The sequence below is a fragment of the Vigna unguiculata genome, chromosome 3 (genome assembly GCF_037176805.1).
Source record: "Vigna unguiculata cultivar grain cowpea cultivar isolate G323 ecotype 2 chromosome 3, ASM3717680v1, whole genome shotgun sequence".
Lineage (NCBI taxonomy): Eukaryota > Viridiplantae > Streptophyta > Magnoliopsida > Fabales > Fabaceae > Vigna > Vigna unguiculata.
The window spans coordinates 65,286,378-65,527,363 of record NC_140794.1 but is presented as its reverse complement, the minus strand read 5'-3'; the positions used below and the strand labels follow the sequence as shown (position 1 = coordinate 65,527,363).

The 240,986-nt window shown below is 32.0% G+C and overlaps 25 protein-coding genes, 1 long non-coding RNA gene and 1 pseudogene across 38 annotated transcripts; 13 read left to right on the top strand and 14 right to left on the bottom strand.

Moving 5' to 3' along the window:
* The first annotated feature begins 1,572 nt into the window (after nucleotides 1–1,572).
* LOC114177461 (growth-regulating factor 1-like) lies at nucleotides 1,573–4,079 on the top strand. Of its 2 annotated transcripts, none has more exons than XM_028062806.2 (4): nucleotides 1,573–2,197; nucleotides 2,482–2,932; nucleotides 3,292–3,770; nucleotides 3,875–4,079. In XM_028062806.2, the coding sequence occupies exons 1-4, from the start codon at nucleotides 2,014–2,016 to the stop codon at nucleotides 3,880–3,882; spliced, it is 1,122 nt and encodes a 373-aa protein (XP_027918607.1). In that variant the 5' UTR covers nucleotides 1,573–2,013; the 3' UTR covers nucleotides 3,883–4,079. The 2 variants fall into 2 exon arrangements, with proteins under 2 accessions (XP_027918607.1, XP_027918608.1); XM_028062807.2 differs by having other exon boundaries at nucleotides 1,607–2,197; nucleotides 3,298–3,770.
* A 6,321-nt stretch (nucleotides 4,080–10,400) lies between these two features.
* Nucleotides 10,401–14,062, top strand: LOC114176000 (mediator of RNA polymerase II transcription subunit 20a). Its single transcript, XM_028060876.2, has 5 exons — nucleotides 10,401–10,635; nucleotides 10,714–10,856; nucleotides 11,081–11,259; nucleotides 11,335–11,424; nucleotides 13,530–14,062. Exons 1-5 carry the CDS (start codon nucleotides 10,622–10,624, stop codon nucleotides 13,758–13,760), a joined length of 657 nt encoding a protein of 218 aa, XP_027916677.1. The 5' UTR covers nucleotides 10,401–10,621; the 3' UTR covers nucleotides 13,761–14,062.
* LOC114177028 (uncharacterized) lies at nucleotides 14,033–20,959 on the top strand. Of its 4 annotated transcripts, none has more exons than XM_085671412.1 (12): nucleotides 14,033–14,170; nucleotides 15,854–16,021; nucleotides 16,622–16,680; nucleotides 16,800–16,855; nucleotides 16,934–16,997; nucleotides 17,080–17,119; nucleotides 18,107–18,220; nucleotides 18,314–18,345; nucleotides 18,476–18,536; nucleotides 19,996–20,087; nucleotides 20,177–20,413; nucleotides 20,679–20,959. In XM_085671412.1, exons 3-12 carry the CDS (start codon nucleotides 16,645–16,647, stop codon nucleotides 20,826–20,828), a joined length of 882 nt encoding a protein of 293 aa, XP_085527538.1. In that variant the 5' UTR covers nucleotides 14,033–14,170; nucleotides 15,854–16,021; nucleotides 16,622–16,644; the 3' UTR covers nucleotides 20,829–20,959. The 4 variants fall into 4 exon arrangements, with proteins under 4 accessions (XP_085527538.1, XP_027918057.1, XP_027918056.1 ...); XM_085671411.1 differs by lacking the exon at nucleotides 14,033–14,170 and adding an exon at nucleotides 15,232–15,700 and having other exon boundaries at nucleotides 15,845–16,021; XM_028062256.2 differs by lacking the exon at nucleotides 14,033–14,170 and having other exon boundaries at nucleotides 15,231–16,026.
* Nucleotides 20,960–30,556: 9,597 nt separating this feature from the next.
* LOC114179332 (transcription factor MYB1-like) lies at nucleotides 30,557–31,926 on the bottom strand. The gene is made up of 3 exons (XM_028065645.2): nucleotides 31,558–31,926; nucleotides 31,356–31,485; nucleotides 30,557–31,266 (listed from the first exon to the last, which is right to left on the bottom strand). The coding sequence occupies exons 1-3, from the start codon at nucleotides 31,688–31,690 to the stop codon at nucleotides 30,735–30,737; spliced, it is 795 nt and encodes a 264-aa protein (XP_027921446.1). The 5' UTR covers nucleotides 31,691–31,926; the 3' UTR covers nucleotides 30,557–30,734.
* Nucleotides 31,927–36,741: 4,815 nt separating this feature from the next.
* On the bottom strand, nucleotides 36,742–37,742 carry LOC114175954 (stress-response A/B barrel domain-containing protein UP3-like). The gene has a single exon (XM_028060810.2). The coding sequence runs from the start codon at nucleotides 37,667–37,669 to the stop codon at nucleotides 36,902–36,904; it is 768 nt and encodes a 255-aa protein (XP_027916611.1). The 5' UTR covers nucleotides 37,670–37,742; the 3' UTR covers nucleotides 36,742–36,901.
* Nucleotides 37,743–40,967: 3,225 nt separating this feature from the next.
* LOC114176586 (small ribosomal subunit protein uS8-like) lies at nucleotides 40,968–42,211 on the bottom strand. The gene is made up of 4 exons (XM_028061668.2): nucleotides 42,071–42,211; nucleotides 41,837–41,978; nucleotides 41,583–41,743; nucleotides 40,968–41,229 (listed from the first exon to the last, which is right to left on the bottom strand). Exons 2-4 carry the CDS (start codon nucleotides 41,967–41,969, stop codon nucleotides 41,131–41,133), a joined length of 393 nt encoding a protein of 130 aa, XP_027917469.1. The 5' UTR covers nucleotides 41,970–41,978; nucleotides 42,071–42,211; the 3' UTR covers nucleotides 40,968–41,130.
* Nucleotides 42,212–43,454: 1,243 nt separating this feature from the next.
* Nucleotides 43,455–44,568, bottom strand: LOC114176738 (stress-response A/B barrel domain-containing protein UP3 pseudogene; annotated as a pseudogene). Of its 2 annotated transcripts, none has more exons than XR_014993586.1 (2): nucleotides 44,415–44,568; nucleotides 43,455–44,336 (listed from the first exon to the last, which is right to left on the bottom strand). The product of XR_014993586.1 is annotated as a stress-response A/B barrel domain-containing protein UP3 pseudogene, transcript variant X1 (transcript). The 2 variants fall into 2 exon arrangements; XR_014993587.1 differs by having other exon boundaries at nucleotides 44,439–44,538.
* Nucleotides 44,569–54,204: 9,636 nt separating this feature from the next.
* Nucleotides 54,205–56,193, top strand: LOC114176192 (protein ELF4-LIKE 4-like). The gene is made up of 2 exons (XM_028061144.2): nucleotides 54,205–54,449; nucleotides 55,593–56,193. The coding sequence occupies exon 2, from the start codon at nucleotides 55,653–55,655 to the stop codon at nucleotides 55,995–55,997; it is 345 nt and encodes a 114-aa protein (XP_027916945.1). The 5' UTR covers nucleotides 54,205–54,449; nucleotides 55,593–55,652; the 3' UTR covers nucleotides 55,998–56,193.
* A 5,778-nt stretch (nucleotides 56,194–61,971) lies between these two features.
* LOC146888016 (uncharacterized) lies at nucleotides 61,972–63,851 on the top strand. The gene is made up of 5 exons (XR_014993565.1): nucleotides 61,972–62,100; nucleotides 63,126–63,232; nucleotides 63,332–63,408; nucleotides 63,558–63,622; nucleotides 63,771–63,851. It is a non-coding gene; the product is annotated as an uncharacterized LOC146888016 (long non-coding RNA).
* Nucleotides 63,852–65,671: 1,820 nt separating this feature from the next.
* Nucleotides 65,672–72,466, top strand: LOC114177506 (RING-H2 finger protein ATL52-like). Its single transcript, XM_085670619.1, has 2 exons — nucleotides 65,672–66,028; nucleotides 71,479–72,466. Exons 1-2 carry the CDS (start codon nucleotides 65,949–65,951, stop codon nucleotides 71,891–71,893), a joined length of 495 nt encoding a protein of 164 aa, XP_085526745.1. The 5' UTR covers nucleotides 65,672–65,948; the 3' UTR covers nucleotides 71,894–72,466.
* Nucleotides 72,467–76,286: 3,820 nt separating this feature from the next.
* On the bottom strand, nucleotides 76,287–79,303 carry LOC114179473 (vacuolar protein sorting-associated protein 2 homolog 1-like). The gene is made up of 5 exons (XM_028065823.2): nucleotides 79,145–79,303; nucleotides 78,611–78,741; nucleotides 77,114–77,218; nucleotides 76,668–76,928; nucleotides 76,287–76,574 (listed from the first exon to the last, which is right to left on the bottom strand). The coding sequence occupies exons 1-5, from the start codon at nucleotides 79,179–79,181 to the stop codon at nucleotides 76,440–76,442; spliced, it is 669 nt and encodes a 222-aa protein (XP_027921624.2). The 5' UTR covers nucleotides 79,182–79,303; the 3' UTR covers nucleotides 76,287–76,439.
* A 5,253-nt stretch (nucleotides 79,304–84,556) lies between these two features.
* On the bottom strand, nucleotides 84,557–85,991 carry LOC114176715 (protein BIG GRAIN 1-like B). The gene has a single exon (XM_028061842.2). It carries the CDS (start codon nucleotides 85,817–85,819, stop codon nucleotides 84,626–84,628), a length of 1,194 nt encoding a protein of 397 aa, XP_027917643.2. The 5' UTR covers nucleotides 85,820–85,991; the 3' UTR covers nucleotides 84,557–84,625.
* A 6,401-nt stretch (nucleotides 85,992–92,392) lies between these two features.
* On the bottom strand, nucleotides 92,393–98,060 carry BRXL4 (BREVIS RADIX-like 4). Its single transcript, XM_028061339.2, has 6 exons — nucleotides 97,772–98,060; nucleotides 97,513–97,655; nucleotides 97,042–97,421; nucleotides 94,233–94,368; nucleotides 93,647–94,047; nucleotides 92,393–93,004 (listed from the first exon to the last, which is right to left on the bottom strand). The coding sequence occupies exons 2-6, from the start codon at nucleotides 97,612–97,614 to the stop codon at nucleotides 92,926–92,928; spliced, it is 1,098 nt and encodes a 365-aa protein (XP_027917140.2). The 5' UTR covers nucleotides 97,615–97,655; nucleotides 97,772–98,060; the 3' UTR covers nucleotides 92,393–92,925.
* A 7,327-nt stretch (nucleotides 98,061–105,387) lies between these two features.
* LOC114178533 (phospholipid:diacylglycerol acyltransferase 1-like) lies at nucleotides 105,388–111,931 on the top strand. Its single transcript, XM_028064502.2, has 7 exons — nucleotides 105,388–106,263; nucleotides 107,093–107,315; nucleotides 107,434–107,717; nucleotides 108,274–108,598; nucleotides 109,452–109,711; nucleotides 110,210–110,709; nucleotides 111,615–111,931. Exons 1-6 carry the CDS (start codon nucleotides 105,845–105,847, stop codon nucleotides 110,691–110,693), a joined length of 1,995 nt encoding a protein of 664 aa, XP_027920303.2. The 5' UTR covers nucleotides 105,388–105,844; the 3' UTR covers nucleotides 110,694–110,709; nucleotides 111,615–111,931.
* Nucleotides 111,932–114,602: 2,671 nt separating this feature from the next.
* On the top strand, nucleotides 114,603–118,268 carry LOC114178992 (nuclear transcription factor Y subunit A-7-like). 2 transcript variants are annotated; one of them, XM_085670454.1, is made up of 6 exons: nucleotides 114,603–114,807; nucleotides 116,102–116,168; nucleotides 117,028–117,134; nucleotides 117,214–117,285; nucleotides 117,407–117,586; nucleotides 117,677–118,268. In XM_085670454.1, exons 3-6 carry the CDS (start codon nucleotides 117,057–117,059, stop codon nucleotides 118,040–118,042), a joined length of 696 nt encoding a protein of 231 aa, XP_085526580.1. In that variant the 5' UTR covers nucleotides 114,603–114,807; nucleotides 116,102–116,168; nucleotides 117,028–117,056; the 3' UTR covers nucleotides 118,043–118,268. The 2 variants fall into 2 exon arrangements, with proteins under 2 accessions (XP_085526580.1, XP_085526581.1); XM_085670455.1 differs by having other exon boundaries at nucleotides 117,022–117,134.
* A 3,200-nt stretch (nucleotides 118,269–121,468) lies between these two features.
* WAV2 (alpha/beta-Hydrolases superfamily protein) lies at nucleotides 121,469–126,247 on the top strand. Of its 3 annotated transcripts, none has more exons than XM_028065105.2 (8): nucleotides 121,470–121,914; nucleotides 123,094–123,129; nucleotides 123,230–123,308; nucleotides 123,433–123,487; nucleotides 123,586–123,702; nucleotides 124,754–124,918; nucleotides 125,166–125,397; nucleotides 125,919–126,247. In XM_028065105.2, the coding sequence occupies exons 1-8, from the start codon at nucleotides 121,677–121,679 to the stop codon at nucleotides 125,942–125,944; spliced, it is 948 nt and encodes a 315-aa protein (XP_027920906.1). In that variant the 5' UTR covers nucleotides 121,470–121,676; the 3' UTR covers nucleotides 125,945–126,247. The 3 variants fall into 3 exon arrangements, with proteins under 3 accessions (XP_085527775.1, XP_027920906.1, XP_027920907.1); XM_028065106.2 differs by having other exon boundaries at nucleotides 121,472–121,914; nucleotides 125,829–126,247; XM_085671649.1 differs by lacking the exon at nucleotides 125,919–126,247 and having other exon boundaries at nucleotides 121,469–121,914; nucleotides 125,166–125,560.
* Nucleotides 126,248–127,591: 1,344 nt separating this feature from the next.
* LOC114177255 (protein PLASTID MOVEMENT IMPAIRED 1-RELATED 1-like) lies at nucleotides 127,592–131,656 on the bottom strand. The gene is made up of 4 exons (XM_085670662.1): nucleotides 131,588–131,656; nucleotides 131,415–131,466; nucleotides 128,903–131,223; nucleotides 127,592–128,812 (listed from the first exon to the last, which is right to left on the bottom strand). Exons 3-4 carry the CDS (start codon nucleotides 131,218–131,220, stop codon nucleotides 127,756–127,758), a joined length of 3,375 nt encoding a protein of 1,124 aa, XP_085526788.1. The 5' UTR covers nucleotides 131,221–131,223; nucleotides 131,415–131,466; nucleotides 131,588–131,656; the 3' UTR covers nucleotides 127,592–127,755.
* A 2,232-nt stretch (nucleotides 131,657–133,888) lies between these two features.
* On the top strand, nucleotides 133,889–137,914 carry LOC114176516 (glycerophosphocholine acyltransferase 1-like). The gene is made up of 8 exons (XM_028061580.2): nucleotides 133,889–134,139; nucleotides 134,242–134,343; nucleotides 134,516–134,573; nucleotides 134,668–134,768; nucleotides 135,401–135,496; nucleotides 135,571–135,664; nucleotides 137,029–137,266; nucleotides 137,443–137,914. Exons 1-8 carry the CDS (start codon nucleotides 134,047–134,049, stop codon nucleotides 137,747–137,749), a joined length of 1,089 nt encoding a protein of 362 aa, XP_027917381.1. The 5' UTR covers nucleotides 133,889–134,046; the 3' UTR covers nucleotides 137,750–137,914.
* Nucleotides 137,915–159,542: 21,628 nt separating this feature from the next.
* LOC146888015 (uncharacterized) lies at nucleotides 159,543–160,550 on the bottom strand. Its single transcript, XM_085670489.1, has one exon. The coding sequence runs from the start codon at nucleotides 160,548–160,550 to the stop codon at nucleotides 159,543–159,545; it is 1,008 nt and encodes a 335-aa protein (XP_085526615.1).
* Nucleotides 160,551–163,031: 2,481 nt separating this feature from the next.
* Nucleotides 163,032–178,215, bottom strand: LOC114179884 (myosin-17). Its single transcript, XM_028066375.2, has 39 exons — nucleotides 177,938–178,215; nucleotides 174,443–174,571; nucleotides 174,056–174,199; nucleotides 173,800–173,945; nucleotides 173,565–173,721; nucleotides 173,345–173,403; nucleotides 172,898–173,057; nucleotides 172,635–172,784; nucleotides 172,420–172,556; nucleotides 172,190–172,336; nucleotides 171,720–171,821; nucleotides 171,589–171,646; nucleotides 171,395–171,496; nucleotides 171,260–171,297; nucleotides 170,904–171,030; nucleotides 170,613–170,783; nucleotides 170,345–170,476; nucleotides 170,137–170,246; nucleotides 169,958–170,018; nucleotides 169,293–169,470; nucleotides 168,429–168,634; nucleotides 168,206–168,325; nucleotides 168,022–168,120; nucleotides 167,687–167,908; nucleotides 167,173–167,312; nucleotides 166,559–166,676; nucleotides 166,425–166,475; nucleotides 166,241–166,321; nucleotides 165,942–166,112; nucleotides 165,673–165,828; nucleotides 165,383–165,589; nucleotides 164,773–164,910; nucleotides 164,619–164,689; nucleotides 164,415–164,514; nucleotides 164,281–164,337; nucleotides 164,145–164,201; nucleotides 163,976–164,056; nucleotides 163,785–163,867; nucleotides 163,032–163,690 (listed from the first exon to the last, which is right to left on the bottom strand). The coding sequence occupies exons 1-39, from the start codon at nucleotides 177,938–177,940 to the stop codon at nucleotides 163,567–163,569; spliced, it is 4,593 nt and encodes a 1,530-aa protein (XP_027922176.1). The 5' UTR covers nucleotides 177,941–178,215; the 3' UTR covers nucleotides 163,032–163,566.
* An 8,335-nt stretch (nucleotides 178,216–186,550) lies between these two features.
* On the top strand, nucleotides 186,551–188,396 carry LOC114179507 (threonine synthase, chloroplastic-like). Its single transcript, XM_028065865.2, has one exon. The coding sequence runs from the start codon at nucleotides 186,674–186,676 to the stop codon at nucleotides 188,252–188,254; it is 1,581 nt and encodes a 526-aa protein (XP_027921666.2). The 5' UTR covers nucleotides 186,551–186,673; the 3' UTR covers nucleotides 188,255–188,396.
* An 859-nt stretch (nucleotides 188,397–189,255) lies between these two features.
* VIP3 (Transducin/WD40 repeat-like superfamily protein) lies at nucleotides 189,256–192,321 on the bottom strand. Its single transcript, XM_028066487.2, has 2 exons — nucleotides 191,894–192,321; nucleotides 189,256–190,004 (listed from the first exon to the last, which is right to left on the bottom strand). Exons 1-2 carry the CDS (start codon nucleotides 192,230–192,232, stop codon nucleotides 189,378–189,380), a joined length of 966 nt encoding a protein of 321 aa, XP_027922288.1. The 5' UTR covers nucleotides 192,233–192,321; the 3' UTR covers nucleotides 189,256–189,377.
* Nucleotides 192,322–195,843: 3,522 nt separating this feature from the next.
* On the top strand, nucleotides 195,844–199,196 carry LOC114176118 (zinc ion binding protein). Its single transcript, XM_028061055.2, has 6 exons — nucleotides 195,844–196,061; nucleotides 196,151–196,225; nucleotides 196,657–196,787; nucleotides 197,918–198,404; nucleotides 198,599–198,712; nucleotides 198,804–199,196. Exons 1-6 carry the CDS (start codon nucleotides 195,975–195,977, stop codon nucleotides 198,864–198,866), a joined length of 957 nt encoding a protein of 318 aa, XP_027916856.2. The 5' UTR covers nucleotides 195,844–195,974; the 3' UTR covers nucleotides 198,867–199,196.
* A 769-nt stretch (nucleotides 199,197–199,965) lies between these two features.
* On the bottom strand, nucleotides 199,966–204,486 carry LOC114176535 (uncharacterized). Its single transcript, XM_028061605.2, has 6 exons — nucleotides 204,227–204,486; nucleotides 203,459–203,528; nucleotides 201,883–201,993; nucleotides 201,026–201,152; nucleotides 200,836–200,953; nucleotides 199,966–200,299 (listed from the first exon to the last, which is right to left on the bottom strand). Exons 2-6 carry the CDS (start codon nucleotides 203,466–203,468, stop codon nucleotides 200,222–200,224), a joined length of 444 nt encoding a protein of 147 aa, XP_027917406.1. The 5' UTR covers nucleotides 203,469–203,528; nucleotides 204,227–204,486; the 3' UTR covers nucleotides 199,966–200,221.
* An 8,358-nt stretch (nucleotides 204,487–212,844) lies between these two features.
* On the top strand, nucleotides 212,845–217,688 carry MKK2 (MAP kinase kinase 2). The gene is made up of 9 exons (XM_028064138.2): nucleotides 212,845–213,173; nucleotides 213,307–213,391; nucleotides 214,531–214,665; nucleotides 215,318–215,542; nucleotides 215,638–215,820; nucleotides 215,910–216,139; nucleotides 216,719–216,764; nucleotides 216,845–216,936; nucleotides 217,312–217,688. The coding sequence occupies exons 1-8, from the start codon at nucleotides 213,097–213,099 to the stop codon at nucleotides 216,932–216,934; spliced, it is 1,071 nt and encodes a 356-aa protein (XP_027919939.1). The 5' UTR covers nucleotides 212,845–213,096; the 3' UTR covers nucleotides 216,935–216,936; nucleotides 217,312–217,688.
* A 76-nt stretch (nucleotides 217,689–217,764) lies between these two features.
* On the bottom strand, nucleotides 217,765–221,625 carry LOC114178307 (protein phosphatase 2C 50-like). Of its 4 annotated transcripts, none has more exons than XM_085670715.1 (7): nucleotides 221,464–221,620; nucleotides 221,153–221,356; nucleotides 220,913–220,989; nucleotides 219,745–220,786; nucleotides 219,308–219,664; nucleotides 219,106–219,211; nucleotides 217,765–218,346 (listed from the first exon to the last, which is right to left on the bottom strand). In XM_085670715.1, exons 4-7 carry the CDS (start codon nucleotides 220,606–220,608, stop codon nucleotides 218,012–218,014), a joined length of 1,662 nt encoding a protein of 553 aa, XP_085526841.1. In that variant the 5' UTR covers nucleotides 220,609–220,786; nucleotides 220,913–220,989; nucleotides 221,153–221,356; nucleotides 221,464–221,620; the 3' UTR covers nucleotides 217,765–218,011. The 4 variants fall into 4 exon arrangements, with proteins under 4 accessions (XP_085526841.1, XP_027919938.1, XP_085526840.1 ...); XM_028064137.2 differs by having other exon boundaries at nucleotides 219,745–220,750; XM_085670714.1 differs by lacking the exon at nucleotides 221,153–221,356 and having other exon boundaries at nucleotides 221,416–221,625.
* Nucleotides 221,626–225,513: 3,888 nt separating this feature from the next.
* On the bottom strand, nucleotides 225,514–236,751 carry LOC114176927 (serine/arginine repetitive matrix protein). Its single transcript, XM_028062130.2, has 15 exons — nucleotides 236,537–236,751; nucleotides 233,865–234,399; nucleotides 233,504–233,780; nucleotides 232,598–232,896; nucleotides 231,896–232,078; nucleotides 230,934–231,671; nucleotides 230,748–230,839; nucleotides 230,595–230,654; nucleotides 230,418–230,506; nucleotides 228,242–228,832; nucleotides 228,020–228,094; nucleotides 227,715–227,785; nucleotides 227,561–227,618; nucleotides 226,843–227,056; nucleotides 225,514–226,604 (listed from the first exon to the last, which is right to left on the bottom strand). Exons 2-15 carry the CDS (start codon nucleotides 234,287–234,289, stop codon nucleotides 225,886–225,888), a joined length of 3,891 nt encoding a protein of 1,296 aa, XP_027917931.2. The 5' UTR covers nucleotides 234,290–234,399; nucleotides 236,537–236,751; the 3' UTR covers nucleotides 225,514–225,885.
* Between the last annotated feature and the right edge of the window lie 4,235 nt (nucleotides 236,752–240,986).

Here is a 240,986-nt window from a genome sequence, read left to right as displayed (position 1 = left end):
GTTATCAAAGGATATTCTACCCTTTTGACAACACTACAAAATAATACTGTCAGAAGAAAAAAAAATTACATGACATGTATGGTTTAGCAGTGACCTCGCAGCTTTCACTTTGCAAGTGTTAACGTATACAAAAAATACAATATTTTGTTATGTGCAATATCATCTTCTGTTCCAACACAACACGCTTCTTATATCAGCATAAATCTGAGAGGGTGTGTTTATGACAGTTAAGCAGCAAAGTACTTAAATTTGTTAGAATTTGAAGGAAGTGTGAGTACCTAACAAAGGTGAGGTAAAAAGAGTTACATGGTTATATGAAGTTATGGGGTAAAATGGAGTATTAAATTAAGAGGGAAGAGAGAACAGAGAAAAGTACATACGTACGTACACACAATGCGGATATTTTCTTTTCTTTTTCTTTTGGTTGGTTGAAATGAAGTGTTGTACAAAGGTAGAGACAATGTGTTTAGGCAATTGTGTTTACTGGGGGGATAAAAATCGTGCAATTGTACTGCGAAACTTACAACACAAGAATAGCTCCAAAGGTTTTAATGCAACCAAACAACATAAATAGTGATGCCAATCTATGTCTCTAGTTTTACTTGCGTAGTTATGTGTCCCCTTTTCGGTTGAATTGGTTTTGCTCCATCAAAACTTGTGTGACCTGGACCATATGTGTTTGGCTAGCTAGACCAACACTATTCACCTGCTTTTGGTTGCAATCTACATTCACATTGTAGTCTTCTGCAACGCTTAAGAAGCGAGCATCAGGGCACAGTGGTAGTACTTAGCTTAGTTAGCACGTGTTTCCAACAATTTGCTCTCATTGATTAATTTATGCTGCTTATGAAACTCAAACAATGCTCCTTTCTGCCATTTTCTTCTGTCTTGCATAAAACAGAAAAAAGGTGGCATATCGCATATTTAAGCATGTGATGGCCGTTTCGGTTTGAGTACGGGTGGACATATAAAGTTTGGTGTTTTGTTTTCTGTGTAAATTTTCTAAGGGAATGATCTTGAACTTCCAGGGTAAACGGAGGATCAAGTTCTAATACCAAGTCACTGAATAAAGTTCACAGCATCTGAGCACTAACCACTGTAAGTACAAATAAATATTTGGAACTTGGATTCCCTAAGTACCCTTGCTTTAACAGAACCTCCAACTTGTTTCAACGGAACCAGCAAAAGGACAACACAAAATAACCCCAGTTAAACAATATCCACACACCTGTAAACAATGTAAGCAAATTTGTTTTATTTTTATTGAAAAATGGTTCTAGCTTTCTCTGTGCATCTTTCATTTTCTACATTTCTCGAATGGAAAAAGGTCAAATTGTAAGTGGGAGGGTCTGAGTCTGAGGTAAAGGAACAGAAAAAGTAAATGAGTTAGTAGCAGTAAAAGCTCCAACCGTACAATCTTCTCAGACAGGCATTGGCTTCAGACACCAACGCTTAAATAGTTTCATATACAATAATACCAATAATAACTATTTCCTCTTTTGTCTTTAGGACCTTTTCTTTCTCTCTCCTTTAGTTTATGGATTTCCGTAAAGATGTCAGAGACAAGGGCTGCCAGAGAGGCAGCTTAGTCGCAGAAGCAGTAGCAACAGAGAGGTGCAGTCATAATAGGAGCTGAGAGAGAGAAAGAGAAAAAAAAAGAAGAAAAAAGTGTTTGTGTGTGTGTGTGCGCATTTGTGCATTGGCATGCAGCTATGTAATCAGAACCATTAGTTTATTACTGTAACACAATGGTTCCTGAAATAAATATACCTACTCTACACCAAGGGGCAAATGTAACAAACAACAAGCAATAACCCCATAAACACTCTCCTCTCCTCACATTTCTCCCCAACCTGAGAGCCCTGAACCTGAAACTGTCCTCTCTTTAACTACACTGTGAGGTCTCAGTAGCTTCTGTTTCATTTGTTACTATCACTCTTCACCCTTTGTGCTCTTTGATTCCTTTTTACTCTTTTCATTTTTCCTGTTCTTTCCCATTCCCTCTGCTTGATCATGAATGGAAGGAACAGGTTCCCCTTCACTCCTTCCCAGTGGCAAGAGCTCGAACACCAAGCCCTCATCTACAAATACATGGCTTCAGGTATCTCCATCCCCCCTGACCTTCTCTTCACCATCAAAAGAACCCACTTGGACTCTCCTCTCTCCTCCAGGCTCCTCCCTCACCACTCTCAACACTGTAAGTCCATCTTACATTTCTGCATAATACTCTCCACAAAGTTTCAACTTTTAATCTCTCTCTCATACACACACTATTTAGACCCTCCATCACTAACATCGTCATTATTGTATTCTCCATACCTAAGGTTTTAAAGAATCATTTTAGTGCCTAGATCAAGGTTTTCGAGACATGCAATTGCAATTCTATTTATCTATAATGTCTTGCAACATCAGCTATGATGTCTTGAAAGATTCTTTTTGTGGATGTTTGTGTTGATTCTGGTTTGTTTGGTGTGCATGCAGTTGGGTGGAACTATTTGCCGATGGGATTGGGGAGGAAAATAGACCCTGAGCCAGGTAGATGCAGGAGAACAGATGGAAAGAAATGGAGGTGCTCAAAGGAGGCTTATCCAGATTCAAAGTACTGCGAGAGGCACATGCACAGAGGGAAAAACCGTTCAAGAAAGCCTGTGGAAGTTTTGAAAACATCACCAACGACAGCAACAACGATCACAGATGCCTCAACCCCCACAATCTTATCAATCACCAAAAACAGTCCTGCACTCTCTCCAACCACTCATTCTCTCTCTCATGACACTTACCATCACCACCACCCTCAACATTCCCCCCACTCCTTCCTCTATCATCATCCTTCAAGACCCTCTTCCGGTGTTGCTTTGTCATTTCAAGACAACAGTGCCCCCTTGTTTCTCGACACTGCTTCTTGCTCTCAGAATAACAACACTGACTGCAGGTTCTTTTTTCTGATATCTAAAAGCTGTACTACTTCACACTTACATATATATCCACACACATAACATAGCTCTTCTTTACATAACATCTCAACAAGTACTTGCAGCAGAAAATAAATCAAACATCTATCATGTTTGGTTCGTCCAAGAGATTTATATCTTTTCTTTTTTTGCTAAATGAACATGATGCTGCTTTTTCTAATTAGTTTACAGACACTTTAAAGTTAACATATTTATTATAGAAATTTTAGAATCCGGAAAGAAATTTGATTCTGTTATCTTTTTATAATTTAGACCAACATGTAAGTACTTATTATCATTGAGTGATATGTGAGTGATTCTCCTTTTGTTCTTGGAAAAGGAACAGGTATGTGTATGGACTGAAAGAGGAGGTGGATGAGCATGCCTTCTTCACGGAACCTTCTGGAACAATGAGAAGCTTCTCTGCTTCCTCGATGGAAGATTCATGGCAACTCACACCACTGACCATAAGCTCTTCTTCCTCATCGAAACAGAGGAGTTGCTCTGGTTTGTCCAACGACAACAACGAGTACTCCTACCTGCAACTTCAGAGCCTCAGTGGCAACAACTCAAAACAGCCCCAGCAAGATCAGGGTTGCTACATATCAGGAACTGGCAGTGATATAAAGTGTGAAACTTTCATGAAACTTGGGAAAGAAGAACCTCAGAGAACTGTTCATCGGTTCTTCGATGAATGGCCCCCGAAGAGCAGAGGATCATGGCTAGATTTGGATGACAAATCATCCACCACCCAGCTCTCAATTTCCATTCCCACTTCTTCCCATGATTTTGCAACTTTCAGTTCAACAACCCAACGAGGTAATGAACAATGACTATGACTGTGTGTGTCTTTCTTGTTTTTTCATGATGGGGTCATAAGTGGCTTGGAAATTATTTATGAGTGGCATTTTTTGTGTTTGCAGATGGTTGAGTTAAGCTTTGAATAGTGGGGTCCTTCAGTCCTTGTACTTGAATCAAAGACCAATAATGTACTTACATGGTGGGGTTCACATTATGTTGTGATTTGTGAGGTCTCTTTAATATTGCTCCCCCTTTTTCTATCTGTTTTCAAATGTTGTTCAAGTTTATATGTGTTTCCATGAAGGGATCCAATGTGTTTGTGTGCTATTTGCTTTCCATGTTGTTCTTCTTTCTTTCTTTTTGCTCTCTCATTCTCTCATTGACTACCCCATTTTCTGTTATTGTGGTTTGAGCTAACACTCAAAGACAACTCCTTTTTTTGCTTATTCATCATTCTCTGCCTAAGTACAATGTTTTGGGTGCTTTATGGTCCCAGGGATTTCCCTGTTTCTCACTCTTTCAAACTTGTTCTTTCAAATCTTTCATTACATATATAATTGCACTGAAGTTCTAACTCTAATCACAAAATAACACCGACAGAATCCAGTATTATGTTTAAGTTTTGGTGAACAAATAAGACGCATTTGTTTGTAGAAACAAAATGAAAAGGTTTGGCAAAAGTGATTTTGTGATTTTGGTTAAATTCATTTGGTTGGTGTTTTTGATGGGTTGAATGATTAAGGTGGGGTGCATGTGTCACTGTTCTGTGTGGACAACATCCCAATGAAATAGTGAGATGAGAGAGGAATGATAGTTACATCAAAATAACTACATTGTGAAATTGTAAAATGCACTGTTTAATGGGAATAAATTCATTAGGTACTGTTATTTTTGACGTATAACAAATTTGTACACATAGTTTACCTCTGTTATTTTATCTTTTAATTTCTTTTTTTCTTACAAATACAAAAATTAACTTTTGTAATAATTAAAATATCCCTAAATATAAATTACCAACTTGTGCAAATGTTGTAAAGAAAACATTTTCCTTCATTTTAATTTCAGTCGACCACGTAGGAAAGGTATATAATGACTATCTAAAATATAATTTTAAACACGATGACACAATTTATTTAAATATAATATAAATAATAATTTTGTGTATAATATCTTCAAGTTATATATTTATTAATCTATGTAATTGTTTAAATTATTTGTATATTAAATATTTCATATTAGTTACAAAATTCATATCATTTACGTAAACCTTAATTTAATCAGACGATTTTTAAAGGCTTAACTTAAAACTTTAAAGAAAAATAAATAGATTTAAATTTTTTACATAAGATCCAAGTTTTTAAAAATTTTGTTAAAAAATTCGGTTAAAAAAATTATATAAATAAATTGAAGGCTTAAGCCTAATTATTTATTTAGTTTTTATTATTTAGTTCTTCTTAAAGAAATTAAGTTTATGTTCACGTACCTGAAATTGGTAATATTTTTTAAGTTTTAAGTTTTTACACTTATTATTTTTAATCTTTTAGTATTTCGATAAAAATTAAAAATAATGTATACAAAAATTTGGAGGCATTTTTTGGGCCTTAAATCGATTCTGGAATATGTCATGTATTAAAAAAATTTAAAATCTAAAAGATGCCATTGGTTAAAAAATATTACATATCAAAACCTGGAAACACAAAAGAGAGATCTCAAGATAGAATATAATCTAAATTTTGATTTATAACCTCTCTCAAATAGCATTAATATCGAATCAAGGAAATGAAAACAAATAGTTATTAAAAAAAAAAAATAGAGGACTACACTGATTTATTTTTTCTGAAGAGACTCAAATTAATAAAAAAAATTAAAAAATTAAAACAAATAAAAAAACCTCAATATAAAAAACAAACTATTATTAAAACCTTTTTTTTAATCTCTTCCATTACCCACCATTGGACCCTTATTATTTTACCAATGTACATTTTATCTTATCTTTATCTTATCTTCTTCCTCTTGTTACCCTAAACCCTATGAAATCTTTCACCTTAAATTAACCTTCCAATTTAAATATTTTCTTTTTCACCCGTTCAACCTCCACCTCTCCTTAAATTCTGAACAATTATTATTTACACAACTACGAAAAATTGTGAATTAATGAACTACCACAATGACGAAAAAAAAATTCATTTTTCTCTCTTTTCTCTTTCTTTTTATTCTCCATGCTTGTTTACTTAACTTGACCCTACTTTACTAAAAAAAAATCAACAAAATACCCATCCCAACTGAAAAAACACAGAGGATAAATACAATTAGTTTGTTCGAGATAAAAAAAAAAAAAACTTGAAGAATGAATGGAACATAATAACGCGTGCAATTAAAAGGCGAAAAAAATAGCCCAAATTTTAATCCCATCGAATCCTGAAACATTAGTTTCAAATATGGAACGTGTGTATTGCATAAAAATATCATTTGCAATTCTCGTACGCTTACAGCTAAATAAGAGAAAAAAAGAGAAAAAAAAGAAGAGAATATTCTACTTTTCAAATCTTATTATATTTTATTTATTTATGCATTAAATTATTAAATATCTGAGAAAGTTTTTACACGTGGGTAGGGTCAAAGGAAGAAGCTTGAACTCTTTACAAATATATTCCCTGACCTAACCAAAAAGACAAACTCCACAAATCACTTTTATTTAGACAAAATAAGTTCTAATTAATTATTAATCACATGCGTACGTGCTCCTAATATCCCATGATTTAAGAATGGTATTATATAAATAAAATATAAATAATTTCAATATAACATTTTTTTCGAAAACTAAAGTTTTAGTGACTAAATATTAAAAATTCAAGAATAAATCTACGTTAAGTTAAAATAAAAAGTTTGAAAATATATAAAAATGAATGTTGATAAATCCATCATCTAAACATTTGGAATAAAAGTAATATCAATCTTTAGTGAATTCAACTCATACTTTATTAGAACTTGAAAAAATGATTATTAGAAATCTGAGAGAAAAAAGAAAAGAAAGTGATGAATAAGTTTCACTAACTCTACCAATAACTACACCAAGCAACACTACATAATCTAACTCTACCATGTCCATGCATTTCATTTCAGTCATATTTGAAGACATAATGTAATGCATATTTAGGAAGAAGGTATGATGAAGGTGTATTTAAGAGAAAATTTGAGAGTGTAAAAAGTTGGAATCTTTGGTGAGATAGAAGGTGAAAAAAGAAGCATGAGTGTTGTTGTATTAAGTGAGGAAGTAAATAGTGTGTTGCAGAGTGCAGAGTGTTGCAGAGAGTGTGAGCAGTAATGAGTAGGGACAGAAGCAAAGAAAGAAAGGTACACTTATTATCCCTTTTCTTTCCATTCAACCATCTCTTCTGACTCCCTCTGTTACCACTCACTACCCGACATTCAAACAATCACTCTCCAAACCAAATCACATTATTATCATAGAAATGATAGGTTTACATTTAAATTTAACTATTTTTTTATTATTTTCATATGTTACAAATTAATTTATTTTGAGTTACAAATTATTTTAAAAATAATAAAAAAGGTGGTCGATGTAAGTGTTAATCTATCATTTCTAATATTATTATCTTAATTCTTGTTATATCTCTCTCATCACATGATTAATTTTTCAGTCAACTGTGTTGTGGATTTAGGTGAGACAGATCCTATTCAATAATACAATTTAATGCCTTGTCTGTTTCCTTCCTCATATTAATGCTGACCCAAATCTGAAGAACCTGTCTCTTTGTTTTCTGTTTTTCTTTTTTTATCATGCAGAAAAACATGAAATGTGTTTGAAAGAATGAAAAAGTTAATTATTATAAAATTTAAGGAAGAAACTTTGTGCTTGTTCTTTTTATCGAAGCTGCATTGCTACGAAGAAAAACATGAAATGCACAAGTGAGATGAAACAAGAACACTGTTATGTAATCTAATTTACGTATATGACGTAAATATAATCTATCATGTTATGCTTATATGTTATCTGATATAAAAATAGTTATAAAATAAATACTTCAAATAAAATAATAAAATGATTATTATTATGTTATAATAATATTGTTATTAACTATTTAAGTTAATTATAATGTGACATTTAATAAAAATTTATAACAATCCTAATTAGCATAATTATACTACAAAATATATTGTTACATATTTAACAATAAATATGAATAAATATATAAGTACATAAGATAAGATGTATTTATATTCTTTTATTAAAAAATTAAAACTAAACTTTTAAAATATAATTAAGAATTCATTAACCAAAAGGAGCTACAACAACTATTCTATTTAAAAAGACAAATAGTTTCACTGAATATCTCTCTAATATGCATTATTTTTAGACAAACAAAAAATAGTAAGCTAGTATAAGTATAATTAGTCATGTCTAAACAACACATATCTTAGAGTTATCAGAATAGAAGTGATAAGGTGATTCAGTGGCTAAAAGGAAAAGAAAGGATGGGAAGATTGTGGGTTCAATCCCTCTTACTAAAAATTTGGAGAAATAAGGTTGGTTTGGTAGAGTTTAGAAAGAAGTATAGGAGAGGTTGTGGGTTTAATTCCGCTTGTGAAATAAAAACTACGTAACCTGTGTGTGTATGGTGATTATTTTTCCCATTCATACAAAACTATATTTATTTATTTTAACATTTTATTTAATTTTTCAATTTTTCAAAATTCGTATTATTTAAATTTAATTATTTTTGTAACATCAAATTACAAAATTATTCTATTTTTTCACCAAAGGTATTTTGGTAACTTTGAAATTCTATCTATTTTCACAACTTTTTTATCTATCATATCAATTAAGTCTCTCACTAACTTTTACAAACTTTATCTCCAAATCCATCAACTTCACCCTCTAATCTACTAAAAAAACACACATTTCTATCTCCTCAAATCCATACAAATTAATCTTCACACTCTCTCCCAAATTCATCTTGGCAAAGGAAAACAACCTTAGAGATTTTCAGAAGACATGTGTACTCATATTATGCACCTATCATACTATCTCACACTCCCATGGAGTCTACTTTCGTAGAACAATAAATTATGACCAATGTTCTCCAAAAGTATGATAATCTAAATTTCTTATGCATGCATGTTTCGATTCTTATATTGAAACACCAAATTGTAGGAACCTTTGTCAAGTTTTACAAGTGACAACTAGATACTTTTCTCTGTATAAATTGGATACTGTTTAGGATAATTTTAATATGGTACTTTTTTATTGGAAGTCACTTGTACCATTAACATCCACAAGATTCATAAATTAAAATTTTTTTGTGTAAACAAAATGTAAATATTTTATCTTAATTTGTATTTTAAAATCCATTATATTAAATGTAATGACTAAATAATATTTCTTTTCTTAAAATAATATTTAATATCTATGTAATTTACAAATCAATAAGCAATAAATAATACAATAACTTACTTAGCACATAGTGACGATAAAAAATTCTTTCTTGTAGACTAACGTTGTGTTCCTTTAAGCTTATTTTGCAGGATGAATGAATTTGGTAAAATGGATTTGCGAGATGAATGATGTTCATATTAACTTATTTGAGTGAGTGTGTGAAGACAAAATTGTGAGATACTTTCAACTCCTCATCTTGTTAAAGTTGTGAAAATTTTTAAAGATGAACTGCGAGCTTACCATTATGTCCCTGTAAGAGTCATGTGCGGGTGAAATGTGTTAAAGGGTGTGTTGTCTTGTGTTGTGTGAGTTAGTGCATATCGATTAATGAACTGTATTTGGTGTGAGGTGAATTTGTGAGGATCTATTAGTGAATTGATCCATGTATGTGTATGGTTTGTTTATATATATATATATATATATATATATATATATATATATATATATAATAAATAATAATAATAACGAATAATTATAATAATATATTAATTTTAATTATAAGGGTAAAATAATAATCTTATATTTTTAATTTATTAAACTTTTTTTATTTGTCATATCCGTCAAATTACTCACAATCGAAATCTTCATACCAAAATCTATTAATTTTTATCCTCAAATCATCCACTCATATCCATTCAAATTCATCTTTTCACTCGTTCCAAAATTCATATATTCAAGAAGTACACCTTAAAACTTAAAAAAAAAAAAACAAAACTATAATAAACACAATAAAGGAAAAACCAAAATGAAAATTACATATTTTATAAAATATATTACAAAATACCAAAATCAATTAAGAAAAATGTCCAATGAAAATGTAGAGACCCACAATTTTAATCCAGGTGAGTGATACACATTTCAACATTTCTTAATATTTAATTATAATTTACTTTTAACATAAGTGTTATAGTCATTTTACACATCGTATTTAAAATCTATAACAATATATAAAAATATATATTTTTTTATGTCTACATTTCAATATTTCTATTTTATCATTAATTATTATATTTAAAATTAATTTCTATTTTAAAATCTCTTTTATTTTTAACTATTATGTTCACATTTTTTTTACATATTTTATTTTTTAAATTTTACATTTAATTATATATTTTTTATTCGTCTAAACTCAGATTTGTATGAAAATAAATGAAATGCGAATATACAAAAGAAGATCGCTACGAATGAGAGTCATGGAGATTTTAACTGCGTATTTTGAACTTGACTAAAATAAAATATAAATACCCTAAGTTTCACTTCAGCGCAAGAAATGTATGGAACCCAGTACAAGTGTTGAAGGGCTTGGAAAATTGGAAGGCAGAAGATAGAAGAAGGGTATCACGGAACACAGAACACAACACAGCAGAACACAGCAAAGTGTGTCTCTTTGGGGTTGAAAGGGGAAGCTAGAATGCCCATCAGATGGTACGAGCGAAACAAATCCCATAATTGTTTGCTAATTTTTGTTTTTGCAAAAGTGATTTATGGGTTTTGTTTTCTTAGTATTTTGCATTGGCAACCCAGCCAAGGAACCATGGTGAACAGCCAAATCCTTAATGAAATTTCGCAGTGCGTTGAAACCCTTAACGGCGTCAAAGAAGGAAGATGCAAAGCCTCCCTCACATTCTACAGACCTAATTTACGAGGTTACCTCTTTGCATTCTGCCACCCTTTCTTGTTTTTGTTTCGACACAACAATCTTATTCCAGACACTGTGGGACATTAACATTATACATGTATTTAAATGTCAATTCGAATCTTGATCGTTACGAAACAGAATAATCCTTTCAGTTAGACCCAACTTCATTTTCGTTCATTTTTGGGGTTTTACTTTTCTCTGAAATCCTTTCTTTCCTTCTGATTTTCGCAGACCCGTCCACGGCCATTGATTTCCCTAGAGATTTTCTGGGGATTTCGATGCTAGAGCAGCCCAACAAATACTACTTCATCATTCGCGGCCAGAAGATTGTTCTGGAGGCCGATTATTCTATCTTGACTATAATGGAGAAACTCCAGTCCTACAAGTCCAAAGTGGCCCTTCATTTCGAGGTCCGTTTTGTTTTGTCAGTGCCATGGCTTTTGTTGTTTTTGTTTTTGCTCTCTTAGTATGTGTTGGTGGTGCAGGGAGCGCTGTATAAATTGGGCGACTTTCAGGTTAGAGTGATTAAAGTTGTTCCCAATCAAGCAGAAAGTCTCAGAGGAATTATGATTGAGGTGATTACCTCTGGAAATCGTAGTTAGTGATAATACATGTTTGTTGCATGTTCTTGATGTCGTTATGATATGCTGAACCAAGGTTATCAACAGTTGATATTGGAAAATGGAGGAAAACCAAAATTTTGATATACATGTAGAGGATAGAGTTGCAGGCAAGTAGCGAAAGTTACATAATAAACAAATTATTAGTGGATAAAAAGTTGAGTTTAATGCAGATAAAAAATAGCATAACATTAACTCAAATGTTTAGTTCTGCATTTCAAAATACTGATGGAACCACTAAAATGAGAGGGGGAGTGGGGCATTGTGACTGAGGGGGAAGAGGTCACTTGTACCACCCCTTGGTCACGAACTGTTATGTCTGTTGCGGCTGCACGAAATTGAGGGATAGCTTATCATGTCTTTTATGTTAAGAGACTGACTACATTCTCCTGCGTGATTTGAGAATTGGCTGCATGAATAGTCTAGCACTCATATGTAACTAAACTTATGATTGTATTGATGAAAACAAATGAGATCAAATAAAACGGAATGGATCATAATGAAATAAACCTCGTTTTCATTGTCTGTTTTGATATGTTATGGTGAGTGGAACAATTCCCATTCCTTCCCAAATTGGGAGGGAAATCAAACTAAACAATGGAATAGGTTCCATTACTGTTCATTATATTCCATTCACGTTTTACCAATCCAAACTATGGAATATGATACCTGTATATTTCGTTTCCCTCTATTCCACCCTCTTCCATTAATCAAACATATTAAGGAGTTTAGTTTCTTTGGACGGAGAGGAAATGAGGATAGATTTTTAAGTTCTAATGCATATTCTTTTATTTGATTTTTTTTTAAATGATAGATTAACATAACTTTAGTGATTTAATCTTTTATCTATTTTTATAAATAGTCTATAACTTTTTAAAAAAATTGTCCCCTTTTCTTTTTTGAGTGAAGTCTATACTCCTTTATGTAAAATCAAAGGAGTTGAGTAATAAATCTTTGGACTGTGTTGGTTTATTCACTTGGTTATTCACTTGGTTATTCACCTCATATATCATGAGAATTGTGTGTTATTGACAATCTTCATCATATTTGTTGTAAGATTATCGTTATTATTGGAATGAAATTCATGTCTGGGATTTCAATGGAGTGATGCATCTTGACATTTTTTGACATTTTCGATTGGAGGTGATGTGCATGATGCTGGTGCACACTGTGAATCCATCTGGTATGCGTGATGATCTGTTAGGATGGCTACAATAAACAAGTAAATTTGTAACTAACAGAATGTAAATGAATAAAGAAGAGACCCAATACTGTCCCACTGTAATGTAGTTATTTTTACTTTGTGCCTTCTAGTTGAAAATGCATTACTGATAAATTTAACTTGCTCTTAGACCCAATGAAAATTTAATTATTATATATGAATTCAAAAGTTTAACATTATTCAAACATATGAATACTAAATTTTTATTCAAAACAATTTAGCTGTGTTATGACTTGCATTTGATCTGGCTAGTCTTAAAGATCTCTTTCCTTACAAAATTGATATTTTTACTCTCTCTACCCCTTTAGATCTGATGTGAAAACAGGCGAGACGTTTTAATTTCAGTTTAGAGAAGAATATTGATGTCATACTTAAAAAAAATTAGAATATGAGTGATAAGTTATGGAGTTGATCATCATAGATTACCTTGATAAAATAAAATTTGAGTTCTTACAACTCAAAATTCCAAAAAGGTTTTCACAAAGAAAAATCTTATTTTCTGTCAAAATTCATTTATCTCTATCGTATTACAAGTGCATCTTTTTTATAGGATGAATTAGCAATACTTTCTTAATTCCACATTAATTTTCAATAAGTAATATTTGATATCCATTGGTAATTAACTCCCACTAATACAACCTTTAATTCTCATTATATGGATCATTGTTTTTCATATTTAATTAAAAAGATAAAAATTACAAAGAAAAATTAAAATATCTTTGACATCTTCATGATCATATCAAGAACATATATTATCTTTTGTGTAGAGGAGGTTTGATGGATCTTCCTTAGTTCTGCTTTCCTTCTGAATAAATATTCAATGTTAATTTTTGTGCAGATTGAGTATCTCCCTATTTCGTCAGTTGAAAAATCCAAGCACATTATGGAAGATTTCATTGATTTGTGGAAAGAAGTAGTGTCTAAAAAGTCATTAGCGGGTCAGTTCGTGCATACAGAACCAAATTATGCAGAATATGGACTTTCTGACAATTATACTTGTCAGCATACTGCTGTTCAGTATGCTGCTGCGTTGGCCCAACTAATTCAATCTTCACAGCTACGAAACTAGAACCTTGTAAGGCTTTCCTTTCTCGTTTATTACATGAAAGTTGAAAGATCACTCCTTTTTGTGAGAGGGAATTTCAGATTCATATAAGGTGTGGAGTGGGAGACTGTGTTGATACTCCTTTCGTGTATTATAGTCATCTAACGCAACGTATACATTGCGCTTCTCTAGGTACCAAGAATCAGAATGTGAAATTTAATTGACAAAATCCTTTTTTTTTTTTTTTCTATTTGTTTCCATAGTTATCTGCAGAACAGATAATTTCAATTGGGTGTTGATTGGAAGAAATATTTCTTAAAGTACTAGATCCTGCCCCCAGCATATTTCAGATTCTGTTTTGTCCATGAATTATTTTTTTGATTTGGTTCGTGTGACAGTGGTAACATAGGTCAGCTAAGGAGCGGTCGATTCTGGTACGTGTCAGTTATTAACTTTCAGTGAAACTCTTATCATGCATTAGTGTTTTCCAGAGGATGTCTTCCATTTAGTCATGACATGTTATGTAGTTAAATTAACATATAATAGTATTTTTGTGATACATTAAAAAAACATTTAGTCATATTATTTTACAAAGACAAAACATTTATTCATGTTATTATTTTACAAAGACAATACGTGGAGACATTCATCACGATTCACATCATATATATGCATAATAGATGTTACAAAATGCAACATCGCATTATTTGGTGAGACAAATTATTCGTGTGTATATATATATATATATATATAAGAAAACACTATTTATCTATTATTATCATTGTATTATATTTTAAAAATCTCCTTAGTGGAGAGACTAACTAGTAATCATAAGCTCTCGTAGGTTATAAAAAAATTGAATTTGTCACTCTTAAGGAAATGCACTGATGAAATAATTATAAAATTGAATGGTTATTTACCTCTCAATGATTGAAGTAAAACAAGTTTAAAAATGATAATTATATTAAATTAAATTAATGAAATTTGAATATTTTAATTACTAAAGATAAAATTCATATAAAAACATCATTTGTGGGATTAGTATATCTTGTACATTTTTTTTGTCATGCTTGAGTTTTTTTCATTAACTAAATTTTCAAATGATTTTTTCTTTTACTTCATGTGAATATATATCTCAATTTTTTTTTAATTTAAAAATTATATTAAAGAATATTAATATTAAATTATAATATATTTAAATTTAAATGTAAATCAAATCGATAATAATACTATAATATGTGATTTTTTTCTCCACAATTTTTAGTAACCTAAACAATATTATTTTGAACAATGGAAAACTGTGTTCGATTTTTTAAAAAGTATTAAAAATAATTTGAATCATTATTAAATATTGTAGTTAAAAAATCATATATATATATATATATATATATATATATATATTATGTAAGAGATATGGAAAAATAAGAATTACATGGAGTAATTAGAATTTATATCAAATGAATAATTATAGTTAAAGATAATTTTAAGGAAAACAATGTGTACATCAAATAAAAAAAATACTCATATTATACTATAAATAATTTATTATTTTATTTAAAGTTTTATAAAATATAATGAATTTTTAAATATACTTTCTATCAATAGGAAGATTACTCAATATATTCACTAAATTATAACATTCACAATTATGACACTGATATGAGGTGACTGACCCAAATAGAAAAGTTACATGAACAAAAGATGTTAGCAGTTTCCAAAGGGTTATAGTTTGATAAATATCTTAAAAAAAAAACAATTTTAATTGTCAAATTGAAAGATATTCAATTCCTTAAATAAGCATATTTAACAAGCAAAGATCAATCGAGTTTAAAAGATAACCTGTACCTGCCCGGTCCAGTGACAACTTGGCCCACTCTGGTCTTCCAAGATATCTCTCCTGGACGAGATATCCGCGTTAGTGATGAAAACTCGCGGAATATTCGATAAAGTATAACATGGTAACAGTAAGTTAATTATATTTTCTTATCTGATTTATCAGCAGGACCAATATTTAATATATTATTAATAAAAACTGGTCTAACAAGATTACAATATTTTATATATTATTAATTATTAATAACCAATAAGGTTTGAGTTGTGTTCTCTAGTTTTTGCAGTTGGTGTTTTTCCAGGAGAAGTTCATTTGGTAATCATCTCGCGGTGGTGGTCTCTGCCGTTCTCTTTGGTTGCCTTCGGTGGGGTGCTGAGTGCGATTGTTTTGATTTCCGGAGATTCGAGTAGAAGATCTCTTCTGGTGTGGCGTGACGCATTACATCTGTAGCAATGTGAGGTTTAGACTTGAAGAGACCTTTCATCTTTTCAAAGTATTATGTTTAATCTTTCCTTTTGTCTCAAATCACACACTCTGGTTTGGTTAGCGTTTGTGATTCTCAGGGAGTGGAAAGAAGGGACAAAATAAGAACCAGATAATCTGGATATTTTAATTATTTCCAAATATAATGCTTATTTATTTATTTACTTTTGAGATTTTGTTGGAGAATTATGGAGGAATTGAACATGGATACAAGAAAAGGATGAGGTAGAGGATTGGGATTTTACCTAAAAATAATACCAAAAAAACAACCATTTTTTATTGTAACTGCCCTCAATATAAGCACCCGGAAGAGGTGATGGCGCAGGTCAGAACTCTGATGGTGATGGCCAGCGGCCAAACTAAAAAACTGACACATCTACATTACATATTTATCCCTTTTCTCTTTTCTCTGTCATCGTGTGGGACCCACGATCAATTTTAAATAATATAAAATGCCAGAGTAGCAATGTCAAATGGGAGTTTTCGATTTAAGGATGTCAAACTAACATTTTCCTTCCTTCTCTCTGTTTTCATGGTTGCTCATTCACTCTTTTTTTTTTTTTTTTTTCAGTTTCGGATCAGCATTACACTTTCATGGATTCAGAGCCTTCTCCGCAAGTCAAAAGGAAGGTTTGCTTTCAATTTGTTCAACACATATTATTATTATTATTATCAATATTTTCAATGCAACAACTTTTTTACATCACAAAGTAAAATTATTTAATCTGCTGTTGTTATTGGCATTGCAGCATAAATTTGCACCAAGAGCACCACCCCGTCTTGTTCCAAAGAAAGAAGTTAAAACGTATGGATTATTTTGTTTGATGATAGTTTATGGTGTAGTGCAGCTTGATTTAATGCTACTCTTTTTCTGCTTTTGCAGTGAAGTTATTGAGGATGCTGCGGCTGATGCGAACCAGGCTAAGGATCTGCTGCGGCGTTTCAATGTATATGTGACTTTAATTTGATTGGTATCTCATAATTATTTTACTTTTCTGTGATTTTATATATCCCTCTTATGCTGTGTAGGAGAGTGCTATGAAGGCAAGGAACAAGGTTGAGAAAAAAGGTTTGCTATGTTACTGAAGTTCTTTGATTTGATTGTCTTTGTCTTTTTATCTTCAGCATTAGTTTTCTGACCCCGTTGTTTGTTCTTTTCGCTGTTGGAAATAAATCATGAAAATAGATGTTACCTCTCATAATAAATCCTGAAAATGAACGTGCACACAAATGTTTGGAGTTTACTTGACTGTTAAATAGAGAAGCACGATGAAGAAATTGTTTTAAGAATAGTAGGGTGAGTAACCCGTGACGTGGAATATTTAGATTGCCAAACCTAGGGATACCGGGAGATATTCAATATCACGGTCTGGTACACTGACGGGTTGTCATTACTTTTTTGAAGTTTGTTTTTTTTTTATTTGAAAAGCAGTAATGTATATGACTAAGTCTGTTACTCGGCTAGTTTATTTTGATATTTTAGGAGATTTGTTAGCATCTTTAGTTTATGTATCATGATGGTAACAAGTGCGTAGCCTCAATTTTTTCATTCCCATGTTTACCATACAACAGATGTCAATTTTTTGTTCCTTTTTTCTTTTTTTCTATATTAAACAATCTCTGTTGCCCACTCTCACATCTGTAATACTCTGAAGTTCAACTCCTTAATCATAGGTCGTATATTGTGTGAAGCTACTGTTATTCTCTTTAATTATTATTACTCATGGCAAAGAAAGTTACTACAAATAACTTCTCTGACACCTCGGGGAATTTTTACTGAGAATATGTTTCATGCCTTGCCGAATTACCGGAGAATCAATGAGTTAGCATTTACTCTCTAAAATGTTTGTTCCCTTCCCACGGATGTGTGTACAAGTTCCTCGGACTTCATTGATTGAATTGTTGTTGAAGTAGCGTAATTTGGATACTTAGTATATAGTCTGTCTATGTATAGATCTTATAATGAAGCTTAACACGACTCCCTTTTCACCTAGGCAAGTGTAACATCATGTTCTCTGTTTTCTAAACTGGCGTAGTGCATATTTATGGTTTGCAGTGTCAGCTTCACAAATTGCTTTTGGTTATGGTGGTGAATCAACTTCTTTGAAATCATATGGTATTGGCAGGGGTGGGAGAAGTGTCAACATCAATCAGAATTCAGCATCTAATGGTATGCCACCATTAATACACTTTCATTTAATAGATTTGTACACGAACGATCCTTCCTCCTATTAACAGTATTCCCGTGATGCTTTAATTGCAGTGGTGGCCGAGAAAGAATACACAGAACCATGGGTAAGTATTCTGAATGAAACGAATATGCTCTCTAATTGATGTACTGTTTTATCTTCTGTTTATCATTAATCGATGTAATTGTTCTTGCTTATTTTTGTTCTGAAGTATTGGTTGTTGGATTTTGCTACAGGACTATTACAGTAATTATCCAGAAACTCTTCCTTTGAGGAGGCCATATTCTGGAAATCCAGGTATAATTCAAGAACTATCTTGCAAAAAGGAAAGGAAGAAAAATAATGAAGTAAAATTGATGGAAAACTGACTGATTTCAGCTAGTTTTTTTAGTGAAAAAACTTGTTCGGCTCATTTCCAGAATTAACAATTTTAGTTACTAAGCTGTTCACCTTTTTCTCCTGACTGGAGTTAAGAACTTTATTTCATTGGTACTTTGAAAGTAATGTTAGATTATTCTCGGAACAAAAGGATCATAAAGAACATCAAACTCTATCGTACAATAAATTATTCTCAATATATTAAGAGTCAAATGCGGAAGCTTACTAGATTAGCCTTTAGGAGTAACGTCGATGAAAGAGTGGCACCTGATCTTCTAATCAGAATCAACGAAAGATTTGAAGGTGAGTTTGTGAGACGATACTGTTCTCTTTCTAGTAGGTTATCCCCAAAAATGTCCAAAACAAAAAACACATATCTAATGTCTTATTTCTTTATCTAAAACTGATTAATGAAATATCAGTTCTATATCTTTGCCAGTAGACAGAGATCCCTTAACATGTTATTGAACAGTCAAATTTAGTGAACAGTCTAACCCATCACGGACCATTCTTCAGAAACCCATAAATTATAAATTATCTATAAAATTAATAATCATATGCAATATAATTGATACTAACAAATAATATAATTTATTTATTAATGTTAATCCATATTAATGTTATATTTATATAATTTTATTATATAATTATTATGGATTAACATTAATCAATAAATTATATTATTTGTTAGTATCAATTATATTGCATATGATTATTAATTTTATGGATAATACATAATTTTTGAGTTTATGATGAACGATCCGTGATGGGTTAGATTGTTCCGTGTTGAGTAACCTGTCGAGAGGTTTCTGGTCTTTGCAGGTAAGGATATAAAGTTGATATCCCATTAATCAGTTTTAGATAGAGAAATAAGACATTAGAGTTGTGCTTTTTATTTTGGGCATTCAGTCTTTTGTGAATAACCAACTAGAAAGAAAGCAATATCGTCTCACACATACTTCCAGATCTTTCGTTGATTTCGATTGAACAATCAGGTACCACTCTTCCATCTACATTGTCTCTAAAGGCTAATCAAGTACGTCTCCACATTTTGCTCTTAATATATGGGGAAAATTTATTGTATGATAAGGTTTGATGCTCTTTATGATTGGTTTGTTTTGAGAATAATTAACAATTGATATCATAGCCAAGGTCACGAGTTTGATTCCTGGAGAGCAATTGTTAAGGGGAAGATTGTTGTGGGTTGCACAATTGTCTCGTGATGGAGACCAAGTGATGGCATCAATTATTCTGTGACGAAGGTCAAGTGAGTAGGGTCATAATCGAATCATGGGACTTAGACCCTTATATATGCTCTTAAGCAAAAAGAGTTATTGACCGTCTTTTAACGTAACATTTTTTTTTTTTTTTCTGATAGAGCTTCTTGATGAAGAGGAATTTGGGGAGGCTGCAGAGTCCAGAACATACAATGAAGATGCATCAAATTCAGCAATCGAGTTAGGCCTTTTGGTAGGTAATCTGAATTTTGAGAAATTAAATCGATCAATTAAATTTCTTTTAATCATTTTAGAATAATGTTTTGAACAAATTGTTGGTAGGAGGAAAACCTAGAGGCAAATATGTTCCTGATTAAATTGCCTTCAAAGTTGCCTATGGTTATACAATCAACTACTGATGGAGGCAAAGATGTTAATGCGAAGTCTAAACCTCCTGGGGGTTCAAAAAAAGTGGAGAAGCTTTATGAGTTGAAAGACTTACCATCTGGCTTCATGGGTAAAATGCTGGTATACAAAACTGGTAAAATCAAACTCAAGCTTGGCAATACCCTTTATGATGTAAGTATGTTGCATTCACTACATAAATTACAGGGTACAGATCATAGTGTTATTTTATCAATTTTTAAATACTCAATAATGTATTATCAACAAAATAAAATTTAAACATCTTCAAAAAATTCATATTGCAAGAATGGTATTGTCATCTTATGTGACATACAAAATCAACTTTACTGTATTACTTTTTGAATATTTATCCAACTCACCCTTCCGTAAGTTAAATGAGTAGTACAAGGTTAATTGTTAAAATGTTAAACTGGTGCAGGTTTCTTCAGGTATGAATTGTGGCTTTTCCCAAGATGTGGTTGCTATCAATACGACTGAAAAAAATGTGTGCACCATTGGGGAGATAAGCAAACATGTTACAGTAACCCCGGATATAGATGGCATACTTGACGATTTGTCTGATTTGTGACTAATTCAAATCATTTTTGTTTTCAGATAGTTTACATTTCTACATATATTTATGAATTTGTTGAAATGATGTCATAAACAGTGAAATGAGAAGAAATAAGAAAAATGAGCATGAAATTTTATCTGTTGAAACGGGACCATGATTCACAGAACTTAATGTAGGAAAGGAAGGTAGAAATATTTTTCAATTTATATAGAAACAGTAGATTGAAAAAAAAGAACCGGGGATTAATGATTTTTTTACTGATTTTATACTTTTTAAAAATTAAAGTAAAGTAAAATACGATTACCATTTAATTAAAAGTAAAAATATAATCTTTTATTTATTTTTTAAATCAACGCTCCTTTATAGTTTATATGCTACTTAAACTATAATTAAATGTGTAAGGCCCGTTAAGATTGCTCCTTATCTTTCAGTCCTAAACTAAAAGGATTGTCCTGGTAAGTGGGCCTAAGGGCTGGTCCAGTAGATAAAACCATCATTCGTTGTCCTAAGCCTCACTTTTCACTCATTTTCACAGAACCTAGGTCTGCAGCAGTCAACCCTTCTGCTAGGGTTTGTTCACTGTTACGTTGAGCTAAGGGAGATTGCTACTTCACCCCTATAGTTTGTCCTTAGAGCTGTTGTACCCGTGGTTGTGCCGCCAGGATCTCTACTAAGCTTTTTCAGGTACGTGGAAGTTAGAGTTTTCGAGTCTTGAATGATTTTCTGGCTGGGTTGATGTTTGTTGGATATTGCATGAACTGTATGTTTGTGATGAATGTGTGAACGATCTTGGACTGTTGCTTGGGTATGGATATGTGACTGTTGCAGGAAAGGCAGTGGCGAGATCTGTCAATCCCGCCCAGGCTAGGGTAACTCGCCCAGGCGAGACTTGCAGGAGCAACCAGAGTTTCGCGAACCCTCGCCCAGGCGAAGAACTCTGGTGTTGAGTGAGGCCAGTCTCACTCAAGCGAGGGCCACTCGCCTAAGCGAGGAGGAGTGAAGGCCTGGAACGCTGTTGTGGTCTAGCCCAGGCGAGGGGCGAGAGGTTGTCTCGCCCAGGCGAGCCAGGACTCGCCTAAGCGAGCCTGCGAGGAAATCCCAGCATTTGTCGCGATCTCGCCTAAGCGAGGGTCTATCGCCTAAGCGAGAATATCCCTCTCGCCTGAGCGAGGGCTCTTGGCTTGAGCGAGATATGCTGTAGGTTGGATGACTCTCTTAAATTGGTAAATTAGATTGTTGGTTATGATGTGTTTTGTATGAGGTATGAAGTTTGTGAATTGAAAGGCATGGTATGATCTATGTTATAAATTGTATAAATGATTATGCATGTTGGGAGGAGATTATATGTGGGGGAATTGTGAGCTTGGCATGATTTCTACATGAATTGTACATGAGAAGTTGGATACATATGTATATGCGTGTGGTCACAAACCTGGAATGAGCAACAATGAATCTTGATGGTTGGTAAACCTTTGGTATGGTTTTGGTATGAGGAGAAACACTTTACTCATGATTGGGAATAGCGAGTTGGTAATGATTCAACATATGAGAAATGAGGATTTGGTTATGGATTTTGGTTTGAAATCTTATGTGCAACGTATGTGTAAATTCTTGGCTGTTTATGTATGTTGGTCCGTGTCAGTGCTTAATTCCTTGGAATCTCTAGGTGAGACTTTCAGGGTTGCGCTTCAGTGGTCGGGACGTGATTCCATGGCCCCTGTTAGTGGGTGTCCATGGTGGTGCCCCATCTGTATAACTAGTGGTAAGGATTCAAGGTAAGGTTGCATCCTGACACTTTAAGGAGTCAGTTAGTCTCACCTAGAGCGGACTGACTCCTGTGGTGAGAGTAGCAGGAGGCCTAAAATTCATTAAGGACTAACCTTGTAGTGAGGGAAAATTGATTCATTGTAACACTTGTAACACATAGCTCGGGGGTGAGCAGAGGTATCCACCACAGGTGCAAGCATCCACTGAATCCGACCAGGTTATACGTATCCGGATGAGTCGAGTCGAGTCGTAGTGTATTGATTGAAAAGTCATAACATGCTTGTTTGTTGTATGGGTACTGGATGGTAAAAATATATTTGACTGTATGATGAAAATGTTGTCGGCTCTAGCTTACCCTGTTTGTTGTATGGTTGTATTGTATGTGGTTGTTCTTTCTGGCGATGATCATCAATTTGATTGATGGGAGCAGATGGACGAGGTTCTCGTGGTCAGCAAGGAAATGGCGATTCCGCTAGTTAGCCATCTGGGCTTGATTCTATTTTTCGTTATGGTCCTTTAGGGCTATGGCCCATATATTGTTTCATGCTTTAATACTCTACTCTCATTGTTAGACTTGTATCTGGTTTCCCGTTGGCATCGTGGTGTGCCCAGGTTGTAGGAGTTGTGTTAAGGATCCCAGGACTATGCTACAGTACTATCTTTGTGTGACGTTTCCTTTAATTTTGCTTAATAATTAAATGGAACGTTACAAAATGTCGATTACGATCTAAAACTTAAAAAGAAAATTCAAAGCAATTACATTATTTACTATAGATGATAGGGTTAAGTGGCTAGGTTAACAAATAAAAAAACATAAACATAAACAGCAAACAGAAAAGGTTTAGTATATATCTATGACAAACAAACAAAAAATTAAATTAGTTCAACTTTATATAATTGGTAAAAGAAATCCAGGAAACAATATATAAGAATTGATTTGAAATAAAATGGATCGAAGAAAAATGTTGAAAATTGATGCAAGATAATGTATCATATATAATTATATGATATTAGAAAAGAAGTATTGAAAAATTGCTACTATCTTTATTAAAAGTATAGTAAGAAATATAAATATAAAAAAAAATGTTACTAATTTATCCCATCAAATTAGTGATAGGTAAGTTTATCAATATAACATGTACCTTTACTTGTAAAAATTTATTTCAGTAGAATACCTTCAAACATCAAAATTGTTGCCTACGGGTATATTTTGAAAATTCAGTAGAAAAACAATAATACAAACTTAGTAAAAAAAAATTCAAATTTCTTATATAGCAATTGAAGACTATGTGATATTTGATGAATTAAGATAGACATTGTTGAAAGCAGAATAAATTCAGCTTTTTTCTATGTATATAAAACTAATTTAATAACATTTATTTAAAAGTAGTTATAAAAAGAATTGTGTTTTTTATCTAAATTTTTGCAACTGAATATGATTGGATGAAAGTGGAGCAGTGCTTATTTTGCAGAGTTTTTGAAGATTGATGTAGCTTGAGATAGAAAAATGTTTTTCCCCAGAAACGCAATGTATCTCTGAGAGGAAAAAGTAAAGAGCGTACTGAAAATGAGGAAAACAACGACACTTCTTTGTTCCCTTTAATCCATTTGGTGAAAATGATTTCGATTGAATCAGTCACAAAATAGGGATTTGCGAAAATGAAATTCACCAAAAATAGCTAAATTAATTTTCATTTTGATGCTCAAATTGAAAAGGTGTTGGCACTATATCAACTGCAAAACAACTGTTTTAACTTAATAATTTCACATCTCTTTAAAAGTGTAGTTATGTGAAAGCGATTGAGAATTAAGTATAAATCTCAGTTTCTTATTGATTAATGATGAGAAAATTGAATCATATATGAAAAAACAAAATTTTATTTTTTATGTAGATTGAACTTGTGTTTGATTATTACTGTGTCTCTCTGATAATTTTTATTATTTTTTTTAAAAAGCACGTAAAAGAATTTGACATTTATAGGGTTGCGTAATAGGTATATAGGTGAAGATGATAAGTATTGTGATGAAGTGAAGTTGGAAATTTGATGGATGATTGAAAGTGTGGTCAATGGCCTAGCTTCTGCTACTAACAATCACTTTCTATCTATAGAGCCCTCATCACATCTTATTAACTCAACAAAGTTTTAATGTTGCACAATAATGCAACAGATTCCAATATACCTGTAAGAATATATATTTTTTTTTGTGCAAAATACCTTTTTTATATCTTTCTTGTACAATAGGTTTAACTCATATTTATAATAATTATTGAATTTTTTCTTCAATTTTTTGTATTTTTACTTTGGTTCCAATATTTATTAAAAGAAATCTATGAATCATGACTTAAGCACATTATGTTGATGCACTAGAGTAAAAACATGTGCTTCCCTTTAATTGAATTGGAAATTATTTGTGCTCCCTGTATAAAAATTTATGAATGAAATAATTTAATTATTTCATGAATAAAACTTAATTTTGAATATTGTATTATCGTTTTTTTTTCTGAAATTTTGGTAGAAGTTTTATATTATTTTGGTGACGTGATAGTATATTTTATTCTCTTTGGTAGCATGTTTATATTTGAATTAAATTTTTAATTTATTAAATTTCTTTGATCTTTATTTACATATTTTGTAATTATTTAACGGGTCGATTATGCATAATATAATTTTATTATATTTGGTTAACATGAGTAATATAATTTGATATGATTGTAAATTCATCGAATGTGAGTATAATTGTATGACTTTTTTGTGGGAATGAGATTATTTAATTATCTCATTAATTAATTTTATATTATATTAATGTCAATCATGCTCATATTTTATTTTTACTTTTTTGATATAATGTACTTTGAATTTTATCTTATGTCAATTATTTATCTTGTACCCTTTCTTTATGACATGAGTTATGCATTATATTTTATTTCTTAATTTTTAATTATATTTCTTATTTATTATTATTTTGGACCCTTAGATGGGATCATAGTGATGAGAAATTTGGTATTATAACATGCATGTTTGATTGTGTGTTCAGAAACATTAATTTTTGATTGCACAATAATTGTGCATATTAAATGTTTCTTTATCGTTTTAATATTGACTTCTTTGCCTATGCAAATGACTTTGGTCTAAATTTTTAATGGGACAAATTTTGAGGATCGGAAAGAATATTTAGATTTGTATATGACAATTATCAATATGGACTCTTCTTTGAGAGAATAAGAGCCTCTAGAGCCTCTAGCTCTTACTCTTGAGTCCACTACTTTCTAGAGAGCTTCTTGTAAGAAATTAGAATACTCAAACAGAGTGTGTCTAATGGTGTAGAAATATATTGTGAGGAAGTCTATATGGTTCAACATGAAGACTTTTGCTAAATAAGGCAAAGAGCATTTGGTTTGCAGGTTGGAAAAGTCTATTTATGGGCTGAGATAAACTTCTACACAACGATATTTGAAAATTTACCATGTGGTCATTCTTTTGGCTTCAAGGAAAATAGCTCAAATAAGTGCATTTACTTGAAGACTACTGAGAATCATTTTATCATTCTTGTCTTATATGTTGATGATATTCGTCTTGATAGAATCATCGTTAAACTTTTGACTGAGACAAAATTTATGTTAAATAGCTACCTTGATACGATGGACCTTGGTGATGCCTATGTTGTTCTACGCATTCATTTTTTCGTGACAGGTCAAGTAACATTCTTGGATTGTCTTAGAGAGGATAAATTGATAAAGTCCTTAAAGGTTTAACTTGTATTTTTGCTTGCACCTATTAAAAAATGTGACAAACTCTCTAAATCTCAATGTCGTCAAAATGATAGATAATGATAGAGTTGAAATGGAAAAAGTTCCATATGCTTCCGCTATTGGTAGTTTAATGTATACTCAAGTTTTTACTTGTCCTGATATTGCTTTTTTATGTTACTACTTCAGGGAGATACTGAAGCGGCCCAATTTTGGGTAATTGAAACGCTGAGTCTTTAAATATTCGTAAGGAATCAAGAATCACATGTTGACTATTAAGAAGTATGATCAACTTCAACTCATTGGTTATTCTGATTCTAATTTTGTTGGTTGTCCTAAACAAACAAAAATTTAGTTTTTGGTTTTATGATGGAAGGAATAACTATTTCTAGGAAGAGTGTTAAATAAACTCTTACCGCGACTTCTACCATAAAGGCAATATGTTGTTATGAAGCACTAGTCATGGTGCCTTAAAAAATTAATTTTTACTTTCAAATTGTTGAAAGTATTTCTAAGCCACTTGTGATATATTGCGACAATACTGTTGTTATTCCTTTCTCTCAAAACAATAGAAGTTTTACTCGCTCAAAGCATTTTAATATAAAAATTTTGTTTGTTAGAGAGAAAGTTTTGAATTTTTAGACTATGATTGAGCATACTACTAAAAAAAATGATGTTAGTAGATCCTCTCACCAAAGGCTTAGCTATTGGAGTTTTTCAAAATCATGTAACTCATATGGCTATGGTTAAGTCTTTTGATGTACTGAGTTAGTGGGAGTCTGAGATTTATACTTTATATTATTATGGTTTTCATGATATGTAAATTTATCAACTGCGTCATTCTCATTACATCTCTTTTAATATATAAAAATGTATGAACTATTTTGGGATCACATATTTATTATGTTTTGGTTTTATTTTATTTATTATCCATTATTTATGAATTCTAAGCATACCGTAAACATCCTTATCAGATATGATATTTCTGATTCATGTTTAAATTTCTTAATCGACATTTGTGTTGATGTTGTAATTGACATAATTTATTTATTTATTAATGTTATCCAAGTGCGAGATTGTTGTATTTTATATAATTTTTTTATATAAATTATTATTCTCTATTTTATTATTATTGTAGATTAACATTAATCAATAAATTATATTATTTGTTAGTATCAATTATATTGCACATGATTATTAATTTTATAGATAATACATAATTTTAGGTTTTTTATGAATGGTTCGTGATGGGTTGGACTATTCAGTGAATGGTCTGTATGAACTTGACTGTTTAGTGAATGATTTATATGAACTTGACTGTTCAATGAACGATTTGTATGAACTTGACTGTTCATCCGTTGAAAGGTCCCTGATCTCTGCTGGTAAGCATATAAAATTGATATCATGTTAACTAGTTTGAGATAAAAAAATAAAACATTAGATATATAGTTTTTTGTTTTGAACATTCAGTTTTTTGGATGTACCTGACAACAAAGAAAATAATATTCTCACACCTTTCTAGAATAGATATTTCTATATTTCTACCTGATAACTAAGTATGCTTCCACATTATGCAATTAATATATTAGAGATAATTTCTTGTACACAAGATTTGATGCTCTTTTTGTCTTTTTCTATCATAATCTAAAGTATGCATGATTGAAAGTGTGGTCAATGGCCCAGCTTCTGCTAGTAACAATCACTTTCTATCTTTAGAGCCCTTATCACATGTTATTAATTCAACAAAGTTTTAATGTTGCACAATAATGCAATAGATTCCAATATTTGTGTGAGAACAAATTTTTTTTTTGTGCAAAATACTTTTTTGTATCTTTCTTGTACAATAGGCTTAACCCATATTTATAATAATTATTGAATTTTTTCTTCAATTTTTTTTACTTTGGTTCCAATATTTATTAAAAAAAATCAATATAATTATTTTGTTAAAATATGAAGAATTGACAGAATGATATGGAATTTTTCCTTTTACATATTTTGTTTAATTGAGAGAATCACATTAACTCAATCTAATAAATATTGAAACTACATTAAGTAAAAAAATATTAAACAATTAGAAAAAAAATATTAAACTTACTAACAAGTAGATTTTAAAAGTGAAATTTGCATTCACTCAAAATTCTAAATTATTTTAAAATAATGGTATGAAAAAAAACTATAAGATTAACTCAATATTAAAAATGAAGTTTGCATTCACTCAAAATTGTAAATTATTTTAAAATAATGGTATGAATTTTTTTTAAGATTTACTCAATCTACAAAATCAACTAATAAAATAAAGTGTAAGAAAATTGGAAATAATCTCTGGTCAAAACTTGTATAAACTTGTATATTGCTTGGTCCTTATACTTTTAAAAGTATTGGTTTTAGTTTTTAATTTTTCAATCGTGTCACAATTTATCCTATGTAGCAAATTATGTGTTATTTAATTTTTTTATAAAATAAAATATTTGTGTAGATCTAGCCCATGATTAATTAAAAAATAAATAAAAGAAGTTAAAAATCCATCATATGAATGTGTAAATAATAAGCATGGAGGTGTAGGAAAAGAAATAAGTTCACCCAACCACAATCTTATTATTATTATTATTATAATAATAATAATAATAAAATTATTAACATAATAGTAATAATATTATTATAATTAATATATAATAATAATATTTGTTGCTGGAAATAATTCAAACGTGAGTCAACGTCCCACGTTAAGTAGAAAAGACAAAGTTAAACACTATATAAAATGAAAAACTCATGAACTCATCATCTTAAGATTTTGAATGAAAAGTGATATCAAATATCTTAATATGTATTATTCAAAAATCTCAATTAGGTCCTAAGATTTTTTTTTAGTCTCAATTAGGTCCATATTTTTGAAGATGCGTAGCAATTAGGTTTATTCCGTTAGTATGATAGTAACGGTATTAAGGATGTGTCAAGTGTCAACTTCTCATTTTTTTGAATTTTTTATTTTTTATTTTAATTTAATTTATTTATTTTTTTGAAAATTATTCATGCCACATGTCACGTCAATATTGTGCCACGTGTCAAGTCAGTTAAAGTGACACGTGTCAAGTCATTGTCTGAATCTCAATTTGGTCCATATATTTGTTATTTTGATTACATTTAAGTCCATTTATTTTAAAAATACAACTTAAAATAAATATTATAAAACAATTATTGAGTTAAGATGACTATATTTATTCATTTTTAAAGTTTAGGGACCAAAATATATTGAAGTTTCGGACATGGACGAAATCCAATTTTGGATCAAAGTTCAGGGACTAAAAACATACTTAACCCTAAATTTTAAGTATATTATTAAGGCCTCCAAAAATTTTGGTCAAAATTCGTCACTGCTGGAAAATGATTGTTAAGAAACAGTCATCAACATGTCAACCCAACAGCGTGCCACATGTCAGAGTTAATATTTTATATTCAATTTGGTATCCATATTCGTTTTTTTTTTCAATTTAGTTCTAACATTTTTTTTTTAAAATGGAACAATTTCGTCTCTCTCCAAATTGAGACCAAATTTAATTTTTATATAAAAATTATAATGATCTTTTTATTAAAATTCACATTTTTTATGAAATATTTTTGTTTAAAGTTATAATTAGTTTAAAATTAGAATAAAAATTTTAAGGATGAGGACTAACACCATTGATCCTCATCCTTAAAATATTAAAGTTATTGTAATCCTTAAACCAAAATATTTAATAAAAATATGAATTTTAATTAAAATTATTATAACATTTATAGAAAAATTAAATTTGGTTTCAATTTGAAGAGATACAAAATTGCTCTATTTAAAAAAAATTAAGACTAAATTGAACAAAAATAACGAGACCAAATTGAATATAAAACATTGACTCTGACACATGGCACACGTTGTTGGGAGTTGACAAGTACACATTTAAAAGAAACACACAAAATAACACATGATCATGGCGGTTCATTACCATTTATTTAAACTGCGTTAGTAAAAAAAAAAAGGATAAAATTGAATAAAATTAACGAATATTGAGAAAAAAAATATTATAACAAAATTTATAAAACTGAACTAAAATAGGGATAAATATATAATTTTGATGAAGCATTTTATTAAGTATCACATGATTGACTTTGATACAATTATAAGGCTTTTCTAATTAATTGATATTGTACATAAAATTAAATTTTTAATGTGATAGCTGTTGTGTATATTATAAAGAGATTGTTTAATTTTATAGTATTATACACCGGTGAAACAATTAAACAGTAAAAAGAATATTTAAAATAGTTACAAGAAAGTGATCCTGACTAGGAATAGAATGACAATAGGAGTTTAATACATGGAACCTGAAGTGACGAATTTTATTGGGAAGAAACGAAGAACTTAGAAGTCATTATTATGATTGTCCCAGTGTTTCCTCGGTGGTGTCGAGGAACGAAATGAAAGAATGAAGGTTGTTTGAAGCAGTGGTTTGGTCTGCGAAATTGGTTTGCGTCCAGTTCTTGAGAAGTTCTTGGGAGCACAGTGGATGATAAGGTTGGTCCGAAGAAGGAGAGAATAAGAGGTCGTTGTTGCAGATATCGGTGAAATCGGAGTCGAGAAGATCAGAAAAACAGATATCTCCGACGTTGAAATCTGTGGTAGTGAGTTCCAGGTGGTGAGTCATAACAGCATCGGCGACAAGGTTTTGTTGTTGGTGGGAGTTGTCGGGGAGTTGCAGCATTGATGGGTGAGGGAAAAAGAGCTTAGTGCACTTGGTGGCTTTTGTACGGACTAGGTGGGAATCTAGTTTAGGATTGGGGATCTGTGTGCGACAAGAGGTTGAGGTTTTGTGGCCATCTTTCACCTTTTTACCTAAATTGGTGTTCCAATAATTCTTGATTTCATTGTCTGTTCGTCCTGGAAGCCTCCCTGCTATTAAAGACCATCTACACACAAAATCACACACCCTTCTCTTCTATTAAAATCTTTAATTTTGAATAATTTAAATTTATTAAGATAAGTAGGAAATGGAGACCTGTTTCCCAGGAGCTTGTGGAGTCTGATAATGAGTTCTTCTTCATCAGAGGTAATATTGCCTCGCTTAATATCAGGTCTGAGATAATTGAGCCATCGAAGTCTGCAACTTTTCCCACACCTTTTCAAACCTGCGTGCATATGTTTAAAAACAAAATTATAGGATTGTTTTGTAAGTAAGTATAAGGTAAAGAAGGAAATACCTGCTGTTTTGGGAAGGTTTCTCCATCTTCCTTCACCATGGAGTGTAATGTATTCTCTCAGGATTTTGTCTTCATCAGCTGTCCAAGCACCTCTATTCAAACCCTCCTTTGAACAACAAGGGCTTCTCCCCATTTTTCTCTCTCTTTTTCTTTCTGCTTCTCTGCTTCTCTGCTAGCTACTTTGCAAGTCTTTAGGAGTGTCCATACTTATATACCAATTATTTTATTATTATTATTATTATTATTATTATTAATCTTCATCTGAGTCTCGCAACTGAGTAAGAAAGTAAGTGACAGAAGATTACACACGTCATTCATGTCGCATATCTTCATTTCATCTCATTTCTCCTCACACAACACCAATCTTAGATTTTTCGACCACATTCATTGCGTTTCTTTAACACATCCACACATCTGCTACTCTTTTCAGAAACTCATCCATATATATATTGTGTGTGTTCTTTTTTTTTTTTTTTAAATGTGTTACATTTATTTCACTTATTTAGTAATTAGGAAGTAATGTGTAAAGATAAATTGTGAAAGAGAATTAGTAATATACATTATAAAGTAAAGACATGAATTATTTTGGAACAAATTACAAAACTACTAAAATTGCAAATCGTTTGGGAGGAATTGTATCATGTATTATTGATTTTAGTTGAGCATGTTAATTATATTATATTGTTCTTGAGTGTCTTCTTTATGCTTTTGAGTGAATATTGTCTATTAGCCTTATTTAGTTAAAGTTGTAGATTTCGAAGTAACTTTGCTTTTTGGCCACAAAAAATAAAACTATCAGTCTTATTACTATTGCTAATGTTAACATGACATTTATCGGACTAATTATTAATTTCAAACGGGATAACTTATTCTCTCATAAAATAATATTTCACCAAAGAAAAAAGTGTACTCTCTTAGACGATAATCATTATTGAAAATGGGATAATTATGAATTGCAATTATTTAATTAAATAGTTGGTTAATTATAACTAGTAAATTATTATGTGTCATACATGTAGCCTAAAAAAATCTACATAAATGATATGAGAGAAGATTAATTCTTATCACTCTCATTCTTATAATGATTAGGTCGTTTTGCTTTCCAGCTGAAAAAATAGTTGGAAAATTCAAATGTTAGTTTAGAATTGAAAGTTGAAAGTTAAAAGTTATTTAATATAAATTATCTGTTGTAGTATATGTATATGGCTTATATATAAATTTAAAATAACCAAACTAAATATACTTATATGATATTTTAGTATAAAACTTAATTTTATTTATTTGATAAAATACATTTGAAATTTGCTTATTTTAATTGTTCATTTACAAATTAATTATTTTTATTGCATAAAAAAAAATCATAGAATTAATGATGCAATATTAAGCAGTATAATAATGGAAATAGGGAATGTAATACTTCACAAACAAGAGATATTAGGGTTTATTATTTTTATTTTCAGATATATAGTGTTCATAGACCTTCAGTTTAAACAAGCACGTGTTCTTTTGACTAACATGCACGTGAGTTTGACTTAATTCCTTCATTTTTCATGCATCATACAATCTATCTTCCTTGCATTACTCTGATTGATTTTCTCAAGAAATCTGCACTTTTTTTCTCTGCTTTTGATTAACTTTGTAGCCGAGATTCTTTCAACTCACAAAAATGGAGCATGTATCCAACTAATTAATCTCTGTATGATTAATATAAGAGGAAAATTTTATTGAAAGTAGTGTGTTGTTATGATGAGTTTTGTTACCTAAAATTAGCTCTCTCAAACTGACTTTCTTACGAACCTCTTCGTGTTGGAAAGTTTGTTGTAGCAGTCAGCTCCAAGAATTTGTCAGACCAATATTTTTTATATGTTAATCAAAATTTATCGTTAATAATGATTTTTATATAATTATCGTAAAACTTAACCAACTTATGATGTAAAGTGTTCCAGAATGAGATGAAACTATAAATGTGTTCTTTACTATTTACGTTTAAATTTAATTTTGGTTTGGTCTTTGATCAAATTTTAATTTTAATTTTCGTCTCTACAATTTATTTGCATTAATAAAATGATGAATGAAGTTATCAATTAAGTGGTATAAGTGTGTTTTTTATTTTGGTCCTAAAACATTCTTACATTTTGTTTTTGTCCTCAATAATTTGTTTTCATTTTGACCATCTATAAATTTTTTATTTATGTTTTCACCCGTTGTTTACTGGCATTTTTTAAGCGATGATTTGTCTATCATTTGATTAAGTCAATAATTAAGTGGAATTAACATATGTATTTTTAAACTTTTTTAAAGGAAAAAATAATCATTTGTCTCAAATAAATTTGGTTTCGTTTCATTTAAAGTTTGTGTCCAGTGCTTCTTTAAACATTCAATATTTAATATTCAAAGTGTGAATCCTATAATGAAGCTTAATAAGTACGTAGACTTTTTATGTGTGATACTTAATGTTGTTTGAATTTTAGCGTCAAATTAGGATTACTGAAAGAAAATCACATTTATTATTATTATTTTCTTAAACAAAATAACTTTAAAAGAACTACATGTTTTAGTTTTAGTAAAAGAAATGAAAAATAAAAATAAATAAATATATATATATATATATAGCTAACTGGTTACTTGTGTCAGTTATATGTAGTTGATAATATGTGCAACAGACAAGTTGTAACTTAAAAATTGTCAACGACATGTACCAAAATAATAAAAAGAATTACAAAGGATAATTAAAACTGAGAAAAAAAAAAGTAAGGATAACAATAAAATATGAAAATTCATTAAAAAGATTTTAATCAATTTCTATTATCAACTATTTCTATTATTACAATTGTGAATGCTATGGTTCTCCCGTTACAGAAGGAGTTGGAACAAAAATGACAAATTGGCATATAATAATACTAGGAACTAAGAAGTAAAATGAAAATTTGTATGCGATTTTTTTGTGGTATCTTTCGTTAGATGTTAACAATGAACTAACATAGATTAATATATTCATCCACTATTTTTATGTATTTATTGTTCAATCTCAGAAAAAATGAGATTAATTCTAATGTAACGTATTATATTAAATTTTCTTAAAAAGTATAAAGACTACATTAAATAAAAAATTGTTAAAAATATAAGAATAAAAAATGCTACTAAACCATAAAAACTAAGATACATGAGATAACATACCTATAAAGATTAAAAACAAAAAATAGCATTTTCATACTTATCAAGACTAAAAGTAAAAGGCAAAATATTGAAGGAATTGAGATAAAAAGTAATATTTAAAAAAAAATTAATCATTTTCATATAACGAATATTTAACTATAAGAGTTTGACACTGACAACCAACAATTTAACCAAAAAAACTGTATAGATAGACTAAGGACTTTATGATGTAATAAAGAATAAAAATTACAAAAGACTTGTAAGTATAATTAGAGTTAAAGTTAATTGACAAGAGTTTTCGATAATAATAACAATAAGTGTTATTATAATTGAATAAAATGAACAAAATTAATTTAATATTAAAAATACTGAATTTTTGAAATGAATGATTGAATTAGCACAAATATGTTACCTGTGTAGCAACTATAATTAATTTGGACAAAATTTAAGAAAGAAAGTCTCGTACGTTAGACGTAATTTTTTAACTTATAACATCAGAATCTCTTAAAAAGGAGTAATAATTGCTAAATACAAATACTTACAAACCCATGATACTATCTTCGATTTTTAACTTCAAATCATATTCCAGGATATTATTCCTGTTGTTTCTTCCTTAAATATTAATGCATATGCAATATCTTACTCCTGCTTAAATTTAATGTTGACCACTTCCCTTCATTTTTCAATGAAAACTATATCATTCATACAAAGCACGCATCTAGAAATGATCTTTTTCATATCACCAGCAAGCACATCCAAGATTAGATAAAAACAATTAAAGAATGAAGACCGAACATTAATATAAACTTGTCACTGCAGTGAAACGTTTTGCCTCCTGTCCGTGAATTCACTCATTAGTAATTACCCCATTATATATGTCTTGTATTGTTTTGAGTCTCCTATTGCATATAATAAGAAGAATAATATGGCACTTAAGCCATGAGACTCTCACTTAACCAATTAACCTTATGAATTACACTCTTCTCTTATGTCTAAGTCATGATAATTGGTACTTTCGTTGAGAATAAAGCTAAAGAAAATGTTACTAAAAGGTTGGATCAAGGTGTAACACACTGATGGGTAAGTGAAACCGTTAATGTAAGGGGGAAAGACTACAGTAGAGCTAGTGCTACTAGAGTGAAGGTTCAGTGAACATTGGTTCTTAGAGGAGATGACAGTGTTATAAATCTCATGTGGAAGGGAATAAAAAGTTTAATGTAGTAGTTAAGTCATGAGACTCTCCTACTTAGTGAACTATTTCGAATGCTAAGTCTTAACCTGAACTGCCCAAAAATAAGCCATGTAAACAACTTGGAAGTGAATATTTTTCCTTTCCGAAGTTTTTCATAGCACTTCAATCAGCATTATAGGATACGTGTTCTTCTACAAATAGTGATGGGTAAGTTTTTCATATGCATGTATCTTTCTTTACTTTAATACCTGCCCACCAAATCAACCCCTAAAGAAAAAAATTAAATAACTTATGATCCATACCTTCCTCTCAAATCCTAATTGATTCCCCCACCTTTGCTATCTTGTTTCTTAATTCTGTTCAATTACCTCTTCTCGTAATTTCATACTGATTTGAATATCTCTGCTGTTCTTATATGCAGGAGGACCCCTCCTCCATTCATTTAACAGTTTCTTGTATCTCAAGATCGCACTAAATGAAGTGGTAAGCGAAAATAATACCTTGTTCTACACATTTGTAAACCTTAACATGAACATCATCAGAAACAACAACTTTACCGTATCCACTTTCTTTAAAGGTTAGACATCTATATATAATGGGTGATGAGTGAGTATATACTACCAGGTTCGCATTTGATAACCCTTAAGGTTAGAGAACGGCAAGCAATTTTTGCTTCCCAAATATGCACTAAATCTTTCCATAGAGAACAGAGGTTGACAGGGGTCAAGCTAAACTAAAGTATGATACTAAATTATCATAAAGGCTCCCCAAGGAGACATGATCGGGCCTCTAGTAGGAGGCAAGGGAAGAGGGAGAAAAAAAAAAAACAAGCGAAATTGAATTTAGGTTCAATCTATTAGTCACTAAAGAACAAGTAGGTAAAAATTAGGGTCTAAACTCAAAAACAATGTAACCAATTCAGTGAATCAACATTCATTATTCAGGCAAATAAACATAACTGACAGTTACATTGCAGAGCAAAGCAATAACCTCTCATCAAAGGCTCGCACTCTGAGCAGGAGGAGGTGGCGGAACCACGTAATCAACAACGACCACACTGTCGATCTGATCCCTAACCTTGTCCTTCTGGTAATTCACCAACTCCTGATTCGAATCCACGGCGTCCAACTCGCTCGGTCCCGCGAAAACAGCGAGCGAAGCAATCGAGAAACCCTTGGCTCTCCCCGGCGAAAAATTCCCCCCAACACTAAACTCACTAATCTGCTTGAAATTCTCGGGAATTCCTCTAACCACACCCAAAACGTCGTCCTTAGCCGCATCCTCCTTCAATTTCAAGAAGCTGACACGAAGCGCCGAGCCCGGCGGCGGAACGAGGTTGCTGAGGCCATCGGCGACCCAATCGACAGCCATGATGTCTTCGATGACGGGGAGGACGTTTTCCTTGACGACGGCGACGTGGCTGGGGTGCGCGGAGTAGGCTTGGAGATCCTCCTTGGACTTGTAGCGGGTATGGAGCATGTGAGTGAAGGTTAAAGAAGAGGATCGGTTACGGAGGAGCGGGCCCACGCTGAGGTGGAGGACGGTGTCCAGCGACAGAAGAGAACCGAGTCCGTTCATCATTTCACTCACCTTTGACGCCTCCGTTTCCTCCTTCACCTTGAAAAGGACAATGTGCTCCACCGTCTTTGCTGACGTCATCTTGATGGAAGATCGGAAGGGGCGCGCTTGAACCTTACGGAGCTGTCTGGAGGCCGCGAACGTCAGAGAAAACGGATGTGACAACGGCGTTCTCAAACGCAGCATCGTAAGCACATATGGTGTTCCTTGTCAGTGCCTTACCTTCAATCATATCGCTGTCGCTGACGCTGACGCTCGGGGCTTAGCATTTTCCTTTTTTTTTTCTACTAAATTAATTTGCTCCATGTAAGGCCCGTTTAATGTGTATGGTGGGCCAATGGCCCAAGTGAGCTCGGGCATTGCTTTCGCACCCCCAAATATTAGGGGCACTTCTCCCTACACATCCAAGAAGAATCTTTTCGGTACCCCCAAAACCAATCTTATTTCCATATTTGCTTATGGTAAAAAATAAGAGTTACTGTGTTTTTTGACCGCACACCCCAAAAACGCCTGACGCTCTGCATCCCCAAAACAAACCTCAATAAAGCAAGAATCTAATTCACTGCACCCCATCAGGAATCTTTGACCTAACTGCTGGTCCGCGTGAAGTCTTTTCTCCCTCATTCTCCTCTTCTCCCACACAGCCTCCACACACTCTTCCTCCGTCTTCTCCCACGTTTGCTCTTGTCCCACACATTCTCGCACACAGCCTCCACACAGTTCTTCTCTGGAGCGTCCACACAGTGTTCATCTGCGACCTCCCTTTTCTGGTTTTCTCCTGCGCAACTCCACAAACCCATCTTCTCCATTTGGCCAGTTAAGTAATGTTTTTAAATTTGTAATTCATTTTAGAAATGGTTGTCTGTGTATTTTAATTGATTTTAGCAATAGATTACAAGATCCGTTTCATCAAAATTGAGAAACGGTCTTCGTTTTAAGAGTGCACTGAAACAGCTTTACAAAATAGTTTCAAACATGTTCATTTTTTTTGTCCGAATCGGAATGTGAGATCCATTTTCCAGAATGTTGAAACGGAATACACATTCCGTTTCTTTTTTTTTTTAATTTTACTGAAACAGTTTGTGGAATCCGTGTCAGAGGTGTATGAAACGGAATACACATTTCGTTTCTTTTTTTTTTTGAATTGTACTAAAACGGATTGTGGAATCCGTGTCGGAGGACGATGAAACGGAATACACATTCCGTTTCCTTTTTTTTTTTACAGAAACGGATTATGGAATCCGTGTAGGAGGATGCTGAAACGAATTTTAGTATCCGTTTTGGGTTTTTTTGTTGGTTTTTCGTGTACGCAAAAAAATCAAAATTTATGGGAAACGGAATACAGATTCCGTTTCGTAAAATTGTGAAACGGATTCTGTAATCCGTTTCAAAAGAAATTGCAATTTTTTTTTGAAACGGATTACAGAATCCGTTTCACAATTTTACGAAACGGAATTCGTAATCCGTTTCCCATACATTTTGACTTTTTTCGCAAAACGGCTTACGCAATTTGTTTGGTAAAGGTTTGAAACGCATGCCAGAATTCGTTTCATAAAAGATTTCGTGTTATAGTTTCTGAAACGGAAAACAAATTCCGTTTCACATCACAAAAAAAAAAAAAAAAAACTTAAGCTAGTATTAAGGCTAACCTGGACAGACGGGAACTACCACACTTGGAGAGAAGATAAGAGGATGTAGTTACTCACAATATCACCTTCCTTCAAAGAACCAACAATCACAGAACCTTCAACCACAATAACCACAACTACAACGCAAATTGAGACACCGAGAGAATAAACATCATTCCTTTAAAAAAAATAATGAAAGTGATACAAACCGGAAGTGGGACCACCACCCACCAAAGACAATGAAAGAATGAAGGACAGAAAAATTAAAGCTCTCAGGGACCACAGAGAATGAAACTAAGCAAAATTTTAAATGAAAGCAGAGTGGGATGGAGAAGAAACGGGAGAAGAAGAAATAGTAATAGTAACGTTTTGGGGGTGCAGGGATGTTGGCGACGCAGTAAATGAAATTTACTGCGTCCGTACCCACTTTCACTCATATGTTAAATAAGGATATAATGGTACCCACCTTCACCCATATATTAAATAAGGATATAATGGTAAATTTTGGGGGTATAGAAATAGTGTTGGAGGTGCAGGGAGAAGGCCTCCAAACATTATTAAGATATCCACTTTTTCCTAAACCCGTTTTTGCATAACAAGTCAAGTACTATCAATTCTGGTACAGGCATTGAACAAAAAACCATTTTATTTATCCAGGGACTCCTTTAGAGATTTTATTTACCGCTGCATTTACGAACAAACTCGTATGGTAATAATAGCAATGAAATAAATTTTTTCTAAAATAATTTTAAATTTTTTTTTCTTATAACTAACTCTTTTATTTTTTATTTTTAATATAATAAGCAGTTTGCTTTTCTAAAATCTTATTTTTCATGTTATCGGAAAAATTAATCATTTTCAAATTTTGTCACAATATTAAATTCCTTTACAATAAATTACTAATACTACGATTTAATCCAGTAATCATAAACGAATCTTTAAGTATATTCTCAACATCATTAGTAATTAGTTTTCAAGTTCCAAAAGTCCACATTATTACGAGTTGTCATTCAAATTAAGCTAAATTATTTGAAAAGTTTGTAACTTTGTTAATCAAGTCATGAAATATTTTCATCAAGTCTCTTGCTAGAGTTTGATAGAAGTGCAAAGATTCGAATAAAATCTTCAAATAATTTAAAAATTCATTCCCTTATTCAATTATGTACTAAATTCTGAAGATGTTTTAGTATTCTTAATATTTAATGAGATGACCTAAATAATAAATACCATGGATCACGGTCACTCAAAGATATATATTTTATGTATTAGAAAATATAAAAGAAAGACAAATTACCATTAAATAAATAATTATATTATATTATATTATATAATCTTTACAAAATATGGAGTTTCCGTCATGTGAAAAACACATTAAAAAAGAAAACAAGACAAAATGAATGAACATCCCAAATATTGGATAAAGAAAGTTGAGCCCCGCAGGTAACCACACAGGTAAAAAAATCACTGGAAGTAAAATATGTCAGACGCAAATCAGTTTAAAGCTACCGATGGGTTTAAGATACATTACCAACGTAATTCAACAGTTAACAGTAATAGCATCCAATGATTAACAGATGCAGAAGATAGAGGTAGTAGTTATCGTGAGACGCAGAAGTTCAAGTCCAAACCAACGTTTATTTAGAGACCATTTGTTATGCAACGTAATTGATTTTAACAAACAAATTGATAAATGGTCTTTCCTGGAGTGTCTAATTAATAGCTAAATGCAAATGTAGAAACTCCAACTACCACACATTCTCAAACATAGCCGTGTTCCCACTTTCTAATCAAAGTTCTTACCAGTTAAAATAGCTTGACTAGTACACTTTGCCATCAAATAAATAACGATAAAGATATCAGAAAGTGAATGGTAACCAAGTTGGATTTGCAAACCAAAATAAATAACATAACAAAACAGTTACTGCAATGCTTGATAATATACTAAGGGATTAACATATCCTCCATTACAACTCGTGAATCTCAAAATTGAAACCATTGTCATCCAAAATTCAAAATAACTTAGTAGAAGAAACCTAGGACCTTACCACCAACATTCTTTCTCCTAGCCTCTTCATGATCCATGATGCCAGCAGAGGTAGTCAATACAATATACCCAAACTGCATAATTAGTAAAATCCAATAAGTATAGGAACCTTTGTGTGGTTAATCTGATGATAGAGAAACTCAACAGAAATTATTTGATCTTAAACTTAACAAAAAAAAAACATGTAGAACCTTAAGCAATCTAACTCAACCATTCAACAAAAATTTCACATCATACAAGTAATTTTATCTCCATAATGAAGAAATATTGACCCTTTTACAACTGATCTTAACGAAACGATAAACCAATAAATTACAGAAATAAACTCTTAATCCATGGCACTATCCAGAAGCTCATATAGACATGAAATGAACACAACACAAAAAAAAAAAACGGTATGAAACAAAAAGAAAACACTTTAACTTACCTGTCTTGAGGGGAGAAGCCTAGCAGTCCAAGGTTCGATATCTTTGACACCCACATCAAAGCGAGGGCTAATAACCCCACATTTGTTCAGTCTACCGTTCAATTCAACCACGATTTTACCAGCCCTGTGGTCATCAACGTACTCGAACTCTCCAATGTAACCTACACGATAAATCATCACCGAACACAACAACAATTCAGGACACAGACTAAATGATGCAACGAAAAATAAAAGGTTTGATTACTGAGAGATACCGTGCTTCTGCATCACAAAAAGAAATTTGATAATGACTTTGGAGGATGGCCTAATCATGACTTGGCGCTTCCCCCTTTTCTCAGCATTGTACATGCTCTTGAGAGCATCATTCAACACACTAACCCTCACCATAGTCGCTCACTGAAAGACAAATCTCAATTACAATCAATGAATGAAACCACGCAATTCAACAGGATCACTTTCAAGAAGCAAAAGCATAAGTTGAATCTTACCAAGGAAAAGGAAGAGAAGCCTCAGGAACCTGCGTCAGTGCCTTTTTCCTTCGAGAGAGACGAACAACAGAACAAAGATGCGAACACACAAATAAGAAGACTAGGGTTTAGAAGATTCAGAGCCTCATGGGCCTTCTTTTATTGTAATTGGGCCTTTGTAATTAAATGATTATTTTTAACACGCAAAATGTAATGTGTAATTCTGATTCTATCAAATTTGATTTGCAAATTTTGTTCTTTAATATTTAAAGTTAAATACTTCATTTCTTTAACTTTAAATATGTCATATATAATTATTAAATAAACACAATATATACATATATAATAGAATGTAAGGACAATTTAATCAATAGGTTAATTTTTAACAGTTGAATAATGTATTAACAATGGATAAAAACTACTTAATTTAAAAAATTAAAATATCGAATTTCTAATTAAAATTTATAAAAACCAAAGGTATATATTTGTAAAACTATAGATAAAAAAGTATATTTAAGAAAGAACTTTTTAAAAACCATCATTTTTTAATATTATTTTGTTTTATTTAATAAAGTAGTTCAACATTTAAAATAAAATAAAAAAATCTTAAGATATTAAGATAATAAATAACATTTTAAATTAAAATAATTAGATTAATTTTAAAGATTCTAATTCAACTAAGAATTATATTCATTGCTTTATATAAATAAGATAATTAACTTTATGAAGTTCACACTTTTAATATATTATGAAAAATATTTTTTATGTTTTAAATATTTTCTTACTTTTTATAAATACTCTATTTTTTATTATAATTTTAATATAATTTACTTTTATGTTCCAAAGAGATGTGAGACTATTGTATTATAACATAGATATATATAACATTGAATGATTACTTTTTTAATATATAACAATGATTTTATGTTCAGAGGCAAAAATAATTAAATTATTAAATGTATTTTATAACTTTAATAATATTGAATATATCAAATAAAATTATATATATATATATATATATATATTACAAAAGAACAATTTTAAAATTTAATATCGTAATAATATGGTCTGTAATTAATTATTTTCATTCAAATCTCAGATTATATTTTAAGGTTTAACGTAATCAAATTAAGAAACAGATAAATGTTATTTTGTTAAAGTTTGATTTGTCAAACTATCATTTTTATAAAAAATTACAAAATTTTATTATTTTGTTTTTATAAAAAAGTAAAAAATTATTCTATTTTATAATTTTATCAACTTTATAAAAAATTAGTTGAAGGTATATTTTTTTTTTCAGGCAATATCAAATAAAGGCCTAATTAATTAGACTGATAATTTAGTGTGACTTTTAAATGATAAGACGAGCCTTGAAGTGTAAGGGAAGACAAAGAAAAGCTCTCAGTTAATGGATAAATATTTTTCTCTTGATTATCCAATTCTTCAATATTCATACACACAAACAATGTTCTGTACCACCAAACCATCAAAATATACCAAGTTTTGCAGTCCATTATTATTGTTATAGATATAGCACACTGCAGGACGCCACCATAAAAGATCACATAAACAAACTAATAAAGATGGTGGTGACTCAGTTCTCACTATGGCACCACATAATAAAGCACCATCACCCTCTCAAGATGTTTCGCGATCTTATCATTCTTCTCATACAACCCTATTTCTTCATTGGAATCTGCTTCCTCTAGTTCGCTTAATCCAGGAAAAACTTCAAGGGAAGCTATGGAGAATCCATTGGCTCTGCCTGCAGAAAAATTCTCCCCGCAACTCACCTCAATGGCCTCTTTCAATTCGCGCTGAATTTCCCTTATAGCCCCCAGGATCTCCTCTTTAACGCCATCTCCACCATCCTGTTTCAACTTCAAGAACGTCACTCGCAAGGCGGAGCCCGCCGGCAGAACAGCGCCTCCGGGAACCTCCGGAACCCAATCGAGGGCCATGGTGTTCTCCACCAAGGGCGAGTTGGCCTCGATCACCGCCAAGTGGGTGGGGTGCGTCGCGTAGGCATGAAGATCGTGCTTGGACTTGAAACGCGCGTGGTAAAAGAGGGTGAAATCGAAGGAGGTGGTGGTTCGGATGCGCAACAACGGTCCCACTGTGGGTTGCAGAAGGTGTTCCAGGGAGGCTAGTGAACGGATTCTCTTCAGCATGGTATCTGTCTCCGACGGCGCCACGCCGTCTTTGACCTTGAACAGCACCACATGCTCCACCATACACATCCTTCTCTTCCTCTTAGATAATCTCACCAAGTACTCCCTTTGGAATTCTGCATACAATTATCTCTTTTATTTCTTTCATCATAAAAAACTAAATAAAAAATAGTATAAATGAGACCTTATCTTACCTAGGTAAGGTGAGAAAAGTGTACCTAGACAACCATGCCAACTACAATAAAAAATAGTATGTGCCCTTTGCTCCTGAAATTCAATCCACACACTTCAATGCACCTTTTCCACACACCCTTTCTGATTCATTAAAGTTCCCATCTTTTCATTCCCGATCATTTTATTACAATTCCCATGCATTAAAGCTACTTTAGCAACACCGGATACAAAGGAATTATAATTAAAATAAAAATAAATGAAGAGGAACAAAATAGATAATAGAAATAATAATTTTATTTTATTAAAAAAAAGCAAAAATAATAACAAATTTTCTTGAAAAGAGGAAAAGAAAACTATAAGGAATATTTTAAAAGAAGTATTTTTTTTCTTAATTTTTATCTCAATCACTGGAACAGTACAAAACAGAAAGATTTTTTGTGTCCTGCTTATGAACATGAATGAGTTCCATCAGTTCCTTTTATAACAAACTTATGTTTGAGTTCCTTTGTTAACCCTCATATTTTTAGGTCCCTGTACAAGGTTCTTGTTTATGAACATGAATGATATTATGAGGTAATGATTTAAGCCAAGTATCATTCTCTCACAAGTTTTTGTTTCTGTTAAGGATTGAGAAATATCTTCGAAGAAACAAGAGATACCGCACACAACAAAATAAAGAAATTAGTGAAAGAGCGATAAATTAAAGGGCAATTGACTCAATCTGAAACATATAAGGAGAGTAAGATGCAAAGTGCAGTCCTTAAAAAACAAAAATACATTGTCCAGGATGACATTTTAGGCCTTTTAAGCAATGAAGAACCCGTAGAACAGAATTCCAGTATGCTTCTTTGAGATATTGCAAAAAACTGTGCTAAAATGTGAGTAACATAAAGTTTTCACCAATTAATGGTGAGATAAATGAAGCCACTAACTAGTTGTCCATAACAATCTTTCTACAGTTTAGAAAAGAAAAGACAATAAACAAGGGACTAAGATGTAAGAGATTTTTTTTGTATGTTTGATATCTGTACTTACTTTAAGTTTGTTTTGACATAGGTGGAATGATGGAGCAGGCTATATCATTATTGTTTGGAATTTAAATCTTCTAATTCGTTCATTGTAGCTTAGCCTTGCAAGTGAATTTATGAAAGCATGATATACAAATTTAAAGTAGGGACATGTCTTTGTTTCTGTCTCTGCTTGCATTATTTCCAATGGCACCAAAATGAAGGTTATGCACGGATTGCTTCTCCTCTCACCATCTCTTTTTAGTTTGAAGGTAAACAATTTATGAACTCAGTTCTGTGTTTCTTCCATTATTGCGGCGGGAGTAAAAGATTAGTGCCAGCATAGGTATTGAAATTTGATGTAGAAAGCTCCATCTTTTATAAAAATTTTGTTATTAACGTGGTACAACAGCCTAATTCTTAATAGGTTTGTGCTTCATAATAATAATAATATGTATTTAGCTTGTTAGCAAGAACTGGAATTTAAATCTAATTCAATTCCACAAAACTAATTTTTAATCAGGTGAGATTCGCGTCTACTTATATATTAGTGTAAAATGACCTTATTTTTTGTTGACTTAAGATCTCCAACTCACACCAACATATATACATGTTCAGCATAGTACATAGTACTAAATATTAATAGGTGGTCCTGAAAACAATTCGATGTGTGGTAGAATATCCAACAAATAATAAATTCTTCGATAAGAACAAAAAAGCAAATCTTAGTAGGATGGACTTTAACTTATAGCTTTGATACCATGTTAAAGATTAATTTACAGATTTTGGTCAGTTTTTTCTAAACAAAATAGGGGGTTGACAAAATAATTACAAAAGTTACCAGGAATAATAGCGATTTTTGTGGAAAAGTGAATTTGCCATGATGCATAGCAACTTTTATGATTTGATAAAAAGGAAATCGTCAGGACTCCTACCAACTTGTGTTGAAACTGTTTCCTTTCATGGTGACTTTCGTTTGTTAATTTTTTTTTTAAAATTAGTTTGTAGCTTTTTTTTGTTATATTATTATTTCATTTATTTTTTCTACTGTGGAGGTATTTTAGTTTCCAAATCCAAATTGTGTGTGATTAAATTATATGTATGTTTAATTTTTTAAATTGAAAAATGAGCATAAATATTAGAGCATTGATTATAAAAAAAAATAGTAAAGTATATGAAAATTAATAATATAAATAATTTATCACATTAAAGTTGGAATATAATTATGGAATAAATTTATATCGTAGAAACGAAGGATATCACAGTAGCAATTGTCTCTAACATTAGTAATTTTGTCTATTTTTAGTCTTTCAATCCACTTGTACTTTTTGGTATATTATGAAATAAATATCTTGTTAATTCTAGTTTTATGAAAAATTTCAAAAAATTTTATTTTTAGACAATTCAACTTTAATTCATTTTGATACATATTAATTACTATGTTACCTTAGTTCCACGTCTTTACATGCAAAAGAAATTAACTCAAATAAAATAGTAATAAAAAAGTTAAATATGTTTTTGGTCCTTTATCTTTCGGTTAATTTTGGAATTAGTCTATTTTGAAACTTTGGACCAATTTAGTTATTCATCTTTCGAAATATATGAATTTAGTTCTTTTAATCAAATTTTGTTAGGTTTATTTGATGTTTCGTATGCATTTCATGATTGTATTTGAGTTGTTTATACGGTTTGACACATTTTTTCTTTAATATTAAGTCAAATATTAAATGAAATGCGCTTGAAATGTCAAATAAACTTAACAAAATTTGATTAAAATGATTAAATTCACGTATTTCAAAAGATTGAGGACTAAATTAATTTAAAGTATAAAAATTGACTAATTTCAAAATTTACTAAAAATTAACGGATAAAAACATATTTAATCCTAAAAAAATAATCAAAACTGAAGTCACTAAGACTGAGACCTACACCAACTTCATCTCAATGTTGCTAGGATTCATGGATGGCGACTTCGTTTGAATTTAGGAAAGAGAGATCGTAAGCACTCCTAGCGACTCTTCTTATTTCCTAATTCGCGCATAAACCATTTTGAAACAGCGACTTCATTTGTAAAATGGTCAGGAATGAGTCCGACATGATGATAATTTTTATATACCTGATCAAATAATCTCATTTTATAATTTACTGTTTTAAAGGTACTCTGAACTGAAAAAAAAAAAAAACATGTTAAAAGTTGAATTTAATACCTAAGTCAATCCCAGAAAATGTTGGTTCATATTACAATGGCATTGATGATCAGAAAGAAAGAAGCATAGGTATATTAAATACTAAGCCAATGCAGATGAAAGTGCCGTTCTGAGAACCCAGGTTCTCTTTCTTAGCAATTAAAGATTGACGTCACACTTATACTTCATTTAAAGTATTTATAATTTATCATACATGAAAAAGAGCAAAAGGGGATTGCTGTTAGAACCAAGCAAAGTGCAGTCAGATGAGTTTTGTTTTGCTTTTGTAGTTATTGTTGCACGTATTTAAAAAGTAGGTGCGTAATAAGATTTTCTTTTATGGCTGTCCCTTTTATTCATTTCGTATTTCTTAGCATTGAAGATGGCAAATGCAGGAGCAGGTGGTGTCTTTGTTTGTAGCTTTGAAAATTTGTTAATGACCGTGTTTGCAGTTTGAATTTTAATAGTGTATTTCTTTACAGGTGATGGCTGAGTTAGTAATTTGAAGAATTGGTAACTGATACCAAGGTTCAATGTTATTCTCTCAAATGCTTCAAAACCAGTATATATAAAGTTTCTTATTGCTATTGAAAAGAGAATTTGGTTATTCAAGATGGAAAGAGTAATAGGAAGTTCAGTTGATAACTTAAATAATTAGTTGTTCAGTTGTTAATGAATGTTAAGGAAAAATTATGTGCAATAATAAATGCGGAACTTGGGATCAATTAGAACAACTAATGTTATTTGGGTAGTTTAAACCAATTACTTTAGTTTATGTATTATTACTTTTTTATTTTAATTATCAAGTAAGTGTTAGAAAAGAGAGAAAATATAAATAGATAGTTCAATTATAAATATGGAGTGATAAATTTTCGATATAATTTCAAATATTTCGATAACGTTGTGAATGGGAAAAGTGATTAATCTCATGTGAATTGAGGCAATTTAAGTTATCACTTTCGTTCGTTGATTTACTTTATTAGTTATTGTTCTATTATTGATAATTTATTTTACTGCAATTTACATTTCTATAAAACCTTCGTTTTCATTCTCTTATCCATCTATATCATTTATCATTTTATCTTTTTTATTCATTCATCGTCTCACTTTTTAATAACAAAAAATATCAAAATATGATTCTTGAAAAGAAATACATTGTTGATTGAAATCAATACCCGTATTAAAAGAGAAATTATTAATATAAATATACGTGTGAATTTGATTCATAATATAATTGAGTTGTTAGTCAAATTCATTTTAATAGTAGATGTCATAACACTCAATTACTTGAAATCAGATTAAAAAATATATAAGTTTATTAGTCAAATATAAACAAATTCGCGTTAAATAGATTGGATTCATTGATCGATGTCGAACCATAAACCTAGAAACAATTATATTCTTAGAAGAAAAATACGAAAAAGTTTGACATTAATAAACTATAAAAGATCATTTGTATAAAAAAATGACAGAGACTATATACATAATTTTCGATTCCTTTCGAATTTCTTACGCTGGTACTTATTAAACATTTATAATGTTATCTATGTATTTTAAAATAAGTTTATTATTGTACTTTTTTAATTATATGAAAATTATATTTACATAAATTCAAATGTTTGTTGCCTCTTGTTGAAAGATCCATGTCATTTTGCTCGGGAAACGAATTGCATAGCATAACACTCCTCCTTTATAAACTTCAATCCAAAAAGGAAATCCCAAAAATTGATTAATTTGACTAATTGAAAACGACAACCCAATAAGGAATTATCAAATTAAAAAAAAAAAAAAAAAACTTTTCTTCTTAGAAAATTACAAAGGAGACCAGAAAGATAGAAAATGGAAAAATGACAAAGCACAAACAATGTCAAAAGTAAAAGGTTGCATCTCTTATTCGCACGGCCATTACTTAAACAACACTTACCATTATCGATAAGATTTTGTGTATTAGATTTAACCTTAAATCAGACATCGACAAATGACGAAGTTTCCGGTTAAGTCACCCCAATAAGTGAATGTGTTATTCAAATCCTGCAACCGCTGCTTGTATATTTGTTTCTCCGGAGTAATAAAGACGCTGCTACTACTAATATTGAAAAGAAGAAATAGAAAAAACTGAAACGTGTTCTTTTAAAAGCAACTCCAAGTTGTTTTATTTTACAAGAAAATAGTTAACACAACAAATCAATCCACAAATACGCAAATATAACTCTATTTTTTTGTTGAAAAATTGGAGAGGTTTATAGCAATTGAGATTTTATCATTTGTGTACAACGTAAAAAACGTTGTGTTTACGAAGTTTCAACAGCGTTTTTTCTTGTTCTTGAAGACACCAATAATATATACATGGGTCTCCAATGGTGAGGCCAAAAGTAGCGTGTCCGGTTCCTCTTATGAGCTTTGGACACCACACTTCTTAGTGGGACCCACGCTTTTCACATTATTAATCTCACCATTTCCACGTGTCCTTCTCCGATTCGCCCCAAACAGTTACCTCAGATTTCCTTGTACCTGTTTTTTTCTTAATACACCAAACAAAACATTATAAATATCCAACACAACAACATCCTATTGAGAATCACGTTGGTGTTGACTCCAGTACCCCCGTTTGGATTTCCACTATCCTTCCTCATCCACTTCTTCTTCTTCTCGTACAATTATATACGGTACCTGTCCAAATCCAATTATTATCAAACACAACGTTTTTTTATGGGAATTATTACAGACAACTTAATCATAAAATATCTTACTAAACCTATTTCTCCATCTCTCATATTTTTACAAGTGTACCAATAATTCAAACATTACCTTAAATTAAATCATATCAAACGGAACAAACATTTTTCCATATATCATTATCAGATTGTTGCTTTCAGTATTTATACTTATTAATGGTAAAGAACTTTCCAGAGGTCGGGAAACGATTTATAACTCAGGAATGCGATGCCGTTTAGTATATATCAACAGTTATTTATATTATTTATAATAAAAATAAAATATGTATTTCATATATATTTTGAATAATTTAAATTGTAAATTATACTGTATGAAGTGATATCTTTATTAATGTATAAACTACTCTGATTCTCGAATGAAAAAATGGTATGCGTTTTTTCTTTATTAAAATGAAAGATGGAAATGTTAAAATGTTCAAAAATAACTGTATTTAGGAATTTTTAAATAATTTATTTTATGTTGTATTTTAGTGCAATGTGAATCTGCCAGCCTATCAATAATTTTGTTTTTATTTTTAATTAAAGTCCATTTTAATAATGTGGCATACCGTTTATGATAAAATTGTATATTTTGATAATTTTCAAATTTTATTAATAATATAATTTATCAAATATAGTTCCTTTCTATCTCCTTTAATATTTTTCCCACCAATTAGTTGTTAATAAAAAAAGTAGATAGATTTTATAATAATTTGTTCAAGAAGTAGGTGACTTCAAGTAATGAAAAAAAAAATTATGTCATAGATTTAACATCCTTTTTTTGTTTTTAAAATTATACTATAATTGTTTCTTAAGGTTTCTTAGCATCTAACTAGTTTTCAACATAAAATTCATGTCACTTACATTTATGTCAAAGGATTAATTAAATTGATTAATTAAAATTATTTATTTAAGAAAGCAAATTCTTTCTAATAATAGAGATAATGTCAATTTAAAGTATACAAGTAAATGTAAATCTCATTTTATAAATTGGTTTTATAAGACTAAGTTATACTTAAAATATACTTTTTAACATAATATCAAAGTCATGAGTTAGAATTTATTTTAACAAAATTTGTTATTCTCACTTTATAAATTGAGTTTGTAAGATTGTTATATTTAAAATTCATTATTTAAGATATCATAAATCTTAGTTTCTTAAAATTTAAATGTCATAACGTACTAATAAATGAATATTTATTAATATATATATATATATATATATATATATATATATATATATATATATATATATATATATATATATATATATATATATATATCACCTCATATCGATTTTTGATAAATAGATATAAATAATATATTTCCTTTAGAAAATATTTCTTCATAATAACAACAATTGTTCCTCTTAATTGATCTTATTCTTATAAAATTTATTTAAATAGTTATAATTTGATCCGATTTAAGATATGGTTCATTTTTCAATGGAATTATACATACATTTTTTCATATAAATTGACGAAGACTTATTATATATATAAATAGTTGAATCAGACCTATAAAATAATGTATTGAAATAAATCCTCTGAATGATTTGATTATTAAACATTTCATCCACAATATTAGGATTGGAAGTACTTAATTTTAATGATTGAAACGAGATTTCTGAAAAATTTTAAAACAGTTCCAAAGAAGATATTTCAAGTTTTAATTATTTTTAGAAAGGAATAATCCTGTATGAGATGCATAACAATATTATAAGTAACAATAATATTAGAAAAGATGTTTAAGACAGATATACGTTATTTAAGTTATAAAAAATTATATGTATATATAACGTTATCTTTGTTTAATTCCTCCTACACCTTTAATTAAATTGATCAAACTAGAAACTTTTTGATAATGTTCGTAGAGAAAACTAAATTGACCACACTCTTATAAGTTTTTTTTATTTTTTATTTTACATTAAATAAAAATAAGACAAATTCATATTTTACTAAATCTGTTTTATAAAAATAAACGAAACATAAATTGTTGATAAATTTGTATTTTCTTCACGTGAGATTGCATAAAGAATGTAAATGATGAAATTGTTGAAAACATTGAATTATTTGGGTATTCTCCAGGTGGGATCGCGCTGGAATCAGTATTTGTATACGATCCATGACAACCCAAACATAAAGTAGTAATGTCTCATCATACAATTAAACATTTTTACATTTCTTTATTTGATTCATGCCACAAATCTCAAACATTTAGGGATTCACAACATATTAGACAAAATTTATTTTTCTTTTCCATTTTCAAACCTTATGGTTGGAGATGTAAAAAATACCTTGTTAAACCTAAAACACAATACAACGCTTCAATGTTATGGCTAAATCATTCAAAATAGGATGTGAAAATTAAACTTTTAAATCTATTTAACCTGCATTTTCACTCACAATTAAAAAAATTAAATTGTTAAAACTCATTTTCACAATTCTTTTTTTCAAAATTCTATTGGAAACTTTGAGTTAAACAATCTTAAAGATTAAGATAATCAAACCATTTATGTTATTTGCCAAGTATTTTTCTTTAAACCATATATGGTAATTCACCTCAACAAGCTATTTACAGTTTACCTTTATTCAGAAGAAGTAAATAAGGGAGCACCAATAATGTTTAGTTGAAAAAGAAAGAGAAAGTTGAATTTTAAAAGAGCAAATTTTGAAAAAAAAAAAAAACTTTCCAATTCAATTTCTCCATTTTCTTCCTTTCTTCTCTTATTATTATTATTATTATTTGAAGCACTCATTTAAAAATTATAAATCAGAATTTAAAGATTACTAAATAAACCAATAGATAAATATATTAAAAACCAAAGATTGATATAAAACCATAAAGTACATGTAAACAATATTTTTTTTATATTTTCAATTCTTTAATATTTTTAATAAAAGGGAAGGGTGCTTCTCTCTCTCTCTCTCTCTCTCTATATATATATATATATATATATATATATATATATATATATTAATTTGATCTATTTAATTTTAACAAAGGACAAAAGTGAAAAGTAGGCTAATCTCATCTGACCAATATATCTTATTTTTTTTATATTTCTTAATTTTTGTCTAGTAAAATTTGTTAACTTTAAATTAATCTTTAATATATTTGTCATCATTAATAGAATTTTTAATCTCTATATTTACAACAATAGTTTAATATTTTTATTATAAATTCTACTAATATCCTGAAATTTTTTACATGTTTATTGTCTAATTTAAAAGGAAATAACGTTAATATCAATGTAACAAAAAAAAGTATACTAAATTTAAAAGAAAAATATAAAGATCACACTAAGTTAAAAATTAATAAAAAATATAAAAAATATTATTAAATCAGAGTAAATGGTAGTTACATTCACTTAATATAAAAATTGGGCCGACAGAAATTTTGGAACTCCTGTGATCGCCCATCATAATTCGTTTGATTCTGAATATTAAGGAAAGAATCGGTACATGCTTTGCTGGCAAAAGTAGGGTCCTCTCATCATACAAATCTTTACATCATCAACCAGCCACGTGTCGTCAAACAAAAAAAATCCCACCACTCTTATGAAATTATGAAAAGTAAATTAAATATATTTGAAATATTTTGTGCTGTTAACATTAATTAACTTGTTGATTAAGAAAAACTGAATAAAGTTTTGTAAGTGAAAAAACTAGAAGGGAGGGAAAGAAGTTTTCACTGCTAAGCATAATTAGCAAATAATTTAATAAAGTCGGTTAAATTTGAGACAGTGATATGAGAAGCCTAGTTGAGTCAGATTTAACAGATAAGAAGCTAAATGAGTATTTTAAAAGATAAAAATATATTTGATGAAATTAAAAAATAAAATAAAATGAATAGTGTTTGTAATATATAAAATGAAAATGAGAAAACAGGTGGATATTGATTATAGAATAGTGCTAAATATTAAGACACAAAGGGGTCCGAGCGTGACTGTCAAATCTACATATTCTCTGTTTTCTCTCTCTTTCTTTCTCTCTCTCTCTCTCTTTCTGAATTCAGAGGACAGCCCCTTTGCTCCGCAGATTCGATTCAATCGCCGATCTTTATTACTCACTGCTCCTCGGGAATCCCTCGTCTCTCCTTTCAATCTCTGTCTCTTCTCCCTCAATATAATGCTTCAGACTTTCAAGGTACCATTTTTCATTCATGTCAATTATTATAATATCATTTATTCATATTAGTATAAACAACTTTTTCAATCTTTTTATTTTTTTATTTATTTTTACCTTTACATTAATTTCTCAAAACAAATCAATTAACAACGCGCCATAGTTTCATAAAATGTGAATTTTGTTCTCTTCTCTTTGTTTTTCTCCCACAACAACTGTTTCATGAGGAGTTTCTTGATCTCAGTTTCACCCACTCATTGGTTTTATCAGCTCCTTTTCTTTTCCTTCGCCTCCTTCACTAAAACATTCGCACGAGATCTCAGCAATTACAATTTGTTGGTTCCACAAAACTCAAATGTTTTTTTTTTTTCTGTTATTGTCTGACCAATTTCTGTTTATATCGAGAAAACTTTTCCAAGTTCCTTTGGAATATTTTAATTCTTTGTAGTTAAGTTAATTTGGATTTTGCTGAGTTTTATTGAGTGTTAATGCTCATCTGAGATTATTAAATGGGGGTTTTGTTTTTCTTAAACGTGTATATTTGAGTTTAAAGTTTAACATTTGGACGGTTACTTACTTCTGCTATTTTTGTTTTTCGTAATTTTGCTTGAAAAGGGTTAATGATACTGTCTCTGCTGTCGTACTTCGTAATATCATCTCTTCTGCATCATTGACTGTTTTTTTTTTTTGGGTGGGGGTGGCTTTTAGATTCTTCTTCGGAACTCTGTGCTTTAGGTAGGTATTTTCTGAGTACATTAAAAAAAGGTCCTTTTATGGAAATGGGATCTGCTTTTTCCCGTCTCATCATTTTTAAAAAATTACCCCATCAATATAAATAATAAATAATAATAGTAATAATAGCAACAGTAGAAATATTAATAATAAATATAATAATTATTATTGTTATTGAAGTTTATAATCTGATTCCTCTGGAAAAGAAACTCATGGTGGTCATGATTTCTACTACAGAGCTTGTCTTATCTGCCCAATGCCTTAAACAATTCCAAAACTGCTTATGTTTTGTCTCTCTGTTTTGGTTAGTGCAGGCAGGTACACATAGAAGGATATGATTATGGATAAATTAAAAAAATATGTTGAAACGCTTTCTGTATTTCACATATTTTGTTCTTTCTTCTCATCATCTTCTTTTCGCCCATGATGCAGGGCTGGTTCTGACTCGATCAAGCTTTTGACTCCAACAAAAAAAATATAAAAAAAAAAAACATGGAAGGAGACACATTCTCTGGTCTCGGCAACGGTACACAGATTGATAACAAGATCTTGCAAACGTTTAAGAAAAGCTTTGTTCAAGTCCAGGACATCTTGGATCAGAACCGGGTACTCATCAATGAGATAAACCAGAATCACGAGTCCAAGGTCCCTGACAATCTCAGCAGAAACGTTGGCCTTATTAGGGAGCTTAACAACAACATCAGAAGAGTGGTTGACCTTTATGCGGATCTTTCGAGCTCCTTTACCAAATCCATGGAGGTTTCTTCCGAAGGGGATTCCAGTGGTGCTGTAAAATCTGACGGCAAAGCTGGCCACAAACGACACAGGCCTCTTTAGGGAACTTTTTTGTTTTTCTTCTTTTTCTTTTAATTTCTTTTCTTTTTTTGCTTGGTGGAGATGCACGATATAACAATTGTGTTGAGGGGTAGATCAAGATTAGGTTCTGTAGCCGAAGCCCTCTTGTATTACAGAACTTTCTCTAGCTCATCGCTTACTGCTTACATTTCAAATAAAAACAAATGATTTTCCGGAATTTCTGAGTTCTATCATAACCTTGTGACTGTGGATCTAATAGGAATGTAACATGTTTGTGTGCCTATTTAATCATGCTGCTGTCTTTCAAAAGGTGAATAAGAACAACCCCTTTTGTTTCCTATTCAACGTGATTGCTTTTTCCCTTTGGATTTGAACATGTGATGGATTATAATGAGATGGACCTTTCTTGTTTATATGCTTTTTTCCATGCCATGATGAGGTTTTGCAAGAGATAAGGGCTTTTAGCTTTGATAAACTTTTTTTCTTGAGTTTCTTTCTGCTTGTCAAAAGGGGCTAAGGGCCAAAGGGTCTTGATAGTTTTTTGTCCGTCATTCTTTTTCACATCTCTTATCTAGTTTTGATGGAAACTCGTCATAGACTACCTTTATTCTCTTTATATCTCGAACCAAAATGTTGTTCCCAGATCTTACTTTAGCGAAGAACTGAAAGTGAGAAGGGTGTTGCAGTTGCAGACACTGTTTTTGGCCTATGCGCATGTAGCCAGAGTTTCCTTACCAAGAAAACCATACCTGGTTTATCTCTGTGGGAGTGACAACTGAGAACTGCATACATATGTGTGAAGATGCTCTGAAACAGATGGAAGAGAGCAGCTTTATAATATAAGATAAAGTGTTTTTGGTTCCCCATATCACACCAGCAGAAGAACAGAATCTCAGATGAGCGATGTGAGGAACTTTTGACTAATTTTATAATTTATTTTGCTGTAGCAAATGGCTAATATTGGGTGAGAAATAAAAATTATTCCGGTGTTGATTGTGTATGAGGTTAAAAGAAAGCAGTAGAGTTCTGAGTGTAAACAGTGACCCCAACAAGATGACAAAGGGACCCAAAGGTTCTGTTTTGGGATGGAACTGAACTTCACTTCTCCATGCTTATCCCTTCCTACTGAGGTTGGTTCCTTTTTACTTTCCAATTTCCCCCTTACTTTTTATTCTCTTATAGATGTGTTCTACTTCATAGTTGATAATTCCATGGTTTGTTTGTATTTCTCTGTGATTGTGCAGATGTCTTTATTGGTGGACCCATTTTGTGGCAGCCTAATTTCCTGATCTCAGAAGAGAAGGCCCACTTGAGTGGTTCTGGTTTAGATTTTGCATTTTGAAGGAGTGGACCTTTTCCTCCTGGGTAGATTCATACTCATTCATACTCCTACACCTATAATTCTTAGACCATCATTTGTCCATCACCTCAGAGCCTCAGAGCGTCACTGCAAAATAGAATGAGGAAAAACAAGTATGGTATGTGTTCGAGGAAATGAGTGAATGAAAATGTGATGATATAAATAAAATGAAGACAAATTAGACATTGTGTAGTACATAACATGTGCGGTGGGAATCTACTTTTGCTTTTGTTTCCCTTTGTTCCTTGCATTTCCAGCAAATAGGTTGGAAAGGAGCTCAACTCTAGTTTGGCCAATGAAAGCTATTTTCTTAAAATAATGGAAGATTTAGATATCTTCATCATTGGTTGGACCCAATTCCAGCAATCCAACTATAATAATCCACGCTCTTTAATTATGCCCTAATGACACTTTTTAATTATTTTACCATAATTTTTAATATCTCATCATCCTTTTATTCCCCTTCGCAAAGACACTCATACACACTTTTGAAAAATCCACACTTTAACAAAATCAACTTTACAAGGTTGACATCACCTCTGTTAGGTGACCCGTTAACGTTGCCAACTTGCGTTTCACTCATTCTATATTGCATTCTTTGGTACCAAGATCATGTCTCATTTAAGTTTCACCAATAACCAAACTTATCCCTAATCTTATTTTCCCTTTATGCTTTGCTTAATTGCTCTTCTCCTAAACCACTGAATCAGATCTTCAATTATAACCAGAAAAAATATCCAAACTTGGATTTCGACTATTTAATCACTTTTCAGAGTTTCCATCCAAGCTCTCCCAACAATTAGTACCTTAAATCAAATATGTATTACTAGATAATGATATTTTGATATTCTTTTTTATTTACTTTTAATCATCACTTCAATCATCCATATATCATCAGATCATGATATCACTCAAAAAAATTAAAATAAATAATTAAAAAATAATTAAAATGATGAATTGAAAATAAGTCAAAAAAAAATATGAGTCAATCGGTCATCTCAACCAAATATATATAGATATAAATTCTTATTAATTTATTTCTAACAATTATTATCCGGTCATCTCAAAATCCTTGCCCTTGAAACACTCAGGAAAAATAATACTTGTTTTAATTATGGTTGGTCATTTCGCTCGCAAAGTCTTATGTAAGATCTTATTTTATTCTGTTAGGTATCATGATGTCACTTCGTTTTTTAAATTTATTGTAACTTTTACTCCGATAAAAAAAAAATTATACCACTTCCATTTTAATTTTGTATGACGGATCTTAGGAGAAAAAATTACTTTTGGCAAACAAATACTGTTTTAATTTTATGACTATGAAATTTATTTTAAATTTTGTGCTATATGAGAATAAGAAGATTTTACAATCTCATGGTTTAAATTAATGATTATGCTTGTGATAAAGATGTCTTATGTAGTATTATTTATTTAGCTCCGTCTCATTAATACAAATTTAATAAAATACCTTAATTATCAATAAAATAATTAATAGATTAATATTAATTGTTTTAATTTAAGTATAATGTATCTTTTAATAAATACACAACGGTAATTAATAAAACTAAACTATGTGGATTATAGCTGTCAAAATGGGTTTGAATTCGTGAGCCAATCATGTCCATCACGGATTTGGACCGGGTTGGGTTGAAATTTGTTTACATATTTCAATACGGGTTGATTTTTGATTCGGTCCACCTAGAACCCGGCTCATCCGGGTTGAACCTGTGGTGAGTCAAGTTGGCTCACCAACTCGCATATAAAGGGTCACAAAGTGTTTTTTGTTAAGTTGAGCTTTGCATTTGGGTCAGGTTTAGTTGTTTTTTTAGCTAATACATGGATAATTTGTATTTTATGTAATTTTGGTTTGTATTTGGATTGTATTGAAGTTTATTTAGATTTTAATTATAATTTTGTAAAAAATAAAAAATTGTATTTTTTTAATTAAGTGATCCCGTGAACCAACCCATTTAACCCATCAACCCGTGGTGGGTTAGATCCGATTCAAATTTTTTTAACTCGTTAATAAATGAGTCGGATTGAATTGACTCACTAAGTAATTAATCTACGGTGGATTGAGGATGTTGCCAATTTAACATATAGAATGGTTATTATATTACATTTTTTAAAATTTGGAACCTGAATGAATCTTAAAAGTATTGCATTATCCCATGAGTCACATGATGTTTTAAAAAATTATCCTGCGGAATATCGATCACCAATAATTAATAAATATTAAATTTTATAAAATTTAATAGCTAATTATGACGTTTAAAGAATTTTATTTTTACTTCAATAATTATTAATTTAATTTTACTTTATTTAAAAAATAAAAGTGTCTATGAGCATTACATAGTTATAATTAATAATTTATTTGATACACATGAAAAAAATCAAATGATAAAATAATTTTAATGTAACAAAAGCTTAACTTCACATAAAAAACAACAAATCAAAATAAAAGAAGTAAACAATCCACTATAATACGATAGCAACCAGGTGCGATGGGACGATTTTGCCATCTCATACTCATTATTATAGAAAAATTTATTATCATTATTTAGTATATTGCATTTTTAAAATTAAAGAAATTAATTAATTATTTCAATAATAAAGATATTAAATTGAACAAAATAAATAACAAATAAAATTATATTCACATTAAAGTAAGTAAATTTAGTTAGAATCATTAAATTTGATAATAACATATGTATTTTTAAAAGAAAAAAATCTTAAAATCATTGAGATCTATCATTTTAATTCTTTTAACTAATAATTGGATCACCTGTCTTAGTGTTCCGCCAATTTGTATATAAAAAAGAGATTAATTTCATTAAAGTATAACATTTATTGTATAGTAACTAAAAACATCTACTATAATTAATATAGTGAAGAAAAGAAACTATTAAGAAAAATACCAATTTATCCATACTTATTACTGTAACACATCTGTTTATTATCAGCCGTTGGTTTAGAGGAAAATGATGAAGATAATACTACTTCATTTATATTGTTATTACATGTTTTTCAGATGATTTCGATATAATATTAGGTTGTACTTTTGACCTTCAAAATTAGAGATGTGGATAAGTAACAAGACAAATAGGCACGTATAAAAAAATATTCACAAGAAAATTTTTCACAAATACTCGATAAGTAACAAGATAAATAGACTGTCAAAATAGGTTGGAATCCCCGAGCCAACCAGACTTACCACGGGTTCGGATTGGGTTGGGTTGAAATTTTTTTATAAATTTTAATACAGGTTGATTTTTGACTCGGCTCATCTAGGTTGAATCCGTGGTGACCCGGATTGGCTCACCAACGCAGATAAAAGGGTCACACAAGTATTTTTATTTATTTTTTATTAAGTTGGGCTTTACATTTAGGTCATGTTAAGTTATTTTTTTATCCAATACATAAATAATTTGTATTTTTTTATTTTAGATTGTATTTGGATTGTATTAAAGTTTATTTAGATTTTAATTAGAATTACAATTTAATTTTGACTGAAAAAAAATAAAAAATAATATTTTTTTTAATTAAGTGAACCCGTGAGCCAACCTGTTTAACCCGTCAACCCGTGGTGGGCCGGGTCGGGTTCAAATTTTTTTGGCTCGCTAAAAAGTGAGTCGGGTTGGGTTGACTCACTAAATCATCAACCCGTGGTGGATCGAGCCGGGTCGGGCCGGATTACTCGTTTTGACAGCGCTAAAGACAAATAACAAAACAGATTTTTCAAACACAACGGATAACAAATAGGTTCTACCATGTCTTATTCGTTGTCATCTTTAACCAAAATAAAATATAAAGAAAAATATAGTTGAGTATTATAGTGAGTGAGAAAATTGAGTAAATATATGAAATGTATTTATAGACCTAAGTGAAAATACCCAAAATATCTTGCAAGTTATTTGAATAATAGATAAGGATTTTTGTGATATATTTTTAGATATATGTAAAAACATCTCACAATTAAATAGTACCTTATATAAATATTTAATATACTAAATCAAATCTTAAATATAGTAAATTATGATTTTAAATTAAATATGTCGAATAATATTTTTAATAAATTAAAAAATAAATCTTAAATAAGTAATAATAAAATCTTACTACAATATTAATAAAGAATTTCTTTAGATATTTTTATCAAACCTTATCTTTAATTTTATATTTTTTAAAAATAAGATTGATAATTATTTCTAATACATGTTATACAGTGAATTTGTTTTAAAAAATTGAGAAAATTTGTTTATTATTATTATTATTATTATATAAAATTACACAATTATATTTATTAGGTTGTTATTAATGAAAAATATACAATTATACAGTTTGTTTGTTTAAATATTAAATTTGTTATTATATATAAAATCCAACCGTCTAAAAAATTCTAATGATAAAATTGTTTGCTTAATTTTTATTTTAATATATAAAAATGAACATTTTTAACATTAGCATTTATCCATTTTTAGTTGTCACGTTTAAAATTCAGTTATTTTTATACAAAACAAAATTAGGATAGTTTTTTTTTAGGTGTAGTCTAATATTGGTTTTAACTTCCAGATTTTATTTTAGTTTTATAAAATGTAGATCATGAAGAACAGTTTCCAATTCTAGTGTTCCACTTTTATAGCATTCCATCTCCACCGCATCCCACTTCTATTTGTGTTTCTCTCCACCCCTACCAACATCCCACTTCTATTTGTGTTCCTTTCCACCTCCAATGACATCTCACTCTCATTGTTTCACCCCCAACAGGTTGGTCTTATATATCTTTCAAAATTTGGAACTCCATTAATTTCTTATTGTCATACATATTGTTTATCATCATCATGCTTTTTAATGACTATATGTTAATCAAATCTTGTCCATAAGTAGAAGGAACTAATCTCTCTAAGGTATTAATTTCTCTTTCTTTCTTAATTTGTTGTCTTTCAATAAGGCATTGTTCATCTCCTCTTTTGTTATGCCTGACTTATGAGAATATTGTTCTTTTCTGCCATTGATCTATGAAAATATGTAACTTTTTTTGATGTGAAACTCCAATAGTAATAATAATCATGTGAGTATTAACTAGGAATGAAACCTAAAAATTTCCACCTACCTCTTTACTCCAGGGAAAAATGTTGTAAAAATTTAATTGTTTCATTTTTTTAAATAATAACACATTGATTTTGGTAGTGAGAATTTATTTCGCATCTTTCAAAATTTAATTTAATATCGATAAGAAAACATAATGCTTCCTCTACATGTGAAATTTGATGAGTGCTTGAATAACTCCATGTAGTTTTCTCTACCCATTCAACTTTTAGTATAAAATGTTTTCTTCTCAGTTTCATTTTTCTCTCCTAAAATAGCTCAAACCAATGATAATATGCTTGAATCCACAAAATTTAGCATCGACACAAAGTTATACTCTTGTTTGAAGAAGAGTCTCGATTGGAAAACTAAATTCCACTACAAGCCTTATGTGAATGTTGATTAAGCTCTAAAAAGAGGAAGCACTAAAACATTAGGCCTCCATATAGGTATGGAAACACTTAGAAAAATACTTAAAACACTTCATAGGGAAAATAAACATAAAAAATAATCATAATCACCCCATGACAATTAACCATCTTGTTATACATCATTATTAATATTGATTTGTTACATATATTGACATATTGAATGTGATATTACCATTAAATTTATTTTATGTTTGGTATAATCATATTCATACAAATTTATTTTATTATCATGAATATTTTTTTTGTTAACTATTTTATATTAATATTGTACAGGACAATTTAAAAAATATGGATGGAGAGAAAAAAAGATTCAAAAGCATGTACCGTTAGTTAAGCATTTTGGATTTGTACCTTAAGAACAAGACCAACACACTTGCAAGGTAGGAGTATTTTGTTTAATATCAATGATTATATTTTTAAATTTGTAATATATTATCGATTATTTTTTATTAAATACTAATGACTTACTTTTTTTTTAGGTACAAAATACTTGAAGATGTTGTCATATGCCATTTTTTAAATACTTATTTAATGTAATTGTATAAAATAAAATTAGGTATCATTTTATATGTACATTTTTGGATATATAATTTCTTATCTTAGTTTTTGTAATTTTAAATGTAATGGATATTTTTACATTTATAATATATTATCGATTATTTTTTATTAAATACTAATGATTTATTTTTTTATTTTATTTTGCAGGATCAAGGTTATCATATGCCATTTTTTAAATACTTATTTAATGTAATTGTATAAAATAAAATTAGGTATCATTTTATATGTACATTTTTTGATATAATTACATATCTTAGTTTTTGTAATTTTAAATGTAATGGATACTTTTACATTTATAATATATTATTGATTATTTTTTATTAAATATTAATGATTTACTTTTTTATTTTTATTTTGTAGGATCAAAATCTTTGAAGATGTTGTCATATATTATTTTTAAAATACTTATTTAATGTAATTGTATAAAGTAGAATTCGGTATCATTTATATGTAATTTTTGGATATATAATTACATATTTTTGTTTTTGTAATTTTAAATGTAATGGATGTTATATATTTATATTTCATGTTTATTTATTTTAATTGATATTTATTTTCAAAATGTAAATGTGACTTATTTATTCATTACAACATGTTAGCTATTTGCAATTACTATATCATTTATTATAATAATAATAATAATGATAATAATTAATTATCACATAAAATTTGGCAATATAATAATAATAATAATTAATAATAGTAATAACTAATTAGTTTTACTCTTTTATATATTTGTCATAATTTTTTATTATTACTAATAAAAAAATATAATAGTGATAATAAATTTGTCACTACTATCTTATATGTTTGTGATATTTCATATTGTCATTATTACACAAAATTAACAGTGACAACTATTTTTGTCACAATAAAATTTAGTTTTAGTGACATTTAAAATTATTGTCACAAATATAATAGTGACATAACTATTAGTAACAATTTTAATTTTGTCACAAAATACTATTATTGACATATTTTGATGAATATTTATATCAGTATAATCAATTTTTCTTGCGTGGGTGTGGTGAAGATGTTTATATGATACTCAAAATGATTCATTGCATTGCAAGAATTGGTTTCTGCACAAAGGGAGATAAAATCAAATGTTACAAACGAGAGAGAGAGTTCAACAGTGAAGAACACAGATAAACTCTAGAAAAACCCTCAGCTTCGTTTCACGGGATCAAAGTTGGAAACACCAATGACGGCGCCAACAATCACCACTTTCTCTTTCATGGATGCCCTCACCTCAAACCTTCCATTGCGTTTGAAACTGCTGAAGTTGAAGCCATTCCTTTCCCCTGCAAGTTTCTTATTCTGCTCAAACTTGTTTCAAAAGTGAGAAGAAGTGAAACGGTTGTGGTGCGTGTGCCAGAGAGAGATGTTTCTGAAAACTGAGAGAAGGAGATGTTGGAATTTTTAGCATGTTTTCTTATGTCTTACGTGGCAACTTCTCCGTTAGAAATCATAGTTAAGGTTATCTTTTTTTGTCTTCTTGCTTCAAAAGTTTAGATTCTCCTTTGCTTTGTCCATCCTCTCGTTGTGTTTTATTACCATATATTGGGCTTTGAGCGTGTTGCACTCTTTTTGGGCTATAATTTGGGTTAGCCCAAGTTTGGTTGCACTTGGATTGGGCTATTGCTGTTTACATTCCTCCCATCTGTTAAGTTCACCTTTATTACATTCTAAAAAAATAAAGTCATTTTGAAACTTATTTTCTAGATCTGTTCTAGAATTATTTCTCGTAACTCTCTTAAAATTGGTTTTTCGAAATTTCCCGAAAGAAGGATGATTTTGGGGTTACAGGACTATGCCGAAACAATGCATCATTTTGATACTTACAAAACCTGAAACATTATTATTCGTCCAACTTATGGAGATACTTAGAATGCTGTGTGGCCCTTCTAGCTTTTGATTGAAAACGAAAAGACGAAAGAGGTGAAAAACGAAAAGATGAAAGAGCAGAAAATTCTGTTGCATGTGTCAATCAAAACGTCCCTATTGGAAATAGACATTACAAGGAGCCGAGTTGAGAGGCGAATAAATACAATTGTGCATTCTGAATGGATACAAAAGGGGTTTCATATAGAAGTGTATATATATTAATTACATACATAGTATTACCATACCCGCATGCAACGGGAAAAAAAAAGCACATTTATCAACAATTCTGCGCCTTCTCACACATCTCTGTGTTCACTGTCTCTGTCTGTACTCATTATTGTATTACATATTTACTACACTTCTTATCTTCTCATCTCTCAAAACAACACTGCTACAACATATTTTATGATATCTCACAAATAAAAAATATCGTTTTTTCTTCTCCAACGATTACATAACCACCACGGCATTTAGATTAACAACTTTACATTAATTTAATTTCGTAAAAAAAAAAGGTAATGTCTATAATTGCATGCGCCAGGCCCTCCAAGCTACCAGACGAGATTTTCTCTGATTGATGTCTGGTTGTCGACAACATATTCCCCAACTTGTTGTTCTTGTCTTAATTTTGCCGAGTCCAAAGTTCCAGAAATGGGTGATTTCCAAGGCCCCTTCGTAGTGTCACCCCCTCCTTCACCCTCTTCCTCGGACAAGTCCAGCACAACCATGTTATACTTGATGGGGAAAACAATAACAAACAATATACCAGAGAATGCAGCGGATATAATTTCCCCTAACTTGCAAGAATCTATGAGGAGCAATAATCAAAGAGCAGCAATAATAAACCACCAAAAGCACAAATAAAGGCACCAAGATTTTTAACGTGGAAAACCCCTCAAATCAAGGGTAAAAACCACGAGTCGTCCAGACCAAAGAAATAGCTTCACTATGATCAACAAGAGTACAAAAGAGTCTTAATCAATAGCACAAATTAGTGCCAACACCCAACCAAATAACAAAGCAACAAAGCTTTCAAATAGAGAAGAACAAGAGAGGAAAACCTCTACAAATCACTGCTGCAGTGCGAAATTAATATCTCCCAACTCAGACCTCGTATCAAAGATCCGACCGGTCAGAATGAAGAGCAATGAGTTCCGAACCTGCTGTAAAAATTTCAGCCCGATCCAACGGTGAACGAATCCGCAGCGCCGAATTTACTGCGACAGCTCTATGAAAAACGTGAACAGAATTTTCCCTCTACCTCTCCCTCTATGTGTTAGGGCTTTCAGTGTATTCTGACTCTATTGTTCTGCCTCTCTCTTTATTTTATAGCCTCCTCTCCACTAGGTTTAAGTGAGACATGGGCTTCTCAAATTTTTTGGGCCTTTTCTCCACATAGGAAGGGAGCCCAATACCCAACAAATCTCCCCCTCACAACTATGTGGAGATAACCGCCAAACCGGCGATCTCACAACAAACTTCAAACTTTCCTCTTGGCAATGCTTTAGTCATCATATCAGCACCATTATCATCTGTATGAACCTTTTTCAACTCCAACAACTTAGCATCCAAAGCATCACGTATCCAATGATACCTCACATCAATATGTTTGGATCTAGAATGAAAAGTTGGATTCTTACCAAGATGGATAGCACTTTGGCTATCAACAAACAATGAATAGTTATCTTGCCTAAAACCAAGCTCCTGCAAGAATTTCTTCAACCATAACACCTCCTTGCATGCTTCAGTAATAGCAATGAACTCTGCTTCTGTAGTAGACAACGCTACACACCTTTGTAGTCTTGATTGCCAAGCCACAGCTCCCCCTGCAAACTTTATCAAATAGCCCGAAGTGGACTTTCTGGAATCAATATCCCCAGCCAAATCTGAGTCTGAGTAACCCATCAAAGTAGGTTTATCACCTCCAAAACAAAGCTTCATATCAACTGTACCATGAAGATACCTCAAAATCCATTTCACAGCATTCCAATGCTCTCTACCTGGGTTTGACAAAAATCGACTAACTGTACCAACAGCATGTGCAATATCTGGTCTTGTACACACCATCGCATACATCAAACTGCCCACCGCAGATGCATAAGGAACTCTACTCATATTGGTCTTCTCAACTTCATTTGAAGGACTCTGTTTAACACTCAGTTTAAAATGAGTAGCAAGAGGAGTACTCACAGCTTTAGCATTTTCCATCTGGAATCTCTGCAACACCTTCCTAATGTATTGCTCTTGTGATAGATAAATCTTCTTTTCTCTCCTATCACGTGAGATATGTATGCCAAGAATCCTTTTAGCAGCTCCCAAGTCTTTCATGGCAAAAGACTCGCCAAGTGTCTTCTTTAACCTGTCAATTTTGGAAATATCTTTTCCAACAATAAGCATGTCATCAACATATAATAACAGGATAATAAAGTCATCATTAGAAAAACTTTTAACAAAGACACAATGATCAGAAGTAGTCTTCATGTAACCCTGCTCACACATAAAAGACTCAAACTTCTTATACCACTGCCTTGGAGCCTGCTTCAAACCGTATAGACTCTTCCTTAGTCTACACACATATTCTTCCTTGCCTTTAACAAGAAAACCATCAGGTTGCTTCATGTATATCTCTTCCTCCAAATTACCATGAAGGAAAGCTGTCTTCACATCCATCTGCTCAACCTCCAAATCAAGAGTAGCAGCTAAACTTAGCACAGTTCTGATGGATGACATTTTCACCACAGGTGAGAAAATCTCATTGAAATCAACACCCTTTTTCTGTCTGAAACCTTTCACCACTAATCTGGCCTTGTACCTTGGAAGTGTAGAATTTGAATCTTGTTTCACCCTGAAAATCCACCTAGTTTCCAATGCCCTTTTGCCCTTAGGCAATTTCACCAAGTCGTAAGTGTGATTATCATGCAAAGATTTCATCTCATCTTGCATTGCATCCAGCCACTGTTTCTTCTCTTCACTATCCAAAGCCTCTTCAAAACACTCAGGTTCTCCACCGTCAGTCAAGGTTATGTACTCATCACAGGAATACCTTGTAGAAGGTTGTTTTTGTCTATTAGACCTCCTGAGTTGGACTTGAGGTGATTCAGGTATATCACCAAGATCGTCATCATCATCATGTTCCTCTTGAGCATCATCAATTGGAACCTCTACTCCACTTCCAAACTGTCGATCATCAACATCACCATGTTGCTCATTGTCTTGAGCTTCCGTTTCAACATTCTCCAAATTGTGAGTGGGCAACCTCATCGGATTACCATCAGTGAGATTACTGTCTTTCTCGGGTGTGGTCTTCTTCACCTTATCAATGTCTTCAATGGTCTGATCTTCCATGAATTGTACATCACGGCTTCTAACAAGCTTCTTCTCAACAGGATCATAAAACCTGTAGCCAAATTCATCCTCACCATAGCCAATAAAGATACATTGCCTTGTCTTTTTATCTAACTTGGATCTTTCATCCTTAGGAACATGAACAAATGCCCTGCAACCAAAGACACGCAAATGATCATATCTAACATTCTTACCAAACCAAATTTTGTCTGGCACCTCAATATTCAAAGCAACTGCGGGACTGAGATTAATAACATGCACAGCTGCAAGCAATGCCTCTCCCCAAAAGTGCTTAGGCAACTTTGCTTCTGAAAGCATACATGTAACCCTTTCAACCAAGGTCCTGTTCATCCTCTCCGCTAGACCATTCAACTGAGGAGTTTTAGGAGGAGTCTTCTCGTGTCTAATACCATGCTGCCTGCAATAAACATCAAAAGGTCCACGGTACTCACCACCATTATCACTACGGATGCATTTCAGCTTCTTGCCTGATTGCCTCTCAACCATAGCATGAAATTCCTTGAACTTTTCAAGTACTTGACCTTTCCGCTGAAGAGCATAGACCCATAGCTTCCTGGAACAATCATCAATAAAAGTAACAAAGTAAACTGCACCACTAAATGACTTTACCTTTAATGGGCCACAAACGTCAGAATGCACCAATTCAAGTAATTCTGACTTCCTTGAGGGTGGATGCTTCTTAAAAGATACTCTGGTTTGTTTACCAGCCATGCAATGAGAACATTTCTCCAATTCTGCATTTCTCAATCCCATAAGCACATCCTTTTTAGCTAAGCAGTTAAGCCCTTTCTCACTTATATGACCAAGCCTCCGGTGCCACAAAGATGCCTCCATATACATAGCATTCACACTGTCTTTAGCAACCAAAGCTTTAGTCCAATACAATTTAGATTGTTTCTCCCCTCTGGCCATAACCAAGTTACCTTTAGTGAGCTTCCATTTACTAGAACCAAAGTGATTGTCATAACCACAATCATCAAGCAACTGCACAGAGATTAAATTAAAACGGACATCCGGAGCATGTTTGACTCCTTTAAGCAACAACTGCACTCCCATGTTGGTTTGCAGGCAAACATCACCAACACCAATCACTTTAGACTCACCATCATTACCCATCTTCAACACTCCAAAATCACCAGAAGTGTAAGATGTGAAGAACTCCTTCCTAGGTGTAACATGCAGTGTAGCACCACTATCAATAATCCACATGCTCTCATCAGATACAAGATTAACGGACTCAAAGTCACGAAGAAGAACAAGATCACCATCTGTAGCAGTAGTGACACGATCATCATCATCATGATCATTCTCTCTCTGTTTGCCCTTCTTGTCTTTGTTCTCCTTTTTCCACTTAAAACAGTATTTCTGAATGTGTCCAGTTTTATGACAAAAATGGCACTCTAAATTCTTGTATCTTGACTTGGACTTGCTCCTACTCTTCTCTCTACCACCTTTATGTTCCTTTTTCTGACTTCTCCCCCTAGCTTCTGTAACAAGCATCTCAGACTGAGATGAAGAACCATGTGCCTTCCTTCTCATCTCTTCATTAAGAGCACCGCTCTTTGCCATCTGAAAAGAAACAACACCATTCGAGGCAGAGTTCGTAATTGAAACCCGAAATACCTCCCAAGACTCTGGTAGAGTATTAAGCAACCATAATCCCATAACTTCGTCATCAAACTTTATGCCCATTCCTGACAATTGATCTAGGAGCCCTTGAAACTCATTTAAGTGATCAGAAATAGAAGAATTCTCCCTGTACCTCAAATTCATCAAGCAATTTAACAAATACAATTTATTATTGCCCGACTTAGAAGCATACAAAGACTCAATCTTCTCCCACAAAGCTCTGGCATGTGTCTCATTAGCAATATGATTATAAACATTATCTTCAACATATTGCCGAATAAAACCACATACCTGTTGGTGCTCAAAGTCCCATTCTTCTTCAGACATAGAATCTGGCTTCTGTGTAGCAAAGACCGGAAGATGCAATTTCTTGACAAATAATAAATCTTTCATCTTGCCCTTCCACAAATGATAATTTGTACCATTCAAAGCAACCATCTTTGCATTTGCCTCCATCATTCAAGCAAGTAAATATAGCCCAACCAAGAGCTCTGATGCCACTCTGATGGGGAAAACAATAACAAACAATATACCAGAGAATGCAGCGGATATAATTTCCCCTAACTTGCAAGAATCTATGAGGAGCAATAATCAAAGAGCAGCAATAATAAACCACCAAAAGCACAAATAAAGGCACCAAGATTTTTAACGTGGAAAACCCCTCAAATCAAGGGTAAAAACCACGAGTCGTCCAGACCAAAGAAATAGCTTCACTATGATCAACAAGAGTACAAAAGAGTCTTAATCAATAGCACAAATTAGTGCCAACACCCAACCAAATAACAAAGCAACAAAGCTTTCAAATAGAGAAGAACAAGAGAGGAAAACCTCTACAAATCACTGCTGCAGTGCGAAATTAATATCTCCCAACTCAGACCTCGTATCAAAGATCCGACCGGTCAGAATGAAGAGCAATGAGTTCCGAACCTGCTGTAAAAATTTCAGCCCGATCCAACGGTGAACGAATCCGCAGCGCCGAATTTACTGCGACAGCTCTATGAAAAACGTGAACAGAATTTTCCCTCTACCTCTCCCTCTATGTGTTAGGGCTTTCAGTGTATTCTGACTCTATTGTTCTGCCTCTCTCTTTATTTTATAGCCTCCTCTCCACTAGGTTTAAGTGAGACATGGGCTTCTCAAATTTTGGGCCTTTTCTCCACATAGGAAGGGAGCCCAATACCCAACAATACTATGGCCTTGTAGTGGTGGGTGTTGCAGCTACGGCATTAGCCCTGTACAACTGCATCATCATCAGGAGGAGCAGAAGGCACGACATGCAGTCAGAAGGTGAAGGGGCAAATGGGTTGGTGGAGGTGGTGATGGAAAGTAGAATAGAAAACTGTGAAAGGAACTTCAACTTGGTTTCAAGCTTCAAGTACAAGAACGAAGGAGTTGTGGGTTATGATGATGAATGCTCAGTTTGCTTATCTGGTTTTGAAGAAGGAGAAGAAGTTCGGAAGCTTCCAGAGTGCAAGCACTGGTTCCACGCTCCATGCATAGACATGTGGCTCTACTCTCACTTGGACTGCCCAATTTGTCGAACACCTGTGCTGCGTTTCTCGCAGGCATTGCTGGAATCGGGTAGTGGTGTGTTGGAATGAGCAATTATGAGTTTGTGAATGGATTTTGTGGAATTGATTCAGAATGAAATGCAAATTAGAGGAAGATGGTTTGTGGGGTATGGCACTGCGCTGGAATTGTGACCACTCAGTCCTTCACAACTTTCTCCACAAGGAACAGACACAAACACACAGCTAAAGCACCCAACTTTGGATACCTTGTTCCTGATGTTACGTCACAAAAAGAGGTTCAGTACTCCACACTTTTTTTTTTTATTTTTCTTCTTCTTATATCCTTCAAACCAATGCTTAATAATCATAGTAGTAATATAAAAATTTAGAGTCTGCACTTTCAAATTGTTGATGCAGATCTTAAAGTATATCTCTTGGTGGGAACAAGAATTTGCTGTCTCTAATAGACTTAATCATTTCGAACAAGATTTCTTCTGATATAAAAATGTAAGATTTCAAGATTTTGATTTTGATTCGTTGTCGTGAAGACATGAGTGAGTGATAGGATCTGATTTTTAATTTTAAATAACTGATTGCCGTTCACTTTAGGCTGACTCATAAATAATTTATTCATTTTATTATATATATAAACTGATTTTAAAATTTGTATTTGTTTAAATTATAATCGTCACATCTATGGCCATTTATTCTGATTGGTACGATACCATTGTTGTTGTTGGACTGTAGCTGTCTATGGAAGTTTTAAATTTTAAATCATTGCATAATTCAGAAAGAAAGACAAATTACTTGTTATTATTATAACTAATATTATTTGCTATTATAAAGACACGTTGGAATAATTTGTTACTATTATAACTAATATTATTTTTATTATTATTATTATTATTATTTTCGATTAGGGATGCTTGTCGGAAGCATTGGAAGTTTATACGTGTATTGTATGAAAAGCATAGGTGCAGTGTGAATTTTGTATGACATAGTAAAATATAGTAAATAAAGATAAATAGGTATTTATGAAGATCTTTTGCACCATAATTTAGTGGGGTCATTTGTGTTTGGGTTGCTTTATAAACATCTTGGTTGGAGTAAATATTTGTTATAAATTTACATTAAATTAACTAAGTAGTTAATTAGTAGACATAAAAATGAAAATAACAATAAAATATTAATAATCAATTAATAACTTAAACATTAAAACATAATAATAATAATAATTAATTTGAACATTTATAATTAAAATTTTAAAATAAACTTATTTTCTAATTTTAAATTTTAAATTATAGTTCTATTTTCAAGAATAAATTTATTTTAGATTTAATATTAACCGTAACATATAAGAATAAGATATATTACAATTTATGAAAACATTTTGCACTATAATTTATTGGATTCATGTATGTTTTGGAATTATATGTAAAGTAAAGAGTTGTCTTACCATAAAGGTAAGATAAAATGTATGGATGTTAGTTGAATTGAATATTTCATTACCCAATCAAATCTAATTAGATTTAAAATTGGGCCTCATTAGATTAAATTTGAATCAATCTAAATTAAACCCTAACATCAAACAAACAACCTTAAGAATTAGTGTGGGAGTACATCGTTTCTTCTTATCAACTCTAACATTTATGTCACATATTAATCCTAACATTAGACAAACAAACCTAAACATTACTGTGATGAGTTTTCTTTTTCGCATACCTAACATTCTTGTTTTTGATTCCCCTCCACTTTTTTCCTTTGTCATTTTTTCTTTATCTATTGCCTCTCTTGTTTACCTCCATTATGTTGTTCGTCGCTGTTGTTTCTTGCAAGCAGAAAACACACCAATAATCTGTGTTGCATGATTCTACTCTGTGTTTCTGCAGTTATTTGGATGAACGTGGTAGGTGAATGGTGACCGTGTTAATTTATGATTCTTCTTTTTGTTGACTATTATTTTTTATTTTTATACGAAACAAAGTTTGATTATTACTGAAATGTTTGGTAATTTGTAATTGTACTAATTATACTAGCTTATTGTATGGAAATAAACATATGGCACTTACAATTGATAAGTTGACATCAATTCAAAATGTAAATTATATGCGTGTCTTAATTCGTCTTACTTTTGTTTTTGTTTTTGTTTTGTAATGTTTGATATATTGTGAAGACTTCATGTATCACAATATTGTTCTTTTAATTTACATTTTTAATTGTATTTATATATTAGTATTCATTTTGTGATGATAACTTGATTAATCTGGACAAATTATATATGTTTTAACATGTGTCACATGAATTTAAATAAATTTGTTATGACTTTACATATTGAATAATTTAAATTTTAGTAACGAATTTTGATCAATAATTTTGAAAAATTAAAATAATACATTTAAAATTAATAGATTTAATCATTATTACTAATAAAACAAAAAATGAACAATTGGATCATATAATTATGCTTCAGAATAGATAAAGAAATTGATTTATGTTGTTTTATTACTTTTAAAAAATACTTTCATTTTAAAAAGAATTCAAAACTGAAAAATAAATTATCAAAATCTACGTAAATATTAAGGAAGGTAATTATTAAAAAAAGAATTATGATAGTCAAATCACAATTAAAATTTGGGTACGAAAGGATTCACAATAATTATTTTTTTCTTTTATAATCTTAAAAAAACTATATACAAAAGACTCATAATAGTTAATAATGAGTTTGTGTTTAAGTTACTATTTTTTATTTTCAAAAGAAAAAAAAATATGTGAAGAGTGAAAGATGAACAAAACCGGTAAATAAGAGACAAGATAATTTAATATTAAATAATTTTGTGTTTTACTATTTATTAATATTAAATAATTCTTTTTATAAAATAATTAAAAATCTACCTAATTTAATTTTTTATTGTACTTATTAAAAATTTGAAAAATTTTGGTTATGCCATTTCTCCAAGACCTTCGAGAAAATTCACCATGTGAAATCTTACGTAAATACTATCTTTTTTTTATTTAATTTAAACTTGAATATTGTAACTTTTTATTAGAAAAAAAAAATCAAACTTTTAACCCGATTGAAAATTCAACCCAACCTTCTAAAATAGCTTGGGTTGGGTGGATTGAGTTTAATATAAAAAATAAACTCAATCCAATTTATAGATAATAGGTTTGTTCAAATTCTATCCGATTATTCTTTCATTAATCATGCACACAGTAAAATCAGTAAATATATCATGTAATGTTGCATCTCTTTCATATAGAAACTATACAATTAGAATTCATGACATGGCTGTTTGCAATTTTCTCTGTTTTAAAATTTTAAAATATATAATGTAGAATCCGTTCAGAAGTTTTAGTTAGGAAAAAAATGTTCAACATAATTAAAAAGTATATTAGAATAAAATATTACTGAAAATGTAGTAGAACAACTATGGCAAATTCCATTGGATAGAGAAATCCATAAAGGAGAAATAATTGGAAAAGAAATAGTATGTTACTGTTGCAGAAAGCCTTGAAGCGCGAACGATCATGACAACCATGATCAAGACTTCTCAAAAAATTGACTTCCATTGCCTATTACTGCAACATTTCTCTAGCACCAAATTTAGTTAATATCTCAATTATTGCTTCACAATTTATATAACTATAGAAGAATCGTGCTTTCCATGGAGAATGAATAAAGAAAACAAAAGTAGAAGTAGGTAGGTGAACGACTGAATAATAAATAAATAATTTTTTAATCTCTTCGTTCTATAAATATTTAAATTAAAATGTGTCAAAACAATATAAATAATTTAAATATGAATTATATAATTAATTTAAAAGTTTGAAGATTAATTCGTATTAAAACTAAAATTCGAATAAATTTCAATTTTATATTACATCTTTTAAGGAATAAAAGTATAGTCGACGTTAAATAATTTAACGAAGTTATAACATTTTAAAGTGATGATTTAAACATAATTTATCTTCAAAATTTAAAAGTGGAACAACGTATTCAAGCCTCCCCATTAACCATACATGATATTATATATTTTGATTGGATATCAAGATTGACAATTTTCATTTAATTAATTTAAGAATCATTTAAAGTAAATTGGGTGCTTATTTAAAAATTAGATATTTTGATATCTTTTTCAGAGGTATCTTTCACTTGTCACTTCCCAATTTATGTGTTTAAAGTAGTTTTTAATACTCATTTTTTTATTATAAATATATGCATTTATTAATATTAGCATATATCTTCTTCCACATCTTTTTTTTTTTCTCTGTTCTCATATCAAGATTAATCTGGTTAGTTCTTTACTTTCTTTGAACTATCATTAAGAATGGGTCTCTTATAACTTGAGAAGTTTATACAACACAACTCAAACAACTGATGTTATAAACAAATGAACTTTAGGTTAGAGATAGATCATAATTTTGTGATTCTTGTGATTACGAAGAGCTGGAGCAACAAAGTAAAAAAATAATTAGTATATATCTATTCAAAGTGTACTACTTTACAACATGCATAGATATTGTTTCAACAAAGCATTACAGAAGAGTTAAGCTTGAACAAGTTACAAAACTAGAAAGAAAAAGTACAACAAAAAAAGGAACAGTAAAAGTTGGAGTCCCTTGATCAGAATGGACATTACATTTTTCTTAAATTGTCTAACCTTGCTTGTAAATCGCTATCTATGGCGGAATCATCGCCAGCAGTTTCAACTTGAGGCACTTTAGTCTTTGCAGCTGGAGCAGCAACAGTTGTTGATGGTGCATTCAGAAGCTGCATATCAAATCAGAACTTGTTAGATAACATTATAGTGACTAGTTCATATACTTCAGCTGAAAAATCTAAGTGGAAGGGTAAACAAGTTACCTCTTGATTGATGTTGATACCAATCTCATCGAGAACCTGATTCACTAGTTCTTCTGTTTCTTCTTCTTCTTCATCCCCCTCAAAAGCATCATCCATTGTGTCTCCCATCACCTCTGAAATCAATTCCATCCTATCATTCTGATACTCAAATTCCTGCAAGATTTTCTGAAATGATGGCAAGTTCATCTGCCTGTTCATCTGTCCCATTGCCTTAGTCACACCTTTCATTGCCTCACCCATCGCTTGTGTTGATTTCAAAGTCTGAACAATTTTGAAACATTAGAAACCAAATTTCAGCATTCACATTCAGAAAAGACACTAGTTTTTATCAAATCTTGCAGGAATTTAATAATAGCCAGTCAATCAGTTTCCAAAGTCAAGCGTTCACATTCAGAACTATAATCTTATAATGATCATATGCTACCACAATAGCATGCTGCACATACTTGAATTCTGAGGGATACACCCTGGAGCTGCGATTTGAGCTTATAAAACTTTTCAATCTGATGTCTAGTTCTGACAAGATCTTTTGCCATCACTTTAACAGCTCCCTGGAAAATATTGCATAAATAAAACATAGCATCAGAAAAGCCGAGGTTACCCAACTTAATGGCTGTGTTAAGAATTAAATACATACCATCATGAGCACAAGTACAAATTTGCTGAAAAAATCAAGTTTGTCATAGAAATCAGTTCATTGGTCAAAAGAATCGGCATTTACCAAATTATATTACTAGAATAAAACAGCGTACTTATATCAAAATAAAAAGAGTTTATCATATGCAAGCCAGTTTCAATCACCCTGCAAGAATTGCAAGAAGTTAAATTTCAGAGTTTAAAATTATGGCCATCTCATATATACTTCCCAAAGAGACAAGTTGAGTGTCGCTGTAATAAAATCACAATTTATTTGTTTACAAGTCATTTACATGAGTGAAAATTAAACAAAACACCTTATAACGATGAGAAGAATATAACATCAGCATCACATTAAAGACACCCTAAATTTAACAGCAGAAGGAGATATCAGTTCCACCAAATTGCAAGCTTGTCCATTGCTTTTCTAAAGGAATGAATGCTCACTCTTCAACAATTTTAATAAGCAGATGCCTAAGTGGATAGTTTTGAGCCTGGGGACTGCATTAGGAAAGCAATTGCTAAAAGAGGAACAGGTACACAGTTTAATCCTCAACATTAATGTGAATACCTGTGTATGCGTTATATACATAGGTTTGTTTTAGGAACTTTTCTATATTCACTTTTAGGAGAAAACAATAAGAAGGAAAAAGAAAATTGACTTCACCATTGGCTAAACTTAACTTATGCTTAACAAAATTGTAAAAGAAAATCATATTAGCTAGGAAATCCAATAATTTCATTTTTAACTAACATATTCGCTAATTTTAATCTAGAGAAACACTAATTTCATTTTTCCTTCTTATTTTTCTCTCCTAGAAGTGATTATGGAAAAAATATCTCCAAACAAGTCCTACATGTTTGTTATTATTAACACACGGAGAACAATTTTTCCAGCCACATATATTGTTGGCAACATACACTAAAAGTACATGAAAATTGAAATAATATGAACATTGTATTTAAGTGAGCAGCCAACATCCGCATACCTACCCTCTGTGACTAATGAATAAACAGACAGAAAACTCAAACTCCACCCTCCACCTTAGGGGGCAGAGGAGGGTATTAAGGATATGCAGTAAAGAAGAACTAACCTAGCAATAGACAATGCTCCAACCAAAAACTAAAGCATAAAATATTGAGAAACACCTAAGTCTTATATGGACTAAAGATAATACCCAAATATAATACATAACTAGTGCAATCATCACCTTATAATTATCTTATAAGTTTATTTTGTACATTTGAGTTAGACATAAACCACTGGCAACAAATACTAACAAAAGTTCAAAAGACAATCAGCATACCATCTGGCCTTGTTTGGCACTTTTCTTTATCTCCAAAATCAGTTTCTTCTCCTGTGACTGCAAAACTTGTCTCTCTCGTTCTATCTCTCTAATTGATTTGTCCAGCATTCTCTTATTCTCCCTCAAGATTTCTGAATATTACAATCACATACAGTGATATCAACATAGAGTATATCAGCTTATAAATATTAAAACGATACTATCATGTCGACCTAAAGCTGTACATCCTGAAGGTTATGTAAATGCATGAGCGAAACTGATCACCATTATTCCCAGAGTTCCCATTTTGCATAAAATGGAAAACATGTCACACAGAATAGCTCGATAAAATTCTGGTTGTCACAACGACATCAATGTGCTGCTCAAATTTTACTCATGGTATTATATTATTAAAGTCTGCATTTAACATTTCAGGTGTAATAATAATTTAAATAATAATAATAATATCAAGCAATAAATAGAAAATTAAAACATTTTAATTTTCTTGAAACTAAGGTAATGAAATAGTTGACTTATAAGAGAAAACAAAGATACCTGCAGGGGTTTTCCTCTTTCCGAAGATGAAACTCATGATGCCGGAATCAGAAGAAATCCAATAAAAAATTAACGTTAATTGCGCCGAAACGGATCAGGTGAAATTGGGAAGATTTTTGTTCTGCGTTAGATGTATCTGCTTTCCGATTCCAGCGTCCAGCTTTCTTACACTGCAAGCGTTAAACCATAGAATCATGAACTAATTGTCATCTTTGATGGGCCTGGGCCTAGGCTGGGCCTTTTTGCCCTATATAAAATTTTGGGCCTATTTGTTAACCATAGAAATAGCGGGTTAACCTTTGTCCCCCACTATTTTCTCCTCTTTTGGCATGGGAAAAATTATTTTCTAATTTATTTTTTAATTTGTGTTATTATTAGTGGAAACAATGTATGTCTACTTTATTTTATTATAGAAACAAATATTAAACTACAAATAATTTTTTAATTATTGAAAAAAAATATATCAACAAACCACGAAATAACTTTTTAAAAACTTATTTATAAAAATAATTTTTTTATTATATAGTTATTATAAATTCGGAAAGGTAATTAGCAAAAAGATAAAATTGAAAAATATTCTTTTGTTATGAATAATTATTTAAATTTTAAAAAATAATTATCAAAAAGATAAAATTGAAAAAAAAAATTGTATATAGTAAAAGAATGAATTATTTTATTAATAATATGTATGAATATTAAAAATATATGATTTGTAACCTCGTATTTTACTTTATATATATATATATATATATATATATATATATATATATATATATATATATATATATATATATATATATATATATATATATATATCCACGAGAAAACAGTTACAAAATTCAATCTCTTTCATTGTTATATATTTTCACCCAAGGAAATAAAGTGTTATCTTTGTTAAAACATTAAATTTATTATCATGCTAAATATTTGTATACGAGTAATATTGTATTTTTCTATTTTAATTTGAAAATTAAAATTTTCCTACTCCCAAAAAAAAAAAAGCTTTCTATGGAAAACTTTGTCGAACCACTTTTGGGAAACTCGATTTTTCGATAATGTTATTTTTAAAATTTAAAAAATTACCTAAGAATGCAACCAAAAAGGTAAGCATGCAATAAGCAAAGTAATGTTTTGTTTCTTTTGACCAATGATAATAATATGGGTACTTCTTTGTCGAAATTTGTTCGAAATAAAAACCTTTAAATACACGCAGAAAATTAGTGGAATCTTAAAAGACACTGAATGCTGATTCCTATGGTTTATTATTGTTTTGTACTCTATTCTATTAAAAAAATCCAAATTTTTTTACTGTAATTTAGGATATATCTCTACCTTTAAAAAATGATTTTTAATAAATGTTGTTGATATAGTAGTAGCAAATGATTCTGTTTGGTGACATTTATATGATTTGACATGTGAAAATAATTGGAATAGCATCAGATGTTGTTTGCAAGAACAATCCAATATTAAGTGAAAGGAATTTAGACCTAAAAAACAAAATAATAATTAGCTGGTACAGCGGGGCACCCTGGCTGTGGCCACCCCTGTGAGGTGTCTACCTTTTACAATAAAATTATGTATATAATCATATAATATTTAAAAACAGTGAATGTTAATTTTTAATCCCATTCTATTTTAAAATATTGATTTTAGAGCCAACTTCTATCAAACTTAGATTAGAATATGAATTAAATTCTTTATCAATGATAAGATAGATTATTCATCATTTAAAAATCTCTAATTATTTACTTCAATAATATGATGATATTCTTTTAAAATTTTCACATAACTTTTACGAGATAGAATTAGTTTTATCAGTTATAATTATGATTTATCATTTCACTATGAAAGAAATATCATATTTATACTTTATTGCATGAATATAATTATCATTAATCACCAACCTGAATGTTAAAGTCTGTAGAGCAATAAATAAGATAAGCATATTCATAATAGTTAAAGTAATTAACAAATTCAATATTTTATGTTCTAACTTTGTTCAAAGATCGATGATTTTCGTTGTAGTTGAGATCTTTGGTAGAAGGACTCTTTTAACTATGTTTTCTTGAACGTAGAATATGGGTGTGAGTTTACTTCAAACACCCCATAGTTGATAATATATGTGTCCATAAACATGTAAAGATATTTTTCAATTCTCGTAAAACATTGACGTTGGAAATAATATACTGGCTAAATTTCTTAAAAATATATCTTGATGAAATAATAGTAATGGAAACATACATTCTGTTAAAAATTAATCTTTTATTGTGATTACAAGAAAAATAATTTCCTTACAATTATAGCCTTTTGACATCACCTTTGTTTCGAAATAATAATCGAATACAATGTTATTTATGGAAATCACTTTTTGTTACACATTAGTTAATAATTTACAGCTAAAAGCCTAGAAAAACAAAGTAATAACCGATAAATAGGGGTGGCAATGCGGGCCGGCCCGCCCCGTTTAGGCCCGCCCCGCATAAGACCCGCACACCGCGGGCCGGCCCGCCCTGCCCCGCACATTTTATGCGGGCTGCATACTCTGGTCCGCCCCGCATATAAGTTGGTCCATGGGCCTGCCGGTCGGCCCACTTTTTTTTATTTATTTATTATGATAAAACTTTCAATGTTTACAAATTGGGAAACTTTAAGAAGTTCACAAAATTAAGTAAAGACTTTGGGGAATTAGATGATAAATTGATAATTCAACATTTTCATCATATTCATACTATGACATACACAATGTATTCTTTAAATTTTAGCACATTAAAAATTACATAATACTTGTCTTTTCCAGTTATACAAGAATTTGAAATTTTAATGCAAGAGTCCATAAAAGAAGTAATTAATATACACAAGTGCAAGTTTTTTTTTTTAATTTTATGTGTACTGGCCCGCGCGGGCCTGCGGGCTCACTATCTTGGCCCGCCCCGCGTTTTTTTGCGGGCCCGCGAGCCGGGCCCTAATTGCCATCCCTAATAAATACATTAAAACGTGATTTAAATATAAACTTTGACAAAGTCTTTAAATTTTTTTGACAAAAACTATTATCCTTCTTATGTCATCCTATTTTATTTTATTTTATTTTATTTTTGAAAAAAAATAATAGTTTTAAGAAATAACAAAAAATACATACATAAAAAATAATAAATATTGTTGAAAATTAGAAGATGAAGACCAAATTCGTGATAAAAAATACATTTATTGAAAACATGATGTAAAACAGTAAATCACTTGTATTATTCTGTATAAATAAAAGTCAAATTAGCTAATCTATCTAACATAATAATTTTTCTCACAAAAAATCTAAAAAACTTTGAATTGTATATACTTACAAAAATATAAGCACCGATACCATCACCCTTCAAAACTTCGTTGATCCAAAAAACGATGTCAAACCAAAATAAAACCATTCTCCAACTAAAGCCTCTAAAAATCATCCTTACAAGCATGTTCCAAAGCATAAATGACTCCATAAATTTAACATAAACAAAAGTTTATACAACTAAAAAAACTGAAAAACTACATATATATTCACTTCGACTTTTTTCTAAAATGCCAACACATGAAGTTAAATCGGTAATCCCTGCTTTCACCATCATAATTGATCTTAATCTAATTAACATATAGAATTTTTCATATTACGTTCGTAGATGAAACCTCCTACCCTCCATACTTTAAATATTGAAAAATTTTCAACATTGAAAAATCATAAACATATCAATCATATGCTTCTTGAATTTATTTATAGTCATACACACCAATTTCTTGAATTATTTAAAGTCATATGCACCAATTTTTTAATTTAAAAATAAAAATCATTGGACACTAAAATTTATTATGGTTTTTTATTTTCCAAATCATTTAGAAAACCAGAGTAGTCATAAGCAAATAACTACACATAATTTATCAAATTGAAAAAGAAAAACTGCAAATCTCAAAAATTTTATTTCATCCATGTATCGGTATCACACATTATGTGATTATAAATATTTTTAAAAACATTTAGACACATAATCAAACATATTAAAAAAGTTTTAGTTTTTTTTTAATTGAATTCTTCTCCTTTAAACTCTGGAACGACTAAAAGTTGATCAAATTAACTATTTCATAATAAGAAAAATGATAGTTTGACAATACTTTTCTTAACGAAATTTGACAAACTATCTATTTAAATAAAAAAAAAGTATTCTTTTATTATTTTATTTTTGATTAAAAAATAAAAAATAATTTATTTAATTCTATTTATGAAAACTTCGTCGAATTTATCAAAACAAATGTTTGTAAAAAAAAAAATTCTCACTCATAATAATACGAACTATTTTCAAACCTTAAAAGTATGAAAGCAGTTACTTTGTTCATGGCACGGCCTCCCAAACATATGGTGATTATTATAATATATAAAGAAAAATATATTATAGTGTTCATACTTATTATACTTGTGTTATACTTACTATAAAGAAAATGGAGAGGAAGCACAGAGGAAGCATGAAATAAGAGAGGGAATTAATGGAGAGGAAGCACAGAGGAAGTTTTTTGGTAAGAAAATGGGAAAGGAATGATAGGCATATGGGTTGAGGTCATAGATGATAATGTGAAGCTGCTTTCACATGCCATTGCAACAATCCCTCTTCTCTTTAATCAACCTTCCATAATGCAACAAATCATGAGATTTCATACCCTGCTTTTTCATTTTAATCTTTTCCTCAAAAGGCCCTTTGGGGGATGCTGTTTTCGTCAACCAACCTACCCATGCTGTCTCATTTTTTCATCTGTTAAGATTAGGATCATCAATTTTTCTTCTGCGCTGTCAAAAGTAAGTTTAGATTCATGCTATTATGTCCGATCCATATTTTGACTTCCCCAATTTCAAATCACAGGCCCTACCCTGTCTCCTATATACATATATAAACCTTTCCTTTCTCAATATGTTTATATCTTCTCTCTAGATTAGCTTCAATTTTGGCTTTACAACCCAGAATATCAGTTCAAAATCACTCTCTAATCGCGGATTTCAAACGCGCAAAAAGTTGTGACTTGTAATCATTTATTTAAATCTTCTATGACGTTAAAGTGGTGCAGATTTTTACCATCTCTCAGTGAGGCCATGTGCCAACCCAGTGGAAAAGCGTTAAGCTTTTTTAACTTTTCTTTTCTCATCGGCTACCAAAAATAAAAATCAATCTACTTTTACTTTTCTCTTTTCAGTTTGTCTTAGTTTGCTTTCACAAGTTGTGCGAGTGAACATCAGCTACCCACCTACCTATCTTTCTCTCTAACTCGCACAATTCTATCCAAAAATCTGTCTACCATTCTAACTCCTTTTCTACCATGCATAAAGCCTATATCACAATCTCAACTAAGCAAACATCATAGTTAATGGTAGCTAACAACATCAAAAGTAGAACAAGGTTGTTTTAAAAAATTCATGAGCTCCACAAACTATGGAAAATAATTACAATTAAGTGTTGTTAAACTAAACTACAAACATAGACCACTGGCAATGGCTTTATTTGTTTCCAAATTGGTAGTTTCATACACAGGAAGTTCTTCTTGGTACCTTGCAGCTCCAATAAGATGATCCAGCTCAAACAAATCTGAACTTGAACAACTCGCATCATCTTCTTCGTCATCGTCTTCGTCTTCGTCTTCATCCTCGTTACCGTAAAAGCCTCTAAAATCAAGTTCACCCTTACCAGAATTTCGATAACCTTTTACAAAACCACGCGCCGCAGCTTCTTCAGCTCCATTTTCTTCTCCCCGAACACCGTTCTTCAGCTCCTTTATCGAAGAACTTCTAGTGATCTTCCTCACGGTGAAATTAGGCTCACTCTCATAAATGTTGCTACATTTGTGATAACTAGGTTGTGGCTCAGAATCCTCACCTAGGATTACGCTAACGGGGTAGAACCTCACGGATCTTTTGACCCCATTGGTGTTGGATTTTTTAGCCGAAGAGGGTGTTTTGCTCATGCAAGACCTTCTCGAGAAGGAAGAAGGAGTGGAAGAGAAACACGGGGACTTTGATTTGTGCTCAAAGCTAACATCATCAACAGCCCCAACGTAACACATTTTGGCTTTCTTCACGTTCTGGGAGTTGAAGATGGAGCTAAGGAAGCTGGCGATTCTACTCCCCGGTGAAATGGGTTGCTTCACTCTCTGATTCAGTTCACCGTAAATTTTCAAAGCCCGCAACTTGGTCCTTGCGAAGCCACCCTCTTTGTTCTGCTTCTCGGAAACCCTGTGGTCTTGTTTCTTCTTCTCCGATGCGGGTCTTGGTCTGTGTTTCTTGAAGGTTGTCGTGTCGGTTTCTGAAGAGGAAAATATCCCCCCAGAGCTGCATTCCGAGGAGCTTGAACTGTAGTTGAGAAAGTGAGAAGTTTGAGAATGGGAATGGGAATGAGAAGTATGCTTCTCCATCCAATCTTCCAGCATGACGGCGCGGCGGAGATTCATCCTCTCTTTCTTGCCACTTTTTTCAAAGGTGAAAGATTGCGGATTGTGATCGAAGAGAGAAGGTGGTTGATCCTGGTGAAGGTTGGATTTTGACTCGTCGATGGAATGGTAAATGGCGTCAAGGAGAGAGGAGGAGAAGGAAGGAGTTCTTCTCCTTTGTGGGCAGGTGGATTCCTTCATGGACTTCTCCTTCTCCTTCTCCCTCTGTCTTGTGTGCATTTTTGGGTGAAACTGAAAGTGAAACTTATAGCAGTTGAAGAAGGTGAGGTTAGTTTAAGAGAGGGTAAAGTTGTGGTGAGAGAGAATGTGAAAAGGTGGAAGAGGGGAATGGAATAGAAAAATGGTGCAAGTTGAAGGGTTGTAGAAGAGAGGAAGGAGAGAAGAGAGAATTTTAATGAGAAATGACAGGGTTGGTTGGGATTGTGTTTGTGTGTGTTTGTACAGGAGCATGTGTAGGCGTTGGCACTACAAGTGTACGTACACCTTTCGGTGAACACAAACAAATAAATTAAGTGTTAATTAGAGAAAGCAACAGTTGTGGGAAATAGCACACTCTGACAACGCCCAAAGTAACTCATACAGAGTAATTATCATGTCACACATTACATCTCATCTCAGAATTGCCTACTGCCTATTGCCATGGCTTTCTATTGTTGGGAAACAAGAATGAGAAATGAATAGATGCTGATTTTCGTTCTGTGTGTGTGTTTGTTCTTTCTTGTAACTGTTTCTTTCATTTTGATGAGTAGAGGGAATGAGAAGAAGGTTTGGAATTGGTGTGTAAAAGAGAGAGAAGTGTAAAAAGTTGCAAGAGACTCCCGCGCGTGCGGGCGATCTTTTCAGACTTCAGATCACACTCCACCACACTTTTCGCTTTTTAACTATTTTTAAACAAATTAATTATGCAATTCTTCTCATTTACTTTACCTCATCTTTTATATATTTTAAGTATTTTGCTGGGATATATCATACCAATCAAAAACTATTTCCTTATCTTATAAAGTCACATTTCGCATATATATATATATATATATATATATATATATATATATATTATTTTTAATTACATTCATTTTTTCTAAATATGGTTTTCACAATAATGTTATTAGATATATTGGGTCGGACGGATACTTCGTGATAGTTTTGTTTGTCGGTTTGTTCACTCTTCAAGGTCTTTTATTCATTCAAAAGTAAATATTAAGTTATTAAGTTATTAAGTATCCAAGCACAAAAATATTAAATATCATACTAAATGTAATCAATTATTTTATTTATACTATTTATAATATGATTTTAGATCGGATAATCGCACCTAACGTTCAATCGAATAGTTATCTTAATAATCGATCGGTCTCCATAATCATAAAATATTTGTCAAACAACATTCAACGTTTTGTCTAATAAATTTGGTCAGTTCTCACTTCTCTTTCGCTTGAAGGTCTTATACAATTTAATCAATGCTTAATATTAGCTTAGATGATCGTAACCAATGGACGATTGGTCCATATTATACATGATCTTCTAACTATGTTTATTTTTTTTTTAAATAAATAAAAGTAATTTGGGGAAAAAAATGTTGTTTTCTTTTTACTATCATAAACAGATGTTTTATTCAAACCTATAATGATAAAAAGTTATCGTTCACAAATTAATATTCCAACTAGGTAGAGGTACAAATTCAAAACAATTTGGTCTTCATCCCTGTCAGATCGTCACGAGCATTAAAGTTCATTTTTAGTTTCATAAAATTAGATAACGACGTATAACGATGTAATGAAAATAACAAAAATAATTAAATAACACGTTGAAAATAATTAGATAACCATGATAAACTGATTTTGATAGTTTATTTATCGTTAATGTAAGAATGTGTTCTGAATATACTATATTTTTATTTACACATCCATATGTAGTTAAAGATCTTGAAGTTGGGTCAAGAATTATAGAACAATTTTATAATGTTTTCAAGAAACATGTATACAAATTTACTGTGTACTGATTAACACTTATTAGTTTGATCGTTAAATTTGCTACAAATCCTCTTTCCGGTTGTAGAAAAATGTTGAGTTTTGTTTTTTGTATTATAGTGTTACAATTAAAAGTCTCCTTGTGAGGTATGTACATATACTACATTTTATGAGATGCATAAATAGAAATCTTTCTAATAAAAATAAGGTGTGGAAATTCAAGTCAATAATTTCTAGTTTTCATTTTGCAGTTTTTTTTTTTACTATTTAAAAACAACATTTACCTCTAACTTAAGTTAAAAGTTTCAGTATATTATTTTTGTTACACTTTAGTTAAATTCAACTAACTTAATTTTTTAACTAAAATTCAAGCTCGCGTTTAATAATCAAGAAATTATCCAATTAAGGACTTCGAAAGATTAATCCTAACCAATACAAAATTATCATTACCCTTATAGAGTCATTCAGAATTTTGAACATAAAAAACATTAAAAAAACATACTTTATTAAGTTTTAAAATTTCTCATAAATTTAAAATTTTCAATTAAGTTCCTAATAAAATATTATGATTTATTAAATACTCAAACAAAATTAATTTTCAATTGGTGTTTGATTTTTTTAGTTAACTTGATGATATGATTGTTAATCGTAGAACTGTCAAAATGGGTTGGAATCATGAGCCAATCCGACCCATCACGGGTCGAATTGGATTGAAATTTTTTTACAAATTTTAATACGAATTTATTTTTGACCTAACTCATCTAGAACCCGGCTCATCTGGGTTGACCCGTAGTGAACCGGGTTGGCTCACCAACTCACAAATAAAGGGTCACAAAAATGTTTTTTGTTAAGTTGAGCTTTGCATTTGGGTCATATTAGGTTTTTTTTAGCCAACACATAAATAATTTGTATTTTTGTGATTTTTGTTTGTATTTGGAGTGTATTGAAGTTTATTTATATTTTAATTAGAATTATAATTTAGTTTTGATTGAATATATATATATATATATATATATATATATATATATATAGGGTTAAATATGTTTTTGGTCCTTCAAGTTTCAGCGAAATTTGGAATTAGTCCCTCATCAAAACTTTTGACCAATTTAGTCCTTCATCTTTCAAAATGCGTGAATTTAGTCCTTTTAACTAAATTTTGGTAAGTTTATTTGACGTTTCAATCGCATTTCATGATAGTATTTAAATTATTTACATTGTTTGACATATTTTTGCTTCAATGTTAACTTAAATACTATCATGAAATGCGCTTGAAACATCAGATAAACTTAACAAAATTTGGTTAAAAGGACTAAATTCACACATTTTGAAAGATGAAGGACTAAATTGGTATAAAGTTTTGATGAGGGACTAATTCCAAAATTCACTGAAACTTGAGGGACCAAAAACATATTTAACCCGTATATATATATATATATATATATATATATATATATATATATATATATAACATGTGAGTCAACCTGTTTAACCCACCAACCCGTGGTGGACTGGATCGGGTTCAAATTTTTTTGGCTCGCTAATAAGTGAGTTGGGTTGTGTTGGCTCACTAAGTGATCAATCCGTGATAAGTTGAGTCGGGTCGGACTAGGTTACCCATTTTGACAACTCTAGTTAATTAGGTAATGTGATAATTATCTTTTTATGTCATCTTATATAATTGTCATCACATATTATTTTATAATTTTATTATACATTACTAGAAACTCAATTAAAAATGAAAGAGATGACATATCAAGTTAATGGAGAAAAACAATAGTAAGAACCGAATTGAGAAATATAATTTTGCTAGTATTTAATAAACTATATCGACTAAATTGAAAATTCTCAAATTTATCAAGAACTAAATTTAATTTAGGTTAAATATGTCTTTAGTCCCCAGACTTTAATCCAAAACTAGAATTTGTTTTTGTGTGAAACTTTGATACATTTTTATTCCCAAACTTCAAAAATAAATGAATATAATTCTTTTAACCAAATTATGTTAATTTTTTTTTTTACATGTGAAACGCACTTCGTGTTAGCATTTGATTTATTTGTACTGTTTGACACATTTTCACTTCAATATAAGTTAAAAAACGCTTTTGATACGTAAAAAAAAATAGTATAATTGGATTGAAAAAACTATATTCATTTATTTCTAAAGTTTTAGAACCCACATATAGCAAAGTTTAAGACAAAAATAAATTTTAATTTAACATCAAAGTTTAAGAACTAAAAAAATGTAACTCTTTAATTTATTTTGAAAGAAACTAAAATGAAACATATCACAATTGAGATGAAATATGTCAAAGTTCCGTTTGCAGACCAAATTATGTTCAAAACAAATTAAACATAACCTTAAAAAAGAGTTAATAAACACCTAATTTATTCTATTTTATATAGTTCTTTCCAATCATAGTTTTAAATAATAAGATGAATTTGGAAAAGAGTGAATGGATAGATTTGAAGGAAGGAAAGTTTATGATGTTTGTTTTAAAGGATTTGAAAATGAAAGTGAATAGATTTGAAGGTGAAGTTTGTAAATAATTTGATTGAAGTGATAGATTAAAAAAAATAATAATATATTAAAATATAATATTACAATTTCACCTTATGATTAAAATTAATAATAATAATAATAATAATATTATTATTATTATTATTATTATTATGGACCGTCTGTTCTTCTTCCTCGAGCTACAACACAGGGTGTATCTTCTTCTTCCTTGGCTCGTGCCTCGTCTTCCTGGGAACATCACAATGGCCTGACTCGTGGATACGGATGGAACCACCGTCAAAGTTTGGTGGTGAACAAGCGTCCCGCTAGATTTTGCAACGAGGGTCTCGACCTCTAGAGGAATGGGAATCATTCCCCATCAAAGTTAGAATCATCATTTATCTCTTACAGTGTTTGTTTTTCTCACTTGTTAATTGCACACATAATCGGTTCTCATATGTCAGAATCAATTCTCCTCCTCCCCTAGTTCCTCATAGAAACTGCATTTCTCCACCTCTTGAATTATCTCCCTCCCGAGAATGACTAGTTATCCCATGGATTTATAACACATTGGAACACTTAACGAACACCCCTACTCTCGACATGTTGCAATACATAGTGAAATGAGCATATTCGTAATATTAAGAAAAAAAGTAAAGGTTAATTAGGTAAATATAATATTTTTCTCTTCAAATTTGCTCAGTGAAGATGAAAATCTTGCTCTCTCAAATCTATCCCGATATATGAACAACAATACACAAAAATAAATAGAAATTAAAAGATACAATCTCACCCTTCAAAGAAATAAACTTGACTTTGTTATTACCTTATACTTTTTTTTATAACATTTATATTATTAGTATTATATTGAAAGTTATGGATAAAACATCAATTATATACAACTTTAAGTCTCTGGTTTAATATTTAATATTGACTTAATTAAGTTTCAAGTTCATAATAAAATTATAATTTTTTTCTTAGATTTTTAATAAATTTTAATGGTTTCTTGAATATTTAATAAATTTATATTTTTTTAATTGAATATCTACTCTTTAAATTTTTTTATTAATTGAATAATGCACCTGTTAAGTGATCGACATGATTGTTTAGAAATAAATATTATTTGATTTGATTAAGATAAATGTTTGAAAATAATTTTATTAAAATGAATGTTATTTATTATATACATAAAATATTTGAGAATTAATTTTAAAAGTAAAGATGATATAAATTTTATTTTACTTAAAACATAAACGAGTCACGTGTTTATTTAAATATAAAAAGTGTGAATATTATTTAATATAAAAAATATACTATGAATTGTCTTCTTTTATTATTATTCTTGTCCCTACATGCTTTAAATAAGAAATGATTATTTCAAAATAGTAATTTGATTATCTGTTAGTAACATTTAATGTTGCATTTATGAATGTCAACATAAACCGAAACAGCGTTTAAATCTAATTAAAAGAAGTAGTTCTGAATTGGGTAATTTGTCTTTTCAACAAATCAAACGTCTCACTATAGAACAGGAAGAGTGGAGGGAAAAGTTTCAAATAAAACAATTTTGTATTTTGGCATTAGCATAAAAGAGTTTTGGATTCCATGGTGTCCAAAATATTCTCATAAAACTCTCATTTACAAAAAATAGAATATAGTCAATAAAACCCATGGGAGTTTTGGGTCAAAACTTGTGGACTCTGTTTTCCGTTTAACTTAACGGGCTCTATAGATAACCTTCAAATAGTCCAGCTTGAAGATGTTGATTAAAGAAGGCCAATTTGTTTTCAATTTTGCTGACTATTACTTTCCGAATAAAATAATAATAAAGTTTGATTAATATTCACTAAATTAGTCTCTTGTATTTGTTGGAGGTAATGCACAGATTTAAAAACATGAACATTTAAAAAAAATAATAGACAAGATTGAGATAGTAAAATTACTTATATTTAAATGACTATTTTTTATTTATATATGTTAGTTCAGAGAGTGTTATTTTAGAGAGAGTAGTTGAAAATAAATAAACATGTTTACTAAATCCATTGAGCAAGTATATTGCAGTTTTTTCACTACTTTCTAATTATTATTCTTAGAATGGTTGCAAGTTGCGAACACAAAATCATTCTATCGGATGTCCCTGAAGAAACTGCATAAAAGAACATAAAACTTAACAAAATCAAAAGATAAATATATTCATTGTGATTTAAATAAGGGATGACAATGATCTTTCTCCCAAGGTTTCACATCACATTTAGTTATCTTAATTTTTTTTATTGCATCAACGGTTTTACTTGTTAAAAATTTGACCACATTTTTCACCAAAACCAGTGCACTGGAAGTGTGGGAGCTTGTGTTTACATTTCCTCACAAACATTATATTTATTCTGAGTACAGAATGAGGAATGAAAAAGGCAGATACGCAAGTATGGAAAAAATGTAAATAAACAAACAACAAAAATAACGAGTGACTGAGCAGTGGTGAAAGACCGTAAACCTGGTGAAGCTAGAAGGGTAGGAACAAAAATAAAGAAAATAGATTCATTCTTTGTATCCAATTTGAATAGTAATAGAATTTACAGCCACCAGACTTCTTAGGCTTTTTCTAAGTAAATCATTGCCGATACTAGAAACTATATTTACCACCCACATTCAAGAGAGAAGATAAGCTGAAGCAATTAATGGCACAGAGAGGAGATGTAAATAGCCCAAAAAAAGGCAGAGGTGCAAGTAGCACCTCATCTCATACCTTCGCCTATAAAGAGACTTAGTAGTACTAGTATATATAGTAAAATAAATATGGAACAATTTAATAAGCAACACCAAAGCATCAGCAGTCACCCCCTTTTATAAAATCTCACAACTCACAAGTATTGTTCATGTATTCTGGCACGGTTCTCCTCCCACCATAATCTAGCATGCATCTCTCCAAATTTTTCTCGGCTGTGTAACACATCACAACATCAACAAATAAATTCCATATTCTAAACATGAAAAATAAACACTATACTAATTGATGCATGATTGTATCTTCACGCCTTAGATTTACAATATCCAATCATAAACTGGGACAGTGATATATGGGAGCAGAATGGGAGGCAGAAACAGACAAATCAGCACAAAAAAAAAAATAGACTAATCCTTATACTATAAGCCAATTAACTTGTAATGTATTCCTAAACACATGGTTTAAGCCTTGATGGAAAAAAATCATTTTTTATAAAACAATAATTAATTAAATTTTAAAAACACTTAATAAACTTAAAAAAGTAAAATAATATAATGAACTATATTAATAACGATAAAAGTAATAACGAATTATATATTTGCTTAAAAAATAAGTTATAGAAAGAATTTTTCTTTATAGATATTTATAAATGATGTAATATTTTCTATTCAAATATGTAACTAGTTAATTTTAAATAAATCTTGTGAACATAAATATAAATATTATAAAACCCTCGTAAGATAAATTTCATAAGCTTTGATTATAGTGTCTGCACCGTTGTTAAATTCTCAAAAATCTAACGTAGTAATGAACTGTTAAAGGGAATTATCCAGTCATAAAATTGGCAGGAAGCGTACCTAAACCTGACTCGTTTGAGCTCCCTTGCGCCACCTGGCAATGCTCTGATTGTAATGTAAACACCAGGTTCATCCTGTTCAACCCACTCAGTCTCCAACTCACTGGCATTGCTGATTGATAAATCACCAGAGCGATCAGCCTCTCTGGATGAGCTACTTCTGATAGAAGCATCCATTGATGATATCTCCGTCTTTGCGGCACTAATAGTGGACACTTTTGGGGTAGAGTTCAAACCATTTGAGTCGTAGAAATGCCGGGATTGCATTGATTGATGATCAAAGGAATCTGAGGATGAGTATCCCATTCCCATCCCTGTTGGACGGTAAATAGTACGAGGTAACCGTTCCCTGGTCAGTGGAGGTGTTACAGGACTGGCTTCTGCTGATTCAAGCTTTGTGCTCTGTTATTTATGAATCCATGTAAACATTAGCAAATTAAAAATAGTGACGCAATAACTCAGTAATTAAGAGAAAAGGGAGAAAATAACCATTGCCGTAACGTATTGTCTAAGCATAGCCCAAGTAACATGCAGAAGTCAATTACTCAATAGTATATGTTTACTCGAGTATAAGCTAACTAAATTACCTCATCTTCAGATCTTGGCGGCGTCGGAAGAGGGAATGCTTGGCGGCTAAACCTTTGAACATTGTAAAGTTCCATAACTTTGTCGTAGTTATCTGCCCACCACCTTTGTGCTTGCCATTTGTTGAACATCTCTCGACTATACAGAATAGAAAACAAACCATAATTCAATTCACTTCTCTCTAGTCCCCGTGTCATATATGAACTATATGCTTTAGAACAAAGCAACATGTTATTTAGCATCTGAATTTTGGAAAAGAGAAACACAACAGTATATAAACACTGTTAAAACTAAAATGTGATTTTGTCCTTCACACCTCATCCTGTTTTCCACTCATTTATTTTTCTTTTTTCATGTGTGTGATGTTGGGTAGACGGGTGGAATAGTTATTCTTTCAAGCTAAACGATATCAAAGTTATCTGTATGAGTGGTCGGCGTGACTCTAGCTTCAAAAACATCAACAAATTTCAGTTTGTGGCTGCTATTATGATGTTATTTTGTTGACCAACCAATAAATAGCTCTTAGATGAATTCCAAGTTCTCTTAGTGGTTTGGTTTATGACACTGTAATCCATTATGCTAAGTTACTCAACTGGTTACTTTTTGACAAAGAATTCTCATAAATAATTAAAAGCTAAAACAGTCATTCGGTGCGTGGAATAAAGTTGTTCCATAGCCACACTTGACCTTATATTTGGGGCTTGTCTAGAAAATCGAAAGCAGGTGGGCCCAAACGTAATTAGTGACAAATACGTAACTAAAACCCACCAAACATGAATTGATTTAGATGGTTGAATAAGTTTTAAATTGAATATTAACTTCAGATAAGTAAATGCTTAAATTTCTGCGATGAGGAAGTGGAAAAGACAAAATAAAAGAGACAGAAAATCATGCGTACACAGACCCACCCACTAATTCCACATTGGTTGGGATTGCATCACAAGTCACCAAGTGGGGTCGACATACCCAAGTGTCCTTCATGTTTCTATCCAACAATAATTATAGAAAAAAATGTGATAAAAGAATATCTAGAAGACTTTAACTTATACAACCATCTATCTTTGACATTATTTTGTGCCCACGTAGTGGAGGTTCATGTTTTTGTCTTGTATATAATTCTGGAGTGGATTCCGCAGCATATTGCAGATTAAAAGACAAAAATACTGGTATTGGACGCAGACAAAGAAGCGAAGAATCAGGCATGACACAACGAATTTTTTTTTTAGAGAAAAGAAGGTAGCAGAAGGGTTTCCTCCGACCACTCGACAAAACTCGGTTTAAAGGTACCAACACAATCAACGACGACCCACCAGGGCCACCACCTTACAGGCCACAGCAAGTTCTCTTTTAAAGACCTTTTCTGATTACTTTTGGCAAGGGCGTGAAATTTTACTGAGGATTGTGGGGCCCAAAACCTACTCTCATCTTTGCAGAGAAGGAATTATGTTTCATTTATAGCATTGGGGATTTGGACTTTGGATACTTGGATTGGCAGCGACAACTGAGCATAAATGCGTAATAGTGATCGAGCTGAAGTTCAAACCCTTTCCCACTTATCCAATTACAAAAGACTAAACAGTGGGAAATGGCTTGCAGTTCCAAAAAATGGATGATTATCTGGGAACCGCGGTTACCAATTATAGGATCATCACTCACTGCATTCAAAACTCGTGAAAATCATCCATCTGGTATATAAATTAAAATTGCACTAACACAACTTAATCACCTGTAACTGTATTGTCAAGATTAAGAAGGAAAGAACATTAAGTTTTAGTATTTGTACATATTGTAAATATTTTATTTTAATACTATATATACTATATAATACATTACATTTTAGGCAATGCGATGCGGGCACACAAAAATCAGAGTAATAAGACCTTGTATCACATATCACTAAAGGAATTTATTTATAGAATTTAACATCACGCATTCACCCAAAATATGCATAAATAAGCCACCGACAATTAAAAAAAAAAAAAAAAACTCAATTGTACTAGTATTTTTCTAAAATTATCTATTGCATTCCGAATCGTATTTTTAACGCGAATAGGAAGTTTTAACAATGTATTTCATATTTTTTAAAAGACACTAAAACTAATCTAATTACACTTTGTTATATCTGTGTGTTACAATAAATTTTATTGTCGACCATTCTACATTTTCAAAGAATCAAAGTATCACACAATCTTTAAAATCCTAACATAATTGATTATAACTTTGAAAATACACTTGTTTGACACAGCTAAATTTAAGGAAAGAGGATAGTGTAAAAGAAATCGAGTTATTAACAAAATACATGGTCTAGTATTCTACTATCAAGGAAACGAGTGAAGGAAAATTCATCTACCTAGCATCAGATACTATGTGAGAGTATATACATTGTCGCTAAACTCCATTAACTAACTCCTCGGGATCCATGGAAAACAAATTCAAAAAATATTCTATATTTATCACCAAAAAAGGGGAGAAATCTTGCCCAAAAGAATCTGTTAACTATCCTGAGGTGTGGTGTTCCAGATTTACCAAAGAAGAGATGCAAAAGAAGCGAAAACGACCCTACTAACTAATGAGGTGTGAGAAATTGACTATCCACCGTAGCAAAAGGCACTCGTTGTCATCATCACAGCCTGGACGATCCAAACAGCGACCAATCATAACCCTACACACACACTGTCTCCACACTCACCGTCCGGTCAATACCCCCAACGGCAACGAAAACAACCGCACCACGGGTACTGTCGCCCCCATTTCAAACACAGCACGAGACGCCTAACATTACGTATCGTAACATAACGCAGTTGTACGTACCTGAACCGAATGCGTTTGAGATCGTTACCGCCACGTGGCAACGACACGAAGGTAATCAAAACGCCAGGCTCCACCTGCGCCACCCACTCCTTCGGCTCGTTCTCTTCCACGAACAGCACCAACGGCTCCGCTCGCCGTCCGCTGGCGGAGTTCGGCGTCCCCTCCCCGCTCGATATCCCCTTCAACCGCGCCTCCATCTCCTTCCCCCACGTCCGAGTGGTCGTCGAGCTTGAACTCCCTGTCCGCCGGTACGACCACCGGAACCGGTCGGAGTCCGCGTCCGACTCGGTGTTGCTCCTCACTCGTCCCTGCGCCGCTGGCCCCGTGCACGGAGCGCAATGCTTGTAGGCTCCCGAAGCCTTCAACGCCATATCCCTTATCTAAATTCACAATTAAGAAAAGAAACACGAAAATCAACAATTCTTTATCGGTATGAACTTTCCATTTCGTTGCTTCTTGTACAATACCTACCTGGGAAGTAAGGGATTTGATGGCTTGCGATTTAGCGGCGCTTGTCGCGTTGTTTGGATCTGACTCATCAGGTTTCTTCGGACGAGCTATGCACGTAAGCATTCTCGCTTCGTAGTGATAATAAAATTAAATTAAATATATGTCTGCGAAAAAAATAAGAATAAAAGTTAAAAAATAGAAAATCAAATTCCACTGCGCTCGCATTGCAGAATCGGAAACAAGAAATCGAAAGAAAACGAGAAGAGCACGCAAACTGCACCTGAGCGTGAGTTGTTGAAGCGAAGAGCGGGGAGGACTAATAGGGCGCGAAAACCGAAGTGGTTGCAATGATAGAAGCCATGACACAGCAAATTGAATTAATGCGGGGATTGAATTGAGTTACAATATGAGAGATTGTGTGGGGAATGAAATTGAGAGAGAGGGAAGAGGAAGCATGGTGAGGGAGTCGGTGGTGAAGGTGAAGGTGAAGTCTCCGGTGGCGGCAGAGTGGGGTGTGTGATTTTATTGGTGTTTTTGGTTTGCTTGGTTCGGTAGAAGCTATAATGGTGCAAGAGGAGTGCTGTCTGTTATTGTGGATTTCACTTTTTTCTGTCTTGTGGGATTACCGGTTACCGGATGTTAACCGCCTCTCACTCCTCTCGCGCTTGCTGTATTTTCAAGTTTTGTATACTTGCTTGCCCGGTGTTCAAAGAACACACTCCTCACTTTCCTGGGTCTGGGCTCGGCCCAGACTGTTTTTGGGTAATAATGGCCCAATTACAATCCAAACAAGTGAAACAGTCGAGGGCTTCTCCCTCCGTCTCAAACTACTTCTTCTGCACTCCTACCAAATTTTTAAATTCTCATTTATCTCATATAAAAGTAATTATATTTTTTCACTCTCTAACTGGTCCATCCCAAATTTCATTTTCCAATGGATCGATATTTGGTGCTTGTTTTATTCTAGGGATGTCAACTTTGTTTTTTCTTTAAATTTTTTCTGTTACGAATGTCGACATCCAGTAACATGTTTTTTGTTTCATCTACGGAGGATGTCAACACCAGAATTTAGTTTTGTTCTATAGATATCAACCTCTATAACATTGTGTTTTTTTTTTTCATTACGAATGTCAACATCCGATTAGGGATGACAAATAAACTAGTCCCAGTGACTATTTCCGTTTTGACCATAAATCTCCACATTAACTATGTATGGATATGGGGAATCTCCGACTTTTTCAATTGGGTAAAAGGATGGGTACGAGGATGTGCATATTCGTCTCGTCGTCGTCCTCCTCATACTCGACTTTTTTATTATTTTTATTTATTGTATATTTTTCTGTCACATAAGAATGTTTAAGACTCTCAATTTAAGTGTTTAAAAGCACAATCCTTTCATTTACTAGGTAATATAAAAAGTTTATCTTCTTTAGTCTATTATTATTAATTTTTGTTTTATCTAAATAACTTTTTTGTTTCACTAAAACAATTTTTATTATTTTTTAACCATTGACAATGTTGATATTTGAAAATTTTTTCTACATCTCTAAGGTATTTTTCATCTTATCTTAATTATACATTTGTTTTGTTTTGTACGATTTCATTCAATAGTCTCTAAAATCATTTATAAGACACACATTTGATCATTTTTTAATATTTTTATTTGTTATTTGTTTTTATCGTGTAGAATAGTATTTTGATATATTTTTCATAATTATTTTTTATTTTATAACTCATTATCAATCATACTGTAATTTTGTCAGTATAATTGTATAAATAAAGTTTATAATTTTTTTTACTATAATGTAAAAATTGGATGTAATTATCATGAATTTTTTTTGTCATCATCAAACATATAATGAAGTTCAAAACATAATACAAGATCTATGTTAGAATTTTATTATTATTAGTTCAATATTTGTTCTTTGCATGATTTTGATTAGTTGATGTATTCAAACTTTTGTTAATATATATAAAAAGATTTAATAGAATTTAAAAAATTAAATAAACAAATGTTTAAAATATATCTTAATTTAAATATTTGTTTTCGTTATATTTTTTTTTAAATATTTTTAAAATTTATCAACTAGGTTCATTTAATGTTTATAAATTTAATAAATGTTTTAGTTTTTTACGAAAATTTTATTTGGTATTGTAATTTGAAATGTATATATACAATAATAATTTATTTCTAAATATTTGATATCGAAGAAATAACATTATTCTCAATATTAAATACTTGATAATATTATGTTTATTTACCAAAATTTTTTATTATTTTATAAAAACTAATTAATTAATATTGAAACAGTAAGTAAACTGTTACGAGAATATACCCATTACCCGATGAGAATATAGATGAGACAAAAGTTTGATACTCATTGAATTTGAATACGAGAATGAAAATGAATTTTTGTATACAAATATGTGTGAGAGAGGAAAACCGTCTCCACCCGTCTCGTTGTCAACTCTACATCCGGTATAATATCAGTTTGTTTTTCATTTAGGATATCAACCGATAAAAATATATTAAATTATATTAAAATGAATATTTTAATTAAAATTTAAGAAAAAAATTATTTGGTATAATGATTTTTTAAGTATTTATGTAAAATAACATAAAATAAAATGATTTTATTTTTTAAATTTCAACGTAGTAAATTATTTAAATATAATTATCAGATAATTTAATAATTAACAATTTTAATATTATTCAATATATGTTAACCAGACGTGAGATCTGATTAATATATATATATATATATATATATATATATATATATATATATATATTAAATAATTAAAAATAATAACTATTAAAATAATAATCTTTTAAATATTTATGGAAATTAATATAAAGAAAAATATATTTTATTTGTTTAAATTTTAATTTAATAAAAATTGAAAGAAAATTATTAAATATTTAAATTAAATAAATTAAAAAATTTAACATAATTTATGTTTCTGCAGAGAACAAATAAGATATCAGACACAAACGTTACCTTACTCTAGTCCGCAATCTCCTCAGTAGGCTTCCTTCCGGCTGGTATATGTCATTTGTGGATATCTCGGTGTGAATTGGTTTGGACCCGAGAGAGGTTACTTACAGAGGAGACTCCGATGCTCAAGTCAGCAAAACCTCTTAGAAATTCAAATCTCTTATTTATGAAAGTAATGAATGCGTACCTTTAATTACTGGGGTTCATGCTTATTTATAAATTTATTAATTATGTCTTGCCACGTCATGGGCTGGGCTCCTGCTTGCGCCATAAGTGGGTCTGGGTCATGATTCAGGCTCCTTAATTCGAATATCGTGGGCCCCAAGGGCCTTGCTGGTAGTGCCCTGAATATGCTAAGTTGTTGCTAAGTTATTGTTTAATTATCCTCAGTTAGCGGCTTAGGCTGGTTACTTCTTTGGCGGTTTAGGCTGGGTACTATCATTCGTTTATACATGGTGATTATTTGCGTTCTTGGTGGTTGCGTATACGCGATTTATGGTTATAATTTGGCTAGGCCGGCTATGTGTGGTACATCAGTTCCCCAGTCTTTGCCAGTATAGCTATGACGGTAAAGGATGAGAAGTGTTGGTATGTTTGGCTAGGCCGGTTAGGTGTGGTACAATTTAATATACATTAATTGAATGTGAGAATTCGGTTAACATTTTTATTTTTTTTTTTAAATTTAAAATAATAAATATTAACATTATAATCTTTTAAAATTTTATATAAATTAGTATTAGGTAAAACATATTTTATTTGGTTTAAATATAGATTTAATAAATATTTAAACAAAATTTAATAAATATTTTAGGTAACATAATTTAATATATTAATATAATTTAATATACGTTAATGGAATTTAAAAATCTGATTAACATTTTTTGAAAAAAATGTTTTTTGAAGTTAAAAGTGATATATCTTGACAATAATTTTGTATATATTTTTAAAAGTTAAATATCTAAATTAACGTAATTTAATAATTTAATATAATTTAATATATATTAAACGGACGTGAAAATATGGTTAACGTTTTTTTTAATATTTTTTAATACAAAGTAAATTATATTTTATGTATTTAAATTCTAATTTAAAAAAAAATAAATAAAGTCTATTAAATATTTTAATTAATATAATTTAATATGTGTTAACTGGATATGAAAATTCTCTTAACGTTTTTCTTTAAATATTTTCTAAGATGTAGTAAATTACAAAGTGGATGTTGATATTCGTGAAAAAAAAATACCAAATGTCAATCTCCTTAAATGATAAGAAAAGAAAAATTCAATTTTGGATGTCAATCTCTGTAAAGGAAAAAAATATCGAATGTCCATTTGTAAAACAAAATCAAATATTAGATGTCGATATCTATAAATAAAAAATATATAATACTGAATGTTGACATTAGTAATAGATAAAAAACAAAAATAAATTAAAATATCATATATCAATATTTATAGAACAAGGACAATATATCATGTATCGAGGAAGAAAAGAAATTGGGAGTGAAGTTAAAAAGATAAAAACAACATAGTTAGTCTTTGGAGGGAGCAGAGACAAACCGCACGAAACATGTTGTACATTGGGGAAGGAAAATTGACCAAACCTCTGGGCTGCGTTTTGTTGTGAGATTTTTATTTTTCTTGAAATTATCTAAAATCACGTTCACTTGTACCAGTGAATACAATCCAGTATTGTTCTTTTTTTAAGATTACTCTTCAATTACGTAACTTTGACTAATTTTTGTAAGATTTACTAAATACGAGTTATTGAAAAGAACAACTATACAAACACAGTTAAACAAACTTTAAATCGCATTAATTTTGGTGTTTATCTTATCCTATCCTTTTGTTTTGCACTAACGACTCTTCTTAACTTCTGAAATTATTGATTCTTACATTTTCAATAAATATAATTCATAATAATTAAAAAAATTAAGTTACAAGATTTTGAAAATAATTTAAAAGAAATATTTTGAACGAAAATCCAAATAATCATGAGATGGTATATATACATGTAATAAAAATATTAAATAATGCATAAATTTAGATTTTAATAATCAGTAAAATGGGATTTTTTACGTAAATCAAAATCATAATAATCGATCAAATAAATAAATATATAACTTTAATATATTATAATAGTACAGTGCAATAATAATTTTGAGTTTTAATTTTTTTCATTATGATGATTTCTTTAATTTTATTTTATTATTCTGCTAATAATTTAAAATCATTAACAAATAAATATATCATACAAACAGTTTATATGAAATATTTAATATTTAACTAGTAGTGATAAAATGGGTCATGGTTGACAATATGTCAAAACGGAATATATCTAATTGGAATTTTCAATGTAAGAAGTAAGAAATTGTAAGTGATATTGTAATATTTTATACGTATTTACTTATAAGTTATTTCTCTCAATTTTTTTAATGCACTTGTAATTTTGTTTATATATTTAGTCTTATGATCTATTTTGATGTCAAATGTTTTTAATTTTTATGATTGAGTTTCACTATTTGTTAAATAAATTTATTATGGTCACTTCCACTAAATTGATGGTAATGTCATATGAAATTGTCACCTGATAAAATTCGAGTCGTTTTTTTCTTGGGATCTCTTTAATTTTTTTTTTCTTCTTCCACCTTCATCCATCTCCCACTTGATATTCACTTTTGCACAATTTATAAAGAATAAAATACCAAATGAGTTTTCTTTTTCTAATTCAAAGTTGTAAATATTTCTTATTAATCCATCCCATGTTAGATCTGACTAAAAAAATTACAAAGAAACAAACTTTTCAACATAAAATGTTGTGGGAGGTGAAGGATGATGGACAAAAATGGTGAAATGAGGTGGAAGAAGATGGGAGATGGTAGGAGATGGAAAAAAGTGCAGGAAGTTGGACGAAAAACAAAAGATAAAAATAAACAGAAATTTAAAGGTAATAAACAGTTTGAATTTTTACATGTAACCTTTTTAAATTGTGTAAATGTCAATTTAACAAAAAATAATACTATATTAACTATATTTAATAAATACCGTAACTCAATTAAATGAAAAAGGTTGTAAAACCAAAATAAATAATAAAACCTAAATATTAAAATCAAAATACTAATTAAATTTGTCATAATAACAATATTATAATTATTATAAATATAAGGTTTAGTATAACCAAATTGAGAACTTTAAAAATAGTCGGGTAAAACTACAAAGAATTATAGTAAGAAATAACTAAAGTAAAAGTTAAACCAAATTTTAATTTTTTTAAAACTTTTCTTTGAAATGAAAAAGTATTATAGAATTAAGGTGAGTGAATAAGGTGGAATAATAAAAATAAAAATTTTGGAAATGGGAAATTGAATGTTAGGTGACAATGATTGGTACCAAATTAAGTTACATTCCTGTGTGCTGCAGTCACTATGATGGAGCAGGTATTCAGGTATATAAGGAAAGGAGCACCGGTACCAGTTTTTTCTTCTCTCATCATTCATTGCCACCAAACACTGTTTCATCTCCGTTGCTTCAACATGTATCCAAATTTATTATGCCTTTTCTTCATCATATATACCAATTACATATTCTTAATTATTAAAATCATTAAGTCATCAACAGTATACCTACTTCCAAAATTTAAATCATGTCTTATTTCTTACTTAATATTTCAATAACTAAACTCATTTAATTAAATGGTTTTTAATAAATTATATTACTTTGCATTTTTTATTTTTAAATTAACAATATGTAAAAAATATATTTTATCACACATAACTTTTTTCAAAAAAATTAAGACAATGTATGCATAGCCTCTCTGGTTTAAACATTATCAAAAACGGAATTCGTAAACCAGCCCACAGACTGTGGAAACCTACCAATTCAAGAAGAAAGATTGAAATACCGATATCTAAAGTACCGTCTTGGGAAGATACCATAAAATAATGTAAAAATAATTAAAATTTTCTTATATTTTGATATCTTTGAATAACGGTAAACATTGTTAACACACACATCACAATTTCATATTACAGTGTTATAATAAAAAAGTATAAATTGAAAATATATATCAAATAGCGAATATATTCTTTAGAACCTATTAAGTAAACAAATTAATTTAATTATAAACATATTACTTGTTAATGAATTGATTCCCAAGTCAATACATTTATGTTAAACTATGAATTAAAAATAATCAAATAATTTTAATACAAATAATCTGCTAATTTAAATAATATATATTATTGTAAAATAATTAAACTATACATTAGAAGTAACAGTAATTCACATGGCGGATGTAAATTTTTTAAGAATAATTAAAAAAAAATTATATACATTTAGAACGAAAAACACATGGATTCAAAAGGATTATATTTTAAGGAGAAAAAGCGGAGTTTAGTCAGCAGTATAATATAAATATTTTATTGACTTTTGTAATTATTATTTAAAAGTTATATCAATAATAACACTGTATAATTTTTAAGTAATTATGTGCTAGTATATTTTCCATAGTCTAATTCTTAATATAAACGATAAATAACTCTGATTTAAAAGTTAAAGTGAAAATAAGTTTATATTTGGACAGCTTTTTTAAAGTAATTTGTCATTTATGAATAAACATATATATTTTTTGGGACCACCCATAAAATATAGTATAAAGAAGAGATATTCTCATCAAATCAAATACAGCAGAAATAATATTAAATTAAATATTATGATATCATAATATATATATTTACTTAATAAAAGCATATATAAAAGTAGTGAAATAAATAAGATAACACTGGAAAAGTCGAAAACCAATTGAGTAATAGGAAATGTCCAGAAAGCAACAAAACGTTTCCCAAAAAGCCAAAGCAACTCTCAAACTATTCAGTACCATGCTTCGATGTGAATAAAATAACAGTGTGCTTGTTGGAAATATCAGGTTCAATCGCCACCGTTTATTTATACGGTAATGCACCGTTGGAGCAGCATCAACACTTCACATCACACGGGCTTCAGAAACAGCTATACTGATACAACTCCATCAAGTTCACCATCGCGCCACGTGTCCATGTCTTAAAACCTTTCTTCTCACTCGGGGACCCAGGCACCGTACACAGCCACAGCACAACTTAAACAACCACGACCCGGGATGACGGCCAATCCAATCCCTCCACGGCGCATCGGCGAATTTTCCTCTCCGATCACCGGCGGTTAGGGTTCCGACGAGTATTCGTCACAGAATTGGAACCTTACACGTCGCTGCCACAGAATCCGCCAGCTCAGGGCCTCTTCCTCCATTAATGAACAGCTTTCATTTTCACAGCATTTAAAGCTTTTTTTTCGCTTTTTGTTTTTCTACTCCTTTATACGATGTCGTACATACGACGGAGAAAGGCCCCTCCGAATCCTGTGCGGAACGAGGACGAAAAGGAGAAGGAGAAAAAGGTCAAGCCGAGGAGTATCAAAGGCGAAAAGATAAGGAAATGGTCGTGCATGGATGGTTGTTGTTGGTTCATTGGATTGATATGTTCAATTTGGTGGTTCTTACTATTGTTGTACAATGCAATGCCGGCGTCGTTCCCTCAGTACGTGACGGAGGCGATTACGGGACCGTTGCCGGATCCTCCCGGTGTGAAACTAAGTAAGGAGGGGTTGACGGCGAAGCACCCGGTGGTTTTCGTGCCGGGTATTGTCACCGGCGGGTTGGAACTCTGGGAGGGTCGTCAGTGTGCGGAAGGTTTGTTCAGGAAGAGGTTGTGGGGTGGCACGTTTGGTGAATTGTATAAAAGGTACTTTTATTTTTCTTTATCTGGTATATTGGGATTTGAATGTGTTTGAGTGACGTGTTGTGTGAATTATTTATATATAATTGGAAACGCTGCTTGAAAATGTTGTATTACTTGATTTGGAAGTAAGCAAGCGGCGTTTCAGAGCGGTGGATAAATTTGCGTTTGGTGAATGAGTTCAGTTAAATACTGTCTGTTGGCATTACTGGAGGGGAGTAAGTTGAATTGGAACCATGTTTCTTGATTACTGGATGCTGAAAACTGCTAAATCGCTAATGCTTATTTTTTTCGTGATACTTTTTGTGTAATGAATTATACCCAAAAATATATAGTGGAAAGTAATTGGCAACATTCTCTCCGAAAAGTACCTTTTCTTGTATTCTTCTCAAAGTTTACTGATTTTTGTTAAGATAGGAAACATGATGGCCGTAAATAGCAGCATTACAATCTACAGTTACTTATGGGTTTGTATTCAGTACTTTTCCTTGATATGTTTTGTCATAACATTTGAATCATTTGGTAGAGGGAATAGTTTTTTCTGCTACCTTTGTATCATTAATTATAAGGGCAAAGTTCTTACACACAAGTTCATTTTGGATCCGCATTGCTGAACCCTTTTTACTGGCACTTATTGAATGCCGGTTGTTTGGGGAGTTTGATTCAAATGTTTAATGATCATAGCCCTTCCAATATTTGTCTTGCTATACTTTTATCTGTCTTTTTTTTTTTTTTCATTGTAAAGTATATTTATTTCAAGTCTTTATGAATGATTACAGATTCAAAGTAGAATTGATCTATAATGATATATGATTTTTATTTTAACCTTCTGCAGACCGCTATGCTGGGTTGAACACATGTCACTAGATAATGAAACAGGACTAGACCGTCCAGGCATCAGAGTTAGGCCAGTTTCTGGACTTGTAGCAGCTGATTATTTTGCACCTGGTTATTTTGTTTGGGCGGTTCTAATTGCTAATTTAGCTCGCATTGGGTATGAGGAGAAAAACATGTATATGGCTGCTTATGATTGGAGAATTTCATTTCAGAATACAGAGGTAGTCCTCAGTTCCTTACAAAGATTCATGATTCTCTGCCAACCTTTATTTTGTAGTCCGGTTCAATTATGGTTAACCCTCAGGTGAACTTTCTTTTTTTCCTGCTTCATTTGACCAGGTAAGGGATCGATCTTTGAGCAGGATAAAAAGTAATATAGAACTCATGGTGGCTACAAATGGTGGTACGAAGGTGGTTGTTATTCCACATTCAATGGGTGTTTTGTACTTTTTGCATTTTATGAAATGGGTTGAAGCACCAACACCAATGGGTGGAGGGGGTGGATCAGATTGGTGTGCCAAACATATTAAAGCAGTGATGAACATTGGGGGACCTTTTCTTGGTGTTCCAAAATCTGTTGCGGGACTTTTCTCTATAGAAGCCAGGGATATTGCTGTTGCCAGGTTCTTATTTTACCACTACTTTCCTCTCCGTAGTTTTGAAACCCAAAGCTCCTATGTCTCTTGACAAGTAGGTTTTGTATTGTGTTTAACAAATATTTAGAATATATATCAGTAGAAAGTGGTTGTGTAGTTTTCGTTCCTTTTGAATGAATAATAAGTCACTAGGTGACTGCTATATTTGTGCTGTTACCCCTTGAAAGCTTAAGCTTTAATCAATATTTTTAATAAGTCAACCATCTGTTAATTTTGTGCACACTTCTTTTCTCCTCCAAAAGCTAGTTTTTAGTGCTGCTGATCTGTTTCTGAGATTTCCAAAATTGTGTTTCTTTGATATAAATATATAGGGATTTTTTTCATGTTTTGTTTGGGTGAAAATTTCTATAATTTCAATTGAGATATTGTTCGTGTTAGCTGTGAAACATATATATATATATATATATATATATATATATATATATATATATATATATATATATATATATATATATATATATATGATAATGTAATATAATATATAGATGAAGTCCTCATTCATAAATCGCTAAACCTCATACAGGACTTTCGCACCAGGTTTTTTGGAGAAGGATGTTTTTGGTCTTCAAACTTTACAACATCTAATGAGGATGACTCGAACATGGGATTCAACCATGTCAATGATACCCAAAGGTGGGAACACTATATGGGGTAGCGTTGATTGGTCACCTGATGTGTCCCATGACTGCAGTGTGAAGAAACGCAAGAACAATGATACTCACAATGCCTTTCAAAATGACAAAGAGAGTCTTGGGTTTATGAAAAAAACAAGTTATGGAAGACTCATATCGTTTGGGAAAGATATAGCCGAGTTACACTCCTCCAAGCTTGAGAGGTTGGATTTTAGGGTAATGTTCCTAGTATATATCGAGTATTTTTTATTTTGTTTATATACTGTATCCTTCTTTTTAATATTTCTTGGTAGGCATACCTGATTTTGTCCTTTTGAATATGATAAAACACTTGGATACTTGGGGAACCCACAATAAAAGGCTAGTTATTAAAAGGGTAGAATCAATCAAGTACTTAGATACTCCTCTGAGCATCACAATACCCAAATTTGTATCATTACATTGCTTTTAAGAGCTGATATCCTAATTGCTTACACTTTTAGGCCACTCTACTTTACTCAAATTCCTTGTTGGTTAGAATCCTCAACTAGACAAGATTCTTCTACAGGTAGTTATTTTTTAGTCGCACAATCAAAATATGATACCAATTGATGAACATCCAAACACTTGGGAACTCATTCTTAAAAGCAAGCTGTTAAAGGGAGAGACCCAAACATTTAAATACTCTTTGGATTATCCCATACTAAATAACAGAGTATCAAGAATTCAGATATTTAACTTAAGTTGGTCAAACAGCTGAGTTTCCAGTTTGTATATGAATCTTCATGGTTATGTAATTTTCTTTCATCTATCAATTCCAATCTAAAATAATTGCTATGTATATGACCTTTTCATTTGCCCTCAAGTTGAAGTGAAATTTGCTCCTTTATCAATTGCAATTACATATGGAAACTTGAAAGTTCCTCTTTATCTGTCTCCCAAATCCAACGTTCTCCAACTGTGGATACTTCTTAACCATGTGCAGTTGGTTTTAATTGTTTTTCTGAATGGCATTGTTAAGTTTCATGTATTATTTATTGAAATTGGCAGGCATTGTTGAGTTTCATGTATTACTTGTTGAAATTGGCAGGGTGCTCCCAAGGGTAGGAACCTTGCAAACACATCTAACTGTGATGTGTGGACAGAATACCATGATATGGGTGTTGAAGGAATCAAAGCTGTTACAGATTACAAAGTTTACACTGCTGATTCAGTTTTGGATCTTCTTCATTTTGTCGCCCCCAAGATGATGAAACGTGGAGATGCTCATTTTTCTCATGGAATTGCTGATGACTTGGATGATGAAAAATACAAACATTATAAATATTGGTCTAACCCCTTGGAAACAACGTGAGGTTCTTTACTTTGACTCTGTTTTTGTTCAATCCTTATAAAAGGTGAAGTTCAACTGAGTGTTATTTATTTTTCCTTCATCCAAAGCCTTTCTGATTTAATTTATACAAAACAAACACAGGATTCTAGTTCAATTGGGTTCCTGGGGCTGGGGGGTTAAAGAGTTCTGCTATTGCGCAGCACTTCACTACTGTGTAATTATTTTGTTACCTTGATTAGTGGAACTAATGCATTGTTGCTTTAACTATTATCAATAATTTCATATCATGCTATATTTGAAATATAATGTTTCAAGAACTCCTGCCTGGGTTTTGTATTTTTTTTAATATTGTTTCCTGCTGCCTGTGATTTGTGCAAAAGAATTCTACCATTGCATAGCTCTTCAGCACTGTGTAATTAGTTTATTACTTGGATTGGTAGAACTAATGGATTTTTGCTTTAACTATTCCTGCCTGGGATTTGTGTTATTTTTAATATTCTTTTCTGCTGCTACAGATTACCAAATGCTCCAGATATGGAGATTTACTCTATGTATGGAGTTGGAATCCCTACAGAAAGAGCATATGTCTACAAGTTAACTCCTCAATCTGAATGCCACATTCCATTTCAGATTGACACCTCAGCAAATGGTGGAAATGAGTACTCATGTCTTAGGGATGGAGTTTACAGTTCTGATGGCGACGAAACTGTTCCTGTTTTAAGTGCTGGTTTCATGTGTGCGAAAGGTTGGCGGGGAAGAACCCGCTTTAATCCTTCAGGAATCCGTACATTCATAAGGGAGTATGATCATGCGCCTCCGGCTAATCTTCTAGAAGGTAGGGGAACTCAGAGTGGCGCTCATGTTGACATATTGGGTAACTTTGCATTGCTTGAAGATATTATACGAGTAGCAGCTGGAGCCTCTGGGGAGGACTTAGGTGGGGATAGAGTGCACTCCGAAATTTTCAAATGGTCTGAAAAGATAATTTTGGATCTTTAGATTCACGTGGTAACTGGTAAGTTCACTCCCTGGCCTTGGTCTTGGCCCAAGCATAGTGAAATAGTTCAATTTTCCAGTCCCATTCTTAAGTGAAAGGTTAGGTAACCTTCGAATCCGCATTCATTTTGATGCTTGTGATATTCACTGAAGATGTTTGTGTTCCATCTCATCATTTTCGTGTGGAAATTACTTGTCCAAACAATGTTTTGGATCAAGGCTTATAAAATGTACCGGAGATTGAACTGGTTATGTAGTGGTTCAAATGGTTGAATTCGTAGTTGAACCACAATTGAACTACAGAATATCCAGTTCGACTAATTGGTTTTGTCTAGTTTTTAAAATTATTGCTCTCAACATTTTATGTTTTTCATACGCTGATGGAACTTGACCAGTTTATAGATATAAAAAATCTCTGGCTTTAGAATCATATAAAAGTGGAGTGAATTTGTTAACTTTAACTACTAATATCTATGGGTCTAAGGTTCTGTTTGAATAGTCCTCTTCATAAACACTTACAGAATAACAAAATAAGGTAAAATTACTCACAAATTTAAGTATACTTGTGCACTTAACTTTCATAATAGCTTTCTCATTTAACTTTTCCAAAGTTGGTATATTGAACCAGACTTTAATTGATGGGAGAAGTTCTATATATTCTGTCTTCTTATTTCCTTCTTCTGTTAGTACTTAAGCAGAAATTTACCTAAACAGAAACAATATACCGGGAGAGCTTTCCCTCTGAAACAGGGCTTGACTTCACTTGCATTAGTTGTGAGTCCAATGTGACTTTCTGATAAGTACAGTCTAAGATGAAGAAAATATTTTATCTTTAACGTATGGTTTTGCCAGTTGACATTCTCACTTGTTTTCTGTGTTGACAGTTATCTGAGTAACTTTTTCTGATGCTATTTTTCTGGCCAGATTCATCCTTCATCACATCAATACTTAGGTACTCGATAGAATCCTATCTATCTGCTTCAACTACTATGCTTTAAGACGGGGCCGATGGTATGAGCTCCGGAGTTGATATACCAGTGGCATATGAACGGCAACTTGCTTACTGGGATTTTAGCCATAGAATTTTGTCGGATTGGGAGTGTTGAATCTATTTACAATCCCCATCCCCCCAAAAAATAGTACCAATGTCTTATTTTAGGTCCATGATTCATGCTTGACGATAATTTTGTTATTCCATTCATTGATTTTATTATGGTCAAGTATTAGTGTTATTCTGCTCCCGTTTTCAATCTACTATTTTTTTTCTACGCAGCAGACTACTTTGTCTTGTCGGTAAAAAATTGAAAAGATTGAGCATTTTACGAGCCCATGTACGATTCTTGTCATTTAGCAGAGTACAATAATCAAAGAAAGGGTTGGTAAAGGGAAAAATGATTCAGAGGCTTTGCGGCAAAGTCAAGCGTGAGTCTGATTTAGCTGATATAGAAACAAACAAAGAAGATTGCAGACGAAAATCATTTTCTGTTATTGATAATATGAAGAATATGAAATATATATTACTTGATTAAGGCTATAATAAAGCAAAAAGACCTAAACCAACACACAAAAAAACCTAACTAAATTTAATAGTTAACATTGGATTTGTCATTCCTGGATCTTACAGATAAGATCAACAAAAAGATAAACTATTCGCTTGTGATCTTATAAACCACAAGTACATAGTTTTACCAATTTTTATTCATCATGTCAAACATCATTGAATCGATTCCTTATCTTCACATTTAATGAAATACTTCATAAAATCCAATTTATAGCAAAACTCTATAATCATGTTAGCATCTTTTCCATTTTTACCAAAAAGAGAAATATTAGGTTATACTTAATCAACAACTTTAAATTGTAAGGATGACAAAACTATTGTTCAATTTATGTATTTCTTTATTTTCTTCTATATCAATTGTTTTTTTAGCAAATATTCATCAATTTGTATGACATTAATAAAAATGTTGACAATTTTATAGTATTTCACTGCTCCACAAAACTATTACTACCCCTAATATATTTTATTTTATCATAGTTTTAGGTAAATAATTCTTAGCTATTTAAAACCCCATCTTCAAAAGTGTAAAGAAATGTCTTGTTTTTTTCGAAGATAAATAAGTGTATTCACACAGTTAATTTATTAAGCTCTACTACTCACAAATTAAGAAAATATATCATATCATACTCCACACGATAGAAAAAAAAAATTAAAATCTATTCATCCTTTTCCCATCACAAGAATATCAATATCTGTCCAGTTATGGCTAACCAAGAATCATTTCCCTCTGCCAGATCAAGTAAAAGTATGTATCACTTATCCTCCATGTTTTACTTTTTTTTATTACATCATTCTTTCTTTATACTTGTGGTTTATATCTTTGGATTCTCTCGTATTTATCCTTTATTTTGAAAAAGGAAAGTTAACTTTACTTTTTGCGTTAATATTTTTTTTCCTCATAAGAAACAAAACAAAAACGAGAATGATTCACTACACTACTGTGATATTTTGCTCGTACGTTGTTGTTTGTCTAAATTATCTAATTCCTTCTACCGACATTTTAGCACTAGTCTTTCTTTGTTTTGTTTCCAAAGAATAGAGAAACTTTAGTATAGATTCTCTTTTAGAATGTGAAACCTTATCCACAACCAATTTTATTTATTTAGAAGATAACTCAATGAGAAGTGAGAGCGTGGAAAAGGTGGCGTTACCAAACGCTAATCTTTTCTTATTAAAATAATAAATATCGACATAATCCCATTAGGATCAACTTCATCTCCCTAATATAACATTTCTTTCTCCTTTTTAAGATAAGCTTAATCCACCATACCCGTATATTAATTAATTATTCTATGTCTTTCAAGTTTCAACAAAATTAAAATAAATTACCATGTGGCATCCAATAACGACCCCTTTCATCATTAACCAAGCATAAAAAAAATTAAAAAACACCAAAAGTTCTGTTTACCGGAATTAAAGAATCATGCACAGAAAGGTCGCAAATTAGGGATTTATTGTCATCATTTACCATAGTCACAGATGAAAATGGTGGAACATTTTCAAGTTTATTGCTGAAGTACCTTATATTTATAATGTATTATATTAACTAAATTCTATGATAAATGTAACTATTATATTTACAGGTGTAGTACCTTTCATAAAAGAGTGGACTCCCCTAATATAAATTCATATTTATTTTTCATGATAATCTATTTACACACAGTTAGAAAATATACAGGCACACTTATATATTTGTTGAATATGCATAAATTTTTTAAAAAATAATTTAATAAGAATTTCATGTGTAAACGGCCGAATTCATTTATTAAGTAAATAATGAAAAATTATTACTTTTTAAAAATTTTTGTTAAAATATAGCTTAATTAAAATTTTATTAATCAACCATAATTATTAAATGAAATTTACCTTGTAAAGTTTTTCATATTTTATCATAATTTTGTAAAATTTTATGCGTTTTCCTATTATGTTTATAATAAAACTATGTGTACAATACATTGTATTTTAGGTGAAGACTACAACATAAAAATTGAAAAAAATAAATATAATAGGAAAGTATGACATTAAATGAAATTCAATAAATGTGTTAAATAAATAAAATTGAATGTTTGATACATTATTTGGTGCAATGAAAGATTATTAAAGAGTGTAGTTAAATTAGACTGTTGAAGATGAGTAAGAAACTTGGGATATACTTTTGGGATTGGTACAAGAACGCGCGGAGTAGAGCGTGGACTTAGTCGTTCGTTGGAGTAGGACAGGTGGAGCGCGTGAGGGAGGAGGTGGAATAGGTGCGCGTGAGGGAAGGTATGAGAAACAGTGAAGGGCGGCTGAGAGGTGAGTGCCTAAGAAGAAGGCCCAAGGCCCAAGGGTTGAGGAAGGGTGTGGGTGGGCCCACTGAGAGAAGGAAACATAAGAGAGTGTGTATTTATGGAGGCTTTGTTCTGTATTCTTCTTCTTCAACAAACAACAAAAACCAAGAAAGAACAGAGGATTGGAGAGAAGGCATCAACTGTGAAAGGGTTTCCACAGAGGAGACATGCTCGATTTCAACCGACAATTTTATTTCTCTTTGCTTCACCTTACTAGATCCCAAAGGTTCCCTCTCTCTCTCACTCTCTCTCTCTAACTGTTTATTTCTCTTATTTATTCTGCCTTATCCTGTCTCCACCAGCCACCTTTTTCATTGCTTCCTTCCTTCTGACCTTCTTGTTATGGAATTTCCTTTATTTATTTTTTGTGGGATCCTAGTGGTGATTTCAAGTTTGCTCTTTTACTTTTGCATGTGGAGTTTGAGGTCAGCTTTTGTTGTTAAGGTCACTGCTCAGTACTCACAAGTTTTTGTGAACTAGATCTGGACTACCGTTTATGCTGTTTTTACTTCTTGTGTGTTTACTGAAAGAGTCAACTGACTCAAAAATTGTTGAGCTGTGATGTGTTTTCTGTTTTTGTTTTTATTATTGGTCTCTCTGTTGTCTGGATTATAATGTGATCCAGTGATTTTGGACTGTCTTGTTATGTATGCTTCTTTGGGTTTGTTTGTGTCGGATTGTTATGTGCTATCTTGACTGCAAAATAGTCTTTTTTTTTTTGTTAATGCATTTGCGTGATTTAGGTTCTGATGTGGTATTCCATAAACAAAAATGCCCCTTGCCCAGAGTCTTTATATATCATTTGTCTCTCTTTTCAGTAGGGTAGGGTGTAAACGGGTCAGGTTGGGTCCAATTTTGCTAATTTCATTATCCAAACTGATGAAAACAGAGTCGGGATTGTTCATTTTCTTTTTCTGTCAAACCCCTCTGGTAATCAACATGTGGATGATGGGTTGTGTTCAATCGGTCTATTATACATGAATATATAATCACAAAACTTAAATATTGTGTTGGATTTAAAATGATAAATAAATGTAAAGATATTTATGTATAAATAATAATTAAAAAGTACATCAACTTGTCTGGTCAATGGTCATTGAGTTGACGGGTTAAAAATAAAACCTGTTACCTGAACAACATTGAGTTTGAATGGATCGGGTTGGATCTGACCCTCCGCAACTCTTGCTCCCAAGCCATGTTGTTTGGGCCGGGTCGTTTTGGGTGCAGGTTACCTGACCCTGTTAACAGTCATATTCTCTTTAGTTTCAGAAGGATATATTTCTTATAATGTACATTGTGTGGGTGTAAACCTCTATCTGGTGAATTGTACTTCCTCTTTGTCCAAGATCAAGACTAAGAGGTAGAGATTGAGAGTTTTTGAAGTTGCGTATGCTTTTCTACTTAATAATACTTATATATCCGAGTCATTATATGGTTCTTTGTATTCTATATGCCTCTGTAAATAAGAATGTTCTTTGAGACTTCTTAACTGTTTGCTTAACAAGATACTGATTTTGTAGGATATGATTGAAGGTTTTGAGAACTAAGGCTGCAATACTGTATACATTCTATTCTACTCAAGAAATGGTAAGCTATATTTTATACTAGAATACTTTTTGTTAAGAATTATCCATTTTATAATAGTCTGATATAAATTTTGTGAATTACCTACCATAGCTGTACCGGTCTTATTAATAAATTTGATTTAAGTAAATGCTGCAATAATGTAGTTATGTTATGGCAATGGTATAATGTAATAATTTATGAGGGAGTCGACCACTGTGCTTAGAGGTGTCTGTAGTGGCAGTGATGGTAATAAGGTGTGGGCATAATTGATATTTTGTTAGAGACTTAGGGATTTGTAGAATTACCTTGAAATGTGAATAATTTCCATGGTGGAGGTTGGAATCCCAACTCCCACTTGTCTTGGGAATCAATCAATCCTTCTGGACATTATTTTTCAAATAGACAAAATCGACACCTTAGATTTTTAACATGATAAGTTGTAGAAAATACTTGAGCACATAAAATATCTCTTAAAGTTTTATAATAGTTGGTCTTACTTTGGTTGAAGTAATGAGTTCTCCATTCAATTTTGAGTAGAAGTTCTACCTGATAATTGAGAATGGAAACATCAAGTTCTATGGCATGTACTCTAAGGTTCATTTGTACTCTATGATGATTCGGATTTATAAATCATACACATATGGTAAGTTACTTTTCTTTTTCTGTTTTTCTTTTTGGAAACTTGCTGATTTGAGATTAAAATATATTCTTTTTTTGTTTGCGCTCAAGCGTTGTCTTGTTATCTTGCTTTAGAAGTGTAAAAATGTTGTTTCCCATGCTTTTGTTCCTCTAATGTGTATCATGCATTATACTTGCACGTTCTTTTGTATAATTTGATATTCCTTGCCTTACCTTGAAACCATTCCTCTGTCAGTTCAAGATCTAGGAATTTGCCATGTGGAAGGTTAAATGAAGCCATTCTTCTTGTCGAATCATCCTGATCCTACTATGTACAATTGTTCACAAGTTGATTTCAGTCATTCAATGGTATGTGAAGTTACTGTTTATGGATTTGCTGCTTGAAGTTTCAGTCATTAACTGGCTATTTTTCTCTCCCTCTTTTCAGGCCCATACTCCTTATCCTTGTGGTGATCCTTATTTTGGCAGTTCAATAGTTGCTTATGGACCACAGGCTATTGTAAGTTTCCTCAACTACACTTTATAATGCATCATGGTCTTCATTCAGATGAGATTTTAGTGCACTTTTCTTTCACAGCATAATAATTTAACATGATGTCACTGTCTCTTATACTTATCAGAATCAACCCCAAATGATACCCCAGATGGTGGGATTAGCATCCACCAGAATTGCATTACCTGTTGAGCTTGCAGAAGATGGCCCCATTTATGTGAATGCTAAACAATATCATGGTATACTCAGAAGGCGACAGTCTCGAGCAAAGCTTGAGGCTCAAAACAAGCTCATCAAAAGTCGTAAGGTATGCTGCATAACTAGTTCCAACTCTTCCTATGGCAAAACTGTACCTCTTTTTTTGACTAAAAAAATGTTTGGCAATGGACTGGTGCAGCCATATCTTCACGAATCTCGGCACCGTCACGCATTGAAGAGGGTTAGAGGGTCTGGTGGACGGTTTCTGAGCGCCAAGCAGCTGCAGGAGTCTAATGCAGAACATGTTGATAATAATAGCCACTCAGGCCAAAAGAAAGATGCATCATCAGAGGTGGAAAGTCATAACTCAAGGACAGCAGAAAATGCATGTATCACATTTACAGCCATCTCTGGCTTAACAACCATGTCTAGTAATAGTCTGAATTTCAGGCAGCCCGAACACAACTTCCTGGGGAACTCCTCTAACATGGGTGGATCATCACAATGCAGTGGTGGACTCACGTTTGGTGGTGGAACTCGGCAATGTGCTTCTGTTGGCCGGTGAGAGAGGAGGAACTGATAAAAAAAATCAACTTCACTGGTCTGGCAAATCATCCTTGGCTTATTATTCACTTTACTTTCCGCGTTTCATGTTTTCTTCTGGATCACTCTGCATTAGCATTCGGACCTTTGCTACTGCTTTTACCATGTATTTAAAGTTTCTACTGCTTCTGTTTGCTTCCGTTGTTGAACTTTGTGCTTGAAAAATATAACTTTTTATTACTCATTTACACATATCGTATTCTTCGCATTTTTAGAATATTTTGAAAACAAATAATTATTTTTGGTAAAAAAATTTAAAATTTTTGTTACTTTATTTTTAGAACTTTGATAAAAATATAAAAAATTGCTCCATTTAATAATTTTGACAAAATTATTAAATAGAATAATTTATTATATTATTATGGAAATTAAAAATTAAAGTAATAAAATTTTAGTTTTTGGTTACTTGTTTGTCATAGTTTATCATTTACCATGTATTATAACACTTTATTTTGTTAAATATATGGATTTAAATATAGCATGATAAGTGTTTTATATTCATTCTTCGTTATTTTTTTTTTTCAAAAGAGAGAAACGATCTAAATGACTGTTCACATTTTAAATTATTGTACGCAAAAAGGAAAACTTAAATGTGTCATTTTGAAAATTACAATCAAAATATTTCATACGGATTTTATTACATGAAAAGCCTCAATTACGCCATTTGATTATTTAAATTTTATGTTATACATATTTCACCAGCACCTATACTCAGTTATTACACATACAAATTTAGCATTTGTAGCTTCAATATTTCTTTTACTGGTTTTTCTTTTGGAACAAATATACCTTCAAAACCAGTTTCTCGTGAGATAATACTTGACGTTATCAAAACTTAATGGGTCTTTTGACAGATTTATTTAGGAGATCTAACATTGAGAGATCAATTATCACATAAAAAATTAACATTACCCAAATTATCATTACTCAAAGTTCAAAGTTTTAAAAGAATAAATTTATGGGTTTATAAGATGATAATTTTTTTTTTATTTAATAAGAGACTTAGATTTATAATTAAATTTTTAGTAATCTCTCTTCAATGATGAGTCTCTTCTATATTAGTATATCATTCCGAACATTTTATAGTATCATTTTATCATAACGAGACATGTTTGTCTCGAATATTTGTAATGAAGACTTTTGATATAGAATTTTTACATTGGTTCTTCACATATATTATATTCATTTGAGTCGGTCATCAAGACAAATCATCAAATCATATGTCATAAATGAGTCTTGTGAGGGAATTCATTAGAAAGATATGATACTAATAAGATATGAGTTAAACTCACATAACCCAAGATCTGAATACAATAGGTTTATGAGTTTTCTTTCTTATAAGGTGTTTAATTTTCTTCATATTGATTAAATATGAAACTTAGACTCATACATACATAAATTTCTCATCACCTAAAGTTATGTTTGTGGGACTAGACAACAATGAAATTAGAAGATCCTTTGCTAAGTAAGTGTCATGTTTATCATATTATCCAAGATATTATCCAAGACTTGATACCATCTCGAAAAGTGACATATCTTTAATTTTTTTTGGGTGAAAATAAATGTACAAAATTTTATGGGTGTTAAAAAACTGTTACTAAAGTGAGTATCCTTACATCACCCATGGTGGCATGAATTACCCATTTAAGGTATCAAACCTTATATACATATATATTACTCTTTTATACATGTGTAAGTGATCGATCATTCATAAAAGATTCATCTAACTTTGTGATCGTTATAGGACACTTTTCAACGTTTGAACAACGTCCATTTGTTTATAGGAATATAATAAATTATAAAAACTCTTCAAATGTTAATAGGTGCTCAAGACCACCAATGCTTGAGAGTTAGTAAAATGTATCACACACTCTCACATAAAGCGATATTTGTATAATACATCACAAAATTTTTTGGAAACCATGTTGGAGCACCAACTATATTGTTTGAGTATTATGTTTATGTCATTTCATTCAACTTATGCATGATAATATTTAGGATTAATTACATTTTTAATCCTTAAACTTTGTGTGAATTTGAAAATTTTCTCTATCTGAAACTTTAATATATTTTAGTCTCTAAATTGTATAAACAAATGAATGTAGTTTTTTTAATCTAATTATGTTAATTTTTTTTTGACATGCTAAATGTATTTTATGCTACATTTGAATGTTGTTTACACTATATGACATATCTTTACTTCAAAGTTTGTAAAATATATTTATAAGTTAAAAAAAATTCAAATATCAAAATATATTAAAGTTTAAAAAAAAACAAAACTTTAATATTTTGTTAAAGTTTAAAAATTAAAACATATCTAACTAATATTTATTAGATATTTATTAGTATATAAAAAAGAGATTTGGTTGTGGAAAAGAAATAAACACTTGAAATATATTTAAACCTGAATTTCTTTTAACATTTTTTAAATTATCTTAACTTTCTTTCAAAAATTAATTAATATTTAAGTTGTCATTTATGTATAATTATGATATTTTATTTGACTTTTTCATTTTTATCAAACTACTCTAATTTAAATTTTGTATTTTTTCTAAATATTTTGCATTAGAAAATAAAAATACGTGTTTTTATATTAAATATTTGGAAAATTGCGATATATTTTTTATCGTATTTTTTTATGTTTTATAAAAAATAATTAATATTAAAAACGGAAATGAATGATTAGAATATATCCTTATTATAGACGATGGCGAAACAAAGTATTAATATCTTTTAGATATAAATGCGAGGATATGAATGAATTATTTATTTAAAATATAAATATAAAATTTGAAATTTGTCTTGTCACACTCATTGCCATCTACTTATGACCTCACATTTTTTAAAAAAATCCACAATGTAACCGAATAATATTTATTTCTATATATACATATATATATATATATATATTTAAAATAAATAAATAATATCTATTTATAATATATATTATTTTGTTTATTGCTATAATCAAATTTATATTTAATCTAACCAATTTATTTCGCATTTGCTATTAAAAAGTCTTATAAGACCGGAGAAGAAAAATGTAAACTTAAAGATTTGATTAAATTTAAGATTCTTTTATAGGACTAAGTTAAAAGGAAATATTACAAATTTTAAAAAACAAAATACAACTTAATCCAAATTTAAGGTGAAAAACAAAATGAAGTCTGATTTTTTAAGTTTTCAAAAAGAATATAAAACAATTGACTATTATTGTGCAGAAGGAAAAGGTCAAAGACGGAAAAGAAAAGGATCCATTCCCATTCCATAACATACATATACATGACATGGTCTGAAATGGGTAAAAGTAACACTAATCATATGGTATATATGTGTATAGTGATGGTATGACATAAATACGAAATCCATGGGCATGCGATGTTAAAACAAGTCATAGGTACTTTTCGTATTGGCTCGGTGTTTCCCGAGAAAGAGAAAAGAGAAAGGTTCCCCAATTTTGAAACTCAAATCCCAATCCCAGTCACTCTCACCCTCACTCACTTCAATTCTCTTATTGTTCTTCTTCTTCTTCTGTGATGCCAGTTCGAATCAAGAATTGAGGCAAAGCGAAGATCAGAGTGAGTGAGAGAGAGAAAATGGTTTCGTATGTGAACATCTTGCTGTACGGCGTGGGAGGGTTGGTGGTAGCTGGTATGGCATTGCTGGTGGCGTTTCAGGAGAAGCTCGTCTATGTTCCGGTGCTTCCAGGTCTCACCAAGTCCTACGCCATCAATCCCTCTCGTCTCAGACTCACCTACGAGGACATCTGGCTCCGCTCCTCCGACGGCGTTCGCCTCCATGCCTGGTTCATCAAGCTCTTCCCCGATTGCCGAGGTCCTCGCCATTCTCTTCTCACCGATTTCATTTTATATCCAACTTCTACCGACTACTTTGCTGTTACTGTCACTTTAATGCTTTCTTACAAGTTTAATTGATTCATTAGTGTGTGGCTTGAATGGGAGAAACGTAGATCGCAAAGGAAATATGAGAATTGTTTGCTTTGGATTGGATGGAGCTGAATTATCTTTATACTGAATGTTGATCCAATTGTCTGTGCTCCTTCCAGATTTTGTTTATCTCGTGTCGTGTTGTGGTTGGAGCAATTACTGTCGTTTAGCTTTGTGGAGTTCTTCTATTCCCGTGCCGTACCTACCTGCGTTGTTTTAGTTAAATCGAGGAAAAATGTTAGGATGTTAAGCGGAATTTAGTGGTTTAAACCCTAGGATTTAGCTTTTTTAAGAGATTGAGCACACTTTGGAGGATTTAGTACATATACATTTATTGATTAAAAGGCCATCGGATTGGATTTTACCAAAATGGTAAACTTAGATACAGTTCTATAGATTTTTTGGTGGTGTTAATCAAAATTAGAGTTCTATCTTTGTAATCTATGTTAACATTTGATGCAAACCTTAATTTCACGGGTTGCTTAGGCGGAACGCTAATCGTGATTGTGGCATAATACCAAATGTACCCAAGGAACTACCAACTTGGGTTGGTATGAATGGCGAGAGTCTGACGTTGCTGTACCAAATTGGCTAGGGTTCGATTCTCACTCTTGAGAATATAGAAAGCTTAAGCTGAGACGGGATGCTCACCAATATAATACCTGTCAAACCTCTGAGGGAAATAGGTTCTGTGTTCGATGGGGCGATACTCCTTGGTAATGAATAAAAAAAGAACCTAAGGAACTACATCTGAGATTTATCCCTGATAAAATAGAAGTACACCACTACTTGCATAGACCTCTTAAGTAAAGTTGCAACTTTGCAATATCAATTGCTGATTTTCTAATTGGAGATTGTAACTGCACTTTATTTTTAAAATGTAACCCTCAATTTAAAGGAGCTAAATCGTGAAGGCTCATTATTTGAGGATTTAGAGTGCAATAACTTCATCAAGGTTTCTATAAATGAACTTGCACTTTGGCATATGCTCCTTTTTGTATTCGTTGTTTTTCTGTACTCTGATGTTGTTCTGATGAAGTTCTTCTTTCTTATGTTCCATTTACAGGTCCGACCATTTTGTTTTTTCAAGAAAATGCTGGAAGTATCCTTATTGTAGATAGATAATTTGTGATAGTTTTCACTTAATTTTACTTGACCAGGCTCACTGTGCTTCTAAAGGCCTTGACTCCTGATCTTTTTAGATATTGCTCATCGTCTTGAAATGGTTCGAATAATGTTGCAGCAGTTACATTGCAATGTTTTCATGCTTTCTTACCGAGGGTATGTGTTGGCCTTAGCTTCCGAATCATGATTTTTCCTTGTTGCTTTGTGTTTGCATATTCATTCTTCTAAATGCACATGTCACCTGATTGCATTGGCACTAATGTATGATTCAATTGCATAGTTATGGAGCAAGTGATGGTTATCCTTCTCAACATGGAATCATAAAGGATGCTCAAGTATGCTTTTTGATTAATAGTGATTCCTTGTATTTTGCTTTTCAAATTATTTGCTGTCTTTTTCTTTTTTTTCAATTTTACTACCTTCTTGTGCCCAGGCTGCATTGGACCACCTTTCCCAAAGGTCTGATATTGACACATCTAGAATTGTTGTGTTTGGACGATCTCTTGGGGGTGCAGTTGGAGCTGTACTAACAAAAAATAACCCTGACAAGGTACCCAGCTTCTGAAAGTGCATATTTTAATGCTCATGTTTTTCTTGGTAAAATTTCAGAGAGTTTTTGATTCAGTTGTCTCCTAGGCGAATTATATCTTGTTATATTTCAGTTGGCAGCAGATAAATGTTTCTTTAGAGTGCTAATACTATATGTATTACTATGTATTATAGCTTGTTTGATTCATAAGGTATATAACGCAACCACAAATAGTTTGCAGGTTTATTTTTTCATGTATAGATTCTTTGATCATTTCATGATTATCAACATTATGAGAGAAAATAATATTGAACTTGTTTACTCTATCTTGTTTCAGATGATTAAGTCAGTTTTATTACTCTTACACATGGTACACAGAAGGAAAAATTGCATGTTACTAATAGGATTATAAATTTATGATTATATTATTGCTTTTCAAGTGCTCCTAAAAGTCATTTCCTTGAATAGGTTTATGTATGCTTAATTTTTAGTTTATATGTATTAAGCTTCTGCTTATTGCTATTTGTTGTGAAATAATTTATGAATTCCATCCTTCAGTATTTTTTGGAATATTTATCATGACACATTTTACTTGCACTATTGCTCCTCAATCACAACAAGATTTCTTATAACTGGCTTCAAGGTGCCAGTTTTTGACACCGAGTTTGGAGAAATATCTTTTTTCGAATAAAAATTTAACTTCAACTTTTTGTATGCGCTCAAATAGTTAAGTGAACTTAAAGAGCTGTGAAAATGGTCATTGAACCTTTCTTTCCTGTCAATATTTTTTAGATTTTTTTATTCATGTATGAAGAATATTACTTTTATTAATTTGGTCTGTATTTACTAATTAATTTAATTTCAAGCAAGCTTTACCCTGCAACAGTTGATAGCTTCATCTTCACTTTTATGTAGAAATAATTTTGCAACTAATTTTAAAATTACTGGTCTAAAAAAATACTGCGCAATCTGCTGTTGTTTTTATTCTGAAATTTAGCCAGGTATCTCTAACAAAATTTGTTTGTTCACCTTTACTTTACATTCTTTGTTGACCTTCTTTCTGTGTTTTTAGATTGCTGCTCTGATACTTGAAAATACATTCACGTCTATATTGGATATGGCTGGAGTTTTGTTCCCCTTTTTGAAGTGGTTTATTGGAGGAAGCTCTTCAAACGGTCCTAAAGTGCTCAATTTTCTTGTACGTTCCCCATGGATGACTATTGATGTTGTTGGCCAGGTAAGAGATGCTGGAAATATTAGTTTTGCCTTTAGAATTAGGTCACTTGGGCATAATGATTTCTTTGATCACAATTAGATGGAAGTTAATTTTAAACTTTTAGGATCTCCCTGTGTATTGGTTGTGCTTGAGTGTGCCAATATGTGTGGAAATGCCGATTGTATTTTTTTCTTGTTACCCACTCTTCTGTGTGTCTGGCTGGATTCATGTGTTTATGCACCCCCTTTTACGAATATATTCATTGCAGATCAAACAACCTATCCTATTTCTCTCTGGATTGCAAGATGAGATGGTCCCCCCATCACATATGCAAATGCTTTATGCTAAGGCAGCTGCTCGTAATAATCAGTGTCTCTTTGTGGAGTTTCCTACTGGCATGCATATGGATACTTGGCTGGCTGGTGGTGATCACTACTGGAGAACAATTCAGCAATTTCTTGAACAGCATGCCCCAGTGCGAAAGGAGCGAAATGCAAATGGTAATCTTTTTCCTTCATGCTGTGTTTTAAAGCTAGGCCAGTAGCATGGATGGGTTAAGAGCGTGGGATAACTTTTACTTGGTTTATGTTGGTTTGCCGTTTACAAGGCACTAGAAGTATTTTCACACTATCCAAAGCAAAAAATGGTGAAGGAATACTGGTGGGTTGGGAAAGACGTGGGTTACGTTCGACCCGACCTTTCACAAACACTGCATGAATAATTTACAATTTTGTATTTCAGATGTGAAAGTTTTCTTGTTCTTTTTGTCTTTTCCTTTTTCTTAGGCCCTGTATCTACGATCTGTGTCCTTGTGTTATTCTCTAACTTGATATATCCTTTGTTGCTATCGATACTTGTTCCTCTTTTAGCACACTGCTGGCAATATTTTTTTATTTTTGTGCTTGCTCACTTGTTTTAATACTGCTGCCAGATGTTGGGGCGAGATGATTGGCTGGCATTAAATTATTTCAATGATACTAATTGGCTAACTAAGGATTCACACAGTTTCTGTCCTTTGAAGTTGCTGCCCGTGAGAGCTCCCTGTGAGAAGATGCTTCCTACTTGGACATGCTGCCCCACGTCAAGGTATATATCATTGAACAATTTTGATTGGGTTGTGGTTTCCAAAACTTGAAAGGTGCGCAGACAATTTGTGCTACCCTTTTCCTATACTATTACGGCATCTACATTTTAGGTGCCTGATCGAATTTGACAAATGACATGTAGAATAATCATTATTTACGTGAGCTTATATTATATATACATGTAGTGTATGTACTATACCTATGTTCTTGGTGGATGGGTTCATGTTTTTCATACTAATGCACGCCGAGAAGTGATTGTGGGAAATCTGGCTGTTTATTCCTTTTTTATTTAATTTATCTTTCAGTGATTCTTTATGTAGAAATTCGAATGTCCTATTTAAGGCATGATCATTTTGACGATGATTTGAGCTAACTAACAGGTGCCTGACATGTTCGAGTTAGGATGATGATTATTCGTGTAACCGTTTTCAAAAATGTTTGACATCTCCCGAGTATTCCACCATTTTTTAAGGCCCGCGAATAAGGGTTACATAGTAGAGATGATATTTAGTCTGAACCATAGGATTTTAATAAATTAGTTTGATGATTACTGGATACATGCATCGCGCCATTGATACTTAAGAAGAAAGTATGAAGAGAAACAATCTTCCACACCCTTTGAAGGTATATATCTCCTTTACACTCTGCTATAGGGTAACTGCTATCGGTGGAAAAAGAAAGGGAAGATAAAATAGAAGTATTAATTTTTTATTATTTGTTTAAGAAAATTCTAATGAAGACTTTTTTTACGAGTTTTGTACTCTTCTCCCTTTAAAATTGGTGTGAAATGATTGGGAAATGTACCTTTTCTCCTTTTATTTATAAAATGAATGCTTTATGATGAAAAGTTGAAAAGTAATGAAACAAAAATTTTGTTGTTTTGACTTAAATTTGATAATTTTAATTAATACAAAATTGTTTTTATGCAATGTGTTTTCTTTTTCTCGCTAGTCCAAATAAGTGAAAATAATAATTTATATCCTTATTTACTTTTCGGTATAATATATTTTTATTCTTTTTTTATTTTATTTTTTTGTATATTTTAAGTCAAAATTATATAGTAAAGTGAGTATTAAAAAAATAATGTTGTACGTTTATACATACGTGATAGAAATAAGAGAAATTAGCGGAATAAAATGTATTTACTTTTATACATACGTGTTAATTTTTTTATGATAATAACAAATAAAAATATGTAATTAAAAAATTAATTAGTTTTTTTAGAATTATAAAGTTGATTGAGTTTAAAAAGAAAAACAATAAAAAAAAAACTGTACATAAAAAGGGAGTTACAAAGCGTAGGAGTAAAATTGTAAGGAAATGTATTCACTAAAATAATTTACAATAACAGTCTCATTATTAATGGTATAAATTAAAAATACTGTATAGTAAAACTATTCTTAAATAATGTCATTTTATTTGATAAAAAACCCATTGTCTGGAACTACAAGAAAGGATTGCGCAAAAATTGCATATGATGAGAAGGTTCGAGTTGTTCAAGCACCCACTATTTGTGTTCTGAGTGTTGATCGTAAAAAATCCATGTCATTTAATTATTAATTAAAATTAATAAAAGAACTCAAAATTAAAAAAAATTAGACCCATTAAGTAAAATGTGAAATCCATGAAAATGAATTATTTTTGATAAACTTACGGTAAGTAATATATTTAAAGGAGTAGAAAGTGAGACATGTACACTTAATTGATTCTGTTACCCATTTCCTTAAAGCATTATATTTTTAATTGGCATAATGATATTCGGATTTCTTAGTTTTACCAATTCCATCTTGTGAGTGTACCGTAAATACGAGATGATATGCTCCACAATGAGTCACCCGGTTGCACGTTTGTGTTAGTGATCGGAGCATTTGGTTTCAGCACTGGATTCTTAAAGCTCTTCCCCATTCCATTTGCAATCAACCACCGTGAAGCAGATTGTTCTTGTTGTCGCCGTCGTCCCCAACTGCTCCAAAACTTCCTTTTCTGAACACCTGCAACATGCACTTCTGTAATTTTGAATTCAGGAATGCCCTCTTCTTCACTACTTTTCTCTTCTTTCTTCCCCTTCATCTCCACCCTCGCCACTATTTCACACTCATCACTCTCCTTCCCTGCCTTCCACAAGGGCCTATAAATCTGTTGCTTTGGTTGGATGAACACTCTCTCCACTTGTATAAGACCAAGCATCGGTGTCCCAACAGGCTCATAGTTTCTCAGAGGATCACGAAGCTGCTCCATCAGAGCCACTATGAATTTGTTTCCCAACAAACCATATTTCCTCCCTCTTTTCTTCTCCCCCTTTGAACTCTTCCCACGTATCAAGTCAAACGAGTTTGCATGATGGGCCGCAAGAAGTTTGTATGTATGCTCACTGATGTTATCTATATCATCATCAATCTCTCCAGAATCCAACCTCATCCATTCATCAAGAGTTAATGATAGGGCCATTATGCCGTCAATACCGTCATATTCATCACTGTTGCTGTTTTTCATATCCAACAATTGCATGGCAGCAGTTCCATCTAGCCCAAGAGAGCCTCTATTACCAGCCCCCTTGCCTTGCAGAGCTGAAATATCCCCATAGGATTGTGCACTGATGTTTGATGGTGCATCCCCATTTGACATCCCAGATTGTACTCTCAAACCCTCCAGTGAAAGTGCTTCAATTTTATCCATTGCTAGTAGAACAAGATCTGAGCTTCTGTGGTCTCTAGCTGAATCTGAACTCAACTTATTAGACATTAGTCCACCAGATAGAATTCCCTTCAAGCCTTTTTGCTCACAAGTAGAATCCTGTCGTGTTACCAAATTATGCTGCAAATGTAACTTCCTACATACAGCAGAGCAAAATTAAATTCAACCATTTGAGAGAATGAAATATTTCACATTTTACTTCCACTGCAAAAAGTGATAGACAAACCTGTATGTTCCCCCCACGACTGGCTTTGCTTCCCTTGATATTTGTTGCATTGTCTTCCCTGTGATGTCTTGTAGAGGCATTAACTTGTTTGCCTGTTTGGAAAGTTTTTCAATTCCCACAGAAGCAAAGCACTGCAAAATCTCCATTATCCCACAACCCATTTCAGCAGGCACCACAATTGGGTTTGAAACCTGCATGATTAATGCTCCACCAGTTCTACTATTCCTGAAGAGTGTGGGATCCATTGACCGTAGAAAGCCCCCATCTTCGGTCTGAAGAAAGGGACCTAACCCCTCTGCCAGAGGAGGTAATGGTAGAGTCTCTTCAGGAAGCAAATATATTGGACTTCCTAAGCCATTATGATCTCTTTTAGGAGAATGTTGAAAAGCCATCTCATTCAAACCCCATTCACGCATTAAGGCTTCTGTTTCCAAGTGTTCAAGCATACGCACCTTCTGTTTGCTCCTCACATCCTCAAACTCAATTAGATTCCCTTTATGTGCATCTTGCATTGAGGATGCTGGCTTAGTATCCTTAGAGAACTTCCAATGCTCAGATCCAAAAGAAAAATCATTACCACTATCTGCTTCATTATCACTGCCCATGTCAAAATCAAACAAAGAGAAGCCCCCTGAACGAACTTCATTCTCAAATTGTCTTAAAAGGAGCTCTCTTGGAGACTCACCTTCAAAACTCAAACCCCTTGGACTATTGTCTATGCCAAGCATACTTAAAAACTCACTGGCAACTGATTCTGTAACATCATCCCAGCTTTTTGACCTTCTCCACTTATATTCAGATTTGACTTCCATGGCTACAGGAGAATCCATTGCCGCTGTCTCCAACTCTGAGACACTAGTTAAAGCTGATTCTAGTTCTTGCAGTAGATGTTCTTTCGTTGGCAAGTCATCCTTTCGGTTAGAAAATTCAAGTACCACAACACTTTCCTTAGAATTATCGGTTAGTTCATCGAGGGAATTCTGATTATCATGGTCTTGAAAAGATACTTGAATACCAGCATTATCAAGGGTCCGAGTACTGTCAACTGTGTAGACATCAATGAAAGCTTTTCCAGTAGATTCCTCTGGTTTAACAAGTTCATCTGATGAAAATTCGATGCCCTTTTCAACGACAGAAAATTCATTACCTTCACAATCTTTGAAAATTTCTATTCCAGAATCAGGTAAAGGATGGTCATTTGGCGTAACTGTGTCCAGGTTTTGTTGAAAAACAAAAACTTCAGGTGTGTCGTGCTCTGGACTGCATGTTTTTTCCTCATTACCTGGATTCTCTTCTGCCTTGTCCTTTTCACTATCAAATGAAGAACAAACAACTGGTTTGATCGGGTCGATGTTTTCTTTACTTCCCTCGAGTTCAGGTTTGCCATGCAGAGGACTACAACTCCTTTCTTCAACAAATTCTTTACATGAGATGTATGCTGGGCTGGCTCGAGCCGAATTTGATGATGGCAACACCTCATGAAGATCTTTCACCTCATCTACATTTTGAGATGAATAATCTTTACTCCCATCACTAGGTTTTTTAACTGGTTCCAACAAAGGCATACCATTTTTCTTGGTAGTTAGTACATTATGAGGATCACAAAGTTTGTCTCTGATGATGGTAGCACTAGTATTGTCACCAACAATGAGATACCCAAAACTGACATTGATTACTGCACCTCTTGCTGTTCCTGATAATCTAAAACTTGTAGTCCATATCCCTGACCTTTTCTCCTGTTCAAGCTCTTCCAGAGTGAGAGGAAGCAACTTTGTGAGGTCCACTCTGTGCTTCCCCAAATCAAGTTCTGGGGCACCAGCCTTAGAAGCATAGAGCAGAAAAGGCTTGGCTTCATATTTGGCAGGGTTTAGGGGTCGACTCCTACTTCCATTGATTGAGCAAGTGTGTGTCAAAATGTCTTGAAACTCAGCCACACCTTGAATCACCTTGGCCGGAGGGGTCACCAAAAGCTTATCCTTTCTCTTCCAGTACACACAGAGGCAAGAATCATTGAAACTCGAAGGCAACCCTTCAATCACATGGACTTTCACAGAAAAACTACAATTGAACTTCTTACTGCGAGACAGAGAAAGGGCCTTCAATGATTTCCAATTCCATACAGACTTCTTCTCCTTACGTAAGTCATCTTCTTTCCTATCTTTAGCCTTTGATTTGGGATCAAGTAACTGGGATTTCGAAGATTTTGAACTATTGGAAGAGCTTTTCTCTCTGCGCAGAGCTTTGTCTACGGTTTCAACATCTTTCAATGGCAAATTGTTCTCTTCAGCACTTCTTTTACCACCTTCAACTTTAGACATTATCTTTCGTCCACATACCAACAGAAAGATAAACAGAAGAAGTTAATTCAAATGATACATTACATGATCCAGAATTCAATTTAAAAACAAAAAGGAAACATCAATGAAAAAGAATATAGAATGAAATAGAACAGACCAATGAATTTCATATACGAAAATGGAACAAGCACATGATGAGTGGATAGGTAGATTACCGGGTGGGGTTCGACAACATCACAAGAAGAAGGTGGAAGCAAAACTCAAAACCTGCAACGAAAAAAATAAAAAAGATCCAATTTTGATACCAAAAAAATAGCTATTTAAAGATGGGCATTGGAAGAAAAAAACATATCATAGATGTTGTGAGCAGAGATTGTTGCAATGTTACGTTGTCGTTTCCTTCGGTTATCTGATCCAACGTTTGCCGCTACCGTTTTCAAACAATAAAAACAATAAAACATGAACAGACAACATTTCCATACGGACAACAAAATTTCCAACCTACACTTTTGCCAAGTTTTTATTACTATCAAATAAAAGTTATTTTTTAATTTACATAATTATGTATAACATTTATTAAACAAATAAAGTCACATTATTCTATAAATTTTAATATATTTCAGTCAATGACAAAAAAACATATTTCAAGCATTTTTGAAATAAAACATTATATAATGTCTAAGATTTACTAACTTTTTTAGACCATTGCAATAATTTATTTTATGTTTATGAAATGAAATTTCCTTTTTTTTTGTTACTTTTATACACGAGAATAAAATAAATATTGAAAAGGTCTCGGTTTTAAGAGTAAATATTTAAACTTATATCAGCAATGGTTTATCTGTTCTCAAATTATGATATTTTGAGATTTTCATTACTTTAAGTTCCTCTTTGTCCTTTTAATATAATGTTCCATGATTTTAATACTCAATGTTCATCTCTATATTTTAAAATGTATTTTAGTGTCTAATTTATTTATTTTTAACTTTACACCTTTAATTCATCACCAATTTGACATAAAGTGAATAAAATTGTTGATGTGCACGTATGTGATAAAAGGGTTCTTAAATAGATTTTAGTTTTAATTATAGTTTTTAAAATTGTACAAGTGTCATTTAAAAACAATGATATTGACTTTATATTTAACATTTAAATTCAATATTTAAAAAAGTCTTATTAACCGGTGTGTTAAGAGTTCTGATTAAAAATAATTAATATATACAAAATCTTACAAAAATATATATAATTAATATATACAAAATCTTACAAAAATATATAGTTAAGGATAATGTTAAATATTTGACATAACAATCATTAATACAATTTTATTTTAATTAAAGGATAAAAATATTTTTAAGTGTTATATATATGTGTTTAATATTTTATTTAATGTTTATCAATAAAAAATAAAAAATAATAAAATAAATATATTTTAATATTGTTAAAAATTAAATATAATTAAATATAAAAAAATTTAAATTAACAGAAAAATCATCAGAAAAAAATAGTGTTAAACATCTAAAATTAAAAAAAAAAATTAAAATATTAATTTGAATAAAGAATTTAAAAATTCTAAAATCCTTATTTTGTATCAGAAAATTATTGTCTAAAAATTAAAAGGACATTTTTGTATTTAAGAAATATATTATATGTATTTATATTATTTTAATTAATATACTTAAATATTTCAGTTTTTAATGTAAAAATAATAATACTAATATACATTAATTATTCCTTAATTAATATTCTAAAAGCACTCATTAGTAATCTTTTTAAAAAAAATTTGTAATTCGCATTAAATACATGACTATGTAAGTTATAATATATTATTAGATCACACTAAAATAAGCGAAGATAATCCAACTTAATTAATTGAATAAATTGGGCGATTTATTGTAATTTTTTTAACCACGTTTACACCATTTCTTCAAATAAAAAATCATTTGAATATGAGAAGAAAAACAGATGATGATAACATTAACATATTTGATATGTATAACAATGGAAACATTATTTTACTTAGACTTCTTAAATGCATCTCAGTACTCTTACTACTTTTAATTTGAAACTATCAATTTACTCAAATAAAGAATATTATTGAAAATTTATTCAGCTTATAAACATTTTTTACTCTTGACGATAAATATTAATATAAGTATTAAATAATTAAATATCCATATAATATAATTAAATATCTTCCACTGCATATACTTTAATCAAAGAGTGAGAACAGTAACAAGTGTTGCTTATTTTTTTAATGTCAGCTTACACCTCTCTCTCTCTCTCTATATATATATATATATATATATATATTTCAAAATAAATATTAAATTAAAATGTAATATATCAGTTACATAATTAAAACCTAATTTATATTTAAAACTTTAGTTTATGATTTTAGTTCATTAAAATACACATCTATCTTGTTTTTTAGTATACTTTTTACGGTCTCTAGAACGATTGATTTTTCCTCAATAATTCATACAAAGAATCTGTCATATAAAAATATTTTCTACACACATTCTTATCCCACCGACTAATTTTGTATATATACACACATCTCTTTTAATTTTTGATTGTATAAGATAATATAGTAATGAATTAAAACATTATTGTGTTACACGTCACGCTGAGAAAACTACGTCTGTTTCAAGAAAAATCATAAAGAAAAGAAACCGTTTGGTGTAATAAGTGATTAACCAGAAGGTTCCATTTTTCAGTTAAAAGCTTTGATGCCAGGTTGATTTGCATGTCCTCAATTGTGATTGTTCCAATCACAACACAACACACTCTTTTCTCTCTCTCTCTCTCTCTCTGTGCCTTCGCCACTGTCTACTGAAAATTGAAATGTCTGATGCCGAAGACCGTGCAGATGCAGCAGACTATCCCAATGGCGAATCTCCTCCAAAGCTCCCAAAGAGGTTCAGAGACAGATCTAAGGTAAAATACCAATCCATTTCCTTGTTTCATTTTGTATGCCGCACGTTGTTGTTTTTTTGTTTTTACGATGTGGGTTCTCTGTTTTTTGTTGTCTCTGCGAAGGAGATGTTGTCCAAAAAAGCTGTGCATACCAAGCAAATGCTTTCCAAACAGGCTGTGAAGATTGCCAAACAGGCCGAGGAACACGAAAGGTTCATCAACAAGGTGCTTTTTCGTTTTCCCATTTCACTTTTCGTTTCAAAATGTATTATTTTGCAAAAGTTGTCATCTGGGTGTTGAAAAATCCAATGGGTTTATTGTGGGGAGTTTGACCCTTTGCATTGTCAATATTGAACAACCTGCTTTAATTGTTGGTCATTCTTACGTTTGTGTTCAGGTGACGCATCTCGTTGGTGTCCTCGGTTTTGGGGGGTTTTGCTTCCTTTTAGGGGCTAGTAAGTTGATAACTCTAATTGATGCATGTGCTTCGTTTTGGAAATTTTTCTGTTTATAGATTCTTAGTTTTTGCCACTCTGTTTTTCTTTCCAGGACCCCAAGACATTCGCTATGTATATTGTCTGTTCTACGTCATCTTCGTTCCTCTGCGTTGGATATACTACAGGTTCAAGAAATGGCATTACTATCTGCTGGTATGCCAACGTATCTAATTTTTTTTTTTTTGGAAGTGAACTGTACCTTGTGATGGATTGAATCACTATTTGATTCTGGAATCTTATGTTTGTTTTGAGGATGAATTTGAGTTAGTGTCCACAAGCATTTGTGATAAGTGACTGTGATCTATAATCTGTTTATTGAGGAGTACGCTTTTAAAGTTGAATGAGGCCATAAGAGTGCAATAGCCATCGACACCAAAAAACATAAGGGTCCAAGTTGAGGTATTACGCAATTATCTGATTGAATGTATAGTCTTAGACAGGAGAGACATCCTTAGTTACGAATATGCTACAGTTATTACCAAATAACTAAGATGAAAGATTATTTGCATTATAAAGATTTGTTTATCGTGTTACTTTTCTTTCTTATGTTAAAAAAAGAATGTTTAATTGCGAATTTCCAACTACCAACATGGTTGTGATGTGTGATAGAGCATTTAGAAAAGATGTAATTACAGACAAGGGCTTTGACAATTTAAACTGTGTTTCCCTGTGTTAATAAGTAAAATAGTTGCAATAGTTTCTTGATTTCCATTAGTTACTAACTCACTTTCATGCGGATAGAGTACTAATAATGTTAATGAGCTACATGATTGTTTGTGTTTCAGGATTTTTGTTATTATGCCAATACAATATTCTTGGTTGATCTTCTTTTTTACTCAAAAGATGAGAAGTTTTTCATGGTTTGTTTTTCTTTTGCTGAGGTAAGAACGTTATTTTCATGGTTAAAGAACGATTCATCTGTCAAATTTGTGTCTTATTTCAAGAGCTTTTGCAGGGGCCCTTAGCATGGGCTTTGATTGTTTGGCGCTGCAGCTTGGTTTTCAGTTCTGTTGACAAAATTGTCAGTGTTCTTATCCATCTTTTACCTGGTAAATTATGCCACCTTCTTATAGTTTCTCTATTTCTTTTTTTCAGCAAGAAAAACAAATTCTGGGAAATTGTAGACTTCTGCTACAATAATTGTTGACTTCTACCTTCAATAGTCAAATATTGGGTGTAAGATTTATCTTCTTTTTATCTGGAAAGGAATGTTTAGTGTTATGTTGTACGAATGTTGTGAGAATATACGGGAAAGCTACATGAACCCATATCGTATGGCATCAATCGATGTTATTTTCATACTATTAAATCTATATTCTTTCTTTTTTTCCTTCACTACCAAAACTCAGTAATTTTAACATGATATTAGAATGGTTCCATGTACTGTCTCCCTCCCAAATGTAAATGTTTGTCTTCTCGAGTCCTAGACAAGTTGATCCTTTCAGTCTTTGTTGCAATCTCACCCCATCTTCTTCTCAAATTTTATTTCCAATTTTTTCAGTCTCAAGTTTTTCCGCTGTGAAGCTTCCAAACGCTGTTTTGTCAAATTTGGAGAAGTTTTGGTTCTTGTTTAATACTGCTAGCTAAGATATTTCCTTTAATAAGCATTCCAATGAAGCTATGCCTCCTTGGTCATGCAACACTCTAACCCGGAATTTGTGCTGTCTTTGCTAAGCAATATTTCTAACAGGCTTCTCTATCTGATTGCTCCAGCATCCTTGAGTTGCCTCTTTAGCCATTTTTTACCCCAAACTATACTTTTCATTTAAAGGAGTCATTTGTAACAAGCTTAACCAATAAGCTTTAGCACGAGGAAGAGATAAGATAACATATGAAAATGTCATATCACATCCCATTCTTCACATCAGATCAATATCCATTTCAAATTGTTTAGCTTCCATTCTATATCTTCTACTTTTGACATAGTTTGCTGTTTTTTTTCCACTATTTGGCTTTGAGGTACTTAGGTTGATGTCCCACTTTTGACATAATATATACTGCACCCTCATCCCATCTTCTTTATTGATATCATATTGTTAAATATAAACAACCAGTGGGTTGAACTTGCCGTAGATTTGCTAAATCTATATTTCTTAGAGCCTGTTTGGGTACAATTTACGAAGGTAGAAGAACTTTCGAAAACTTTTCCACTGACAAAAGCTCTATATTTCTAGTAGAGAAACGCTCAGAAGCACTTCTACCATGTATCCATCCAAACGGGTCCTGATTGTATCCATTGTAGTACAGTGATGCCTTCAACAAAAGCAGTTCTGCTGAACAACACTTGTCCAATTGTTAGAGATATGCAACTAGTAGGAACTAGTAGGACAGAATTGTGATAGAAATGCTAACTTTACCTGTCTTGTTGTTCCATTTTACTTTTATCTCCTTTTAACACAGTTGTACTTTCCAGGTTTGGTTTTCTTTACTATTCGATGGTGGGATCCTGCAACCTTCGAAGCCATGCATCCAGAGGGAACTGCTAGAAGACCTACGTGGCCTTACATTGAAGACAAATCATTTCTGTGGACATGGCTGTTTCTGGTACCCTTGGTAGCTTACACATTGTGGCAGGTTCTATACTTCCTCATCGTCAATGTCTTGCGTAGGCAAAGGTTTTTAAGAGATCCCGAAGTGATGACTTCCTACAGGTAAACAATGAACACACACTTATCATTCCCTATCTCTTTCAGTTCAGAACAAAAAGCTTCTACTATCCAAGTAGAAGTTCTGAAGAGGGTTAAAACTTCAAAGTTCAAGATGCTTGCTTTATAGGGAAAAGAGTTTCCCTTTACCTCTCTCTTTATTGAGTTGTATTGTTTGACAGGGAACTCTCAAAAAAGGCTCAAAAAGCAAACAACATATGGTGGCGGTTAAGTGGGTTGCTAGGGGATCAAAATCGCATGCTAATGTACATTTTTCTTCAAGGCATATTTACAGTGGCAACCATGGCACTGGCTGTGCCAATATTCTTGTCATATGAGTTGCATGTAGTTTTCCAGATACTGAAGGTTTCAGCAGCAATATGGAATGGTGGAAGTTTTCTCTTAGAAGTAATGCCAAGACAGGCAATTCTTAAGGAGAAAAAGAAATCAGAGATGCAACCTGTTGAAGCTCTATCCAATCACCAATAGTCATGGGAAAATGTTGTTATCAACTTAAAACAAACAATGTTCTTCTCACTTCTCACTCCTTACTCAACTCTTCAATCCATGTATATTTTCTTCAAGTTTTTCTATACATTTTTTTATTATGGGATTGAGGGTATAAACAACTCACATGAGTATTTTTTTTTTTTATTGAGTTTTTCTTAGTATTTCTAGAAAAAAATTCAAAGAAAAATTAAAATTATTTTTTCATAAGCTAAAAAAAGTTTATAACTTGTAGTAGTCTTACATGGTTTTTAATTTATAACAAGTTAATTTTGGTTTAAAAAAATGTATTATTTGCTTTGTTTTAAATATATTCATGGCTAAGTTTAATTAATCGTGTTTGGTGGTCTTAAATGAAAATTATTTTTTTATTCATTTGAATAGAAAATTCCATGATTTTCATTATATATATATATATATATATATATATATATATATATATATATATATATATTCACATAATCATATTTTCATTGATGAATCAGTTATCACACAAATAGGTTTAACACAGGAGATAAATTAAGTTGTGTTTATTTACAATTACAAAATTATTTTATAAAAAGTAATTAATTTTATACTATTTATTTAAAATTTGCTTCTGATTATAGTAAATATTTTAGCGTGTTTCAACTTATATTTAAAACAAGTTAATTAACATTCAAGAAAAAAAAAAGAGAAATGTTATTAATTTGAAATTATTTGAAATGGTATCTGAATATAATAAATTTTTAACTTATATCAAAAAATATAAAACAATCATGAACTAAAAATAGTTTTTGAATGGGGTGATTGCTTAACTAGAGAAAAAGAATCTTGATCTAATATGGCAAGCAATACCAATACAAAAAATACATTCTAAAAAGTATTTTTTCTCTTACAACTTTATACAACCTTTAGTGGCACGTTGACTTGAATTTATATTCTAACTAGTGCAGTCGGAAAAGTAGTTTAATTTATAACAGTTCAATTCTTCGATTGTTATAATATAGTTTAATTTAATATAATGTAGTTCAGTTCAAAATTTATAAAAAAAATAATAGTTCGTCTAAATTATCTTTTAGTTCATTCAATGCAATTTTATATAATACAGTGTAGTAAAGTTCATTTTATATACACTACATGTCTTGTTTTCGTGACGAGTATATCTATTTTAGAGTTGATGATAATATAGAAATAATTTAATCACAAGAAAAAAATAAATTTAAATTATTGATAATTAAAGTAAACTAATCAAGACAATGAATTAGACTAGCTACTCTTATTGTGTAAAGATATGACACACACCATACTTGTAAATGGTTCCTTGTCGTATTAATTAATTATATAGTTAAATATTTTTTTAGTAGTTAATTATCTCTTTTTTTTATTCTTTATCGTTATACTTATCCAATTTTCTTTTATTAGGTGCATGAGATTCTTAAAAACAATAATAATGCTTTAAAAAAAATATTTTTCAGAAAAAATATTGAAAGAATCATCCAGATAAGTAAAGGTATCCAAATTGTTAATAAAAGCATCAGAGATGGAGTTAGAATAAGTGTTACTAGAATTGGAAAAAATTATGGAAGGAATCATCCATATAAGTAAAGGTAATAATAACCCAAATTGTTAATAAAAGCATTAAAGATGTAGTTAGAACAGGTGTTACTAGAACTGAAAAAAATTAACTTAAGTATACTAAATTGAACTATAAAAAACTGAATTATTTATGATTCTATGATAAGTAATCTATGTACTATGATCATAGACAATCAAATAAAATTCATTGTCTTGATCATATAGAATAAAACTAATGTAATTTAGTTAAAAAATAATAGAGTTCAGTTCAAAAATAGTGCGGTTTAGTTCAAAAATAGTGCGGTTCAATTCAAAAATAATACAATTTAGTTTAAGATTAGTACAATTGGTTCAAAAATAGTACCATTCAGCTCAAAAATAGTGTATTTCGATTCAAAATTAGTGCAATTCAGTTCAAAATTAGTATAATTCAGTTTCAAGAATACTGCAGTTCAATTCAAAAATAGTACAGCTCAGTTCAAAACTAATACAGTGTTCATGTTATAATGTAGTTCAGTTTAATGTAATACAATTCAGTTTTTTTAAAAAAAAAAAACAATTCATCTCGCCTAAACTATTTTTTTAGTTTAGTTCAATTCATTTGAACTATTTTTTAGTTCAATACAATTTTATATAGTGTAGTGTAGTTTGTTTTACCCAACCTAAGTGTTACTGCTTTAGTATATACAACATTTCTTGTTCCCGTGACTAAGTATATCTCTTCTAAAGATGATAGTATAGAGATAATTCAATCACAAGAGAACAGTAAATTTAAATTGTTAACAATAAGAGTATTAATTATAGGATTTCTTATAGGTGGTATGTTATCATTTATACCAACCAATGGTGTCACTAGTGCAGGAAGGCCTTTTGGCAGCGGTTATTTTTCATATTCTGCACCGGTTCCCGGACCGAGGCATATTGGGACGAGGCCAAAAGAGGATAGCCTTTGGCCTCGGTTGTAAACTGAAGCCATAGAGCCCCTCTTCTACCTCGGTTGTTAGGTCTAACCGAAGCCATATGTGCTCACGTTTTTACATTTTTAAAAAATTCGCTCATGTTTTGGCCTCGGTTTTAGTATGACCCGAGGCCATATGTCCCTTTTTGGCTTCGGTTTGCGTAGTACCCGAGGCCATATGTCACCATTCTCAACCGCATTCCATGGCACCCACAAATCTGCATCCCTCCCCAAAGCCCTATCCCAATCCCCCACCACCACGGTTCCCAAATTCGCTTCCCACGCCTTCCTCAACATCTCCGAGAAATCCGAATCATCTGAAACCAAAAACAGCCAATCAATCCCTCTACTCATCGAATGCACCATCTACCTCTTCAACGCCCAATCCGCTGCCTGCGACTTATCTTGCACTATCTTAACAAACACCCCTGCCCGCCGCAGCTCCGCCGCCAGCCTGTACCCCACCTTCGGAACCAGCAGCGTCGTCGCCGCGGGACCTCCTCCTCCGGAACAGATGGTGAGAGGACCTCCAGCTCCGCCTCGCCCTGGTATGCCTGCGCCTCCTCCACCTCGCCCCGGCATGCCGCCACCACCTGGCAGCGGTGTTCCGGTGTTTGGTCCTCCTCGACCTGGCATGCCACCTCCCCCAAACCCTCCAAACCAGCAACAACAGTAACGAGAGAATGGATTGGTAGGTTGTATCTGAGGGTGTGACCACACCCTTCCGTTCGAGGATGTCGAGGTTCCTGCGTTCCCGGCGCTCTTCTAGGACCCACTGGGGGAGGTGGACGAAGGCGTGGCGGTTGGCGTTGGCGGAGAAGTCAGTCACCTCGCCGAAGTGGGAGGCAAGGGTTTTTAGCGAAACAGCGGCGTCGTATGGAGGCCCGCATGGGGAGAAAAAGTGGATATTTGCAGAGAGAAATGGAGGATAGCAGCGCGCGCGAGGAAGAAATGGGGTTCAGTTTTGAGCCCTAATTAAACTATATGGCCTCGGTTCAATTTAGAACCGAGGCATATAACCCCTTTTGGCCCCGGTTCCCTAACACCCGAGGCCTAACATCCCTTTTGGCACCGGTTTTTTCCCAACCGAAGCCTATAAGTCAAAACGAGAATGGCATTTTTGAAATTTTTGGCAACCTTTTTGGCTTCGGGCCTTCTTAACCGAGGCCTAACACCCCTTTTGGCACCGGGTTTTTTGTAACCGAGGCCTATAACTGCTTTTGGCTTCGGGTTTTAGGTGAACCGAGGCATAAAAGTTGCTTCTAATTGCAAAATTGCCACCGCGCCATTATAGGCTTCGGTTTCTTGCCAACCGAGGCCTATAAGACGAGGTAAAAATACAATTTTGCACTAGTGTGTATATAATTTTGAAAAGAGGAAAGTAGTTATTGGTGGGATTAGTTGTCTGGCATTAATACTATTTGGATGTATAGAAGCAAAACTTAGAAAGTCGACATATATCAAGCATTGTTTCATACTTCTTATAGCTTGTTTAATAGTTATAATAGTATGAATGACATTTAACTAATATTTCAAACTTTATAAGCTTTGAACTAATTATCCTTTATTAGATTTACATTCAAATTATGTTTATTATGTAATAACCTAAGATCTAGGAAAGGAAATAGTTTATCTAATGATAATATTACAATTTTTATTAACATCAATCTTTAGGGTAGATGATATCGAAGTCATGATAATATCATAAAAAACTTAACTTCAAATATGTTCTTGTTGTTTTATCATGGCGGGTTCTTTTGCCCCGATCTTGAGTTGGGAATGTCCAAGACTATGATTTGAATTTGCATTCTAATGGAAGTTGTAGAATGCTTGTTCTTTGGGTCTGAGAGTTGAAATCCTTGTGAGAACCCTTAGACAAACATGTTCCACAGGAAGTGATCAAATAAGAGGGAGTGACATGCACCCAACTAAACAATGAGATGAGGTGACAGAGATCCAACCAATAAAATGAGACCAATTGAAGAATGTTAGTGGTAACACTTCATATTCAATTATATTCAAAGTGATTTTTGAACTCTTAACCTTTTAATATTTGTACGTATTATAGGGGTGTGTACCTAATATATGTTTTACATATTTTAAAGTTGTGTATGTAATAATGATTTTATACATACTAGAAAGTTGTGTACGTAGTAGTCTATCTATTTATACGTACGTAATATATGTTATGCTTTTGTATGTATTATAAAGTTGAGTACGTAATATATATTTTTGTACATATCGTAAAGTTGTGTACATAATATATGTATTTGTGCATTTTTGTACGTTATATATATATATATATATATATTATGTTTTTGTATGTAATATATATTTTATATATGTTTCTGTAAGTACTGTAATATTGTGTACGTAATATATATTTTTGCAAGCGGAAGAAGGCTCGCATGCAACAGAAAACAGAAAAAGACTAAAAAAGAGAGCGGAAACTCAACTTACACGAACGAAGAAACTGATCGGTCCAATTTGAAGAGCTCGCCGAGAGGATCAATCCTACGGTCTCGGTTCTTCAATCAGACGACCAGAGAGACAGAACCTCTAGAGAGAAGTTAGAGAACTCTAGAAAAGTGGTTTCTAGAGAGATTGTGTGTTTTAAAATAATGAAACTCGTTTATAACAATTCTATTTATACTAAAACCTTTTAATATTAAAATAATCGAGTCTCACTATTTTTAAACCACTATCACTTTTAAAACGTCATTTTCTAGGGTCTTACATTCTCCCCAACAAGAAAAATTTTCGTCCCCGAAAATTCACTCGTCAGATAGAAAGAAAACCATGCTCTCCTCATGTTCTCTACAACAACCACCTAGACATGACTAACTTAAAGATTGCAACAGCTAAACTTACCGAAAACTCTGCCTCTGTGTTAAGCGATATATGTTTAACAGTGTAGATTGAATTAGTCACTACTTTCAAAGCAATTTTCCACCTTCCACCTTAAAACTTGAATGATCATTTACACCTAACCAACCCACTTATGTCTGATATGTTGACCCACCTTCCATATGTTCTCCACTACTTCTAGTAGGTGTTTACCGAAATGTAAAGATTTGCAACCGATCTCAACCTAGAACGCGATTGTTATCACTTCTCATTATCTAGTTTCTTCCTTGAGGTACCACTCATCTGACTTGGTCACACACAACTTCATAACATTCTTGACCACCCTATCCACCACCACCCTCATGACATCATGTTTCTCATACTGACTTTGACCATGGCAGCAAAGTCCATAATAATGCTATCCCACTTCCAGAGTAGACCCTTCACTTGCGGCAACAACAACCCCAAATTCTGACAGCATTTTATTAAACCCTTTAATCTTCAACCATCTCTCCACCAATTCTTACTCTTCATTGTCGAACCAACCACTGCAATTCTCTTTCCGCTTAAAACATATACTAGCACTTTTCCACTTCTACGGTGATAACACAACTCAAAACCATAACTTGATTTTGCTCTCTCGTTTCCTATCCATTTCCCTCTATGCAACTCCATACTTCTAGCTGTTGATGATCACTAAACATCTTTAACAAATCTTCATAACACTGACACATCTGTTGTTTTAGAGAACTCACTGCCACATCAACCACCAGGTTAAGAGTAAGATACCCCCTCTTTTTCTATTTTCCCACTATTGATAAGTATATCCCACCATTATTCTGCTGCGTCACTCCGATCAACAACCATTTTTCACCTCTGATGTGTTTAGCCACAAAAGACCACAAGGAATAATCAATCATTAAAGCGCCGATCATGTTTTTCTTCAACGTCTTGACGACTCTCTTCATACTTGAGAAACTTGTCGCGAAACCTTGATAATAACTTGCTTGTAAAACCTTACTTAAAGTCACTCTTAGAACTTCCTTTCCCTTAACACAATTTCCACTCATCTTAACCACTTACAATCGTAGATCTTAACATATAATTACTTCTCTTTCCAAACTTTGTTAGACTAGATTACTAACGATGATACACTGCGATTAAACCATGGCTTTTCTAAGGACTCCTCCACCTGTTGTCTTGACTCCACACTTTTAGCAAAACCATCCAATGTAAAACTATTATACTGGTTACGTTTCATATATCAATGCCATAATGAATCCCACCGCTTGTCGGTGATTGTTCTAACATATGCTTCATAACATAACTAAAATTGCTTCACCACTAAGATCCCTTGCATATGTTCTTCACGGGCCTTTACTAGATAAACACTCATACCGGTAATACTCTGTCTTCACTTTTCAACTTGTTTCATACATTGATGCACAACCATTTACTCACCTTCTTGAAACAAGGAACATCACTTCCTATGATACCACATTCCACCATAATGAGCTTGGAAAACAACCAAGTCACCCTTGAGATTTATGCTCCCAAACCTTGTAAAGGAAACAATTTAAGTTAACTTTGAATTTGAATCATTTGATCACCTCGAAACATACCACATGTCCAAGAAATATTTACTTGTTCGCCATAGAAGAAAAACTACTAGCTCAAACTCCAACTCCTCCTTGCAGTTAACCATGACTCATTTACCATATTGACAACACCAAGGTTTTATGATCACGAACGAAACCAAAACTCATATCCCAAACACCACCTTCTGAATTTGATAATTTGCATTAATAGCTTAGCACCAACTATCATAGACACAATTCCAACTATTTAGGATTTTTCTTCTCCTTTCATTATTTACGGTACTCTGCCTTCTCTAGCTTTTATCGTTCCCACAAGATCGAACTTAACGGTTCACTTCTTCTTCCCACACTTGAATTTCTCTACCTTAGCCCAAAGTCAATGCTTATGCTCATGAATTACTTTTCCTTGAAACATTCTGCTGTCTACTGAAAAGATCCAAGCATCTCCTTTTGATTATTGAACCTAATATGAAACCTTTATGCCACTTCATTCTCATCCACATATTATTTCTCTTTATACTTAGGAAATATCATCTTACCTAACTGATCCGCAAACTCTGATATGTCTTAACCTCCCACTAGGGATTTGTCGTCTTTTTACACTTCACGATCTTTATCTTTCTTAGCTTGCTCGATGCCAAACAATCTCATTATTTTCTGTAACCTAGGATCTACCAACTGTTTCTCTTCCACCAATCCAATAAAGCACAAGATATGGTCTTACGACTATATCTAATGACATTTCTCCTAACATTGCATATATCTGGATAACTCTGAACCTCAGAATTGTCGGGATATAGAACTAAGTTGATTTTCCCCAAACATTGTTGCGCTGGCATACACTGATATCTTCAATATTTCTAACCTCTGAACTCAACTCCTTTTGGAAAACTTGTGATATTTGATCTCGTGAGCCTGCCCTTGAAGTTTCCTTAGTCTAAACATTGATGCTAAATTTTAACCTCTTTATCCAGTCTACTAACCCAAAGCTTAACTTTCCTCGTTCATCGATCTACTTCATACAATAAACCTATATCCTTGAGATAAAAAGTTATCTCAAAAGCTATATCCAACCCTCACAAAGGTAAGCAGGTCAAGTTGACGTTGAATCTACATTCCTCTATCACTATAAACACTAAACGCAAACCACAGAGGTGCAACAAAACAAACATGGACACAAAAAGCAAAACTCTAACATCTATTGATAGCCAAAACTTTTCTCTATCTCTCCTATTTTCTCAAACCATTAGAATTAAGAAAGGAAAATAATCTTTGATCTAGTCATGAGTGTGCACCCTCATTACTTTATCAAGACGTTTTCTGTTCTTAATACTTTTCGGTTTCAAAGACAAACTCTACTAAACTCGAACTCCAACACAAAAAAGACATGACAAACCCACAACCCTTACGTTATCCTAAGGACGAACTGCTTTGATACCATAAATGTAACATCCCAATTTCAGCAGCTTAAAACTAATAAAAATAGGGAGTTTCATCATAGTTCCAAAACAGATAATCTAGTGTACCCAATATATTAATACAGTCTTACAAAAGGTATGACTATAAAAATATATCACTTATACACTTAAACTAAACTAATAAACTCTGTACTACCGACCACTGCTAAAGCTCCCCCTGGAAACCTCCTCTTCAACACTAACACGATGGCTCTTCATCCTCCAGAAGTGCCTTTGACACTGCAACCATATCTGCTCCCACCGAATAGGTGATCATCGCAAAAGGAAACATACAACACAAGACAGGAACACAAAAAGCAAGGGTAAGCTAATCTGATTAAGGAATCATGCAGTTCAATTATAAAAAGAAACCATGCAATCTTTCTCATTATCACCAGAATCATATAGACCACCACAACACATATACATGACTCTAAACTCAATATCTGGATTACGTAAGCAACATCGGATCTCTTGGTGGCTTGCACCTGCGATGGTTCCCAAACTCTACAGAGTTTGGACACAAGGGGTTATCACCCAACCACTCCCAGGGTAAGTCCCATCACCTCTATGGCGGATCGGGTCCATAGACCAGGACCTCCTGCTACTCCCCCCGACGTAATCCATCATACTCTACATGAGTCTTAATGGTTACTAGGAGCGTCAGGATACCAACCAAAACTGAGTCCTTATGTCCTTACATACACTAAAACATTCCTCTTAGAATTTCCCTTGAAATCCTAGTTCAACCACTTCTTCTCATATTCCAACTTCATGCAATTTCACCACACATATTACCAGTCATAACAATTCATGCATATCATAACTAAGTTCATATTTTAACATTTAAACATAGCTTCATCCATTAGAAACAGAGAAATAACACTCAGCTGCAGAGGTTCTCGCCCAGGCTGAAAGGTCTCGCCCAGGCGAAAGGACTCTCTCGCTTAGGCGAGTCATTCTCGCCTGAGCGAGGCTCGAAACGGAGAACAACCCAAACTCTGGGCGAATTCTCTCTCAGGCTAAGCTGTCTCGCTTAGACGAGAGTGACTCTCGCTCAAGCGAGACTGGCTCGCCTAGGCGAGATCTCGCGCAGAAACAGAGGATGAGTTTCTGGTGTTTTCGCTCAAGCGAGAGCTACTCGCTTAGGCGAAAATACCAGATTCCCAATCTGTTCTCACATGCAACAGAAATCTAGCACAATCCCATCATACACTCAATTACACAGTTCAAGCACTCATACAACAATCAATCATGCAATTCAAAGTCATCATAATGATTTCTATACGAAATTCAAGTAAAACAGTTAGCTTCCCTTACCTGTTATCCTGTTTAGACAGCTTTATCCTTAAAAACGTCAACACCTCTAACTCCACAGGATGCTCTATCTACACATAGAAACATCACAAGAACGATCAGGACATACCGTTATGATCACTGATCAGCAGAGACTCATACTGATGATTAAAACGTCGCATGCAAGCGGAAGAAGGCTCGCATGCAACAGAAAACAGAAAAAGACTAAAAAAGAGAGCGGAAACTCAACTTACACGAACGAAGAAACTGATCGGTCCAATTTGAAGAGCTCGCCGAGAGGATCAATCCTACGGTCTCGGTTCTTCAATCAGACGACCAGAGAGACAGAACCTCTAGAGAGAAGTCAGAGAACTCTAGAAAAGTGGTTTCTAGAGAGATTGTGTGTTTTAAAATAATGAAACTCGTTTATAACAATTCTATTTATACTAAAACCTTTTAATATTAAAATAATCGAGTCTCACTATTTTTAAACCACTATCACTTTTAAAACATCATTTTCTAGGGTTTTACAAAACGACTTCTTCAATTAAATTAAAAATATTTTTACATATTTTAATTGCCCCTGCAATATAATTTATTTCTGAACTGTCCCATTTTCGTAAAAATTGAATCAAAGTAATCCACTTTTGTAAAAAAATTCATGAATCACAATTGCAAAAGGAGAAGGCAATGGTGGGCACTGTCTAAACAAATAATTAAGACGAGACATGAGATAAGTGAGAAAACCAAACTTTCCAATTTTAGTTTGGTTTCTGCAACATGCTAATGTCTTTTAGTGACACTTATGAGTAAGCTTCCCTCAACATCTCTGCACCTTTCAAACCGACCACCCTTTTTCATTCTTCCCCAATTAACGGAATTATCAGAAATTGAAGCATTATTGTTTCAAAAATTGTACTATTTTATGTAAACTATACCAAATAAGAAAAAATAATAATTATACCAACATTTCATTTGAGGAAAATATTGCACATAATTATGTCTCAAAAGATTCAAACAATGGATATACCACTTTTATGACTTTAATGGAAATACAAAAGGTTCATTCACATTATTAAAATCCTGTAATGAACATATAGCTTGTATTAGTTTAAGTTTGTGAGATTCCATGATATTAAAAAACAATTACAAGCTTAATTATATCATTTTATATATTAAGTGCAAATTAATTTTACTGATCAAAAATACTTTTTTAATATTTATAATAATTTAATTTTTTATTAATATCTTGTAATTTTTATGTGTAAATAAATTATTTTACTTATACTAGTTTCAATTATTTAATTTTATATATTACATATTCTACAGTTAATCTTATGCCATATCTAAAAGTATTTTTTATCTAATTTTATTAATAATGTTAATAATATTAGTAATGATAATAGTAAGAACAATTAATATATATATATATATATATATAATTATTATTATTATACTTATAGTTATAATAAATTAATTATAATTATAAGTATTATAATATTAATAGAAAAACAATAAAATAATTATTATTTTCTTATACTATAGTTAATAACAATAATAATATTTTTTTTAATTTTTTCTTTACCCATATTAAAATATATATATATATATATATATATATATTAATATTACTAATAATGTTATTACGGTCAACAGTATTAATAAATTTAATTATAAAATAATAATAATAATAATAATAATAATATATAATATATAAAAGCAATAATAATTTCACTATTAATTAAGGTATTAAATTTTTTTATTATAGTTAATAATAATAATAATAATTTTTTAATAATTTTTTTCAATATTAATCATAACGATATATAAAAAGAATAATAATATTATATATTAATATTACAAATAATACTATACTAATATTTTTACCACTACTAATAATATTAATAAATTTAATAATAACAACAATCATATATAATAATAATATTAAGGTTAAAGCATTTTATTAGTCTTTATTCTCTTACTTTTCGTTTCTAAAATTAGGTTATTATTTTGATAATTTTATTGCAATTTAGTATTTTTGTCAGAAATGCACTAATAACATTAATTATATGTCATATATTAATGCATAATTTTTTTATAAAAATAATTTATTAATATTATTAATAATACTAATACTAATAATTTTACTACTAATGTTAATAACTTTAATAATAAAAAAATATAATAGTAATAATAATGCTAATAATTTTACTACTGATTTTCGTATATTAGAGTTAATAATAATAATAATAATAATAATAATAATAATAATAATAATAAATAACAATTATAATAATAGTGATAAATTTTGTGGTTACTTCTTTTCTCATAAATAATAATGTTAATATATTATATATTACTCAATATTACAATGATCATTAATAATTTTACTACTACTAATAATATTAATAAATTTAATAATAAAAATAATTATAATAATACTAATAGTATTTTTTCTAGCTACTTATTTTACAATATTAATAATAATGATATATAATAACAACAATAAATTTTACTAATAATAATAATAATAATCATAATTTTACAATTAGTAATGATATTAATATATTTAATAATAATAATAATAATTTTATAACCACTAATGATATTAACAAATTTAATAATAATAATAATAATAATAATAAATTTTACTAATAATTTTAAGAATAATCACTAAAAACACATAATAACAATACCATACTAAAATTAATATATTATATATTAATATGACTAATAATTCTAACAATGATAATAATACTCGTAATTTTACTACTAATACTATTAATATATTAATAATAACAATAATATATATATATATATATATATATATATATTATTTAATAGTAATATATAATAGTAAGAATACTAATACTAATATTAATAACTTTACCACTAATAATACATATAATAATAATAATACATATAGTAATACTAATAATTATAAATAATAATACTAATAATTTTACTATTAATTTTCATACATTATAATTAATAATATTAATTTTTTAGCTAATATAATATACATTAATATTGCATAAATAGTATTATATATATATATATACTATTTATAAATTTAGTAATTTATTTATTTAAAAATTAAGAAATATTAGTATATAAAGTTAGAAATTTTTGTTTTAATTTGTGAATTGAATTATTAAAATATGTCTCAAAGAAAAAAAATTACACAAAATTTAAAAAAAAATAAATTTCATATTATAAACAGCAATCTATCAATAATTTGGTCATGCTTCATATTATAAACATCTTTCAAGTTTATTTTATTTTTATTTGATTTTTAAAGAAAAAATGAATGAAAAAAAAATGAAAAGGATTATTAAGAGGAAATTCTGCAGGGGGGGGGGGGGGGTCTCTTCGGTTTCTCTGTGCGGGGAGCTCATTTTGCAGACTCATTGCTTGAAGAGAGGTAAGTAACTTCTCCATAACTAAACATTTAATGATCCTTCTGGCTAGTTGCACTACTCCCCACCCACAACAATCATCAACCATTGAATCAGCATTTTGCTCTGTCATCTAAAGTCAGGATGATAAGCATCATAATCCTAAAATTCATTTAAGTTTATTCTGCGCCCAACCGGTCCTAATGTTCTAAATACAAAGGTGGTGTAAAAAGCAAGAAAAGTTACAAGCCCCTAAGCAAGTATAGAGTGCCCAGTTTAACTCTCTTAATCAATGACACAGACTTAATTCAGATCCAAGAAACTAAACATAAAAACTAAACATAGAGACAAACTGGTATGATAATTTTAATAAGTTAGAAATAGAACTAAATCTGATTAGACTCACCAGAACCGGGAATTATTATTCAAAAGGAATGGAAATTTGCAGTACAACCATTACAGAAACATAACCAAGATTCAAGAGCTTGTCTCTCCCTCCCACTCCCTAACATTAACCTCTCTTTCCCCGTAATTGTCCCAAAAACACAAATAAAAGAAACTACCAACCCTTATATAAAATACTAACTGCTAAATAACTCCCTCACATTCTCCTTTTATAATGTTTCTTAATAAGAGGTCTAACATTACTCTCCCATCACCTTGTCCTCAAGGTGAAAAGAAGGGAACTGCTTTAAAATGGTGTCCACTGATTTCCATGTAACTTCAAAACCATTAAGTTAACACTTCAGCCGGGAGAGGTTGAGGCTTAATTGATGGTGACAAAGCCTTATTTAACAAGGAGACATTAAAACCAGGATCTTGCTCTCAGGAGGCAAAGCTAGTTTAAAAGCAACTTCACCCACTTCTTTAATGATCTCATCATACCGCTCATAGCATATGACAGCATTTTTTTAAAAATTAAAAAATAACAAAAAAATTTTAAAAATTTCAAAAATTAAGAAATCAAATAAATAGTTATTTTTCTAGAATTGTGTAAATTATGATTTTTCATTGTAAATAAAAAATACGTAAGAACAAATCAGTCATTGTCAGACCAAAAATATGTATATATAAAATTAAAAAAAGTGCCTAAAAACATCTCTAAATTAATACTATCATTTATATTTTTTATAGTTAAAATTTGTATTTTTAATATTTGTTTTTATCGTAAATTATGTATTCTTTGTTAATACTTTAATTTGCAGAGAATCAGAATTTTACAATGGACATGCATACTGATGACATTATTGGTGAGCGGTTTGAAGAGGTAAATATCATACTCAAATATAAGTTTGTTTAACATTAATTTTTATTGCAAATATATAAATATTTCTTATAGTTAAAATGAGTATTTATATTTTTCTATTGTAAATCATATATTCTTTATTAATATCTTTAATTTGCAGGCCAGGTTGGAAAATCAGAGACTTGAAAATGAAATCACGTCCATGAAGAGACTTAATGAAGACACTAAAAATCAGTTAGAACAGGTAAGAATTACAAATTATCTTTTGACATTATGGTTATGAAATAATTAAAATAAGTTAAAGACTCTGATCTTACTAGAATTCATACATTTTAACCTATCTCCGAATGATAATAAAATAACGTTTTGGATAATTGGATTTAAGGATAATAAAATAACGTTTTGGATAATTGGTTTCACTTGGATTGGTAGGTCAAATTGATTTCTATAATTAATACTACATGTGAGAAACATTTTAAATTTTCAAAACATGTTTAATGTACTTAAAAATATGGTACTACAAATATGTAAATATTTTTGCGACTTAAAATGAATATTTGTATATTTAATTAATATATTTTGTATTATTCACTTTAATTTGCAGGCTTTTGACAGAAAAGGAACAGCTTCAAGATGAAAAGCAACAGCTTCAAGATGAATATCTATGCATGGAAAGATCCTTTGAAGACGCTAAAGGACAATCAGATCGGTAACTGCATTATTATGTTTATTTAAAATGTGTTTGATGAAATATGTCACACTGAAAATATGTATTATGCATGAATGCACGATGGAACATGTCTAGACTATAGAAACAAACAAGCGTAAGAGACATAGAGCTTTTTACCGCCCACACAAGAGATTACTTTGTATAGCAAAAAAGTTCTGTACTTATACAACATGACAGTCGAGCAACAGACTGAATAACAAACTAAAACAGAAAAAACTTATATCCTAACCCTCCTTCCTAAGCCAAAGTCACTACTATTTTCCTGTAGACCGTAGGGTCAACAAGTTCTTCTGCGACCTCCTTCTCCAGCTTCAAACCAACCTCATAAGGTGTTCCTGCAGGATTACTTTGCAACATGCTGAACTTCTTGAGTAAATCACATGGATACTTCGACTGGTGCATGACTGTCCCATGTTTTGTTCTAATAAACTCAATGCCCAAGAAATAACTTAGTTCACCTAGATCACTCATCTCAAATTCACTCAACATTTGAGTTTTAAACTCACTGGTCAACTCTTCACTACTTCCTGTCACGAGCATATCATCTACATACAAGCAAATTATCAACTTTTCCTTTTACTTGCTGCTTATCCCGTCTTCACGTACACTCCAAGTTCAGATATGCATTTTACAAAGCCAATCTGCATAAAAGAAGCTGTAAATTCTTTGGTTCCAAGCCCTCAGAGCTTGCTTCAAACCATAAAAGGATTTCTTAAGCTTATACAATTTGCGTTCTTGACCCTTAACCTCGAAGCCTTGTGGTTGCTGCACATAGACTTCCTCCTCGAGTAGCAATTGAAACAACCATTCGCACATACGTGCTACTGGAGCATAAACCTCCCCATAATCTATTCCTGCTCTCTGCAGAAAACCTTTTGCCACTATTCACTACCTTTCCTTTACGATTCACCTTCACCTTGTACACCCATTTCAAGGCTATAGGTTTCTTTTCTGCTGGCAATTCTACCAACTCCCAAGTACGATTTTTCTCGATCGAGGCGATTTCCTCCTTCATCGCACTCCACCATCTTTTGCTTTCACTCGCCTCTTCAAATTCAAGCGGTTCTGCCTCGGCTATCAATGCAAAATGAAGCAGCTGACAGATCATAATCCTGCAAATGTGTTGGCTGTTGTCGTACCCGAGAGGAGCGTCTCATTCCCTCTTGATCTCCTTTTTCTGTTGTATCAGATTCAACCTCATCAGCAAGTATCACCTTGGACTGAGATGAACCTGAAACACTTTGCTGCCAATCCCATTCAGATGCTTCATCAATCACCACATCTCGACTAACGGAAACTTGGTTCGTTTGCGGATCAAATAGCTTGTAGCCTCCAGTTGAATGGTAATCGACCATCACTTGTGGAATTCCCTTATCATCCAGTTTCTGTCTTATTTGATCAGGTACACGTTTCCAACAAAGAGACCCAAAAATTCTCAGGTGTGAAATATCTGGCTTGACACCTGTCCACGCTTCTTCGGGTGTCAAATTATCTAACCTCTTAGTTGGACACCTGTTCAAAACATAGGATGTGGTACTAACTGCTTCTCCCCACAGAAACGGTGGCAAATTCTTGCACTTTAACATGCATCTCACCATGTTCAAGAGACTTCTATTCTTTATCTCTGCTGTACCATTGTGCTGAGATGTGTAAGGAGGGGTAATCTCGTGCACCATTCCTTCTTCTTCACAGAATCTTGCAAATTCACTGGAGACGTACGCTCCACCACCATCTGTCCTCAACACCTTAATACTCATTCCACTTTGTTTCTCTTCCAACTTTTTTAATCTCTGAAAAACATCAAACACCTCATTCTTTCTTTTTAGAACATATACCTATGTTTTCCTCCTGTTGGGTATTGGGCTCCCTTCCTATGTGGAGAAAAGGCCCAAAATTTGAGAAGTCCATATCTCACTTAACCTAGTGGGGAGGAGGCTATAACAAAGAGAGAGGCAGAACAATAGAGTCAGAATACACCGAAAGCCCTAACACATAAAGGGAGAGGTAGAGAGAAAATTTTGTTCACGTTTTTCATAGAGCTGTCGCAGTAAATTCGGCGCTGCGGATTCGTTCACCGTTGGATCGGGCTGAAATTTTTACAGCAGGTTCGGAACTCATTGCTCTTCATTCTGACCGGACGGATCTTTGATACGAAGTCTGAGTTGGGAGATATTAATTTCGCACTGCAGCAGTGATTTGTAGAGTTTTCCCCTCTTGTTCTTCTCTATTTGAAAGCTTTGTTGCTTTGTTATTTGGTTGGGTGTTGGCACTAATTTGTGCTATTGATTGAGACTCTTTTGTACTCTTGTTGATCATAGTGGAGCTATTTCTTTGGTCTGGACGACTCGTGGTTTTTATCCTTGATTTGAGGGGTTTTCCACGTTAAAAATCTTGGTGTCTTTATTTGTGCTTTTGGTGATTTATTATTGCTGCTCTTTGATTATTGCTCCTCATAGATTCTTGCAAGTTAGGGGAAATTATATCCGCTGCATTCTCTGGTATATTGTTTGTTGTTGTTTTCCCCATCAGAGTGGCATTGGTTGGGCTATATTTACTTGCTTGAATGATGGAGGCAAATGCAAAGATGGTTGCTTTGAATGGTACAAATTATCATTTGTGGAAGGGCAAGATGAAAGATTTATTATTTGTCAAGAAATTGCATCTTCCGGTCTTTACTACACAGAAGCCAGATTTTATGTCTGAAGAAGAATGGGACTTTGAGCACCAACAGGTATGTGGTTTTATTCGGCAATATGTTGAAGATAATGTTTATAATCATATTGCTAATGAGACACATGCCAGAGCTTTGTGGGAGAAGATTGAGTCTTTGTATGCTTCTAAGTCGGACAATAATAAATTGTATTTGTTAAATTGCTTGATGAATTTGAGGTACAGGTTGAATTCTTCTATTTCTGATCACTTAAATGAGTTTCAAGGGCTCCTAGATCAATTGTCAGGAATGGGCATAATGTTTGATGACGAAGTTATGGGATTATGGTTGTTTAATACTCTACCAGAGTCTTGGGAGGTATTTCGGGTTTCAATTACGAACTCTGCCTCGAATGGTGTTGTTTCTTTTCAGATGGCAAAGAGCGGTGCTCTTAATGAAGAGATGAGGAGGAAGGCACATGGTTCTTCATCTTAGTCTGAGATGCTTGTTACAGAAGCTAGGGGAAGAAGTCAGAAAAAGGAACATAAAGGTGGTAGAGAGAAGAGTAAGAGCAAGTCCAAGTCAAGATACAAGAATTTAGAGTGCCATTTTTGTCATAAAACTGGCACATTCAGAAATATTGTTTTAAGTGAAAAAAGGAGAACAAAGACAAGAAGGGCAAATAGAGAGAGAATGATCATGATGATGATGATCGTGTCATTACTGCTACAGATGGTGATCTTGTTCTTCTTCGTGACTTTGAGTTCGTTAATCTTGTATCTGATGAGAGTATGTGGATTATTGATAGTGGTGCTACACTGCATGTTACACCTAGGAAGGAGTTCTTCACATCTTACACTTCTGGTGATTTTGGAGTGTTGAAGATGGATAATGATGGTGAGTCTAAAGTGATTGGTGTTGGTGATGTTTGCCTGCAAACCAACATGGGAGTGCAGTTATTGCTTAAAGGAGTCAAACATGCTCCAGATGTTCATTTTAATTTAATCTTTGTGCAGTTGCTTGATGATTGTGGTTATGACAATCACTTTGGTTCTAGTAAATGGAAGCTCACTAAAGGTAACTTGGTTATGGCCAGAGGGGAGAAACAATCTAAATTGTAAAGCTTTGGTTGCTAAAGACAGTGTGAATGCTATGTATATGGAGGCATCTTTGTGGCACCGGAGGCTTGGTCATATAAGTGAGAAAGGGCTTAACTGCTTAGCTAAAAAGGATGTGCTTATGGAATTGAGAAATGCAGAATTGGAGAAATGTTCTCATTGCATGGCTGGTAAACAAACCAGAGTATCTTTTAAGAAGCATCCACCTTCAAGGAAGTCAGAATTGCTTGAATTGGTGCATTCTGACGTTTGTGGCCCATTAAAGGTAAAGTCATTTAGTGATGCACTTTACTTTGTTACTTTTATTGATGATTGTTCCAGGAAGCTATGGGTCTATGCTCTTCAGTGGAAAGATCAAGTACTTGAAAAGTTCAAGGAATTTCATGCTATGGTTGAGAGGCAATCAGGCAAGAAGCTGAAATGCATTCGTAGTGATAATGGTGGTGAGTACCGTGGACCTTTTGATGTTTATTGCAGGCAGCATGGTATTAGACACGAGAAGACTCCTCCTAAAACTCCTCAGTTGAATGGTTTAGCGGAGAGGATGAACAGGACCTTGGTTGAAAGGGTTACATGTATGCTTTCGGAAGCAAAGTTGCCTAAGCACTTTTGGGGAGAGGCATTGCTTGTAGCTGTGCATGTTATTAATCTCAATCCCGCAGTTGCTTTGAATACTGAGGTGCCAGACAAAATTTGGTTTGGTAAGAATGTTAGCTATGATCATTTGCGTGTCTTTGGTTGCAGGGCATTTGTTCATGTTCCTGAAAGATCCAAGTTAGATAAAAAGACAAGGCAATGTATCTTTATTGGCTATGGTGAGGATGAATTTGGCTACAGGTTTTATGATCGATCCTGTTGAGAAGAAGCTTGTTAGAAGCCGTGATGTACAATTCATGGAAGACCAGACCATTGAAGACATTGATAAGGTGGAGAAGACCACACCCGAGAAAGATAGTAATCTCACTGATGGTAATCCGATGAGGTTGCCCGCTCACAATTTGGAGAATGTTGAAACGGAAGCTCAAGGCAATGAGCAACATGGTGATGTTGATGATCAACAGTTTGGAAGTGGAGTAGAGGTTCCAATTGACGATGCTCAAGAGGAACATGATGATGATGATCTTGGTGATATACCTGAATCACCTCAAGTTCAACTCAGGAGGTCTAATAGACAGAAACAACCTTCTACAAGGTATTCTTGTGATGAGTACATAACCTTGACTAACGGTGGAGAACCTGAGTGTTTTGAAGAGGCAAAGTTCATTGCTATTACTGAAGCATGCAAGGAGTTGTTATGGTTGAAGAAATTCTTGCAGGAGCTTGGTTTTGTGCAAAACAACTATCCATTATTTGTGGATAGTCAGAGTGCTATCCATCTTGGTAAAAATTCAACTTTTCATTCTAGATCCAAACATATTGATGTGAGGTATCATTGGATACGTGATGCTTTGGATGCTAAGTTGTTGGAGTTGGAAAAGGTTCATACAGATGATAATGGTGCTGATATGATGACTAAAGCATTGTCAAGAGGGAAGTTTGAAGTTTGTTGTGAGATCGCCGGTTTGGCAGTTATCTTCACATAGTTGTGAGGGGGAGATTTGTTGGGTATTGGGCTCCCTTCCTATGTGGAGAAAAGGCCCAAAATTTGAGAAGTCCATGTCTCACTTAACCTAGTGGAGAGGAGGCTATAAAAAAGAGAGAGGCAGAACAATAGAGTCAGAATACACTGAAAGCCCTAACACATAGAGGGAGAGGTAGAGGGAAAGTTCTGTTCACGTTTTTCATAGAGTTGTCGCAGTAAATTCGGCGCTGCGGATTCGTTCACCGTTGGATCGGGCTGAAATTTTTACAGCAGGTTCGGAACTCATTGCTCTTCATTCTGACCGGTCGGATCTTTGATACGAGGTCTGAGTTGGGAGATATTAATTTCGCACTGCAGCAGTGATTTGTAGAGGTTTTCCCCTCTTGTCCTTCTCTATTTGAAAGCTTTGTTGTTTTGTTATTTGGTTGGGTGTTGGCACTAATTTGTGCTATTGATTGAGACTCTTTTGTACTCTTGTTGATCATAGTGGAGCTATTTCTTTGGTCTGGACGACTCGTGATTTTTACCCTTGATTTGAGGGGTTTTCCACGTTAAAAATCTTGGTGTCTTTATTTGTGCTTTTGGTGATTTATTATTGCTGCTCTTTGATTATTGCTCCTCATAAATTCTTGCAAGTTAGGAGAAATTATATCCGCTGCATTCTCTGGTATATTGTTTGTTGTCGTTTTCCCCATCACCTCGTGACCTCATCAATGAAGGTACAAAAGTATTTGTTACCTCTAGGTGTCATGATCTGCATAGGACCACATACCTCCGAATGGATGAGCCCCAATTTCTCTGCTGTTTTCAGTGGTAGCTTTCTCATAAAACTGCCACGAGTCTGCTTACACTGCACACACTCCCTGCATACTTCTTCTGGGATTTTAATGCTAGGCAAACCAATCACTAGATGATTCTTGCCTAATTTATGCATATCTCTAAAATTCAGATGACATAACCTTTGATGCCACAACCATTCCACCTTGTTATCAGACACCGTGAAACATTGGTGCTTCAATGTCTTCATACCAATTCGAAAAATACGATTCTGTGAGAGACTAGCTTGGACCACAACTTTCTTGTTCTGATCAAAGATACTCAGATACTTGTTCTCCATTGTCATAGTGAATCCTTTTTCCCGCAGCTGTCCGAGACTCATCAAGTTAGTCTTCAACCCAGGTACATAGAGAACGTCTTCAACAATTATCTCTCTCTCATCAAGATCCCTTAGAACTACTCTTCCAACTTCTTCTGCTGTCAAACTACTATTATCAGCAAATCTAACCTTCCTATATGAGGGTGGCTCCTGAATTCTCACAAACCATTCTTTTCTCCCGGTCATGTGGGTTGAACAACCCGAATCAAGATACCACGAGAATCATCAATGCACTCTTCCTCTGTTCGTGCCATTAACGTGACTGCCTCTAAGTCAGATAATTCCTCATCTTTTGCAAGATGAGCTTGAGTCTTCTTGTTCTCATTCCCATCGTTGCCTCGACATTCTCTGGCAAAGTGACCCAACTTCTGACAATTATAGGATCTAACCTTTCTCTTGTCGAACTTCCATTCTACTCCATCATTGGAGGCGGAATCTCCCTTTTGATTACCATTCCTAGGATCTTGAGAATTCTGAGACTTTCCTCTTCCCGCAGCATACTTCTTGTCTTTCTTCTGCCCAAACTTCTTCATTTTATGATTAGTTCTTGCTCGGAGAGCAAGTTCTTTAACCTTCTTTCTTTCATTGATTCTGGGTTCATGGGCTTCTAGTAACTGTTGGAGGTCTTCTATCTCCATCTTCTCAAGATCTCTCGTCTCTTCTATGGCCACCACCACATGGTCAAATCTTGGAGGCAAAGTCCTCAAGATTTTATCTACAACTTGTTGATCAGTTATGCTGTCCTTGCAGGCTCGCATTGCGTTCCCATGCTCCTGTATTTTATCAAAATAGTCAGTTATAGACTCAGTTTCTTCCATACTCAGAAATTCAAACTGCCTCCTCAACGTTTGCAATTTGACCTTCTTGTTCTTATCTCCGTCTCCATATGTTTTCATCAAAATCTCCCAACATTCCTTGGCTGTTGTAGCTTTTGAAATCTTGTTAAAGATTTTTGGCCCAACACATTGGTAAATGAGGAATCTGGCTTTGCTGTCCAGCTTCTGAAGGTTCTTGTAACTCCTCTTGGCTTCATCAGTAGCTTTAGTTCCAAGATCTTCCAACCCACTCATCACCACCTCGGCTACATCTTGAAATCCAAAGATTGCTCGAACCTTTATCTTCCAGTCATCAAAACCTCTTCCTTCAAACACCGGTAGTGCACCTTGAAGGATACTTCCATTCCCAGCCATCTTAACTCAGTGAAAGCACGAACCCTTCTGATCTTTGATACCTTCAACACTTCTCGGTATTCTTCAAGATTCTCCTCCGTAGGTCACGTACTTCGCCCTCCCATGTTTGTACGAACTGACAGCAAGGCTTAGAACCTCTCTATTCACATGACTAACCGAGCTCTCGATACCGTATAAAAACAAGCGTTATAAAAACAAGCGTAAGAGACAGAGAGCTTTTTACAACCCACAAGGCTTAGAACCTCTCTATTCACAGGACTAACCGAGCTCTCGATACCATATAGAAACAAGCGTAAGAGACAGAGAGCTCTTTACAAGAGCAGAAGAGATTACTTTGTATATAGCAAAGGGGTTCTGTACTTATACAACATGACAGTCTAGCAACAAGACAATGAATTAGACTAGCTACTCTTATTGTGTAAAAGAGTGACACACGACATACAATTTTTAAGTCGTTAGCTTTTTGGATTGATTAATCATTTAATCATATAGTTACATATATTGTTTTTAGTAGTTAATTATATATTGTTCTATTATTTATGGTTAGACTTACCTAATTTTCTTTTCTTATTTTTCAGGTGCAAGATATTCTTAAAAGCAATAATACTTTAGGAAAAGGATTTTTCAGAAGCATTACGGAGGCAGTTAACATAGGTATTACTGCTTTAGTATGGATGACCTCTCTTGTTTCTGTGACTGAGTATATCTCTTCTAGATTGGAGGATAATATAGAGATAACTCAATCACAAGAGAACAATAAATTTAAATTGTTAAAAATTGCAGTACTAACAGTAAGATTTCTTATCGGTGGTATGATACCATTCATACCAACCAATGTTGTATATGATTTTGGAAAGAGCGAAGCGGTTATTAGTAGGGCTACCTGTGTGACATTGATACTATTTGGATGTATCGAAGCATGACTTAGAAAGTTGTCATATATGAAGCATTTCATACTCCTTGTAGCTTGTTTGATAGCTACAATAGTATCAATGGCAGTTTCAGACCTCATAAGCCTTGAATTAATTATCCCTCTTTAGATCTATATTCAAATGTAAGATGTTTATTATGTAATAGTATGTAAGATCTATATTCAAATGTAAGATGTTTAGTATGTAATAGTATGTAAGATATATGAAGATGAATGATTTATCTGATATAAGATGTTTGTTATTTGAGAAGGTATTAGATCTATATTCAAATGTAAGATGTTTATTATATAATAGTATATAAGATATATGAAGATGAATTATTTATGTGATGTAAAATGTTTGTTACTTTAGAAGCTAAATTGATATATTTTATTTTATAACAAACAAAACTAATAAAAAGAACATCGCCTCACGATCATTAGTAATAAAATCGCATTTTAAGAAACACTTTTCACCCAATTTTTGTACTGGGTACCATTAACAAAATTTTGCAAATTCTTGAAGTACTACAAAAATATTCAAACCTTAGGGGAAAAAAAATGTATGCATTGTGGAGTAGCCTTAGGATGATGGAAAAAGCCTCAAGTTCTGGAATCCATACATGATGAAAAAAATACTTGCTATAAAACACTGAAACAAGCCCCTAGAATATTAGTATTTAAGTACTCCGCATTTAAAAATTATTTGCTCAACTAATATGAAATATTAAATAGTTTGAATTCAAGTATTTAACAAAAAAGGTTAATTGATTAGGCCCTTTATTTAATGCATATATACACAAGCATAAAAGTGCATTAGATTGACTTAAGAAACAGTATGAATGCAAGAAGGTTAGCGAGAAACAAAGTAAAAATTGCATTTAATCCCTCTCTGCATATATTACATATATATTATTGAGATAATATATAATTTTTAAAATTATAATATGAGATAATATATAATTTTTAAAATTATAATATGAATATTTCATTAGTTTGTTCTTGAGAGAATTTAACATCGTGAAATTATAATTTAAAGAATAGAATAATAAAACCTTTTGTATAAATTATTCATGTAAGGAATTATAGCATTATCCCTTATCTCTATTTTGATTGTGTAAAGTTATTAGATTCGCAGAAGAAAAAAAACAAATTGAATCATTGCTGTATTGGTACATTCATTATGAAAGTCAAATCACCCAATGAAGTTGCATTGCAGAAGGTTGAGATTTGTTCATGGAGGCGACAGAAGAGTGAGCTCTGCGATTATTTTATGTCTGTCACCACTTTCTTTAACTTCTTATTATTCTCACTAACTTAACAATATGGTTTAGAAAATGGATACCTGCTTCAAATACTGAATTTCAAGCCAGAAGTATCAGAAAAATGTAACAACACTAACTATTAAAATAATACTAACTATTAAAATAATACATCGACTCGTATTCTGCAAGTGTTTCAGCTGTAACTAACGCTAATATGTTCGAGCACCAATCAATATCATCAGTTACTTAAATGAATTTCATTTCAAGGCGAAATCTTGAACATATATTTTACGATACAGTTAACTGTTTAAAAAAATAAACTCAAATAAATGATCTCAAGTCTGTACAAGTGCACTGAGTCATCTTCCATCATAACTCAGTCGTTAAAAAAACTAGCTTAAAGTTTAAATATATTTGAAAAAAGAAAGAAAGAAAGAATATTGCACAAGTAAATACAAAAAGCAATCTCGTGAAACAAATTCGCCCACCACCTATAAAATACATGGGAGTCACTAATTGCATCCACCTATAACACTTGAAAACCAACCAACCAAATGAGAAAAGAACCTTGGCAGGTGTCACAGAATGCCTGGCCACCAGCCTTTAGCTATGACCGCCATTTGTCACATGACTCGCATCAATAGTGACAATGGCTTCTTAAGAAAATCCCTCGTGTCGATGAAACTTGAGGGGTAAAAATGAATTAACCCAGGCAACAAACCAATATTAGAAGCCTGAGTTGGCTAAAATATACTATACATGTAACCACAACGAAAATTTATGCACAGCTTGGCACCTGCAACTTGGTGCAATACCCCGGAAATAGCCACGACACGGACCATCACTCTGACCTTGCTAGTAAGAACCCAAATCCTGAGTTCTCACGTATAATTGGAGGAGGATCCACGTCTGCTACTTCTACTTGTTGCATTGATTTGGAAATGTCATCCACCGAAAATGGAATGCTGCATCCATATTCAAGGTTTAAGAAGAAATGTTACAGTAAAGACCAAGACTAATAACGAAACCTTAAATTGTTTGCTGAAGATGATAGCATACCTCGAGTCATCATCTAATAGGAAAGAAGTGCTGACAGCATTATTAGAGTCGTCGGACATCATAGTTCTCATGTTCGTTATAACCTGTATAGAAACAGAGAGATGGTTTGAGATTTATCACACTGCAGGTGTTCCACCTTGGGAATTGTTCACAAGATGTACATACTCAACCAGTAAGCAAGGAAAACTTACGTCTGAAGACACACTATGAGTGCCATATTTGTCATCCCAGTACATTGTACTTATCCTGTATAACTGTTGGATACTGAGAACCTGTATCAAAAGAATATTACACTTAGTAAGAGAAACAGTATCAAGTGCGAGCTCAAAAATAGTTGACAGAAAGGAAGAAGGCACCCACAGGGCAAAGCTCCTTTGTAATTTCATTCAGGGACTTTTTGGGTTTTTGATGTATCACCTGAGAATGAAGGATGAGTCGTATGTGTCAGAATCCATTAATAATGGATCGAATTGGAATTTGTATACGAGTATCTTACCAGGAATCCAACAGCCTGCCTGATATGTTTCAGTTCATCCCAAGCAGAGCCAGTGTACTGTACAGAATGATTCAGATTAGGATTTAAAAATCGAAAAAGTACAGAAAAACCTGAAATAGTTGTCTGTTTCTCACCTCCTCTGTTGCATCAACGCACCATTGTTCTAATTCAGCAAGACCTGTTTTTACATATTCCCCATTGCTGAACGAACAACACTCCCGACGCAACAGAAGACTGCAGTGATTATCATATTAAGTCCATGAAAGAGTCTAATTAAGTACATGAAAGAGTCTGCATTCCACAATATGTCACGCAATGCAAGGAGAAAGAGGGATTACCTATTGAATAATTGAACATTGATGAATGAGAATATTTGAGTGAACACTTTTCGGACCAAGAAAGGAGGCGCCTGTTATACCAGTATTTGGTTGGTTAAGATGGGCATATCTATGCTCAGACAGTGGAAATACAGAAATTCAAAGTGAGACTCACATAGTTTGCTTTCATTATCTTCAGACAATTGTTCAAGCTTTTCACAATACTTTGCCAGTGAGCAATTAAAGCTTGCTGAGCAACTGCATTTGCTTGTGAGCGTCCTTTAACTAAACTCTGCCGTGAGGTTCTTGGAGCCTGCAATTGTTTTTATCAGACAAGATAAATAAACAAATAAAAACACCTATAGTGTTGTCCTTGCTAATTACTCAGTACCTTGACCAAAGGAGTGCACAATATTAAACAATTGATTAAAGGATTGCATGTAAACAACTTATTTCATATGCAAATAACAATGAAAATTGTTCCTTGCAATGGATTTCGGTCTAATTAATTATATAGAGGAAAACATTTTCTTTAGTTATCAATCTTAAGCATTTACTATAAGCTCAGTGTCCGCATGTCAGGAAAAAAAATAATATTTTGTTAATTCGAATAGATATTAATTGCGATTCCTGTGCTTGTACAACTAATATAAACCTAAGATGACATTCACTTAAATGATAAAATTTAAACCCACATGATTTGTTGATTGCTTAAGCCCCTAGACCAATTAGACTTTCACAAATTTTATTTCCACCCTACTACTCCCCAAAAAATGACACATCACCTGTATACACAGTCCAAGTAATGGAGATATCTCCTTTTTTAGGTTGTCTCTTATCATTCCATATATTTTTTCAAGGAAGGCAGTAAGCTGCTGTTTAAACAGCAGTGCTGGATATTTTGCTTCTACTTGGCGTAAATCATCCAGTCTATTAAGACTTCGACCATTTAGAAATGACAATCCAGCAGTTTGAGGAGATGCCCTTAGCCCCTGGAATCACAGAAGGGAACCCAAAATTGTAAGATATATGAAATCCACATAAACTGATAATGTTCTCTCTAGTTGCTTCATACTTGAGACATTCTTCCAAAAAGAGAAGATGATGCCGTTCTCCGCCGCTGTGGTGTTAAGCTAGCAGCTCCAGTAGCTTTAAGAGTGCGTTGGAGTAGCAACAACAATGTAGATGTATTCGACAACCAATAAGCCAATACATCCGTATTATCCTGGGCCTTAAATGGTGCAGAATTCACTGTTAGTAACATATTTTTGGTATTTCAGAAATTGACCATGCAAAAGCACTGAGTCGTAAATAACATACAGGTAATCCCAAATATAAAGTTACCTCAACAGATGAAGCTATTGTTTGAATGATCCGGTCAAATACACTTGTCCTTTCAACTTCAAATGACCTCCAGTGAAGAAGGCATTTATATATGACACACGCAGCCACAGGTTTGCCCCCAGAAAATCCCAAATCTTGAGATATGCACTTGATCAATAAGTCTTGGTTTTCCTGAACAAGAAAGTGAAATTTTTAAGACATGTTAACTTGAATGAGGGGGGAAGTATTTATATTTAAAAGTTGACTTTAAATATTTGTAACAGATTCAGATTACTTAATGAATATACGTAGACACTCACTTGCTGCTTCTCATTGAGAGATTTTTGCGGTTTCCCCTCAGATTCAGGCTCACGCACATTAGATACAGCAAGAGCCATATTCTGAAACACAGAAGATGAGAATTCAACAAATTGAAAAAAAAAAAAATCCTCAAACCAAAGTTAATTGTTGATATATACTTGTATAAAACAGCAGTGTTCTTACCGATTCAATTTTTGCTTCACCATTTAGAGCACTTCCATTTTCAGGTGTCCGCTGCATATTGTGCATGAAATCTCATTGTGAATCTCTTCATGTACTATAATGTCAAGTAATGTCAATGTATTTTATTCTCTTACCTGAATAATAATTGTCCTTGGTCTTGCAGACAAAGCTTTTCCAGTTGGTGATACAGCCAATGCTTGCTGGCGAAGAACTTGATTTTCTGACTCTGCATTGGAAATTTTTTCCTCCAATCTACATAACAGAAGTCGAGGTGTACAGATGGCGATTAACGGACAAATATAACTGTATCATGCATCCAATGGCAAAAAAAAAACATTTATAGACACAGAGAACTGATGCAAGAAATGGGCTGATAAACAGTTGATGATTAACTATGATAGGAACATCTTGTAGGTGCATTTACCTATGATATTCAAAATATTTAGACTTCATATCACAAGCTGAAGTTGCAAGCGACGTGTAGATAATGCACAAGCTCGCCCATAGTGTCCTTGATTTTCATTGATTTTCATTTTTTTTTAAATTTAAAAGAATGAGAGCAAAGAAAGATGACGAATGACTTTATATCTAACACTTAGTTGTTACTTCTTAAACGTGATACATTTGGAATGACATCAGAGACTGAAAAACTATTCATCCCTTCTTTTGAAATAATTTAAATTACGGAACAAGTGTTCATTCATACACAACTAAGTAGATTTTTTTTTTCTGCTCAAACTTTACTAACCTCTGAACCAATTCTTGAAGTTGATCCACTTTGCGGTCAGAATCTTCAACCTTTTTAACCATCTCTTTATTTCTAGTTTCAGCCTCAACCTGAGCTTTTCTTGCCTCTTCTTTAGCCTCTTTTTCCAATAGCAGTGATTCCTGTATCAGAGATTAGAAAAGGATACTTAATAAATTTGCAATTATTCATTGTAATTTGTAAATATGTATAGATCCCCGCAACTATTATGTAAAAAACTCCAATTAAGTAGAACTCAGGTTGTAGGATGAGCTGGCAGAAATTCAGCATACTACGTTCACATTTCATTGAGATGTTTTGAAAGATGATTGAAGGCCAAGGACTCGATGAAAATAATTTAAGAGAACCATGCATAGACAAAGTTAACAGATTAAAAAAAGTGGAGGCATTTGTACCAAAAAATCCATTGAGAAATAATTCATATGAAAAATGCTATGACTTAAGAAGTTACTGACTGACTTATTGTCATTTGTCAATGTGATGATCAATTGCCTACCTTCAAACTACTGACTTCAGCCAATAAAGAAGTAATCTTTTCAGTATCTTGAATTAAAACAGGAGTCTCCTTAATAACTGGAGGTGCTTCTTCGATGGCCTTTCTTGCCGCCTCACGCTCTTTGATGACCTTGGCATTTGCTTCTTCGACTTGTATTTGCATTGCATGTAAAGCATCCTGTAACTTGGCAATTTCTTGTGCCTTTTCTTCTTCCAAATCAGTCTGTAATAAGTTAAAATAAGAGAAGCTTATGGTATTAAAAATTGCAAAAAGAATATCAATACTCAAAGATGCAAATAAAATATATGTAGATGGATATATGATAAGGAAGTTACTCTCAAACGCTTCTCAATCTGCAATCGCCAAGTAAGTTCTTCAACACGCTTTTCAAGTTTGTCCTTAGCTTCTTGGAGAGCCCCAGTTTCTCTTGCAGCCTGAATAAAATTACACAAAGTATTACCCCCAAGGCTCCTTTTTAAAAAAGACTGAGTACGCCATAACAGAAAGTATTATTCATACCATTTTAAGCATTCTAAGTTCCCTTCTAGCAACCCTTCTCCTCCATCCACATTGAGTAACAATTGCAGCTTTTTGCAATTGTTTATAATATGAATATGCAATTAGCCGTCGCAAATGAGCCTGCAGAGATTAACAGAAAAAATCATTACAGTAAGGTACATAAAAAGGTTGCATTGCTTCATTTTCTTAATATTCTAACTATGAAGAAGATTAACAAGGGCACCTGCACGTAAATTGCAGCTTTTGTTTGCTTTCTAAATCTAAATTCATCACGAGCTTTCATAGCCCTTAGACCTGTCTGTAATACAATTGCAGATGATCGTGCTTTTAAGTACGATTTCCTGGCAATGTAGCCTTTGAAGTTCTTCTGCATTTTTACAGCTGCTGCTTCACGCCGCAACTTCTCATAAAGTTTCCGGGACAATACTCCTATTTTTTTATTGAAAAGAATCATAAGAATTAGAATCAGATTGAGAGTAGGTTACACAAGACAAAACCATGAGAGAGAAACCTACATTAGGAGAAAATCCCAACTTATTTAAGGCTGCGTAAATTTTAGAATGCCATGAACACTAACACAGTATACAAACGGGGGATTTAAGGAAAATAGGCTTAATGACCAAAGAAGCAAGACTTAAATGTTGATAGCAAACCCAATTTGTTGGAATGTCCACGTTTCCCTTTACCTCGTTCCCACTCCTAACTACTTTTAGAGGAAAGATGGAAAATTTTCATATTTGTTGTATTTGGCATTTGTAGACACACCTAAGATTTGATATTCAAAATCCTATCCATGGAGGAAGAATTTTAGATAGTAATATCAGACATCATCATTACTATTTATACACACCCACGACTTGTTCATACACAAGATTGTCTTGAAGTATGTTTGAATCAGTTCATCTTGCATTCAAGACAGCTTACTATGAAAATGTCACCAAGAGAAATTTTGAAGGATGAAAAAAATATATTTTTGTTCTAGAAATTTAGTTCATCTCAAATATGCGGGTAAGTTAATGAACTCCAGAATAAAGAAGCAATAAACAACAAAGAAAACATATTAGATAGAACTAAGGAATAAGGATACCTCGCAAATTAGATTGCAGACAGATTGCAGCTCGGCGCAATTCAATGAATTCCTTGCGTGCAATATGGGTACGTATTTGCCTCTGGATGACTCTAGCAGCATTTCCAAGAACCTCTGCTCTTCTTGCATCCAGTTCAGCCATCTGGCCAGCTCTTAGGAAAACCTTTGTCTTTCCTATCTGGTAAACCATCATAAATCTCATGATTACATAGTATTAAATTTATTCATACAAAGGACTTCCATTTAGTTTAAAGTTGAATGGTAATAATCGTGAAATAAATAAAAAATCAATTTTCCAACTACGATCAGAAGTCCCTTGAGGTTATAAAATAATATGAAGTTACGGACTGGACCGGACAAGCAGATATGCTAATAAGCTTTTATTTCTATTTGGTATTTAAGTAAAAAGAAAATTCCATGTGATATACAAAGAATTAGCATGAAGTTGTTCCAGAAGCTCAATAAGCCTCTTGAGTCTTCAGACAGTTGGGTATTTTAATACTTCAAAATGTCCATGATAAAAAAATAAAAAAACAAATCACATATGCAAGGTGACATTTAGTTACAAAAATAGTAGAGCATGGCTCACGGATCCTCTTTCCTAAAACTGAACCTCCCAAACACCATTGTCAACGGACCAAGTTGTAAGGAAAAAGGAGTATCACCTGATAGCCTTTCATACCCATTTTATCCAGGATCATTTGGCATGCAACCTTGACATCATAGCTGAAAAGGAACAGGTAAAAACAATTGACACATAAGTAGGGACAAAAGCCAAGAGGGGATTCAAATACAGGAGCACTTTTCCAATTCAAATATTAAAACAGCCCAGGAATGAAATTACTTTCCGTCTAGAACTTCTGGGGCAAGAACACCAAATCGGTTTAGAAATTCATAGAACGTTCGTCTGGTAGGATATCCAGCACAGCTGATTCTAATTGCCTCAAGAACACCCTGAAGCAATTGGCAATCAGACAAACAATCACCATGTGTAAACAGGTGACAAAGATACTATCCCTAACAGAGACAAAGAAACACCGTGATATACTCACACCACAACGCAATTGTTGGATAATGTTGAGATTTTCAAAAATAGCAGGCTTGAGAACATTATTTGGCTTCACACATCTGATATAGTGAGGTTCTGTTGAATTCAGGGTCTCCATCAAAGATTGAAGTTGTAGCTGCATGTTTCAGAAATGTGTCATTTACTACATGCATAAGTTGAAAACAAAATTACATATATCTGATACAAGAATGTCAAAGACTGGTAATAAAGTATAATAGAATCAAGGAAGAGTAGTAAACAAATGAAAATACCTTGAAGCGAGATCCTATTGAAGAGAACTTTGATGATTTCGAAGACTCCTCCGGAGAAGGGGGGAATAGACCAGCCACAAATGAGCATTTTGAGGCTATGAGCAAATCCTGATGTTCTGCCACCACATAATCCTTGTTTTTGTCAAGAAACATATCAGCTAGATATGTCACCTGGACAAAGTAAAAACAAAAACGTCAAAAAGAAGGAAGAAAAGCATTCACGCAACAAAAAACTATTTAGAAAGTACTAAAAGGGAACGTGTAATGGAAAAGAAGACCAAATATATTTACCTCGCCAGCATAATGGGATATGGTAAAACTAGTCCGAGAAAGCTTAGGTTTGATGAAGCGCTTGTTGTTTTTGAATGTCTGATACAATTTCTGAGCAAATGTTTCGTGTGTAGACTTCGGAAACATACTGTATCACACAGGGAGGCTAATAAGTCCAACCAAATTAAAGAGTTTAAACAACGCCTGATATTAAATAGTATTATATATATCCTACTCTAACTCAGATTGGATATAGCATACAGGCATGAAAATGAGATAGTAAGAGAAAGTAACTTCAGAAAAGGTAATGCATGTAGCTTTTATTTAGCTTAAAAACAATATTAGATTAACAATGAAGTCACTCCCAGCTTCCATACCAGGCTTCATCAAGAAGGGCAATTATTCCTCCAGGTTTCTGCAAAAGATTGAATATTAAAATCATCACTGCCTGAATTTATTGAGTAGGAAAATAAAGATTAATAATAGGTCATAAGGCAGCAACAGTAGAATACCTTCTCTATTAAATCCAAAACATCTTGGTTGTCAACAAATTCTATGTAACTCCAATTAATTTCTTCCTTGGTGTATTCTTCTTGTTCCATTTTAAAGACATGCTGCAACCATTCAGGATTGAAAAACACTCAGTTACCAAAGGGAAAAAAATTATAGAATATATACCAAAAATTTGAACCAGAAATTACCAAACCTGATTAAAATGTTGTTGCAGCTTCTCGTTTGTAAAATTAATACAGAACTGCTCAAAACTAAGTAAAAGAAATTTGTCAGATACAAGGCTAAATACAAAACCCTAAGTGCTAGATGAAATCATTAGCTTACCTATTGAATTTAAAACTTTCAAACCCATAGATATCAAGAACTCCAATAATAGATTTCGAATTTGGATCTTGTCCAATCGAATTGTTAATCTTCTCAACAAGCCTGGAAGCAATGATGAGAATGGTCACCGTAGAAAAGAAATCTAGAACAAATTTGGTCCAATCACACACATCATTAACAATAAATAATTCCAGAACGTTAATGCATGGTTATTTCAACTATAAATATGATTACCATAATTCTAAAGTAATTTAAAACAGGCAAATAAAATCCACAAGTGATATTCAAATTAAATGTGTCAAATATAAAGGTCAATAAACAGTCCTTTGGTGAGAATAAAATTTTTTAGGTTCCTTTTACATGATAGATTTCCGTTTTGGAACTTTTCAATCAATATTTCTTTCCTCCGACATAACAATGCAATAGAGGATCTAATTTTGTACAATAAAGCAGTGCTAAACGTTCATTACCAATCAAACAAACGAGAATAAACGGTTTTAGCTAATGCATCCCTGCTACCAAGAGCTGCAAGAGGATCAAGGGTTCTTGTAATAACCTCCTCTGGTGTTACCATCACACGCTTGATCAGTGCATCTTCCAAGCTCTTACAATCACACCTACAACAATGTTATGTTAAAATGCATACTACATTGATAAAATGATAATGCAGTAATGCATAAAAGGATTATGTTCGGCATACTTTAGAAGTTCAGCGGTAACATTAAGATGGAACCTAGACTTCTCATCCTTAATGACAGAAGAGTCAATCTCCTCTCCTTTTGCAAATTCAATGTTTCCAAGATGCAAAATTGCTGCAATAACTCTGAAAATAGCCTCCTGCAATACAGCGCCATATCATTAAAGCAATCACATAAAATCTCATTTTATTAACAACTAGGACTCAGAAAGACTAACCTGCTCCTCCTCACTTATTCCAACAACATCCATTGCCCTTCGAGTTGCAAGATATTCCTCAGCATCATCCACTCCATCCAGCGCATAGCAGTTCGATTGATTTAAGTAATGAAAGGAGCTAGGACTTCCCAATTTATATTTCTCTTTTTCCTGTAAAATAGTGTCGCAATGATTAAATATGAGTATCTTAACAATTTAATACAGGAGCCAACCTTTGTCACAGAGACAAGGGAACATTACAACATCAAAAAAGAATACTTTACCTCAGCTGGTGCTGCACATAGAAGGTAAAAGCAATGGTAATTTCTTTCAGGTTCCGAAATTTGACAGACACGGGACCTTTCAAGCAAATATGTCCGTATAGCTGCCCCCGATATTCTTCCTTTGTTGTCAAATTGTATCTCAACAAATTTTCCAAAGCGACTGCATCTCAATCAGGAGGAATAAGGCGAGAACCATGTTATATGAAGTAATAGTCTTTCTTGAAAAAGAAAAAAATATGTAATGTGTCTTCTTTTACTGCTCAGTTCAACATATAGCGGACAAGCAACATACAATTCTAAGAAGCTACAGGGACAAACCCCAAACTAATCTATCACAATTTCTTCTCCCTCTCTATCTATGAAGTAACATAATCACAATCACTTTGCCAAACCAATTTATGATAATTTTCATTTTACTTGATATACCATGTGGTTGTCAACACTCACCTTGAATTGTTGTTTCTAACAGTTTTGGCATTGCCAAATGCTTCAAGAACTGGATTAGACTGCAAAGTAATTAAAACAGAAGTATGAGGAAACCATTTGTACACTTTTTTAACACCCTACATACCTAACAAAATGAAATAATATAAAGAAGCTAAAAGTAATGGTGCAAGGCTAAAAAAAAGATGAGGTGGCCAAAACAAGCAAATGCAACTATATATACTTCTAGAACTTGTTGTTCAACTGTTCGCCCTTCAACTCCAGATCGACCCCCGAGATATGCAAGATACCGCATAAGCATTTTTGTTGTCTCTGTCTTTCCAGCCCCACTCTCACCACTAACCAGAATTGAGTTGCTTTTCCCCTCATTAATCATCGCCCTGATGCGTACAAACAATGGATATTAATAAACCATACAAAAAGAATAAAACAGAAAATAAAAGGCATCTATCACTCACCTGTATGCAACATCTGCAACTGCAAAAACATGCGGACTCAATTCTCCAAATGCAGCTCCTTTGTATTGTTCCATCATGTGAGTATCATATAGATGCGGTAACCTTTGAAAAGGATTTATTGCAATCAGGATATTTCCAGTATATGTCTGCAACGATGATGGGGGAGTAGCATGATTGTATCATTCATATGTGCCAATTCTTACGTAACAAAACAATCATAGTAACAAATGAAATAATAGATATTTTAGAATCTCACGTAGATTTCATTGAGTTCATATCTAGCTGCCAAATTGTGCAGAACACCTGGTTCATGCAAGTAAGACAATTTTGTCATGTCATCTACACCTCCAGGTGGGGCCTCATTATCCTTGGGAAGAACCTTTGAAATATTTTTTACAACCTGCAACCATATTTCCAGACTTAATCAATCATGATAGTAAGGCCTGGTATAACTCGTTTTCTTACAAGTCAAATAGATAGGACATTGATAATAAACTTGAAATTCTGCAACTTAATATATAGTAAATGAAAAATAAATATTTAATTTCTGAAAGTGATTTAACCCAGTAAGAATGACACAAGAGTACTAAAAGAACAATTACAGACAATCAGACAAATACCCAGTACAGACAGTTTGACTCACAATTTTCCCAGCTGTGGTGCGAACATGGACTTCTTCACCATTGATTTTGGAAACTTCTCCATCAACCCACGCCTGTGCTGAATCTTCAATCCAGACATGAGAACCTACAATAATATTCACCGGCGCAGACTGCAAAGACAAATGTATTCAACATCCACAGCAAAAAAATGTTAAATCAGGGAAACAGTACTGCCACTCCACATATATCAAAACATAATGTATTACTGGACAATAAAATAATCTTTAACAAAATAGGTATTTAATATATATATATATATATATATATATATATTATTTGCTAAAACTTATATAATCTCTCATTGAAGATAATATTCCCACAGGGCATGCACAAAAATTAAAGATATAGTAGTTACTGAAAGTAAGTAGCTAATATGTAACCAAGTTCTTGAAGAGAAAAGGAATGCAAGCAAATATGCTCTGGTCAAAAACGGCATTGCCAACCCTATGGATTGAGTTTACAGAAGCATGTATACAAAGGTTAACTCCATTCGTTCATTTTATTTCAACAGCAAGAGTAATAATTAACAATGAAAATATGATGAATAAAAAAAACATTCAAAGAAAAAAAAATACCTTAACCAAATGTTAGATCCAAAAATAAATAAATGATGGGAAATCATCATTGCAAGCAATTTCATAATTTCAGGAAGATTATGGGCAAATTATGGATCAAACTGCTATCATCATAGGTATTGTTGTAAGCTATGAACCAGGGACTCCAAATGGAAAGTGGACACAACATAGATACACACTACGCACAGCTTACATACAAGCATACACACAGAGACACAAATATATATATATATATATATATATATATATACATACATACAACAATACCTTGATTGTGAAGAGTAAAAGTTAATTAGAAGTCACATAGCCAGTTAAAAATGTCATGTACACTTTTCTTTTCATCTATACCATTAAAATATGATCTAATGGTCTATTTTTAATTGTTTTCATTTCCCACAACAAGAAAAGTTCTCATTTGACATGTTTCATATATATATATATATATATATATATATATATATATATGAAGATTCCTCGGGAGAGTGGAAATAGTAAATATAGGTCATACAACTATACATGAATGACAAAGATTAAAAGTTTTAAAAAGTCATGTGATCCTTAAAAAAGTCACAACTTTTTATGTGTATTAATCTTGACCATTTATAATAAAATGTAATGGTCAATATTTATTCCTCTCACTATCAATTAAAATGGCTCTCTCTCTCTCTCCATATATATATATATATATATATATATATATATATATATATATATATATATATATATATATATATATATATATATATATATATATATATATATATATAAACAACATAACAAAAGATTTAAAATAATAATCAAGATTTGTATATTCTGATTTATTGAATAAGCACTTTGCTGTGATAATGACCCTCACAAAAACATACAAACAAACATTGTCTTTAATCTCTTATATTACTTTTTTAACTGGCATGTTTTAAAATTTTAAAAAGCTTACATATAAATATCTTATTGTTATACTCATGTCACTGAATATCCACCCTCATATTTTCAAGTGGAAGCCAAATAAAGAGGAGGGTTTAATTATTCGTTTCAGTGTCAAAAACATGTCTGTCTACAATCATATTTAGCATATTATAATTGAAGTGTATAACATAAATATCCCTGAAGTATATGGACCTAATTATATCCCTGAATAATAGGGATCTCAATATCCTGAATAATATATATATATTGGATGTACTCTTAGCAATAAAATAACTCAATTCTACCCTAACATTTGAGAATGTTCAACATTCCAGAACCTAAAACCCGAGGAATGTTCATATTTTCTTATTCCATATTTAGCATATCATAATTGAAGTGTATAACATAAATATCCCTGAAGTATATGGACCTAATTATATCCCTGAATAATAGGGATCCCATTATCCTGAATAATATATATATATATATATATACACACACACACACACACACACACATAATAACTCAATTCTACCCTAATATTTGAGAATGTTCAACATTCCAGAACCTAAAACCCGAGGAATGTTTCTGCTTCAGGTGCTCTAAGTATGAGTTTAAAAATTAATAGGCCTAAGCCCCATATTGAGTAATATCGAATGTGCAGTTGAGTGGTTTAGTGGATTGTTCCTCCCCTTTTGACAGCTAGCTTTCAAGGAAGGTTTCCCATGTCCTTCAGTGCTGATCAATTGGTACCAGAATTTGTTTCAAGTATCTCAAAAAGACTTAACTATGGAGTGCCTGACCATAAAGCCAGCAAAAAGCATATTAAATTGCAGCTGCAGCCAAGAGATTAACTCTTACGGGCAATGAGGACGGTGATATGATAGGGAAGAGAGGGGCTTGGGTGGCTATCATTTAATAAAATTTTCATTACTGTCAAAAAGTACAATGTGCACAGAAAAACAATAATGTTGGCATTCACCAAAGTTGTTGTCATGCTCAAATCATGTAACTAGACCACCATGCAGCTGTGAACTATAAGAATCATTGAGATTCAAGCAATAGTCAAGTGCCAAAGTGATGCCTTCAGACATGACTTAATGTTTTGTCAATATGTTTTCAATTTATTGAAGTACCACAAATGAATAATCAATTTATCGCAAATAAATTCAGAATTTCATGTTAAAGACAGTATATCAAAAGTCTTTTACTTCAGTAGGGTGGGTTTATTTCTATTGTTTTTCCCTTGATACCAAATCATCCTAGATAAGCTACCTATTTATCTATATACATTCAATGGCATTTGCTGGAAAAGAATCCTCACTTAGAACATAGTTCAAGGCACTTTTTACAAGCTTTGGAGATACCAAATCTCATGCCTCCCCTCTTGACCCAAAAAAGCCATGATAATCAGTATTGAACCAATACTACTAGGTAGCTCCCTTTTTAAACAAGCAAGTAAACCTTATGACCTCCACCTTATTTATTTTAATTTCCGTCCAAGTATATTCATAGAGGAATATGCCGAATAAAGAGACCCTTCATTTTTCTTATCATTCAACTTCGTTCCAACGACCAATCTAACATTCAATCTATGTCGTAAGACTCTGATTAAATTCATCACGTCGTATTTCCAAGCAACTAAGCCATCAAATAACGTACAAACACTGCCTGCTCACAATTACCCCAATCTTATTCATCAACCCTCCATATTCCCCGAACTCCATTTCACAAGATCTTCTAGTAGTAATGCGTGGATCGACTAACATAACTCTCACCACGATGCATAAAAATATTTCTCCGAATCATCCAAACGCCGCGAATAAAAAATACTACAAACAAAAAAATCCGCCAAACAAACCATATTCACGCGGAAGAATTTAAAAGAAAAGAAGAAAAAAAGTCACAGATTCAACGAAGCAGCTAAAGGAGTCAAACGAAAAACAAGGAGACGATGGAGAGAGAGAGAATATAGAGAGATTAATTGGAATTTACCATGGCGATTAATGCGGCGCGATCTTCCTGTCTAACTCATCCGAGTGGAACAGAAGAAGGAACTCAGTGAGTCAGATCGGACAGTATAGAACGGTAGCTTTGAAGTTTGAACGACAATTGTGAGAGAGAAGAGGCTAAAATTAGAAGCTGGAGAAAACGATAAAGAAGAACAAAACAAAGGTATGGAGCAACTTCACTCTGGTTTCTTTCTCTCTCTCTCTTCTTCTCAAAGACTTTTTGAAGAAATGCGGTAATAAGAGAACAGCCACTGTACACAATTATTCATTATGTATTTATTTATAATTTTTATTATATTTATATGTATATACGGAAAACAAGTTTTAGCTTCTCTTTCTTTCTCTCTCTGTGCAGAGAGAGTTGCTGCGTCTCTCTCTCTGGCGTTTATTTATATATTTTTTTATTATTCAAATAAAATTAAAATATTGAGGTTTCTTGTTGGGTGGAAGGCGATGTGGGACCAATGAAGCTGGACATTTTCGTGGCCTGCATTATGCCATTTCCTTTCTTAGTGAGAAATCGAAAAAAAAAAAATGTAACAATTTTTTTTAGTTACCGCCTCTACGAAATTCTATTGTGAATTTATACTATTATATTATTCGTTTTGTAGGCAACATAAAATTAATATGACATGTGTTTAAGATTTTTTTTATTTTTAAATTAAAATTACAAATAATAAATAGCCTCGATTAATTTGTTTACAATTACAGAATTTCAAACACTATAAAATTTAAGAATGACGATAAGATATTACTTATTGAAGTAATTTATTAAAACTATTACTTTTTAGTAAGTACCTTCTTTTTATACGTTGTAAATATAAGTTTATTTGAAGATAAAATAAGAAAAAGAAGACATTTCATCAAAGACAGAAAACATTACTCATTAACAAAATTTAAAACAAAACGAAAAACAGTAATTTTCTAATAAAATTAATAATTCATTTATGATATGATTTTAATGTATAAATAGTTTATTTTTATTGAGTCGGGAAAATAATATCATCTCTTAAAATATAAGGTAATAAAACAAATATTTATTTTTTTATTGTGTTACAAAATTAAAATACGCACATGTTTGATTACAGTAAATCAGAAATGCAATCGAGCATTTCAGAGTAAGTTCTTTTCTTTAATATAATTACAAAATTCAAACGTTTTGAAATTTTGTTTTAAAAGTTGAACTTAATTTTATTCAAATTAAAAAACATTCGATAATAAAAGGTTAGTGATAATAAATTGAAACAATTGATCTCTGTTAGTCACATAGTTCAGAATTAAAATAAAAGTATGAGTTATGACATCTTATAATAAAGATATTAAGTAAAGGTGTTTCCAATAATGAAACCATAAAAAATAGTATTTAATAACGAATACGAAATGGTGGATTTTTTTTTCTTAATCTCGTCTTAAAGCACACATTTGATTTTATTTACAAATCTATCATCGATCATCTTATCTGTAAAAAATAATTTCCTGGAACCGTTGTTTTTTTTTTCATTTTTCTTTAAAATTCAATGAATGGAGTATCTGTGTTCACGCATATAATTTAATGATAAGTGTTGAAAATTATTATCAATTTTTTTAGTTGTACAAAATAGTTGATAAAGTATATATTCAATGGTTGTTATTTGCACAAAAAAAACTAATCCTAAATTATTTTGTGGGAAGATTCTTAATCAAATACATACATATATACACATGTATCTTTTATCACTAGTTATGAATTCATACACCCTGTCAAACTTATTCATTTTACATTTTAAATATTGTATATCTGTTTTTTTTTAGTTACAATGAACATGTCTATTGACTTTTCAAATTGGATGGAGAGGAAAACACATTCATCTTTAAATTGTGTTTTTAACAAATAAGACCCCCTTTTCAAATACTTAAATTTATATTTTTGCAAAATGTTGAAAATAGTTTAAATGTGAATCAAAATTTTATATTAGATAAAATATATAAAATTAAACACTATGTAAAAATAAAAATAATAATATTAAAATTTTAAAAGTAAAATTGATGTGAAATATTTTATATATAAACCACGATCTTTTTTCATGACTATAAATCATCCGATAAAATATACCCGAAGAAAATTGTGCTTTCAGCTTCGTAAATATTAACGTGTGCCATGGATAAGTACAACTTGTTTTTTCTGTGTATGGGTGAAGCAAGATAAGATAATTGTTATCATTTTAAATTTTAATAATTATAAGACATGTAACTCACTTTAATACGTCTTCTAAAAGCTTTGGCTAATCATCATCATCTAAATAAAGTAAAGCGTAATCATCCAATCTTTTGGTATATGTAAAGTTGTAACCGCCATACATGAAAATATTTATTATAATAACTTTTGAAAAAAAAATGTTACGTCATAATTTAATACATATAACTGTAATTTTGTATTCTTTAAAGAAAAAATTGGAAATTGATATTTTGTAACAGAAAAAAAAAAAGGCATTTAGAATACAGGCATATTTTTTATTTGAAATTTTGGTGAGACAGAGATTATTTGTGGAGAAACCAATGAAACATTGTGGTACGGTTGGCTGGCACCAAAATATTTTAATAGAGACATTAGGGTGGGTATAGATGTACTCTTACGTAATACGTGTGACATGGAAATCACGTTGAAACCCAGAATGTTCAAACTAAAGTAGTTAGGGTTTGTTTGGAGTTTAATTGCAACATTCAAACTAACTAACTTTCACCTTTTATCAAATATTATATTATATTGCCTCCGTCTTAAACAACACTGGACAACGGTAATCCTACTTCACAAAAATTATCATCTCACTAACTAAATAAAAAAGTTTTTATTTATCATGTTGTCTAGAATTCAAATATCACTCTATATTCACTTTTTTTTTTTTTACTCATGACCAATGTGATAACTTTGTGATAGAAAGAGTTAAAATAACTTGAGGAATAAAATAATATTTTAGAAAAATTAAGTAACTAAATTGAATATACACGTTAAAGAACTTTTGTTTTATTTATTGAAGATTAATTTTCAACTTAAACTAACATTGATAAATGAATTACATCTCAAAATATCCCCTTCTCTTATTTTCTACCGGTGAGATTGGTGTTGAGGATAAATATCATCAAATGTTTAGGTAATAGTGAAAAAAAAAATGAAAATCAAATGTTGTGGAAAAACACTTAGTAACAACAATGTAATATAATGTTGAAAAGGTTTGAAAAAAATGATAATGATATTTTGACTCACTTTTAATCTACTATTTCAATCACCTTTATTTTATCACATCACATCATTAAAAAAATCAAAATAAGAAATTGAATGGTGATTTGAACTGTGGGTTAAAAGTGTGTCATAATATCATTATTGAGAAACAGTGACGGATCTTGACCATAAAATTTGGAGGGTCAAAGTAATATAATTATTTGATTATTAAATTAGATCATTAGTATAATGTTTAAAAAAAATAACTCTTCTAACTGAACAATTTGACATTAGATTGCATCATTAGTACAATACTTCAAAATATGCGAAAAAATAAAACTATCTTGTTTTATCTTCACCAATAACTTTTCTTCTATCACTTTTAAAGAATGAATATATTGTTTTATTCATCATCAATATACTTAAAAAATAATTTTTCATAATGTAATAAAAAATTGAGATACATAATTATTAAAAGGAAAATATATTATAGTCAAGTGATAAAAATCGGTTTGAAAAAACACATAATACATTATTTTTTTCTTCTATATTCATAGAAAATAAATATACAAAGGATAATGAAATAAAAAATAATGTTAATAACTATTAAAGTGATAGTTCATTATCAAGTGAAACAAGAAAGTTACTTTTTTTTAAGAAAGAAAGAGAACAAATGATAAATGAGAACAAAAAGTAATTAATTTGTGTCTGACTTCTTTTTTTTTTTCAAAAACAAAAACAAAACATATGAGATGGAAAGATAAATACAAGTTTGTGAAAAATTAAAAGGACAGTGAATAAAGAAAAATAAAATAAAAAATATCTTAATAAATATTTGTTTTAATTACTCGTTTAGCTTTTGTTTCAAATATGTAAGTTGGTCCTTTAGTTGTTTTAGTCTCAATTTAGTTCCAATTTTTTTACTCATAATTTGACATTTTTTTATAAAAGTAAAAACAAAAAATAATTAAAGCTAAATATGTGTACTATTTATTATATTCGATTTTATATTTTATCATTTATTAACATTAAATGTTATGCTTTATAAATAAATAAAACAACAATTTAATTTTTATCATTTTTTAAATATATTACTTATAAATTAAAAAAAAAATACATAATTAAAAAAAAAATCATATATATAATTAAAAAAAATCAAAAATATTTTGAGAGGTCACGACCCCTCCAGCTCCTTGTATAATCCGTCATTGTCTTGGAAGAATAATAACATCGACACCACGTATTAACATGCACAATTATTATTGTATACATTCATATTGTGAGAGATCATTTAATGTCCTATATTTACTGAAAAAAATAATTTATTTTATTATCGAAGATGGGTAGTTAAAAAATATTGAAGGTAAAGGTCTACGATCGAATGATTGTTAGCGTTTGATCGTTATTGTTTTGTTAAAACAATCTAAATAATACAGAGTTGATGAGAAAATTAACCAAAACTTAAAAAAATTTATGTTTCTAAATACAAATTTAAATAAATACATATTTAAATGAATACGAACTTAAATACAGTAGAATAATCTGTAACATGCTTACAAATAAGAAAAACTATATATTTTTAAGGCCACAATATATTTATTATCATTTGTATTTCATTTTTCTTAGGAACGCAAGGTTCAAAAAATCTTTAGAGGCAGCAAATCTATAGCTGTCAAAGGAGGGATTAGTTTATCCAACTATAAACTCTACTAAAGTTTTTTTTTTTTAATTTTATAAGTATTATGAAAGGAAAATAATAATTTTCTTTTACAAATTTTATCAAGCTACCTATTTAGATAAAAAAAAGGTATTATTTATTACTTCATTTTAGTTAAAAAATAAAAAATTAATTAATTTTAATTCTATTTATCGAAATTTTGTTAAATTTATCAAAAAATTATTTTTCATTATGAAAATAGAAAATAAGAAACATCAGTACACAAATTAGTTTATAACGCATAAGCTACGTTAGGAATGTATGAGCTAATTGTACGGGTTTTTTCTTCTTCAAAAGATATTTATGGAGGTTTATCTGAATAAAATATAAAAAATAAAATTACATTTTAAGTTTCTTTTTACAAAGAGGTTAAATATGTGTTGGCATTTTTTTCGGAGATAAAAATTATAGGTGTATTCAAATGAGATTTCAAAATGATTTTTTATCAAAAAATATTAGGATATCAAATCAATGTTTCTTGTATATTTTTTATGATATTCAATCAAAGTTATCATGATTTTCTTAAAAAATTATAACATCAAGTGGTATTCGCTTGAACTTTTAAAACATTAAAAAATTATTCGATACTTAAAACCATACAAAAGTTAATAAATTGTTTTTTATCTGGATTTTGTTTTTTTTGTATAAAAACCATTTTTACAAACAAATATTATTAAACTGCATAAAAAGCTTATTTGGTCGTTATGATGAATTTTCTATTGAACCAGATCTTCGTGTTTAGAATTATCCAGTAATAAAGTTTACTGTTTTGAATCTATTGTTCAAATTCAATAACATGAACCAAATATTAATGAATGAAAGACTATTAAAAATAATAATGAATTATTTCAGCATTTTGTATACCGAAAGCTTAACCTTTTGTCAATTTAGATTAATCTAGGGATGACAATTAGTGTCTGGTTCGTCAGTCGGGTCCGTAGGCCTGTGAAAAAAACGCAAGACGGGTTAGAGTAGTGAGTCCGCAGGCCCGCAATGATCCTGTCCGCATAAGCCCGCAGTTTATGCGGACTGGTCTGCAAGTCCGCATAAAACTAAAAAGAAAAACTTGCACTTGTGTATATTAATTACTTGTTTTATGCACTCTTGCATTAACATTTCAAATTCTTGTATAACTGGAAAAAACAAGTATTATTTATTTTTTAATGTGCTAAAATTTAAAGAATACATCGTGTATGTCATAATATGAATATGATGAAAATATTGAATTATCAATTTACCATCTAATTCCCCAAAGTTTTTACTTAATTTTGTGAACTTCTTAAAGTTTATCAAATTTTAAACATTGAAAGTTTTATTATAAAAATAAAAAAAAATAAAAAAGCGGGCCAGCCCGCGGGCCCACAAGCCAATGAATCTATGGGACGGACCAATATTTACAGTTTACATAAAGTATGCGGAACTGGACAGGCCAACTCGTGTTGTGTGGGTCTTATGCGGACCGGACCGACCCGCATTACCACCTCTAGATTAATTTATGGTCATTTTTTTTGTCAATAACGATGTTGTAGCTTAAAATTAGATGTTATTTACACCTTGTATGATTTGCTAAAATTGGAACACATGTTACTTCTAAGAAATCCTGGGTGAGATTGTCACCTAAATTGAATAAAACTTTTTTTTCCAACTCATTTAAACAGTAAATATAGAAACTGCAAATGCTAAAACATAATTACAATTTTCTTAAATTCATAAATAAGCAAAATTGTGGATAAGAATTAAGATGTCAATATTGTGTAAGAGAATTTAGGAACTAAAACTATAAATGTTCGTACTAGTGACAAAAAAAGAAGGCTATTATAAAAAAGTTAATCGCAAAAAAAAAAAAAAGTTTGTATTTAGAATGTGTTTGGTTCAGTGTTAAATAATTGATTCAAATTAAATCAATTCTTCAACGCAGAAACAAAAATTATAAAAATTATTTGCTTCTTATTCAATTTATTAAACGTGAAATTTTTATTTTTTAATTAATTTTAAAAACCAAACACATAGTCTTTCTGTGTTATAGAAAATCGATTCTAATCACTTCTCCATCGAATTGACGCAGAATCAAACACAGAATCTTTTGGATTAGAACGAGAATTTCGCTACCTTTCATAACTACGAAAGAAAGCAATGGCAAATTGCAAATTGGTAACACTCTGAATTGGATCACATGGTTGGGTCTCCTTCAAAGTAACACCTTTCTTTTTCTTTTTCTTTTTTTTCCCTTATGCCCCATGTGTTTGATTAATTGCCTTAAGATTTATTGAGTTCCACTCACCTTCTTTTCATAACTTTTTTCTACAGTTGTCTAAATGATTTTTTCTTTTGTTTTTTTTAGTTGTAGAATATAATTTTTGGAATTCTAATCTAGTTGCAGTCAAGACTAACTTAACTCAAATATATTTGCTGACTGTTTTTGTCATTACTTTTTCTATAGATCTCCAATTGAGCTTATATTTGTTGCATTAGATTCTAGACTCTTCAATTTGAGTACTGTAACATATTTTTTGGAATTGTGTGCAATATGAAGTTTGATTTTAAAATTTGAGATAGTTACTTGGACAGAGACAATTTCAGCAACTCTTGCAAAATTGGTGCAAATAGCAAAGTTGGGAGCACACTCCCTTTTCATTTGATGTGTTATTGGGTTATACAACAAATGATCCAAATGAAATTGAGCTAAGGTCGGACAATACCTAAGCATGCTATTTACTCTCATTTTTTGTATAGCTCATTGTTTTATTGCTTTCACTCTCTTGTGTTCTGCTGTTTTTATTTTTCTCTGTAGTAAACTCAGTTTTAGCTATTGTTCCATAAGTGTGTTGTTATGCAAACTCCTTTTAAGTTCACTTTTAATTTCTGGTGTGCAATCTTAAGTTTTAGTTGCAAGGTTATAGCTTGTGTAGTTTATAAGTGTTATTTTGCATATTTTTATTTGAATTTTTTGTCACAGTTTTGCTGAATTTGAGCACCGGCTAAGCCATTCATTATGTTTTTATTGTTGTCCTTCATCTTTCTTATTAACTATGCAATGATTAATTTTTTAACTCTGCATAATTCATGACTTATTCTTTTTTTTTATCTATTCCTTTTTGTGTCCAGCTGAGAATGCATGTTTTTAATTTTCTTTGAGCTTATAAATTGTTTAAAGTGTTTAAAACTAGAAAACAAAATTTAAGGCTGAATTTATTTAAATTTTTAAAGATTAAAAATCACATAAAATATTAAATTAAAATTAAAATTAACATATTTTATAATATTAAATAAAGTCATTGAAATTATAATGGTGATAAAGAGTAAAGAAAAGAAATCTAAAAATACTTTTTTTACAAAAATAAAAATATATATTTATATTTCACAATTTTATTTTATAATTGATTGATATACTGTTGTATGATATTTTTATTTAATAGTTTATATAATTTTTAACCTTTTACGATTTTAAACCATCTCTTCTCTTATAATTTTTGTTGGAATTTTGTATATAAATCTTTGACACAGTCCAAAATCAATGGAGAAAGAATCCAAATTATATTATTTTAGAATTACTATTGACGATTAAGAGCCACTAAGAATTTTATAATCAATTATTAATTATTAATTATCCAACACAATTATAACGATTGAAAGCATAAATTTCACGTGGAAATGAAGGTGGTGGTGGAATAACATTCCCCATGAAACCACTTTTTTGCAAAAGAAGAAAATCAATAAAAAGAAGAACCATTCATATTTCATCACTCACTTCACTTCACTTAACTTCTTCACTTTCTCTTCTCTAAAAAATAAGGATAATAAGGAATATGATGTCGTCTTTGATGAACCCTTCCTTCTCCACTCTCCCAAATCATTCGATTTCAATCCCTAATAATAAAAACCGTTTCGCCTCCACGCTAGTGTCATGCACCTCCCCTACATTCAATCCCTCTTCCTCCGACGGCCTCAACAACACCAACAACCACTCCCCTCCGCCGCCAAACATCAAGCACGAGGCGCGCCGCCACCGCGACGCGCACAACTTTACGGCGAAGTATGTTCCCTTCAACGCGGGCTTTGATTCGACGGAGTCGTACTCGCTCGATGAAATCGTGTACCGCAGCCGCTCCGGGGGGCTCTTGGACGTGGAGCACGACATGGAGGCGCTGAAGAGATTCGACGGCGCTTACTGGCGGACGCTATTCGACTCGCGCGTGGGGAGGACGACGTGGCCGTACGGGTCCGGTGTGTGGAGCAAGAAGGAGTGGGTTCTACCGGAAATCGACCCCGACGACATCGTGAGCGCCTTCGAAGGCAACTCTAACCTCTTCTGGGCGGAAAGGTTCGGGAAAGAAAAGTGCGTCGGAATGAACGATTTGTGGGTGAAGCACTGCGGAATCAGCCACACCGGAAGCTTCAAGGATCTCGGCATGACGGTGCTCGTCAGCCAGGTCAACCGTCTACGCAAGATGAACAGACCGGTGGTCGGCGTGGGCTGCGCCTCCACCGGCGACACCTCGGCCGCGCTCTCGGCGTACTGCGCGATGGCGGGAATCCCCTCCATCGTGTTCCTCCCGGCGAACAAAATCTCGACCGCGCAGCTAATCCAGCCGGTGTCCAACGGCGCTCTGGTGCTGAGCATTGACACCGATTTCGACGGGTGCATGAAGCTGATTCGTGAGATAACCGCGGAGTTGCCGATTTATTTGGCGAATTCGCTGAACAGTCTGCGGCTGGAGGGGCAGAAAACTGCGGCGATTGAGATTCTGCAGCAGTTCAACTGGGAGGTTCCGGATTGGGTGGTTGTTCCCGGGGGCAATCTGGGAAACATTTATGCGTTCTACAAGGGATTCAAGATGTGCAAGGATTTGGGGCTTGTGGAGAAGATTCCGAGGCTTGTGTGTGCTCAGGCTGCGAATGCGAACCCTTTGTATTTGTACTACAAGAATGGGTGGAAAGACTACAAGGCTGTGAAGGCCAAAACTACTTTTGCTTCTGCGATTCAGATTGGTGACCCTGTTTCTATCGACAGGGCGGTCCATGCTCTGAGGAACTCGGAGGGGATTGTGGAGGAGGCGACGGAGGAGGAGCTCATGGATTCCGCGCAGCAGGCTGATACCACTGGCATGTTTACATGTCCGCACACTGGGGTGGCTCTCAGGGCTCTCATCAAGCTCAGGAATAAAGGGGTTATTGGAGCCCGGGAGAGGGTTGTGGTGGTAAGCACTGCGCATGGCTTGAAGTTTGTGCAGAGTAAGATTGATTATCACTCTGGGGCCATTCCTGGAATGGGGCGTTTTGCCAACCCTCCCGTTTCCGTAAAGGCCGATTTTGGCTCTGTCATGGATAAGCTCAAGGACTTCTTGCGTGATAAATCCCCCATCTCTTCACCCACCCAAGTAAGTTAAGCTTTCTTGCGACTTTCTCTGCTTAAGCTCTTTTAACATCTTTCTTTTCTTCACTTTTGATCGTTTTTGATAGCAGCTTAGTTAGAGTTGTAAATTTTGTACCATCATATGAATATCAATGGATAGTTTCTACTTTATTTTTTTTTTCTTGTCTTTTGTATTTTGCCAGTAACAATATCCCGCTGAAAAGCCTAATTCCTTTCCCTCTTTAGTCCACACACGCCTCATCCCACGGCAATACTAATATTGGTATCTTATCATTTGCAAAAGAAAAAAAAAAAACTTAATTATTTTACCGTCAAACACGATTACGTCCTTAATAATACATTTGACTAAAAAACGAAAATGAGAGGTCGCGGAAGATTTCATGTTTGGGCTTTTTCTGGCTACCAACTAATCATTTAAATTTTTACGTTTGAATTTAGACTAGTTTTCAAAAGTTATTTTTATAAAAAATGGTGATTATCCGTGACCAAATTGTATGATTACGCAAACAACGTACAACTTCTCTTCGTGTCTACCAGGTGGAGATTTGAACCCATACGGCTTTATAACCACTACCAAACCAAATAAGCATTGCTCCTCCAACATACTTGTACCAATGAATAAGTAACATTTAAATAATCTGCTCCTGGCTCACAATTTTGCGGTCACTGAGCGTATAAATTGGTCAAAAAAGAGAAGGAAAACCACGTAACTTGTTAGAATGAATTTCTTTAACTTTCCCACTTCCGATCCCTGAATTCAGACAAAATATACGGTGTAACGTTAATGCATAATCTTCCAAGTCAATCTTATAGATGCAAGTTTTGGTTTCGTCTAGAAAAAAATGAATTTTATTTTATTGTCACGAGAAATTAATCTTTAACTTCAAAAACAACCTAATATCCTTTTTTTCGTCTAGGAATATAGTTTAACTAAAATAAAAAGTAATATCTTGGACCACATGTATTTTTGCTTGTTATCCAAAGCAATAAAAATTAAGACGGGAAACAAAAAGATGAATAAAGGATAGAGCATGTAGAACCATGCATTTCCTTGAATTGAAAATGAAGTTGTCGAGAAAGCAATAACGAGATGATAAGCTTCCAGAAAGAGTACAAATAGAGGGCGAATGTCAAAATCAGGAATAATCATAGAGTGATATGCTCTTGTCATCAGAGACACTAGCAAGACGACCACCTCGCGCATCAGTCCCTCCAGGTGGTCTAAAAGCCACACCCCATACCTGGTCTGTATGGTTGCTCATTGTCTGGACCGATGCCCTCATGCTAAGATCCCACAGCCTTACAGATCTATCACTTGAACCTGAGGCAATGGCCGCCCCATCTGGGCTCACATCCACACACAATACCCAACTAGCGTGACCTGACATCGTCCCAACTAAAGCTTTCCCCTCAGCATCATACATGTGAATGTTACCGTCGTCCGAAGCTGTAAACAATACCCTTGGATCATAAGGAGAATATACAAGAGACCGCACAGCCATGAAGTGACCTTCAAGGTGATGTAAAAATTTGGCACGTGGAACATCAAAAACAGAAATGGTGCCATCCATTGAACCACAAGCAAGTCGTTTCCCATCAGGACTCCATGCAACTGAGAGCACAAATTTCTTGCTCCCACTCTTGTCTGTGGGCTTCGGTCCTTCTGGACGGGGAATTGATAAGGTGGCAACAAGTTCCCATGTTGAAGTGTCCCAAAGCTTCACTGATGCACTACCCCCACCAGCAACTGCTAGAATGGAACCCTGAACATACCAAACTATGGATCATTAAATAACTATTCTTTCGTTAAAGGATAAATTTTAAGACTTGGGATGACATGCCCATTTTTGTTAGTAACATATCACTAGGCAATGGATGATTTCTGCTTTATTGCAGATTCCAAATTCATGGTGGAATGATTACAATTTTCATGGAAGGGGAAAGGTACACACCACAGTGAATCAACAGAACAAGGCACAGATAATCTTAGTAGCTTGAAGCGTATAAATTGGGGAGTTGAACAAGTTCCTTCATGCAATACTGACTATTTGGGGATTGAGATTTCATGCTCATAATATACACTCTTCAAGAATGTTGACCAAAAACTGATCCTGGAGTTTTTCACCTCATTTTAACTTTAACAGCTAACAAATGACGTCAGGCATACGGTATCCTTCGAAAAAACATTTACCGTGACTGCAGAATCAAACATATGCAAACTCCAAAATAGTGAACATCCTCCATATGACAAGAAAAAAAAAAAACTTTGTAACATTGAACATGGTAGTAGTCTTAAACAAAAAAAAAAAGGCAAGAGAGCTGAAGATAAAATTATATATTACTACAGACAACTGCAGTTGGTACAATTATAAGTTAACAAATAAAATCATGTCAAGTAGAAATTAAGTATGCAAAAATAGCCAATGCACCAGTGCCAACTAAAATAATACAAGAGGCCATTTCTACACGTCTGGAACAATCGGGAAACCTAGCTATCATGGTAGTTGAATCCAGATACAAATGATGTATCGGAGAGGCTACCTTTTTTAATTAGAACCCGTTTTGTATAGTGAATTACAAAACTCGTGAACATTAAAAAAAATAACATACACTTGACTATAACACATACACATGCAAATATGAAATTAATAACAGCACACAATGAAAAATAATGGCTGTACGTGCATTTATACTCCCAATTTGAACAACACAACCTCCACAAAAACTGTTCCAGCTATTCCTACCACAAGGGTAGAGAATTTTAAAGTATTATACTATATGAATCGTGTATCATATGATACTGATGGCAGGTATGACAAGAAAGGGAGAAAAGACAACAGAGCCAAAAACCCATTTGAAATAAAACCAATATAACATGTAGAGTTTTCTATTATTAATGTACCAAGAAAAATTAATGAAACATGCATTCACACAAGGGAAGTTTGTATCTGTTTTGGGCTCATTCCCACAAAATATATTAAAAAGTGGCAGGGTAGGATGGAAACCTTCTCTCCAAAAAACTGTCGTTTTCAGTATACATCTCTTTGAACTAGATAGCTCTTATGCAAGACAAATTAACATAACAAAAGCAATTTCCACTTGTTTTAGATTTCGCACTAAATAGCTCTTGTGCAAGAAACACTAATAAACACGGGCAGTTTCTACTTGTTTTAGACCATAAGTCCATTCCAACAATATTTTAAAAGGTAGCTGAGAAGGAGATAAAACCCTGCAGAAAACTAGATTCATTTGCATAACAAAATCTGGATTAAGAAACAGTCCACCACTTTTTATCATAAGTTTCAACAATCATCAGTAACATGTATAAGTCTAACATCTAGAATGTAAATAATAATTCGAGCCCTGATACTAACATACAGATTTTTCTTACTTAGGGTTCACGAAGCACGTGCAATCAGAATTAAACCAATGATTAATCACAAATGTTCCCAGTTCTCCAATAAACTTTAACCTCAAAACTAATTAAGAGTTTCATAAAAGACAAGACAGCATAACCTTTTTCACACACAATAACTTCCCTTTTCGGTTGATGAATTTTCAGTTATCCAGTGTATTAGGTTAAGGGAAACGAAAAAGCCACGAGCTAGTTTGAGACAATTGCATAGGGTAAAGAGAGTTAAAAAGGCTATACCTTAGGATCGAAGCGCATTTGCCAGACTTCGGAGGGAGGGGCCTCGAGAGTGGCGACGGTGGCATTGGAATCGACATCGAAGACTCGGACGAAGCTGTCGAGGGAAGATGAGGCGGCGAGGGAGCCTAGAGGGTGGGCGGCGACGGAGGCGACGCCAAGGCAGTGGCCGGTGTTGGTGCGGTCAAGAAGGAGGTCGTCGGAGCGCCAGAGCCGGACGGTCTCGTCGAGGGAACCGGTTAGGAGGAGCGGTGGGCGGTTGGCGGTTGCGGGTACCCATGTGACCGCCCACACGGAATCATCGTGCGCGTTCTCCACCGATTTGATTCCACCCAGCTTCATCCTTATTTTCTTCGAAACTCAATTCAACTAAATTCTACTCTCTACTCTGTTACTCTCTGTTAAGCCTGTGCTTTGCTCTTTTCTCACTTCACTTCTGCTATGGACTTTTCTTCAACTCTGGTTGACTCTCGTGGGCCTTCGCTCGTAGGTCCTAGGCCCAATTTCATTACTTCATTGGTTACTGCTTAATAGGACTAACATACATTAGTACAACACTTCTTATTCGATAAATTAAAATAAGAATTAAATATATTTTTTTCTCTCGATTTTAAGTAAAAATTAAAATTATTATCTCTTTATAATTTTTGTCTAATTTAGTTCTCAATTTTAGAAATTTAAAAATGTATAAATTTAGTCATTATAACCAAACTTTGTTAAGTTTAATTAACGTTTCTAACACGTTTCTTAATTAATATTAAAATGAAAACTATATCAAATGGTATAAATAACTTAATGAGATGCGTTTAAAACATTAAATAAAATTAAACAAAATTTAATTAAAAAAACTAAATTTACACATTTCTAAAGTTGGAGACTAAATTAAAATAAAGTTTCAAAAGTAAACTAATTCTAATTTTGAATGAAAATTACTTGATGAAAAATATATTTAACCCTTAAAATAATTCATTTTAGAAATAAAATTGAACAAAATGAATTATTTTAAATAAATTTAACTTAAACACACAAAAAAAGTTGGAGAAATAGTATCCATACATTGTTTTCACAGTTATTAATATTATCTTAACCATTTATTTTCTCATTTACTAAATAACAATAAATTTTGTTTTCGGACAAAAATATTATACCCTAGTTGGGTTTTGGTCTGGTTACATTTAGTATTCATATGAATTTAATATTCATATCGAACAAATTCGTATCACTAGATATGCACGTATAAAATTTATTAACGGATAGAAAATGGATATAGAAAATGCATATCTATAAATAACATATACGAATATTTTCTATATCTACTTGTTAATAAAATGGGTACGGATATTATAATATTTGTACCTGTAGATACCCGTACTCGTTATACTTTAATTTAAATTTAAAAAAGTTATTAAAACATTAACACATTAATTTTGAATGAGTTATTTATTTGTAAATTGTCATTCAACATTATTTAAATGGGTCATTTATACTTTGATTGAAATTTTAAATGTTATGTATTGTATTTTTATTTGAATTTATGGTTAAAATTTGTTATTAAATATTAAAAAAAATTATAAATACCCGCAAGTACCCGTATATATTAAAAAAAATATGTAGATACCTGTGTATCTATGAATATGGATACGAAATAGATATTTATTTAACATATATATTACGGAAGAGCTACTACTCATATCCTATCGTCCGATTGACATCTATAATTCATATTCACAATTGTCCGATTATATGTTATTGGCTTTAGAATATATAAGTTTACTTGTTTGCTAGATAATAGTTGACAATTAAAGTTAATTGTTTAGTTTTATCGGAATGGCTAAGCTATATTTTAAATTTAATTATTAATTCGTAATTCATTTTACCTTCTATATTTATTTTTGGTTAATTCAATTTTAATACTTTTTACAGGAAACATATATGCTAAATTGGATTTACCGTTAGAAAATGATTGCGTTTCAGTCCACAAAATAAGGTTTAATCAAAAAGTTGGCTTTTATATATATTTTTTAACTCAGTTGAATCCCTATATGTTTATTATACGACAAATATGATATATTTTTTTGTTAAACAAATCAAAATGTTACGACTCGGTTTATGTGTTTATTTTTAATGACGCAGTAAACAAAAATAATGTATTTGAAATTGTATCATCAGATAATAAGTTTCTGAGGAAAAAAAAAAAGATTTAGACTTTACATCAGATAATGTATTATCTTTAAATGATGTTAATACTATCACAATCTTTATATCATTCATATAAATTAAATAAAAAATCTGATTTAGAAAAAAATATAAAATATGGATCAAAACTGTAAAATAAATTTTTAGTGGATAAGATCACAACAAAACTGAAATAGATCGGGAAAAGCAGTGATAAGGTTCATTAATCATCCGATGTAAAGTACTTATCAATGTTGCAATAAAATCATTGTTTAATCCGACGTTCCAAACTGGTCGTACTTTAATCTTATGATATGAAGAAGCTCACTAACATCCCCCGGTAACAAAATAGTTCTTAATATCTACACCACAATCCACTACGGACAACAAACATAATTGCAACAAACCTTATAATATCATCTTCTACCAATGCATAATATAACACTTTTAGCAATAAAGTCAAGAAGGAAAAAGTCCTTAATGGAAAGACATATAGACATGGAACAATTTAAAGAACTCAAAACATAAATAAAGTACACAAGACGAGGTTTTAAGAAACATCCCAAAACTAAACCGACACAACCAAACTAAAAAAGAAAAAAAAATACGAATGTTTGATGTTCAACTTATGTGGAAGGAACGCTCATCTAATTCAAAAACAAGGAATCTTTCAAGTGTCCTAGTTCAGCTTATGGTTCAAAGAAGATGAGAGAGTTGAAACGGTTTTGGATAAATAAAAAAAAGAGTATAAAACTAAGTAAAAACGTGGAAGAATATTCTAAATAAAGTGAAAACAAGTGAACTGATCTAAAATCTTTTACCAAAGCTGGACCCAAAACTTTAAAACAACAAAAATGAAGTTTAAATCTTTTTTTTTTTCTAACCTAACAATTTCTTAATTAAATTGAGTTCTTTATCATTTCAATATTTTATATAAAATTTACTAACAATATGTTGATTTTAATATCAGTAAATTATTTCAATTCATATAAATATATTCATTAAAAATTTATCATTAAATAATTTAGCTAATAAACGTTATTTTATAATTACAATTTTAATTACTAACAATATTTATTTATATTAATTTTTTTCTTATTTAGTACATTTTAAATCCAATTCATTATTAAACAACCAAGAAACATTTGAATACGAATTTTAATTTCAAACCACTATTTAAATTTTTAAGGTTTTTCTACTTTCTATTTCATTTATTTAGAAGTAAAATATTAATTTTAAATATATTCGATGAATAATCATATATATATATATATATATATATATATATATATTATCTATTTTATTAAATTGTAATATCAATTACTGATAACAATATCAAAATTAAACAAATCCAAGTAATACTTATTTATATTAAAATGTTTTTATTTTACTATTTAAATTACTTTTTATTTAATTCCTTATTTAAAAAAATAATAAAACTAAATATAAGTATAAATGTTATTATATTTTTTGTATTTATTGTTTTTAAACTCTTATTTTTTATTTTTTCAAATAAAAGAAAATTAAATAAGTTAATTTTCGTAAAAAAAAAATCCGATTGATCATTCAATGTGATTGTGACAAGTTTGGTAAATAAAGTTGGCATGAATTTGTTTTGATTTTTCTTTAAAGACTTAATTGAAAAAAAAAACACTATGAATAAGAGATAAGCATGGTTAAGATTTATTTTTTCAAAGTTCACATCTTTATTTTTTTCATTTTCTAATCTTTAAGGTAGTGAATAAAATAATAAACATAAATTATTTGGAGGTAGGTCACACAAATGGGTATGCTGGAGCGCAACGGAAAACCCTAACCTGTTGTTCTTAAACCCCAAAAGTTGCAAAACAGAACCAACATCCTCACTTGGTGTACCAACGCAAAGCAACATTCAAGTTAGGTCACAAACATGGTTTGGTTTCAATGCGAAGATTGTGGAGACAACCTCAAAAAACCCAAGTTGTCTAGTCACTTTCGGACTTGCTCCGCTTACAAAGTTCTCATTCAATCCCATTTTTCATCAATTCCTCTCACAATATATTGCGATTGGTAAAGCTTACTTTTTTTTTTTTCTCTGTTATGCAGTTGTCGTGCATTGACTGTGGGGAAATATTTGGGCGTGACACCGTTCAGGATCACACACAGTGCATTACAGAAGCGGTGAGTCTCTCATTTATTTTCACTTCCTTATTAATGGATCGTCCCCCGTCTCGTATTTGTTCGATTGTGATCTGTGAATGATGCATGCGAGTCAGTGCGTACTTTTTTTTTTCTCGTTTAACTTCACCTCTTCAGTGCTGGGGATTTTTGGTTGATTTGATCTCGCTAGAGGAGTTTCATAAAAGTTTCCTCTCACTGATGATTTTCAATATTTCTCTCTATTGTTGTTGTCTTGGAATTCAGAATTTTAATCTGAAGTGGGGGGACACGTTTTAGAGGATAGTGTGCATTTATGCACTTTTCTTACTTTAGAGGAGTCAAATTTGTATTTATGTTGTTTGGATTTTTTGGTAGCATATGGATTTTGATCAATTCTGTGAAAATGTATGTCTTATTTTCTCTACACCTTCTACTTTTACTTTGATTTTCAGGAAAAGTATGGTCCAAAAGGCCAAGGCAAAACTTTGAGTGCTGCAACTGCCACGCCTAACAAGGATAACAAACAGAGGCCTGAAGTTGATACTAATGTGGGTTTATCTGAGCAGCCTCCTTGGTTCTGTAGGTATGTAATCTAATGGGTTCCCAGTATCATGGTAGTAGCCAGTGTGTTTACATTGCAGAGTCAATGCCAATCAAGATGCTGCATTGTATGTTTTAAGAAGTTTTGAGATTTAGACTTCTATGTTCTTACTCTATGCATTTGAGTTTCTGTACCATGTCTTACGGGTTTCCTGGATCATAGAGGTTGTACTTTATCTTTTGTGATCTTTATGTAGTGTAAATAATGTGTGTAAAAGGGAACTAAGTTGAATGTGGATTACATGCCTTTTTTCTCAGAAGTATGCATAACTCAATTAAAAGAAAAATTCATATATGATCTAAAAAGCGTAATACCTCCATATCCTACTTACAAGATATTGCAGATATACTGTGTGGGTACGGGCAGGATTGAGTTTTGAAATACTTGCAGACAATTCTGCGGGTAATTATCCATATCATATCTGAACACAGACCTATTTGGTGAGTAAATATCATATCTATTGTGGGTAATATTTGTGGATACCCATTGTGTCTGGAGTCCCATTGCCATCCTTATGCAAGAGGGAGAGGTTTTGTGTATAAGTTTAATATAGGATGGTATCCTATCTAATAGGATATATTCAGCTAGCTAATGATATTAGTGTTGATTGACTTCTAGCCTGCAAGGCAAGTCTTTGTTGGTGTAAATCTTGTGAAAATGTATGCTAGTAAAACTCAGAACATCTTTTTGGTCTTTTTAGTTGGTGTTTCCTACTTCATGTGACTATGATGCACTGCCTGCGCAGTGTTCACTCCCCCATCCCTTCTGTTAAACGTGTATGTTAGAATCCTATAGACATAGTAATTGATGATATTAGGATCAATTATATTGATTATATATTTATGTTATTAGCTTAAATAAGGGTAATTGAATATTTGGTAACTATGTTCTGTCCTCTATAGACTAGCTTTGCTGTGGTCTAAGTAAACACTGAATTCATCATATGCTTCCTTGGTTTGTCACTTCTCAACAATGTAGATTGTGAACTTAATAAAAGTAGAGTCAAGTGCCAAAAGTGGCTAATTTCTGAGGTTCTGAAACACTCTTTGAAAAAGTGTTATAGTAATGAATTGTGTCTCATATATATGCTCTACTAATTTGTGACTTTGCAGTCTTTGCAATACAACAACTACAAGTAAGCAAACACTTCTTCTCCATGCTGACGGAAGGAAGCACAAGGCAAAGGCGAGAGCATTCCATGCTTCAAAGCAGCAACCAGTCCAGGCAGATAAATCTGTTACCGATGATGCTAAGACTGTTGTGGAGACAGGTCCTAATGACAAGGTGAGAGATGAGAGTAATGTAGAGGTGCCAAAATTGAAGGAGTCTTCTGCACAAAATGACTCAAAACCAGGGAATGAAACTTCAGCAAAGAAAAAGAGGAAACTTGAAGCATTGGGGGATGGGAAATCTGTTGACCTTGTTAAAAAAAGCAGGAATGGCACTTCGGTTGACATGGGAAATGGAGAAGTAATTCAGGGTGAAAAAACAACAGGAGAGGGGAATTTGAAGAAAGAAGGGATGCTAGAACCTCACAGTACAAGTACTGTTGAAAATAAAATAAAATGGAGGAAACTTCTCAGATCAGCCTTCAAATCTGTACGTGTTTTGAATCTCAGACTGGCATCCTTTCTTGTTTTCGTGCTTGATTTAGGACGGATTTATTTAGACGCGCTGTGGCATTTGCCATCTACAGCGATCTTGCTCAAAATTTGTATTTTTGGATATCGGTCTATACGTCTGATTTCATTAGTGCACTTATATGTGGTTGGTTATTTTTATGTTTGTTACAGCATCCTGATGGAATTTTGAAGATGAAGAAACTTAGAAAAGTTGTCCTCAAAGCACTGCAGAAATCTGGCATTGCAATGGATGAAGCGGAATTGAGCAAGGCGCTTGAGCAGAAGGTAAGCCCATATAATTGATTGTGTTTTTTTTTTAACTAATCCTTTGAAAACAATAAATATTGGTTTTCTTATGGAAAAATTGTGTGGACAGATCAATGCCAGCTGCAGATATGCAGTCGAGAACAAGTACGTGCGATTGGTGCCTAAAGACTGACCAACCCAGTTAGGGTTCTTATGACGAGGAGTCCTGCAATTTTTCCTAATTGTTTTGCTGCTTGGTAGCATGAAAAGAAATTTTGGGAACGAATACATTGTTGTTGCTTTATGCAAATTTTAAATTATTATTTTGTCTAAAATCCAAAAGAAGGGCTGAGATTGTTTTGGTTTTTTGAATTACAAGCAATTAATTGTGGAATCTGGAGAACGTAGTCTTATATATTCTCCTGTAAGAACTCTTCTAAGAACTCTTCTAAGACGGGTTTAATAGTCAAGTCTTACTTTTCATTATGTACTCTTTAATTGAAGGGAGCGAGTTTCATTTAAATCAGGTGTGTTTATACTTGTAGATTGCGAATATCCAGTACCTAGATCTTGCTTGACTTGCGAATTAGATTTACGCTATAGCTTACATATATTTTTGCGATTTTTAATTTTTATAATGTATACATGTTTTTCATAATTATAAGAACAAATACGCATATCATTCTTGAAAATAAGAAAGCAACAGTTGTCGTTAAGAGGTAGTAAATGTATTTAGTATTGTTCTTTTCTATTAAGATTCTGTTTGAGGTGAAAATAAGTCGTAGTTTAGTTTTTACGAGTGGCAACTTCACCTTCCCACTGAATGAAATGGCATGCAGATTTCCTGTTAGTGGTTTCGAGGCTAGCTAAAACTCTTTATTGTCAAAATTGCATTTGATCTTCTTAGCTGGAAATTCTGGGTTTTATTTACCTAATATACAGTCACTTATTTAAACCTATTTAATATCTATAAAAATGAATACAAAATTTTGTACATGAGAAGTTATATACAATTTTTAAACGGGAGGATGTATTTCCATGTTTTTTTTAATTCTTTTGAGATGCTGAGCAAAGAAAATATTTATTTCGTTAAAAGAAGTTTTAGACCAAAAAGTTTCCATGTTTTACTATTCAACATGACAGTAAACCCTAAAAAATTATTAGCAGTGTGGGTCAGTGATCTTAAGTTAGTTCTATAGCTGTGTGGTGGTAGCCTTGCACTTCTCAGCATTTCAGCACCCCAAGGGTTAACAAATAAAATAAAATAGTGATTTTGGGAGATTCACAAACACTCGTCAAAATATTTCTTTTTGAGTATAAATCAGTTAGGAAAATAATGAAATAAGGGATATGACAAAACATCTTTTCTCAACTTATGGTATAGCCCACAGATTTCTTGCTGTGAATTACTTCACAAACAATATGCAGGCTTTTTTTTTCCATCTATTTGAAGTTCTTATATACATCATATGTCCAATTGTTTCTAATATCACGCCAGAATTGCTTCCAAATGCTTTTGCTTCTCTATTTCTCACCTTTGCTCATGAATTATAAATACAGGAACCGCAATTTAAACACAAGAATTACTCCAAAAATTATCAGCAACACTACAGAGCACACCAATGCCTGCAAATTGATCGCCACTTCAATTAGACAACACAGTCAAGCATAGTAATGAACAAATAATACATATCAGCAATGCAGAAAACGAACTTACAAGGCAAGAACAACTACAATCACATTGAAGAGCAATCCTCAATTTTTAGCTCATTATGCATGATCAAGTTGTAGTTTGATTGGTTTACATTTTTCTATTACGACGGTATCTATCACAAGTTAAAATTATTGGTTGTGGCATGTATTGCAAAAATATTCAATGAAATGAAATATTGAGCTGTTACTAGATGCCAGTACATTAAAAGACATCTTCAAACTATGGAATGAACTTAAACCATGTTACTCGGTTAGTTCATTTCTATAATTCAATTTCAAGAAAAGTGTTTGATCCAAGTAAGCTGGTGTTTCTATAGGTTTCTTGTTTGTTTTAGCTTGCTCCAATGCTATGTGACAGAAGACTTCATTCCAGTGCACAACATTGTTGTTAAGACATGCATGAACAAAAAGATAAATGGACAGAAAAAGTAGAAAGGGAGAGAGATTACAGCAATTGCAGAGGCTCCCAGCCCTGCTCGTTCCCTAGGATCCTTCTTATAGTGATTTCCAAAATAGAGAAATGTAGCATAGAACCACATGGGAGGACACAGAAATCCAAAAAGAAATCTGCCATTTAACAAACAAAGCCATGAGACAAGTTGAGGAGATTGGGAAACACAGTTGATTAAAATTACTTACGAGAACCATCCGACTCCACATCCATAAAATGGAAGGGGCTTATCATAAATTCCAGTTTGGAAGTCCTCTGGGTCTCTAATTAAGGCATACTTTCCTTTTCCACGGCCACCTACATCTGTTGCTTGTCCTGCCATGGCCGTAAAATTTGTTAACATTTCAGGTGGAAAAAATTGCGTATGAGATCAAGAGCAACTGTGACAAAGAAACTTTGATTTGTGCAGTTTGTTGTCTTTATTAAGTTAATACAGAACATTAACACTGGACTTGTCATCCCCAACCCTGTTCTTGACCTTCTCTCTTAAAGAACATTAGCCGCTTGGCCAAAATTTATACATAGTTCTCTAAACTCTAGTAAAGAGACAAAACTGGGCCTTGAGGTTGAACTCTAGGACAAAGGGTAAGGCTCCGAAGGAAATTATTAATAATTCTATATAGATCTAATGGAAATAAAAATCAAGAGTCAGTGGAAACAAGATGCAGAAAAAAAAAGGACAGTTGGATTCATCGTTTATGCAAAGAGGAGCTCATTTTGCAAGGGAAAAGGTAGAAAAAAAACCCAAAAAAAAATCCTCCAAATTGGTTACAATTATAACAATAGATGTGCCAGAGTAAGATATGTTACTCAGCAAATATACCCCTAGCCGCATCCCATCCCAATTAAAAAATAAATGGAGAATGATACAAGGCACTGGTGCTATCATCATGTATTAATCCATGTGTTCTAGCAGATCCTATTTGATAACTAGTTTTTATAACATAAAATCATGAAAAATTAAATTATAATAGCATAATTGGAAAAAGTAGAAGAATTAAATGCTTTTTGCATTCCAACGAATAGACAACATTAACACTTTTACCTCTTGAATAGTTCCGAGCAGATGGCCTTAAAAGATCATGATGCTTATCAGAGACTGATCTCACTAACTCCACATTGGTTCGCAAATCAACAGTCTCTTCCACCTTAGCATCTGCAACAACAAAGGAAATCTCATTTCACTGAAAGCAAGTGTATCGACTCTTCTTCAGTTTCAAATCACCCTATCTACAAACATATTAACATGCAAAGTGGAGATGGCAAAGTTTGTTCCTATGGAAAACCATGCTTTCCTTGATAATTTGATTTATGTTTAAACGAGATATTGATCCCTATAATTTTCATTCATTTAGTTCTTAGTCCTTGTATATATTTATATATTCTTTATGGGGATATGGTCCTTATATTCAAACCACAAAGGTTTAGGCAACTCAGAGACTGATACCATAATTAGGGTTCTAAATAGCGCTATAGCAGTATGGAGTCCTGTTACAGGGCTGTTGTTGTAGTAGAACAGTTTAGTGCAGCAAATGTGAAATTTATAGATGTAATAATAATGATGAAGACTTGGATTAGAAGATGATGATATTTTCCTATCTAAGAAACTTCTCGTTTTCCATTTTGATGGTATTTACTTGCATATTTTTTTTAAGATATCTGTTACTTCTTATTGTTAATTATGAATGTCATTAGCTTTCAGTAATTTTTTATCTTCTTTTAAGAATTCATACGTATAGAATATACATTATGTATAAACTATAAAAAACTACAAAATAGTGATTATTATAGCCTTTATGGAGCTGACCACTGCACGCCACTATCTAAGATTCAAAACATTGACCTTAATAACTTAAAACAATGAGGATCAATGTCACTGAAAATAGGGATGGACACCTTAATGAATAGATAATTACTGGGTCTAAAATCCATGAGTTTAAATATAGGGACCAAGATGTTGATGGAAATAACTAAAAACCCAAATAAGTGAACTAATAGGAGCTAGAAGCTAAAAGGAAGACTGTTAGGACTAAAACCCAAATTGATGAAAACCGAGTGACTACGATCTACCTCAAACATCTATTTCTGTTGGTACATTGCATGCATGTATATTACAGTCCGATGACAGAAATGCACGTTGCCTTTCCATTGAATTATTAGATGGAAGTTCATTCTCATAAAAGGACATAAGAAACAAAATATATAACATAATGAAACTCTACCATGTTTTTGGTAGTTTTTTCATAGCTAGTGAAATGTCAAATATAATAATAATGTAATTCTAACTGTGACATATAGAATCTAAAAATCTAATAGTTCAATTATCAAAACAATGATAAACTATGTGATAAGGCTGGAAATCAAGCTGAGAAGATGTTCAAAATTCAAATCCTGCCAGTCACACTAGAGCTAACACAAGTATTGTTCAGTAAAAATTGTTTGCACAAGTTCCGTAGCAATGTATGTGATAACAAGGATCAGTATTTTAGTCAGAATAGACATGTCATGGTAAGATGTAGTGCTTGGGCATATTGAAAGAAGAGATAAATAATGAGGAACATTCACTTTCAACTAATACCCATTGGAGTTAGTTGGTTAATTATGGAAAAGAATTAGAGTACCTTTATCCATCGGTTGAGGAGCTAATTTGCACTCTCAGGCCTCCAGCAATTCAGATAACACTCAAAATCCCTGTTTGATCAAATGAAACATGTTAGATTAAAGAAAAGTGAGTTGTGAAAGCAGCATGTTTTCACCGAAAGAAATTAACTCTTGCAAGATAAGGGCATATTAGTTTGACAACTTTGAAGCTCAGTAAGTCTTCAGAATAATTCAACAAACCTGCCACTCACAAATCAGAACAGGGAAGCAAGGTCTCCCATATTCTGAGAAATATCCAATGTTTTTCACAAAATCCATACACAATCTTCAGTTTTTTCCAGTAATTCTGAGACATTCTACTTATGTCACAAGAACAACCTTTGTTCTTGATTCCCTTCAGAACCATGTATGAGACCTAATCATTCGAATCAACAAAACTGTTCGTCTAAAACCACAAACCTCTTAATTAAAAAAACAATACACTGCAATTGATATCGACCGCAATTCAGAATTTCCGCTCACATAACAAAAGCATTGAAATTTTAATTCATACAAGCAACACAGGTAAAGAACATGCCAAGAAGGATAATGGGCAACGACCAAAAGAAACGAAAATCCCTGAATCTACCAAACCACCGAGAAAGAATAAAATCGGATCAAGAACAAAAAGCCAGAAAAAAATAACTATTTTTTTTCGCATCAGAAGGAAAACTGGAACACCATTTAGAAAAATGAAACAGAAAATTAAAGAAAAAACAGAAAATTGAGAAAATTAAAGTGATACTGGCCTTTGAAGAGCGCCAGGGAATGTTTTCTTTTTTCCTTTTTTGATCGAAGGAGCGCCAAGAAAGGGCAGTGGTGAGAAGAAGAAAGTAACAGAAAATAATTAAGAAAGAGAGTGAGCTTGCATTTGACAGGTGTAGAACGAGAAAAGTTGCTGCTGCTTCTTTTCTAATTCATCCCTTCTTGGCTCAACACCTTCCTTCCATATTCAACCTTTCAAAGCTTAATAACATTGACTATGCTGTGTGCACTCATCTATGTCTATGGGCTTCAACACAATATGAATAAGACGGTAATAAATTCATTTTCGACACATACATTTATTGATAAAAATATTATTTTTGTGTATATTTAATAAACACAACTCTTCAAATATAATAAAGAAAATGGTTTACATAATTCTTTGAACTTCAACAGACCCATATTTAAAATATGAATTAAAACGAACTTCTTACATTAAATTATTGAACATATTTCAAAGTTATCAGAAAATAAAAACTTAGACATATTTTTAGTTAAAAATTAAATCTTAACACCTAAATTCCAATAAAATGACTGAGGTTTCGGTTATTTATGCAGATTCCTTGGCGGCTTTCGCGTGTCTTTCTATGGCCCATTGTCTTGTTTTGATATTCTTTAATAATGTTTATTTGTCTTTAGATGAATTAAAACTATATTGTAACTGAGGTTAGGAGGAAGGTTCATTGAAGATGATTCAGATTCTTTTTAAGAAATTATTGAGATAATTGGCTCATATTAATAATATGGTATGAAATAATTATTCATTTTGTCTTAAAAAAATGTTTTGAAAATAAAGTTTAATTTTTATTGTTAAACTTTTTATATAAAAATAATTAAAGAGATAAGATTGACCAATAAGGCAGTGGTTTAATTCGGTTTTTGTGCATAATGAATAGTGTCTTCTTGTTTTGGTTGGTTTGGTATGTGCTGTGTATTTCAGTGGTTGTGACATCATAAATGTGGACTTACGTCTCATATTTTTCTACAAACCTAAATTTACAACAAATAAAATTAATATACTTTGGAGGAAAAAAATATATGAGTGGTCCATTGCCCAAGGAGTTCTGCATTTGGATAAAATTGCTGAAATGAATAAGAGAATTTCAAATTGGAAATTCCTTTCGAAAATAAACTGCGAATATGTCACTCGACAGTGACTTATGAATTTTAAACGAAATAAATTACAAGTCAGCTTTACTTATCACAATTTCATACATAGAAACCTAATTGATTATTTACCCATATAATAATATATATTTAAAAAGTTCCACTAATATATATAATAATATATAAAGATTTTACTATGCACATTCCAACATAAAAATAGTATGGTGACATTTTTATAATATGGAATCATTATAATTACATCAAATATTATAGGTAGGATATAATATTGTTCGTAATTATAAAGATATTTTCATGTTAGACTGTATTATTATTTCATAAAATAATAAAAGTAGTGTATTAAAATTTAAAATTATATTGTTTTGTCTTTTCTCTTGAATGTTTTTATCATGTAAAAAAATTCACAACCTATCTTTTCCGTAAAAACAAAATTTTCCCTGGATTCTTATATATATATATATATATATATATATATATATATATATATATATATATATATATATATATATATATATATATATATATATATATATATATATTCTACAGGTTAGTTCTCCTTGTCATTGTCCTTCATGTAACAAATTTTACCCTTTTTATTGTCGTTTTTGCATTTTTCGCATTTCTTGCGTCGTAATTTGTCGTTATTTTTCCATCAATTCCTTCTTCCATTGCTTACACTAAAAGATCTACTCCTCAACTCTTTCGTTAGTTTATCTTTTGCCTCCTCTTCCAGCACTTTACAACAACAACAACAAAAAAGTTAGCAATTTTTTAATTTAATTTTAATATTTTAAACTAAGCATTTTTTTAATGTAATTTTAAAGTATTTTAGAAGTTTTTTTTATTAACTTTACTTGATAACAATATATTGAGAAATGTGTTTATTCCTCCTCTCTACATCATACAAACTCCCCGGTTCTCTTTCATTTAAGGTAAAATAGTTAAAGAAAATACATTTGATGACAAAAATTGTATAATCATCTTATATTGTTTGATATATTACTTGTGTTGTGTGAGAAAGTATTTTAAACAAAATAATAAATGCATGTAAATTAGATGTATTAAGGAAACATTGAGATGTTATATTAGTTAATATTTTTTCTCTCTATGTTGATTATTGATTGTGACCTATGATTTATGTAGAAATAACTTACCTATTGTTTTTTTGTTAAAATGTTGACACAAACAATGGATATATCTTCTTATTAAAAAACTGAAATATATTAAAGATGGCTTGATTATATATATATATATATATATATAATATTAAAGATTGCATTAAGACTTTGGGTCGATAGTGGGATAGTGGTATCAATCTCTTATGTGGTTGAGTTTATGTTTTATTGATATTGTTTAGAGAATTTCTTTCTCTATAACACCTTAAGTGGTATCAAAACTGGTGGTTAAAATCGCTTAGATGAGTGCAGTATGATCCTTGTATCGAAAATTTTCTTGGGGAATCGCAGATCCTTTTGCAACTCCTTTGGAAATACTACCTGAATGATATTTTTTGTCCCGTATTTCAAATACTTCGTAGAGTGTCCAATAAGTTATTGGACGTTCTTTTAATGATTTTTGTACCTATCGGATTATTAACAATACCCTTTTTGGAGAATGTTAATAAATTCCAAAATTCATTTTGCTATCCGTAGCAACTACCATCTTTTTGATTGGTATTGTAGTTACCCTCTGATTAGGTCTTGGAGCAACATTACCTATTGAGAAACCCCTAATGTTAGGTTTTTTTTTTTAATTAGAAGATTGGTTTCATTTTTAATTCACTTTTAAATAAAATATCATAACATTTGTATTGTATATCTAGGACAAAAGCTTCTAGGTAAGCATGTCCCATCGTATGAAGAAGTGGTACTTGTATACCAATGGTGGAAGGGACTCACCCTTGAGGGGAAGATTGTTAGGAATATAAGTGTAAGTCTAAGTCCCACATTGACTAGAAATGAGAGAGTAGAACAATATATAAAGATGAAGACCCATAAACACATTGTTTAAGGTTTTTTGTTAAGAATGATGTCAATGCTTATATGATTGGACTCAAGTCTCATTTATTAACTAATAAATAATTGGTTCAAAAAGCAATTACACTTTTTGAATCTTCGATTCTCCAATTTTGGCTATTAAATTACCCGTGTTGTATCATGGAATATTTGTCTTTTAGTTTAATATAAAAACATATAATCATTTTTCTAATTTAAATTTACGTGGGCTATGCGCAGATCCTCCCTGCCCACTTGTTGGCCCACACAAGTTACAGATTATGTCATGCGAGCTATAACGAGTCAGCATGCTTAAAAATTCAATTTGACCTCCTCTTTTTTTCTTTTTCGAACTTGTGTGATCCTACACTACTTAGTCCCCATTGACATTCCTAATTTGGTGTATTTTATAATTAAAGCGACTTAAATGGACCTTTAATTTTTTCTAATCTTCAACATTTGATGTCTATGTTGTTTCTTCCAAACCGTCTCCTGAAAAAGTATCCAAGTATAGTAAATTCTCTACACTATTGGCTTTTGGTGAGTGTAGTTTCCCAACCTGATTAGGGCCATCTCCTTCCTCTCTAATATTTACACCATTTTTCTTTTTCCAATATGCTTTACCTAATGGTAGTTGTACCCTTTTAGTTGAACCGGAGATGTTACACTTAAATGTCTTGTTTGTACTAATGTGACTATATCTTGAATATGTCAAAACATAGCATCACTCCTAAACATTTTCCTATATTCCTAAACTTTAATTTGTTCACTCATTTCAATTTAAACTAGCCCAACTACACCTCAATTTGTCCATTTCAATTTTAATTGAAATAATAGTTGACGTTTGATTCAAAATATACTCAACACATTTTCTTAATTTAAGGAAAAAGTAGAGTATAATTATTTAAATTGTAAGCAAACTAACACAAGTTAAATTTGACAAACCCACTTTGTTAAATAAACAAGTTTGAGTTATCAATGTTTTTGCAAACCGAGTTTAAAGTTTGAAGAGTCCTACCCGACTCAACTTATTACACTCTTAAGTGAACAAAATTATATAAAATAATTCAATTATATATATAGTTTATAAATAAAAAGTATATGCACAATAACAATGTGTTAATAGACTGAATAGGAAATAAACATAATAATTTATTACATATAATATTTAATTATATATGATGTTAATATATATATATATATATTTAAATAAATATTATTTTTGTCATAACATATATATTGATTATTAAGATTTTAATTTGTTTAAAATTAATAGTTTACTCCCTTTACTTTCTTCAACCGAAGCATACAGAATTTTCTATTTTAATTTATGAAAAAATTAGTTAATTTTAATATATTTACTCTCACAAATACTTGTAAAAAATGTTATATTTTTTTAAAAAATAACAGAAAAAATATTAAATTTTCATAAAATTTAAAATGCTCAATGTGTAGACTAAAAGAACAACGTATGTATATTATTTAAAAATATATTATTGGTCTTCAAAGTTTACTCTATTTCTATTTATTTATCGTTGGACCATCGTGTGTTAATTTTATTAAATGAAGTTAATGGCGTTCACATTGAGGATTAATTTCTTACTATTGCATTACTTTTAAATAAATATCTTTAGATCGGTTCAATAATATTGTATCTCTGTATATTATTGTGTGGTATTTTCTATTTTCTAACTTGTAATAATATTTTGTCACGTTGATTAATATCGTTAGTTTGATTTAGTGATTACGTATTATAGTAATTGAGTAAACAAAATATTAATAAAAGATTAAAAATGAAGAAGGTGATTTGAATGGCATTATTAGAAAAGTTGTGAAGTCCTTCGCTGAACCTGTGATCCTCCGTGAAGTGATTTTGATTGAATTGATTAATATGCAGTTAGTTGGTCGTTGGTGTCAACATTTTCCTTCACACCACCAATAATTAATGCTTTAATTATTTCCTCCATGTTTATATATTTATATACACTTTTACTATTATTATAACACCTCTACTTAATATTGTAATATGGTTAGTAGTTACATATTGTTTAAGATTGATTAAGAGTGAGAGCTGACATAAAAAATAGTTAATTTTTTTTTTTCAATTTCTTGAAACGATTTTCATGGATGAAACTGTCAGGTTTTAAAGGGCATTGTATTTTGAATGTAGCGTGATGATTAAACTTTTGAAATGATTGACAAAATAATATGCTGAAAATCTTTCATTCACTTGAGAAAAAACAAATATAAACTTCACTTTAAAAATTGTTTTTTTAAAATTGAGTTAAATTTGAAAGGAAAATAATATTTTAACCATTAAATTTTGACAATTTAATCTTACAACTTGACGTGTCATCTCTTAAATAATTTTCTATTTTTTCATTCTTTTTAAATTTCAAAACCATTTAAAATATGTCACATCAGATTGTAAGAGAAAGTTATTAATATTTAATTGTCAAAATAGCATTATCCAATTTAAAATTCACTTCTTAAAACTAAAGATGACAATATGGATCGATCTGTTCCATTTTAATCCATCATGCATTTGGCCCGAATAAGAAATAGAAGTTAATTTCTCAGACCCATTCCACATAATGTTTGGCTTGCGGTCTATATAAAAATCTTAATAACTTTATTTTTATTTATTTAAATCAGTAAAAATAATAATATCTATAAGTCAATTTCTTAAAATAAGTAATATTCACAATTTATAATTTATAATTTTTAAGTACAAACTTATTGAAAATATAAATGATTTTGAACTAAACTGTAATAAGGAAGAAACACAAATAGAAAATTACTTTTAGATAGATTGGACGTGAATAAGTGAGTTACTTTTGGATAGATTAAAAAGAAACGTGAATGAATAAGTTGCTTAGGAAAAAAATCCACAACTAGTTATGCTTGTGATACTTTTTGACAAATTAAATTAATACAAACTATGCGAGTCAAATTCAGGTCAACCCATTATTGTTGGACACAGTTATAGGTTACACAAGATCATCAGCCTAAGTAAACTGATAAATTAAAATACTTAACTTACTTAAATTTTTTCTTGTGGACAATAGACTAACTTATATGACTCGTGTCTCATTGTTATCTCTACTTCAAATCAACGTCTTGAAATAATAATAATAAAACAATGTAAATGTAGCGATAAAGTGGCTAGAAGCTAGCCAGAAAAGGTGACATAGAAGTGGTGAGTGGAGGGGACCTTTGGAGTGATACAGTAGCACACATATATTATCATCATACACATATTTTTCTCTTTGTCATTTATAATATATATTTGAGTTCATTTTTAACAGCAAATTGTATGTTTTTTAACAGTTTTCTTTAACAATCTTGTCGGGAACACTATGAATTTGAACAATTTAATCAATTCTTTATACTATAAGCTAAAAATCTCATATCAAAGTTTATTTTAAAGTCAATTATGTAAGATTTAATAAAATGTAATGGTTTATGCATTGATTATTGGTGAATTAGGGCAACAGCAGTAGGACCATTCCAGCCAGGTAGTGATGAATGATAAATGATTCAATTTCAACACATAATATAATATTCGTCGTTTTTCAATTATTTTTTCATTTTCCTCGCTTCTCTTTATTATTATTGAGTCATTCGGTAGTCACAAAATTTGACGAAAAATCCCATTTTCAATATTATTGACTACAACAATAAGCAAGCCAGATTCAATAACAGGCTTCAATCATACTTATTATAAATTATTATACTTTTTATAAACAGCAAAAAATCGCAGTTCTTTTCATGTTATTTATAACAATACTTTGACTCTCATTAATATATGACTAATGTTCAAATTTTATACTTTTCAATCAACTGTTATTTAAAATTTTTTCTTGTCTTATTATTTTTATGAAATATGAAATTTTAAATAATATTACTATTAATATATAACCGATTTTTATTTATTTTTTATTATTTTATATTAATCATAACATTTCATATTTCGTTTTAACCGAGGTAAGAATAGTGAGATGACAAAAATATAATCACCATGTTTACCTAATTAAAGAAAAAAAATTAAAAAACATAAATTTAATAAAAAAAAAACAAAATTTTAAATAGAAAAATAATTTAATAAAAATTGAAAACAGGAAGCAATAACTTAGTTGAGGCAGACGAGAATTAGATAATAATTGGTAGTTATCTAATGATGACATTAACTTTTTTGTTAACATATGTCATTAATTGAAGGTTAAGAAGAAGATGGAAGGAAAGGTATGGTTGGAATTTATTCCGAAAATAATGATAAATAAATAAAATTCAACGTTCCTTAGCTGATTCAATCTTAAATGTAGCATTTTGAATAGACAACTTTATGTTGATATTAAATGATAATCACCTAAAAACACCAAATATACGTCACTGGTTCTTGAAGAATGACGTGTTAAAACATGGTATGTCTATTGCAAATCAATTTGAAAATATTGGATTACATAAAAATTAATGAATTAGATAATCCTAATATTCGTAATTACCGACCATAAATACACGTTCAAAACAAAATTGCATATCATCATTAACTAAACCATCATTTAATATCATTGTATGTAATAAAATTGTTAATATTTGTAACAGTCATTTAAAAAGTTATACTAGACATATATTTTAATTGATTAATAATATATATATTATTTTTAATAGTATTATCTTATTAATATACACTTGAAAACAAACTTGAGGTCAGAAAGAATTATCCACCATCTGACAAAGAGTGTTAAATCCTCCACAATTTTATAAGCATATTTGCACTTTCATATACAACTCAACAAATTAATAATTTGAATAATGAGTTTGTATTTTTTTTAATGGACGTATATGTGACAAAGAATATTGAAAAGATTTACTAAACACATAATTATTAGTTTGATATCCATGTTTATTAAACATTCTGATTTAAGATAAATATATACAAGCTTTTTCTAAAAAAGGTTAGAAGTCTGTTTATTTTCAAAATGAGTAGATTAAGCAAACACATAAAAGGCATAAATATAGTTATTCTATTAAAAATGATTTTCTTACAAATAACAAGACACACACCCCAACTCTCCCAATATTATTTTAAATTGAAATGAAATTCTGTATCTGCAAGTAGATATGTTTCGATATATAAAACTAAAAGAGAGAACTTCATAGTTAATATTTTTGTATCATTATAAATAAGCCCTAAAAAAATCCCTCAAACTTTTACTAAAATAAGTTTAGTCTTTAACTTTTGCATGAAAAATGGTTAGAATTTATAGAAGAGAAAAGGGTCAGCCAGGTACTAAAAACACTAAACAAAAAGTTAAATATATATCATAAATGTTTTCGATTTGGGTAACAAAAACCCATAAAAAAAATATTGGTAATTGTTTTGAGGAAAAGAAAAGTGTGGGACCAGATTAAATAAGGCACAAAGTGGGAAAAGTCAACAGCAGTTCATCTTCAAAATCGCTTCTTTCTTCAATTCTCAGTTCGTCAATGGTGACTGCTCTCTTTGTCAGCCAATCACAAAATTTAGAATTTTCAGTGTATTTTTAACTTTTAAAATACTGCCACAAATAGTATATATATACTGTGTACTATGTCTTGATTTTATATACACACACTCATTGAGACGGGAAGAGAGAGAGAGAGTCTAACTAGAAAAAATTTCTTTTCTTTGAAAACCTAGTGAGACTCTGTGTCAGACTTTGTGAAGTGAACCCCATCAGAGTCCAAGAATCATGAAGAAAGGAAACTTGGGACCTGGTCTCAAACTCTCGGTTCCTGTTTCTGATCAATCCAATTTTGCCAAGTTCCTGTGAGTCTCTCTCTCTCTCTCTCTCTCTCTCTCTCTCTCTCTCCTTCTGCTCTGTGCGTGATTGTGAATGTGATTGGTTAATTATGCTTGGATTTTGACCAAATGGAATTGATGGCATGTGGGGGTGTTGCAGGACTGAAAGTGGGACTTTTAAGGATGGGGATCTGCTTGTCAACAGGGATGGAGTTCGAATTGTCTCTCAGAGTGATGTCGAAGCTGTAACATGTTTCTCTTACCTTTTTCTTTTACTAAAGAAAGCATCTTTCTGTGCATTCTTGCCCTTCCAGATTGTTTATTTGTTTGTTTCAGCAAATGTCCATCTTGTCTTAAAGAATATATCTTTTTGTGCATTCTTGCGTTTGCAGATTGTTTATTTGTTTGTTTCAGTAAATGTCCATCCGATTTCTCAATTGTTTCTTAAAGAATGTATCTTTTTGCAGACTGTTTATTTATTTGTTTCAGTATATATGCACTCCTCTTGCTCAATTGCTTCTTTTCTTGAATTTGATCTTTTGGATCTGATGAAATGCCTACTAATAAGGGATTCCTGATTTTTCTGTGGATTCATTGTTCGCAGGTTTCAAACCCAAGTGAAGTATTGTATGTTTTGAAATGAGTAAAAAAATTGCGAAGTGGATTATTTGCTGTTTTCCCTGGCCTTTATTTTCTTGTATATGTTGGTGGGTTGGTGGCGGTGATAATGGCGGTGATGGGGCTATCCTTTGCTACTGTTTTCAAAGTGAACAAGATTTGTTAACGATGATATACATTTCTTATCTTATTTGTGTAGTGTCTTTAATCAAATGGAGAACAAGTTGCACGTTTATCTAATGAAACTGACTTCAGCACAAGTCTTCCAATTCACGAGCCACTGAACAAATCGATTCTTTAAATTCATTTCTTTGTAAAACGAAGTTTGTTGCACAAAATTGTTGGCATTCTGAGTTAATGTTTGGTCCTCTTCTTCCTTTTTATACCAATTCTTTCAGCAATTTCTGATGTATTACATTGTCAATCATGATAGAAAAACATCAATCTGAATATATTGTATTGCAAACAGTTTATAGAAAACAAAAATGAGTTAATAGTAGATACATTATACATGGCAACGTTAAACGAGGGCATGCTTTTTATAGGTGACCATGTTTAAATTTATTCCTGTTAAACTCCACATATCTATACTATTGCTGTGCATTCCAACCAGTGGTTTATGGTATAAAAAGAGCAGCACGTGGGAGGCTTGAATGTTGAACTTCCTGCATTTTTTGCCCGGTCTAAATACACTGTACACACACGTGCTGGTTGAATTTCTGATAATTTATTGTAAACGGTTCTAAAATTTGTGATATGTTTTCAGCCACCTCCGATCAAGCCTACAGACGACCAGTTAACTTTGGCAGATGTAGATGTTATCAAAGTTGTTGGAAAGGGAAATGGAGGGGTAGTCCAATTGGTGCAACACAAATGGACTAGTCAGTTTTTTGCATTGAAGGTACACTTGCTGCATGTTGCATACGATGCTTTGAATTTGGGTAGTCTGTTATCTTATTTGAATACTTTTTGGTAATGCCCTTCCCCTCTCCTTTACATCCATTTCTTTGAGCAAGGATTTTGAAAACTTGTTTTCTGTATGCAATTTCAGTGTCACTCAAAAGCACATTATCTGTAATGTTCTTTCTTTCAATTAGTGCTTAATGATTTAATTTCATTATTAGTAGTTTGTTTTCATTCAAATAGAAATTTAGTTTACTGCCAATTTTGTTGCTGGTGCTTTCCTTGTTATGTCATAGCACGATACAAACCAAGAATAGGAATGGGAAAGGAAAGAAATTTTTTCTTTAATAGGTTCCCTCCAAAGGTTTTCCAGTTCATAAAGAGCTATTGCTCTATTTACAAATGACAACCTATTCCTGAATCCTGCTATCGTATCTCCTTCCCTATTTGTATCTAGTTAGTCAGGACTAACTAACTAAATCCCCTTCTCTAATACCCTATCAGTCTTTTCTTGTGCAATCGGATAGTTATACAACATTTTTACTCTGTATTTCTATTTTATTTTGATACCAACAAACAAATAACTTTCTTTTTGTTTATATAAACAAGCTTAATATTTATCACTTATGTATGCATTGTTCACAATGCAGGTAATTCAAATGAATATTGAGGAGTCTATGAGAAGGCAGATTGCACAAGAGTTGAAAATTAATCAACAGGCACAGTGTCCTTATGTTGTCATCTGCTATCAGTCATTTTATGAAAACGGTGTCATATCAATCATCTTAGAGTACATGGATGGGGGTTCCTTAGCTGATCTACTGAGGAAAGTTAAAACAATTCCAGAGCCTTTTCTTGCTGCCATCTGTAAGCAGGTAAGAAGTAAGGAATTTACCTTCAGTGTTGTACCCATAATTCGATTCAATGCATCCCAAACAAGATCTCATCTCTTTCTCTTTTAATGATGTAGGTGCTGAAGGGTTTAGTTTACCTTCACCATGAAAAGCATATTATCCACAGAGACTTGAAGCCTTCTAATTTGTTAATAAATCATATAGGAGAAGTAAAGATTACTGACTTTGGTGTGAGTTCAATTATGGAAAGTACATCTGGTCAAGCAAATACCTTCATTGGAACTTACAACTATATGTCTGTGAGTAATAGATGCAAGTATATTTATTAATTTACCACCACAATATGCTAGTGTTTCCTAGAATATAACATTCACTCCCAATTTTACAGCCGGAGAGAATCAATGGAAGCCAGCGAGGCTACAACTACAAAAGTGATATATGGAGTTTGGGACTAATATTGCTTGAGTGTGCTTTGGGAAGGTTTCCATATACCCCAGACGATCAAAGTGAAAGTTGGGAAAGCATTTTCGAGCTTATTGAAACCATTGTTGATAAACCTCCTCCTATTCCTCCGTCTGGACAATTTTCTCCAGAATTCTGCGCATTTATCTCAGCATGGTAAGTTTTAACGTATGATACTAGTTGTGTGCAGACAAGAATCTTAATCCATCATAAGAAAATGAAACACAACCACACACAGACAAAGCTAACGTACGTAACTGTAGCAGTTTCTTAAATGTCATCCTGACGTAAGTGTGGATGTTTGAGGGGTTTTCATTTTTCTGAAATGTAATGCACTTGCCACACCTATCAACCATTATTTTAATTAAATTTTTTTGGGGTATCTTTCTTAATTTCATTGAACAGACGTTTTTAAACATATAAAAGTTAGCATTTCCATCATTATTCTGTTGGCTTTTTTCGCCAGAAATTCTATTTTACTATGTGCCTTTTATGTGGATGCTTGAGGAGCTTTCATTCTGCAGAAATGTAATGCACTTGTCATACCTATCAACATTGTGTTAATTAAATTTTTTTCTAGGGTATCTTTCTTAATTTCCTTGAACAAACATGTGTTTAAACATAAAAATTAGCATTTCCATCATTATTCGCTAGGCTTTTTTCTAGAAATTCTATTTTACTATGTGACTTTTATTTGTCTGCTGATCTTCCTTTTTCAATCTTCACGATGTTTAGTCTACAGAAAGACCCAAAGAATCGACTGTCAGCTCAGGAATTAATGGTATGTGTAAATCTTGCTTATGTACACATTCCATGTAGAATATTGGCTTTCTAATGTTATATATCTGATTGAAACTTCAGGGACATCCTTTTGTCAGCTTGTATGATGACTCGGAGGTGAATCTTTCATCTTACTTCTCCAATGCAGGATCTCCTCTTGCTACCTTATAAAGGTTTGTATGTTCCAATCTTGTACTGTATTATCATTTATAAATTGAAGTAAAAGGTTATTCTTTTGTTCTTTATTTACGAAACTATCAGGTGTTCTTAAATGATAATATATTAATTTATCTTGGACTGTATAGAGGAACTTGTTTTCTATGGCAATGCTTTGAAGCTCATTTTTTTAAAGTTGACAAGATCATTTGTTACGAAAGCTTGTCCTAGGTTGCTTATGATTCTTTAAATTCAGATGTTGTTTCCTAAATTACGATGGTAGGATGTGCTTTAATGCAATTTCAAGTTTCAGACACTAATATTTCTGGATGTTTAGCATTTCTAGACAGTGGAAGTTGTTTGTAACGGAAGTTTTTCTTTTTCTGTTGTAGAGCACTGCTTGCAAATATGAGGAGCGATTGCAGATGAGTTGAAGAACCAGCTCCTAGAGTTACGTCAAAGATTATTCTGTACTTAGTTGTTGAGTGATTGAGTTCAAGAATTTGTTGAGAAACTCAGATGCAAGGGTCAAGAAATTGCAGCAAAATGTTTAAAATTTTATGATTGCAACAGAATGTATCACTGGGATTTGCCTGAGTTGCTGATAATGTGATCTGATGTACAAACTTGTATGAGATGAAAGCTTTGTCAGGCAGTCCCAAATGAACCTCAAATCTGAGTCACGCTAGCTGAACAGTTTCTCAAGCTATATTTGAGACTTTGTATTTGGTTTAGTCTTGTCAAATTGCCTGATTGGTGTTCGAGTGTTTATTGCGTGCAAATTACTAACAATCAAATTTACGAGTGCTCCAAGGTGCGTATGTGATAAACTATTTTCTGATCAATTGACTAACTAACACAAAATGTTGATCATAAATTTTTGAAAGAAAAAAAGAACTGTTATGCTTGGAAGCTCCCACAGAGACTCAGTGATATCTCATCCAAGCAGAATGTACCATTGTACAGTGCGAATCTTAGCATATATAACTTAGCCCTGGTGAAAAACTGAGGGGCTAAAATGTGCCAATGACTCTAAAATACAATAAATAAATAGCTTAAAATGAAGATGTTCCAGAAGTGAAACACATCACTTTAAGGCTTTCGCTTAATTCTTCTTTGAGCCTTTAAGTCTATCACAATTACAGAGATGTTATCTTGGCTTCCCCTGTGGATGGCAAGCTTTGTTAGATACTCTGCAGCAGATTGAGCTGCAGGATCAGCTCCTTCGCCATGTCCTGTTGCTCCGTTTTCACCAAACTTTTTGTGCCAAAGAAGGATTCTCTTCCTAGCAACCTCGCACGCTTCTTCATTTGTCATTACATCCCACAAACCATCACTTGCTAGAATAAGACACTCGTCGTTTTTCTCTCTACGCACAATATTCACTTCAGGTTCTGGAATTATCCATGGCTTAAGGTATCTATCACCTGTTGTTCAGTACCAACAAAAATTAGTCTACAACAAATTTATGCTGCAAAATAGTTGAACACTGAAATCACGTTGAAAGATGCTTACTAAACCCACTTTCTGTTCCAAATATTAACATTTTAATGTCTTCGGACACGAAAAATTATTACATGGTTCAATTCATCGTATTTCCAATCAATTTTATCTGACTTTCAACTCTCAACGTAATTTGAAAATCCGAGTTACGTGTGATGTAAAAGTTGATAGTGATAATTGACAATGATTGCTTCAGATAATTTCTCCCTTTAAAGTTTTTTCACCGAAATCAAGGAAATAATTTTCTATTTTTAATGCTAATTTATGTGCATTACCTATTATTCCTTTTGGCTTTCTCTTTATGCTATCATAACTAATACTTTTCTCTTCATATTGATTAAATTAAGAGTATAGTTGAAAAAAAAAACCTTTAAAATTTGTAAAATAATATATAAAAATAGACAAATTTTTATCAAAAAACTGACAATTAATAAGAAAAAAGAGACTACCAATAAAAAAACAGTTGCTGCAAAAACAAGTTACTTCGAAATTTGCAAAAGTTAAAACTAACACATCAATGGCATGAATAAAACAGTGTTTGTCATCGCATTCAACTTCAGACAAACTCATGATAAATAATATCTAGAAAATATAGTGGATGAACCATTTGACCTCTCCTTACATGAAAACAGCATTATATAAAGTTGCTAGAAAACCAATGATGTTGTAGAGAAGATACATACCTATGGACCTTGACATTGCCAAGACACCAAGAACTCGATATCCTTTCCAATGTATGACTCTTCCTCCTGCAGCTTCTATCCTTGCCCTCTCGTCCTCTCTATTTGGCTGCAAAACAGGAACGTAAGTTATCTCTATCCGGCAACTTCAGCTTCTATTATAAATTCACCAAAAATACTATGAAACTAGAATGAAATGCCTTACTTTGTGGTCAGAAGACAGTGGCATGGCCTCTTTTCCACGGTACAAGACAGTTCTTGAATCTCCACAATTTGCAACTATTATGAGGGTTTGACTTAAAATAGCCACAACTGCAGTGGAACCAGCAGTCTCAGCAGCAACAGGTTCAATAATGGACTCAGATCCACCGCTGTTGTTTCCATTATTACTTGCATCAGTTCCTCCAACCTCATCATCTACTCTCTGAAAACAATTGGTGAATGCTTTCTTCCAATGATCCTGCCAATCATCTCTCCCATTTGTTTCAGCCAAACTTGATTGCGCAGCCTCTATCTCCTCAATCAGTACTGAATGAAGACGTTCCTGGCAGTAGTTAGCAACCTATCAAAACAACACCTCATCAGTCAAACATTAATTTCAACTTACAATTCGTATAATTTGACAGTGTTTTTAAGGCATACCTGAAGGCCCCCATGTCCATCGTAGACGGCGAAAAAGTGGGCTAGTGACTGTTTTTCGTTCTCATTTACGTGGTCTTTCATCAGCATCTGTGAAGGAACTTGAAAAAGTTGAGGCTGGACAGAAATAACATCTTCCATCTCCTGCCTCATTCCACAAATTGATGAATAACCCCACAGAGGGCCACTATTCAATTCCAAGGCATTTTTGTTGCTTGTTCTCCATGCTTTATTCTCCTCAGGCAACTGGTCAAGAAGCACAGCAGATGATTTAGGATCGGACTCATCTGATCCACTTTGATCCTCACTAGTAATATCCATTGCAACAGAAACTGTGTTCTCCACTGAGTTTACTCCAGACTTGCCATGAACATCATCAACATTCATGGTGATTGGTGATTCTATTTCAGAATAACTAGTCTTCAACGGCACAGCTTCCTCCCTACAAGGATCACTTTGGCCATTAGCCACAGACTGAGAGCTTGAACTATGAAGACAGTGAAAATCCACAGCTAACATTAGTTCATCTTCCTTTCTAGCCTTATGATGGGTTTCATTCAAAACCCAATTACTCTCACATTCAATAACCATTTCTGAGACAAGGGCATCCCCAACTTGATTCTCCTTTACCTCCGCAGATACCATGATCTGGTGCTGCAGAGTTACATCTGCATGGCTTTCACTTCCAACAGAATATGACTGACAACACTCCACTGCAGGATTTAACATCAAAGCAGCCGCTGCTGTATTTGCCATAATCTTCAGCCCAGTTATCTCCATGTGAGTTGTCACTGCAGACTCTTTTTGAATCAAATTCCCAACACCAAGTGTAAAAGGTACTGCAACACTCGAAGATATTTCCTCCATTTACTTTGCCTTGTAGCAATAGTCTTCTTATCCTTCAGTATCCAATAAGTTGCTATCCCTTTAACCACTTTTTCCACCCTTTTCCCTCAAGCCTCCTTTCTATTATATAATTCCAATCGGCATCAAAACACCAATAACGCTCCTACCCCAAGAAATTTACGAGGTTCAGAACCAACCTCTTAAGAAATCAGTCAAATAATACAGCGTAACAAAATTCAATCCTAAGCTTTTATTATTCTCTTAGGGCATCAAAATCTACAAAAAATAAAAAATAAAAAATCCACAAGATCCTTTCTGAATTCACCTGTTTTAGATTTTATAATCCAGGAGGATGACACAATTGATGACCCAAAAACTTCTATTCCTTCCTCTGTATGAACCCTGGAAAACCAGACAAGAGATTGTTTAAGAAACCAGCAGCAAATAATTGACAACGTCAATGCCTTGTCTCACTCCAGCAAAGGGAGACAAGGGAAATGGGGTCACTGAAAGCGAAAAAATAGCAAAGAAATAATAGAAGTGTCCTAGATCTGAGGCAAGTCACCCCGGCCACTGAAATTTCCTTTCCCTGGTTTCACCTCTTCTGTTCCTTTCATGTGTCAACTACAAGAAGCCTTCACCACCCACCCCTCAAAACGAATAATCATATCAACCCAAAGCCAAATAACTTTGGTCATGTCAACTCATACCCACTCCGTGCCTTCACCATCTATGCTCAAACTAAAGGGCCACTCAGTGCAATCAATTTCTACAAATAACAAAAAGGACATAACATTAATTCAGTAACCTGAGTCCTGAGTTATTTACCTTCACAAACAGTGACGAAAAGTGAGAGAAGGAAGAAGGCACAGAAACCTTAACACACTATATGCAGTAGTAACACAGTAATTGATTCATGGGTTTCATTTCTGACAAATAAAACGGAGAGAGAGAAAGAGAGAGAGGGAGAGAGAGAGGAGTTTCAGCTTTTGAAAAATAAATTATTACGCAACAGATGACTATGTTTTCTTTTTTTATTTAATTTTATAATTTTCTTTAGAAACAAAAAGAAAATGCAGAAACAAAAAGTAAATGTATTATTAGCAGGCTTTCCGTTTCCTCCCCTGCAGGATGGACACATAGCACTTTCTTTTTGGTAAAAAATAATATAAAATTAGGGTTGAGTTTTGTTACATCGTTTCCCAAGGAAAGGAACCTTTTTTATTTGTTGAATCGACCAATAGAAGATTAAGACGTGGAAGTCATTCTAATCTCACTCTCTCTCTCATCCATTATGGACTTTACTATCTTTTCTGAATGTGCTGTCTTTTTATACTATGTTATGTTAATGTTAAGGTTAATCATAAAAGATGAAACGTTGAACCAACCACAACATTATTTTTCCTATTTTAATTCGCACGGAAAGAAGAGGGCCAGTACGAGGAAGCCACGTGGGCGTCACAATCGAGAACCCAACTTCAAAGCTAGATGTACATGTACGAAACCACTTCTAACATAATAACACCAAACCATTTTCTCTTATTATTTTAATTTTATGTAACTCTTTTACTATTTTTTGGAAGTGTTGATTATAAATTATTAGAAAATGCACTCAGAATAAAAATAAATGATAACTTATTTTGTTTCTTTTTTCTAAAATATGTCATCATATTTCAAATTACAATTAAATAAAAATTATAAATACAATCCTAGTGAATTTAAAGTCAAAATAAAGTAAAATCAGATAACAAAATTCACATCATGGTTGCTCTCAACATTTGATTTAGTCCTGAAATTGGTATCAACTATAAAAAGTATTTATTTTTTAATCCCAATAAATCAAGCCCTGTTTTTTTTTAATTATATTAATTAAATAAGCTAATTATGAACAAGAACAAATATTGTTTAAATCACAACTCAATTTTTTAAACCATAATAAAATTGTCAATTACATTGTTGAAAACATATAGGTACTACCACTTTTATAAGTAAGTTCTTATTTATTTATTTTTCATCAATATATTCATTTTTCCTTAATAATTGTTATGAAATGAATATTGACAATGTTAGTAACTAAATAATTATTATTAATAATTTCATTGTCTAAAGAGGCATGTTGAATTGTAGAACCATTAAAAGTGTTGATTACAAAAATTATAAATCACTAAAAGGTATATTCAAAATAAAATAAATAAATGGTAATTCTTCCAAAATATGAGATAAGAAGTTCCAAGCATATTTTATAAGAAACAAAAACGCAGTTGCACTTTATATATGATATGATTTAAACCTAAAGTTGGTGGTATCAACTGTATTGAAGACAAGATTAGATTGAAGTTGAATTATGTTTTTCACGTCATTAGTTGGTATCAATTGCATTGGAGAAAAAATTAGATTAAAGTTAAACCATCTTTAGTACTGGACAATAGTATACTTTCTTCTACATATTTTAATGTTTGATAATATTTAAGATCTTTATTATTCATCTCCTAATTAAGGAGGTGAGGTAAACATTAAAGACTAAAATGCTAACATAAGTGAATTATAAAGAACAACCAAACAACATCATGTTAATAAATAATGTTAACAATATTTATATAAAAAAATTGTTGTAATTTCATAATATATTTTTAATAAAAAATGGGAAAAACAAAAGAGAGTAGAAGAAGTGTGTGAGGCGTGATAAGTAAGATGTTTACGTATAGAAAAGATTGAATAAAAAAGTAAAAATAATTTGACTAATAATGGAGAGGGGGGAATGCATGAAGTGAAGTGGAAAGAAATAGTTAAGAGGAGGGAGTTGACGCGTACAACATGAGCAATTGGCATAGCATGAGATGAGAAGAGATGAGAAAAGATGAGAAGAGATGAAGAAATGAGAGATTCTCACTCTTTCTCTTTGTATTATTATTATATTGGAAAGAAAGAAAAGCATGACAGAGAGACAACACAACACCTTCCCTTTGTCTCCACGTGTTCTCCATCTTCGCTGCTGACCAACCGACCATATCATTTTCATTTTCATTTCTCTCTCTCTCTCTCTCTCTCTCTCTCTCTCTCTCTCTCTTTCTCAATGTATGCCTTTGTCTTCTTCCATACGTATTTTAAGCTTAAAAAGGAAAATAAAGTTTACCATCAAATTCATAAAAAGTTCACACCAATAATATATAATTAAAAATACTACAAAAGAGACATTTCTTAATTACAAAATGAAAAGGACTAATTCTAAATTAAGAAAACAAATAACAAATTATTCTAATACGCCACTATTATAATAGGACAAAAAAGAGTAAGACATTGTATTATCATAAATTACTTCTCCAGATAACAAAATATTATGATAAATTGACAGTCTGGATATTCCTTTATTCATACTTATTACAACTATATAAAAAGTCCGTTGAATGCATTTCTTCAATTATATTATTGTTAGTGTTAATACCAGTATCATATTCATATCGATAAAATAATACACAATTTATTATATAACAAAAGATGTCTAATCTATTTTTTCTTCCACCTCTGTTTCTTTGTATAACCTACTCTCCTGTTATTTTTCATTTTAATTCCAAATGAAATGCTCCTTCATATGTAAATCATTTTTAAAGTATTAATAAAAACATTTTAGTAAAATAATACTACTGTATCACAAAAATATTAAGAATTTGTTTTTTGGCAAAAAGGGTTTATTAAATCATTAGTAGATATATATATTTCGTAATATATATTTTGAACAATAATGTTATCTTTTAATTATCTAATCTATAATCAGTATTTGTAATTTCAAGCTACTTTTTTACATCCATGAAGACCAATAGGATTCATAGGAATACACTGTTCAACATAATAATCTGAAAGCTAATCTACGGATATATGCTGGTATCCGTAGAGGATTGAAGCGAACTTCACAACCACAATGTTTATGTCTGTTCTACATTAATAATCCCGATTTACGAAGCTTGTTCGACGGAATTTTACTCTCACTAAGCTTTTCCGTTGAATGTAACCTAACAACAATTTTTTTTGTAGCAGTATTTCCTAATTTTGAAGCAGACAGACATGTAAGAATTAAAAACTAAATTGTTGACTTGTTATGGGGTTAATTAAAACTGCGCATTCAAAACACAATTCAAAATTGGCATGAAGGAAAACCCTGGCTTCAGCAACATATAATATATAATTACATAGAGAAAGTCAGGCTTAAGGAAGAAGATAGTCCATGTGTGACACATGCTACAAATCAATGGATGGTAACCAAATTACTAGCGCGTTTGATGTCCCACTACAATTTTACTACAATGACATAGCATAGTCTCTTCAACAATATACTAACCAAAACTTAAATAGGAAGCTGTTAAGTTAGGAGGGCCAGCAAGGATTCAAAGCTTACCTCCCAGCATACGAGGAACTGCAGTCCAATTTCATCAGGGAAGAAAATTCCGTAGCATATTGGTTAATTTGTTACAACGGTGAATCCTGTGAAGAACATTACAAATACTCCAGAAGATCTCCCTTCAATCTACAAAGGTTGTAATTCATCCATCTACAGAATCTCAGAAGTCAAAATCAACTAGAACGGGCTACTATAATATCAGAAAAAATGTTTAGTCCCTATTCACTTTCAAACCTTAATTGGAGACGAGAGAATGAGCGATGATATTCCCAGAATCTGCCACATATATCCAACGTAACACAGCAACTGGATTATCTGGTGCAACGCTGACAACAATCGGCTGATCACATAAGCATCAGTATCAGTTTTTCCAAGAATATCTCGTACAATAATGTGGACAATACCTGGATGAAGCTACAGCTGCAGACCACTCGTACATCACATTGAATATGTATCTGCAAAAGCAAAATGCCAAAAGAAAACCAAAGAAAAGCGGAGAGAGAAGGGAGACCATGAGAGTGGCCAGCCAGGAGTAATTTCAGCAAATGAAAAGCTGATTTTATTAGAAATATTAAATGTATGTACAAGAGGTCTTGTTCTCTGATTTGTAAGAGCTACAACCAGGAAGTGTTGGCTAAGATATAATTACCAGGAATGCTAACTTGTACCTTAGAACAAAAAGATCTTTACAGTGGAAGTCATGAACTTTAACACGAGCAAAATCCGAAACAGCTGGAAGGGTCACTCAAAAACAACTTGGAGGGCATAGTCTACCAAAGAATCTATATAACCTAATTGTGGACGGGATTAGCCATAAGACCATCCTATGTAACTAGTCATTTCTTGAACGTACTGTTTGCTTTTGTTATTGGTATACTAAACAGGACTATACAAAAAAGGCAGCTTCAAACTATCATATTCAAGTCCGAGAGATCGTCCATTGGAATTTCAAGGCCGCCCATAAAGTCATCATGATCTTGTAATCCATCATCATCAATATTCAACCATGAACCAAGATCCTGACCTTGGTCATCACCAACACCGAGTACATCCATTCCAGGTAGTTGCAGGTTGGACAAATCAATAGGCTCGTGATCATCCAATCCACCCAAGCCAAACTCATCCTTTTCCTTTGTATTGCTAGTTGTAGGCATTTCATTAGACTTTGGAGTAGAAGATAATGCTGGTTTTGGTTGTTCTGATAACTTCCCAAGGAGGCCATTCACAGAAACTGAATTCTGAGTTGCTTTCTGCTTAGGCTTTGTTTTGGATTTTCTATCACCCTTAGCACTGGATGATGCTGGCCTACCAACTTTCGTGGTTCCATTTCTGGATTGTACCTCCCGGCTGTGCCCCTTTCCATCTCTATCTCTCTCACTTCTCTTTCCTTTTGCACTGCTTGTTACAGAACTTCCAACGCCTGGAGCACTAGAAAGACCAGGAGCACCACCAACATCATCAAGGGACAATTCCCTCTTCTTCACTCTGTTTGACCAGAGATCGTCCTTCCCACTAGTTTGCTCAGATGAATGATTTAAAGCAGGAAGCATATCTGATGAATGGAGGTCATGATTATCCATATTCTGACTAAACTGCGACGGACTCTGTTGTGAACCCATAGAAGCTGCAGAAAGTAAAACATAAAAATTTAGAGTTTGTCAAGATGTGCAAAAAGATAAACAAGATGAGTTGACATAGCATATTAGACTAAGATGTTAAATGAAGTCCCAAAGTTATTAAATTCTAAAAGTTAAAATAGTGTGCTGAACACAGTTGAGTTAGAAGAAAGACAGGGTAGATCAGATCAAAGCATTTAATGCAATTCATGGCATTGCTGCAATGTTCGTTTGACAAACACCTACCTGTTCTTGCTTCAACGGAAAGGGAAGAAACATGAGGTTTCGAAGATTCAGCAAGGAACATATCCTTGAATAAAGGGTCACTGAAGCAGCTCTTGCCAGTTTCTTCAAATTGATGGCATCGCTCCAATGTTCGTTTGACAAATCCCAATGCAGCTTGCTTGGCCATTTTGTTGCTCGTATTTTTCCCACCAGACGGACTAGGGCCCCAACTAGCCTGTAAATCAACCATTTGTCAATTTACTCACCCACGTTACCTAATTATAAAATAGTAACAGCAAAGCATTTTAAGCGCAAGTTTTGCAAAACATTAAGGGTAAGGGTTTTAGTTGCAGAGTTCTTTTCTTGCAAGTAATTACACGATATCTTATCCTCCTTAACCTCCATGACTGACTCGTTGGAGCCCAGTGCACGGACCCTGTTTTACTGACATTTGACTCTACAAGTAAATGAAAGGCTAAATATTTTCTTCTAAAACAATTTAATTATTTCAAACAAGATAATAAGGCCTTTCGGTAAAGCATGACTTTTGGTCTTACTGGTAAAGACCAAAGACCAAGAATAGGCGAAATACACCACGTCTCAGTCAAAATAATAGGCCAAGGATTTCTTGAGACTACATTTTTCAACAGGAGCATAACTAAAATAGCATGGAGAATTTGCATTCAAAAATTAAAAGCACATTATAAACACAAATAGTATTGAATGTTAAGCAGATTACCATGTACTTCTCATAAGCCATCACAACAAGTTTATCTAGAGCACGTTGTTCAAAATCCCTGCCAAACAGAAGTTTATATTTCCAGTCAGAAGAATGAAGGCAAAATAAGTTAGAATGAGCAAATAATTTAGGCTATAAGTAGCACGGCAATTACTTTTCTTGAAGTTCTTTATCCACTGAGGCAGCTCTGAACAATCCATCTAGCAAGCTTTTCTTCTTTGAAATCTGTGCAATACAAGAAAATAGAAATCAAAATGAATTACATTGATTAAAAAATGAAGAGCGTCAAATGTTGAATATAATCTACAAATTGAAGGTTTCCATCTCTATAACTGATCTATATACTTATATAATATATAAAATAAAATGTTGCGACATATCACAACATAACAAATAGTTATGGGGAAAAGGATTAGGACAAATAAAAAAGTACAACTTGGCTTATGCATCAATCAGTACCTGCCCTTGGTAAAGCTCCTCCAACTTAGTAATATCCTCCAATATTCCCTCGTCATCTGTTTGCAACATATCAGGCTTGAAAAACAAAATTAAAATCAGTACCAGAGTACCATATTAAAGATTCAACAGCAAAGGCCAAAACTTCTTGAAGTATATCAACTGGTTGCAAAAAGTCAAAGAACAAAATAGTCTAAATCTTATGGATTAGGCATTTAGACTCACCTCAGGTACCAGGGCAATTCCAATGCTTTTAAGCTCCAAGAGAATCTTATCATTTATATCCAAACTATCATATTGCATCTCTGAACTGATGAAGCTAGACATTGATGCTCTATCGTGGAGAAAACCATTTACAGATTTACCAAAGCTTGAATTCAACCCAGTTGGAGGAATACCAATGATATCACTATCAGTCACATCATGTTCTGGCTTGTCTATAATCCTATAACCATTAGAAGCACTATGACAAGCAAATCGAAAATTTGTTCCCGAGTGGTAATCCAAACCACTCGATTCTGATTGCCCATCAGGGTCGAATTCAGGATTGAAAGTATCAAACTTGAATTGTTCACTTCCACCACTACACTCCTCCTCTGAGATTAAAGCAGCTATAAGCCTATGACACAGAGGAATCGTATTATGATCTCCCTTAGATAGTAGCAACTGTTCTGAAATAACTCCAGCATTCCATTGAGGATCAGATCCAGAATCTCTTTCACAGGCCGTCAACCCATATCCATTAACAATGGTTTCACAGCCATCAATATTTGAAGGAATGGGAGTTGGCATCGGCATGCTTGATTCAAGATTTACCTGAAGGAAAGTAAAGTATCAATAAATGTTTAAATAATCTATTCCTATTCTAGGCATGTCAAATTTTCAAATTAATTTCTTTTTTTGCTTTAAATAATCTTTTTTCAAATTAACTTTTATGGAAGCTCTTATCTTATCCAAGAGCTAAGATGTATAAGTTGATATTTTAGCTTATGGAAAAGCTCAATGCGTTCTACCTTTTTTCTTTTTTCTTAAGTGTTTATGAAAATATTTATTTAAATAACATTTTATATATGCAGAAAAATTAAAAACAACCTCCTCCCGGGTTCTCAGATATGAGCCTAATCAGCCAACTACAACAAGCTTAACCTAAACAAAACAGTAAGTGCGGCCAGCTAATATAGTTATTGTTGCGAAGTCCGAAATCGTGTGCCTCAATTCTGAGAATGCAAATTAATATCTGTTGAGTAACTTGACTTAATGTCAATTGGTTCTAAAATGAAGTTTATCTTATGAAGATCACAATGTCGGACTTCATTATCTGCCTTAATTCTTGAAGTGCGGCTTTAAGTATTTATCGGACAACTTCACTTATTGTCAATCGGTTTTAAGATGAATTCGATGCATACAGAACTGATCAGTGTCAATGTCACATTAAACTATAACAGTAAATGACTGCGCTGTATTTCATCTTCTAGATCATACCTATGACACCACATAAATATCTATACCAAAAGGAAACATTGCATGTTTCATCTGGTTGACATTTGATATTTCTTAGTAATAATACTGATGTATTCTATAGGCATCATTGCATATAATAGAACTAATAAAAAGATATAACAAAATAAATAAACCTGCAAGTATTCAACAATAGCTATGGTGTCCTGATTAATAAATACTATTGCTGAATAAAAATACATTGCTGAAATATACTCTTTTCTGAAATTATAAACTAAAAGAGTCAGCATTACAACAAATCCAACTCAGAAGAAAATGTTCAAATTAAAAAACTTGGTCCGTTCACTCTCAATATATATTTTTTATCCGTACATGAATAAACTTAACATATTGATCACTATATTAAAAAATTCACGAAATGTGTCTACTTTAAGGACCAAAATATAGCTGTTTTTATACAAGACCAAAATGAACAAAGGAATTGTAAAATTTTCTTCATGAAGAACTAAAACAGAAACATTGCCAACTGCCATGAACAGGAACCAAATCTAACATCAATTTATCAACAATAGTGATGTCTGCAAAATTTTGAATGTTGATCATTTTGTTAAAAATGCTATTAAATGTGTCTAGTGTACAGGCTAAAATATAATACTTTTTTCTTTTCATTTGAAGACAAAATCAACTAAGGAAGAGTAAAATTTCTGCATGTAAGAACAAAGGCGGAAAACATTGTCAACTGAGAAGTATAGGAACCAAATCTGACACTGATGCAGCATCACGGAACAATAAGAACTGATCAACATGCAGTTGATTTCATGCAAGGACCAAAGTATAGAGTTTTTCAAGTGGGAGTAACAACAAAAGAGGTGTCACTAGTAGTTGACTACTTAATTTCACAAAAAAAATTGTCATTAGTAACCGTTGAGAAGGTTAAGATTACCTTTTGCTTCCAGTAAGCAATATCCTCCTCAGTTATCAAACTGAAGAAAGGTTCCATCTGCCTCCAGAAGGGGCTGGAAAAAGTATGAGCTGCAGTAACAAGAAAATACAAAAGAACTCCATCAGGGAGAAATTTTTAGGCTTCAAATATATAAAAAGTATTCAGTGAGATTCATACCAGAGTTGATAAGACCCTTTACAGCAGCCAGCAGCTCTTCATGTCCATCTTCTGACCCAACTAACCCAAATAAACCAAAAGTGAATAACAATATACTTCTACTGCAGTTAAAAATTTAGTTCATTAATCTCTTCTAGAAGAATGAACTAGTACCAAAAAAATCTGTGGCTGCATTAATAGTAGGCTTTTGACGTGCATAGGCCTTGCGATCAGAAAGTTTCCTGGATGGTGGACGACCTGCCTTGCTGCAAGGATTTCATCAAGTCATGGACTTTAATCCATCTGCCCAAACAAATTGTCAAACAACTTAAACAAAGTTCTTAGATAGAAGGATGGAACCTTTCATTCTTATCAGATAGTCTCGCGCTTCTAAGCTGCTTTGCAGTTCCCATATTCCCAAGCTTCTCTGATGTCATTGGCATTAGTGACCTTGTGGCAGTAAGACTGCGTCCAGTCCTCCCTTGCCTCCTAACACCATCTCCATGTTCTTCAGAAACAAGCTTATTCTTTCTTGTCGGTAATACCAAGTTAGACACCTTTTGAATGTTTTGTCCAGATTTATGATCTATCTCTTCCGGCTTCCTACCCTTTTCTTTTGGTTTAGTGTCAGCCACCCCTGACTCTTCACTTTCAGATAAGGCAGCTGAAGATGAAGGATCAGCTTTTAATTTAATTTGCTGGGTAGAACTGCCAGCCATGCGTCTGGAAAATCCTAACCCCAGATCATTACCAGCCACATCAGATGCAGTATCCAAAGCTGGAGCTTCATCATTATTTGAAACAATAGACATGAAATTTGTTCTTCTGGCAGTGCGAGAGCTCTTTTGTGGCCTCTGCCAGGGTACAACAGGTGGGGAAGATGACCGTGCGGAAGCCACACGCTTACGATTATTAGCAGCAGCAGGTGGCTTCGTAGCACAGTGAGAGAGTTCCCAATCATTAGGAACAGCTGCTCTATGAACAACTGGTGACAACTTGGGGGCAACTCCAGAACCAGACCGTGGAGCCCGAATAGCGGTATTCATTTTTGCACTAGCAGTAGGACTGGCCGAATTAAACTCATCACGTGCAGTTGCCCTGGGCATCCATAACATAAATACTGAATAAATCATCAATTACATGAAAAATATCACACAGACGAAGAGACATTTGAACTATAATCAATTGAACAACCACACAAACAAGATGAAAATAAGGAGACAATGAGAAAGCAACATACAACAAAATTGTAAAGGACAATTATTATTCCTAAAAGCAAAAAAGCATATAAAGAAGATATAGGATCCACGGCTTGTGATTACTTGTTTACAGCTCTGAAATTCACCCTTTCCTTGTCTGAACCAACAGGGCGACCTCGCCTATCATTGACAGGGGAATTGTTATCTTGGTTGTTTCTGGGGGTAGAGGCTCGTATGCCCAACCCAGCTTGTTGAGAGATACCATCTGATTTTCCAGCCCCAACAGTTCCGTTGGAAACTCCTGGCCTGTAAGAAAATAGTGAAATTATTATATTTATAAGCTAGGTTAGAGCACTATAATCAGTTAGAACTGCTTAGAGAAATAAATAAATATAAATATAAGCTGTTATATCATACATGTTATCATCCATCAGAGATTTCAAAGTCATGGTCCTTAAATCAGTAAAATCCCTCACAACTGTATTCTCTTTCTTACACAAAAGTCATTTCACTATTAATACTCGGAGAGGACTCCAATACAGTTATTGTCTATAATTTATTTTCAATCTCCATTTAAAGCATATAGCAGGAAACAGGAGGCCAGAATTCATGAAACTGAGCAATTTATACAGTTATCAGGTAGTTGGTTAAAGAGGAAATAGAATGATTAAAATTTCAAGAAAGTCTTTTGCCTCGACATTCAACATCATTGTTTTATATGGATTCTCTCTTGAGATATAACATTTATTTTTCATATTTTCACTCTTTTTTAAAGGAGGTTTTCATTATATGTAACAAAAATAAAAATATGTAACACATTCGTACCTGAAAGAATGAGAATCATTACTCAATTTTGACCGGGAATCAGTAACAAGTCTTTGTTGCATTCCCTGTTTAGTTTCTTGGAAGGTGTTAACAGGTTTAGTTAATGTTGTACTTGGAGAACCATCTAGTTTGATGCAGGAACGCTTCTTCTTCATTTTTGTCTTTTCCCAACCATCACCAACAATAGGTAAGGTTCGTTCTTCACTCTGAACTGCACCATTGCTGGTAATCCGTGACTTTTCCTTGTCTCTGTCAACTGTGCCTGATGGCCTGACAAGAGAATTAGTCCGCACATCCATCTGAAATTTATCAAGACATGTTAGTCTTGCTCAAAAGGTTTTATTGCATGCCATATTAATCTGAAAGGTTACTCTATATAAAAGAAAGAACAAATATTCAAATCTGAGCCTACAGTTTTCCCTCACAAAAACCTAAAAACTGAAACGTAGAATATACTATATTTCACTCCTTTCACAGAAAAAAATGAGAAAGCATAAGCAAACATAAAGCTGTTGGAAACCTACTTACAAACTTCAGGAAGAACACATAATGTATACAAATATATATATATATAATATATATATATATATATATATATATAATTTATTTAAAATAACATAATTCCAGACATAAATTTATATCCACAAAAATGTCACTGGAGAAATGTTCTAGCAGGCACATTTAAACTAAAGCGGTTTCAAAGTAAATCAAAGTTAGAAACAAATGTTACAAAATAAAAAATATACAACCGGTACATATATAACATTGTATGTGACTACAGTATTTATTTTAAATTTCCAAACAGTATGAAAATGAATATGCAATTATAGGAAAAATTAAAGAAGAGTGATGTTGAGCATGTTAACACTTGCAAACAAGCATGGGGAAATCACCTAAGACACATACCCTAACATCAACCATAGAAGTTCGAGTACGCTTGTTTGGAACAACATTTTTGGTTCGTTCTTCTGACTTTTGCTGCTCAAGTTCAAAACCACCTGTCACAGGATGACCTTGAACACCACCCTTACCCATGCTTGACCCCAAGACTGGGCGATCACTTGACATGGCATTAGAACGGTCATTAGAGAAACTTTCAGCTCGAGATCTTTTCTTTAATGTTATAGTTGGGAAAACTTCATGAAATACTGATAAAGCCTCGCTAAACATTTTCAAACGATCCCTGTTGAATACAGCATATAATGAAATGTTATGAACTTAATTACACACATCCAACTACAATGCAAGTAACAAAACAAAGAACTACCTTGCCCTCATTGCGTTTGCTACCAAAATATCCTTGAGCCGTTTCATGTCTTCTGGTACTGGCGATGGCAGTAGCTTGCCTTTTGAAGAACTAGATGGAGATTCATCGGGTGAAATTCCAAGAGCAGCATTGACATGTCGCTTATATTCCACTTGACGATTAGACTTATGATCTAGTGTTAAGAACTTTGGATCAAAATGCACATAATTGAAGAAGTTTTCTACTTCCCCACGTGTTGCTGGAGAACTGCTTCTTAAAATGTTAGGAAGAGAAGACAGAGCTGGATTTTCCATGCTTTCCCGAAAGCTACCTGATCTATCTAATGAAGCAGCTATGTGGGATCCACGTTGCCCAGGGTACAATGGTCTATCTGGGCTACTAGAAGGTGGATCAAACTTGCCAGATGCCATTGCCCTAGTTCCCATACATCCTTTGAGTTAAAAATAGAGAACAGAGAATGGTGCATGACAAAGATGCGGTACTATGGCACATAAAGGGCAAATCTAAATAACAAAAGAACAACTGGCCAAAGCACCTGAAAAGACAAAATAATCACAGAAAAGTTAAATTCTTCTTTGGCAAAGATATGGGACATTTATGTAAACCCCAACTCATCATAGGTATGATTTGGGATAGCAAATAAGTACTCATACTCAAGAGCAACACAAACACGTATGACAAAAAAAAAAAGTAAAATGAATTCATAGGTAAAAGTTTGCAAAATGTACAAAGCTTATCTAAATGGTTAAGATTGTATCATATTCTCATTACAGATCTCTCAGGATTCAACAGTAAAAAAGACAAAATAAATGATGCACATTCAAATAATTTCCACATATGATATAAACAATCAACTTAAATGTAAAAAATTGATATACAGAAAAACAAATACCAGTGCCAGCATTCTAATAAAAAGCTACTCAGAAGGGATACTCTCGGAAAATCATTGCTATTCGTATCTAAAACTCCAATCTACTGGACAAATCTCATAAAAAGAGGATTAAATTGCATCATATATTTGACAGAATCTACTCTGTATAAGACTAGGTCCTCATCCTTATATCACTAATTAATCATTTCTCCATACAGTATATCATTTCAACAAATAAAAACAAAATAGAAGGCCTGTTTGTTGGTAATTAAAGAAAAATATTTTAAAATACAATATTTATATGCTTTTGAAAAGGAAATATAAACAAAATAAGTCATTTTAGTGGTTTCTTTAGGAGAAATAATTACTCCAGGAAAAAAAATTACTTAAAAAACTATAGTATAGAATCACTTTATTTTATACCATAAATCTCAAAAATAAAATCTCACTTTATTTTAGTAATATACATACACCACCACAGCAAGTCCTCGCAGCACTTGAATCTCCTTCTAAATAAATTTAACAATCAAAGTAACGGTTGAAGTGGGACTTAGGGTTAAAAAAATTGTGTAAAAAAGGTTTGTACAGTCAGGTGTCTTTTGATGCTGCAAATTACTGAACAAAGGAATATTACCATGAAGTGTACGTTTGTATTTCGGTTCAGTTGACCTGAACACGGATCCCACACACTATCTCTTTCTCAGTTTACGTATCAGAAAGTGGGAAACTACTTCCGTTCAACTGAGTTATAGTGGATTTCCAAACAAACCCTAAGTTGTTAACAGACACTCCCATTCATTAGTGGGGTAAAATGATCCATATGAGCATGAATAAGAATTTTTCCAACTCCACAACAGTCAACATTGATTCTGACCACAGAACATACTAGCAAGTTCAAAATATGCAAGTCAGACTGCACGTACTTTACCAAGCAACGTAACCATATAAAAACATATTTAACTTCATGGAAATAAATGTTTAATTGGCTTCATGGTGAAATCTATAATGTTACAATAAATGCTATGAATATTTGTCAACAATACCCTACACACGTAAACCACTAGCCAGAACAATTTATGCTGACTAGACTTCAAACACCAATCTAAGCCATTAATTAGACTGTTTTCATCCCATTCACGAGACAAAACAGAATGTCAATCTTTACAAATAATCGACATAGTTTCCGAATAAAACAGTTTCAAGTCCCACCCTCCGAATGTGCCAAGCAGAAGCAAACATCAGACAAACACTTTAGTTTACAATCTGTCCTTCCTATACTCCTGCGCATCTTCTCTCGCTCTTAAGTATACTTCCCCAGTTCAATATACTACCTATCTATAAGCAATGACGGCGCATTAAAATTTATCATGTAGTCTTTACTTCTGAATATATGATAAAAACACAATGCAATAAAAAAGGCAATTTTGGTCAATTAATATCCCCAGTGGTATACTATTTCAAAATAAAAACAACAGAAAAAAAAAATATGCATGAACCAACAAGATAACTCGCGTTGCCTATGCTGGAGCAAGTCCTTTCAAGTAGATACCCCTTCTGTAGTTCTCCCCTGTTCCCTCCATCTAAATTCGGTCGAAAGCACGATTTTAATTGCAATTATATTTTCAAGCAAGAAAACGAAGCCCTAGGGTTGAATCAAAGGAAAACGACAAAAGGAGAACAACGAACTACCTTAGTTTTGCAGTAAAAGCATTACGAATTGCATAAAAGGAAAACCCTAGAAGTTGAATCAGGAGAATTGAAAAGAAGAAAAAAAAATAGAGCGAAATTCAAATTTGAAGACCTTGAATGTGGCAACGAGGAGAGAGTGGAATTGGCGATTGAAGGAATCGAAGAGAAGTTGGAATTAGGAGGATTTGAGTTGCCCGACGCTGAGTTGGAGCTCCAAATTCGTACGAGGCGAAGCCATGGAGTCCGGTGTTTTGATCATGATCGCCAACAATTGGACCGACTTCAAATTACTATTTTCCCCATCTTTTCTCCTTTTCCCAAACTAAGACCTTCGCTAAAGGAAGGGTATTTTAGTAATACCCCTCTTTAACACCGTATAACTGGCAATGTGTTACAATACATGTGCCATGATTATTATGGCATCGTGTAAATTATTGTAATCAGCTATATTACAATTAGTTAAGATTCAGCTCTTTTTTATTCCAAAACAAAGTCACTGGCCACGATAATAAATTACAACATCAACATAAATATGTTTTTAGTTTCCTCATTAATATGTTTTTACTTGTGAATTCTAGAGCAAAGTTGATATTCGTGTTTTTTCTAAATTTTAATATATTTTCATCTTCAAATTTTTAAAATTGATGAATGTAATTCTTTTAATTTAATCATATTAAATTTTAGGCTTAAATACCTTTTTGGTCCTCATTTTCGTAGTATTTGTTGTGGATGGTCCTCATTTTGACAGAATGTTTAAAATGGTCCTCATTTTCGCAATTCGTGTTTTATTTGGTTCTTTTCTGTAACGCCGTTTAAATCATTAACGGAACATTGTACATGTGGCACGGTTTGTATTAGGGTGTGTTACGTGTACGTATTGTACAAGTGTGGTAATTAGATATTTGGGGATAAATAAGTGAGCTAGGGTTTTGGTAAGGAATGTTTGGGCAGTTGGTGAGTTTTGGCAATCTTGTTCCTCCACTCCCAATTGGTGTTGCTGCAATCTTCTTCTTCCTACAATCCCTACAATCCCATTATATAGGTATGTTACGGTCCCAATCTTCGTGCATTGTTGGTGGTTCAACGAGAAATGAATTAACCCCGAGATGACAGCTTTGAGGATGACAAGAACTCCAAAGAATATTGGTAGAAAATTTTGGGTACAATCTGTTTTTATTTTTGTGTTAATAATAAATTGGTTTTAATTTTTGGTTTATTGATTTACAAAGTGGTGGTTCCAATAATGTGGGTTGCAACTTTTTCAAATGGTGGTGTTGATGAAAAGGATGTCATCATCATGACACAAATGAGGTAGATTAATGATGTGGAGAAGTCATTGAAGGTTGCTGAGAAGAGGCTGCAATTAGTGATAGAGTTCACTTGTATTGTTATTGTATTATTCGTATTGTTATTGTGTGTAATCTTTTAAAGTCCAATCTATTTTGTACTATTGTTAAATGAAGAAATGAATTAGTTTGATTATGTTGATATTAGTCCCAACATGTTCAAAATGACATCTTAATCTGAGCATTGAAGTAAGTGATATTGATCTAAGCTTGGGAAAAATTAAATTGATCTAAGTCTAGAAGAAGTTAAATTCATAACGTTAATTCATCCTGATCAAAATGCACTACATCAATGTTTGGCAAAAGTGAGATTGAACGAAGTTTAAGGAAAGTCAAAATGCAGTACATCAATAATGAATTATACATAAGAAATTCCAAAAAATAATTAAGACGTTTGTAGCTGCTATCATGGCCTCCTCCTAATCTGTAATTTCATCCTAAACTGTTGAGATGGTTTTTCTGGTGTTGGTAGCGATGTTGCTTGACTCTCCACTTCATTCCTTGGTGGTTGAGTTGTTTGAGTTTTAGCCGTTGGTGCATTCTCAGCAGTTTCAGTAGTTGGTGCATTCTCAGTAGTTTGGGCATCTGGAATCGAAAGACAAATAAACCCCAAAATAGAATCACGAAAACCCTAACCCACGAGCAAACACAACCCAGAAAACCCTAAACCCACTTACCTCGTTGATGATGATTAATTGGAAAATTGAGATGAAGAGCGCAACTGCAATCCAATGATGAAATGGCAAGTATTAGTTGTTTCCTCTGCAAATCCGAGCTCAAGAAAGACGAAGATGGAGAAATTTCTCTAATTGCAAAATTTTCCCTAAATTGAAACATTAACGTTAATTAGCCACTATGTGTAGTACACGTAACACACCCTAATACAAACTGTGTCACCTGTACAATGCTCTGATTTAACGGCGTTACAAAAAAGGACCAAATAAAACATGAATTGCGAAAATGAAGACTATTTTAAACATTCGGTAAAAATGAGGACCATTTTAAACATTCTGTCAAAATGAGGACTATCCACAACAACACTACGAAAATGACGACCAAAAAGGTATTTAAGCCTAAATTTTATTGAGATGTCAGATGTTATATACTAACGTTTTACCTGATTAAATCGTTTAATAGGTTCTTACTTCGATGTCTTACTTTAATGTTAGATGAGATATATGTCAATAAAATTTAACGTAATTAGATTAAGATAATAGATTATATTTATTTATTTTTAAAATTTAAAGACAAAAATATATCAAATTTTTAATCATAACAAATTTTAATTTCACATTAAAATTTAATAATTAAAAACATATTTAACCGTAATTAATACATATATTATAAATAATATATTTGCATATTTGTTTAAATTATTAAGAACCAGTACATATATTACATTATCTTATCTTATAATTAAAAGTATATATGATAACATATTGCCCGACACTCTTCAAAATTAACTTTTGATAATGTTTTCATATTTTTTTTAAATTATTATAAGTAGAAAAGTAACAAATCAAATATGTAACTAATATTAAATATTTTCACGTCTTATTAAACTAAACTATTTCGAAATTTTATTGTTTTCTATTGGAAGACTTTTTAAAATTTGTAATTTACGTTGATTATTTGTAGACCAACATATGGTTGACTATTTTTGTTCGTATATACATAGTACGAATGGTCTTTCTCTATCTTTAAAATCAATGAAGAGTTTAATTTTAAAAATTATAATGATATTTTGACTTTCACAATTTGACTCACATTTTGTATTATTTGACATAGTTTAGTATTGGGTAGGGATGTCAAACAAATTTGTACCTGATGGTATTCGTGGATAAAACCTGCAACGGATAGGAAATATATATTGTAGATGGATATCCGCAGGTAATGAATACGAATATGTTTTATACCCACATGTTAACGGGGTAGATACAGGTATCATAATATTTGTACTCGTGGATACCCGTATCCGTTATACTCTAATTTAAATTAAAAAAATTATTAAAACATTAACACATTGATTTTGAATGTGTTATTTTTTATCAATTGATTTTAAAAGGTCTTCATTTATTTGTAAACGAACATTCAACATTATTTAAATGAGTTATTTGTACTTTATTTGAACTTTGTAAATATTATGCATTGTATTTTTATTTGAATTTATGATTAAAATTTGTTGTTAAATATTAAATTTTTCTTTCGTAAATACGTGCGGGTACCCGTGAGTATTCGTGGATATTAAACAAATATGCGAATAACCGCACGGATATAGATATGGGTATGGGACAGATATTTATTCAGTGAATAGGGTACGGGAAAACTATACTACCTATACCCTACACGTCTCGTTGACATTTCTAGAGACATTAATTCTTTCAAAAGTAAAGAAAGTAGTACATTAATCAACGATCTACATTAAGCCACGTTAGCCAATACAAATTTGGAATCAAACTGTAGCAGTTAAAGTATGATTTTTCTTTTAAAAATTATAACTTTTCTACTATTATTTTCTCTCCATATTTATTAATTATCTAAACATAATTTTGAAAAAATACATAATTACAAGCAAATTTAAGGTTATGATTAATTAAGTTCATATTTTCTTAACAGAGTGTAATTTAATTATAAGTGTTACGTTTAATAACGGAATAAGTATATGCATGTCATTTATTAATCTAACTAATTTTGTAATATAGAGGATTATATTTAGACTAATGTGATAAGTTAAACACTCAAATAAAGTAATCATATGTTTTATTTTAACAAAATAAGTCTATTTCTGTGGTTTTGTTTAAACTTAAGTAATGATATAACATATTTCAATCCTGAATATGTAAATGTAAAACATTTTTGAAGAACAAACGAAAAAGAAATTAAAGTAGAATAAAATATTATATATAAATTTCAGGGTTTAACTCTTCTAAAAGGAAGAGAATGACCTGAAAAAATAAAGTGCAACGATAGTCGACTATTGTAATTATCATTAGTTTTAGATTCTGCTAAACATGTATTTAATCGTGTAATAATTTTGAACTGTATACTTCATAATCAGTTACTTTTATGCATTTTGGCTCTCTTTCGACTTTTTCATATTCTTTTAAATATTGGGTAATATTGTGTTATCATGATACATATTTTACACTACTCGAGTTTATATGGACCTTTTTATAATTTTAAAAATCACTATTAATAGGATGGAAAAGTTATTCT

Excerpts from the sequence above, each read along its gene's own strand:
- LOC114177461 (XM_028062806.2), top strand. The coding sequence starts at position 2,014 with ATGAATGGAAGGAACAGGTTCCCCTTCACTCCTTCCCAGTGGCAAGAG. Across the intron at positions 2,198-2,481 it reads CCCTCACCACTCTCAACACT|TTGGGTGGAACTATTTGCCG; the intron begins GTAAGTCCATCT and ends GTGTGCATGCAG. Across the intron at positions 2,933-3,291 it reads AATAACAACACTGACTGCAG|GAACAGGTATGTGTATGGAC; the intron begins GTTCTTTTTTCT and ends TTCTTGGAAAAG.
- LOC114176000 (XM_028060876.2), top strand. Across the intron at positions 10,857-11,080 it reads CTACAGACCTAATTTACGAG|ACCCGTCCACGGCCATTGAT; the intron begins GTTACCTCTTTG and ends TGATTTTCGCAG. Across the intron at positions 11,425-13,529 it reads TCAGAGGAATTATGATTGAG|ATTGAGTATCTCCCTATTTC; the intron begins GTGATTACCTCT and ends ATTTTTGTGCAG.
- LOC114177028 (XM_085671412.1), top strand. The coding sequence starts at position 16,645 with ATGGATTCAGAGCCTTCTCCGCAAGTCAAAAGGAAG. Across the intron at positions 17,120-18,106 it reads GAACAAGGTTGAGAAAAAAG|TGTCAGCTTCACAAATTGCT; the intron begins GTTTGCTATGTT and ends TATGGTTTGCAG. Across the intron at positions 20,414-20,678 it reads TTGGCAATACCCTTTATGAT|GTTTCTTCAGGTATGAATTG; the intron begins GTAAGTATGTTG and ends AAACTGGTGCAG.
- LOC114179332 (XM_028065645.2), bottom strand. The coding sequence starts at position 31,690 with ATGGGGAGAAGCCCTTGTTGTTCAAAGGAGGGTTTGAATAGAGGTGCT. Across the intron at positions 31,486-31,557 it reads AAACCTTCCCAAAACAGCAG|GTTTGAAAAGGTGTGGGAAA; the intron begins GTATTTCCTTCT and ends ATATGCACGCAG. Across the intron at positions 31,267-31,355 it reads CACAAGCTCCTGGGAAACAG|ATGGTCTTTAATAGCAGGGA; the intron begins GTCTCCATTTCC and ends TTTTGTGTGTAG.
- LOC114175954 (XM_028060810.2), bottom strand. The coding sequence starts at position 37,669 with ATGCTGCGTTTGAGAACGCCGTTGTCACATCCGTTTTCTCTGACGTTC.
- LOC114176586 (XM_028061668.2), bottom strand. The coding sequence starts at position 41,969 with ATGGTGAGGGTTAGTGTGTTGAATGATGCTCTCAAGAGCATGTACAAT. Across the intron at positions 41,744-41,836 it reads TTTTGTGATGCAGAAGCACG|GTTACATTGGAGAGTTCGAG; the intron begins GTATCTCTCAGT and ends TTTATCGTGTAG. Across the intron at positions 41,230-41,582 it reads GGCTTCTCCCCTCAAGACAG|TTTGGGTATATTGTATTGAC; the intron begins GTAAGTTAAAGT and ends CTAATTATGCAG.
- LOC114176192 (XM_028061144.2), top strand. The coding sequence starts at position 55,653 with ATGGAAGGAGACACATTCTCTGGTCTCGGCAACGGTACACAGATTGAT.
- LOC114177506 (XM_085670619.1), top strand. The coding sequence starts at position 65,949 with ATGGGTGATTTCCAAGGCCCCTTCGTAGTGTCACCCCCTCCTTCACCC. Across the intron at positions 66,029-71,478 it reads AAGTCCAGCACAACCATGTT|ATACTATGGCCTTGTAGTGG; the intron begins ATACTTGATGGG and ends CAATACCCAACA.
- LOC114179473 (XM_028065823.2), bottom strand. The coding sequence starts at position 79,181 with ATGAGTTTCATCTTCGGAAAGAGGAAAACCCCTGCAG. Across the intron at positions 78,742-79,144 it reads AAAGAGGAAAACCCCTGCAG|AAATCTTGAGGGAGAATAAG; the intron begins GTATCTTTGTTT and ends TGTAATATTCAG. Across the intron at positions 77,219-78,610 it reads GTGCCAAACAAGGCCAGATG|GGAGCTGTTAAAGTGATGGC; the intron begins GTATGCTGATTG and ends AATATTTTCCAG.
- LOC114176715 (XM_028061842.2), bottom strand. The coding sequence starts at position 85,819 with ATGCACACAAGACAGAGGGAGAAGGAGAAGGAGAAGTCCATGAAGGAA.
- BRXL4 (XM_028061339.2), bottom strand. The coding sequence starts at position 97,614 with ATGCTTACGTGCATAGCTCGTCCGAAGAAACCTGATGAGTCAGATCCA. Across the intron at positions 94,048-94,232 it reads CGCCAAGATCTGAAGATGAG|AGCACAAAGCTTGAATCAGC; the intron begins GTAATTTAGTTA and ends CATAAATAACAG. Across the intron at positions 93,005-93,646 it reads CTCAAACGAGTCAGGTTTAG|CCGAGAAAAATTTGGAGAGA; the intron begins GTACGCTTCCTG and ends TGTGTTACACAG.
- LOC114178533 (XM_028064502.2), top strand. The coding sequence starts at position 105,845 with ATGTCGTACATACGACGGAGAAAGGCCCCTCCGAATCCTGTGCGGAAC. Across the intron at positions 106,264-107,092 it reads TTTGGTGAATTGTATAAAAG|ACCGCTATGCTGGGTTGAAC; the intron begins GTACTTTTATTT and ends AACCTTCTGCAG. Across the intron at positions 107,718-108,273 it reads AGGGATATTGCTGTTGCCAG|GACTTTCGCACCAGGTTTTT; the intron begins GTTCTTATTTTA and ends AACCTCATACAG.
- LOC114178992 (XM_085670454.1), top strand. The coding sequence starts at position 117,057 with ATGAAGCCATTCTTCTTGTCGAATCATCCTGATCCTACTATGTACAAT. Across the intron at positions 117,286-117,406 it reads CTTATGGACCACAGGCTATT|AATCAACCCCAAATGATACC; the intron begins GTAAGTTTCCTC and ends TATACTTATCAG. Across the intron at positions 117,587-117,676 it reads AGCTCATCAAAAGTCGTAAG|CCATATCTTCACGAATCTCG; the intron begins GTATGCTGCATA and ends GGACTGGTGCAG.
- WAV2 (XM_085671649.1), top strand. The coding sequence starts at position 121,677 with ATGGTTTCGTATGTGAACATCTTGCTGTACGGCGTGGGAGGGTTGGTG. Across the intron at positions 123,488-123,585 it reads GAATCATAAAGGATGCTCAA|GCTGCATTGGACCACCTTTC; the intron begins GTATGCTTTTTG and ends TCTTGTGCCCAG. Across the intron at positions 123,703-124,753 it reads CAAAAAATAACCCTGACAAG|ATTGCTGCTCTGATACTTGA; the intron begins GTACCCAGCTTC and ends CTGTGTTTTTAG.
- LOC114177255 (XM_085670662.1), bottom strand. The coding sequence starts at position 131,220 with ATGTCTAAAGTTGAAGGTGGTAAAAGAAGTGCTGAAGAGAACAATTTG. Across the intron at positions 128,813-128,902 it reads GTCGTGGGGGGAACATACAG|GAAGTTACATTTGCAGCATA; the intron begins GTTTGTCTATCA and ends TGCTGTATGTAG.
- LOC114176516 (XM_028061580.2), top strand. The coding sequence starts at position 134,047 with ATGTCTGATGCCGAAGACCGTGCAGATGCAGCAGACTATCCCAATGGC. Across the intron at positions 135,497-135,570 it reads TTTGTTTTTCTTTTGCTGAG|GGGCCCTTAGCATGGGCTTT; the intron begins GTAAGAACGTTA and ends GAGCTTTTGCAG. Across the intron at positions 137,267-137,442 it reads GAAGTGATGACTTCCTACAG|GGAACTCTCAAAAAAGGCTC; the intron begins GTAAACAATGAA and ends ATTGTTTGACAG.
- LOC146888015 (XM_085670489.1), bottom strand. The coding sequence starts at position 160,550 with ATGGCTGGGAATGGAAGTATCCTTCAAGGTGCACTACCGGTGTTTGAA.
- LOC114179884 (XM_028066375.2), bottom strand. Across the intron at positions 172,785-172,897 it reads TATGTGCAGCACCAGCTGAG|GAAAAAGAGAAATATAAATT; the intron begins GTAAAGTATTCT and ends ACTATTTTACAG. Across the intron at positions 166,476-166,558 it reads CAAGGACAATTATTATTCAG|CGGACACCTGAAAATGGAAG; the intron begins GTAAGAGAATAA and ends CACAATATGCAG.
- LOC114179507 (XM_028065865.2), top strand. The coding sequence starts at position 186,674 with ATGATGTCGTCTTTGATGAACCCTTCCTTCTCCACTCTCCCAAATCAT.
- VIP3 (XM_028066487.2), bottom strand. The coding sequence starts at position 192,232 with ATGAAGCTGGGTGGAATCAAATCGGTGGAGAACGCGCACGATGATTCC. Across the intron at positions 190,005-191,893 it reads AAATGCGCTTCGATCCTAAG|GGTTCCATTCTAGCAGTTGC; the intron begins GTATAGCCTTTT and ends TGGTATGTTCAG.
- LOC114176118 (XM_028061055.2), top strand. The coding sequence starts at position 195,975 with ATGGTTTGGTTTCAATGCGAAGATTGTGGAGACAACCTCAAAAAACCC. Across the intron at positions 196,226-196,656 it reads CACAGTGCATTACAGAAGCG|GAAAAGTATGGTCCAAAAGG; the intron begins GTGAGTCTCTCA and ends TTTGATTTTCAG. Across the intron at positions 196,788-197,917 it reads CAGCCTCCTTGGTTCTGTAG|TCTTTGCAATACAACAACTA; the intron begins GTATGTAATCTA and ends GTGACTTTGCAG.
- LOC114176535 (XM_028061605.2), bottom strand. Across the intron at positions 201,153-201,882 it reads TGCTCGGAACTATTCAAGAG|GACAAGCAACAGATGTAGGT; the intron begins GTAAAAGTGTTA and ends CGGCCATGGCAG. Across the intron at positions 200,300-200,835 it reads TGGGAGCCTCTGCAATTGCT|GCATTGGTGTGCTCTGTAGT; the intron begins GTAATCTCTCTC and ends ATCAATTTGCAG.
- MKK2 (XM_028064138.2), top strand. The coding sequence starts at position 213,097 with ATGAAGAAAGGAAACTTGGGACCTGGTCTCAAACTCTCGGTTCCTGTT. Across the intron at positions 215,821-215,909 it reads GAACTTACAACTATATGTCT|CCGGAGAGAATCAATGGAAG; the intron begins GTGAGTAATAGA and ends CCAATTTTACAG. Across the intron at positions 216,765-216,844 it reads TGTCAGCTCAGGAATTAATG|GGACATCCTTTTGTCAGCTT; the intron begins GTATGTGTAAAT and ends TTGAAACTTCAG.
- LOC114178307 (XM_085670714.1), bottom strand. The coding sequence starts at position 220,608 with ATGGAGGAAATATCTTCGAGTGTTGCAGTACCTTTTACACTTGGTGTT. Across the intron at positions 219,212-219,307 it reads CACTGTCTTCTGACCACAAA|CCAAATAGAGAGGACGAGAG; the intron begins GTAAGGCATTTC and ends CCTGTTTTGCAG. Across the intron at positions 218,347-219,105 it reads GGCAATGTCAAGGTCCATAG|GTGATAGATACCTTAAGCCA; the intron begins GTATGTATCTTC and ends ACTGAACAACAG.
- LOC114176927 (XM_028062130.2), bottom strand. The coding sequence starts at position 234,289 with ATGGGAACTAGGGCAATGGCATCTGGCAAGTTTGATCCACCTTCTAGT. Across the intron at positions 232,079-232,597 it reads AATGATTCTCATTCTTTCAG|GCCAGGAGTTTCCAACGGAA; the intron begins GTACGAATGTGT and ends ATTTTCTTACAG. Across the intron at positions 226,605-226,842 it reads TTCCGTTGAAGCAAGAACAG|CTTCTATGGGTTCACAACAG; the intron begins GTAGGTGTTTGT and ends TACTTTCTGCAG.